The sequence below is a fragment of the Macaca mulatta genome, chromosome 1 (genome assembly GCF_049350105.2).
Source record: "Macaca mulatta isolate MMU2019108-1 chromosome 1, T2T-MMU8v2.0, whole genome shotgun sequence".
In the NCBI taxonomy this organism is placed as follows: Eukaryota; Metazoa; Chordata; class Mammalia; order Primates; family Cercopithecidae; genus Macaca; species Macaca mulatta.
This window is the reverse complement of record NC_133406.1, coordinates 62,149,981-62,352,886: the sequence shown is the minus strand read 5'-3', so window position 1 is coordinate 62,352,886 and position 202,906 is coordinate 62,149,981. Positions and strand designations below refer to the sequence as shown.

The window sequence follows — 202,906 nt, the reverse complement described above, 5'->3', positions numbered from 1 at the left end:
ATGAAATCTGTCACACCCAAAGTGAGAACAGAGAGGCCCAGATAGACAGGTGTTCCACAGCTGTTCTAGGAACTGACCCTGCTCCATCACACACACACACACATACACACACACACATGCACAGACATGCCAGTACATACACACACACATGTGTACACGCCCCCCAGACTGCAGCTCCCCTCTAGAAGAAAACCATTGTCAAGCATCACCCCGCGAGCCAGGAGCAGCCCCCGGCTCGTGCACTATCCCCCTCACCTCCCTCACTGCCCCAGCACTTAGACTCGGAGACCACAGTCACACATGACTCCGGCCAGACCCAGGGGAGCCTGCGGTTCTTGCCCTCTCATATTATTTCCTGCTCTGAGCTAAGCTCCAGTCATTCAGCCAAGCAGTGGAATAACTCCTCTTGCCAAAAAAGCTAATGCGAGGTGAAATGGTATTAATAACAGCGCAGTGTCTAGACAGGAGGTAATGGTCCTAAAATGCTCTGTACTGGTCCGCCTGCACCTTGCACAGCCTGAGAGCCATATACTAAGGACATTGGTAAACTCGAGCTCCTTCAGCACGGGTCCCCAGCATACAGGTCTAGATGAGATTTTTCCATCCGTGATGGCCCGTGAGAGCCATCCTTAGACAGTGTAGGATGATCACATGGAATGGGGAGGGGCATCGTTCTCAGAAGTTTGAAAGGAGACATTTAGAACAGTGCGTATGAGTTACAGGGAGCTCTGTTTCGACTCAAGGGAAGAAATTTTTCTAAGAGCCAAAGCTGGCTAACGATAACACAGGGTGTCTTGTGAGGTGGTGAGAGCTCTGTCGCAGTATTTATTAAAGCAGTACAGCACAGTGCTTAAGAGCTTAAGCTATAGAGTCAGATACACCTGGCTTCAATTCCTGGCTCTGTCATTTACTAATTGTGTGACTTTGAAGAAGTTACTGGAAACTCAGTTTCTTCGTTGGCACATAAGCGTAATAATACCTCCTCGGGTTTGGAGGTTTATATGAGATTAAAGCATATAAACTGGAGTGCCTCATACTAACTATTACTACAAATAAAAAGCAGAAGCTAGATGGCTACCAGTCAGGGATACCAACAAAGAGACTCCCACGGTGGTTGGGGAGGAACTAGATAATCTCTGCAATCCCGTCTGACTCAAAGGATATATACATTCATTCTTTCCTTTTTTTTCTTTTCCTCATCCAACAAATGAAACTACCCTGTGACAGAAAGTATACTAGATCCTGAATAGACAAAGGGTCAGAGACTGCCTCACTACCTCACTCATTCCTTGCCTTAAAGCCATCCCCAGGCAAGGGTGCAGTGGCTCATGCTGTAATCCCAGCACTTTGGGAGGCCAAGGCAGGTGGATCACCTGAGGTCAGGAGTTCAAGACCAGCTTGGCCAACATGGTGAAACCCTGTCTCTACTAAAAATACAAAAAAAGTAGCTGGGGCGTGGTGGTAGGTGCCTGTAATCCCAGCTACTCGGGAGGCTGAGGCAGGAGAATCACTTGAACCTGGGAGGCAGAGGTTGCAGTGAGCAGAGGTCGTGCCATTACACACCAGCCTGAGCAACAAGAGCAAAACTCCGTCTCCAAAAAAAAAAGAACCTTCCCCAGCTGATCAGAAAGTTGAGATGTTGGCATGCACACATGCACACACACACACTGCCACGCTGCCATGCCCTCATCAGCATGACAAACACTGAGCCCCGCGCAAAGCATGAATGTATCAAGACTTGACTATTCATTTCTTCCTGTAGCTGGCTCTGGATCACGTACCACTTCACAGGCTGTCTCTGGACCCTTTTGATGATGTGTCCATTGCAGCAAGGTCTATCTGCCACAGCCTGGTGTACCAGATATCTATTCCTTGGGCAGAAAAAAAAGGCAACAAAAAATGGTCTGCAGACTGGCCCCATCATTACAAAAGTGACTGGTTGGCAGAGATCATCATTCCACAGGGAGTGTATGTTTCAGAAGGACAAAGCATAACTGTTCCATGGGTGGGATCTGAAACAACCAACCTGGCCTGAAGCAGCAGGCTGGTCCCCCCACGTTATGGCACCAAGTCAGGAGCTCAGGGTTGGTTTCTGCTGTAGAATGTTGGGCATTCAACAATGGCTGTAACCAGGTTAGTCTTGGTGAGTCCATGTGGCTAAGCCTATACCAAGCCCTCCACTGAGCCATCAGGGCCACTCTGTCCATAAGCCCACTGAGCAAACCCTGGGTCACTGCAGGAAGAGACTAATCAGCATCCTCAAAGTCGACCACCTTGTCTACCTGTCTACCGTACTACCAATAGGAGGTTCATAGATGTCCATGTGAAACAAAAATATTCTCATATTCTTTGGCCATTCTGGGAGGCCCATCCACATCTCTTTTTTTCTAAACTTCCTTGTCACCAATCCTTGAATCTTACCCCTTCCACATTTTTTATCATCTGGCCAAGCCATTAGCAAAGCACGTACCTTAGTAAGAGCCTTACCTCAGGTGATCTCTCCTTCCAAGTAAAGTAGTCGACAAACAGTACTGCTCAAAGCATGGCCCACTAGAAGGATTTCTGGTCTCTACTTAGAGGCTCTTCTGAATGGAGCTAGAAGGCTAGAGCAGTTTACTTTGAGTGAGGACCAACGTATCATGAAGAGTTTTGCAAAGTAGTCGTGGGTGTTTTCCTCCTCAGTCAACTCTGTGTGCCGCCATAGGTGCAGATTGAGGGAGAGGCAGCAGAGCAGCAAAAGTAGGCATACTGGAGCTTAAGGGAGTGGCTCATCCCATTTACACCAGCCATTGGTACCTGCTTGGCCGAGTCCCACTCATATCACTCGCACTTGATTACGGAGTGTGATTGGACATGCCTGAATTCATGGCATGGTTCATCACGATCGGTAGCTTGGGTTGCATGCTCATGTGGTGTCCAATGGTCAGGGGTTTAGTTTATTAGGGTCAATAAAAAGCCTAAACTATTTATTTAAAAGAGAATAATGACCTGAGAAAGAGAGTATGTCCTTGCTGACAAAGCCTCAGGACTTCTACATGGGCAGAATAGGCAATTAAAAAAAAGAGGAAAGGAGAGAGAAGAGACAGAGAGAGAAAGAAAGAAAAAGAAAGAAAGAAAGAAAGAAAGAAAGAAAGAAAGAAAGAAAGAAAGAAAGAAAGAAAGAAAGAAAGAAAGAAGGAAGGAAGGAAGGAAGGAAGGAAGGAAAGAAAGAAGAAGAAGGAAAGAAGGAAGAAAGAAAGAAGGAAAGAAGGGAAGGGAAGGGAAAGGAAGGGAAAGGAGAAAAGAAAGGAGAAAGAAAGAAAGAAAGAATGAAAGAAAGAAAGAGAAAGAAAAGAAAAGAAAGAAAGAAAGAAAGAAAGAAAGAAAGAAAGAAAGAAAGAAAGAAAGAGGAAGGAAGGGCGAATCTGGATGATGGCTCATGCCTGTAATCCCGGCACTTTGGGAGGCCGAGGCAGGTGAATCACAAGGTCAGGAGTTCGAGACCAGCCTGGCCAATATGGTGAAACCCTGTCTCTACTAAAAATATTATAAAAAATTAGCCGGGCATGGTGGCATGCACCTGTAGTCCCAGCTACTCAGGAGGCTGAGGCAGGAGAATTGCTTGAACCCGGGAGTCAGAGGTTGCAACTGTGCCACTGCACTCCAGCCTGGGTGACAGAGCAAGACTCCGTCTCAAAAAAAAAAAAAAAAAGAAAGAAAAAGAAAAAAGAAACAAACAAAGCCTCAGGATCTCCACTGGGATTCTCCTATTGGGTTTGCCCCAGGTTCCATACAGCATCTGAAAATTGGTCTACCAAATCCAAAGAGACTGGCCTTCCACCAAAATGGAGTAAGAGAGACAGGATTTACCCTCCCACCTAAAACAACCAAAAACCGACAAAATCTATGAAACAACCATTTATAAGACACAGTGCACCAGATAATGAAAGGCAATAATCCCTGAGAGATGGGAAAGAAACAAGGTCACTCCTGTGATTGCCCCAGCTTACTGTCTTAAGGGAGTTTCCAGGCCCCCTTCCAGGTAGGCAGGAGGGGCCCAAGTGGGGCCTGATGGATTCCCTGAGTAGAGGAGACAATGCTGAGATTCTAGCTACAAGGCAGCTAGAATTCACAGGAAAGAAAACTGGAGGGAAAGCACTGCACAGTGAGAGAATGCTGGAGATCTAAAGAGACCCCCCCCCCACCTTACGTATTCAGCTGAGTACCAATCAGCACATGTAGGTCAGGAATCTATGTGAAGCTGGGGAAAGAATCATCTGGAAGGATGAAAGTTTGCCAGGTGTGGTGGCTTACACCTGTAATTCCAGCACTTTGGGAGAGCAAGGAGGGCAGATCAACTGAGGCCAGGAGTTTGAGACCAGCCTAGCCAACATGGTGAAACCCTATCTCTACTAAAATTACAAAAATAAGCTGAACTACACCTGTAGTCCCAACTACTTGGGAGGCTGAGGTAGGAGAATCACTTGAGCTCAGGAGGCAGAGGTTGCAGTGAGCCGAGATCTCACCAGTGCACTCCAGCCTAGGTGACAGAGTAAGACTCCATCTCAAAAAAAAGAAAGAAGAAAAAAAAAAAGGATGAAAGTTTAGCTGGGCACAGGGGCACATGCTTGTAGTCCTAGCCACTTGGGAGGCTGAGGTGGGAGGAGGCTGAAGCCCAGGAGGTCAAAGCTACAGTGATGATTGCACCACTGCACTCGCACCTGGGCAACAGAGCCAGACCCTGTCTCAAAAAAAAAAAAAAAAAAAAGAAGGGGAACAGTGCTCAACACTCACACAAGCTGGGAATGGCGCCTGTTCCTACAGGCCAGACTGGAAAGCCCCATGATTCATGGGGCATTAGATAAAGTACATACAAGAGTCTTGCTTCCGTAGTGGGTAATAATTAGCCCTAGACCCCGGTTTCTCAACTTTCTCAATTAATACTTAGGCTGAATAGTTCCTTATTGTATACCTATTCTAAGCATTTATGTACCTTTTAACAGAGCTCCAAAATACATGAAGCAAAAACTGATAGAACTGCAAGGAGAAATGGGCAAATCCAACTCATAATTATAGTCAGAGATTTTAATATCCTCTTTCAATAGTTGATAGAACAAGTAGTCAGAAAATTAGCAAGGATATAGAAGATTTGAACACTATCAACCAACTTACCTAATGAACATTTCAAGGACACTCCATCCAACAACAAAGGACACGTTCTTTTCAAGTCTACATGAAACTTGTATCGAGAGATCATCTTCTGGGCCATAAAATAAAACTCAATAAATTTAAAAGGATTTATGTCACACTAAATATATTCCCTGACCACAGTGGAAATAAATTAGAAATCAATAACAGAAAGGTAACTAGAAAATCCCTAAATATCTGGGAACTAAATAACAATTTCTAAGCAATCCACAGGCCAAGGATAAGGGAAATTAGGAAAAAATTTGAACTGAGTGAAAATAAAAACACAACATACCCAAATCTGTGGGATTGACCTGGGCACAGTGGCTCACACCTGTAATCCCAGCGCTTTGGGAGGCCAAGACAGGAGGATCACTTGGGGCCAGGAGTTGAAACTAGCACCTGAACAACAGAGCAAGACCCCATCTCTACAAAAAATAAAAATAAAAAACATTAGCCAGGCACTTGGCACGTACCTGTAGTCCTAGCTACTTGGGAGGCTGAGGCAGTAGGATGGCTTGAGCCAAGGAGTTGGAGGCTGCAGTGAGCCATGATTGTACCACCGCACTCCAGCCTGAGTGGTAGAGATTCGAGACCCTGTCCCTAAAAAACCAAAAACAATAACAACAGCAAAACCCTGGGATGCCACAAAAGTAGTACTCATGGAGAAATTTGTAGCATTAAACACTTGTTTTGCGAAAGAAAGTTTCAAATCAACTCTCCAGCTTCTATCACTGCCCTGCTACAATCTATTGCTACCTCTCCCACAAGATACGAGCTCTGAGAACTGTAGACCTATCTCATCCATTCTTGGTCTACAGAACCTAACACCTGGTCCACTGCAGGCCCCCAGAAACACAACTTAACTAGAATTCCACCCTCACTGGCTTCCCTGTCACAGCAGCTGGGAGAAGCCCTCTAGAGCTGGGCCTTCTACCCTATTCCATTTGGAATAAACAAAATTCTGGTCCCCAGACATGGCCCAGGGAGACCCTGAAAACTGGAGATGGGCTGATTTTTCAAGCTCAATCTGCGGGGGAAAGCAGAACCCAGCACCTTGGCCGTTGAAAACCCACTGAGTTCTTCTCACCACGGGGCTTCTGCATCTGCTGCTCTCTCTTCCCCCAGCTCTTCATGGGCCCAGCTCCTCTCATTGTCCTGGTTATAGCTTAGAATGGCCTGTCATACAGTGCACACTGACGTTCCAGCATGCCCAGGTCCATCACCTGGAGCCCTTTCCTGTGACATCGCCAGATCTTGCTTTGGATAACTCCTCCTCCCCCAGTGAATACGGTCTTGATGAAACTGTCAATCACAATTCCCTGGTCTACATCCTGCTCTTCCTTGGTCAAAGAGTGAGAGCCCTTTGTCCCTGGATTGCAAATTCTAAACAAAGTGTCACAAACCCAGAACACTGTTGGGAGATATTTGTCCCAGTGGCCACCCCCTGAAGAGACTGTCTTTGAGTCCCTGCCATAAAGATGCCCAAAATAACCCTGGTTCCTCTGTCTTCTTTTATACTTTTTCTCTTTTCTTCTTTCTTTTGATCCTGTGAACTCCCCTAATCCTTCCAGAAATTTCTTTTTGCTTAAGTTTTCCAGAACTAATTTCTATTGCTTGCAATAAAGAACTCTGATACTAGGATCCCATCCTCAGTCAACATCTGCACTTTTCAAAATCTAAACTGATTTTAAAACATGTCTTTGTTTCCTTGTGTATTATCTGTCTCTGCCACTGGAATGGAAGCGTCATGTCAGCAGGGACCTTTTCTGTCTGCTCCCTGCTGTCCCTCAGCACCTAGCCCCTGCCTGGCACATAACAGGGACTCCAACTGAAGGAAGAACCACACCCTGGTCTATATCTTACCATGAAGTCCACTTTGAACACGGGGCTGTGTGAAAGAGAGGGAAAGGAGAGGGCTTATGGGAACCAGTGAATGAGCTTCCGCCTCTCCCAGGAGAGTGAACTCTAGCTTTGGATTCCAAGCAACAGATTCCAAGACCAGAGCTCTCCTCCCCTCCCGCTTTGCTCTCTACCAATCCTTCCTAAGTCTGGAGCAGTGTCTTGTAAATCTTTAATTACAAGAAAATTGCAACCCAACCAACGAACACACGAACAGTGTTGATAAATATTTAAAGTTGCTACAGCAGCAGATCTGAAGGGATTAAGAAAAGATATATTGGAGTGACAGTTATTAAACACTAAATCCCAGTAAACGTTACCGAGCAGATAAATAATGCAGACTCCTGACAGCCGCTCTGTTGTTGACAAGACAGGAGAAACATCTGCTCAGGAACATGGTGTCGGGGGAGGCAGCGGGTCCTCACAGCCTGTGACAAGGGTTTGGGAAGAGAGAGGACAGCCATGCACTTAGCTCCCTGCCCCCTGGAGTCATGCCCTGCCTCACAGTCCCTTGGCGCCACTAGCTCCATGGAAGGGTGGCAGATAGTGTCTGGAAGGAAAGAAGAAGTCTCCAGAATGAGTACATTTGGAGGTCCCCAGTATCTGGGCTGTCACTCGTGGCTATCTGTCAGGTGGACCAGCTCTGACTCTTCCCAGGGCTCTGGAATGGGCCCATTTTGATTGCCACCAGCACATAGCCTTTTGGAAGAAAGGTAACCAGCTTTGCTTCATTCATTCCTTCACCTTCACTCCTTTAATTCTCTATTCATTTCTTGATTCACTGTTCATCTATTTCCCCCACTTATGTACTAATTGTCTCATTCTATTATTCATACATTCACTAGTGTATGCATTCTTTCATGCACTTATTCAATTACTCATGCATATGCTAATTTACTTAAAAGTTACTTACTCGGTGGTCAAATATTTATTGAGCACTTTTGATAGCTGGGGAGAAGCAAAGCAGAGAAATACCCAGGCTGTACCCTCAAGATCTGAAAGCCTAGGAGGGAGTAGGGACCAGAAAGATAAAAATATTCCAATATAGTAGGCTCTTGGCATTTGCAGATTCCATATTTGCAGTTTGACTATTCAGTAAATACCCACAAAAGTCTGTGACTGTCAAAGATCTGCACTGTTGTTGACACATAGCTTTGAATGACACATGCATCAAGGCTGGTGTGTGGAAACGAAGGTACCTGACAAGGTCTGGAGAAGTCAGGGAAGGCTTCCTGCAGGAGGAGCTGCTTGGGCACCAGCTATATGACAGGCACTTTACTGTATTAGCTCATTTCATCATCACCACACTCTCCCAGCCCATTTTAAAGATTAGAAAATTGGAGATCAGCTTGTCCAAGGCCACAAACGGCAAAATAGAATCAGAATCAGAGCCTGTGTTTTCTACTGCATTCAACTGCTTCCTGGGGGCCCAGCCATCTACCTCTCTACAATGAAGAAGAGTGGGAAAATCTCTTCTTCCCAAGGACAGAGAGAAAAGGTTATTTTGTTTATTTGCTTGAGATATAATTATAATTTATGTTCAGCAAAATGCACAGATTTTAAGTGTACCATTCAACACATTTAGACAAATGTATACACCCATGTAACCAACATCTAAATCAAGCTAGGAAATACTTACATCACCCTAGAAAATTTCCACTAGAGACCACCACTGTTTTAATTTCTATCGCCAGATTTGTGTTGCCAGTTCTTGAATTTCATACAAATGGATTTAATGTATGAATGGCTTCTTTCTCTTAACATAATAAGACAAGTAATATAGTTTGGATGTTTGTCCCCACCCAAATCTCATGATGAATTATAATCCTCAATGCTGAGATAGGGCCTGGTGGGAAGTGTTTGAGTCATGGGGGTCCTTTCATCATCCTCATGGCTTGGTGAGTTCTTGAGATAGTGAGTGAGTTATCACGAGATCTAGTCATTTAAAAGTGTGTGTAGGCCAGGTGCAGTGGCTCAGCCTGTAATCCCAGCATTTGGGGAGGCTGAGGTAGGTGAATCACTTGAGGTCAGGAGTTGGAGACCAGCCTGGCCAACATGGTGAAACCCCGTCTCTACTAAAATTACAAAAATTAGCTGGCTATGGTGGTGTGCACTTGTAATCCCAACTACTTGGTAGGCTGAGGCAGGATAATTGCTTGAACCCGGGAGGTGGAGGTTGCAGTGAGCCGAGATCATGCCACTGTACTCCAGAGCAAGACACTGTCTCAAAAAAATAAAATAAAATAAATTAATGAAATAAAAGTGTGGCACCTTCCCCGCCCTTACTTGATCCTGCTCTTGCCATGCATTGTGCCTGCTCCTCCTTTGCCTTCTGCCTTTATTGGAAGCTTTCTGAGGCCTCCCAGAAGCAGATGCTGCCATGCTTCCTGTATAGCCTGCAGAAACATGAGCCAATTAAACCTTTCTTTATAACTTACCCAGTCTCAGGCATTTCTTTATAGCAAGAATGCCCTAATACAACAAGATTTTAAAAAGAGACTTTTCAAGCTGGTCACAGTGTCTCAGGCCTATAATCCCAGCACCTTGGGAGGCCAAGGTGGGTGGATCACTTGAGGTCAGGAGTTCGAGACCAGCCTGACCAATATGGTGAAACCCCATCTCTACTAAAAATACAAAAGAAAATTATCCAGGATTGGTACTGCATGCCTGTAATCCCAGCTGCTCGGGAGGCTGAGGTGGGAGGATTGCTTGAACCCAGTAGACAAAGGTTGCGGTGAGTCGAGATTGCGCCACTGCACTCCAGCCTGGGCGACAGAGCGAGACTCTAGCTCAGAAAAAAGGGTGTGAGGGGTACTTTTCTAAGAAGTTAAGGACAATTCCTCAGAAATATCCAAAAGCAATGAACTGACCTATCGCCAAGTTCCAGTTCAGTCCTGTCCCCACTGAAGAAATGGTTAGATTGGTTGGCACTGCCAGACCACCCAAAACCCTAGTTCCTTTTGTTTGCCCCACCCCTCTAAGGGGTAGGTGTTAACCACAGAAGCTCAGGGGTCAGGCTGCCAACATTCTGGGTCCGAAGGCATCTGACCTTCCTGGAGCCTGTTCCCTTAACTCTTCTCAAGGTGCGAGCACTTGTGTATTTGTGTGTGCCAGCCATCTGCTGGCCTCCTGCAACGGGACTCAGGAACCTCACTCCAGATTCCTGGGTAAGGAAAGCTGGTTCTTATCCGAGCTCAAGATTCCTCCCCTGCATGTCTGCCTGTCCTATATTTGCCTGGCCACACCTTCCTTATAACTCCAGGAACCAGGAATCTAGACTGGTTCAGGGAGGCCTGACTTCTTCTTCAGGGTCCTGGGCCACCATCTTGGTCAAGGCTTTCTAGGAGCTTGGCAGGCTCTGAGGTGAACACCATCTTTTCTGGGGTCTTCTGGCTTCACATCAGCTTCTCTGGGAGTCAGCACCTTCTCCACGCCTCTCGTACCTTCCAAAGCCTGTGTTCTCATTCTGGAGGCCCACCAAGTCCCTGCTTCCGGCATGAACATTGCCTCTCTTCTCTTTTAAAGAGCAGGGACAACTGAGGCTGGGCGTGGTGGCATGTGCCTGTAGTCCCAGCTACCTGGGGGGCTGAGGTGGGAGGATTACTTGATACTAGGAGATGGAGGCTGCAGTGAGAACCACTGTACTCCAGCTGGGCTACAGAGTGAGACCCTGTCTCCAAAAAAAAAAAAAAAAAAAGCAGGGACAACTGAAATGCCCTGACTTGCTGAATGAACAAGCTCGGAAAACCAGCCTTGCAGCCCTGTAGATGGAGGTTATGCTCTCCAGGTGTCCCTGGGGAGGAGAAAAACATTCCCCCTAGCCCCTCAATTACATTCTCACTGTCGGAGAAAATTCCTTTTAGACATTACAATTGGATAGCAACATTTCCTGACACCCGGTGACTGGGGAAGGCTGAGGAAATGCCCCCAAAAGTCTGTAACAAGGCCCCAGATGTGGCCAGGGCCTGGATCAGATGCAGGAATGGTGGCAAGGACCTTGGGGGCCCCCGGACAATCCAGTATCTTTCTCTAAAAAGGGCTGGAACTGAGTCAGAACTGCTAGAGACAATGGACTGAAGCTTTTTAATTGGTGTCCTGCACATCTCAGTGGTAATTACCTGCAGCCCAGGCTGTCTCTACCCCAGGCAGCTCGGTACTGTGGCACCCTGTGGCATCCTTCCAACATGTCCCTTGAGAAGGACCCAGGCTGTTCATCCCCAAAAGGAAAGAGAGGCTGGGGCAGGTTACATGTCCCTGTTCCAGACTACATCAGTCAGTCAACCAACCACCATCGGGGGCCCTTCAGAGGCAAATGGCAATCTCATTCACTCTGGTCTTTAACCAACTGTATTCTCCTACCATATCCTAATCGTCTCTGTCTCTTTCTCTCTCACACTGTCATTTAGTCAACGAAGAAATACTGCATTTGAAAAGCAACCTAGTATAAAGAACATTATACTGGAGCCAGATTGTCTGGGTTTGACCCCAGCTTTTCCACTTACAAGCTGTGTGATCTCAAGCAAACTGGGCCTCAGATATCTTGTCTATAAACTGGCAATAACCAAATACTCATAGAGGTATTGAGAAGAGCAGAGGAGTGAAATATATGACCTGTTTAGAAGGGTTTCTGGCACGTGGTGAAATAGATATTTTTGCTATTAAAATAATAATTATTTCTATATGCAAAGTACAGTGCTAGATTCTGAAGATAAGACAGTGACCAATAGAGAAATCCCACCTGCTCTCATGGAACTTAACCCTTGAAGCTGCAGGGAAACTGCATCTTATGACTGTGAAACATGGAAGGAAATGGAAGTACAGTGGCTGGGGGAGATATAATCGGGGCCTGAGCTGGACTGAGACATCAGGGAAGGCTCTCCCGAGGTAGTGATACTGAGTTGAGTTTCAAAGGATGGTGGGAGTTGACTGGGGAAGAAGGGCACAGCAGGTGCAGTCTGGGGTGGGGAGGGGCCCGGCCGTCTGGAACTGAAAGGCCAATGTGAGCGGAGTCTGCAGAGATCCTCAAAGTGCAGAGCAGGGAGGGCAGGAGATGAAGCAATGCAGAGGAGTCGGGAGTTGGGAGTCAGGAGGCCGCGGCTGGTACAGTCCACATAAAAGTAGACACAAAACCAAAGGTACAATCCGTGACAGAGATGACTGATAAGATGCACTTCATTCAAATGAAAAACTGCTTTGCAAAAGACGCTGCCAAGAGAAGGAGGGGACAAGCCACAGACTAGGAGAAATATTTGCCAAAGACATATCTGATCCAAAATATATAAAGAATTCTTAAAACTCAACCATAAGAAAACAAACACCTGATTAAAAACTCAGCCGAGGCCAGGTATGGTGGCTCACCCCTGTAATCCCAGCACTTTGGGAGGCCGAGGTGGGAGGATCACCTGAAGTCAGGGGTTCAAAACCAGCCTGGCTAACATGGCGAATCCCCGTCTCTAATAAAGATACAAAAGTTGGCCAGGCATGGTGGCATGTGCCTGTAATCCCAGCTACTCGGAAGGCTGAGGCAGGAGAATCGCTTGAACCCAGGAGGCAGAGGTTGCAGTGAGCCAAGATTGCTCGACTGCACTCCAGCCTTGGTGAGAGCAAGACTCTGTCTCAAAAAAAAAAAAAAACAAAAAAACAAAAACAGAAAAAGAAAAAACTGAGCCAAACACCTTAACAGACATCTCACCAAAGAAGATGTACAAATGATAGATAAGTATAAGAAAAGATGTTCCACGTCACATGTCATTGGGGAAATGCAAATTAAAACAAAGTGATACCACTATATACATTAGAATGCCCCAAATCTGGAACACTGACAATACCAAATGCTAGTAAGGATGTGGAGCAACAGGAACTCTCATTCATTTCTGGTGGGGATGCAAAATGGTACAGCCACTTGGGAAGACAGTTTCATGGATTCTTACAAAACTAAACATACTTTCACCATATAATCTAGCAGTTGCACTCCTTGGTATTTACCCAAATGAGAGGAAAACTTATGTCCACAAAAAAACCCACACACAGATGTTTATAGCAGCTTTGTTCCTAGCTGCCAAAACTTGGAAGCAACCAAGGTGTCCTTCAGTAGGTGGAAGGATAAATAAACTGTGGTACATCCAGACAATGGAATATTATTCAGCGCTAAAAGGAAATGAGCAGCCAGGTGCTGTGGCATTCACCTGTAATCCCAGTTACTCGGTTAGTTGAGGCAGGAGGATGGCTTGAGTCCAGAAGTTCAAGACCAGCCTGGGCAACGTAGTGAGCAAGACCCTATCTTTAAAAAAAAAAAAAAAAAAAAGAGAGAGAGAGAGAGCCAATAAAAGAAATAGAAAAAAAGGAAAGAGTGGCCGGGTGCAGTGGCTCATGCCCGTAATCCCATCACTTTGGGAAGCCGAGGCGGGTGGATCATCTGAGGTCAGGAGTTCGAGACCAGCCTGGCCAACCTGGTAAAACCCAGTCTCTACTAAAAATACAAAAATTAGCTGGGCGTGTTGGCGGGCGCCTATAATCCCAGCTACTTGGGAGGCTGAGGCAGAGGTTGCAGCGAGCCGAGATCACACCGCTGCACTCCAGCCTGGGCAACAGAGCGAGACTCCGTCTCAAAAAATAATAATAAAATAAAATAAAAATAAAGAAAGACTAGTTAAACCATGAGCACAGAGAGACTGCCCAGCACACCAGGAAGAGATAGAAAAACAGCCAGTCAGGTCTCTGCAAGTGTTCCACGTATGGCCTGAATGTATAATTTGGAAAAACTGCCACCCCTAGCTCATGCATCCCAGCCACCCCCTCCACCTTCCCTCTGAACTCCCAAGTTTGCACCTTCTTACCTGTCCCCATGAAATCGCAGCCAGCCTGGGCTCCCTCTGTTGGGAAAGGAAACCTTGGTCAGAGACTCCACAGCCCACATGTTTAGGTGGGGGTGGGTTTGGCAGATTAGGAGTGGGGATGCAGAGAGGGGAGATGTTTGAGGGGGTAAGGGAAATAGGGAACCAGCTGGGAGGGAGGAGGAGGAGAAGAATAGAAAGAGAAAGAGGTAGAGGAGAGAAACGAAAGAAGAAGGGCCTGGAGGAGGGGGAAGGAAAGACAAAGGCCTGCTGGGAACCAACCCAGCAGGAATGACACCCATTTTTTTCAAATTTCTGGAAGCTAGCATTTACCCAGGTGGGAAAGGGAGCTTCTTCGCCAATATCCGAACACATGTATGAGTGTACGTTGCAGGTATGAATGTGAGGGGCAACGGGACATAGCGCTGGCTGTGGCTGTGGCTGTGGCTGTGGCTGTGGCTGCGGGTGCAGATGGAGAGGATGTGGGTGCCATACATATCCTGATAAGGAAAAGAGAAATGGGGAGAGGCCTCAAAATAAACAAACCACTCTTCGACAGCCCTAACCAATCTGTTTTGGTTTCCTGTGTCTCTTCCCTGTCCTCATCCATGTGCACGTGTGACCTTTACCTCTTTAACATACCAGAGTTGAGGGAGGCAAAGCCATGCCACATCCAGCAGAGTCCCAGACCACAGTCCGCAGATGCCTTCTGAAGTCACCTCCTCCTAGCAAACCCCTCCCCAACTAATGCGCCACACCTGCCCCACCCCTCCCCACTGCCGCCAGGCTCCGGGCTTGGTCTTGCATCTGCTTTGCATTTCCCATGAGGGCTCCACTGCCCCTCTCAGACTGTGGACACCACCCCTCCCTAGGAATGCAGTGTCTCTGCCTTTTCTGAATCAAGGCCCCCACCCCGCTTTCCTGGGCCCCAGGTGGCTGGCAGGTTTGCACAGAGCTAGCGGTTCTGAGGTGCTGGGAACGCACAGGGTCAGTGCCTCCTCGGTGCACAACATGAGTACCTTTCTATGTCATATGCAATCTTTGTGGCATAAGGTTACTGACTGTGTTGTGGGCCACCCACAAGATGTCCTCTCTCCCTAACCATTACCCTAGGGTTGAAAACATTGAACAACTACTTTAAAAAAAAAAGAGTTTTTCACTTTGAAAAATGTTCCCTGTGAGCCTGAGAGGTGAGGAGGAAGGCATTTCTTCAGCTCCTTGAAGCAGGCAGGTCCAAAACCTGTCTGCTCTGCAGAGAGCCTGGGAGAATGGGTGTTACCTGGTGTCCTGCCTTACCTGACATCACTCCAGTAGCCCCTGGGGAGCATCTGAGAGGAACCCAATCCCAGGAGCACTATCACTTGGTAGGATTACTACCATTTAATTTGCCACATTGCTTTTAAATATGCTTTTTGTGCCACCTCCTCTGGTAAATCATAAGTGTCCTAAGGGCTGGTTACGTTCTATTCATCTGTCAGTGCCTGGCACCTGGCCCAGGGCCTGCCACATTGTAATCTAAACAAGCAGAGCAGCCACTGAGTGAGCACCTACCCTGTGCCAGGCACAAGCGCTTGACAGGCATAAATGACCTATAAATAGATGTCACTATTATGCCCACTTCACAGATGCTGAGATAGAAGCCCAGAGAGGTTAATTAACATGGCCACGATCACGCAGGGAATAAAAACCCAACTCATGTTTAGGTTTCTCAGTTTCTAGGACAAACCTCCCTGAAATACTCTCAGGCAGCAGAAATCTGGAGCCAGTTCCAGGTCTGAGAGGGATGGCTCAGAAGCAGCATTGCCCCAGGCTCTGCCTCTGTTGTGCAGTAAGTGGCCCCAAGGATTTAGAATTTCCCCAGAAGTGAAATAATGATCATAAGCGTCTTTATTACAAGAAGATGTGCACTGCTTTTGCAATCTGCTTTTTTTGGTTGTTGTTGTTATTTGTTTGTTTTGAGACAGGGTCTGTCTCTGTCACCCAGCCTGGAGTGCAGTGGTGTAATCTCAGCTCACTGCAACCTCTGCCTCCTGGGTTGAAGTGATCCTCCCACTCCAGACTCCCAAGTAGCTGGGACTGCCAACATGTGCCACCATCCTTGGCTGATTTTTGTACTTTTTGTAGACACAAGGTTTTGCCATATTGCCCAGACTGGTCTCAAACTCCTGGACTCAAGTAATCCACCCACCTTGGCCTCCCAAAGTGTTGGGATTATAGGCATGAGCCACTGCACTCGGCCCACAATCTGTTTTCGAAAGCACTTTTCTATCAAATGTCTTTTTAGATGCTATGAAGAAGCCAAGGCAGGTATCATTTCATTTCTGTGAAGAAACTGAAGCTCTGAGAGAAATGACCGTCCAAGACCTCACAGAGCGGTGAGGGCAGGAATAGCGCCTGTGTGCTGGAAAGACTTTCAGAAGAAGATACTAGGCTGGGCATGAGGCTCACACCTGTAACCCCAGCACTTCGGGAGGCCAAGGCGGGTGGATCACGAGGTTAAGAAATGGAGACCATCCTGGCCAACATGGTGAAACCCCATCTCTACTAAAAATACAAAAATTAGCCAGGCGTGATGGCGCATGCCTGTAGTCCCAGCTACTAGGGAGGCTGAAGCAGGAGAATCACTTGAACCTAGGAGGCGGAGGTTTCAGTGAGCCGAGACCGTGCCACTGCACTCCAGCTTGACGACAGAGCAAGACTGTCTCAAAAAAAAAAAAAAAAAGAGAGAGAGAGAGAGAAAGAGAATGCTCTTCCTCTAATACGAGTTTGGGTAACAGTCCTGCTTTTCTGCCCATTTACCAACAGCTCAAGGTGCCCACAGGGGACAGTCTCTGTCCTCAGGGCTAGGTCTCAGGGTCATGCTGACTGCACACTGACCTGCTCCCTTCTTGAAGGCAGAGGCTGGATTTTGAGCACTCTGATTAGTGCAGGGACAGCACAGGACTCCTGTACCTCAGTGGCTGTACACTCCAAGGCCGAGTTTATGAAGGAGGACCAGCAGTCATCTATGTGCCCTGTCAAACACTGTTGCAGACTTGCAGATGCCAGTCTCTAAAGTTGACTCTCTAGGCTGGACCTGTTCAAGTAAGCTGCGTCAGCCAGTCACAGAGGAACTGGCCCCTCCACCCCCAAAAGACCCCTAAACCAAAGCCTGGGTGGCAGAGCAGTTGTCACCGTCAAGCCAAGCCTGGACGTCTAGGCTGAACTATGAAGCAGACACCATTGAGATAGACAGTCCCTGCCCTTGTAGGCAAAGTGTCCAATGTGCTGTTGTGTGGGCATCTAGGGGACTCCTGAGGGATCAGCTGCCCAGCAGCCTTTTTCTAGAAATACAGGCACATCCACATAGATACAACAAGATCTCCAGGAGCCACATGTCCCTCCTGTCCCCCGACAGCCACACTGATCGGACCGGCTGTACATAGCCCACCTAAGCTGCGCCTCTTGGAGTCCTTCCCTGAGCATTTGGAACCAAGAGACTCCAGTGTAGCCTGGCTTTTTCATACACAAGGGATATAAACTTCAGAAATGTTAGTGGTGGCCATTTTCCTCCTTGTAGTCAAGAATAGAGAGAACGCCAGTCTACAGCAAGAGAAAAGAATGAGGCAGCCCTGAAAAGAGGAGGGAGGCCCACTTGCATCCATGCCTTTGGGTTCCATGATACCCTAAGACTTTTCTCACAAAGTCCCTATTTTTGCTTACAGTTGGTTTCTGTTACTTGTAACCAATAGAGTTAATACAGTGTAACTACATCGTTCTCAAGCAGGGGTGTTCCCCAGAGGACATTTGGCGATGTCTGGATATATTTTTGGTTATCATAACTGGGGGAAATGGGGTGCTACTAACATCTAGTAGGTGGTCAGGGATGCTGCTAAACGTCCTACAACACACAGGGCAGCCCCTCACACCAGGAACCATCTAGTCCAAAATGTCAAGTTGAGGACCCCTCAATGCACCATGCTCGTCAAAGACAGAAGCGATCATCATGAAAAAATAGACTTTGTGTCTCACTTCTCCATTTGGCAAAGAGTCTTTCATTTTAAACAATATTCTGGAGGTGAGAATTCTCCTACCTTGATAGCAGGAGGATAGACAATGAGTGCAACCTCTATGAAGAGTCATTTAACAAGACATTTACCTGGGGTCTTAACATGTTCACTGTTAAATCATGTGCACAGACAATGAGTGCAACCTCTATGAAAAATCATTTAACAAGACATTTACCTGGGGTCTTAACATGTTCACTGTTAAATCAGTAATTTACTTGTAGAATTTATTCTTGGTAGTAAATCTTAATTCACAGATATACACAGAGATTTGTGCAAAAGGATGTTCAGTGCAGCTTTATTTATAATGGTGAAAAATGGAAACGACTTAAATATCAACCACTGGGTATTGGTTACATAAATTATGATACATTCATAGCACAGAATAATATATGTAGCACTTAAAATTATGTTTATGAAGATTATTTAGTAACACAGGGAAATGCTCCTTATGTTAACTGAAAAGCCAGAATATAAACCTTTTGAAATATGCATAAGCACAGAAAAAAAGGCTGCAGGGAAATATATTCAAATACTAACTGTGGCTATCTCCGGGGACTAGGATCACAGCTATTTTTTTGTTTTCCTATTTTTAAAAAATATTTTCCAATTCTTCTGCAATTAACATGTATTATAATTCGGAATTTAATACTAGAAAGGAATTATGATATCAGAATTGAGGATAGTCTAGATTATTCATTCATCAAAAATAAATATATATATTAAGAGCCTACCGTGTGCTAGACGGACATTGTGAATAGGCAGACAAGGCCCCTGCCCTCAAGGGGTTTCCAGTCCAGGAGAGGAGGCACTTCAGAGGTTCCAACTGTTTGCAAATTCACTGTTATAGAAACAATCTGAAAAGGATTTGTTATTAACACTTAAATAGCTACAATTTGTTGAGCACCTGTTATGTCAGTACTAGATGCGTTACAATTTTGATCTCATTATCTCTGCATAACACCCGGAAAAAATATGGCTAAGTCTTGGTCACATGGCTAGTGGGCAGTGGCCAGGATTCAAACCAGATCCATTTACCATCAGCACAAATTCCCTGTCTCCTCTGCTCCCTGCCTCAGTGACAGGGGTCATTTCAGGACCATGAGACATGGCACACTGGAGCCACCAAGAAAGATTTTAAAGTTGAGAGAGCCAGATAGAAAAGGGTATGCAGGCCAGGTATGGTGGCTCACAACTGTAATCCCAGCACTTTGGGAGGCCAAGGTGAGAGGATTGCCTGAGTCCAGGAGTTCGAGACCAGCCTGGGCAACATAGTGAGACCCTGTCAGCTCTACAAAAAATTTTTTAAAAAGACAAAATTAGCCAGGCATCGTGGTGCACATCTGTGGTCCCAGTTACTCTGGAGGCTGAGGTGGGTGGATGGCTTCAACCTGGGAGGTCGAGGCTTCAGCGAGCCTTGATCATGCCACTTGGGCTTCAGCCTGGGCAAGACCCTGTCTCCAAAAAAAAAAAATAGAAGAGAGAGAGAGAAAAAAGAAAGGGGCATGAATGGGAGGAATGTAGGCCACTGACCACATATCCAGCAGGAGGCCAAGGGTGAAGCTCTTTGCAGTGTTAGGGAAGGTGTTGGGGCCAGGGCTGGGGCAGAAGGGTGGAACTGTCACAGATGTACTCTGAACTGCCCATGAGACGGAAGAAAGAGAGAAAAAAGCAAAACCATTTAAGAAATGGAGATGGAAGAGAGCTTTGATGTAGATTGGAATGGCTGCAGCTGCGGCCAGAAAGGAGCACATCCTCTCCCCAGAGGTGAGTCTATTAGAGAAGGTTCCACACAGCGAGAGGGGAATGAGCTTGTGCTGCGAACCAAAGCTCAGGGGACTCCAAGAACACATGGAAATCAGGAGACCTCATGGGTTGTAGAGGGTTATTGAGATGGCCTCCTCCTAGAAGAAATCAACAGAAAGGCTCTTGCTGCTTTGCTGACCCAGAAGCCTGCCATAGGCTGGATGTGGAGGGAAAGGGAAGCCGCAGAAGTCAAACTGGAGACTTAGGAGCTTGGATCACTACATTAACTTTGCAAAGTGAATTAAGTAATGAAACTGGATGCAGATGGTGGAGCAACTGGGGTAGTTTGTGACTGGGAGGGACTGATTTCTGCACTTCCAACAGCTGGCTGAAGAGGTTAAATGCTCCACTCAAAGCCCAGGTCATTACCATGGGTGGTGACATCCTGGCTTCTTCAGTGACAGACACAGGGGATCACCGTGGAGAAACACCAGGGAAGCTGAAGCTGATTTCCACTCACGATCTGGTTGTGTGCTTTGTTTCAGACATTTTTTTTGGTTCAGAAACTCCCAAGGGAAAACACCAGGCTAGGAGTCCAGAGGCCTGAGTGTGAGTCCCGGGAATTCTGTAAGTCACAGGAGCGGACGCCTGCCACTTACCCCTGTGTCCTCCGCTGGAAAGTGAGAATGACGGTGCCACCCTCTCCTTCTCTGGCCTCCCCTGCCCGGTTTTCTCGGTGCCTCAGTTCCCTCCTCCAGACAGAGGAGGCGAGGAAAGCGTGTGCTTCGCAGGGCAGTGGTGAGGGTCCAAGGAGGCAGCGCACAGTAAACTCCCTCTGAGGAAGCCAGGCTCTCAGTCAGTGCTCGGCATCGTCGTTGCTGCTGCTGCTGCTGCTGCTGCTGTTTTTAGGTTAATTGGAGATAATTGATGTGAAAGTGTTTTGAGAAATTACACAGCACTCTATGTTCCAATAAAAGGTGTGGTTTCCATTCTTCCCTCTTCCTGTTTCATTTCTCAGAACTCCCCTCTGCACACCAGGCAGCTGCTGGCCTGAGCTATTGAATACGTCCTGTCTTCCACAGGCTCCCCTGCCTCCAGCGCCCCCATTCCCTCCCCTTCACCTGGCTGATCCCTCCTTCCTGGCACACAAAGCCCAACCGTGCTTCCTCTCCCCTGGGAGCCTCCTCTGACCCTCCAGACTGGGCTGGAGCCTCCTCCTCTGGGTTTCACCAGCACCTGTTGACCACTGGCTGCACACACTGCAAGTTTCTGTGCTTTCAGTTTTGGTTTTGTTTTGTCTTTTTCAGTCTTTTTCCTGCACTCTCCCCACCCTGACATAAGTTTCCTGGGCATAGACAGGGTGTCTAATTTGTCATTGCATGCCCAGAATCTAGCAGAGTCCAGGCATATTATTGTAAGCTCAGCAAATGTACGTGGATTTGAATGAAGGAGGAAATAAGATCATGTATATGAAGTCACCTTTTACGGTCTTAGGAAGAATCATTATTAATAGCTCACTCAACAATATTCATTGATCACCTACTAATCTTTGAAAGGCCTCTACCAGGTACCTAGGGCAACATATAATAGGGTCTCTGCTCTCAAGGACTTTTCGAGGGAATGAGGGAGAATCCCTAGAGGAATTTTACGACCTACAGATGACAATAACATAAATGTAGTAACATACATACGTGCCCTAAAAGAGGCCAGGCTGCCTGTTGCAGAAGTGCAGCCAGGCACAGCTCCCCAGGGGTGTCAGGAGGCTCCTAAAGGAGGAGCTGACTTGAGCTCTGCCTTGACCAGCCTCCCCACAACCCTGTGCCCTTCACTTCATCTCTTCCTTCAGCTTTGGGATGACTCAAGAGAGCTCGTGTCCTGCCCCCAGCTGCTCCTGAGGGGCCAGCAGCCCCCTGGGCCTCTCTGAGGCCACCATCTGGCAAACCTGGGGAGTCGTTGCTCTGAGGCCCCTGCAGGGTCACGCCTGCTACAACTCCATCTGGCCAAGTCCTCAAGGCAGCAGAGGCTGAGGGATTTGGAGTCCACCAAACCCTGGTTTGAGTCTTGGCTCTGCCACTTGCCGGTCGTGTGAAGACATATTACACTTTATCCAAGCCTCAAATTCCTTGTGTATAAAATGAGGCCAGGCCAGGTATGGTGGCTTATGCCTGTAATCCCAGCACCTTGGGAGGCTGAAGCGGGAGGATCTCTTGGGGCCCGGAGTTCAAGACCAGCCTGGGCAACATAGTAAGATACATAAAATCAAACATTTAGCCAGGTTTGGTGGCACACACCTGTGGTCCCAGCTACTTGGGAGACTGAGGTGGGAGAATTGAGGAGCCCAGGAAGTCGAGGTTGCAGTGAGCTGTAACGGTGCCACTGCATTCTCGCCTGGGTGACAAGAGTGAGATCCTGCCGCCAAAAAACAAAAACATAACATAAATAAAATGAGGACAACAATAGCCATTGGTCAGATGGTCATACTTCAATGAAACAACAGATATGAAGAACCTGGAACATTCTTTTAAAAGCCTTCAATAAACGTAAACCATTTTTCCCTCTAGGACTCATAAAGCTGCAGTGCTTTGCAGGCAGGGGTGGGTGCACTCTAGGCCTCATGGGTGTGTTAGTCAGACATCTCACAGGGCCCTGCCGCACCCTCTAGTCCGGGAACCCTCCTGGGTTCCCAGAAAAACGTGCAGGTTAGTAAAACTCAGACCTTCTAAATTTTATAGACACATTTAAGAATCTCTCTTATTGAGCAGAGTGAAGAACTAGTTTTAATTAAATTATAAATGCCTGGAAAAGAGAGAATGACCCCATTTTAGCCTCTGACCCCATGAGGCATAAGCAGACAGGTATAGTTACCCCAGATGAGGAAACCAGGCCTGGAAAAGGAAAGTGTTTGGGCCAAGGGCACACAGTGCACGAGGGGCAGAACCCAGACTAAGTTGACCCTTTCCTCTCTGCGTAGTTACCATCTAATAGGCTGGGCGTCCAGGGGGGCCCCTTCTTGCCTAGGGACCAGTCTGCCTTTATAGGATTAACAAATTAGCTACAAGATTAGAAAATACAGTTTAGGGGTCATGTCACCTCTGGCTCCAAGAGTCTGAACCTCCCCAAATTGTTCCTGGGAATAACATCACTATTGTAAAACCTAAGATGAGTGCTTGAGATATTTTGCAGACCTTGCACTCGATGGATCAGCTGACATCACCCAGACCAGTAATCCGGCTCCACCAGTTTGGCCATCCCACCCAGGATCAGAAAACAGCAAGAAAACCTCACTCCGAACCCCTGTGATTCCATCTCCAACCTGACCAGTCGGCACTCCCCACTTCCCAAGTCCCTACCCACTGAATTATCTTTAAAAACTCTGATCCCCGAATGCTCGAGTGCGTGGGGAGACTAATAATAATAATACTAGTAATAATAAAACTCCGTCTCCTGCACAGCCGGCTCTGCATGAATTACTCTTTCTCCATTGTAATTCCCCTATCTAGGCAGCAGGCAAGGTGAACCCATTGGGCGGTTACACTGTCCTTACAGTCTCTAAGGCTGCTCCTGCCCCAGAGCTCAGGGACTCCGGGGCATTCAGTGAAGGGGTGTAAGACCAAGCCAGGCCTGACATCCTGCTGACTTGCCTGTCATAGAACAAAGGTCCCAGGGTTATCTGGCCCATCCTCCTGCTTCCTGCTCTGCCCATCTCCTCCCTGCCTCCTGCTCCCAAACCAACTGTCCACCCCAGTTATCAGCACTACAGCTGACTGGAGGGGAGGGAAGGAGAAGCTGCATTGTATACATGAGCAAGTTTGTGGGCCCACAGCCTTCACCCCACCACCCTCTGCTCTGCCACTGCATCATCTCCAGTCTCTTCTCTCCTCCCTGCACCCATCGCCCAACCACGGAAGCCTAACAGATTCCAAGGGAACAGCTGGAACCTCCTTGCAGCTGGACCTTTTGCTGGTGGGAAGGGGTAAGGCATGCCCTGACCTGGGCATCTCAGGGACATGCTGCTCAGGCCTCTGCCTTCTGGGTCTCCTCTTGGTTCCATTTGTTCTGTAGCCTCTCCCTGTACAGGAGGTCAGGAGGAGCAGTCACAAGTCACCCTGCCTGATGCATTAGGACACAGAAACCCAGGAAGGTTGAATGACTCACTCAAGTTCACACACAGCAGCCCGAGGAGGAAACCACTCAGTCCAACAGGAGCTCGGCCAAGTTGCCAGCTGGCCTTGCCCTCCTCCCTGAGACGGCCAGCATCCTATATGGATTAAGGGAGAATTCAAACGTCAAAACGGGTAGAGGTGGAAGTGGGGAGTGGCAAAGGGGGAAAAAGATGAATCAAGGCACGCAATCCTACTAAAGAAAGAAGGCTTCAATGTACTCGGTGGCCCCCTGCCGGCTCCCAATGCCAGCCACAGCACCATCCTCCTACTGAATCTTTAATTAAAAGAACAGGACTAATGGGACGGTGTCAAACTACACACTTAATCTGCACCAGAGACAGCCCCTCTGGGAGCCACTGAAACAGATCAAAGCTACTTCTGTGGAGCCCTCATTCTTCAGGCAAGTTGGCAGCAGGAAAAAGATTTGGAAAAACCACCAAAAAAAATAAAAATAATAATAATAAATGAGGAAAGAGAGGAGAGTTGGGAGTAGGAGGGTGTGAGAGCACAGGCCAAGGAAGGCAGCAGGTTCCAGGCCATGCTTGGTCCCCTGGTGTCTCTCCTCACACCCAGCCCCAGTGACAACTGGCGTCCTCAACTCGGGCCATGGCGGTGAGCCCCGCCCTCTGTGTGCCTGATCCAATTGAAGGTCCTCCTGTGACTTCCCTCTGTCTCTCTTTCCAGTAACTTAGAACCCTCCCTGACTGCTTTCCTTCTTTTGGGTCTCCAAGCCTTGCAAATGCTGCTTCTTTGCCTGGAGCTTGGGTTTCTGTCACTTGCATTCAAAAGAGTCTAACATAAGAGAATTGGTCAGATAGGAGGGCAGAATGGATCGTTGTTAATTATGAGGGCTTTGGAGGCAAACTGCCCAGATTCAAATCCCTGTTCCACCCCTTGCTAGCTGTGAGATCCCAAGCAAGTCATTTAACTTCTCTGTACTTCATCTGTCAAATTCACTCATCATAGTACTTAACTCACAGTGCTGCCGTTAATTAGTTAATGTCCACACATATCTGATTAGAAGAGCACACTGTGTAACACAGCCCATTACGACTGCTCTAACTCCAGCCCGCAGGACCAGCTGGCCGGGGCCCCTTTCCACAGCAGTGGTGAGTCCAGATGGGCCCCACCTGCTGCTGCCCCATGGGTGCATCCCCTTGTGCTGTCCCCCCAAGGCCACATCTGCAAGTGGAGAGGATTTGGCCATCACTCACCGGCGGAGGGATGAGTGTGGAAGCAGGAGGGTGAAGTGGGGAAGAGGGAGTCTGCACGTGGGACACCTTCAGAAGCCCTTGTCTTCTGTGTAGTCCCCAGGGAAAGGAACGCCTGCCTGCTCTGTAGAGGGCAGGCTGAGCTCTGAGTGTGGGCTTCCTATCCTCACAACAGCTAGTTTCATCCTTCAAAGTCTGAAGCCAGATACATTCTGCCACCAGATTCATTTTTTTCTGAAGCTCCCGTTTGGTCTGTTGGAGGAATTCACGTTCCTCCGACTATCATAACTTTGCTCTATCTTTCAAGAGCTCACACCCTGGCCTTGTTTTGCAAATAGAGCATTCTTTCTCTCCTGCCTGTCCTTTACCTTACAAAAGCTTCCCTATATTGAACAAAAACATTTTCTTTCTTTTCTTTTTTTTTTTAATTGAGACAAATTCTTGCTCTGTTGCCCAGGCTGGAGTGCAGTGGCGCGATCTCGGCTCATTGCAAGCTCCACCTCCTGGGTTCACGCCATTCCCCTGCCTCAGCCTCCCGTGTAACTGGGACTACAGGTGCCCGCCACCATGCCCGGCTAATTTTTTATATTTTTAGTAGAGATGGGCTTTCACTGTGTTAGCCAGGATGGTCTCGATCTCCCTACCTTGTGATCCACCCGCCTCAGCCTCCCAAAGTGCTGGGATTACAGGCATGAGCCACCGCGCCCGGCCGAACAAAAACATTTTCAACTGCTCTGTAGTGGAAGATAGGGAGGCCAGGGTGGAGGTAAAGGGTAATTAAATAATTTCTGCTGCAGCACGAAAAACTGAACAGCATTAAGTATTATTAATATCATGTGCTCTTCCCAATGAATTAACACAGGCAATCCCTCTCTCCTGTCTGGTGTTCAGTAAATATTTGTTGAATGAATGAATGTTAACAGCTTATGATTCTGTCTTTCCTGCTCTGATAAATTATGAAGTCCATGTAGCCAAATCAGCATCAAACCCATTTTATATGCAGTCTGTGTTTTGAGCCCCAGGTCAAAGTGAATAAAATATGTGTGAAAACGAAGTGATAATGTCCATTGGAGAACATTGGCTTCTTGTATTTGTAGGGGACAGGGTCTACCTGGCTTGGTGTTGGTGACTTGAGAGTAGCCTTCCAGCTGCTTTTCTCTGGTTCCCAAGTAAACCAGGGTCAGGCTGTCCCTTCCAGGTGGAACTCTGTTGAGACCCCACAGGCAGCTCTGGTGAATAACCAGCATGTGCAAACTCATTATTCTCCAGCTGAGCCCAAAACCGTGCAGGAAGTAGGGCAATTCCTGCAGGACTGAGTCTGCCCCTGGCTGAGCCTTGCTTTGCTCATTGCAGATATTTAAGTCTCTCCGTAGTGCTGTGACTCACCTGTCTGTCCTTGGATGGAATTCCTCAGGGAAATCACCTGCAGAACCTGGTCACTATCTGTACACAAAGCACATGGAGAGATTCTAGGGACAATCATCTCTAAGTAAATTACCTAAGGGCAGAAGAGTCTGCCCGGGACCTGGGGGAGAATGGAGCAGGGACAGGAGGTAGGAATAAGTGACTCGTGCATTAATCACAAAGCAATCAGCAGATGACAAGGGGCCTTGGAACCGCTGCATCTGTCTAGCTGGATGAGGTGAAAGGAAAGGTCACTCCTGTCTGGGAACTCCCATCCATCTTCAAGACACTCACTTACCTGGCTTGCATGTGCCTGGGATTCCTGTTTTCCCTGCCCAGCAGAGACGCTGCCCTGGCCTGGTTCATTGTCCATTATCTGCCCTCTGGCCCACCCCAGTATCCACCTGGCCTGCCCCACCTGGCCCAGGCCACAGAGGAGGGCGTGGCTTTGGCTAGTTGACCTTTAGGAAGTCATTTACTGGTTGTAGCCTACCTCAGTTCCTGAGACCTGTAAACTCCTCTTTCTCTGCCCTGAATCTTCCTCAGTGATCAGGGCCCAAGCAGGAGAGCGGGCATGAACTCTCCGTGCTCTTCCACTAACTTCTTCCCTTGATCCTCCCCAGCTTCTTCCCTCTCCTGGCAACCCACCCCCTGCCCGCTGTCCCCTGGGCACAAAGGCTCCTGCTGGATGGAGCTGTCTTCTTATCTCTGCTGGCCCTCCCTGGGCTGTACCCCAGTCCTTGTATCAAAACCTGTTCCCAGGTTCAGATCAATTTCTTTCTGACATATTTTCACAAAAGTGGGTTTTGTCTCCCAGGTCATTTCAGTTTCAACTGAAGCAATGTCCTTGCCCAGGTGTAACCCTTGGCAGTGGATTTCGGCAGTGGTGATGAGTTTGGAGTAGAAAAAAAGAGTCTTGATTAGAATGGCTGCTCCATGGCTCAAATCACAGATAGAGCATGAGATTTGGATTCAGGTATTGGATTTATTTTATTTTATTTCATTATTTATTTATTTATTTACTTATTTATTTATTTATTGGGACGGAGTTTCGCGCTTTCGCCCAGACTGGAGTGAAGTGGCCCAATCTTGGCTTACCTCCACCACCCCTTCCCCTGCCCTCACCAGGTTCAAGCGATTCTCCTGCCTCAGCCTCCAGTAGCTGGGATTAGAGGCACCCCCCACCACGCCTGGCTAATTTTTGTATTTTTTTCATTGAGACGGGGTTTGGCCATGTTGGCCAGGCTGGTCTCAAACTCCTGACCTCAAGTGATCCACCCGCCTCGGCCTCCCAATGTGCTAGGATTACAGGCGTGAGCCACTGGGCCCAGCCCCTGGCATTGGATTTAAATCCTGACACAACAACTTCCTAGCTGTATAACCTTGGGTGAGTCATTTAACCTGTCCTAGTTTCTCAACAACAGGGATAAACATGCTCACCTAGCTGAGGAGAGGATTTAATAAAGTGTATATTTTTAAATCCTGGTACAAAGTTGTAACCATTCTCCTTAGCATGGTAAGGTCAGCACTTCCAACATCGGGGAAGGGGTGAAGGTCAGGGAACTGAACTGCCCTCTGCAGCTGAATAGCACCTAGGCAGGTTATTTTAAAGGCCCGTGGCCTCCAATATCTGTGGCACCTGTGTACTACACCCCTCTGGATTTCCACCATTGCAGGAATTCCTCTGGGTAAGCATTATAGTCTCCCTAGGGTCTCCTTTTGAAAGGTGAAAATTCTCATGAAAGTTACTAATGCTGCAATGTGAAAAGTGTAATTAAAAAGATTTTATTTATTTTTGTGAGAATGCAAGGTGCCCTAGAGCCCAGAAACCAGGAGAAAGCAAGGATTGTCCCAACTATGAGAGGCAAATTCAGGCCCTGAGCCAGGCACTCTCTTATCCACGATCTCATTCTACCTCACAACAACCTTCAGAGGGAGTTATTGTTAAAGAACTGTTTAAAGGTAAAATCAAGGCTCTTGTATAAATGCAACCTCTTACAAACATGAAATTCAGATTCAACTCATCGATTAGTAAGGGAACCAGTAAGATGTTACGACTGCTCAAAAAAGAATCCAAAGAGCAGATGCATACAGAAGCCATCAGGAATGCTGACATTTGCTTAATAGATACAAAACTGGTCAATATTCACAGAGCAATAATCAGTTGCATTTCCAGTTGATATAATTTGCATTTCTATGGACAAAATCATTTGCATTATTATCAGTTTCTACAATTTTCAGAGTCATAAAATAGCTCAAAGACGATGAAAGAAAGGCAGAGGTAACCCACAGGCAAACAGACAAGAAGCCCAATAACAATCTTCTCTTGCCATTTCAGAGTCTCACACAACCTTTTCTAACATTGCGACTATCCTCATTTCATCACAAAGCAGAAAGCATGGAGATAGGCACAGAAAGTAGAAATGAAAAGTGGAAAGCTAGTCCAGAGGCACCCAAGTGCCAGTCCCATCTGAGGGCTGAGGCATGTGTAACAAGAGTGTCACATGGGGGATGAAATTAGAAAAATAAGAATGAGGTCAGTTTTTCGACAAAGCTAAATGATTTCCTTCAAAAGACTGTCCATTATTGGAGATTATATTCTTCCTACATTTGTAGCATTAAAATGTCTTTTCCAGCCGGGTGTGGTGGCTCACGTCTGTAATCCCAGCACTTAGAGGGGACGAGGCAGGTGGATCACTTGAGGTCAGGAGTTCGAGACCAGCCTGGCCAACACGGCAAAACCCTGTCTCTACTAAAAATACAAAAATTACCCAGGCATGGTGACATGTGTCTATAATCCAAGCTACTTGAGAGGCTGAGGCAGAGAATCGCTTGAACCCAGGAGGCGGAGGTTGCAGTGAGCCGAGATCGCGCCACTGCACTCCAGCCTGGGGGACAGAGCAAGACACCTTCTCAAAATAAATAAATAAATAAAAGTCCTTTCCTTTTTAAAAGGATGGTGATAATATATGACAGTAGTAATAATTGTTGTTCTTTTTTAAATGTACTTGTTTGATGAAGTAAAGGCTGGCAATCCTATGTAAGCCCCCATTAAATATATACATCTATATGGTTTTTATAGTTGTATTTGGTTATTTTATTCATCTGTGATAGTCCAAAGTCTGGAAACACTCCTGCATTCACAATTCTGCAGTGTTGTATTACAGATAAGTTGGTTAAAGAACAATATCTGATAACTCCAGCACTTTGGGAGGCCAAGGTGGGTGGATCACCTGAGGTCAGGAGTTTGAGACCATCCTGGCCAACATGGCAAAACCCTGTCTCTACTAAAAACACAAAAATTAGCTGGGTGTGGTGGTGCACACCTGTAATCCCAGCTACTCGGGAGGTTGAGGCACAAGAATCACTTGAACCCGAGAGGCAGAGGTTGCAGTGAGCCGAGATCATGCCACTGCACTCCAGTCTGGACAACAAAGTGAGACTCCATCTCAAAAAAAAAAAAAAAAGAAAAGAAAAGAAAAAAGGGACAACACCTGAGCAACACTACCTGGGTCGCCTAGCCCAGCAGGGTTCTCTTTGTCTCAGCCAAACATGGGAAGCTGACTTGGTTAGGCTGGGCATCCAGACACCGAGGCCGAATAGAAAAGACATAAGAAAATTATGACTTACAGACTGACCCTGGGGATGCCAGAGGGTGGTCCAGATGGAGTGAACCCTGAAAATGACCTTCTCTGGTGCTAGCCTCCACATGCATTCTGTCTATGGTGCTGCAAGGCTTGTGCTATGGTCTGAATATTGGTGTCTCCCCAAAATTCATACGTTGAAACTTAATTCCCAAGGTGATAGTATTAAGAGGTGGGGACTCTGGGAGATGATGAAATCATGAAGGCAGAGCCCGCATGAATGGGACTAGTGCCTTTATAAAAGAGGCTGGAGGAAGGCTGTTTGCCCTTCTGCCATGTGAGGACACATAGAGAACACCACCCATAAAGAAGGGGCTCTCACCAGACACCGAATCTGCCAGCACCTTGATCTTGGACTTCTCAGCCTCTAGAATTGTGAGCAATAAACATCTTATAAAGATATTTATGAGGCCGGGTGCAGTGACTCACGCCTGTAATCCCAGCACTTTGGGAGGCCGAGGAGGGTGGATCGCCTGAGGTCAGGAGTTCAAGACCAGGCTGGCCAACCCGGTAAAACCCCATCTCTACAAAAAATACAAAAATTAGCCAGGTGTGGTGGTGTACGCCTATAATCCCAGCTACTCGAGAGGCTGAGGCAGGAGAATCACTTGAACCTAGGAGGCAGAGATTGCAGTGAGCCAAGATCATGCCATTGCCCTCTAGCCTAGGTGACATAGTGAGACTCTGTCTCAAAAAAAAAAAAAAGATGTTTATGGCCAGGCACAGTAGTTCATGCCTCTAATCCCAGCACTTTGGGAGGCCAAGGCGGGTGGATCACTTGAGGTCAGGAGTTTGAGACCAGCCTGGTCAATATGGTGAAACCCTGTCTCTACTAAAAATACAAAAATTAGCTGGGTGTGATGGTGTGCGCCTGTAATCCCAGTTACTTGGAAGGCTGAGGCACGAGAATTGCTTGAGCCCGGGAAGCGGAGGTTGCAGTGAGTGGAGATTGTGCTACTGTACTCCAGCATGGGCGACAGAGTGAAACCCTGTCACAAAAAAAAAAAAAAAAAAAGATGTTTATGAGTTATCCAATCTAAGATATTTTTTTATGGCAGTGCAAGGGGTCTAAGGCACTTGTCAGTAGGCTTTACCTACACCGTCCTCCCTGCCTATAATGAAGAAGATCCAATCCTGAAGCTCAATAAACCTGGCCTAAGCTGGCATGCCCACCAAGAAAGACAGGAACAGGGCTTGGCACCATCTCCCTTCGAAAGAGCCTGCTCCAGCACCCAGGGTGCAGGGTTGTAAGCAAAGCCAGAAATGAGAGGGATTACAGATTTCACAAGCCAATGACTAACTAGTATCTGGTGAATTGAAGCAGAGATTTCCTAGCATGTGACAATATTAACCTTTGCAGCCTGGGTTTTCAACTCGTCCACATCAGGGGTTTGGTTGGCAAAGCCCTGTCACCTCCCCCACATTTGACTATCTGCTGCTAAAAGTCAGAAATGATCGAAGGCCCTGCTTTTAAAGGCACAGTGCTGCTCCACCAGACAGCGAGAAGCCCAGGCAGGCCCCACCTGGAAAGAACAGGGAGCACACACACACTGGAGTTTGGGGTTTCATTCTAAACAAGTGGGGCATCCGTCATCACTCCAGAGGGGAAGGAGGGTTGCGTCCAGTGGAGGATCTGCGAGTACCAGCATGTTAAGCACTGCTACCCTGTATGTAGTACCTGCTTTCTGCTGGGTTAACAGGAGAGGAAACAAGCACGGGGATGATACAGTTCCTGGTGGGTTTTTAAGAAGAATGCATTTAAACTCAGAGTGTGCCTGAACAGCTGGGCTGGAAAATCGCTTGTTTAGCTCTGCAGTTTGTGTCAGGGACTCACTGGCTGAGACAGAATAAAAGCAGCTTGATTTTGTAAACTGTCAGTATTATGAACCAAGGCAAAGACCTCTAGGGAGAGGGACTCAAGAGACTTCTTTTCTCCATGCCTACACAGCAGAGGGAATGATAGGACCAAGCTCAGGAACAATTGCCTGTTAGCACTACAGGCATTGATTGGGGTCTAGGGTTTTCCTGTTCCCGTCTCTGCCTTCAAGGAATCACAGCCCCAGAATTCCAGAATCTCAGATCCAGAAGGGACCAGAGATGGCACAGAAATCCCTGCTTTAGCTCCTGTGACAGCTCCTGGCCTCTGCAGAGCCCGATGCCCCAGGGAATGCTCACTACTTCTCTGCCCAGCCTGCCCGGTGTTTGCCAGCATAGACTGGCGGTAAATCCCCTCTTGTGTGAGCTGAAACCTGTCTCTTTTTCATCAACCAGCAGAGTGGTTATGTACCACGGCACCTTAGATGAGAATGGTCCCTCAGAGATCCCATGAGTCAGACTACCCAAATTCACCCGCAAGCATTTTTCTCTGGGTCTACCTAGTGTTTTAAAACTTTTCTTTTGATCCAATATTTACAACAGAGAGATTTCCTAGAAAAATCTAGCTTTGTGGATTTTCTTGGTATATTGGAAAGGCTGGCAACAATGACTCACACTACCATCGAAAAGACCTGGCTGGAGTTGGGTGTTGGTTGTCCCCTTGTTATGGGCATGGATTTCCAGTTTACCATCATCCCCTGCACTCCCTACTGTCCCCATCCCAGCAGCTCTCCTCTGAGATCCCACTGGTCTCTATAGCTTATAAGTTTGTGAGACCAGACCTTGTTCATGCTCCAAGTTTTACCAGTGACCATGTACCAGGATCCTCCTTGGCCTATGGTTCATTCCCTTCCTTTATAACTTAACCTCTTCCCTTCCAGAGCCATGCTTACCCCAACGGATTTCCTTCCTTTGTCCTGCTCCTATTTCCATCTCGTGGCCTTTATTGATATAAAAATAACCAAACTAGCAAAGCAACTTTGTTAACTACTCCTCTGCTTGTGCCCATGCATTTAAGTCAGTAGTGCTTAGCTGGGCATGGTGGCTCACGCCTGTAATCCCAGCACTCTGGGAGGCTGAGATAGGTGGATGGCTTGAGCCCAGGAGTTCGAGACCAACCTGGGCAACATAGGGAAACCATGTCTCTACAAAAAATACAAAAATCATCTGGGCATGGTGGTGCATAGCTATCATCCCAGCTACTCGGGAGGCTGAGGTGGGAGGATTGCTTGAATCTGGGAGGTCGAGGCTGCAGTGAGCCGAGATCATGCCACTGCACTCCAGCCTGGTGACAGAGTGAGACCCTGTCTTTAAAAAAAAAAAAAATCGGTGTTGCTCAACCAGCAACAGAATAGTCTACCTTTAGGGACTTTTGGGAATTTTCTGTATTATCATAATGGCTGGGGCAATTAGTGCTTGGGGTCCAAAAATGCTAAATATCATGCTATGCTAGGAGTAGTCCCATTAAAAAGACAAACTAAAATCTTATTCCATTCAAAATGCTGCTAATCCTCATGGGAAAATACTGATTTAAATTGAATGCTAGCTAATTTTGTCCTACATCATTTTTCTGTATGCCTATGTAAAATGAGAATAACATATTTCATTCTTATACCAATTCATTTCTTTCATAGAGTTGTGAGGATTGTGTGAGATTTAAAGAATAGATACTTGACACATACTAAGGATACAATAAATGCTAGCAATGATGGCTGATTCAGAAATGGAATGGTGAGACAGGAACTGGTGTGTCTGCCCACAGACCTGAATTCTAGTTCGAGTTGGAAGAGCTACTCTGCCATTCACAAACCACATGACCCTGGTCATGTTTCTCCTCTCTGAACAATGAAGGGTTGTATTAGATTTCCGGAGTCCTGGTCATCCCCAGTATTCCATGGTTCTGTGTTCCTAATGAGACAAACAGCATACCCTTTTTTTTTTTTTTGAGGCAGGGTCTCACTCTGTCACCCAAGCTGGAGTGCAGCGCCATGATCTCAGCTCACTACAACCTCTGTCTCCTGGTTTCAAGCGATTCTCCTGCCTCAGCCTCTCGAGTAGCTGGGACTACAGGCACACACCACCACGCCTGGCTAGTTTTTTGTATTTTTAGTACAAATTCATGTTGGCCAGTCTGATCTCAAACTCCTGACCTCAGGTGATCCGTCTGCCTCAGCCTCCCAAAGTGCTGGAATTACAGGCGTGAGCCACTGCGCCTGGCCAATACCCTTTTTCTAGTCAATATTCTTGCTGGCTTTTGTTGTCTGGGTCAGCATTCCCAGGTACAATGGTGAAAGCTGACCTGAGGCTGTATTTCCTTCCCCAGCAAATTAAAGAACAAAGACAAAGAACAAACCATATGTGTATACAGGACACAGATACACATTGGTTATCATTGTGTCCCTGAAGTCTGTAATGTTTTCAGGGAGGTAGTGGTGGGTAGCCTCAACTTCTCCTAGTCTTTCCCCTTCCTTAGATGGGGAAAGAGTTTTCTTCCAGAATACAGCCTTTTGTGATGGGTACCTGTTAACCACTAGGCTCTCACCACAAAGGGATTCAGGGAAACAGTTTCTGAGGCTCTACAGAGGCTCAGAAATAGATCCCTCTCCCTACTGCCTGCTGGAAGGAAGGCTGGCACAATAGGGGTAGAAGGCAGGAGGCTGTACATCAAAGGGGGAAAAAAAAAATAGCAGTTCAGTTCATTTGAATAAACCAGGAAGAAGGGAACTGCAATAGGTTATTACTGAGAGAATAATTTGTAACTAGGTTACAGATAGTCTCAAGATAGAGACTGAATGGTAAAAATGGACAAAATACAAAATGGAAATAGAACTCTCTTGGTGGCTGATGGAGAGTTACAGCACCATTTACTCTACCCTTCTACTCCATATTTTCCTTCTGGGTGTGAGAGGTATTTTTCAAATGATTTTTCAAAACACCAGGGGTAAGAATATTTCAATAGACTTAAGGGAGTTATCCTCAAGCAGATTCAACGATGTTAAGGGCAGAGGGCCCACCCGTCTCCCTAGATTTTTATAGGTTACTGGTGCCCTCTGGTGGGGGATAAAGGTTACGTCTGTGAGGTATAGACCCGAAATTTAATTGGTCATTTGTGTTCAGACACTGCAATCTCCCAGCTCTGAGGTACCAACAAGAGGAGGCAGTACCAGGTGATAAGCACCTCACAGGTGCTTTCTCACTGGTCCATCAGACTGTTTCACAGATTAGGAAACTGAGGCTTAGAGACATGAGGTGAACTACCTAAGGTCACCCAGCGGGCAGCTAACTGGCAATCCTCATTCAGTGCCAACAATTTCAGGAATGCTGATGGTCAGTTTTTCAAACATAGACAAACTGTCATGCACACTCACACTCACACAAAAAGAAAAGACAAAGAAGAAAGTAGATGCAATTTTCTCCAAAATGTATCCCCTATGAAGGTAGCAGCTTTACCCAGTTTTGAGCATTGTACTTTGCTGGAGTTTAAGATTTCCCAGTTTAGGGCACTGGAAAGTTTGAGTCTCTTTACCTTGAATCAAAAGCATAGCTTATTTCCCACTAGTGATTCTCTTAGAGGTTAATGATGAAGGGGAACAAGCCCTAGAATGAGAGGGGGCAAAAGCTGGTTACCAGACCAAAGGTGTGAATTGGCCATATAATACTTGATATCACTTCTGTCATTGTAAAGTAAGGGTGTTCAAGAAAATGATCTTTAAGGCCATAAAATATATTTTTTGCACTCCTTGCCCTAAACTTAAAATAAGTGCTCACTCACCTCTCCCTTTTCTCCAGTCCTGCAAGGTTTTCTGTGTATGTATGTGTCAGAAATATTGGAGTATCTGCCTAAATTCTGAGTCTAGTAAAACAAACCCAAAATCCATTCTCGTGCCCATGATGCTTTCATAATCTTGCCCCTAACCATTTCCCACTGTTCCTCTTCCTCTCCCCAAACCTTTCCCCCTTAGCCTTAGACTTCAGCAGTGGTTCTCAGAATGTGGTTTCTAGGCCAGAAACATCAGCATCACCTGGGAACTTGATAGAAATGCAAATGATTGGACCTCACGCAGACCTACTCTACTAGAACCTCTGGGTGAGGCCCTACAACCTGTCAAACACCGTCAGACCTGTCAAACTGTTTGCTCAAGTTTGACAGTCACTGTTCTAGATCAGGGTTCTTAATCTAGGGTCCACAGATGGTTCTAGAAAGTCTAAATGTTTTTTGAATTTGCATGTAACATTTTGCATAAGTACATGCCCTTTTTCTGGAGACAAGTTCTCAGAGCAGTCAACTCTCGACTCCAAAAAAAGTTATGAACTACTACGCCATCATTCTGTTTCTTTTCTTTTTTTTTCTTTTTGAGACAGAGTTTTGCTCTTGTCGCCCAGGCTGGAGTGCAGTGTCTCAATTTCTGCTCACTGCAACCTCAGCCTCCTGGGTTCAAGTGATTCTCCAGTCTCAGCCTCCTGAGTGGCTAAGATTACAGATGCCCACCACCACGCCCAGCTAATTTTTGTATTTTTTGTAGAGACAGGGTTTCACCATGTTGGCCAGGCTGGTCTCAAACTTCCGACCTCAGGCAATCCGCCCACCTCCAGCCTCCCAAAGTACTGGGATTACAGGCGTGAGCCACCGCACCCGACCTATCTTTCTGTTTCATAGTTTCATAGTAAACAACTTCCTGCCTACATCTGCAAACTCTTCTTTCCTCCTCTTCTTTGCCTTAAAAGATAGCTGGCTTTCCCTCCAAAGGATCTTGGCGGTCACTTTCCCATACCTCATGTGCTTTCAGGATAGGGTATGGGGCCTCCCCAATACTGCACTCAGACCCCTATTCTTCCACACTTCCAAATCTCTGCATATATATACACACACACACACACACACACACATATATATGTGTATACATATATATATTTAGATCTATACTTCCCTTTACTCCTCCTTTACTGCTGTCATCTGCTGACCTTGCTCCCACTTTCCCTTGTTCATTACAGACTTTGCGTTCTTACCTCCGACCAGTTTCCTGGGTGATAACATCATGTGAATGACCCATCCAATACCCATCCAAGGCCTCGTGGGACCTTAACCACTTCCCATCCAAGAATTTCACCTTCACATACTCCAGCCACTCACTCTGCTAGACCCCGGGGCCTTGCCCTCATCTGGGATGCTCTACCGTATGCCAGTCAGCTTACGCCAAATTACACTGTGGTAACAAACCCCCAAATCTCAGTAGCTTGCATTAACAAAGGCTTGTTTCTCTGTCCATCGCAGCATAGGTGCAGCTATGCTCCCTGTTCTCTTCAGTCTTGGAGACAGGCCAAAGGAGCAGTCCCCATTTTGGGACACACTGGCCTCATGTGGAGGAAAAAGAGCACTGACTGACCCACACAATGGTCCCTAAGCCTCTGCTCAGAATAGCATAGCTCATTTCCACTTGCATCCCATTGGCCAGTCTGCTGCCAGTGGTGTAGGAAGTGCAATCTTTTCCAAGGCCGGGTAGAGAAAAGCTGCATGGGTTTTGATGGTAATACATCTACCACAACCTTTGAAGTCCTGTTAGATCTTTCTCCCTCTCTCTCTCTCTCTCAACATAGCGACCTGTCTTTTCAGCTCCTGGTCCTCTCCTCCTACTGTACTATTCTTCAGTTTCAATCAGCCCCCTCCTGGAAATGACAATAGATAACATTTACTGAATACTTAGTAGGTTCTACCTTGACATTTATTATCCTGTGAGTCATTGAGAGCTTCGAGAAGTTAGCCTGTCTTCACCTCATTCTGTTTTCTAGATTAGAACCATTACTTCACCTATGAGGAAAACAAGAACCAGATAGAATTGAGAGGCCAGGTCAGGGCCATAAGTGTGTGACACCAATCGGCAGGTTGTGTGACGTTTTCTCCTGTAGTACTCATTGGCCTCAGTGGTTCTCAACCAGAGGCCATTCTCCCACTAAGTGATATTTGCCAATGTCTGGGGACATTTTTTATTGTCATAATTAGGGGAGTGCTACTGGCATTTAGTGAGCAGAGACAAGGATGCTGCTAAACGTCTTACAACACACAGGACAGCCCCCATCGCATAATTCTTCAATCCAAAATGTCAACAGTCCTAAGGCTGAAAAACCCTGGTCTACAAATTGGACAGTCTCAGGCAATAGTCTTGTGGAAATTTTCCTACTCTGTTCTCTCCCCTATTCTCCAGAATACCTGTTCCGGACCTGCTCCACTCTCTTCAAACTATTACGCCAACGACCATCTCTGCTGTATGGCGGAAGGCCTGGAGGCCAGCGGAAGGTGCAGCGCCGGCGGTGCTCCGACTTAAAGGGGTAGAGCAGTCTGGCCGCGGGCGAGCGGCTCAGGGGTCCCCAATCCGAGCCCCGCGACCCAGGGGTGGCGGTGACGCCTGGAGTGAGGCAGGCGTGGCTGGGCTGGGCTCTTAAAGAGGCAGCCAGACACGACTCTCAGTGTCTACAGCCATACCACCCTAAACATGCCTGATATCGCCAGCTAAGCAGGGTCCAGCCTGGTTAGTACTTGGATGGGAGGCCGCCTGGGAATACCGGGCGCTGTAGGCTTTTTGACGCTCGCTTCCTTTTGTCGCCGCGCTTCTCAACCGCCCCCAGACTCTGCTCCCCCTCTTCCGCCCGCCTGTGTACCCAGCCATGGCCTGGGACCTCCTCGTGGGGGACTGCCGCTGTAGCACCGCCAGGCAGCAACATCCCACCTCTACCGCCTCACTGCAGCCCCACCAGGAGCCCGGCTTCAGCCAGGGTGGGGTGGACCGGGACCCGACCCTGAAAGCGCAGGCGCGGGTTCTCTGCGGTCAGCGTGTCTTCCCGCTCCCTGGATGTCCAGGCAATTCAATTCACTCATCTCTCTCTGTCCATGCTTTCAGCGACACGTTTCCTTCCTCTCCTAACTCCTAGCCTTCCTTTAATCTCAGCTCATCTCTTCCAGGAGGTTGTTCAGAAGCTCTTGGCTACATTAGGTCCCCCTTCTGTATTTCTCATAGCAGCATGTAGTCTCGCAACAAAACATTCACTATGCTAATATTTACGTGCTTAACCAGTTTCCCTAGACAGGAGAACAGGAACCATGTTCATCTTCATCACGGTATCCCCCAGTGCCTAGACAATACAAGATACATGATAAGTACTTAATATGTACAGCTCAGGTGTCTCCTGACTTCCATTTGGATGTTCTCATATGCACAAACTCAACACAACTAACTAAACTCGTCATTTTTTCCTATCTCATCACCATCATCAAAAACCTACTCTTCTACCTTTTTTTTTTTTTTTGAGATGGAGTCTTGCTCTGTCACCCAGGCTGGAGTGCAGTGGCACGATCTCGGCTCACTGCAACTTCTGCCTCCCCAAGTTCAAGCAATTCTCCTGCCTGTCTCCTGAGTAGCTGGAACTACAGGCTCACTCCACCACACCCGGCTTATTTTTGTATTTTTAGTAGAGACGGGGTTTCACCATGTTGGCCAGACTGGTCTCGAACTCCTGACCTCAGGTGATCTGCCCACCTCAGCTTCCCAAAGTGCTGGGATTATAGATGTGAGCCACCACGCCCGGCCCTATAGTCTTCATCTCAATGAATGGCACCACCATCCACCAGTTACCCAGCATCCTTGACTCCCCGCTTCCCTCAAACCACATTTATTCATCTTTTTTTCCTAAAAACACTGGTCACTTTAAACATGCATTGTTTAAAGTGCACACATTGTCATGAAGTCTGTCTCTTCTTTTACCTTGATTTCTCTCAAATCCTTGCACTTCTTTTGGGCTTTTGTCTCAAACATACTGGGTTTAACCACTGACTATCTGCAATTCTGAATTGCCTTTGACGAGCTATTTAGCATCTCTGAGCCTTAAATACTTCATGGAATAACAGATGTCAAGTCAGCACCTACTAAGTGTTCTATTATAATAATGCATCTATTACTATTCTTGCCCGGCCCACTGCCATGACTGCAGGAGTATCAATTCAGCCCAGATTGCTGTCATGGCCTCAGTGTTATCCCGGCTCTAAACAGCACTCCAGTCTACTCTCACCAGTGCTGCCAGAAGGATCTTTCAAAAATGCCGATGAGATGATGTCACTCTCCTGCTTAAGATCTTTGTAGTGCTCCACTACCTTCAGGATAACATTCAAACCTACTAGGTTGGCATATCACACTTTCATCACCTGGCCCCCTTCCCACTCCAGCCCCATCTGTCATCACTTTTTCAAGCACATTGTTTGCTCCAGGCACATCGAACACTTAAGAGTTCCCCCCAAAAGCCATTCTCTCTCCTTTAGTTCTTTCAGCTACTGCTTCCTTGGCTCATGTGGAAACCGTCTTAAGTATCTAACTCCACTGTTGGGCCATAGGCAACTTTAGAGCAGCTTCCTTCCTGTTGTATTCTCAGTATCAACCAGTCTCTGGCTCATATTAACATTTATTTGTATTTATTTATAAGTATTTATTTGTTAAAGCAAACCAAATATGGCCTGAGAACGACTCCATACTTCTACATTTGAGTCCCTGTGGATGAACTGTAACCTAGCTTAATAGGCAGATAAGACTGAAAACCTAAGAGTATGTGCCTGTAACGATAGCTGTCTTGGCCAATCCCATCAGTCATACTTCAACCACTCATACACTGCTGAGTGTTCAGACTGTGTTCAAATAAGGCAAACGCCAACCTGTAACCAATCCAGCTGTTTCTGTACCTCACTGCCTATTTCTCTGCATCACTTCCCTATTTTGTCTATAAATTTGTTCTGACCATGAGACATCCCTGGAGTCTCTCTGAATCTGCTGATTCTGGGGGCTGCCCAATTCGCGAATCATTCATTGCTCTACTAAACTCCTTTAAATTTAATTCAGCTGAAGTTTTTAACATATTGAATGAACTTAATCCTTTATTTTAAAGAGGACTAATCAAATGAATTCAGAGTTGGGGACAGACATCACAAGGTTAACCCTGTAAGCCCAAACCTGTAATGATTTGAATTTTTCCTAATAGCAATAACTCTTTTCATACCTTTATATGATGGACTTGTGTAACTCCAGCAAAAACAAACAAACAAAAAACCCCAAACCCTCAAAACAAGCACTGATGTGAAATTTACCTACTAACAATAGTTTGTGCCAGGCAAAAACAACATTTTGGGAGGCTGAGGTGGGAGGATCGCTTGAGATCAGGAGTTCTAGACGAACATGAGCAACATAGTAAGACCACACCTCCTCACACACACACACAAATATTTTAAATTAGCCAGGTGAAGTGGCATGAGCCTGTGGTCCCAACTACTCAGGAGGCTGAGGAGGACTCTTATCACTTGAGCCTAAAAGGCTGAGGCTGTGATGAGTCGATTGCATCACTGCACTCCAGCCTGGGGTACAAAGCGAGACCTTGTCTTCAAAAAAAACTGCAATACTCTGTAAGCTCAGTTACCAGTTTCCGCTTGCCTTCTTCCTCTAGTATCAAAAATACATTCAACAAAGATGATACATCTACAGCACCAGGAACTCAAGGTGAGCAGGATGGAAAACCCCAGGAAACATGTTATGCAGTTGAAATTGCATTAGAGTACCTTATAGAGGTCATGTACAAAATGTGAAAAGGCTTAAGTAGACAAAGAAACTGGCCTCATTATTGTTTCTAATGCTCCTTGTTTTCATTTTAAAAATACTGGGGGCCCGATATGGTGGCTCGCGCCTGTAAACCCAGCACTTTGGGAGGCTGAGGTGGGTGATTACTTGGGCCCAGGAGTTCGAGACCAGCCTGGGCAACATGGCAAAACCCCATCTCTTCAAACACAAAAAATCCAGCCAGACATGGTGGTGCATGCCTGTGGTCTCAGCTACTCGGGGGGCTGAGATGGCTGGATCGCTTCAGCCAGGAGATCAAGGCTGCTGTGAACCTCTCGCCACTGCACTTCAGCCTGGGTGACAAAACAAGACCCTGTCTCAAAAAAAAAGTCACCCCACCCCATCCCCAAGGCCTCCTCAGATATATATTACCTATCTCCAAAGGATATCATTTATATGGCAGCCTATGAAGAGTGCCCCAAGAACTATACAGTTCACACCAATCTGCACCAACTATATGGTAATCCAGCCCCCACCGAAGCTCAGGACAACTAGCCAGATGTTTCACTCACCTTAATGGCTTTAGCTGCAAGTGAATGACCTTTTAAAAAGCCGATGTGCTACCAGGCTTTGTAGCCCATTCACTCTTCTTTGGTATCCCTCCAAAGAACAGAACCTGAGGGTCATGGATCAGTGGCTTCAATGAAGCCCTGAAATTGATGTTTAATATTGTGCTACTTATAAGAAGAGGTTTCATGAGATTCATTAGCTTTTCAAGGAGGACTATAATCCCCAAAAGTTTAAGAACCACCAGTAGAGACCCTAGCAGATGCTAGGCATACCAACTGATCAATGCATATGATGTGACAAACCCTCAGTACCTCTCATACTAGCCACAATTTAAAACCACAAGCTCAATGTTAGAAAATACTCGATAAAATTTGATGGATTTCTTTAGGATTGGGACCCTGAAAATAAACATGGCAACTGCTCTAAAAGGTAAGTGGGGGAAAATATCCAATGCTGCTGATTTTAAGTCCATTAACTTCCCCCAAAGAAGTAACAGAAGTAATTTTCTGTTATATCTTTGGTCTATCAGACCAAAAGATAGAATAGCAATGAGATTTAACTGTATATACACAAAATTACCTATTTCACAAATAATGACAACACACAATGGCAAAAGGAAAAACATTTAATACACAAAAAAGCACAATTAAAAAGTATTAAAAGCATTACATAGTGCAAACACCAAAAAGACAGCTGTTAATTTCATGGCGCTTATAAAGAAAACTAGGCAAGAATGCAGAAAATGCCTTCCTCTTTCCTCATTTAGTGAGCTGGCCACATTCGAAAGGTTATTTTTTGTGTGTGTGTGAGAGACTGAAGTTTTATTATTACTCAATTCAGTCTCCCAAAAAGTTATTTTAAATTGCCACTTTCTTCCCACTTTATGAAACCACATTTGCTGCTCTTGATTGTGACTCTCTGATCGGAGACATTTGGAAAACTGCATGTTTTCTATATATGGGCAGTGCATTTTGTGCCACCTACTCAAGTGCACGTAGAAAGAGACATTTTGGGCCAGGCACGGTGGCTCACGCCTGTAATCTCAGTACTTTGGGAGGCCAAGACAGGCAGATCGCCTGAGGTCAGGAGTTCAAGACCAGCCTCGCCAACATGGTGAAACCCTTTCTCTACTAAATATACAAAAATTAGCCAGGTGTGATGGTGCACGCCTGTAGTCCCAGCTACTTGAGAGGCTGAGGCAGGAGAATCGCTTGAACCCAAGAGGCTTACAGTGAGCCAAGATCACGCCACTGCATTCCAGCCTGGGCAACAGACTGAGACTGTCTCAAAAAAAAAAAGAAAAGAAAAGAAAAAAGTTTTGTACATCAAGACCACAGCAAGATGGTTTTATCAGGATAGAATGTACTATCCAAATTTACAAACTTCTCTCAGAACACCTAGAGAAAGAACTCTTTTCTAGTCAAGAGCCTCATATCAAAGAAAGAATACCTAAACTAGAAGCATGGGTAAAAGGGCTTGCAGTAAGCAAACAGGCTCTGCCAGGCAGGCAATAAAGGAGAGCTTGTGCTCAGCTTCCAGAACATGAGGTATTCTGAATATATACCCAGAGCTTGGTACACCAAGAGCATAATAGTTCTTAGATCTCTTCAAGGATATTAACAGGCTTCAAAGTTGCTCTCCCATATTGAATCCCCGCAACAAACTATGAGGTAGAAGGGTAGGTACGTGTACTGCTTTTTATAGATACGAAAAACTGAGGCATATGGAGGTCAAGACTGGCACTCAATACTTACTCTACCTCCACCCCAAAAGGCACTTAATAGTGCACAGCTAGAGACTAAAGAAAGTCATATTCAGAGGTTGCTATGAGGTCTACCTTGCCAAGTGCTGAGGAAGCCAAGCATTTCATCCATCCTTTGAAATATTTCCTGTTGATTTTTAAAGGGGGAAGAAAAAACCCCAAAAGAAACACTTCGATTCTCATTGAAAAGGAAGTGAAAAAATGAGGCAAACTACAGAGAAAAAAATAATCATGTTAGAAGGAAGTCTGGCCTCAATTTCTTTGAGACAGGGTCTCTGTCACCCACCTTGGATTGCAGTGGTGCCATCTCAGCTCACTGCAACCTCCACCTCCGAGGCTCAAGCAATCCTCCCACCTCAGCTTCCTGAGTAGCTGGGACAACAAGCGTGCACCCACCATGCCCAGTTATTTTTTGTATTTTTGGTAGAAACAGGGTTTCGCCATGTTGCCCAGGCTGGTCTTGAGCTCCTGAGCTCAAGCAATCTGCCCATTTTGGCCGCCCAAGTGCTGGGATAACAGAAGTGAGCCACTGCGCCTGGCCTGACCTCAATTTCTTAGTGCTGAGACAACAGGGGAGCTAACTTCCCCATCCCCCATCACACACAAAAAGGAAGCCTCAACTACGAGTTGTCACTTTATTAGATAGTAGCTCTGCCATCACAGCTTCCCATCTACTGCCTAACTCTGCAACAGAAACATTCCCTCTTTCCCTGGGAAGAGGAATCTTATCTAAAGATACTGTAGTTACAAGGACTGATAAGGGTCTTTGGTATAAAAGCAATATCCAGAAATAAGATAACAACTTTGAACTAAGGGGATATAAATGACACAGTAAAGGTGGAAGAAAGGGTTTTTTCTAAGGGAGACCAGAGTTTTATTATTACTCAAATCAGTCTCCCAAAAAGTTATTTTAACATGCTGTTTTCTTCCCACTTTATGAAACCACATTTGCTACTCTGTTGACAGGGACTATCTGATCAGAAATATTTGTCTGTTGATATCAGTACTTGACTGTTAAAAAAAATGCCTTCAGAGAGCTGTTATAATGATAAATGTCAATTTTCTTTTTTCTTTTTTTTTGAGACTGAGTCTCGCTCTGTCGCCCAGGCAGGAGCGCAGTGGTGCGGTCTTGGCTCACTGCAAGCCAGAGATTGTGATTCAAGTGATTCTCAGATTCAAGTGATTCTCCTGTCTCAACCTCCTGAGTAGCTGGGACTACATGTACACACCACCACAACCGGCTAATTTTTGTATTTTTAGTAGAGACAGGGTTTCACCATACTGGTCAGACTGGTCTCGAACTCTTGAGCTCAGGCAATCCACCCACCTTGGCCTCCTAAAGTGCTGGGATTACAGGCATTGAGTCACCGCCCCTAACCTAATATCAATCTTCGATAAAGCATTTGCCAAATTACAGCAACTGCTCTGAAAGAAGAATTGCTCTTCTAGCATTATTTGACCCTTTTTAGGTATCCTTGACCCTCTTCACCTTAAGAAATGGAGAGTTCCGGCCAGGCGTGGTGGCTCACGCCTGTAATCCCAGCACTTTGGGAGGCTGAGGCGGGCGGATCACAAAGTCAGGAGATCAAGACCATCCTGGCTAATCCGGTGAAACCCTGTTTCCACTAAAAATACAAAACTTAGCTGGGCGTGGTGGCAGGCACCTGTAGTCCCAGCTACTAGGGAGGCTGAGGCAGGAGAATGGCATGAACCCGGGAGGCAGAGGTTGCAGTGAGCCGAGATCGCGCCACTGCGCTCCAGCCTGGGCGACAGAGAGAGACACCATCTTTAAAAAAAAAAAAAAGAAAAGAAAAGAAATGGAGAGTTCTACTAACTGTCCTGTGCTCCCAGAGGGGATTCAATGAGGATCGTAAGAAGGAAAACAACCTGTAGGGAAGCAGCATGTTGGATTTCAGATAAAATACCAAAAAATATTAGCTACCTCTTTCTGCAGACATGCCTCTTTTTCTGTAACACTTTCAGTCATTCAAAAGGCTATTGGTAGAGGTGCAGTAAATCCAAGTGTAGATTTACTGTAACAGTTTATTTAACTATGCTATATTCACCAATAACAGCATTACCAATAACAGCATTAGTGCATATCAAAAGATCTGAAATGCTAATGGGACATTTCCCACAAAAGCAAAGAAGCCCGGTGGCTCCTATAAAGGGAGAATATAGCAATGGCAAGCAAAATGAAAATTTCTGTCAACACAAAGTACTTCTCAAAGCAATCAGGAAAAACTGTTCCCAAATTAGGCCTGGGGAGCCACATCAACCACTATCTCAGACACTGATTATTTTGTTTAGCCTTAGGGGCCTCAATATTCCCCCTCATCTGTTAAACTTCAACTTGTTTACTCACAGTCTGATAAATTCCAGCCAAGTAACCTTAACATTCCCTATGGCAGTGCAAAATTCCAGACATTTGTAAACACTATACATTTCAGGTTCGGTACATGAGAGAGCTTACTGGTTCCTTTATCTTTGAAGTGCAGATTCTAAAAACATAGCTAGTTCCTAATCTATAGCCATTTTTAGCAAAGGTAGCATCAGGATCAAAACGTGCTTGCACACATGCACACTCATGAGTGGGAGAACCATCAGAACAAACTGCTCCTTAGGATGTAATTCTGAACAATTTAAGCAGATAACTGACTAAATGGAAAACAGATTCACAGTATCTAAAGCCATATATCAGAAATTCACATAATTCTGAGGGGAAAAAATTCAAATATCTCAGTAACAATTGTCTTCCTTTCAAAAGTGAGTCAAGAGGTAACATTACATAGCTTTGTATTATGGAACAGAAGAACATGCACCAATATATCAGTTACTTTTCAAGGGAGCCAACATTGCATTGAATTTACACACACAAAAAATATTACAAATGGCCGTGACCCTTAAAAATAAATTCTTACAAACCAAATAATATCACACAATGCATTACATACATCTAACTATACATAAATTATAATTAAAACACAACCGCATATTTCAAATACTTGGCAGTGACTCAATCTTGTATTACACAAATTAGTGGCAGTGCAGAGGCTGGCATGGCTCAACTTCAATCCATTGTACAAGCCTAGGATTAGAAGCCCATACTATTCCATTGGTAGACTGGCGAAATGGCATACCATATTAAAGGCCTGGTTTAAGATTTTTATAAAGTCTGATTTAAGCATTAAATAAAAAAGCATACCAATTACTGTTAAGTACACTGCAAGGAGAGTGAGTTAATATTGAGACAGAGGAACTTTTTAGCCATAATACTGAAATTCATCGTTGTTCTAATGATTTGTCATCTCTGCTCTAAACTTTTTGCCCAAGATAACAATCATAAATATTAATTTAAATGACAACTAAAACAAGAATTCTGATGGTAATGTGGTATGATTTCATTATGCATAGTCTATGGCACATTGCAGCAGAAACAATGAGCTCCAATGACACAGATCTTTCCTCACTATCAAGATTTCAACTCGAGCATGGCTTACCTATAACTAGGTGACCATATAATTTAACATCCAAATGAAGACATTTGAAAGTGAAAGGGGACAGACAGAAACAACCCAGGTGGGATGCAGAAGGGAGCAAACTGGCAGTCTCCAGAAAACCAGAGCACATGGTCCCAATAACTACAGCTAAAAGGTGAATGTCAGTATTAGGAAGTTTCCTTATAGCAGTAAACTCTGAACACTTCACATATAAACTATGCCTTGCTTTAGTTTAGTGGCAGTGAGTAAAAAAAATCTGTACCGCAGTGGCAAGGAAAAAAGAACAAAATCAAAAACAGATCACGAAAACAGTTTAAGCTGGGCACTGTGGCTCACGCCTGTAATCCCAGCACTTTGCGAGGCCAAGGTGGGTGGATGACCTGAGGTCAGGAGTTCGAGACCAGCCTGACCAACATGGTGGAACCATCTCTACTAAAAATACGAAATTAGCCAGACATGGTGGTGCACACCTGTAATCCCAGCTACTTGGGAGGCTGAGGCAGGAGAATCATCTGAAACTGGGAGGCGGAGGTTGCAGTGAGCCAAGCACTCTACTGCACTCCAGCCTGGGCGACAAGAGCAAAACTCCATCTCAAATTTAAAAAAAAAAAGAAAAGAAATAAAGTTTCCTACAAGTGAAGATGAAATTCGGCTCAAGAACATAGCTTAGGATCGCCTAAGTACTTAGTGCTAACAGAAGCAGTGAAAAACCCTGGTGAGCAAGCAGGAACAGGAGTAAAGCTGAGTAGCATAAGAGGATTCTTTCGTGGACAATGATGTGCCAAATTAAGATCAAATATCTATAAACATAAGTAAAATGCTTAATTCTTCTTAAGTTTTATTAAAAATTATAACTTGGCTGGGTGCGGTGGCTCACGCCTAAAATCCCAGCACTTCGGGAGGCCGAGGGGTGTGGGTCATGAGGTCAGGAGTTTGAGACCAGCCTGGCCAACATAGTGAAATCCCATCTCTGCTAAAAATACAAAAATTAGCTGGGCATGGTGGTATGTGCCTGTAGTCCCAGCTACTTGGGAGGCTGAGGCAGCAGAATCACTTGAACCCAGGAGGCAGAGGTTGCGGTGAGCAGAGATCGTGCCATTGCACTCTAGCCTGGGCAACAGAGTGAGACGCCGTCTCTAAAACAAACAAACAAAAACAACAACATTATGAGATTTTTTTTTTCTGAGACAGAGTTTTGCTATTGTTGCCCAGGCTGGGGTGCAATGGCGCAACCTCAGCTCACCGCAACCTCCACCTCCCAGGTTCAAGCAATTCTCCTGCCTCAGCCTCCTGAGTAGCTGGGACTACAGGCATGTGCCACCATGCCCGGCTAATTTTCTGTATTTTTAGTAGAGATGGGGTTTCTCTGTGTTGGTCAGGCTGGTCTTGAACTCCCGACCTCAGGTGATTCACCCGCCTCAGCCTCCCAAAGTGCCAGGATTACAGACATGAGCCACTATACCAGGCCCACAATTTTTTTTTTTTAAGCTCATCAGCTATTGCTAGTGTTAGTGTATTTTATGTGTGGTCCAAGACAATTCTTCTTCCAATGTGGACCAGGGAAGCCAAAAGATTGGACACTCTTGTCTAAGGCAAGAATTCCAAAAGCATGTTCTGTATAAAACTTGCATAGAGATTCCAGAAACACTTGTTCAAATGCAAATTCCTGGTCCAGATCTCAGGGATCAGTCTCGGGGGGTTTGGGCATTTTTAACAAGCAACCCTCGTGATTTTTACGATCCTTAAGTTTGACAGTTCTAGGGCCTTGGTCTCCAAAATGACACATGCATACCCTTGAGAATACACCAACATTTTCCCACGGGGTAAGGATACATGCATAACTCTATGGAAACCAACTTAAAGATGGTGCAAGCAGCTCCAGAGGCACTAAACAAAAGGATAAAAAAAAAATCTAAATGACTCCTAAGAGGCAAAGAGGGTAGGGGGCAGCAGCTCAGGACTATAATCCTAGCACTTTGAGAGGCTGAGGCAGGAGAGTTGCTTGAGGCTAGGAGTTTGGGACCAGCCTGGGCAGCATGGCAAAATGCTATCTGTACAAAAAATACAAAAATCAGCTGGGCATGGTGCCACGCACCTATAGTCCCAGCTACTTGGGAGGCTTCAGTGGGAGGACTGCTTGGATCTGGGAGGTCGAGGCTGCAGTGAACTGTGATTGTGCGAGTGCACTCCAGCCTAGGCGACAGAGCAAGATCCTGTCTAGAAAGGAAAAAAAAAAAAAAAAAAGGAACTGATCCTTCTGAAGGCTGCGCTGGAGAAGTATGTTTGTGCATTTATCTGAATGAAAACCAAGACATGTTCTGACTGAAGTTAAGTCTGATTTGGCTAATTAAACTGAGAACAGGCTTTGCCAGTTTATATGACAGGACTTTTTCTATAATCAGCTAAATCTGCCCCAGGGCTTTCATAAAAATATCTTTAAGCCAAGCATAGTGGCTTATGGCTATAAGCCCAATACTTTGGGAGGCTGAGGCAGGGGAATCACTTAAACCCAAGAGTTCGAGACCAGCCTGGGCAACATAATGAGACGCTGTCTACAAATTTTTTTATTTAACTGGGTGAGACAGTAAATGCCTGTGAGGGAAGCTGAAGCTGGAGATCACTTGAGCCCAGGAGGTGAGCCATGTTTGCACCACTGTACTCCAGCTTGGATGACAAAGTGAGACCCTGTCTCTCAAAAAAAAAAAAAAAAAAAAACCTTAAAGCACATATATAATATGCAATATGTTGGATAGTATATCCTTTGTAAGTACTTAAATTTCAAAAATTTAGATGTCGGATTAAAGTCTTGCAAAAGGGCCAGACTAGGTGGCTCATGACTATAATCTCAGCACTTTGGAAGGCTGAGGCGGAAGGATTGTTTGAGCCCAGGAGTTCGAGACCAGCCTGGGCAACACAGTGGGACTTCATCTCCACAAAAAATTAGCCAGTGTGGTTATGCTAGTCTACAGTCTCAGCTATTCAGGAGGCTGAAGTGGGAAGACCACTTATTCCCAGGAGACCAAGGCTGCAGTGAGCCATGATCATACCACTGCACTGCACTTCAGCCTGGGAGACAGAACAAGACAGACCCTGTCACCCCACACCTCCCCTATATCCTCGAAAAAAAAAGTGCAAAAAAAACCGAATCTAGGGTGAGAGCCTTGAAATAGCTGAAGGTCTGAAAAGGGGCAGAAGGGAGTATTTTGGGGTGACAGAAACATTCTATTGCTTTTTTTGGGTGGTTACTCAGATTTCTACAACTCGTTACAAGGAAACACCTTATCATGTTAATTATACCTCAACACTGTAAATGTGCATGGAAGAAATCTCTTGTTTTTCAAGAGTTTTTCTTTTGGGTTCACCTACCTATGTACCTGACTGCTGCATAAAGTAATCCACGGCACTTCATAATTTGACTAATCAGATTACTTCTGTTCTTCATTGTTAGCTCCAGTATTTTTCCTACAGCTACCTCGGATTTTGATGCCTAAGAACATTCTGACAGGTAGGAAATAAAATTAAATAAAGGACTGATTTTCAAACAATGTGTAAGTGAATTGAAGAAACGCATTTTTATGTTCTACTACCATTATGCTATAAAAACCTTAATAACCAGCTGAATCTCTTTCTTGCAAATAGGGCATGAAGCCCCAGCCTTCTTTAGTCTTCTGGCACAGTGAAAACAAGTGACAAGATGGCCCGTCCTCCCATGAATAATGTTCCCGTCTCGTGGTCTTTTCTCACATAAGCTACACGGCTTCAAGAGGTTCTGGCAATCCTCCATGTTTTCTGTATCTGTTCTCTGTTCAGAAAGGTTATCTAACTGTTCTCCCGTGCTTGAGATGGTCTCTTGGCTTTCAGAACTGTGAGCCAAATCCAAGAATTCCACCGAGTTGCAAGGATCAAAAAGTTTGGAGTTTTCTTTCTTTATATACACATCTTTAGGCCTAACGACAGGAGCCGAAATGGTTCTTCGACAATCAGGGACATCATTTCCTTCATTTTCCTTTTCAGGTATGGCAGTGATATCAGATGTGGAGAGAGAATGGGTTAACTTTGAACAATCTGAATACCAATCCTTCCTCAAGGCCCAACAACGAAAACAGTACCTCTTGCTTGGAGAGTTAAATTTCTTGCATTCAGTACACTGCCACTCGTCCTACAAAGACAAGCGAAGCCAATTAATACTCAGGGGGTTAATATGATGCTGAGAAAAAGGAAAGGAGGCCAAATTCATTCACATCCTCTCACTAAGCTATTTCACACCAGTGATCTAGCCTAGGATTTGAACAAATTCTATAGCCACATGAAGGAAAGTCTTTGGAAGTTTTACACCAATAGTGCCACAACTGCTATATTCGAGCCAAAATCTGATATAGCTATCTTTTTTTTTTTTTTTTTTTGAGACGGAGTCTTGCTCTGTCGCCCAGGCTGGAGTGCAGTGGCCGGATCTCAGCTCACTGCAAGCTCCGCCTCCTGGGTTTACGCCATTCTCCTGCCTCAGCCTCCCGAGTAGCTGGGACTACAGGCGCCCGCCACCTCGCCCGGCTAGTGTTTTTTGTATTTTTTAGTAGAGACGGGGTTTCACCGGGTTAGCCAGGATGGTCTCGATCTCCTGACCTCGTGATCCGCCCGACTCGGCCTCCCAAAGTGCTGGGATTACAGGCTTGAGCCACCGCGCCCGGCCTGATATAGCTATCTTTAAGAAAGTTAAATTATTCTGGCTTTCTACCTCATCTCAGTGAAATTTACATTGTCTGCTGTACCTTATGGGCTTCTTTGGAGTTACTTTTTTTTGCACAACTTACTCCTTTATCGGGCAAGAGGCTGAAGAACGAAGACTGTCATTGTTTTCTACACTAATAGCAAGTATTATAAAATTTGGCAAAAAAGACAGCTAAAACAGATGAGATTTGAAAACTACTAAATTTACTCATGCACTCTCATTGTACCCAGGATTATAGGTATAATTGCATGCCTAAATCATGCCCTCTGAAAAATAAATGTTCTTGTCCTTGAATGTCAAGTAATTTTTCCCTACTTTTCCATATTCAAATTAGGAGATACTAGATCTCAATCAATTTTAAATGCTTTGCTTAATTCAAAAATAGCTACAAAACAAGTAAGAATATTTAATGTAAGAACAAGTAAGAATATTTAATGTGGTTAACTGCCTGGCTTTGACAGGATCAATGATTTCACATAAGCTGAACTTGATTACTTTCAGGTCAAAGGCCAAGCACTTTAAGTCTAGAAGTCATAACTCAATTGTCCAGACTGAGAGGCCAGGGCACAACCATGTGTTAAACTGACTCCAGACGGCCTCAAAACACTCTTGCCAGTCTAAGATCTTCCAATCTCATTTAAAATGCTATACAGATAATCCAAGGAACTTCGTAAAGATTTGGAATTCGTGACTGATGGTGTGCCATAGTTTAAATTACACCACTTTTTCTTAGTAGGACATAAAATAGGGCTTATTAAATTCAATGGCATCTTTGATTTGATGAAATACAGTCCATTTGCTTAATAGGTTTTCTGTGCCCAAGTAGTCACAGAAGTCTGATTAAGATGGAAACATGGCCAGGAGTGGTGGCTCATGCCTGTAACCCCAGCACTTTGGGAGGCCAAGGCAGGCGGATCACCTGAGGTCAGAAGTTCGAGACCAGCCTGACCAACATGGAGATCCTCATCTCTACTAAAAATACAAAATTAGCCGGGCGTGGTAGCACATGCCTGTAATCTCAGCTACTCGGGAGGCTGAGGCAGGAGAATCACTTGCACCTGGAAGGCGGAGGTTGCAGTGAGCCGAGATTGTGCCATTGCACTCCAACCTTGGCAACAAGAGTGAAACTCCATCTCAAAAAAACAGATGGAAACTTTTATCTCTGTTATTTGTATTATGGTCAAGAACACTTACTGGACCAATATATTTCACTTTATTACTAAGCTACACACAGATAATGGGCAATGAACTACCATAATGGTCAACAGTGGTGTGGTGGGATTAGGGGAAGGATCAACACCAGCAACAACCTAAAAATGTTTCTCTTTTCAAGCAGTAAAATGTAAAATCCCCTTCTTACCCTTCCTCCACCAACCTTTTTCCCATAGTGTGTTACCTGTGGCAAGGCTAAAAGAAACATGGGGAAATAGCAAGAAAAAAGCAAGGTATACATTTGGGTCTAGACTTCAGTTGTCAACTAATGACAAATCCATCCCTATTAACCTAAGAGCGGAATATCAAATCTTCTTTAATAGTCCTCCATTAATACTAATCTGTGTGGAAATGAAGCTGTTTTCCATCTGCTTCTTTTTAAGAAAACAATGACAATATTATTTTTATACTCAACAAACAATTTTAGATAGCCTATGGGTCTGTCTTTGGATTGCAGAGAGGTGTTGAGTCAGGGAAAGCAGGGCAGGACTATTTTGAATAACTTTGTGTCTCCAAAGAGATTTGATGGCAGGGAGAAAGGCACACAGAGGCATTTATCTCATCCTTTTCAAGGTAGGGAGAGGTTAAGATCAAATTATCCCTTTCTCTTCTTAAGTTCTAATAAAAACCTCTTAAAAGACATAAAGAAATCATCACTACTTAGCAACTATGCAAGGGAGACAGAAATGGGGGGAAAAGCAGCACTCTTCAACACAAATGAACTGCTGGGATTACATCATCTGAAGATGGGGCTGGTGCAAAATAGCTTTAGCTAGAGATTCATACCTCAGAGGTAACTTCTACATCAGTATCATCACTTAAGGACTTAGAGTCTTCAAGGTCATCATTTTTTCCCATTTCAATCACCTGTGAAGGCAAAAATCTCATTAGTAATGTTTACTTGTTTCAGATGAAGCTAATTACCTAAAAGCAAAAAAGACAACTGCTTCAATTTAAAACTCACATTCTGCTCCTATCTCTAGCACTTAAGGAGACAGCTTAAATGCAAGACCAAACACATTATTCTGTACATCTAGTTGGCATTTCAGTAGTAGCACAAACGAGAGAAAAGCACCCAGAAGGGTTACCAAATAAATTTTGCATTCAGAAGAGAGAAGATGCCCGTATTTATGACTTTAGAGAAAATAGCTGGGCATGGTGGCTATTTTACAGCCAGGTTCCTATAATTTCAGCACTTTGGGAGGCCAAGGCAGGAGGATCTCTTGAGCCCAGGAGTTTGAAACTGGCCTAGGCAAGAAAGCAAGACCCTGTCTCTACAAAAAATTTAAAAAATTAGCCAGGTGTGGTGGTGCACACCTGTAGTCCCAGCTACTTCGGGGCTGAGACAAGAGAACTGCTTGAACCCAAGAGTTCCAGCTTGCAGTAAGCTATGATCTCACCACTGCACTCCAGCCTGGGTGACAGAGTAAGAGCTTGTCTCTAAAACAATTTAAAAATAAATAAATAAATAAATAACTTCAGAGTAGAAAAGCTCCAAATTGTTAAACATGAAAATTTTTATCCAAGCAGACAGGAAAAATGAAACAAAATATTTTAAAATTTTACTTTTCACATTCAAAAGTAAAACCAGTTATGTGATACTCTGGTGTCCTATAAAAACATGCCCATATAAACAGAAACAAACAAAAAAAGTCCATTTCAAAAGTGAGGAGTGTTCTTAATTTTAAAATTTAGAATTTAAAAATTTAAAGCCCTAGTTTTGTGGTCCAATAAAAGGAATAAAACCAATTATGAAACCATTATGAACCTCTGTACAGCAACCTTCTCAAAAATGGTCAAGTATTTTAAGTCCCATCTGTCTCTATAAAAGTTTCCCAGGCCAGGTATGGTTGCACATGCCTGTGACCCCAACTACTTGGGAGGCTGAAGTGGAAGAACCACTTGAGCTAAGAAGTTTAAGACCAGGTTGGGCAAAACAGTGAGATCCCATCTCAAAAATAAATAAAGTTTCCAAATGTCACTTTTGTCTTAATTCAAGCCACCTGCATTCCTTCTAATGCTACCCATATAACTAGTCTAAGAGAACCCAAGCACCATTTGACTACAACGAATATACTAGGGTATCCTTCAGGAACTCAAAATTCCTATGAAAATCCCTTAAATAAATAAAAAAGATGACCCAATTTAGGTTTGGTTTTCTTTGCTGTATTTATTCAATGGATGTTTACCAGCACTCTTCTACATCCTGGCCACTGGATCTCCTCCCCAATTTCTTCTGAGTCTTGAGCAAGTTGCCTATATGACTCTTCATCTGTACATGAGTACACACTATATGTATGAGTACTTCATGAGTACATACCATATGTACTCAGAGTTCAATCTCCCCTCTTTTCTACTATTTTAACTCTAAAATAGCTACAAAGAAATAATCTTATCTTTCCATTTAGGTATAAAATGGCTATGGAAGCTATCAAGATTTCCAAGAAATAAGTTTTCTCCTACAGACTGCTGTTCATTTAGAACAGAGATGTCCAATCTTTTGGCTTCCCTGGGTCGCACTGGAAGAATTGTCTTGGGTCACACATAAAATACACTAACACTAATGACAACTGATGGGCTAAAAGGAAAAAAAAAATCACAAGAAAACTCAGAATGTTTTTAAAAAGTTTATGAATTTGTGTTGATTGAAAGCTGTTCTGGGCCGCATGTGGTTCACAGGCTGTGGGTTGGACAAGCTTGATTAGCACCTTACCTTGTTAGCAAAGGGAGAAAAAAGATAGCTAGTTGCTATAAGCAGGGGAAAAAAAGAATAGCTTACTGCTTTTGACTAAGTAGGGGCTTTTAAGGCAGCCCTGGTTAACTTAACACTTAATGTGAATCTTAAAATTGCACTGAAAAATTAATTAAAGTTAAAAAGGGGGATTATGTAAGCAATCTGTTGTACAAAGAGATACAAAGAGATCTGAACAGATTATACTATGAGCACACAAACAGAATCAACATGGAATTTTTCCACAACATACCTTTTTGTCGCTTACTTTCCCTACTTCTTCACTTGTTTGTTCAGTATCACCAGCTTCAACTTTTATTCCAACACCTAACTGCTCTGATACTGACTCATTCAAAAACCACAAGTCATCTGTAGTATCTGAAACAATGGCAGTACCCACATCCTAACAGAAAAAAACAAACATGAGTTTCTGTATTCAGAGGTTTATCAGACATGTTGAAACAACACAAATGAACCCAAAACTCAATGTTGTCACACTACATCGCCAAAGAACATCTTGCCTTTATTCAGTGGACATGTATTCATTCAACACATATCTACTTGACACCTACTATGGATAAACTAATGGATGGATATAATGCCAGGCATGGACTTTCCTCTTTTAACACTCAATCAGGTATAACACCTGAGAAACAGTTCTGAAAAGTTTAAAAGGTAAGGACTTGTAGTTGCTCAAGTAAATAGAATCTGTTCCCTAAATTCCCTTCTACAGGTGACACTCTAAGAAGCTAGAAAACATTCCATTAGTTCTGAAATACTCTTTCCCTCAAAATGTCAAGGATGCTTATTAAAGAAATATGAGAAATACTGATGGTCACCCAAACCTTTTGTCCTGACACTTTCTGAACTCCATATAGAACTTTCTTTCTGCATTCATCTATGAGTATTTCATGACATGCTTTTCTACAACATTCATAAGAGACAATTTATTATTTTGCCACTGTTATATATTCATTCATTTATTAAACAAATACTCACTGAATACCTATTATGTGCCACATACTGTTCTAGGTACTAGGTAATGGAAAAAGTGGTGAACAATACAAAAGCTCTGGCCTTACACTTCAGTGGTAAACACACAACACACATATAAAATATAGCAATATTTTTACAAAGTGAGAAGTGCTATGGAGAATAAAATAGGATAAAAGAGAAGAGTGGCTAGAGAGGAGGCTATTTTAACTAGGGGATGGTTTTGCAGGGCCACCACCTATAACTACACAGCTCCAAAACAAAAAGTGAATGGAACCTACTGGAACTGTGTAACGTAATAGCCTTAGGGGCCAGGAATGACCTCTTTGAAGAAATTACATTTGAATTGAGTCCTAACTCATGAGAAGGCAAAGAAATAATATGGAGGAAGAGAGTTCCAGAAAGAGTAAAGAACAAACTTAAGGTGCCTGAGGAAGGAAGGAATTTTGGGCTACAGGGTCAGAAAGGAGCCTGGTATATCCAAAACACATGTAGTGAACAAGAAGAATGACAGGAAGTGAGGAAGGAGGGGGCTGAATCAGTTATTACTATAGTAAAACAGGCACATGCCACCACGCCTGGCTAATTTTTTATTTTTTGTAAAGATGGCATCTATGTTGCCCAGGCTGGTCTCAAACTTCTGGGCTCAAGCAATCCTCCTGTCTCGGCCTCCCAGTGTTATAGGCTGAGACTCCCAGAGATTACAGGCATGAGCCACTACGCACAGCCAAAAGCTCCATTTTGAAATTGTTCAATGTCAAATCCTCTAAGTAGAGCTGTTAGTTAAACAGGCATCTGGAAACTGAAGTTGGGCATTTAGGGAAGAGGTAAGGACTAGAGATACAGATTTGGGTATCACATGCATACAGATGGTATTTAACGCTATAGGAGTAAATAAGAATTCTTAGAGAATATAATGTGTGGTCAAGAGTAACCAAGAATGTTACCCTTTCAAAAGAAAAAAAAAAACACTCCCCTTCAAATGTGAAATTTACCTGATTTGTTTGTAAATCAGTTGAGCCATTACTTCTAGGTGTATAGTTGCTTCTCAAGTTTCCTAAAAACCACCAAGGCAGGCCAGCTACATCCCACTCCTCAAATCCAAGGTCCAGCCTAGATGTCTCATCTTGGGTTAAATTTTCAATTAAGTCTCCATCTGTAGAAGTCAAATGAAAAGGATGATAACTATGCACAATACATAATAACCAAGACTACCTTTAAAATACTTAAAACTTCTTTATCAAACAGGTAAAAAGAAATTCCTGTTCTAAGAAAGAAAGAACCAGAAATCAAGTATCTGTCTTAGTGGTAGAGCTCAAATCTTCTCCCTTGTTTAGGCTTCATTAGCAAGTAATGACACTACAAGTAGATCATCGTTTATCAAGTCTAAACTCTAAAAGCATTGTCTTCTATGAGAAGACAGGAAAAAAAAAAAGACTCTAAAAGCATCTGAACAATGACCTTGTTCTAAAAGAATTCCTAAATGGTCATTTACTGGCATTTTAAACACTCCTACCATGTATAAACTACAGAATTACTTGCTCTAGTACATAGTGCCTGATAATAGTTTGATTAATAGCAATGCAAATGATGGTAACATAGTGGTTTAACCCTTAAGATCAAAGCAAGGCAATACAAACCATAATAGGCGATCACAAGGTTGTCCAGGCCATCTCACTGATACCACATATTCTGGGTCATTTCTCAATAATTCGTATGTTTTAGTGGGTAACAACCACTATAAAATACTAAACTCTAGGTTGTCCAAACACGTACATACACCCTTGCTGGATCAATGGGCTCTTAGAGCTAAGTATCTAGACGTACCACAAATACTAAGACCCCACATTATTTCAAGTAAAAGATCTCACGTTGTACATCTGAATGACACTGAGGGCTGCTAATAACATAAGTCTGTTGTTATCACATGATATTCTTTTCTTTCCCAGACTCCAGTCTTTTGTTGTGCTCTGCTGCTCCTTTCTTACTTTCTCATTCTCTTCTACGTCTTCCCAATACATCAGGCCTGCCCAAAGCAACCATGGGCATTAATGTGTGCTGAAGTACATATGGTGAAAGAATTTCTGCAATACGTGGGTCCTTGCCAGAACATAAGGTTACCCTATTTACTTATAAATTATGTCAATATTGCTGACTAAAAGGCTTATCTGTGGCCAGGGAAACTTCAATTATGTTTCTACTTATTCATTATTGAAAATATCAGAAACCAAATTCTTGAAATGGTCCATATTAAAGTTATTCTTCCCTACTCGAGCTCTACAACTTATGAAGGAAATGAAAACAGGTCATTCTTTCCACAAATAAAAATTCTGTCCCTTCTACTGATAGGTCTTCCTGAAAAATACTATTATTTATTCTCAAATTTTCATCACAAACTACATATCCCCCCTTCAATTGGCTATTCTTATACCTGCCCTTGCCCCCAACTTTTTTTTGAGACAGGGTGCCACTTTGTTGCCCAGGCTGGAGTGCTGCGACATGATATTGATTCACTGCAACCTCCGTTCACTGCAATCTCCACCTCTTGGGCTCAAGTGATCCTTCCATCTCAGCCTCCTGAGTGGCTGGGACCACTGGTGCACACCATCGTGCCCAGCTAATTTTTCACTGGGCTAATTTTTTGTAGAGACGAGATCTCGTTATGTTACCCAAGCTGGTCTCAAACTCCTGAGCTCAAGTAATCCTCCTGCCTCGGCCTCCCAAAGTGCTGGGATTACAGGCACGAGCTACCATGCCCAGCCTTGATTTTCTAACAGTGCCCAGCCATGTTCTTATAAATCTTAAAATTGCCTTTTGAGTATAAAATAAGCAAGGATTTGCATTAAGGAATAAAATTACACATTTAATATCATATAGACTGGAATAGTTACAAAGTAGGCAGACCAAAATTCAGTTTATGCTCAAATGAAATGTAAAGAAAACAATCTAGCACGATAAACTTATTCAAATTAAATTTAAGCTTTTAAAATAACTTCAGCAGCCAAAGTTTCTCGGATATAACCAGAGGCTTAACCTGCCATTGTTCCACATGCCTAGACTAGAAGCCATCATGCCATAAAATGACTCTGGGGAATTTATGATTTTACACATCTTCGCCAAAAGAAAAACAAAAACAAAAAACTAATTTTAGAAAATGTTTGTTTGTTTTTTGAGACGAAGTCTTGCTCTTGTCCCCCAGGCTGGAGCGCAATGGTGTGATCTCAGCTCTGCAACCTCTGCCTCCCAAGTTCAAGCAATTCTCCTGCCTCAGCCTCCCAAGTAGCTGGGATTACAGGCGCCTGCCACCATGTCTGGCTAATTTTTATATTTTTAATAGAGACAGGGTTTCACCATGGTGGCCAGGCTGGTCTCGAACTCCTGCCCTCAGGTGATCTGCCCGCCTCAGCATCCCAAAGTGCTAGAATTACAGGCATGAGCCACTGCGCCCAGCCTAGAAAGTGTTTTTTAAAGTAGAATTTTGGGGAAAATATGGATTAACTCATTAGCCTGATCACAGCATATCTAATGGAATGGCAAAGATCTGGTGACCACCATCCAAGGGCAAAACAATTTTTTCTGGATTTGGAATATCTGCATATATATAATGAGATATCCTGGGGATGGCAGCTAAGTTTTCTTTTCTTTTTCTTTTCTTTTTTTTTTTTTTGTTTTGAGACAGAGTCTCGCTCTGTCGCCCAGACTGGAGTGCAGTGGCGCGATCTCAGTTCACTGCAAGCTCCGCCTCTCGAGTTCCCACCATTCTCCTGCCTCAGACTCCTGAGTAGCTGGGACTACAGGCGCCCGCCACAAAGTCCAGCTAATTTTTTGTATTTTTTTTAGTAGAGACGGGGTTTCACCATGTTAGCCAGGATGGTCTCGATCTCCTGACCTTGTGATCCACCCGCCTCAGCCTCCCAAAGTGCTGGTATTACAGGTGTGAGCCACCGCGCCCGGCCAACGGGACCCAAGTTTTCATGCACACCTTGTACACATAGCCTGAAGGTAGTTTTATATAATATTTTAAATAATTCTGTGCATGAAACAAAGTTTTCACTGCAACCTGTCACATGAGGTCAGGTGTTAAATTTTCTACTTGTCGTGTCATGTGAAAAAGTTTTCAGAGGCTGGGTGTGGTGGCTCATGCCTGTAATCCCAGCACTTTGGGAGGCCAAGGCGGGTGGATCACGAGGTCATGAGACCAACCCATCCTGGCCAACATGGTAAAACCCTGTCTCTACTAAGAACACAAAAATTAGCTGGGCATAGTGGTGCACGCATGTAATCCCAGCTACTTAGGAGGCTGAGGCAGGAGAATCACTTAAACACGGGAGGTGGAGGCTGCAGTGAACTGAGATTGCGCCACTGCATTCCAGCCTGGTGACAAGAGCAAGACTCTGTCTCACAAAAAAAAAAAAAAAAGTTTTCAGATTTTGGATGCTCATCTTATTCTAAGATCCTTTGAAAGGGTCTTGCACCATCCTAGTACTCATGGGTTGCTAAAAGAGCATTGCCATCTTTCAAACTGAGAATGCTCAACATTTCAAATTTAGAATGCTCAACTTATACCAGGCTTCTTAGATCTCATTCTTGGCTTTGTGATTAAGTATATTATGTCATCTTTGCAAACTTCAAAATGTGTAAAAGTTGGGCCAGGTGCAGTGGCTCGCGCCTTTAATCCCAGCACTTTAGGAGGCTGAGGCAGATAGATCATTTGAGGCCAGGAGTTTGAGACCAGCTTGGCCAACATCGCAAAACCCCAAAATTAGCCAGGCATGGTAGTGTGCGCCTGTAATCCCAGCACTTTGGGAGGCCGAGGCGGGCAGATCACCTGAGGTTGGGAGTTGGAGACCAGTCTGACCAACATGGGGAAACCCCGTCTCTACTAAAAATACAAAATTAGCCAGGCGTGGTGGCACACGCCTGTAATCCCAGCTACTCCAGAGGCTAAGGCAGGAGAATTCACTTGAACCTGGGGGGCGGAGGCTGCGGTGAGCTGAAATCACGCCATTGCACTCAGCCTGTGCAACAAGAGCGAGACTCCGTCTCAAAATAAATAAATAAATAAATAAATAAATAAATAAATAAATAGCTGGGAGTGGTGGCACACACTCGTAATCTCAGCTACTCAGGAGGCTGAGGCACAAGAATCACTTGAACCAGGGAGGTGGAGGTTGTAGTGAGCTGAGATGGCACTGCTGCACTCCAACCTGCACGACCCAGTGAGACTCTGACTCAAAAAAAAGTATGAAAATTAGCCTTTGCCTCAGGTAGACAAATCAAAATAAAAATTCCAACCAAATCATATACATACAAGAATACTAAGATTGAAAAGTCTAAGGCAGCTGAATTCATGTATATAGAAAATTCACCTGGTGGCAAATCAATAAATGTATGGCTATTTTCTAGTAACACGCTAGCTCATGGAAGGGTCTCGCACCATCCTAGTACTCATGGGTTGCTAAAAGAGCACTACCATCTTCAAAGCTAACAATGGTAGTAACTAGGCTGATAAAACGGTTTTCAGTAAAGGATGAGAAATGATGACATATGCCTCTCCTACTTCACATACGGAGAGATTAAAAAAAAAAAAAGGTTGGGTGAAGAGGAAGAGAACAAAAGTCCATATAGCCTTAATCCAAAACATACCTTCTCTAGAATTTCTGCATTTATGCTCTGAGGTAGGCAGTGTGGGGATATCGTCTTCTGTAGTTCTTTTCCTGGAAGTGGAACTTTCCTCTGTACTTTGCTGAAAGAAGGGAAAGGTGTCCATCAGTGCAGTAGAAATAACTGAGACCAGGGGATGTAGCAGTTCCATTCTGGCTCACCAGTTAGTGTGCAACACAATGGGTTACACACAAGAAAGAGAACTCAAGTTCACAACAGTCATCATATAAAGGCAACACCTCTCCTCAACCCACTGTGAGCAAAGCTAGAAGAATCCCAAACCTGGGGCGATAAAAAACCTCTACACAAAGGCCAAAATCTACTGTTAAAAACAGGCTATCTGTATAAAGCCTCAAGTCTACTACAAAATTAGGCATAATTCAGAAAACATATGAAACCCTCACATGTACCAAGATGACTATATAAAGTTTCCCCAGGTTTGGGGAAGCTTTAGGAAATGGCCTGACATGAACTTAACTGCAACAAGCCTATTAAAATCTAATAAAGCAATTTCCTCAAACACACACACACAGGTACACACAAACCCAAAGAAAAATGCAACTGGAAGAACTGAAGATCAGAAGTGCTACATCCCAAAGAAAGGTTCAGAGACTGGAACTCTGTTATGGGCAGAACAGAGAAGGTTCACTCTGTCCCTGGTCTGTGAACTCCCAAGAACCTTTCTTATTAAATTCTTACCACATTCAGGGAAAGGTCTTGGGAGTCCAAGATCCATAGGTACAGAGAAGGGGCCACTCTGTACAACAAAAGAAGTCACCGTGTGGTGATTTTACCTTCAGTTGGTCTTGACTTGGAATATCCATACTGTGATCCTGTGCGAGAGCGAGAGTCTGAGCAGCATCTGGATAGCAAGTAAAACAAAAGGAAAACCTTCCCTGGTAATAACCATTCTTTCCACACAAAAAGGACCTCAGCAAACAACCCGGGAGCCAGGTTTAGTCCCTAGAAATGTACTTCTCCATGTTGGCTGGAAAAAGCTCTCATTTGCAAGGGAAAAATCAAAATTGATAAAAATGACAAAGACCAAGATAGGCCATATCCAAAATATATTACCAAAATATAATTGGGAAAAAAAAAAGTGAAAAATAGCTAAAAATGTTCTTCCATATCAAGCTTTTAAATTTTTATATGAAAATTGGCTCCAAGCAGGACACAATGGAGACTATTTTTGTCATCTCTTCCTATATTACCGAATTCACCTAACTCATAAACAACAGCAAAAAAGTGTGTGGCTTTTTAAATTTAATTTTGATTTTCAAGTGTTAAGTCATACAGGGTTATGAGATCTTAAAATCTGGATTTTTCCCCGTTTGCTTCATAAAACAAAAGGATCTTCATCTAAAGCGACATTCTAAGTGTCAAGGATAATTTTATGGTTGAAATTCCCATCACCATCACGTGTATATAAATTAATTTTTTTCATCATCTTATTTTTCCCAGTTACTATAAACATTTCCTAAGAAGCAGCAGCAAATAAAGTTTTTTTCAAGGCCAATAAAAAGAAGCAAGGAAAACAACCCAGTAGAGAGAAATTCTTAGATATTACATTAATCTAAAAGAGAGATGTATTCCAAGGACTTACGAAGAAATTTTTCAAGTAGAACAAAAGACAAAAACTTGGCTACAGGAAAAGATCAAGCTGCAAACAATTTAATAATCTGGACTATTCATTATTTGAGGCTATGTAAATGAGATACACCCAAAATAAGTCTACTGTGGGTCAGGTTCACCAACCACTACCAGATTCAGAGATAAAATATGGAAAATATCATCACCATCCAATAAAGGCTTCTAGAGGAAGGATACAGATCCTACAACTTATCTGTCAATGCAGTTCTACTGAAAAAGCAAACATTTTCAAAATTCTAATTATAAAAAACATTATTTCCAGAAACATTTTTGTAGACAAATGGAGACAATGAAAAGTTTGAGAAATGGCATTTTCTGACCACAGTGATCTTCAAAGCAAAGTTCGATTAACATATAATGCAGATGGAGCAATTTTTTTGTTTGTTTGAGACCGAGTCTTGCTCTGTCACCCTGGCTGGAGAGCAGTGGCACAATCTCAGCTTACTACAATCTCCACCTCCCTGGTTCAAGCGATTCTCCTGCCTGTGCCTCCCAAGTAGCTAGGCTTATAGGTGCTCATTTTTATATTTTTAGTAGAGACAGGGTTTCACCATCTTGGCCAGGCTGGTCTCAAACTCCTGACTTTGTGATCCACCCACCTCAGCCTCCCAAAGTGCTGGGATTACAGGCGTGAGCCACCGCATGCGGCCAGGAGCAATTATTTAATAAAGCAATCCTATTACTGTCATTTATATTTATAAAGCCTTACTAAGGTTAAAACAGTTATAAGCAAAAATAAATTATCTGGGGAAACCACAATATAAAAAAGAAGTTTTAAAACCAGCCGGGTGTGGTGGCTCACACCTGTAATCCCAGAACTTTGGGAGGTCGAGGTGTGTGGATTGCTTGAGCGCAGGAGTTTGAGACCACTCTGGGTAACCCACCAGCCTGGTGAAACCTCATCTCTACTAAAATCACAAAAATTAGCCCGGCGTGGTGGTGTGCACCTGTAATCCCAGCTACTCAGGAGGCTGAGGCAGGAGAATCACTTGAACCCAGGAGGCAGAGGCTGCAGTGAGCTGAGATCACACCACTGCACTCCAGCCTGGTCCACAAAGCAAGACTCAGTCTCAAAAATTAATAAACACACACAAAGTTCATCATATTTATTTCATTTGTATACATGGGAAAATTTAGAGAAATGATTTAGAAAGAACTACCATTTCAGGCTAGGCGCAGTGGTTCACGCCTGTAATTCCAGTACTTTGGGAGGCTGAGGCTGGCGGATCACGAGGTCCAAGGTTAGGAGATCGAGACCATCCTGGCTAACACGGTGAAACCCAGTCTCTACTAAAAATACAAAAAATTAGCCAGGCCTGGTGGCGGGCGCCTGTAGTCCCAGCTACTCAGGAGGCTGAGGCAGGTGAACGGCGTGAACCTGGGAGGCAGAGGCTGCAGTGAGCCGAGATCATGCCACTGCACTCCAGCCTGGGAGACAGAGCAAGACTCCGTCTCAAAAAAAAAAAAAAGGACTACCATTTTAAACAATGTCATCTTCTTGATTAAAATGAAAAGTCTAACCCATCTGCAAAGGTATAAAATAGATTACATGAAAAGCATTTCTCTCATTTGTCCTTTCAAATAAAACACAAGCAACCGAAATCATAAAAATCAACAGAGATGGCCATCCACAAGCACCATAGCAACTGCAAGTAAGAACAGATAACCAATCAGAATTACTTGGGGCAATTTTCTGGTTTTGATCATCACACTATTATCACGTAAGATGTTACCATCTGGGGACTCTGGATAAAGGGTATAGGGAAACTCTATGCAATACTTTCGCAACTTTATTAAATCTGAAATATTTTCAAAACGATAAGTTAAAGAATAAAAATGGGCCAGGCATGGTGGCTCATGCCTGTCATCCCAACACTTTGGGAGGCCGAAGAAGGGGTATCGCTTGAGTCCTGGAGTTCAAGACCAGCCTAGGCAACAAGGGGAAAACCTGTACTTACAAAAAAATATACAAAAAAACTAGCCATGTGTGGTGGCATACTCCTGTAGTCCCAGCTACTGGGGAGGCTGAGGTGGGAGGATTGCTTGCGCCACAGAGGCACAGGCTGCAGTGAGCCGAGATCTTGCCACTGCACTCTAGTCTGAGCAACAGAGAGATCCTGTCTCAAACAAAACAAAACCAACAACAAAATATTCTTTATATGGCATGTTAAACTCTGCAGAGAAAGTACAAGAAAGGAAACGAGAGGAAAAAAGGGAGAATTATATTCAGAGAACAGATGAATCCGAAAACAAATTTTACTGAAAAAGTAGATCAGCAATTATAAAATCCTCCATGTATTTCAAACCTTTAGTGACTATCCCAGGAAAGCCATGCTATTTCACAAGTGACTGAATTTCAATAAAGCTGCCATATCATTTGCAAGATCTTCACTCTCAAATTTACAGCTATATAAAGTGGGCAAATGACTCAATGAGACTAACAGGCTTCAAAATTCAGTAACTTCAAAATCATATTTCAGTATGACAGCAACGTCTCTTTCTCTGCCTTTAAAGAATAAATCTTTATTAGGAATTGATTTAGGTCTGGGCGTGGTGGCTCATGCCTGTAATCCCACCACCTTGGGAGGCCGAAGTGGAAGAATCACTTGAGGCCAGGAGTTCAAGACCAGTCTGGGCAACATAGCAAGACCCCATTTCTACAAAAAAAAAAAAAAAAATTAGCCAGGTGCAGTGCAGTGCCATGCACCTATAGTCCTAGCTATTTGGGAGGCTGAGACAGGAAGATGACTTAAGCCCAGGAGGTAGAGGCTGCAGTGAACTATGATTGCACCACTGCATTCCAGCCTGAGCGACACAGCAAGTCTCCCTGCATTAAAAAAAAAAAAAAAAAAGATGAAAGAAAAGAAAGAAAGAAAAAGATAAAAAGGCATGGATTCTTCTCAACCTACTTATTTCAATAAACTATCAAAAGACAGTCAATCTTGGACAAGTGCAGTGGTTCACACCTATAATCCCAGGATTCTGGGAGGCCAAAGTGGGTGGATTGCTTGAGTCCAGGAGCTCGAGATCAGCCTGAGCAACACAGCAAAACCCTGTCTCTACTAAAACTACAAAAAATTAGCCAGGCGTGGTGGCACGTGCCTATAATCCCAGCTGCTCGGGAGGCTGAGGTGGGAGAACCACGTGAGCCTGAGAGGTCCAGGCTGCAGTGAGCTGAGATATTGCCACTGCACTCCAGCTTGGGCAACCAGAGACCCGTTTCAGAAGAAAAAAAGATGGTCAATCTAAAAAGATTACTAACTTGGGCTTTCTTCAAAGGGCAATGTTACCTAAAATCTAATATGAAGCTCACAAAAGGGCTTTATGTAGTAGCGGAAAGGAAAAAAGTTTCATTATTTGGAAATGGCTATAGTCTGTCCAGTTTATTTACCTATCTCTTACAGACCACCATTTTGGAGACTCCAGACTCCAGTACAGCCAGTTTCCTATACATACCTAATAGATTAAACTCTAAGAGCAGTATTTAGAAGGTCTAGAATCAAGCAAAGAGTTAGACAAATTGGCATTCAGATAAGAGATGGCTAAAGCCATTAGGTGAAAGGTTCTTGAGTGACCTGTATAACAGATGGATCAGACTGATAACACCTGAGCCCACAGATTGTTAACATGACTGACTAAAAGAGAGACAGGCAGACCTTACATGACTCTGATGTGATTAAACAGAAGTATAAAGCACCACCTATAAAGCTTTCTTGGCAAAAAATTTAAACTTGAATTTATTCAAGCATTACTAGTTTACCAAAAATAGAGGGGGGTAAAGAAACACATTAAACAAAATCACAAGGATACAATCTGCCAACTCTAGAACGTGGGAAATTCTACAGAACAAATGACCCATTTCTTCAACAAGTAAATGACATGAAAACAAAAGGAAAGTTTTATAGATTAAAGACACTTATGAGACATATCAACCAAAGGCAATGTGTGGACTTTGGATCTTAATTCAGGTAAGACAAAAATACAAGGTATTTTTGAGATAACTGGGGGAAATGATACATAAACTAGCTACGAAATAGGATTATGGAATTACATGTTAAATGTGTTTTGTGTAATAATGATATTCAATGTTTGAAAAAAAAAGTCCTTATCTGCTAGAGATTTTTAAAAGTGTGTCTAGATGAAGCAATATGACAAAATGTTAACAATACGTCTAGAAAGTGGGAATCCTTCTACTCTGATTTTTCAGTGAAAAGTTAATAACATAACATTCTGTGTGACAGGTAGTATGTATTTCTCCCAGTCATGCCAAAGATAGCATTCTATTTCCACCTTCATCTTCTTTGCTTTCCCATCATTTGCCCCCTGTATCAAAGCTGTGATACAGACTGAAGAAATATGATGTGACATACCTGTAGTAGCAGTGGCTAAAGTGACAAGATTCTTTCTTAGCATATCATAGAGAGGACTGTTAAAGAGAGAAGATAAAAAATTAACAACCCCAAATGTCACTATGAAGATATCAGTGGTTTGCTGTTAAATATTAAACGTATTTCTGATGTTATCTCTCAACTCTCTCTGTAAGGCATAGAGGCAGAATCTTTTTCCCAGAACAGTGTTTAATTATTTAAATATTAAGATGTTAATGCCCAGGCCTCCGTGTTACTCTGCCCCCATTAAAAAACTGATTAATTTACATTTTATTTCATTAGCTAACAGTAATCCAAGTGGGGAAATCTCTTTTGGAAACTATTCCTTCCTTCCAGGAGTTAAGTTTCACATTTTAATTGCAGAGTGGGGGTGGAGGGGAGTTTTTTGTTGTTGTTTTTTTTTTTGGAGATGGAGTTTTGCTCCTATTGCCCAGGCTGGAGTGCAATGGCACGATCTCGGCTCACTGCAATCTCTGCCTCCCAGATTCAAGTGATTCTCCTGCCTCAGCCTCCCTACTTGCTAGGATTACAGGAGCCCACCACCAAGCCCAGCTAATTTTTTGTATTTTTAGTAAGAGACAGGGTTTCACTATGTTGGCCAGGCTGGTCTCAAACTCCTGACCTCAGGTGATCCACCCACCTTGGCCTCCCAAAGTGCTGGAATTACAGGTGTGAGCCACCGCACCCAGCTAAGGGAAGTCTTAGTGTAAGACAGAATGAGCTCAGAAGCAACAGTCATCAAAAATACAGAGAAAGAGAGCTTCTAAATTACTAATTAGCTTTTGACTGTATAAGCTAATAACTTACACCCCATGCAGCTGGAGAAAAGTAACAGGTCAGGTTAGCCCTATTGTGATTCTGACTAGGCTCATCATCAACCCCCAACTGCCCAGCAGTTCTACATCTCTCTCATCTGCTCACTCCTCTCTCTCCAACAATTATTTCACAAAATTCTAACCTAGTAACATCAAGCTTCCTCCTACCCAGGCCTTTACACATGGTGTTCAATCAACCTCAAACTCTCTTTCAACTAATCCCCTCTGATCAACTTCCTAATTATCGTTCAGCTTTTGGCTCAAATTTCACTTGCTCAAAAGAACACTTTCTTGACCTCTAACACTCTAAATCCCACCCACTACCTGCTTCATGTATCTCTTTTCTGTAGCACTTACCATAGTGTAGGTTTACTATGAATTAGTGTGATTATTTGACTAAGATGGGCAAGAGCATCTACTGACTCACTACTCTGTATACTCCAAGAAATCAGACTGTGTGTTGCTCATTACCGTATTCTCAGTGCCTCATAGGCTACCTAACATACATAGGCCCTTATATATTTGTTGAATAAAGCAATAAATATTAATAACCCATAGAAATTAAGTGGCTAGGTAAAAGCACCCAAAAAGATACGCAAACCCTCACTCTGTTTACCTTGGGTCTTTCACGGAGAAGCTCTGACGTCCCAGAAGTTCTCCCAAAAGATCTCCACCACAATATACCATATGCTGCTCCTGCTGATCATAAAGCTGCTTCACCATTATGTACTGACCTAAATAGTGCATGACCTGCGTGGAATAAAATACCATGTTGTGATCTGTCCAGCTGCTGCCAAAAACACAAATTCATTAGAGGAGGTAAGGTAAGTTAGTTTGCTAGAGAAAGAAATAACATATTTACAAGACTGTCAATGTTTGTGTAAGGGGTCCTACAACAGGAAAGCCACTCCCAACTACTAGGTCCACCTACTCACTGTCTTTCTGACAATTAACAGACTAAGACTTTTAAGCACAGAAATGAACTGATCTGACAATGAGAAAAAACAGTGAATTTACCTAGTATCCTCTTAAAAATTTTCTCAGATGTCCGAATAAAGAAGTCTATTACTAGAAGTAATTTGCCTGGAGTATAAAAATATTTTCCCAGTCCAGGGCACATAAACAACGACTTTAGGCTTTTGATGTGTGTTCACGTAATAATTTTTTTGGCAAATGAAGCACAATGTTTAATAAGAGTCATCAGCACTGTAAGTGAACAAAACATAAAATCCAAGTGTTTATCAAATAAAAATTTAGTCAGCTGGATGAAGTGGTTCATACCTGTAATCCCAGCACTTTGGGAGGCCAAGGCGGGCAAATTGCTTGAACCCAGGAGTTTGATACCAGCCTGGGCAACATGGCAAAACAAAAAACACAAAAAACACAAAACTTAGCCAGGTGTAGTGAGGCACGCCTGTAGTCCCAGCTACTAGGAAGGCTGAGGCAGTAGGATCACTTGAACCTGGGAAGCGGAGGTTGCAGTGAGCTGAGATACCACCACTGCACTCCAGCCTGGGTGATATAGTAAGACCCTGGCTCAAAAAAAATAATTAATAAAAATCAGGAAATTCCCTTTATGAAATAGATAGAGTCAAGGTTCATAACACAAAGCTCATTGTGTAAACTCAGGCAAACTCTGCCATGCTAAATGAAGGAGATGGCATAATTCATCATAACCACTATAATGATATAAAAATCCAGACTTTACCCCTTGCCTGCGTGTGATGTTAGAATCGCCATGGCCAGCTATCTGTATGAGCAGGGCTGCCCTGGAGATGCAGGACAAGTGCCAGGAACCCCTCCGGGTAGCTACTACCCTGAACCCCTCAATAGTGGACAGCAGTATGGCAGCGTGCTACCCCCTGATGGTGGTTATGGGGGTCCTGCCCCTGGAGGGCCTTAAGGACCACCAGCTGGTAGAGGGCCCTATGCACACTTCAATCTTGGGATGTTCCCCTCTGGAACTCCAGGAGGACCATATGACGGTGCAGCTCCAGGGGCCCCTAAGGTCAGCCACCTCCAAATTCCTACAGTGCCCAGCAGCCCAGGCCTTATGGACAGGGTGGCTCCCCTCCCAATATGGATGAGGCCTACTCCTGGTTCCAGTCGATGGACTCTGATCACAGTGGCTTTATCTCCATGAAGGAGGTGAAGCAGGCTCTGATCAACTGCAACTGATCCTTGTTCAATGATGAGATCTGCCTCATGATGATAAACATGCTTGACAAGACCTAATCAGGTCACATCAATGTCTACGGCTTCTCAGCCCCATGGAAATTCATCCAGCAGTGGAAGCAGCTCTTCCAGCAGTTATGACAGGGACCACTCAGGCTTCATTAGCTACACAGAGCTGCAGCAAGCTCTGTCCCATATGTGCTACAACCTGAGCTCGCAGTTCACCCAGCTACTGGTCTCCGGCTACTGCCCACACTCTGCCAATCCTGTCAGGCAGCTTTATCGCTTCATCCAGGTGTGCACCCAGCTGCAGGTGCTGACAGAGGCCTTCCGGGAGGACACAGCTGTACGAGGCAACATTTGGCTCAGCTTCGAGGACGTTGTCACCATGACAGCTTCTCGGACGCTATGACTCAACCCATCTGTGGAGAATGGAGTACACCAGGGACCTTTCCTGGCTTCCTAGAGTGAGAGAAGTACATGGACCTCTCTCTCCTTTCCCTGTCCCTCTTAGAAGAACATCTCCCTTGCTTGATGCAACACTGTTCCAAAAGAGGATTGAGAGTCCTTTATCATAGCCACCAAAGAGTGAGGACCAGGGCTGAGGTCACACAGGTAGGGGCCTGATGGAGGAGAGGATGAAAGCTGAATGTCCTGATGGCCATGAGCAGTTGAGAGGCACAGCCTGGCACCAGGAGCAGGAGATTCTGGTCCTTGTAATGGAGTTAGTGTCCAGTCAGCTGAGCTCCACCTTGATGCCAGTGGTGAGTGTTCATCGGCCTGTTACCATTAGCACCTGTGTTCCCTCACCAGGCCATCCTGTCACATGAACCCATTTTCTCCAAAGTGGAATCTGACCAAGCATGAGAGAGATCTGCCCATGGGACCAGTGGCTTGGATTCCACCACACCCATAAATCCTTGGGTGTTAACTTCTAGCTGCCTGGGGCTGGCCCTGCTCAGACAAATCTGCTCCCTAAGCCTCTCTGGCCAGGCGGCCAGGTTGCTGCCTCCACAGCTGGGACCCCTCACTTGCCTGCCATGCTCTGCTCGGCTTCGATCTCCAGGGGACAGTGGTCACTTCTCCCTGCCAAAACTTTTTTTAATTTGCATTTTTTTCATTTTGGGCCAAAAGTTCAGTGAAATTGTAAGCTTCAATAAAAGCATAAAACTAAAAAAAAAAAAAAAATCCAGACTTTAATAAGTTTGGGGAAAAAAAGGTTTTATGTGTCAAAATTTTCAGAGATATACTCCAAAACGATAAGCTTAATTTAAAATCGTAAAAGTAATATAGGTATTCTAAAAAATCAGATATGCCTCCAGATTTGTTGCCTTGAGAAGTGTATGGTTTTGGAGTCTGGCAGTGTTGATAGGTGTGAAGGTTTTAAGTTTAAAAAAAAAAAAAAAGCTTGATAATTTTGTTTCTTCTCTTTAGGAAGGGTTAGATATCTACCCCACCAAATGAAAGCAGTTCCAATAGATTAACATCTTAATACTGAGTCTTTTCCACTTAAAGAATACAATTTGTTTTTTAAAAAACTTCAGAAGCTAAATAAGTTATCTAAACGCGTAAGTGTTTAAAATAACTCACAGTGAGGCCGGGCGCGGTGGCTCAAGCCTGTAATCCCAGCACTTTGGGAGGCCGAGGCGGGTGGATCACGAGGTCAGGAGATCGAGACCATCCTGGCTAACATGGTGAAACCCCGTCTCTACTAAAAATACAAAAAACTAGCCGGGCGTGGTGGCGGGCGCCTGTAGTCCCAGCTACTCGGAGGCTGAGGCAGGAGAATGGCGTGAACCCGGGAGGCGGAGCTTGCAGTGAGCCGAGATCGCGCCACTGCACTCCAGCCTGGGTGACACAGCGCGAGACTCCGTCTCAAAAAAAATAAATAAATAAATAACTCACAGTGCTCAGAAGAGTGTCTGACACTTTTTTTTTTTTTGAGACAGCGTTTCGCTCCTGTTGTCCACGATGGAATTGAATGGCGCAATCTCGGCACACCACAACCTCCGCCTCCCAGGTTCGAGCAATTCTCCTGCTTCAGCCTCCCGAGTAGCTGGGATTACAACCATGCCCGGCTACTTTTGTATTTTTAGTAGAGACAGGGTTTCTCCATGTTGGTCAGCTGGTCTCGAACTCCTAACCTCAGGTGATCCGCCCACCTTGGCCTTGCAAAGTGCTGGGATTACAGGTGTGAGCCACCACATCTGATACATTTATAATGAAAACGACTTCATTTAATTCCTGCCTCAAAATATAGCCTGTAAATCAGACAGTGTCTTTTTTTTTTTTTTTTTTTTTTTTTGAGACAGAGTCTCTCATTCTATCAACCAAGCTGGAGTGCATCTCATTGCAACCTTCACCTTCCGGGTTCAAGCGATCCTCCCTCCTCAGTCTCCCAAGTAGCTGCTGGGACTAAACAAGCAGACCACCAAGCCCACCCAATTTTTTTTTTTTAGAGACGGGGTTTCATCATGTTGCCCAGGCTGGTCTCAAAATCCTGGGTTCACACAATCCATCCACCTCAGCCTCCCAAAATACTGGGATTACAGGCGTAAGCCATGGTGCCAGGCCCGGTGTCTTTTTAATCTTTACTTGCTCTACATTTTAATTCTACGATCAATGAATTAATGGTTCATCTTATGTTTATCTTATAACACACTTCAAAAGAAAGGAAATATGATGTTCAACTTAACAGTCTTGGCCGGGCGCGGTGGCTCACGCCTGTAATCCCAGCACTTTGGGAGGCCGAGGCGGGCGGATCACAAGGTCAGGAGATCGAGACCACGGTGAAACCCCGTCTCTACTAAAAATACAAAAAAATTAGCCGGGCGCGGTGGCGGGCGCCTGTAGTCCCAGCTACTCAGGAGGCTGAGGCAGGAGAATGGCATAAACCCAGGAGGCGGAGCTTGCAGTGAGCCGAGATCGCGCCACTGCACTCCAGCCTGGGCGACAGAGCGAGACTCTGTCTCAAAAAAAAAAAAAAAAAAAAACAGTCTTTAAAACAGAGTAAAAGTTGCCCCTCTGATACCTCAGGAGAAGAACTTCCTTTCTTAGGCCTGATTTCAAAACTACATATTCACTGGCTGCTATTTCTCAAATGTTCTTAAAATGGAGAATCTGGCTGGGTGAGGTGGCTCATGCTTGTAATCCCAGCACTTTGGGAGGCTGAGGCGGGTAGATCACGAGGTCAGGAGATCGAGACCATCCTGGCTAACATGGTGAAACCCAGTCTCGACTAAAAATACAAAAAATTAGCCGGGCGTGGTGGCGGGCGCCTGTAATCCCAGTACTCAGGAGGCTGAGGAAGGAGAACGGCGTGAACCCAGGAGGCGGAGCTTGCAGTGAGCCGAGATCGCACCACTGCACTCCAGCCTGGGCACAGAGCGAGACTCCCATCTCAAAAAAAAAAAAAAAAAAAAAAAGATAAATTTGATGGCTTACCTCTTTAACAGTGAACATTTCACCTTGCGCACCTGCTGCATGCAAAATCTTCAAAAGTGGCAGTTTTGGTCGTACCTGATATAAACATAAAATAAATGTGCTATTTACATTTCAAGTAGGTTTCTGAAACTATGGAACAAGAGAACCTCTTTAAATAGCTCCCCCCGCTTTTGTTTTTTGAGGCAAGGTCTTGCTCTGTTGCCTTGGCTGGAGTACAGTGGTATGATCACAGGTCACTGCAGCCTCAACCTCCCAGACTCAACTGATCCTCCCACTTCAGCCTCCAGAGTAGCTGGGACTACAGGTACACGCCACCACACCCGGGTAATTTTTGTTTTTTTTGGTAGAGAGGTGGTTTCACCATGTTTCCCTGGCTGGTCTCAAACCCCTGGGCTCAAGAGACCTGCCTACCTCCGCCTCCCAAAGTGCTGGGATTATAGGCATGAGCCACCTCACCCAGCACAACCCCCACCTCCCCTACTTTTTTAAAAAAAGAGACAAGGTCTCACTCTCTTGCCCAGCCTGGGTGCAGTGGTTGTGATCATAATTCACTGCAGCTTCAAACTCCTGGGCTCAAGTGATCATCCCGTCTCAGCCTCCCAAGTAGCTAGAACTAAAGGCACACCCCACTGCACCTAGCTAATTTTTTCTTTTAGAAATGTTTTGTAGAGACACAGGTCTCATTATGTTGCCAAGGCTGGTCTCAAACACCTGGCTTCAAGTGAGCTTTCTGCCTCGACTTCTCAAAGTGCTGGGATTACAGTCATGAGACAGTTAAACTTAAAAAAAAAAAAACAAAAAACAAAAAAAACAAAACTAGGAATACCCAAAATGATTTACCTGATTGATTTGTCCAGGAGAGATCCTGCAAGCACTGTCAGATGTTGAACACTGGGCAGAGGTGGAAAATGATGTCATTTTGGCAGGGAAGAAACTGCAGTCTGTTGGTAAAACTAAATAGAAAAAAAAAAATTTATAAAATCTATTCTAATGTAGAAAATTCCCTATTTAGCATTCACACAAGGCAACCAGGAGAAATAAAAGCCACATATGACACATATAATGGAGCACCCTACACAAATGCTGTATACCCTCACTGAGGTTCTGCCTATCTTCTGACCACTTTCTAGTTCAGATTTAATTAAGAGTAAGAATTGTCCAAGCTTCTCTCAGGTAAAGCCTGAAACAGAAACAGTTACAGGCATGCTCCAACCTCCAACTGATGTTAATGAGTAAACTGTTTTATTTGAAAGTCAAATCATTTATCTCCCCAATGGTTATCAGGTAGAGCACTCTCTAGATGCAGGACTGGGGATTTACCAAGGTAAGTCACAGGTTTTAAGATTCCAACAGGACTTCTAGGAAAACCTCTACAACATGTTGGAACATGTCTTGACAAAGGATCACAGAAAACTAAGAGTCAACACTTTAAGTACCAGTTAAAACAGCTTTTAAAAGTACCAACCCCAGAAAAAAACATAGCAATTACAAACCTACAAAACAGGTTAAACCAAGATGGACATACATCATCAAAGAAAAGATGTAGCATGAACTGAAATACAGAGTAAAGTTCAATGAAAATCTTTCACCTACCTTTTATCCTTAAAAAAACAAAAGCTACAGAGAAGGAAGATAGATTTTTTATTTTATTTATTTATTTAGAGACAGAGTCTCACTGTCCCCCAGGCTGAAGCGCAATGGTGCAATCTCGGCTCACTGCAACCTCTGCTTCTTGGGTTCAAGCGATTCTCCTGCCTCAGCCTCCTGAGTAGCTGGGATTACAGGCACACGCCACCACGCCCAGCTCATTACTGTATTTTTTTTTTTTTTTGAGACGTAGTCTCGCTCTCTCAGGCTGGAAAGCAGTGGCACGATCTCCGCTCACTGCAAGCTCTGTTGCCTCCCGGGTTCACGCCGTTCTCCTGCCTCAGCCTCCTGAGAAGCGGGGACTACAGGCGCCCACCACCACGTCTGGCTAATTTTTTTGTATTTTTAGTAGAGACGGGGTTTCACCGTGTTCACCAGGATGGTCTCAATCTCCTGACCTTGTGATCTGCCCGCCTCAGCCTCCCAAAGTGCTGGGATTACAGGCGTGAGCCACCGCAACCGGCCTCATTACTGTATTTTTAGTAGAGACAGGGTTTCACCCTGTTGATCAGGCTGGTCTCGAACTCCTGACCTCGTGATCTGCCCACCTCGGCCTCCCAAAGTGCTAGGAACAGGCGTGAGCCACCATGCCCAGCCAGAAAATAGATTTCTAAATAAACTTGTTTTCCTTCATTTACACCTTTTTCTAACAAAAGGCAACAATTATTAAAATTGATGATTAACAAGCCACATCAGGGAAGGGGTAAATGGAGCCTAGAAAGACAATCAATAGGCCAGGTGCAGTGGCTCACACCTGTATTCCTAACACTTTGGGAGGCTAAGATGGGCAGATCACCTGAGGTCAGGAATTCGAGATGTAGCATATAATAAATTCCTTTTCAAAGGTTTTAGCCTGTAAATTGTTAAGTACAATGAGTTCTGAGATCCTCTCCAAAAAACCAATGTATCACTATGTTCAGCTCCCCTGTTCTTTGTTCTTCATTTAAAACTTTAAAAGTTTAACTTCCTCGTTCTCTTTGTCTCCTTGCCCCTAGTTTCAGTAAACAACCCCCTCCCAGCTTCTATCACCTGCTTCGTCCTGAGTCACTCCTGGTCACCACCCTTGACCTGAGTCATCCTGAGTCACCTGTTCTGTAATCATCCTTCCCGCCAAACTACTGACCCAGCCACTCCAGCTCGTACCCCTGCTCTCTTTAAAATAGGCCATCAGTATTAGCTTAGACTGTGCAGTCCAACCGTAGCCAACAGGGGAACGACACAGCAGTAGAGGCTACCTGTGTCAGGGATAAGAACCCCTTCCCCTCCCTTGTTCAGGTGTGCTCTCACCACTGCTTCACCCATGAGATGCACCCTTCTATAGAGGTAAAATTGCCTTGCTGAGAAAATTAAATTTATGTTTGAGTGATATTTCATTTGCAGCATCGAAAATTTATTTATAACAGAGGCCAGACTGGGCAACAGGGCGAAACCCTGTCTCTACTAAAAATACAACAACTAGTTGGGCATGGCACTTGCCTGCAATCCCAACTACTAAGGAGGCTGAGGCATGAGAATCGCTTGAACCCGCAAGGTGGAGGTTGCAGTGAGCCAAGACTGCGTCACTGCACTCCAGCCTGGGCGACAGGGCGAGACCATATCTTGGGGAAAAAAAAAAAAAATTTTTGGCCACGCCCAGCCAAAAAAAATTTTTTTAAGCCTATCAGCCAGGCACGCTGGCTCATGCCTGTAATCCCAGCACTTTGGGAGACTGAGGAAGGTGGATCACCTGAGGTCAGGAGTTCAAGACCAGCCTGGCCAACATGGAGATGTAGCCCATCTCTACTAAAGCTACAAAAATTAGCCGGGCATGGTGGCACATGCCTGTAATCCCAGCTACTTGGGAGGTTGCTGAGGCAGGATAATCGCTTGAACCTGGGAGGTGGAGGTTGCCATGAGCTGAGATCGCGCCATTGCACTTCAGCCTGGGTGACAAGAGTGAAACTCCATCTCAAAAAAAAAAAAAGGACAATCAATAAATACACTGGCTGAAGATAACAAGATCCCTCATGCTTCTGAAAAGGTTTATAGCTGTAACAAAGTATAAATTCCTCCCTCTCCCATTACCTTACTCTGCTATAAAATAAGAAGTTAAATAGGAAACAAGCACAATTTAAAATTTAGAAGTGGGCCAGGCATGGTGGCTCACACCTGTAATCCCAGCACTTTGGGATTGTACTCCCCAGCTGAGGCAGGCGGATCATGAGGTCAAGAGATCAAGACCATTCTGGCCAAAATGGTGAAACCCCGTCTCTACTAAAAATACAAAAATTAGCCAGGTGTGGTGGCACATGCTTGTAGTCCCAGCTACTCAGGAGGTTGAGACAGGAGAATCGCTTGAACTTGGGAGGCAGAGGTTGCAGTAAGCCGAGATCGCGCCACTGCACTACCAGCCTGGTGACAGAGCAAGATTCTGTCTCAAAAAAAAAAAAAAAATTTGAAAGCTGGCTTTTAATGGGTGGCTGTTGATCTCATCACCTACTTCCTCATTCATTTTTTTTGTGTGTGAGATAGGGTCTCACTGTGTCACCCAGGCAGGAATGCAGTGGCACAATCACAGCTCACTGCAGCCTTTCAACCTCCTGGGCTCAAGCAATACTCCCACTTCAGCCTCCCAAGTAGTTGGGACTACAGGTGCATGCCACCATGCCTAGCTAATTTATTTTTTGTAGAGACGGGGTCTTGCTATGTTGCCCAGGCTGGTCTCAAATTCCTGGGCTCAAGTGATCCTCCTGCTTCAGCCTCCCAAAGTGCTGTAAACCCTGGGATTCCAGGCATGGGCCACCACTCCCAGCCTGCCCTCTAGTTCTTATCCTTCTTTTTGTCTCTGCTCAAGTGACAGTCTGTCAACAAGGCATCATATGAACACCCATTTTTTAAACTACAACTCCCAACCGCTTGTATTCCCTATCTGCTTCCCTGCTTTATTTTTCCCTACCAACCTTTTTACCAACCAAAACACCATATATTTTAATTATTTATTATGTAAAACATAAACTACAAGTGAACAGAAATTTGTAACTGTTAATTCATATGTTCCCAGTGTCTAAATCTGACAACTACATACATGGTAGAGCAACATGGCAGATAAACATTAATTATAATGTGCAGATGGTTTCCAAAAATGGCTCCCAATGAACCACGTTCCCTAACTGGCCCTATGACTTAATAAACAGAATGCAGCAGGTGATAATGTGACAATTCCAGGCCTGGCAGGCTTATGGCTTTGTAATTTTGGAGGTGCTTGAAATCTGGCTACTCTACTAGAGACTACACAAAAAGGCTAAAAGGAGAGGGAGATGCAGTTGCCCAGCTGAGCCCAGACTTTTAGCCATACCTCCAAAGCACCACACATCTTCCAGCCCCAGTTGCCACCTGACTACAACAAAGCACTTACTCAACGGTCTTGAGGTGTCCTTAAAAAAAAAAAAAGAAAACACAACAAAGCACCACACACGTTCCAGCCTCAGCTGTCACCTGACTTACAGTTGCATGACAAACCACAAGACCACCAGAACTATCCAACTCAGCCCATCACCCCACTGAATGAAAAATAAATAAAATGACTGTTTCGACTCACTAAGTTTTGGGGTGGTTTATTCCACAGCATTAGATAATTGAAACAAATGGTAAAGACTCATCAAGGCTACTATGTACCAGGCACACATATAAACCCATTTAATGCCAAAATAGCCCTATTATGTAGATATTATCCTTATTTTACAGATCAGGAAAGAGAAACAGAAGTTATTTGTCCGAGATCACCCAATGAGTAAGTTGTTGGAGTCAAGATTTCAAACTCAGACAAGCACTAACATCCCCATTTAGCAGCATTTTTCCACATTAGATCTCAAGTATACAGAATTAATCATAATTCTTTTATTCAAGACATACTCTGATTATTCATCCACACATGGCCCATTTTACTTATTTTTACCTTTTTATTTTCATAATTTTTTTGAGATAGGGTATTGTTCTGTCACCCAGGCTGGAGTGCAGTGGCACAAACATAGCTCACTGCCACCTCGACCTCCTGGGCTCAAGCAATCCTCCCACCTCAGTCTCCTGATTATCTGGGACTACAGGCATGCGCCACCATACCTGGCTAATTTTTTTTTAATTTTTTTGTAGAGACAGAGTTTTGCTATATTGCCCAGGCTAGTCTCAAGTGATTCTCTCAACGAAAGTGTTGGGATTACAGGCATGAGCCACCAACCCTGGCCTGGATTATTTTGAATAACGCAATAATCATCCACAAACTACGACTCTGACGACAACCTACATTTAACCATAATATCCCCCATCCCATTTTTCTGCCTTCCTGCAATAATCATCCTGAATCCTATTGTTTTCATTTCCCTTGCTTTCCTTTTTATAAATTTTACTGCATCAAAATGGATTTCTAAAAAGTATTTTTGGAGGCCGGGCGCGGTGGCTCAAGCCTGTAATCCCAGTACTTTGGGAGGCCGAGGCGGGTGGATCACGAAGTCAGGAGATCGAGACCATCCTGGCTAACATGGTGAAACCCCGTCTCTACTAAAAATACAAAAAAAAAACTAGCCGGGCGTGGTGGCGGGCGCCTGTAGTCCCAGCTACTCGGAGGCTGAGGCAGGAGAATGGCGTAAACCCAGGAGGCGGAGCTTGCAGTGAGCCGAGATCGGGCCACTGCACTCCAGCCTAGGTGACACAGCGAGACTCCGTCTCAAAAAAAAAAAAAAAAAAAAGTATTTTTAGTTTACTCTATTTAAAAAAAAAAAAAAAAGCAGGGATGTTGTATGTAATTTGGGAAATTTTGTTCCACTAACACAGATTAATTCCTACTGTCATGTCAAAATTCATTTTTTATAGATTTTTGTTATTGTGGTAAACTACACATACTAAAATTTACCATTTTAACCTTTTTTTTTTTTTTTTTTTTTAATGATAGGGTCTCACTCTGTTACCCAGGCTCACTGTAACCTCGAACTCCTAGGCTCAACTCCTCAACTCCTGCCTCAGCCTCCCAAGTGGCTAGGACTATAGGTGGGCACCAGCTCACTTCAGTTACTTTTTTTTGTTTTGTTTTGTGTGTCTAGACAGGGTCTCACTGTATCGCTCAGGCTGCTCTCAAACTACTGGCCTCAAACAATCTCCCGCCTCGGCCTCCCAAAGCCCTGGGAATACAGGCATGAGCCACTGTACCCAAATCATTCTATCCATTTATAAGTGTTCAATTAAGTGACACTAAGTATATTCCTAATGTTGCACAACCATCACGACTACCCGTCTCCAGAACTCCCTCATATCCCAAACTGAAACTCTGTACTCATTAAATAGTTCCCCCATTAGCTCCCTCTCTAGCACCTGGTAACCACCATTCTACTTTGTCTCTATGAATTTGCCTATTCTAGGTACCTGATACAGGTAAAATTATACAATATTTGTCCTTTTTATGTCTGGCTTATTTCACTATGTTTTCAAGATTCATCCTTGTAACACATTTTCGTTCATTTTTCATTTATTTTGACTTTTGTACAATATCCTTGCATGTGATATACATTTGAGTTGTTTTTAGGCTTTTACTGTTATGAACAGTGCTACGGGCTGAATATCCCTACTGGAAATGTTTGGGACCAGAAGTGTTTCCAGTTCTGGATTTTTTCAGATTCTGAAGTATTTGCATTATACTTACTGGCTGAGTATCTCTAATCCAAAAGTCCAAAACCCAAAATCCAAAACGCTCCAATGAGCATTTCCTTTGAACATCATGTCAGAGTTCAAACGAAGTTTCAGATTTTGGAGGACTTCAGATTTTCAAATTTAGGATGCTCAGTCTTATTAACGTTCTTGTACATGGCTTAAGCAATCTTTTACTCCCTTTTGTGGTTTGAATATTCCCACTGTGGCAGTATTGAGAGGTATGGCCTGTAAGAGGTAGCTAGACTTTGGGGTTTTTAATCTGATTTGTCAATTTTTACCTTTAACTGGTAAGTTTAGTTCACTTAGTGTAACTGATATATATGGATGTTTCCATCATCTTATAATTTAACATTTTATTTTATTCTATGTTTCTTTTTGATATGTCACTACCTTTTTAAAAACCTGTATGTCTCCCTGCTAATAAGAATTGTAGACTGGGTGTGGTGACTCATGCTTGTAATTCCAGCACTTTGGGAAGCCGAGGCAGGCGGATCACTTGAGTCCAGCAGTTCAAGACCAGCCTGGACAACATGGCCAAACTTCACCTCTACAGAAAAATATAAAAATTAGCCCCGCATGGTGGAGCACACCTGTGGTCCCAGCTACTCAGGAGGCTGAGATGGGAGGATCACTTGAGCCTGGGGAGCTGAGGCCGCAGTGAGTCGTGATCACGTCACTGCACTACAGCCTAGGTGACAGACAAGACCCTGTCAAAAAAAAAAAAAAAAAAAGAAAGAAAGAAAAGGCTGGGCATGGTGGCTCATGCCTGTATTCCCAGCACTTTGGGAGGCCAAGGTGGGCGGATCACAAGGTCAGGAGTTCAAGACCAGCCTGGTCAGCATGGTGAAACCCTGTCTCTACTAAAAAAAAAAAAAAACAAAAAATTAGCTGGTCATGATGGTGTGCGCCTGTAATCCCAGCCACTTGGGAGACTGAGGCAGGAGAATTGCTTGAACCTGGAGGGTGCAGTGAGCCAAGATCACATCACTGCACACCAGCCTGGGCGACAGAGTGAGACTCCGTCTCAAAAGAAAAAAAGAATTTTAGCATAATATAATACGGACTTTAAATTCTGAGGTAGATATATTTTTTGTCCTTTTTTTTTTTCTGCCTTAGACTTTAAGACAATAAACAAGACCAAGGAATCAGATAATCTTTACTTCATATATTTATTGTAACAGTTCTCAGGTTTGAGTATCTCACTACCTCATCCAGCACTGTTTTCAATGCAGGTCTTTTGTGTACAAAGTTCCAAGACCTCATATACCTAAGAATATTTTTTATCATTCCCTCCTATTTAAATTTACGTGGTTGACTATAAAATTCTAGTTTGCCCTTTAATATTGTGAAAACACTTGTCTTCTTGCATTCAGTGATGTTATTGAAAACCCTGAAGTCAATTCAGTTTTGCTCCTTTGTATATGATCTTTTCTGAGGCCCCTACAAATTGTATTTTGCTTTGATATTCTTTTTTTTTTTTTTTTTTTTTTTTTTTGAGACGGAGTCTCGCTGTGTCTCCCAGGCTGGAGTGCAGTGGCGTGATCTCGGCTCACTGCAAGCTCCGTCTCCCGGGTTCATGCCATTCTCCCGCCTCAGCCTCCCGAGTAGCTGAGACTACAGGCGCCCGCCACCACGCCCGGCTAGTTTTTTGTATTTTTAGTAGAGATGGGGTTTCACCGTGTTAGCCAGGATAGTCTCGATCTCCTGACCTCGTGATCCACCCGCCTCGGCCTCCCAAAGTGCTGGGATTACAGGCTTGAGCCACCGCGCCCGGCCTGCTTTGATATTCTTAAATTTGACTATAATGTGTCTAAGACTGAGTTTCCTTATCTCTCATCCTTAGCACTGTAAGAGATCTTTGAATCTGAGGTATTTCATCATTTTTTTTTATTATAAAGGAGTTACTCCATTATTTCTTAAAACACTTCCTCTTTATTTTTATTTCTCAAAGACTTATATTATTCAGATGTCAGTGCCTCTATACCTACTCTTCTTATCTCTTAGTTTTTCATTTATATTTTCTCTTTCTTTGTTCTAGGAGATTTTCTCCTTCTAGAATTCTAACTCATTCCTCAGTTGTATCCATTCTGTTATTTATTCCATCTGTGATTCCATAACATTAGAGATGGAATAAATAACAGAATGGATACAGATGTTTTGAGACAGGGTCTCACTCTGTCACCCAGGTTGGACTGCAGTGCCATGATCATGGCTTACTGCAACCTCAACTTCCCCAGCTCAAGCAAGTCTCCCACTTTAGCCTCTGGACTAGCTGAGACTACGGGCAAGTACCACCTAACCCGACTAGTTTTTTTTTTTTTAATGTTCCCCAAACTGGTCTCAAATTCTGAGCTAAAGCAATCCTTCTCAGCCTCCCAAAGTGCTGGGATTACAGGCATGAGCCACCATGCCAGGCCAATGTTCTTTATTTCAACCACCATATTTTTTTCTTTTATATATATACATATATATATATATATATATATATTTTTTTTTTTTTTTTTTTTTTTGAGACGGAGTTTCGCTCGTTGCCCAGGTTGGAGTGCAATGGCGCACAATCCTGGCCCACCGCAACCTCCGCCTCTTGGGTTCAAACGATTCTCCTGCCTCAGTCTCCCGAGTAGCTGGGATTACAGGCATGTGCCATCATGCCCAGCTAACTTTATATTTTTAGTAGAGATGGGGTTTCTCTATGTTGGTCAGGCTGGTCTCGAGCTCCCGACTTCAGGCGATCCGCTCACCTTGGCCCAGCCTGCCAAAAGCATTTTAAAAAGAAAAAAAATACTATAGTGTCAGGCCCTGCTCAAATGCTTGCTACTGCTGTAAAGATAAACACGTGGTCTAGCCCCTCAGCACATTTCCAGTCTTACCTTGTACTGTTTGGTCATAGCTTGAGCCTCAGCCACACTGATCTTTTAATTTCTCAAACGGCCTTTGCACAAATTGCTCCTTCATTTGGAGCACTGAGTTCTGTACAAAACTGATTCATCTTTTTTTTTTTTTTTGAGACGGAGCCTCCCTCTGTGGCCCAGGCTGGAGCACAGTGGCGTGATCTCGGCTCACTGCAAGCTCCACCTCCCGGGTTCCCGCCATTCTCCTGCCTCAGCCTCCCAAGTATCTGGGACTACAGGCGCCCGCCACCACGCCTGGCTAATTTTTTGTATTTTTTTTAGTAGAGATGGGGTTTCACCGTGTTAGCCAGGTTGGTCTCGATCTCCTGACCTCGTGATCTGCCCGCCTCGGCCTCCCAAAGTGCTGGGATTATAGGCTTGAGCCACCACGCCTGGCCAAAACTGATTCCTCTTAAACCTTCAAGTCTCAGGTTAAATGTCACCTCTTCAACAGTCATCAAGATATTCCAGGCCGGGAGCAGTGGCTCACACCTGTAATCCCAGCACTTTAGGAGGCCAAGGCGGGCAGATTGAGGCCAAGAGTTCAAGACCACCCTGGCCAACATAGTGAAAACCCATCTCTACTGAAAATACAAAAATTAACTGGGCGTGGTGGCACACGCCTGTAATCCAGCTACTTGCGTGGCTGAGGCAGAAGAATCGCTTGAACCCAGGAGACGGAGGTTGCAGTGAGCCAAGATCATACCATTTCACTCCAGTGGCAGGGGCAGAGGATGCTAAAACCATTTGAGTGAAAAGTTGGGGTGGAAAGAAAACATGTGGAGTAGGCTGACCATTCCACCATCCCCAACCTTATCACTAAAAGAGGGTCATTCACACACCATATACTATCTGATTTTGAAGCAACAAGAAACCAGCATACCACCTATTAAGTATTCCTGACCAAAAGATAAATAATTCAAATTGAGATCTACCTACTAACTGCAAGTTACTAGGCAAAATGGAGAGCAAGCAGTTAATCAGTCAAATCCAGAATGTAGGAGTTCTACAGGACCTGGGAAGGCAGGAAAGATTAAAGTGAGGGGATTGTTACAGAACCTTAAAAAACCAACTGCGGCTGGCAGGTAGTGCCTGTAGTCCCAATTATTCCGGAAGGCTGAGGCAGGAGGATCCCTAGAGTCCAGGAGTTTCAGGCTGTAGTGTGCGATGTCCAAACCTGTGAATAGCCACTGCACTCCCGCCTGATCACACAGTGAGACTTCATCTCTTTTTTTTTTTTCAGACAGGCTCTCACGCTGTCGCCTAAGCTAAAGTGCAGTGGCTCCATCCCCGCTTGCTGCAGCTTTCACCTCCTGGGCTCAAGAGATCCTCCCACCTCAGTCTCTCGGGTAGCTGGGACTAGAAGCTCGCTCTATGACTCCCCACTGATTTTTTGATTTTTTTTTTTTGCAGAGAAGGGGCTCAGTTTGTTGCCTAGGCTGGTCTCGAACTCCTAGACTCAAGCAATCCTGCCCCCTTGGCCTCCCAAAGTGCTAGGATTAAAGGTGTGAGCCACTGGGCCTGGCCGAAATCCTATTAAAAAAAAAAAAAAAGTATGAGGAGAGACTGAATCTAAACTGAGATACAGTAATACTTAACACCAAAAGGTTCCAAGTATCTTTGACAGATACTAGTTCCACGTGCCAACACCACAGAGCATTTTTCTCCGGGTGTCGCTTTAAAACCGTGGTTTTCGGCCGAGCACGGTGGCTCCTGCCTGTAATCCCAGCACTTTCGGAGGCCGAGGTGGGCGGATCACCTGAGGTCTGGAGCCTGACCAACCTGGTGAAACCCGGTCTCTAATAAAACAGAATTAGCCGGGCGTAGTAGTGCGCGCCTGTAATCCCAGCGTCCCCGGAGGCTGAGGCAGAAGAATCACTTGAACCCGGGAGGCAGAAGTTGCAGTGAGCCAAGATCGCGCCACTGCACTCCAGCCTGGGCAAAAAGAGCTAAACTCCACTTATAAAACAAACAAACAAACAAACAAAAACTGGTTTTCAAGCTTTAAGGTATACAAAAAATCACTGGGAGGTGTGCTCATTAAAATATATTTCTCTGAGCCCCATCTCGATACTGTCTGGAGGTTTCGGTGTGGCCCCGAAACGAACATTTTCCTTTTTTTTTCCCTTTGAGACGGAGTCTCCCTCTGTAGCCCAAGGTGGAGTGCAGTGGCGCTATTTCGACTCACTGCAACCCCCGCCCACGGGTTCAAGTGATTCTCCTGCCTCAGCCTCCCGAGTAGCTGGGATTACAGGCGTGCGCTACCACACACATCTAATATTTTTGTGTTTTTAGTAGAGACGGGGTTTCACCAGGTTGGCCAGGTTGGTCTCGAACTCAAGACCTCAGGTAGATCCACCCACCTTGGCCTCCCAAAGTACTGGGTTTACAAGCGTAAGCCACCGCGCCCAGCCAAAACGAGCATTTTCAAACAAGCACTCAAGTGCCTCTAAGGTAGACTGTCCGCAGCCTTAAAAACTAACTTAAAACGCGTCGGCCGGGCGCGGTGGCTCAAGCCTGTAATCCCAGCACTTTGGGAGGCCGAGACGGGCGGATCACGAGGTCAGGAGATCAAGACCATCCTGGCTAACACGGTGAAACCCCGTCTCTACTAAAAAAATACAAAAAACTAGCCGGGCGAGGTGGCGGGCGCCTGTAGTCCCAGCTACTCGGGAGGCTGAGGCAGGAGAATGGCGTGAACCCAGGGAGGCGGAGCTTGCAGTGAGTTGAGATCCGGACACTGCACTCCAGCCTGGGTGACAGAGAGATTCCGTCTCAAAAAAAAAAAAAACTTAAAACGCGTCAATGTCATTCTTACCGCCTCCCCCTCTCCCACCTCTTTTCTCCAAATTGCCTCAATAGTCCTCAAATGTTGTGTCCACTTAAACTCAACCCAACCATGTCGACTTTAGGTTTGTCACCTGTTGGCCAAAGTTACATCACGTCACCCCATCTCCACTTTTATCTTCCGCTAGCCCTCATCCCACAACTCTTCCCCTCCCCCCAAGCCCTTCTTCCGCCTGGCGCGGCCTTCCCCACGCCGCCCGACCCACCTCTCAAGCTCCTCCCGCCCGCTACCGGCACAATTGGCAGTACGGCCGCCTGCTCCTCACTCTCCAGCTCCCGCTCCCAGCACCCCGCCGACGAAGGCCAAGAGCCACACCTTACGGCAGCTCCATGAGTCGCTCCCCCGCCGAGCCCGGGTGGGGGGAGGGGTAGCAGTCACAGATCCGAGGACCTCGGCAGCATTTTGAAATGGCGAGTAATGAAGCCGCAACTTCCGGCCTCCCGCACGGCCTCACAGGAGGGCTTCCGGTAAGGCCTCCGGAAACCATAGATGGAGCAATGGGAGGACTACAGAGCTAGAAAGGCTGATCTCACTACCATAGAGTAGATCCTAGACCGGGGAGAGAGTCGTGGGGGCCCGGAAGATTGAAAGTCGTCGGATTTCAAAAGATAATATGTGAGGGACTTGGCAGGGTCTTGTGATACTTTCAGGCGTGTATTAGGAGATCAGAAAACAGAGAAGGGGAAGAGCTAAGGTCATAATCCCAGGCTGCCTTCAGCTCTTTGGAAAAACTACGCTTCTTCTGCCATTCCCCAGTACTCACCCTTGCTCCCCAAGGGTGGCAGGGAGGGGAAATGGAGCGATGGCGCCACTAGGGTGGCCCGGAAGCTTGAAGCCGTGGCAAATAATGGAAGGCGCCGGCCGCTGTGGCTCACGCCTGTAATCCCAGCAATTTGGGAGGCCTAAGGCAGGCGGATCATCTGAGGTCAGGAGTTCGAGACCAGCCTGACCAATATGGTGAAACCCTGTCTCTACTAAAAGTACAAAACTAGTGGGGTGTGGTGGCGTATGCCTGTAATCCCAGCTACTCAGAAGGCTGAGACAGGAGTAATCGTTTGAACCTGGGAGGCGGAGGTTGCAGTGAGCCGAGATATTGCCATTCCAGCCTGGGGAACAAGAGTGAAACTCCTTCAAAAAAAAAAAAGAGAGAAAGAGAGAAAAGAAAGAGAAATAGTTGAAGGCTCAAGGGAATTTTTAACATGCATATAAACAAGGGAGGCCGGGCGCAGTGGCTCACCCCTGTAATCCCAGCACTTTGGGAGGCCGAGGCGGGCGGATCACCTGAAGTCAGCAGTTCGAGACTATCCTGCCCAACATGGCGAAACCCCCGTCTCTACTAAAAATACAGAAAGTTAGCCGGGCGTGGTGGCGGTCGCCTGTAATCCCAGCTACTTAGGAGGCTGAGGCAGGAGAATCGCTTGAACCCAGGAGGCGAAGGTTGCAGTGAGCCGAGATCGCGCCATTGCATTCTAGCCTGGGCGACAAGAATGAAACTCCATCTCAAAAAAAAAAAAAAAAAAAAAAAAAAAGAGGGAAAGGGTTGAGCATGGAAATTGGAAGCTGTCTTCAAATAACTGAATAGTATAATATTGGAAATAACGGAGCCTTATTCTCTTCTCCAAAGTGCAGAACTAAAACCAATAGAAATTACAAGGCAGTATTTTTTTTTTTTTTGAGACGGAGTCTCGCTCTGTCACCCAGGCTGGAGTGCGGTGGCTGGATCTCAGCTCACTGCAAGCTCCGCCTCCCGGGTTCACGCCATTCTCCTGCCTCAGCCTCCCGAGTAGCTGGGACTATAGGCGCCTGCCACCTCGCCCGGCTAGTTTTTTGTATTTTTTTAGTAGAGACGGGGTTTCACCGTGTTAGCCAGGATGGTCTTGATCTCCTGACCTCGTGATCCGCCCGTCTCGGCCTCCCAAAGTGCTGGGATTACAGGCGTGAGCCACCGCGCCCGGCCAACAAGGCAGTATTTTAAGCTCAGAAAATCCTCTAACATTTAGGGTCATTCTGAAATAAATGAAATTAGGTATTTGGGGGAAGTAATGTCATTTGAAGACAGCCTGCCTGAGAGGTTTGTGGAAAGTTCTTCTATATTAGGAAACATTAAAACTGGTTGTGTAACCCAAGAAAGTTCCATCTCAGTGTTCTTTGCACCTCTCTTTTAGCATTTACCACGTACTTTTTTTTTGTTTTGTTTTAGTTATTCGTGTATATACCATTCTTATCTCTCCCAATAAACGACAACAAACCGTGGCTCCCAATGCTAGATACAGACCCATGCAAAAGAACATAGGGCAATAACCTTCCTTAAATTTGTACATTCCACTTTGCTCTACTTCTAGCATAACCTCCTGCATAGCTGGGAGATCCAGAGTTCCATTAAGGAGCTGAAGAATTAACTTCTTTTTCATAGAAATCTGCAACCACCTCACTCAAAACAAAAAAGAAAAAAAAAAGGTGGGGGGTGCTTTTTTAGGTGAACCACTGTCAACTATTTCCCCTGTCCTTTTGTGCAATGAGTATTTTTTAAAACTTTCAACAGGAATTTTTTTTGTAACTTTTAAATAGCATCTGGTTAGTTTGGATCCTTTCCCAATGTCTCCTGGAGTCTTGGAATATGATCTGTTCATGCAATTCAGTTTGTGTAAGATCAACGAGTATTTGTTGAGGCCAGGCGCAGTGGCTCACACCTGTAATCCCAACCCTTTGGGAGGCCAAGGTGGGAGGATCGTTTAAGCCCAGGAGTTCAAGACCAGCCTGGGCAAGAAAGTGAGAACCCCATCTGTATAAAAAAAAAAAGTAATTAGCTGAGCATCCTACTGTGTGCCAAGCACCAATCTAGAGGATTCCAAAACAAGATCTGAAATCTGTCTAGTGGAGGAGTCCAGCTAAAAAGAATGTGATAAGTGCAATGATTGGTGAGCTGCAGTTAACCTCCCCTAGGTTAAGAGAGATGAGCCCTTTCAATTTGGGCAAAATATTGACCAACGTCTTTAATTTGTCTTCATTTAAAACCTTGAGGGCCCGGCGCAGTGGCTCATGCCTATAATCCCAGCACTTTGTGAGACCGAGGCAGGTGGATCATGTGAGGTCAGGAGTTCGAGACCAGCCTGGCCAACATGATAAAACACTGTCTCTACTAAAAATACAAAAAAGATTAGCCGAGTGCAATGGTAGGCGCTTATAATCTCAGCTACTCGGGAGGCTGAGGGAGGAGAATCGCTTGAATTGGGAGTAGGAGATTGCAGTGAGCCGAGATTGCTCCACTGCACTCTAGCCTGGATGACGGAGCCAGACTCTGTCTCAATCAATCAACAATAAAAAAAATAAAAAACCTTGATAAATATGTTGACTAGGCCATGGTGAAGAATAGAGTTTTTCCCATCATAGATAACACTGATTTGTGAGTAATTGTTCACCTTCTAATTTAAAAAAAAAAAAAAAAATTGACACAGGGTCTTACTATGTTGCCCAGTCTGGTCTTGAACTCCTGGCCTCAAGTGATCCTCCTCCGACCTTGGCCTCCCAAAGTGTTAGGATTACAGGTGTAATCTTATAATCCTACAGGTGGCACTCGCCAGCACGCCCAGTTAATTATGTGTGTGTGTGTTTTGTTTTGCTTTGTTTTGTTTTCTTGAGACGGAGTTCCCTTCTGTTGCCAGGCTAGAGTGCAATGGCACGATCTCGGCTCACTGCAATCTCTGCCTCCCGGGTTCAAGCAATTCTCCTGCCTCAGCCTCCCAAGTCGCTGGGATTACACGTGCGCCACTACACTCCAGCGTGGGTGAGAGAAGAAGACTCCATCTCAAAAAAAAAAAAAGAAAGAAAAGAAAAAAAGAAAAGAAATTGGAAATTGGCTTAAAAACTTAACTGACTCAGTGATCACCACTTCCTTCTTTAAGAACTATGCTCAAAACCGTTGATTTGATTAAAAGGACAGGAAATCTGGGTTCTAGTCTAGCTATTTTTAGAAACCAGAAAAAGTTACAGTTTTTCAGGTCTTCAGTTCCCTAATCTGTAAAATAAAATGGCTGAATTCAGCCATTTCTTATGGCCCTTCTAGTTTTTAAAAAATTAAAAGTTAGTATTATTTGTCTATAGCCTTTCTGAAAAAAAATACAATGAATGACTTTAGACATATCAAAGGGTATAAAGAATATGATCTCCCAGCTGGGCGCAGTGGTTCATGCCTTTAATCCCAGCACTTTGGGAGGTCGAGGCGGACGGATCACCTGGGGTCGGGAGTTCAAGACCAGCCTGCCCAACATGGCAAAACCCCATCTCTACTAAAAATGCAAAACAATTAGCCGGGTGTGGTGGTGCATGCCTGTAATCCCAGCTACTCAGGAGGCTGGGGCAGGAGAATCACTTGAACCCAGGAGGCAGAGGTTGCAGTGAGCCGAAATCCCGCCATTGCACTCTACCCTGGGCAACAGAGTGAGACTCCATCTCAAAAAAAAAAAAAAAAAAAAAAAGAATATGATCTCCCTTTTCCCATTCCTTTTCCTAAGAACAATACACATACAAAGAAGTTCCCTGTAGTCACCTCTATGGTATCTCCTTTCTTCATCCTCTGGGAACCACTGTCTTGAGTTTGATATTTACCCCTGCCATGCATTTCTATAGACTTTTAGAGTTTATATGTGTATATATTCCTTAAAAATGTGTTTATGCTTTTAAAATTTTTCTAAATGGCATCAAACTATATGTGGTCTACTGCAACTTATATTTTTGCTCAGCATTGTGAAGTTCAGTGCTGTTAAACCGTGTAGTTATGGTTAATTTAGTTTTGTTGGCCGGGCGCGGTGGCTCAAGCCTGTAATCCCAGCACTTTGGGAGGCCGAGACGGGCGGATCACGAGGTCAGGAGATCGAGACCATCCTGGCTAACACGGCAAAACCCCGTCTCTACTAAAAAATACAAAAAAGTAGCCGGGTGAGGTGGCGGGCGCCTGTAGTCCCAGCTACTCGGGAGGCTGAGGCAGGAGAATGGCGTAAACCTGGGAGGCGGAGCTTGCAGTGAGCTGAGATCCGGCCACTGCACCCCAGCCTGGGCGGCAGAGCAAGACTCCGTCTCAAAAAAAAAAAAAAAAAAAAAAATTTAGTTTTGTTGTTGTTGTTCGGAGATGGAGTCTTGCTTTGTCGCCCAGGCTGGAGTGCAGTGATGCGATCTTGGCTCACTGCAGTCTCCACCTCCAGGGTTCAAGCGATTCTCCCGCCTCAGCCTCCGGAGTAGATGGGATTACAGGCACGTGCCACCACGCCTGGCTAAATTTTGTATTCTTAGTAGAGACAGGGTTTCACCATGTTGGCCAGGCTGGTCTCGAACTCTTGACCTCATGATCCGCCTGCCTCGGCCTCCCAAAGTGCTGGCATGACAGGTGTGAACCACCGTACCTGGCCCTGGTTAATTCGTTTTTTTTGTTTGTTTTTTGTTTTTAAGACAGAGTTTCACTCTTGTCACCCAGGCTGGAGGGCAGTGGCACCATCTCGGCTCACTGCAACCTCTGCCTCCCAGGTTCAAGTGATTCTCCTGCCTCAGCCTTCCGTGGTAGCTGGGATTACAGGCGCCTGCCACCACGCCCAGCTAATTTTTTTTGTATTTTTAGTTGAGACGGAGTTTCACCATTTTGGCCAGGCTGGTCTTGAACCCCTGACCTCAGGTGATCCACCCACCTCGGCCTCCCAAAGTGCTGGGATTACAGGCGTGAGCCACCATGCCTGACTTCATTTTTAATGTTGTAACGTTGTTGTATAGTAATATATTGAATTGTATAAATGCATAATGAATTGTTGTATAGTATTAGTTTTCTAGAGTTGCCATAACAAAATACCACTGAATGGCTTAAACAGAAATTTATTTTCTCATAGTTCTGGAAGCTAGAAGTTGAAGATCAAGTTGTTAGCAAGTTAGGTTTCTCCTGATGCCCTCTTTCCTTGGCTTGATAAATATGTTGACTAGGCCATGGTGAAGAATAGAGTTTTTCCCAACATGGTTGACACTGATTTGTGAGTAATTGTTCATCTTCTAATAAAAAAAAAAAAAAATAGACACAGGGTCTCACTATGTTGCCCAGTCTGGTCTCGAACTCCTGGCCTTAAGTGATCCTCCCCACTTGGCCTCCCAAAGTGTTAGGATTACAGGTGTGATCTTGTAATCCTACAGGTGGCATCCACCAGCATGCCCTAAATTAGCATGCTAATTTTGTGTGTGTGGTTGTTTTGTTTTGCTTTTTTGTTTGTTTGTTTTTTGAGACGGGGTTCCGTCTGTTGCCAGACTGGAGTGCAGCCTGTCTTTTCACTGTGTCCTCGTGTGGTTGCCCATTGCCTGTATGTTGTTTGTATCCTAATCTCCTCTTCTTATGAGGACCCTAACATATTGGGCTCACCCATGTGACCTCATTTTACCTTAATCACCTCTTTAAAGGTGCTCTCTCCAAATACATTCCCATTCTGTAGTGCTGGGGGTGGTGTTCAACATGAAGTTTGAGAGGGACACATTCAGCCCATAATAGTAATGGATGCACCACAATTTTTATTCATCTCTTTTAATAAATACTTAGGCATCAGTTAATTGTTTGCCGTTACAAACAATGTTGTTATCGTTCTCGTGCTTATCTCCATGTATACTCTAGAGGAAATTATTGAGTTACAGACTATATATGTTGTCCACCCTATTAGACCATGCCAAAGTGCTCTCCAAAGTCATTGTAGAAAAATACACACTCCTAACAGATGTGTATAGGAATTACCTTGGCCGGGCGCGGTGGTTCACGACCGTAATCCCAGCACTTTGGGAGGCCAAGGTGGGCGGATCACGAGGTCAGGAGTTTGAGACCAGCTTGGCCAACATGGTGAAACCCCGTCTCTACTAAAAATACAAAAATTAGCTGGGCATGATGGGAGTGTCTGTAGTCCCAGCTACTTGGGAGGCTGAGGCAGGAGAATCACTTGAGGTCAGGAGATCGAGACCATCCTGGCTAACACGGTGAAAACCCGTCTCTACTAAAAATACAAATAATTAGCTGGGCATGGTGGTCGGTTCCTGTAGTCCCAGCTAGTTGGGAGGCTGAGGCAGGAGAATCACTTGAGGTCAGGAGATCGAGACCATCCTGGCTAACACGGTGAAAACCCGTCTCTACTAAAAATATAAATAATTAGCTGGGCATGGTGGTCGGTTCCTGTAGTCCCAGCTAGTTGGGAGGCTGAGGCAGGAGAATCACTTGAGGTCAGGAGATCGAGACCATCCTGGCTAACACGGTGAAAACCCGTCTCTACTAAAAATACAAATAATTAGCTGGGCATGGTGGTCGGTTCCTGTAGTCCCAGCTAGTTGGGAGGCTGAGGCAGGAGAATCACTTGAGGTTGCAGTGAGCCAAGATCGCACCACTGCACTCCAGCCTGGCAACAAAGTGAGATACCGTCTCAAAAAAAAAGAGAATTATCTTGATGCATATGTTTACCAGTACTTGGCATTTTCAAATTATAAAAAATAATCTGATAGATGTAAAATGGTTTCTCATAGTGGTTTGTTTTATAGGTCCATGATTATTAATAAGGTTTAGCACTTTTTCATATTTATCGACTTAAGGTTCCTTTTTTTTTTTTTTGAGACGGAGCCTGGCTCTGTCACTCAGGCTGGAGTGCAGTGGTGCGATCTCAGCTCACTGCAAACTCCGCCTCCTGGGTTCACACCATCCTCCTGCCTCAGCCTCCCGAGCAGCTGGGACCACAAGCACCCACCACGACACTGGGCTAATTTTTTGTATTTTTAGTAGAGACAGGGTTTCACCATGTTAGCCAGGATGGTCTTGATCTCCAGACCTCGTGATCTGCCCACCTCGGCCTCCCAAAAGTGCTGGGATTACAGGCGTGAGTCACTGTGCCTGGCTGACTTAAGGTTCCTATGTATGAATTGCCTAATCAGACCTTTTGCCCATTTTTCTATTGGATTGTCTTTTACTTTTTTGTTGTTTGTTTGTTTGTTTGTTTGTTTTGGAGACAGAGTCCTGTTCTGTCACCCAGGCTGGAGTGTGGAGTGCAGTGGTGCAATCTTGGCTCACTGCAACCTCTGCCTCCCAGGTTCAAGCAACTCTCCTGCCTCAGCCTCCCAACTAGCTGGGACTACAGGAACCGACCACCATGCCCAGCTAATTATTTGTATTTTTAGTAGAGACGGGTTTTCACCGTGTTAGCCAGGATGGTCTCGATCTCCTGACCTCAAGTGATCCACCCACCTCGGCCTCCCAAAGTGCTGGGATAATAGGCATGAGCTATGACGGCCGGCTTGTCTTTTACTTATTGATTTGTGGGAGTTTTCCATATAATCTGGATATTAATCCTTCCTGGTTATATGTGTTATAAATAATGACTTCACATATGTAGCTTTTCACTTTTTAAACATTGTCTTTGATTAACAATTTTTAATGAAATAAAATTTGTTAATTTTTTTTATGTTTTGTGCTTTTTAAAAATTTATTCTAGAAGAGATGCTTCCCCGTCTCTGGGTCGTAAAGATACTCTCATATATTTTCTTCTAAAAGTTCCAAAGATTTGCTTTTCTTTTTTTTTTTTTTGAGAGGGAGTCTCTTTCTGTCGCCCAGGCTGGAGTGCAGTGGTGCAATCTCAGCTCACTGCAACCACTGCCTCCTGGGTTCACACCATTCTCTTGCCTCAGCTTCCCGAGTAGCTGGGACTACAGGCGCCCCCCACCACGCCCGGCTAATTTTTTTTGTATTTTTTTAGTAGAGATGGGGTTTCACCATGTAAGCCAGGATGGTCTCGATCTCCTGACCTCATGATCTGCCTGCCTCGGCCTCCCAAAGTGCTGGAATTACAGGCGTGAGTCACCAAGCACGGCCTGCTTTTCCTTTTTTAAGGGTCCAAAGGGCCAGCTAGAAAGATTTGCTTTTCACACTTAGGCCATTAATATATTCAGAATTTATTTTTCTGCATGTTGTAACATGCAGATCCAACATACAGTGCCCTGACTGGAGCACAGTGGCTCCATCCTGGCTCACTTCAGTCTCCACCTCCTGGGCCCAAGTGATTCTTCCACCTCAGCCTCCTAAGCAGCTGGAACTATAGGCTCACGCCACCACGCCTGGCTAATTTTTAATTTTTAATTTTTATTTTTTTTTTTTGTAGAGAGGGAGTTTCACCATGTTGCCTAAGCTGATCTTGAACTCCTGGGCTCAAGCAATCCTCCCACCTCAGCCTCCCCAGTAGCAGGAATCACAGCCAGGCGCCACCACGCCCAGTTTATTGATTGATTATGTGGGGGAGGGTGGCGGCGGGAGGGGGCAGGTCTCCCTACGTTGTCTAGGCTGCTCTGGAACTCCTGGCCTCAAGCAGTCCTCCCATCTCGGCCTCCCAAAGTGCTGGAATACCATGCCCAGCCTTAAAAATCAGCTTTATACATCTTGTTCCACTTCCATCAAATATGTTAATCCTTTGTTGAAAGGTGAATGGTATCAGAGAAGGTTGAAAGAGCAGGATCCATAGGGTTTGTTCTTGTTACATCTTTGCCATTAAATCTTTATGTGCCTCCACGAATGCTTATTACATGTCAGACACTATTGCAAACAATATCTATTTACTGTATTATTTAAATCTCACAGTCTTCCTATTGTCCTGATACACAGAGAAGTAGCTTGCTCAAGGTTACACAATGGTAGTCAGGATTCAAACAGGGCACCTAACTTCAGAACCCAGGCTTTGTATAAGCATTTATCCTTTGTTTTTGTTTGTTTGTTGTCTTATCCTTTGTTTTTCAGTGCACATATATGCACCCTTTTCTTGAAAATACAAAACAAGCAAAACACTTTTTTTTTTTTTTTTTTTTGAGACGTAGTCTCGCTCTCACCCAGGCTGGAGTGCAGTGGCGCCATCTCGGCTCACTGCAAGCTCTGCCTCCTGGGTTCACGCCATTCTCCTGCCTGAGCCTCCCGAGTAGCTGGGACCACAGGCGCCCGCCACCACGCCCGGCTAATTTTTTGTATTTTTAATAGAGACGGGGGTGGGGGGGGGTCACCGTATTAGCCAGGATGGTCTCGATCTCCTGACCTCGTGATCCACCCGCCTCAGCCTCCCAAAGTGCTGGGATTACAGGCGTGAGCCACCGCGCCCGGTCACCCCTGATTATTTCTTCAGGACACATTCCTAAAAGTGGAATTGCTGGACCAGAGCAATCACCCCGAAAGAGATTAAGGATGGAATTAAGGTAAAGTAACATCAGCTAACAAAGACCTTTAGTGTCCCACTCTCAAAACTCTACCGTGGTGCCGGGCGCGGTGGCTCACGCCTGTAATCCCAGCACTTTGGGAGGCCGAGGCGGGCGGATCACAAGGTCAGGAGATCGAGACCACGGTGAAACCCCGTCTCTACTAAAAATACAAAAAATTAGCCGGGCGCGGTTGTGGGCGCCTGTAGTCCCAGCTACTCGGGAGGCTGAGGCAGGAGAATGGCGTGAACCCGGGAGGCGGAGCTTGCAGTGAGCCGAGATCGCGCCACTGCACTCCAGCCTGGGCTGGGCGACAGAGCGAGACTCCGTCTCAAAAAAAAAAAAAAAAAAAAAAAAAAAAAAAAAAAACAACTCTACCGTGGTAATTCTCAACACCAGCTCCATAGCAAAGGGCAGTGCTCAAATTACTGATGGCTACGGAAGGGAAGAACCTCCAATGCCAAGATCAAAACAATCTCTCTTCAATGCCATGCTCAGTTTTCCTGTCTCTCTAGCTTAGTAGGACTTCTGCCCCCAAGGTCGCTGCTGATGAACTTCTCCAGAGTTTGCGCCCCTTAAAATTACTTGGATGCGCCAGGCGAATCACCGGAGGTCAGGAATTCGAGACCAGATTTGCCAACACGATGAAACCCCGCCTCTACAAAAAATACAAAAATTAGCTGGGCATGGTGGCAGGCGCCCGTAATCCCAGCTACTCGGGAGGCTGAGGCAGGAGAACTGCTTGCACCCGGGAGGCGGAGGTTGCACTGAGCCGAGAGATCGTGTCATTACACGCAAGCCTGGGCGGCAAAGGGAGACTCCGTCTCAAAAAAAAAAAATAAAAAAAAACTTGGATGCTTTCAAGGGACCTACTGGATAACCTCACCATCCTTCCTTTCTCTCACTTTATACCGCATAGTGCAACCCGATAGCTTCAGAACACCATATTCATAGTCTCTTAGACAGATTCATTTTTTTCTATTGTTGGATAGGTTTTAGCACTGATGCCCATCCTATTATCAATGGTAAAATAGATCTAAGGTTATTACAGCACTTCAAAAGCGACACCTCGCCATTCTTTTAATCCTGAACGTATTTAATTACAAATCAAAAAAGCCTACCTAATCGTACTTACTAGGCGCATAAATATCTCGCAATTCTGAATTAGCTGGTGATGCTGGTGAAAGGCGCAGAATTTGGGCTTTCTGTTTTTCCTTTTACGCACGCATCACGAACTTTCTTGGCGTTAAAAGCAGCCTCACAAAATGCAGATGATGCAATCGCTCAAGGGTCCTCATTCTTATGTAAGAAATAGCAGAACAAAAAGTATGATACGGGAGCCCGGATAGCTCAGTCGGTAGAGCATCAGACTTTTAATCTGAGGGTCCAGGGTTCAAGTCCCTGTTCGGGCGTGGTGTTTTCTTTTCCTTAATGGACAAACATAAATTGTATATATTATTGGGGTACAACACCATCTTCTGAAATATGTGTATATTGTTGAATGAGTAAATCAAACTGATGAGGGTATGCATTACCTCACATATCATCTTTAGTGGTGAGAGCACAAGGTGCTTGCTTTTTAAGTTTTTTTTCTTCCTTTCTCAATTACGAGCCATCAAAAAACAAGTATTTTTCTGGGGAAGCACCGTGCCAGACCTCGATACTCGCCAAGAAATTAAACGATTTTTCAGTCATTTTTTTCCTCTCTGAAAATATGTTTATCCAGCATATTCTGAAACCGATGAAAAACGAATTGAATTCGCTTTGAAATGTAAGGATTTACAACGTCCGCATTTCGGACTTGGTGAGATGATACAAAGTAACGAAAACTACAAACGCCCGAACAGGGACTTGAACCCTGGACCCTCAGATTAAAAGTCTGATGCTCTACCGACTGAGCTATCCGGGCGCTTCGGCAGCGAGTTCTTTCTGTTTACTTCATATAGGGGGTTTTTTTTTTCTTTTAATTTGAGATGATGTCATTCTGTCACCAGGCTGGAGTGCAGTAGCGCGATGTTGGCTCACCGCAACCTCCGCCTCCCGGGTTCAAGTGATTCTCCTGCCTCAGCCTCCCGAGTAGCTGAGACTACAGGCGCGCGCGCCCACGCCCAGCTAATTTTTGTATTTTTGGAAAAGACAGAGTTTCATCATGTTGACCACGATGGTCTCGATTTCTTGACCTCGTGATCCGCCCACCTTGGCCTCCCAAAGTGCTGGGATTATAGGAGTGAGCCACTAGAATTAAAGGTGTTTTTTTGTTTTTTGTTTTAGCGAGATAAAGCAAAACATATTTTCCTATCCTTTTCTTTTTGTTCCATTCACTTAAAACATGTGTTCTTCAAGCTGTTTCATGTTTGATAAGTTACCAGTATTTACTAAACTCTCTAAAAGGAAATTAATGGTAGTAAATGACAGAAAAATGGGCAACCAAGATGAATATTCAAAATTTAGACATGGGGTTACAACCTCTCTTTCCTTCCCTCTTTCCGTCCTTCCTTTCTTTCTTCTTTTTTTTTCTTTCAATCTTTGCAGCTGTGCCAGGGAGCAACCTCTTTTTATTATACTTCTGCCTTCTATTTATCACTTCCCTGATAAGGTCTCTTAATTTTAATTATTCTACCAAACTAGATTACAGCATCTCTCCCATTAATGAAAAATACATTTCCATTCATCAGATGATGTAGTTGTTAGATGAGCATTCCTTAGCACAAAAGAAGGAAAGACACTTTTGATTCATGCACAGAGGAGCTAATACTATAAGAAAATAGACGTGATTGTGGAAAGGTCTGATTTAAGATTGTGGGAAAAGGAGTTTAGACCTTTAATTTAAATTTAGATTGAATTTTTGCCTTTCTTCCCGTTTCAGGCAAGTTGCAGTTTTCTTTTCTTTTCTTTTCTTTTTTTTTCGAGTCAGAGTCTCACTCTGTCGCCCAGGCTGGAGTGGAGTGGCAGGATCTCAGCTTATTGCAACCTCTGCCTCCCAAGTTCAAGCAGTTCTCCTGCCTCAGACTCCCGAGTAGCTGGGATTATACAGGTGCGTGCCACGACGCCCTGCTAATATTTTTGAATTTTTTTTAGTAGAGATGGGGGTTTCACCATATTGGCCAGGCTGGTCTCGAACTCCTGACCTCAGGTGATCCGCCTGCCTCTGCCTACCAAAGTGCTGGGATTACAGGTGTGAACCATCGCACCCGCCTCAAGTTGCTGTTTTCAAGACAGACTCACAAGACGAATCCTCCCAAAGCAGTGTGCACCAGTGGGAGCAACATAGAGTATTAAGAATACAAATCTCCAGATCAGCCTAGTTTCTCCTAAAATCAATTTCTTTCTTCTTTTTTTTTTCTTTGAGCCGGAGTCTCGCTCTTGTGGCCCAAGCTGGAATACAATGGCGCGACCTTGGCTCACTGCAACCTCCACTTCTTGGGTTCGAGCGATTCTCCTGCCTCAGCCTCCAGAGTAGCTGGGATTATAGGCACGAGCCACCACACCTGGCTAATTTTTTGTATTTTTAGTATAAACGGGGTTTCACCATGTTAGCCAGGCTGGTTTCGAACTCCTTACCTCAGGTGATCTTCCTGCCTTGGCCTCCCAAAGTGCTGAGATTACAGGCATGAGCCACCGCACCCAGCCACCTAAAATCAATTTCATCTACCCTGACACATGGGTTGTGGAACACAAGATTATGAAATTTCAAATACTGATAAGGGAATTTATTTTAGTTTCTGGGTACTAGTGGCTTCTGAACACAATGAACAACAAAATAGCTCAGTCTCAGTTGGAGGAATTTTTCTTTCCTACTATTGTCTGATTCTTATAGAACAAAGACCAACAAACTGTGTGATCCTGAGCAGGCCTGGGTTTCCACATTTATAAAATAAGGGAAATTGATTAGATGGCCTCTGAGATAACCTGTAAATCTAAAGTTTTACCATTCTGTTACTTTTTTCCGTTGTGAATAAGATTAGAAGGAACAGACTCAAAATGTGCCAGAATGGAGTGATTTAATTCAACAAACATTTACTGATCGTCTATTACAGGTTAGGCTCTGCGCTAGCCCTAGAGTCTGAGATGAGTAGGACATGGGTCCTGCTAACAGTCTAGGAAAGAAGACACACAAACAAACAATTTCAACATAAAGTGGAGTGGCGGCAGATGAAGATGGACAGGAAAGCAGGGTTTATAAAATGAGGGTGCCTGGGCCCTTGAGTTTTCAGCAGGGAAACTGCATGATCATAATTAAGTCTAAACAAGTAGCTGTCAGTGGTGTAATAAAGAAATTATAATGAGCAAAACACAGACATTTATTTATTTAGACATTTTTTTTCAGCACCCACTGTGTTAGATAAGGAAAAACTGCCAGCACTGTTTCTATGAATGCAATGTGGAAATAAATTATACCACTTAAATTTTAAAGGAAAGGAAATGGTGTCTATCCAGGCCTCCTTCAAAGGGCAAGAACAGATAAAGGGGTCTTCAAGTTTTTTCCTCCCCAAGGCTTTGTTACATCACATTCCCTTTCCTCCGGGATAACAAAACCTGCTGTTTTAAAATTAAATAAACTGAATGGGATTAATCAATCAAAAATTTGCTTACTGATTACCCACTGCTTCCACAGCAGTGAGCTAGGCACAGTAGGGAGGAAAACAGGAAATCTGGAAGGCATGTGGGGACCACAAGATGTGTTTAGAGAATGGGGAATAATTTAGTCTGGTTGGAGCAGAGGGAGATAGAGAGGGGTGAGGTCACATTGGAGACTACACTTCCGTTAGGCTAAGGCAAACGATTTTATCCTACAGGCAATGGCGAGCTATTGAAAGATTGGCTTGTTAACATTGCAAAGTCCATCTGAGATAGCATAAAATGAATCTGTTTGCTTCATTTATGTTGCATCAGAAACACAAGTGCCATCTTGTCCTTTAGCATAAAATCTTCCTTGAGTGCTTCTTGAAGCTTCTTTATGCAGACTGTTGAACTTCATTTTCCCACTAGAGGGCAGGCTAAACTCACAGATTCTATATATTTGGTGATTCTCCTAGTTCTTAAATTAAATTTCTCCCACTATTTTTAAAGCGTGTGCGTGTGTGTATGTGCTGAGAACACTTGAGATTACACTCTTAGCAAATTTCAAGTACACCATACATCATTAATAACTATAGTCACTGTACTGTATGTTAGATCCCCAAAATTTATTCATCTTACAACTGAAAGTTTGTGCTCTTTGATCAAGATCTATTTGTTTCCCTCACCTCCCAGCCCCTGGTAACCATTCTGCTGTTTCTATGAGTTTAACTTTTTTGGATTCCACATATAAGTGAAATAATATAGTATTTGTCTTCTGTTTCTAGCTTGTTTCACTTAGCGTAAAGTCCTCCAGATTTGTCCACGTCGTCGCAAATGGCAGGATTTCCTTATGTATCACATTTTCTTTATTTCTTCTTCTTCTTTTTTTTTTTTTTAGACGGAGTTTTCACTCTTGTTACCCAGGCTGGAATGCAGTGGCATGGTCTCACTTCACTGCAACCTCAACCTCCACCTCCTGGTTTCAAGTGATTTTCCTGCCTCATCCGTCCAAGCAGCTGGGACTGCAGGCACCTGCCACCACACCCAGCCAATTTTTGTATTTTTAATGGAGACAGGGTTTCATCATTTTGGCCAGGCTGGTCTGAACTCCTGACCTCAGGTGATCTGCTCACCTCGGCCTCCCAAAGTGCTGGGATTACAGGCATGAGCCACGGCACCCGGCCCCCATTTTCTTTATCCAGTCACCTGTTGACAGATACTTCTGCTGATTCCACATCTTGTCTATTGTGGATAATGCTGCAATGAACATGGAGGTGCAGGCCTCTCTTTAACATACTGATTTCATTTCCTTTGGATATATTCCCAGAAGTGGGATTGCTGGTTTGTACAGTAGTTCTATTTTTAATATTTTAAAGGAATCTCCATGCTGTTTTCCATATGGCTGTACCAGTTTACATTCCCACCAACAGTGTACAAGGATCCCTTTTCTCCACACCCTCGACATCACTTGTAATCTTTTGACTTTTTGAGAATAACCACACTACAGGTGTGAAGTGATATTCATTATTGAGGTTTTGACTTACACTTCCGTGATGATTAATGATGTCGAGCACCTTTTCATATACCTGTGGGTCATTTGTATGTCTTCTTTGGGAAAATGTTGATTCAGGTCCTTTGTGCATTAAAAAAAATTCTGGTTATTTGTTTTTGTTTTGTTTTGCTATTGAGTTGTATGAGTTCCTTATATATTTTGTGTATTAACCCCTGGTCAGATACACGGTTTGCAAATATTTTCTCCCATTCTGTATGTTGCCTTTTCATTTCATTGATCCCTACTATAATAATTTTTAAAGGGATGTTTTTTACCCTCCTCATCAGACTCACTGCGTTTAAAAAATGTCACCATCAATCTGATTACCCACTGCTTCCACAGCAGTGAGCTAGGCACAGAGGGGAAAGTTGTGGACCCTTCCTTCCCAGACTTCCCCAAACCAACACCAAGTCGTAGCTACCCACTCTGGGGCCCAGTCTTCTATCATCACAGTATAGCGCATAGAGTCTTTGGAGCTGAGACCATCACAAGGTACTAAGAAGATGCATAGTACAGGTTGTTTTTTTTTTTTGTTTTGAGACAGTGTTGCAATCATAGCTTACTGTGGCCTCAATCTCCTGGCTAAAGTGATTCTCTCACCTCTGCCTCCAGAGTAGCTGGGACTATAGGCGTGCACCACCATGCCTGGTGAATTCTTTTAAAAAAATGTTTTCGTAGAGATGGGGTCTTGGTATATTGCCCAGGCTACCTTTGAACTCCCTTAACTCAAGGGATCCTCCTGCCTCAGCCTCACAAAGTGTTGGAATTATAGGCATGAACCACCATGCCTGGCTGAGCCCAAGAATCTCACACCACATCAAGAGTTCATATACTGGAACAAATACTCCCTGAACAACGCAGCCCTCAAATGTCATGGATCATTGAAAAGGTATAGGAAAGAAGTAGGACTGGTTTCAAAGCCAGTAAGAGTCAAAGGATTGAAGAAGTCAATCTATCCATAAAATACTTACAGAGCACCCCAACCCCATCTCTAACATCTTCAAAGATATTTGAATATTTTTGAAGAAAGCCTACTGAAGGATTTTCAAATAAAATTGTTTTAAATACTGCCTTTCAAACTATTAGCTTGGAGTTGTATTACAGATTAGTCCTAGCCTAGAGCAGAGCTATGAGAGAATATAGCACAGATAAACAGATTCTATCATCATCTCCTTCCATTGATTTCAGCCATTTGCTCCCTGACCAGTAATCTACTTATTACCACTGAAATCTTTTTTTTTTTTTTTGAGACGAGTCTGGCTCTGTCGCCCAGGCTGGAGTGCAGTGGCCAGATCTCAGCTCACTGCAAGCTCCGCCTCCCGGGCTTACGCCATTCTCCTGCCTCAGCCTCCCGAGTAGCTGGGACTACAGGCGCCCGCCACATTGCCCGGCTAGTTTTTTGTATATATATATTTTTTAAGTAGAGACGGGGTTTCAACATGTTAGCCAGGATGGTCTCGATCTCCTGACCTCATGATCTGCCCATCTCGGCCTCCCAAAGTGCTGGGATTACAGGCTTGAGCCACCGCACCCGGCCTTTCTTTTTTTTTTTTTTAAGATAGGACCTCACTCTGTTGCCCAGGCTGGCATGCAGTTGCACCATCATGGCTCACTGCAGCCTCAACCTCCTGGACTCAGGTGATCCTCCCACCTCAGCCTCCAGGGTAGCTGGGACTAGAGGTACACACCACCATGCCCAGCTAATTTTTTGTGTTTTTTGTAGAGATGAGGTTTTGCCATATTGCCCAGGCTGGTCTCAAACCACTGAGCTCAAGCAATCCACCAGCTTAGGCCTCCCCTAGCGCCAGGATTACAGGCATGAGCCATCACACCCAGTCACCACTGAAATCTTAGACTCTCAAGCTTTTCATTTTCTGGCTCAGTCACTCTGTCTTCCCATAAACTAGATCCAGGTTTTCATCCATTCATTTATTGACCAAGAATTTATTGAGCACCAGCTTTGAATCATGCAATGAATTAGGCCTAGAAATTCAAAGGTGAAAATAATGGAGATTCCTTGTCTTTAAGGAGCTTACAGTCTGTTGTACTCCTCTTCTGTCCCCTCCACAATTCAGAAAAAAGTGGACAAGCAATTATAACACCCATGATCAGTGTAACAATCCAAGTAGCTATTGGGTATGTCTAGACACTCTTAGGAGGCACTCTAGGGAAGTTTTGCAGAGAATTTGTTGTAGGATGTATTAGTTTGTTACTGCTGCTGTAACAAATGACCACAAATTTAGTGGATTAAAGGAACATAAATTTATTATCCTACAGTTCTGTAGATCAAAAGCCCAACATGGGGTTCACTGGGCTAAAATCAAGGTATCTGAAGGGTCATGTTCCTTCCTGGAGGCTCTAGGGCAGAATCTGTTTTTGACCTTTCCAGTTTCTAGAGGCCATTCACACCCTCTGGCTCAGGACCTCCATGCTTCAACTTTCAAGCCAGCAGTGTTGCATTTTTCTGACCATTCTTGCATCATCACGTCTCTCTCTGACTTCAGCTAGGAAAGGTTCCCAGCTTTTAAGGACTGACATGATTAGATTGGGCCCACCTGGGTAATCCAGGCTAATCTTCCACTCCCAAGGGCCTTAACTTAATCACATCCATAAAATCCTTTTGCCACGTAAAATAATGCAGCCATAGGTTCCAGGGATTAGGAAGTAGACATTTCCTCCTTTGGGAGACCATTTTTCTGCCTACCATGTAGAGAGACAGCCGCATAAAGGGAAGCGGGTAGAGGTGGAGTGGAGGTAGGAGGCTCTTTCCAGGAAACCATGTGGAAGGGCCTTTAGGTGAGAATATTGTGTTTTCGGAACTGTAGGGAGTTTTGTAAGGCCCAAGTATGAAGTTTACATTGGAATGTGGGAGGCCATCCAATACATATTTATTGAATACTGTGTGGTAGGTGCAGTTTGGGAGATGCAGGGATGCACAAGACAAAGTCCTTGTTCTCTGAGGCTAGAGTGAAAAGCAAGGTCTGACTGTGAGAGAATTCAGAGTTTCCTTAGTAGATTGGACTTTAAGAGTTAGAGAAAATCATCCATTAATTCATCTGCCCAAAATTTTGTGAGCACAAGTGCCAGGCATTGTTCTAGGCTCTGAGAATACAGATGTTTAAAAACCAAAGTCAAAAAATCCCATGTCCTACATGTTAGTTGATTTTAAGCAGGAGAAGCAGATGTTTGCTTTGGAAACATCACCCTGGCTGGGTTGCTTGAGAAAAGATTGGAAGGGAAATAAGACTAGAGGTAGCCCAGTCCCTTTCCTCCCCCTTCTTAAAGATTCACAGCCTTTGCTGAGCTTCACTTCCCTTCTTGAGGACTTCGTCTTTTGTCAGGTGCCCTCTTTTCCCTTTATGCCTCCACTGTACCTATCTTGAAAACCTGGCCTCATGTTCTACACCTGGGCTTCCAAGTGCTGCAGAAGAAAATGATGAAAACATTCGGATATTTTTATTCATAGCCACAACATATTAGAGTATCCATGCCAGCTGTATCTTCAACTCTGCTGACAATTCTCTCTCTCATCTCTCTGAAACTACCACTCTCATTCCTTATTCCTTTCTTTTTTTTTTTTTTTCTTTTTTTTTTTCTTTTTTTTTTTTTTTGAGACAGAGTCTCGCTCTGTCGCCCAGGCTGGAGTGCAGTGGCCGGATCTCAGCTCACTGCAAGCTCTGCCTCCCGGGTTCATGCCATTCTCCTGCCTCAGCCTCCCGAGTAGCTGGGACTACAGGCGCCGCCCCCTCGCCCGGCTAGTTTTTTGTATTTTTTAGTAGAGACGGGGTTTCACTGTGTTAGCCAAGATGGTCTCGATCTTCTGACCTCGTGATCCGCCCGTCTCGGCCTCCCAAAGTGCTGGGATTACAGGCTTGAGCCACCGCGCCCGGCCTCCTTATTCCTTTCTATTTTAACCTTAACCACTTTTTTTTTTTGAAATGGAGTTTTACTCTTGTTGCCCAGCCTGGAGTGCAATGGCACAATCTCAGCTCACTGCAACCTCTGCCTCCCAGGTTCAAGTGATTCTCCTGCCTTAGCCTCCCGAGTAGGTGGTATTACGGGCATGCGCCACCACACCCAGCTACTTTTAGTATTTTTAGTAGAGACTGGGTTTCTCCATGTTGGTCAGGCTGGTCTGGAACTCCCAACCTTAGGTGATCCGCCCACCTTGGCCTCCCAAAGTGCTGGGATTATAGGTGTGAGCCACCGTGCCTGTCAACCTTAACCACTTTCTTTAAGCCTTTAACCTCATCTTGAGCCCCTTTCTCTCAGGAGATTGCTTAGAGACTACCAGACAGCAACCAGTCCTCTCAACATCTAGTCTCAAGTTCTAGTCTCTTTACCAGTCTACAAATGCCTCTGCTTTTGTACAGCCTTCCTCTCAAAGATATCAGAGGCAGCTCCACCTCATATGCCTGGGTCCCAAGTCCCTCCTATTCATGATCTCGCTCTCCTTGGTCTTACTCTTCAGCATATGAACACGCTTAAGCCTTTCTTATCCTAAAAAGAAAAAACAAAAATCTCCCCTTTGATCCTGCATTCCCTTGTACCCACTGCCTTATATTTCTCCTTGTCTTAAGTTGCCAAGCTTCTAGAAAAAGCATGTCTCTTTTATTCTAGATCCAGGTTCATTCATTCACTTACTGACCAAGAATTTATTGAGTACCAGCTTTGAATCAGGGAATGAATTAGGCCTAGAACCCACTGGAGGCTGGTTTAACTATGACCACTCTTACTCCATGAGCACCAGTGACTTTCTTGTCCATCCAAAGGGCATTTTCCAGCCCTACCCTCCTGGAGGTTCCTGCTGCACTTGTTATCCAGTCATTCTCTTCTGAGATTCTCCCACCTTAGTTTCTGACACTCTGTGGCCTCCAGTTTTTCTCTTACCTCTCTGATTGTTTCTTCTTTCCTCCTTATGCCCATCTGGACGACCTCGTACAGGCTTATAACTTCACTGACCACCTATAACCTACAGAATCCAAAGCTGCTATCACTTATCCACACCCCAATTTGAGTTTAGTTTCATCAGTTTGCTGTCTACTAGACATCCCCATCTAGACATTCCACAGATACCTCAAACCCAACATGTTCAAAATTAAGTGCAAGATCCCTCTGCCAACACCTGGGCCCTGTCTTACTAATTGTCACTAACTTAGGGAATGGTACCACCTGCCAACAATTTCTAAAGCTTCAAATGGGGAATAATTCCAGAGTCCTCCTCTTCCCTAATTTCCTACATTTTACATATTTATCAAATTTTATTGATTTCTCTTAATAAGTATCTCTTGTATCCGCCTGGTTTTTTCATCCCCACTGCCACAACTCTGGCACTGTTTTGAGATTCCCTGATTTCCCACCTGGAAGGTAGCCATGGTTTCTCCGTTGAGCTCCCAGGCCGCACTCCTAAGCTGTGTTATTAGGTCCTGGCAGAAAGCAAATGGCACACTGCACTTGAGGGGTAATTTCAGGAGAAGTTAAAAAATAAGGAGACAATTTTAAAAACCACAAGAAATAATGTACAATCTACTAGGGCCAGTAGCAAATCCATGTTTCCACCCCCAGGCCCGAAAAATCAAAGGAGGGGAGTGATTTCCTGAATCAAGAGAGTGGCACAGTGACTCACGCCTGTAATCCCAGCACTTTGAGAGGCTGAGGAGGGTGGATCACCAGGTCAGGAGATTGAGACCATCCTGGCTAACACAGTGAAACGCTGTCTCTACTAAAAAATAAAAAATTTAGCTGAGTGTGGTGGCATGCGCCTGTAGTCCCAGCTACTCAGGAGGCTGAGGCAGGAGAATCGCTTGAACTCAGGAGGCAGAGGTTGCAGTGAGCCACTGCACTCCAGCCTGGGTGACAGAGACTCCCTCTCAAGAAAAAAAAAAAAAAGAGAGAGGGAGGGGAGAACCACCCGTAGAAGCTGTGATCTTTGGTTGAGGGTGGCAGCCAGTGCACTGTGACCCCAAAGAGAGGAATCCTGAAGAATAAATATCCGGTTTCCCCTGACCTCCCTCCTTATTCAGTCTTCAGCCATGGCTCCCATTGGCCAACCCCGTCTAGGAAGCCAGAGGGCCAGGAAGATCTGGAGGGGCACAGGGGAGACATGCAGTGCATCCTCCAAATCCTTCTCTATAATATGCCAGGAAGTTTTTTTCTGGTCACGCTACTTGCCAGCTCTATTTGTGCATAGCAGGTTCTCTGTCACCTACAGCAGCTAAACTTTTTGGCATGCCCTGGTTTCTCTTTACTCAATTTTTTCCTTACCAAAATGCATGATAAAGCCTGTGATCTGATCATCCACTCAGCTACCCAGGCCTACTTCCTGTTAGTTCTTTCCTTCAGACTTTTCACCCCAGCAGCATAGAACGACCAGTGACCCCTGTAACACTGCGTTCTCTCAGGCTCCTGAGCTTGACCTGATGATAGACACAGAGTAAGCTGTCATAAATATTTGTATGGTGAACAAGTGGTGAATACGTGCATGGACACATTTTTTAACCCCTGTGGCTCCTGAGATCAGGAGTAGCATCATATACATTATGACATATGTGTAGACCAAGCTGCCTTCAGTTAATTATCAAGATGTTTCACCTAGATTCTCTCCTTTGATCATTACGACAGCCCTCCGTGATAGGTGAGGACGCTACTCTTGATATTCAGAGGGTGAAGTGGACTACCCAGTCACAAGCATTGGGTACAGAAGGCACTGTAGGAGCAGAAAGGGGGGTGATCCCTTTCCTCCCCATCATAAGAGTCATAGCCAACACTTCTGTAACAAAAGACAAGTTAACAAGAGAAAAGTATAACAAATTTATTTAATCATGGTTTTACTTGAGAGGCTGAGAATCAGGTGTTAATCTTCATAGTCTGTCGAGAAAGAAAGAAGAAATGAGGGCAGTGGAGGAAAACACGATTCACGTTTTTAGGAAAATATACTTTTGAGATCAGTGATCGTTGGTACTATGCAAACGAAATGCAAAGGAGGATCTGGCCAACTCATAGTTTCTTTTGGGTGGAGCCTTTAGGAAAATTCTTCCAGAGACCACTGCTGGAAGAAAGGTATTTAGAGTAGAAAATTTAAATATAACATATTGTATGAAAGGTTTTTTTTTTTCCCCCCCACTACCCTAGTTGGGTTGAAGGATCTTCTATCTTCCCTCCCCACTTAGGCTGACTGCTGTTTTCTGGATCGCAGCTCGGAAGATCCACCTGGGCGAATACAAAAACAAACGAGACTCCCCTTCCAGAAAGGGAGGAAGGAAGGAGACAGAAAGACGAATGACACTGAGCGTGTAAAGCCCGGAGACAGCCTCTCTCTACCCCCACCTAACCCTCAAGGTAGGGGATCCCCCGAACATCGCTACCGTAATTATGGTAGAAATTCCTGAAGCGGATAACTAGACCTCAGCACCGTCATTTCTAGCAGAATGATTGCGCTTTCCTCTGACCCAAAGCCAAGGTTCCAGCAGGGGAAAGTAACGACCATCCGCAAAAACCCTCACCCAAGTGGGGAGTGGAAATCCTGGCTCTTGGGTTGCAGAGCACAACTTGACGCCAGCGCGTTTCTCTTCCCCCACGCAATGGCAAATGGGGAGGGAGTCGGAGGGGAGAGGAGGAGAGGAGAGGAGAGGAGAAGAGGAGGGGGAAGGGGAGGGGAGAGGCGAAGGACGGCCGGGGTTCCAGCAGCCGCCCCGCCCTCCGGCTCGCGGCGGATTCGGCGCTGCGGCTGGAGCCGGCGGCCGGGTGGCTGCCTGTCCAGGCAGGGTCTGGCCGAGCCTCGCTTCGCCGTGCAGTGCTTCTGGTGTCCGGGAGATGGCTTCCCCTCTCTCGCCCGCTGCTCCCGCTATTGTCTCACCCGGGGTGGCCTGACTCTGCGAGCTCGCGCACGCTCTCGGTGGAGAGCACCCCTCCCCACCCCCCCAAGCTGGTCCTTGCCCTCTTTGCTACCTCTCCCTCTGCCCCTTCGAGCCTAGGGTCTGTGCGGAGCCTGGAGAGGGCAGCGGCCCGGGAGCAGGCGGCGTGCGGCCGGCCAGCTCCTCTCGCGCTGGTGCAAGAGGCGCCTGGAGCCGCAGAGCGAGCCCGTGAGGCGCGGAGCGAGCAGCCCACGTCGCCGGGCACAAGACACGTCGGGTGTTGCAGCAGAGCCAGCAGCTAGCGCAGGTAGGACACGCACCCTGCGCGTAGCATCGGCCCCGGGGTCTGCAAAGTGCCCCCAGAGTGGAGGCAGCCGAGGTCAGGGGGCTCTCCCTCCAACATGGCAACAGCGGAGGTGCAACAATGGAAGCAGCCGAGGGTTCCTGGCGGCGGGCTGAGCGGCGTACGCCGTGGGAGCCTGAGCTCCTGCCCGCCGCGCAGAGCAGGTTGCCCCTCACCCCACCCCACCCCACTCCAGCAGCTTCAGGGCCTCTGGGGCTCCAGGCACCCGCGTCCCCACCCCCTTCTAGCTAAACACACTTCCTGGCTCCCAGCTGCAGGGCGATCTGAACCAGCCAATGGCTTTGGGGTTTGTTTATTTAAGATGAGAAAAAAAGCAAAACCTGTCCTGTGATGGGGTTAGTGCCTTCTGTGGACTGGGTGAGAAGTCGGCATTTGCCTGGGGAATGTGTACATTTCTTAGCCGGGCGGAGGGTAGAATTGGATTCTCCCTTATAAGGATACTGCAGCAGAAGGAGACTGAAAGCTTGAAAGAGGGAGAGGGACCCTCAGGCCTGAGTTCGCCGGTGCTGGGAGAAGGCGCTGCTCTCCTGGCCTATACTTGTCTCTCATTTTCAGCTCCCGACAGCGGTGACTTTGATGTTGGAGGAGCAATCGCAGCAGGAAGCGCAAGCAAGGCTGCCAAGCTGGTGTGGGGTGGAGTAGGGTGGGGATCCCAGGGGCTTGGCAGGCTCCTGGGTTGTGGGAAGAGGTTACCAAATGTATGAGGTTAGTGCACACACCCTAGTTGGCTGATGTTGAAGAGGGTGTGTGTGTGTGTGTGTGTGAGAGAGAGAGATCTGCCATTGCTCTTGCTCCTTCAGGCCTGCTTTCTCTTCATCTCCACCCGCTTCTGGGGTCTTCGTAGCTTCCCTGCCCCAGTCCTTCCAATCATGCGTGGGATGGAATCGCTGTATTGTCTCTGGCAGCCCTCTTGGGCTGTTTTTTCTCAACTCTGTTGGAGAGTTTTGTACCCTGGGCTGGCTGGTCCCAGCATGGCACCAGATTCTTTAGCAGGCAGCTACCCGGGCTCCGAGAAGTGGGCCAATGCTGCCCCTCCTCCGTGCTCTAAACTACCTATTTGGGATATGGCCAGGCAGATGTAAGCAATTTGCACTAAATTCCAATCCTGAATCAGTGCTGAATGAAAACTTACTCTGTTGCTGCATTAGGCCTTGGGAAGATATTAGGAAGAGAAATGGCCCAGCGGGTGGCAACGCCGACCCCAAAATACTTCCCTCTCCCCAACTCCAGCTGCCGATCCCAGAGCAGAGAGGCAGTGAGCCTTTGGAATCCCAGCTCCTCCAGAGTCTGGCGGTCCCATCTTGAGGTTGTGTCCACAGAAAAATTAAGTCGAGGCACATTTTATACCTCTGCTTGGCAACCAGCGTCTGAAGAGATGGTGGCTCTGTGCTGGAGCCCTAGACCCGGGCTGTGGCTACCTCTCCTTTGGCCTTTGGGAGAGCCTGAGGTTTGATTTCCATGGCTTTGAGCTTCCTGCTAAGTGTGTATAGCTGAATCTGATCAATCTCTCAGGCCTGGCTGCTTGTCCATTTCCTTCTCCACTGGAAGCATGAGTGAGAAAGGGCCAAGGGGTGTGCTGGGTGAGGAAGGGTCAGTTTATCTGGGGACTTGGGCTGTTTCTGGGGGAGCTCCTTTGAACTTCCTTGGTGGTCTGGAATGCCTTTGGTCTTTGTCATGACCTAGTATGCTCTGGCAGATACTCTATACCCTCGTGGGCCTTTGGTCCTCTCTTGGTGCTGTCCCCACTCCTGTTGCCTGGTGCTTTGCATCTGTATCATGTCTGTGGTCCTTCAGCCTGGATAGCCCTGCCTGGGCCAGTGGGTAGAAAAATGAGGAGGTCTGTGTTCCTTTTAGTGGCTTGTAACTAGCCGTAAGGTTCAGGCTCCTCATGTTCTCAGGATGTGAACTTGGACATCATAATGTGAAGTAGTAGAGAAAACAGTGTCTTGGTGTGACTTTCTTTTTAGCTGTGTGAGCACAGACAATTTGTGGACCTAAGATTTAGTTTGTTTATTTGTAAAATGGAGGTGGGGGAGTAGCCTTGGCTCACAGAATTGATAATCAAATACTGCTTACCAAGAACTAAACAAAATCATGTGTGCAAAAGTACCCCGAAAACTACAGAATACTTTACAAATGATTATTCATACTGGGTTTAGCCTTCCTCGTAAGGGAGGGAGAACTGTCAGGGATGGGGATAGGGTGGGATCTGAGGGCCACATGGAGCAAGGAATGTTTTGGGACCTTTTCTTTCCTGCTCAGGAAAGAGTAATGTGACAATACCAAGGTAACTGCTATATTCCTTGGGTATTTTTCTTTAAATAGTGTTGGCAGGATGGGAACTGGGAGAGAAGGAGAGGCTGCCTCATGATATTTGTAGGAATTGAGGAGGGATAAACACCTTCCAAAGACTGGCTACTGCCTATAGACAGGAGAACGCTGAGCTGGCAAGTAATGTAATCTCTAACACTCACTGATGTCAGCCAGCTAGTACATGATAGAGGTGGAATTTGAAGCAAGCAGTCTCACTCCATACCCTGTGCTCATAGCCTCAGTGCTACTCAGAGAAATATTGGGTCTTGGGAGAACAGAAAGGAACAGTAAAATTGTGGAGTTCATTCTTTTTGTTTGTTTTTGAGACAGGGTCTCTCCCTGTTGCCTAGGCTGGAGTGCAGTGGGCTGAAATGATCCTTCAACCTCAGCTCCCACCCTGAGTAGCTGGGACTACAGGCATGCACCACTGTATGTGGCTAATTTTTAAATTTTTTTGTAGAGATGGAGTCTCAGTATGTTGCCCAGGCTGGTCTCAAAGGAACCTCCTGCCTTGGCCTCCCAAAGTATTAGGATTATAGGCATAAGCCACTGTGTCCAGCCTCAGAATTCGTTTTTTTTTTTTTTTTTTTTTTTTTAGACAGTTTCGCTCTGTCACCTAGACTGGAGTACAGTGGTGCCATCTCGGCTCACTGCAACCTCCATCTCCCAGGTTCAAGGGATTCTCATGGCTCAGCCTCCTGAGTAGCTGGGATTACAGGTGTGTGTCACCATGCCTGGCTAATTTTTTGTATTTTTAGTAGAGACAGGGTTTCACCATGTTGGCCAGGCTGGTCTCGAACTCCTGACCTCTCATGTGTTCCGCCTGCCTCAGCCTCCCAAAGGGCCGGGATTACAGGTGTGAGTTGCCATGTCCAGCCTCAGAATTCATTCTTAATGGATTCCTTGAATGCCCATGAGACGTCACCAGCCTGGGACATCTCATGGGCATGTAGGCATAATAAATTTGTCTGGGCCTCATCTGCTTTTCTATGCATTTTTATTTCTATCTCTACCTTCCAAGGAAGGAGGAGATGTGGGATAATCTGATCAAGTCATATTGCTGCCTTCGGAGCAGCACTAATAGAAGGTTTAGGGACTTGGAGGATCCTGGGGAAATTAAGGCAGATTTCTTGTTTTGGTGTTTTCATATCTGCTTTATTTTGCATCTGTTTTATAAAATGAAACTTGAGGGACTATTCTTGCTTTTTTTTTTTTTTTCCTTTTTCTGTTGAGACAGGATTTCTTTTTTTTTTTTTTGAGACGGAGTCTTGCTCTGTCGCCCAGGCTGGAGTGCAGTGGCCAGATCGCGGCTCACTGCAAGCTCTGCCTCCCGGGTTTACACCATTCTCCTGCCTCAGCCTCCCGAGTAGCTGGGACTACAGGCGCCCGCCACCTCGCCCGGCTAGTTTTTTTTGTATTTTTTTTTTTTTTAGTAGAGACGGGGTTTCACCGGGTTAGCTAGGATGGTCTTGATCTCCTGACCTCGTGATCCGCCCGTGAGACAGGATTTCTATGTTGCCTAGATTGGTCTTGAACTTCTGGTCTCAAGTGATCCTCCCACCTCAGCCTCCCAAAGTGTTGGGATTACGGGCATGAGCCACTTCTCCCAGCTTGTTCTTGCATTTTGTATGATCACATAGAGTATCAAAATTGGAAAGGACCTGGGTCATCACTTCCCTGAGAAAAAGTGACTTTCTCAAGGTCATACAGTCAGTAGCAATGCTGGAAGTGAATGCCTACCCCGCAGATCACAACATGACCCATGAAAGGACCTGTCCTGCCGCACTTTGGAGTTTCGTGCCGACCCAATTAGTGGCTTTGTTTTTGGGAAATTTACTTCCCCAAGACATTGGGACATTGGAATGGAATTCACTCACCCCAAATCATCACCCTGTTTAAGGAGACTAAAGCATCAGAAGACATTTGTGCTTTGGGGGGCAGAGACCCTCAGGGTATAGAGAAGGAAGAAGAGAGAGGTTCACTGTAGTCCCGAAGCAGAAGTAAGGCCTGTGTAACCAAAGCCCAGATAGTAATAATGATGGAGCCCTTCAACTGTTGACATCTCCCTAACAGCCCTCCTTTTCTGAAAGCAGAGCGTTTGTCCCATTCCTGACTCGCCTTGCTGTGTGTCTCCCAGAGAGTGAAAGAAATTGATGTGACTGCAAGCACCAGTAGAGTAGATTCAATTCTGACCAGGAAAAGGGAGGTGGTTTGCAAATGGGTTGTTTTGGGATCCTGGGAGAAGAACATTATAGCCAGAGATATTAGATTTTCACTCTAGACTTTAAGGAGGCAGATTTTTTAAAAATTAAAAGATAGGGGCCAGGAATAGTGGCTTATGCTGTAATCTCAGCACTTGGGAGACTGACATGGGAGAATCACTTGAGCCCGGGAGTTCGAGACCAGCCTGGGCAACATAGCGAGACCTTGTCTCTACTAAAAATAAAAATAAAAAAAATCAGGGTGTGTGGTCTCAGCTACTCAGGAGGCTGAAGTGGGAGGATCTTTTGAGCCCAGGAGTTTGAGGCTGCAGTGAGCTATAATTGCACCACTCTGATTGCATCCAGGTTTCACTCTAGCCTGGGTGACAGAGTGAGACCCTGTCTCTAAAAATAATAATAATAAAAAAAGGTTGCACAATTAATTTGAGAGGAGCCAAAGTTTGAGTCTAGGTCAGGAAACCTCTAGAACCTGCGTTCCTTCTGTGCTACACTGAAGGGGCCTGTGAGAAAAGAAAAATATTTATGAGGCTCAAGTCCTGAATGAGATGGAGCTTCCCCATGAGCCAGTAATAATACAAGTGGTTCTTAAAGTCGTTTCTGGAAGAGGATAGGATCACAAGGGTTTAAATCTATCAAATCATGTTAAAAAGGAACTCATTCATTTATTCATTAATTTGACAAACATCTTGATTGTTTACTAGTGACTTTAGGTACTTTGAAGTCATTGAGTGGGGGAAACATGGGTTGCCTTGTGAACTCATATTGTGGGGCCTTTTTGATGGTCAGACTTCTTGGAGGAAAGTGTTTGCAGAGATCTGAACAGTAAGTAGGAATTGGGGCAGGATGGGGAATGGAGTGTGGTGAACGAGGTGAACTGAAAGCAGTTTAATCTGGCCAGAGCCATTGAAGGAGTTTGCATTTTATCTTTTGGGCATTCATTCCACTGTTGTACATTGACTGTGCACTGACACTGCTGTACATGCACAGCAGTGAAGAGGACAGGGAAAACCCTTGCCTAGTGCTTGGTGTTCTGAGAAAACTTAGTTCACTCATAGTTCTTAGTTCACTAAGAGTAGTTCACTGAGAATTAAACCAAACTTTTTAATGTTACTGACAGGAATTCTATACTGATAGATAGGGAATTACTTAGAGAGATTCTCTAGTTGAACGCAAGGAAAGTTTGAGAAGGACTGTTCTGATAATCCTATAGATTATACAGGGTAGAGACAAAAGGTGGGTTGGTTAATGATTGGTTAATTGTTCATTCAACAAAAACATCTTCAGTGCCTCTGCTCATTCATTCTTACATTGATTCATTCATTCATCAAATGAAGGGCAGTGCAAGTTCAGCACATGGTTAAGAGTATGGCTGTGGAGCCAGGTTACTTGGGTTCAAAGCCTGGCTCCACCACTTACAAACTGTGTGATCTTGGAAAAGTTACTTAATTTATCTGTGCATCACTTTTTTCATATGTAAGATGGGGGAAATAATACCAGACAAAATTTGTTGTAAAATGAAATGAGTCAATTAATGAACTACTTAGAGCAGTGCCTGATGCATATAAATGGTGACTCAGCAGCTCATGGTTCTTGTAATTATTATTCCTCAAGAGCAGTTTTGTGCTAAATTCTAGGAATACAACCTTGAATTGAGTGTGGTCCCTGACCTTGAAGGAACCACATCGTACCCCTGCTCCTACCCAAAATGCAGGTAAATGGATGAGTTTCTTCATGGAATGGGGTCATCCTATAAGCTCAATATGAATCGATTGTGATAAGGTGCCCCAAGAGTTATATATATACAGTCTTAGGCAGCATTTCCTAGAGATTATAGAAACTAGAACTGTGGTGTTTATTGTTTTGGAGATCTCTAGACTCTAAGAATCTGATAAATACTATGGGGTGTCTACCTGGAAAAATACATCACAATTTTGCATTCCTCAAACAGCCTCCGAACCTCTGATCCTATGACGAGGAGCTGTTAACTCGTCTCCTCTGGGTTGGTCAGACCACACTGAGAACACAGTATTAACGGTTCTGTACTGAGCATGTACTTCGTGTAAAACATTGTGCTAAGCATCCTGGGGGAGACAAAGATAAATACGAGGTAATCCATGCGGTTTAAAGGCTTAGTGGAAAAGAATGTTTTGTACGTAATGAGGTGTTTGTAGGTACATGTTGAAATGATAAAAGTAAGAATGTTCAGCTTGAGCAATGAAACGAGATTTATCTGTACAAAAGTTGAAAAATCAGCCAGGCATGGTGGTGTGCACCTGTAGTCCTAGCTACTTCAGAGGCTGACGTGGGAGGATCACTTGACCTGGGGAGTTTGAGGTTACAGTGAGCTATGATTGAGCCACTGCACAACCAGCCCGGGCAACAGAGTGAGACCTTGTCTCTTTAAAAAACAAAGAAGGCTGGGTGCAGTGGCTCACGCCTGTACCAGCACTTTGGGAAGCTGAGAAGGGCGAATCACCTGAGGTCAGGAGTTCAAGCCCAGCCTGGCTAACATAATGAAACCGCGTCTCTACTGAAAATACAAAAATTAACGGGGCCTGGTGGCGTGTGCCTGTAACCCCAGCTACTATGGAGGCTGAGGCAGGATAATTGCTTGAATCCAGGAGGTGGAGGTTGCAGTGAGTGGAGATTGCACCACTGCACTCCAGCCTGGGTGACAGAGCGAGACTCCATCTCAAAAACAAACAAAAAACCAAACAAAAAATGAAGGATGTTACTTAAAAGATGTGTTGGTAACTGTGTTAATAAATAAATAAGAGGTAATCTTTTTCTTTTCTTTTTTGGGATGGAGTCTCCCTCAGTCATCCAGGCTGGAGTGCAATGGTGCAATCTTGGGTCACTGCAACCTCCGTCCCCCAGGATGAAGCCATTCTCCCGCCTCCACCTCCCAAGTAGCTGGGATTACAGGCACCTGCCATCATGCCTGGCTACTTTTTGTATTTTTGTAGAGACAGGGTTTCACCATGTTGGCCAGGCTATTCTTGAACTCCCTACCTCAGATGATCTATCTGCCTCAGCCTCCCAAAGTGCTGGGACTACAGGCGTGAGCCACCGCACCCAGCTGTCTTTATTCTTTTTATTTTTTTTGAGACTGAGTCTCACTCTGTCACCCAGGCTGGAGTGCAGTGGCACCATCCCAGCTCACTGCAACCTCTGCCTCCCAGGTTCAAGCGATTCCCCTACCTCAGCTTCCCGAGTAGCTGGGATTACCGGTGTGCACCACCACGCCCAGCTAACTTTGTATATTTAATAGAGACGGGATTTCACCATGTTAGCCAGGCTGATCTCGAACTCCTGACCTCTGGTGATCTGCCCACCTCGGCCTCCCAAAGTGCTGGGATTACAGGCATGAGCCACCATGCCTGGCCTTATTCTTAAGATTAGTGGGCTAATGTCTATAAAAGTGCTTTGTAACTATAAATACCTATACAAATAAAAGCTATTATTTTTATTCTAATCATTAGTAGGGATAATCCAAAGCAGAATGCACATAAATGCAGTAGAGCACATTAAAAATGATAACAATGTTGAAAAGAGCAAAGTCACTTTCATTCATGGGGGATGTGCAGGTACTGTTCTTATATTAAAGCCATCACACATCCCCCATGAATAAAAGGGTGCGGAGGCTCACGCCTGTAATCCCAGCACTTTGGGAGGCCAGGGTGGGCAGATCACTTGAGTTCGAAATCAGCCTAGGCAACATGGTGAAACCCCATCTCTACCAAAAAGACAAAAAGTTAGCCAGTTGTGGTGGCAACCACGTCTGTAGTCTCAGCTTCTCAGGAGGCTAGGATGGGAGGATCGCTTGGGCCTGGGAGGTGGAAGTTGCAGTGAGCCAAGATCCTGCCACTGCACTCCAGTCTGGGTGACAGAGCAAGACCCTGTCTCAAAAAAAAAAAAAAAAAAAAAAAAAAAGGAAAGAAGAATGACATGATCTGATCAGAGCTGCCCTGTAGGAAGATTATCCTGGCAGTGGAGGGCAGAAACTTTAGGGGGGTCAGCAAGGAAACAGACTAGTTAGTGGTCTGTCTCAATCATTCAGGTGAGAAAAAGGAATCATAATTTTTTTTAGTGCCCAATAAAATAATTTTTCAGGTAAGAGAATAATCATTGAGGTAAAAGAAAGGAATAACAAAATTTTTGGTGCCCAATATATGCTTTTTATAGGTTATTTCACTTTTTTTTTTTTTTTTTTTTTTTTTGAGACGGAGTCTCGCTCTGCCGCCCAGGCTGGAGTGCAGTGGCCGGATCTCAGCTCACTGCAAGCTCCGCCTCCCGGGTTCACGCCATTCTCCTGCCTCAGCCTCCCGAGTAGCTGGGACTATAGGCGCCCGCCACCTCGCCCGGCTAGTTTTTTGTATTTTTTAGTAGAGACGGGGTTTCACCGTGTTAGCCAGGATGGTCTCGATCTCCTGACCTTGTGATCCGCCTGTCTCGGCCTCCCAAAGTGCTGGGATTACAGGGTTGAGCCACCGCGCCCGGCTAGGTTATTTCACTTAATGAAAGTCATCAGAGGCTTGGAAAGGAATGGACCAATTTAAGAGAGATTAGATCAGGAAGGCTGGGGGATTTCCTCTCCTGAAGGATTTTAAGAGTGGGAGAGATAGTTTGGTACAATGGCTTTACCTCTGTAATTCCAGCCACTTGTGAAACTGGAGTGGGAGGATTGCTTGAGACTGGGAGGTCAAGGCTGCAGTGATCCGTGATCACACCACTTCACTCCAACCTGGATGGCAGAGTGAGACCTTGTCTCTTAAAATTAAAAAAAAAAAAAGAGACTGGTTATGGCTCAGCCTGGGAAGAGCACTTGAGAGGAAGTCTAAGGACCTGAACTCCCACTTCTGATCTCACCTCTATCACTGACGAGCTGTATGACTTCACACAATCCCCGTTGCTCATTGGTTCTCTCCTCTACCAAACCGTGGGGTGTGTTTGTTCGCTTTGCTTGTTTATTTATTTTTATGTTTATTTTTTTGAGTGGCCTGGGAGAGTGAAATGTCCTGGGATGGGGGTGTGGAGAGCATAGAGGTGTTCCAGAATAATCACCAACATCAGCTTAAACACTTAATCAAATGTGATGTGCCTGGGTTTCCACAACAGGATGGGAAAAAGACTATGAAGTTTGGGGTCACACACATTTCAGTTTAACTCTTGATTCTATCATTTACAAGTTGTGTGACCTTTGGGCCAATTATTACATCCCTTTCCTGTTTTCTACTTTCCTCTTCCATAAAAGAAGGATAATAACATCCACATTTGAGGATTGTTGTGAGGACTAAATAAGACAGTACCTGGTACAAAATACCAGAGGGGGGAAAAAAGGTATGTTTCCTTCCTTCTATTTCTGTGATGCTCATATGCAGGTAGTCTTCCCTCCTGTCTCCCCACTTCTCTGCCTCCCTTCTCTTTCCCTTTCACCAGCACAAAGTATAATTCCCTCACTCCTGTTGCGACAGTACTAGTTTCACAGACCTTGAAATGGCACCTACACGGGAAAGGTGTTTTGACACAGTTCCTGCAGATTGTTGGCACAGGATGCTTGCACAGTCACACCCTGGCCGCTCATCCAGCCGAAGCAGTCAGTGAATATCTGCTGGCAATGACTTCTGACTGTTGCTACCCTGGGAGACCCTGGGCGAGGGTCACATGGGCAAGGGGCTGGTGGAATGTGAGTGTGCTATACTGTGCCGGGTCATTCACCCTTCTGCTGAGCGTCCCCTTTGCTTAGTGTAGACTTAGGTTCTGTCTTAGGGAGATCTGTCTCCCTTGGGACCTTCCTGTGCAAACTGGGGGATAAGAGATCGGAGAAAGGCATCAGGGCATGTACAAAACAATATCAAAACTAATTGATACGATTCTTTGCTCTGTACTTCTCTGCCTCGCTAAAGTCACTTTATGTTTTCAAAATCTCCATGACCCATAACCACTCCATGCACAGAGATGCAAAAATAGTCAGTTAATGTCTAAGGCAAAAGTGTTGCTCTTGTTCCCCAGGCGACAGGGCCACCATTTTTATCAGTGTGAAACACGGAGTATTAGGGTATTAAGGAGACACTGAGAATAAAAGTAGGGAGATACTGGAAGGCTTGACCAGGGAGGGCTTCTGAAGATCTTTTTTTTTTTTTTTTTTTTTTGAGACAGGGTCTCCCTCTGTCACCCAGGCTGGAGTGCAGTGTCTCAATCATGGCTCAGTTGATCCTCCTATTTCAGCCTCCCAAGTAGCTGGGACTACTGGGACATGCCACTACACCCAGCTAATTTTTGTGTTTTTTGTAAAGGTGGAGTCTCACTGTGTTTCCCAGGCTGGCCTCAAACTTCTGGGCTCAAGCGATCATCCTGCTTCAGCCTCCCAAAATTCTGGGATTGCAGGTGTGAGCCACTGTGCCTGGCCTTTCTGAGGATCTTGAATTCGGATGGAAGCAGAAGAGAGAGAAAGCAGGAGGAAGAGAAAGGCACCCCCAATGGTTACCACCCCCATGGTAACCATGGCTTTGAGGCCCTAAGAGTTAGGTACAAATGGGAAATAGGGGATGGGGAGTCCATACCAGGCTGTATGTGCAGGTGACCAGGGCTAAGGGGAAAGTGCTGCAACATGTCTAGGGTGACCAGGCTGACATGGGCAGTCCTGCTGGGATCCCCTGTGGTCTGGCACCATCAGGACCACTGCCTTCTTCCCATTCCCCCCATCTAGGTATCCTTCCTGTGGTTTGAGGATTCTGGGACACCACAGGCTATCTTGGAGAGTATCTTGTTTCTCAGTTTTTTTTTTTTTTTTTAAGAAGGAGTGCAGTGCAGTGGCACAATTTCGGCTCACTGCAGCCTCTGCTTCCCGGGTTCAAGCAACTCTCCTGCCTCAGCCTCCCAAGTAGCTGGGGTTACAGGCACCTGCCACCACAACCAGCTAATTTTTGTATTTTTGGTGGAAATGGGGTTTCACCATGTTGCCCAGGCTGGTCTCGAACTCCTGACCTCAATCTGCCCGCCTCGGCCTCCCAAAGTGCTGGGATTACAGGCATGAGCCACCACGCCCAGCCTTCAGTTCTCTTTTAAGGCCTTGTACCCTGAGTAGGGTTTCCCCTTTGACCTGGCTAAAGTAGAATCCTTGGTCTCCCCGCTGGGTTCAGTGTCCCTGACTGACCCTGGAGCAGGATATCCTTCTGGCCTGCTACCAGGAAGAATGGAGGCTCCCAGCTTGGGAACTGCATGGCTATAGGCAGAGGACCATGGCCACCTGGATCAACCTGGGCTAAGAATAGCCAAGGCCAAGGGTTGGAGGGGTCATTGCCTTAAAGGGGCAGCATTGTGGGGACTGTACTCTAGAGGGGCAAGAGGTTCCTAGACTCAGGAGCTGAGACCAGGGGGAGGCCATGGACCCATGGGGCCAAACACTAGAGAGCACCCCGTCTTTTCATGGCTCATTCCTCCCTGGGAAAATAGAAGTCTTACCATTTCCAGGGCCTGTCGGGTTGGGCGCTCTCCTCCTCAGACTCTGCTTTTTAATGCAAATGTCCCTGGGAAGGACTAACACCTTGGCCTCTCACACCCCTGTGTAAATGAGTATCAGATGTTTAGGGGTGTTTCATTTTTCTGCTTTTCTCTGGATTGAAAGACTGGAACTGCTTGAAAGCCGGTGTCCCTTTCCTTTCCTACCCTGGTCTGTGGGGACCCCAGGGCTTCTTTACACCTTCCTGATTTAGGGAATGACCAGCCACCCTTGGGGAGCCTGCCAGCAGGCCTGGGGGCATTTGGGAGAGGGCTCTTGTGAAGCTCTTCTGCCTGGGGCTCCTTCCATGGCATTCTCTTTGCCTGGGTGCCCCCAGCCTGCTGGAATGCAGAGAAGGAAGAGCCTGCTTGGGGAAGGGCCGGAGCTGCCCCCTGGTGCTGAGAGGGCCTGTTTTCCTTTTTCTTCTGGGTTTAACCTTTTTTCTCAGACTTCTTTGCCAGTGACACTAAGAATGTGACCTCGGCGCGGTGGCTCACGCCTGTAATCCCAGCACTTTGGGAGGCCCAGGCGGGTGGATCACGAGGTCAGGAGATCGAGACCATCCAGTCTAACATGGTGAAACCCCGTGTCTACTAAAAATACAAAAAATCACGCCACTGCACTCCAGCCTGGGCGACAGAGCGAGACTCCGTCTCCAAAAAAAAGAAAAAAGAGTGTGATCTTATGGGTCTAGGCCAGCTTCCTCTCTTTTCTTCTCCTGGGAGAGCTGGTGAGGGAGTGAGTGAGCAGGAGGTTGTGTGTGGGGGGAGAGTAGGGGGTATGTATGGGGAGGGTGTGAGGGATATGGGATAAGCATGGGAGGTGTGCAGTGTGTATGTAGTGGGGAGACGTAGATATGTGTGTGGGGTGCAGGGGGAAAAGTGTGAGGAGGGGTTGGGGGTTACACACGGTTTGTGTGATCCCTATGGCTTCAGGTCCCTGAGAGTGACTGTAATCTATTAGGGATTGCCTTGATATTTGAAGAGTTAGCATTACCTGAAGATATCCTGCTTTATCATTAGACTCTGAGTCTAGCTTGCTGGTTGAGGAACACCATGATGGCACAGGGATAGTGGGCCGGGCTGTGGGCACGTGGTGAAGAGCCTTCCTATCCCAAGGGAGGAAAGAAGCGTGGCGTGGGGGCTGGTCGGCGCCTTAGCTGGTTCCCATGGATGGCTGGCTCTGCCTTTTTCTGCTTGACTTCCTTTGGCCCTCCTCAGAGCTGAGCAGGTGGCTGTCAGCTGCCGGCAGCCCCCCACCCACACAGCCTGGCCCTGCCCATTGGCTCCTGCACCCAGGCTTACAGGCAGTCACCCCCGTCCTCCCTACAGACAGCACCACCACCTGGGAGCTGCTGGCCCTGCCTCCTCTACTCTTATGTGTGTGATCCTTCTGGGTACTGGGGCTCTGGCATATCTGTGCTGAGTGTATACTTGCAGGGGAGAGCACAAGGCTGGGGCCAAGAGTGTTTCTGAGTATTCCCACCATGCTAGCCTCCCTTCATCGGGTCTACAATCTTTTCGTGACTCTGGAGCAGCTCCAGTGGGAGACACAGTACAAAGCCACTTAGCCTTAGTGGTCCTCCCTCTCATCGGGGACAGAAAGGAGGACCCTGTCATCAAGACGTGAGAGAGCATTTTGGACGTCTGAGAAAGGTGCGACCAGAAAGCACCCTAACAATTATTATAATTGAATGAATTAGAGACACTCGCTCAAAAAGAAAGTGTCAGCCCCCAGGAAGGATGTCTTCCTTCTGGAGGATGGTCTCACTGACATTATTCAGTGCCCTCTGGTCAGTCCGGTGCCTCTGCAGTTACCCCAACATACATCCTCATCCCCTTGCAGTGGGACTGGGCCCTCATTTGAAGCACGCCTCCGCACTGCCTCCTTGCTCCTTGCAGACCCAATTGGGTTAGCCCGGTCCCACCGAGCCCAGTGCAGAGGACTTGGGGAGGCAGCTCCTCTGTCATGGCCTCTCCTGTCCTCTCTCTGATGAGCCCTCCGGCAGAGCAGAGCCTTGTTGGTATGTTGTTTCCTCACTTTGGTGCCCTGGCTGGATGGGAACAGCTGGGACTTGCTCTATGGACTCTGCTGAACAGGCTGGCATCCTCCAGGGACTTTTCCCCACCCACACAGGAACGAATCCTGCAGAACTGGATTCCCAAGGGCATGAGCTAAGGAAGCTGAACTGAGGTTGGAGGTGACAGTGGTGACAATCTGGGCCTTGCAGGAGACCTCAGTTTATAGGAAGCAAATGCTGTGTTGAGGCAAAGCTGAGAAAGGTGGTAGATAGGGAAGGCCAGGCCTAAAGAGAGCTACTGTGTCTTCGTCTCCAACTCCACCCATTTTCTGTGTCCTCTTTCAGAGGAGCTTCTTTTCTACTTCGCAGCATCTACAGTATTTTCAGAGCATTTAGGGTTTCCTAGGTGTTGCTTTTTGGAAATTCTGTGGCTGTTTTTCTGATACAGGATGGGCTGCTGTGAAAGTTGTGTGTAAAGAAGTTCCCTCAGTGGTCTCCTCAGCTGGAAGCCAAGGTTGGTCAGGGGAGGTCATCCTAGGACCTTTCCTGTCCCCCTACCTTTCTCCGGAAGGCCAAGAAAGCTGGAGGAGTCCCTCATAACTACTATGCCCTTAGAGGGAACCTGGGGTGAACTGGATGGGAAGGATTGGTTCTTGGGTGAGGGAAGAGGGGAGGAGGAAGCAGGAAGTAGGAACCAGACAGAGATGTGGCTGCTCTGGCTCCTGGGATGATTCCTGGGTTAGAAATACACATACTGCCAAGGCTTTTCTTCCGTCTTTGCCAGATGTTCCATTCAGTTGATTGCCAGCTTCTGGTCCCTGGCCCTGCAATCAAAATTGCCAGCTCTAGAGGAAGGAAAGTTTTTAGAGGAGCCACAAGCTGCCTCACCTCTTCCATCCTGGTCTCTCCTCATACGCAGAGCCCATAGTCTACAGGGTATGTGGCAGGAGCTATGATCTCCAAGGATTCTATGTGTGTGCATGAGGCCAAATGGTTTCTGAGCTAGAATCGGGGTCTCTGAATTGGAGTCAGCAGTGCATGCAGACCTGATTTTATGTAGCTGTGACCCACAGGCTCCAAGCTCCTGTCCCTCTGCTTGTCTAGGACCCAGAAGGACTTTCACTAAACTCTTTTGTGCACTTTGGCTTCAAATTAATGGAGAGTCCAGGGTATGGTATGCCCAGGGAGTAGAAGGATGGAGAGTAAGTCCTGGTAGGAAATGCCAGACTGTGTGGGGCTGCTTTAGTTTAGCTATAGAGGTCACTAGAGAGGGGATGTATAAGTGGGAAGAAAACACAAACTGTTATTTTCTGTCTTCTCATATTTGAAACTAAATGAGAGGTACTCAGAGGGCACGCACTCTAGAGCAGAGAAATACCTTATTGGTGCATGTGATTCCATAATAGACCTGCCATCAAAGAAGCTTATAGAGCTGTAGACAACCTGTGGGTTTTCCATAAAGAAACAGGGATCAGATGTACATCTGTTGGAGGCTGGGAGCTGGCCTGCTTGACCTTAATACATCTCCCTGCTGGAGGAGTCGGATTCCTGGCAGAGTGTGTTGATGTTCCCTGTTAGAGCCGGGCTGTGGGAGGGGCAGGTGGAGCCAGTGGCACGTGTGTGGAGTGAGATGCAGGGCAGCGTCCCCGGCTGCAAAGCCAGTGGGATTGGGGGTATGGGTGAGTGTGGGTGCTGGAGGATGGACAGAAGTGGAGGTCCTCTCTGAAGAGAAAAACCTGGACACCAAAGGGTTTAAGTCCTTATGGCTTCTGATTCCCTGACCCTACCTGCCCTTAGGGGAGGTGCTGAGGGTCCCTTCCTGGGGAAGTCCTAGAGCTGACTCTCTTCCCTTAGTAACATCTACTGAAAATCAGGATGCCCAAGACTGGGGGCTTGAAACCCTGCATATTCTTCACCACCTTGCTTGAGAGCTTTCTATTTTCCCTGCCCACTGAAGATGGTCCAAGAAATGCAGTACCTTCTTACTTCCTGCTTTACACCCCAAGAGGGGATTGGATTCTTTATGTATGTGTCTGCCACCTTTGCTAGATTGTAAGCTCCCTGGAATTGTGCCATAGTCATCTGAATACTTCTAGTCTTTAGATATGTATGTGCCTGGTATGTAGCTGGTACTCAACACCCATTGGGATCCAATCTATGGCTCAGGGTATGGGGAAGTGATGACCCAGACCCCTCTAGATTCTCCCAGTCCCAAGCAGAACCATTCTGTTAGGGTGCCTTCCAGCAAGACAGCAGGAACCCTCACCACCCACTGGCTCCAGTGGTGGCCCCTGGGCTCCTCCCACTCTGGCACAGGGACTAAACAGAGCCAGCTCCACTGGAGGGAGTGCCCTCTCCTTTCTTTCCACCCTTTGACTCTGAACCATTGTGTCACTCTGTCCTGACCCCATTTCCTCCCTGGCCAGCCCTCAGCCATCTGTGGGCAGCTGTGAGACTGAGTTTGGTGCCTGGTGCAACTCAGACCCTGGCACCGACCTGCTTGGCCATAGGCATATCCTCTTGTTTCATCAGCTGACTGGTGCTTTTTGGGGTGCCTCTACCCAGGTCCTCTTGTCTTCCTGAGAGTTCTGAAACCCTCTTCTGTGGGGTCAAATGTGGCTGCACATTCGAATCACTTTAGGGGCTTTTGAAGCATCCAGCATCCAGGCACTCACCCTACTGAGTCAGAACCTCCAGAGGAGAGGCCGGGAATGTGTATATTTTTAAAGCTTCCCAGATGACAGACAATTGCAGTCACTCAAATGTGCAGTGTGCATTAGATGATATTATTGTTGTCAACGTTAAGTTTTGTGGGTGTGCTCATGGCATTGTGTTTACATAGGAGAATGCCCTTGCTCTCAGAGATTCAGACTGAAGTTTTTAGAGGCAAAGTGTTTCTTACACACACTTTGCAAAGGGCATCTTACTTTCAAATGGTAAAGTAGAACAAGAAAGAGAGCAAATGTGGGGAAATGTTAACAGTTATTGCAGGCAGGTGGTAAAAGAAAACTGGCTGTAACAGACCTTCTGGACGATTTCCATCTGTTTTCTAGGAGGTGGACATTAGGAGAGAACGCAGCCTGAACCACCAAGGTGTATAACTCCAGGAGGCACCATTCACATGGTTTTATTTTTTGTGGTCAGGGGTTGTCATTCACACAGAATACAATGTGTGGGGTGCCCCCTGGAGTTGTGTGACATTGTGGCACTGGCCCCAGCCATCTATCCCTGGATGGGCTGCAGAGTAGCAGAGATGCAGGCCCTGATCTACCCTTCCTCTTTCAAGGGACCGATGTGGCGATTTGTTTTTATACAGAATCCCTAGTAGCCCTTGAAGACTAAGGGAATAGAGCACTCTTTATTTTTATTTTATTTTATTTATTTTATTTGAGACAGGGTCTCTGTCACTCAGACTGGAGTGCGATGGCATGATCATGGCTCACTGTAGCCTCAAACTCCCAGGCTCAAGCAATCCATCCACTTCACCCTTCCAAGTAGCTGGGACTACAGGTGCATGCCACCGCACCCAGCTAATTTTTTCCCCCCAAAGGATGGTCTTGAACCCTGGGCTCAAGCAATCCTCCCACCTCAGCTTCCCAAAGTGTTGGGATTACAGACATGAGCCACCACGCCTGGCCCTAGAGCAATTTCTAATGTAGAACCTGACAGAGAGAGAACCGAATTGGGGAAGGGGGGAGGCAGGAAACATGAAACCCTGATTCCTAAAATACTTTCTGCGTGTCCTCTAGTCCTGGAAAATGAAATCTAGGGCTTGAATTTTTAGAGGAAGCCAGCTCGCTGTGTTTCAAGGTCGTTGGGACTGGTTGCTCCTGCCTTTCCGTCTCTGGAGTTCCCTTGTGTCTGGCTGCTGCTCTCTGAACCTTCACTTCACCTTGGGGGTGGCCCTCCTGGTCCTGTGAGGGATGCTGTTTGTCCTGTTTCCTCACTGCCACCTCTCAGCATCATAGTGAGCTGAGTGCTGAGCCTTTGGGAGGAGCATTGCCAGTGTGGCCCCGGGCGTGAGATCTGTCAGAGAGCTGGGCTTCCTTCCCTGTGTGGCTGAGACAGTCTAGTGGCGGCCTGTCCCAGAGCCAGGAGGATGGTGGTTAGAGATGGGTAGCTCGCCTTTCCTCCGTCTGAATTCCAGTCTGGGAAGAGCTTCAGGAACAGCGCCTGCTTGAATCACCCTGGGATCACCCTTTCCTTCTCTTTCCTGTAACTTTGGAGTCCTCTCAGAGATTTGACCTAAGGAACTGGTACGTTGGAATCAAGGAATCTCAGAGCTGGAAGGCCCTGTGTGTGGTTTTCTTGTCATCCTTGCACCTGTCTTACAGATGCCAATCCAACCTGGTTAGTTCCAAAACCCAGTCCTGTGTTTGAAGGATACTAAGGAGCACACCCGTTACATCCTGACCACCCATCTCCATGTCTGAAAATTCCCCACCTCCCAGAAGGTTCTGCCCTGATGTTCCAGTTCAAGCTCGGTGGAAATGATGGGAATTTGGAACTTGAGGAACATAGTAGGGGTGATAGATCCATAAGCATGTAATTTTGAACAAAATGTCTTAAGCCTGTGTTTGAAATATACATTGGTTGCTATTGGGAGCCAATAGCAACTAGCAATTTGGAACAACTTGAACCAAATCACGGAGGTATCACAGACATGGTCATGAATGGTTGGAGATGAGAGGGAGAGCAGAGCAGGAGAGAGTCTTATGAGAAACCAGAGAGCCTTTGAAGGATCTTAAGCAGGAAGCGAGGTGATGAGATTTACATTTTAGGAAGAGCCCTCAGGATGTTCTGTGAAAAAGCCTTGAAGAGGCCAAGGTTAGTAGGGGGAAGGACTATTAGGAGGCCATTGTATTAGCCCAAATGAGAGAAGATAAGGGCCTGAATTAGGGCAACCACAGTTAGGATAGAAGGAAAGATTAGCTTTGGGAAGTATTAAGGAGGAAAAGGTGGCATGCCTTGGCAATTGGAGAGAGGAGTGAAAGGAAGGGGGACTCTAGGATGACTGCAGGATTTCGGCTTCGGGGACTGGGTGGTGCCATTCACCACAATGGGGAACCAGAAGCAAGGAGCAGATTGTGGGGAGGAAAGAAGATGATAGTTGAGTTTTGGACATTTGGATTTTGAGATATGAGTGGGCATATAAACTTGAAGGAGAGATACATATTTGGATTCATTAACATGTGAGTAGTATGGATAGGAAACAAGAATAGATGAGATTGCCCGAGCAGAGGGGGTAGAGTTAACAGTAAGCTGAGAATAGAATCCTGAGCCAACACCAACATTTCAGGGGTGGACAAAGGAAGAGGAAGACAAAGAAGGAGGAGATGGAGAACAAGAAAAAAATATCTTCGTGAAAGCCAGGGGGAGGGGGTTTAAGGAAGAAGGGAATGGTTTGTAGAGCCAAATACAGCAGCAGTGTCCAGGCAGGTGGAAATGGCTACCGAACTGGGCAGCCCAGGCATTGTTGCAGGAGCAGTTTTAGTGGGATGTAGGGGGCAGACACCAGATTACAGTGAGTTAAAGAGTAAATGGGAAGGGAGAATTTGGAAATATCAGGTGCAGTCCACTCTCTGGAAGCTTGGCTGAGAACGGAAGGATGAACAGAGAGGACAAAAAAGTTAAGGGGAGCCGGGTGCAGTGGCTCACTCCTGTAATCCCAGCACTTTGGGAGGCTGAGGCAGGTGGATCACCTGAGGTTGGGAGTTCGCGACTAGCCTGACCAACATGGAGAAACCCTGTCTCTACTAAAAATACAAAATTAGCTGGACGTGGTGGCGCATGCCTGTAATCCCAGCTACTCAGGAGGCTGAGGTAGGAGAATCACTTGAACTTGAGAGGCAGAGGTTGCAGTGAGCCCAGATCATGCCGTTGTACTCCAGCCTGGGCAGCAAGAGCAAAACTCCATCTTAAAAAAAAAAAAAAAAAAGGTTAAGGGTGAGGTGTTTTAGGGTGTGGGATTTTTCCTTTCTTGTTAAGATTAGATGAGGCATGTTTATGTGCTGAAGAGAAAAACCACGTTAAGGAGAAGAGATTGAAGATACAGGAGAGGGAGGGGAAATCCATGGAGCATTATCCTAGAGATGAAATGGATGGGGCAAGAGCAGAAGAGGGTTGTGCCTCAGCAGGAGGCAGGAATCTGCTTCCCCTGGGCCAAAAGGAAGAAAGTGAAGCTGAGTGCAAGTGTGCATAAGTGAGCGTTGGAAGAGAGGCTGGAAGTTGAAAAAGATTATTTCCAATGGCCTGAATTTTCCTCCTCACAATAGTGCCTGCTAAGGCAAATCTTAATACTCTGCTTGTCCTAGCTCAGCACTGAAAATACACAATCATTCTCTGGATTAACATGCCTAAGCCCAATCCAACTTTGAGCATTTATCTGGTGTCTTCTATCTGTAAGGCACTAGGCCCTCCTTTTCCTGGGACCAGTCTCCCAGCTCCAGGCAGCTAGGTTCTGGATATCTCCATCTGCTTATGCTACTCCTTTGAATTTCAAATAGCAAGACTCCCTTATACCCACTGTGGATAAAAAGTGATCTGTAAGGAGCTGTGGAAAGGCAGAGAAATTAAGTTAACAGTGAACTGCTTTAGATACCCTGAGGCTGGGCTTGGGCTGGTCTCTCCTTGGTGAACTAATTCCTAAGTGCAATAGTTGTCAGATTCACTGAGCCAGAACCCTTCAGACCAGGGTCCTGTGCCTATACCTGACAGATGTACCAGGGTCCTGGGAGGGCACCCCAGGGAAAGGGATAACTTTGTCCTAACTTATTTTGAATCTAAGCAACTTGCCACTCAAGAATCTATCTGAGTCTTTTTCCTATTGATGTTTTCAACATTCTAATCATGAGGAGTAATTTCATGTTTGTTACCTGTTGGGTGAAGCAGTACAAGAGAATGAACATTTTTTGATAATTTTTATGGAACTGTCAACCTTTTGGCTGCTGATGCTAAGAGTCAGAAGTGAGTACTTCACACTGGTCTCCCCCAACCTAATCACAAACACACATTCATAGATTCACAGTTCTCAGGTTGGGCTACACATTAGAATCTCCTGGGGAGTTTTTTAAAAATACCATTACCCTACTGCAGATCAATTAAATCAGAATCTCTTGAGAGTGTTCAGGCTTGAGTACTTTTTTTTTTGAGACGGAGTCTCACTCTGTCACCCAAGCTGGAGTGCAGTGGCCGGATCTCAGCTCACTGCAAGCTCCACCTCCCGGGTTCACGCCATTCTCCTGCCTCAGCCTCCCGAGTAGCTGGGACTACAGGCGTCCACCACCTCGCCCGGCTAGTTTTTTGTATTTTTTTAGTAGAGATGGGGTTTCACCATGTTAGCCAGGATGGTCTCGATCTCCTGACCTTGTGATCCGCCCGTCTCGGCCTCCCAAAGTGCTGGGATTACAGGCTTGAGCCACCGCGCCCGGCCCGAGTACTTTTTTTTTCTTTTAGACAAAGTTTTGCTCTTGTTGCCCAAGCTGGAATGCAATGATGCAATCTCAGCTCACTGCAACCTCTGCCTCCTGGGTTCAAGTGATTCTCCTGCCTCAGCCTCCTGAGTAGCTGGGATTACAGATGGATGCCACCACGCCTGGCTAATTTTTTGTATTTGCATGTTAGCCAGGCTGGTCTCGAACTCCTGACCTCAGGTGATCCGTCTGCCTCAGCCTCCCAAAGTGCTGGGATTATAGGCGTGAGCCACCGCACCCGGCCGGCCTTCAGTACTTTTTAAAAGTTCCCCCAGTGTTGCTAATGTTGCAGCTGGGGTTGAGAACCACTGGGCCAGACTGACCTTGTCATTACCACCATTTGTTGAGTGCTTCTCAACTCTGTTCACATCATGGCTTCTAGAGAAAAGGATACCAGCACTGAAGTAAGTGGAAGCACTGGCCTGGAGATCCTGTGTGGCCTTCTGAGGGCTGCGGGGGGGCGGGGGGCAGGCGGGGAAATCAATATTTTGGCACACCTGTATGAGATCAGGTAGCCGGGTCTCACCTGTTGGCAAGCTTTGTTTTCTTTTATATATTGCTGTATTTGGGGAGGATCCTAGTGCAAGCTGAGTAATTACAAGGTCCGTTTAACAGGGTTCTCTTGTACTTTTCATTTATAGTTTTATTGAGGTGTAATTGACATATAATAAAATATGCATATTGAAAGTGTATAGTTTAATAAGTTTTGACATGTGAGTATACCAATGATGCCATGACCACAATCAAGATAATAAACACCTCCAAAGGTTCTCTTGTGTCCCTTTGTAATCCACCCCTTTTTCCACTCTGTCCCTCAGATACCGCTGATCTGCTGTCATTATAGATCAGTTTGCATTTTCCAGAATTTTATATAAATGGATCTTACATACTCATACTGTTTTTTCTGGCATCTTTTACTCAGCAAAGCTATTTTAAGATTATCCATGTTATTGCCTTTGTCAATAATTCATTCCTTTTTATTGCCAAGTAGTATTCAATTGTATAGACATCACATTTTAAAATATCCATTCACTGTTGATGGACATTTTGGGATATTACAAATAAAGCTGCTGTGGATATTCATGAGCAAGTCTTTGTATGGACATATGCTTTTATTTTTCTTGGATAAGTAGGAGTGATAGTTGAATCCTATGTTAGGTGTGTGTTTACCTTTTTAAGAAGCTGTCTGTTTCCCAGAGTGGTTGTACCATTTTACAGTCCCCACCAGTAGTGTGTGAAAGCTGTCCTCTTCAAATTGACTGGAGAAGGTTTGCTTCCATCTCTTCTTCTTGGGTAATAGAAGGTGCCTCTTGGCTGGGTGTGGTGGCTCACGCCTGTAATCCCAGCACTTTGGGAGGCCGAGGCGAGTGGATCACCTGAGGTCAGGAGTTCGAAACAAGCCTGGCCAACATGACAAACACCCGTCTGTACTAAAAATACAAAAATTAGCTAGACACGGTGGTGGGTGCCTGTAATCCTAGCTACTGGGGAGGCTGAGGCAGGAGAATCACTTGAACCTGGGAGGCGGAGGTTGCAGTGAGCTGAGGTCGCACCATTGCACTCCAGCCTGGGTGACAGAGTGAGACTCCGTCTCAAAAAAAAAAAAAAAAAAAAAAAAGAGATGCCTTTCTCTTTTTGGGGCACAAATGACAGAGGTTAGTATAGGGATTAGGGCGCAGAGATGAGGCATGTAGAGATGAATGGATGGGTAGTTGGATATAATAAATAGGTAAAGTTGTCTTGGTATCCCTTTTTTCCTCTGTCTTTCTATGCTTTCCATTAGTTGTACACACCAAAGAAACAGGCACTGGCCCAGATTATGTCACCTAAATTGGATTATTAGTAAATCTCTCTTTGTGACTGATTGATATTTTTACCCCTGCAGATGCCCAGACAGCATGTCACAACCCTCCAGAACTGACGTTGGCAGGAAGTAGAGACTTCTTTGTCACCTGTGTCCCCGATCCTCGCCATGTCTTCGACTCAGGGCAATGGGGAACACTGGAAGTCCCTGGAGTCGGTGGGCATCAGCCGCAAAGAGCTGGCGATGGCAGAAGCCCTGCAGATGGAGTATGATGCCCTGTCCCGGCTCCGGCATGACAAGGAGGAGAACAGAGCCAAGCAGAACGCAGACCCCTCTCTCATCAGCTGGGATGAGCCTGGGGTAGACTTCTACAGCAAGCCAGCAGGAAGGCGGACTGACCTCAAGCTGTTACGCGGTCTCTCTGGCTCTGATCCTGCCCTCAACTACAACTCACTCTCCCCACAGGAAGGGCTGCCCAACCACTCTACCTCCCAAGGGCCCCAGCCTGGCCCAGATCCCTGGCCCAAAGGCTCCCTGTCTGGAGACTACCTTTACATTTTTGATGGTTCAGATGGGGGAGTTTCTTCATCCCCGGGACCAGGGGACATAGAGGGCTCTTGCAAGAAACTATCCCCACCTCCTCTGCCTCCCCGAGCTTCTATCTGGGATACCCCTCCCCTGCCTCCCAGAAAGGGGTCCCCCTCATCCTCCAAGATCTCCCAGCCCAATGACATCAACACTTTCTCATTGGTCGAACAGTTGCCGGGCAAACTGCTAGAGCATCGGATCCTAGAAGAGGAAGAGGTGCCGGGAGGTGGGGGTCAGGGGCGCCTACTGGGGTCTGTGGACTATGATGGTATCAATGATGCAATTACTAGGCTCAACTTGAAATCGACCTATGATGCGGAGATGCTGCGGGATGCCACCAGGGGCTGGAAGGAGGGCCGAGGGCCCCTGGACTTCAGCAAAGACACCTCTGGAAAACCCGTGGCCAGGAGCAAGACTATGCCCCCTCAGGTGCCCCCCCGCACCTACGCCTCCCGCTACGGCAACCGAAAGAATACGACGCCTGGCAAGAACCGCCGGATTTCTGCAGCCCCGGTGAGCACCTTCTTGTGTTTCTTCTGCCTTCCTTTCTCCATGTCCTTCAGAAACAGGGACTAGTCTCTCTGCTGTTCTACATCCAATTCTGCCAAGTCCTTACCCCTTTAGGCCTCTCCTACCCTCTTTTTCTGCCACTGGGACCCTGGCTCTGGTAGGGGAGGTCCAAGGGAGGCTTGATTTGGGGTGGATACCAGTAGAGGGAGGGCTCCTTCTCAGGGCCAGGTTTCATGTATCTTGGCCAAAATGGTCCTTCTGGGGCAGGCATTTGGAAATCCTGGTTCCTAGCGTGTGCCTGCTTCCTGATGTAAGGACTGAATTGGGAGTTAGGGGATTCATTATTGACTGGCTGAATGGCCCTCTGGACCGGAGCAAGTTGCTTCCGCTTGCTCTGAGACCCTGCTCTGCCAAAAACGCTGCGTGGCGATGAAGATCATTCACAATAGTAACCACTTGTTTAGTGCCCACTGAATGCCAGACCCTGGTCCAGATCTCCACAACAACCCTTCCTGATAGTCCAAAGCCACACAGCAAGCAATAGCAGGGCCAGCATTCAGCCTGGCCTCTCTCATTCCTAAGCCCTCTCTCTCCTCTCCTTCTCCCTTTCTCTCTCTCTCTCCTCTCTCTCTCTGCTCTTTTCTTTATTGTGATAAAATATATATAACGTAAAATTCGCCACCGTAACCATGTGTAAGTGTGCAGTCAGTGGCACTGATGACATTCACATTGTTGTGCAACCCTTGCGTTATTCATCTCTACCCATTCTGTTCTCACAATGAAAATATTTAGAAAAAATATGCAGCATGACAAATAATTTTATTTTTATCAGTACATAGTGTAAAATAGCGAACTATCTAGGTCAAAGCCCCCAGGCAGGTACCAGGGCAGCTCTGATCTTTTTTCTGGTTTAGGGGAGCTTCAGCAGCATCTCCTGGGTGGGACCAGAAGGCCTCTTTGTGTTTCATCCTTGGTCGCTGGAAACCCTGGCTGCAAGGAGTCAAGAGACAAGTGACACCCCCATGGCTGATACCTTTTTTTTGAGATGGAGTCTCGCTCTGTCGCCCAGGCTGGAGTGCAGTGGCATGATCTCGGCTCACTGCAGTCTCCGCTTCCCGGGTTCAAAAGATTCTCCTGCCTCAGCCTCCCAAGTAGCTGGGATTACAGGCACCTGCCACCACGCCTAGCTAATTTTTGTATTTTTAGTAGAGATGGGGTTTCACCACATTGGCCAGGCTGGTGTCGAACTCCTGACCTCAGGTGATCTGTCCACTTTGGCCTCCCAAAGTGCTGGGATTACAGGTGTGAGCCAATGCCCCTGGCTGCTGATGCCTTCTGTGACAGCTTAGCATTCTGCTTCATTCCATCCCGGTTTCCTCCTTAGCCATTGTTTAAGGGGCACTGGGGTTTTCCCACCTTGTGTCTAGCCTTTGGGAACCTTCCCAACTCTGAAGAGCTACACAGTTCTTCCTTCCTCTGCTTCTGCTAAGAGAGGCCCCCAAAAGCAGAATCAGCTCCTGGGATAAGCCACATCCCATCCCTAGAGCTCAAGGATTTTTAAAGGCCTTGCTCTGAGAGGTGGGGCTGTTCCCGCTATTTATAGGGACTGGGAGATTCCTGTTCCTAGCTCTGAGTTCCTCACACCGGGCTGGGCCTGCTCACTGAGTCAGGGCACCCTGGTAGGTGGTCACCTCTGTCACTCCTTCTCTCTCCTGCCTCCCCCACTCCCTCACCCTTCCCCTTCCCCATCCCCTGCATGTCATCAGAGTTCTGAGACAGAGCTCAGCCCAGAATCTCCTTGAAGAAGCGGGCACAAAGCAAAAAGCTCTTGCCAGTTCTGAGTGGGGAAATGCGGCCTTGGTCCTCCCCGGCTCGGCTTGTTGCAGGGGCTCAGCCTGCTGGGAGGGGGGACCCCTTGGGCCCTCGGCCTATACCACCGCCCCGCTTTCGTCGGGCTTCCAGCCGGAGGGAACCTCCTTATCCCAGGCCAGCGGAGCCAGCTCTGGAAATGGCTGGCTCCGAATGCCAGCCTGATACCCCCGCTGCCAGCCTCTGCCCGGCAGACTCCCCCAGCCAGCATCGGGCGATGCCACCAGGGCCTGCCAGCCGGGCAAACGTAAGTGGCTTTTGTTTTCTTATGGTGCCAGTGAGTGGTACAGAAAGGGCATGACAGTGGCCTTCAGTGACCACTCTGTTCTCTCCCTCTCTCCCTGTCTTGCCTTCTCTTCCCTCCCCCCACTGTCTCTCTCTCTTTTTTTCTTCCTCTCTCTCTCCTTCTCTCTCTTGTGGGTTAATTGCTGACAGTGGTACTATTGTTTTGACTGGGACACAGGCACGCACTTGGCAGAGCCAGGGCCTCACATGCCAACTGTTCCCACTGCTGCCCTCCCCCCTGTGCACCCCCGCCCCCCGCCGCCCATGCACACCCAGGGGAGCAAGGCTAACAAGAGAGGGTCAACCAGAGGAAACAGTCTGGATATTCAAACGAGGAGCTCAGTTGCTGTCATCTGCCCCAAGAGGCAGGGAAGACTTGAGAGTAGCCGGTGGGTTGGATGAAAGATGTGAGGCGTTGCGATGTGCACAGGCCAGAGCTAGACTCCCCCCAGAAACAGCTGTTGGAAGCACATGCCGGCCGAATCTCCATCTGAGCTGAAGCCTCGTTCCCCGGTATGGCCTCCCAGGCTGCCCTGAGCAGACTTCTCAGGCAGAAACCCGTCATGCACCAGCTCTCCCTCCCCCTCACTTCCTTCTCCCTAGGGCTGGGCTACAGGCCTTGCTAGGGGCTTCTTGAGGAAGCCTCCTGGGTGACTAAAAGCAGCTCTGGGATGGGAGACCGTTTGGGACCTTGTCTGAGAATCCCACCACCACACACATATTTTGAGAGAGGAAGTGGGGCCAAGGCAGGATCCCTGACATTTCAGTTGTTCAGAGCCGGCTGACTCGGAAGCCAGAGGAGCCAAGCTTCTACCAGGTCCTCCCCTGCCCAGACCACTGCTTTGACGCTTTCTTCCTCAAATGGCATTTACCCAGAAGGCACATGTGTCTGAGTCATCTCCTCTATCTAAGGGTTCTGGGTCTCTCTCTGCTTTGGGTCCCTGGGACTCGTGGATATTGAGGCTTTTGACCAGGGCCAAGCTTCCCTGGGTACCATTTGGGCAGCCCACGTGCTCTAGCCTCAGTGGAGGGGCTGGGAAAAACAGCTGACTGCTCTTCTTCCCCATCACGCCTCTGGGAGAATCCCCCAGAAAGCCCTTGTTGCAGGAGCGGCCCAACAGCACTGGATTGCCTTACCGGCTGCCTCACGCTTATCAGACTGTCCCCTCCTAAAGCAGCTTTGGCCACACTCTCGTCCTTGTCACCCAGGCTTCAGTACTCAGCCAGAGCTTCACCTCCTTCTTCAACTTGGCTCCTGGTCTCCTAGGACAGCTGATACATGTATTCCCGGATGTCCCATATGTTCTTGTACCCCTTTCATTGAATGTTGAGTGACTAGAAAATCTTTTCATCTAGAGTTTGAGTTTAGGTCTGGGTGTACCTCATAGGGAGGGGACACCATGAGAGAAAAGGCACTGAGTTGTCTCCTCTTCTCTTAAAGGTGGGCTCCCGGCCCCACACCGTTGCCAATGGCCATGAGTTGTTTGAGGTCTCAGAAGAGAGAGATGAGGAGGTTGCTGCATTTTGCCACATGCTGGATATGTAAGAGCTAAAGAATGGGGCAGGGGATTTGGGAGGGCTATGGGGGATGGGGAGGAGGGCCATCCATTTCAGAACTTCCTTTAGGAGGGAAGAAGCACCATAATTAAATAAATATCAATTCATAGCTATGAAATGCTTCCTACAACAAGTATCTGCAGGGTTTTTTAAATCTTATAAGTTTCACATTTTTAACAAAATTCGTGAAACCTCCATTGACTGGTCAAAGTATCCTGATCACTCTAGGGTCTGACCCTCAGTTGCCCTTAGGAGCAAATAAATGCACCCCAGCTGGCGATAAGAGTGTTATCTGGAACTAAAAGAGAAAGGAAATGGATTCATAAAAAATTTTCCATTAAACTTAGCATGGAAAGCTTTGTCATTTTAGAACTATTTGTACTGTTCAACGGTGGGAAACATGTTGCAATTAGAAGTGTCAAGATGGGGGTTTCTCAGAGCTGCTACCCCACTGCCCCCATCCTGGCCTGCAAATTTGGAGGGCTGGGCTGAGTGGGGACAGAGGGGCTCTTGAGCCTCCGAGCACGAGGGTTCCAGCAGACCTCTTCTCGACTACTCTCTTCTAAAGGCACAGTGAGGGTACTTTTTCTTCCCGTACAGCCTTCGATCTGGCTCTGACATCCAAGACTACTCCCTCACCGGCTATGTCTGGAGTGCTGTCACCCCTAGCCCAGAGCACCTAGGGGATGAAGTCAACCTGAAGGTGACTGTGCTGTGTGACAGGCTTCAAGAGGCACTCACTTTCACCTGCAACTGTAAGTTAGTGATGGGGGAGAGGGTGTGAGCATCCCTTGAAGTGGGATGGGGATGACTGTGTTTTGGACTCCGTTCCCACCTCATCTTGTGGCCCAGATGAAGGGCAGTGAGGATGCTCCTTTGGGGGCGGGGGTGCTGGCTTTGGGCCCAGCTTTCTAGTGCAGTCACTTTCCCCAACTCTGAACTACTTGCCTGCTTTGTGTGGTTGGTGATGGTGCTGGAGAATACTTAGCTGGGAAGGGGGATCAGGGTGGGAAAACTGAGACCCATCTGCCCTGACATCCATCATCATCATTTCCCCTGCCTTACCCTTCACAGGTTCCTCCACTGTAGACTTGCTTATCTACCAGACTCTGTGCTACACCCATGATGACCTGAGGAATGTGGACGTGGGTGACTTTGTGCTAAAGCCTTGTGGGCTGGAGGAGTTCCTGCAGAAGTGAGTGAATGGGTGGGAGGTAGCCCCTGCCTTCCTGGTAATAAGACTGTGAGGGGGCTTCCTGGGATTGGTGCTGGGACCGGCCTGGCAGCTCCGCCCCAATCCCACAGTCAAGACTCCTGCTTTCTGGGCATACTCTCGGCCACGTCGCACTTTCCCCATGAGCTCTGTCTTCCAGCAGGGTTGGCTGACATCCTGAGCCAAGTCTGCTGTGGAAAGAGCTTGGAGCTGGGATTAGGCAAAGACTAGGTCATATCTGCTTGCAGATTCTGCTTATGGAGGGATGTGTGTATTTGTGGGGAGGAGTGGGCTTGGGGAGACTATATGGGTAGGGCTGTATCTCCTGCTCTATATGATGTGTGGTGTTTTTACGGCTGGGGCAAAAGGAGGACTGGGCAGAAGTGCCCTTGTGGAGCCTAGGGAAGAAATTACAATTACTGTCTCTCCCCATTCTCCTGCCAACAAGCCTTTTCCCCAGCTGGCCCGTGCAGCTAGTTATCCTCCTCCCAAAGGCATGCCTCCAGCTCCTCTCTATCCAGTGCCCTCTGTGGAAAGCAGCCTCCCTGGAAAGTCTGATGTGGACCAGCTGAGGCAACCCCCTTTCCACTACCCTGGGCTTTGGAGGGCTGCAGTGGAAGGGAGGCAGGGGCAAGGTTGCCACTTCTCAGATGGTGCACCTGTGTGACAGCAGACAGATAAGATCTGCTTTCCTCTCTCAGGCTTCAGGGCCGCTCCTCCCCCAATCTCTGTCCACTTGGAGGAAGCACGTCTTGGGAATGGAGAAAGGAGAGACCTGTGTCTCACTTCTTAGGAGTGCCGTATAAGTGCCACTGCTTGCTTTTTCTCTCTCTTACATCCAGGTCTAGATGCAAGGATGGTTGATCTATGGCTAGAGCATAAGATTTGGCAGTCAGGATGGAAGATTCATTTCTGGGCTTCTTTCTTTTTTTGAGACAGAGTCTCGCTCTGTCACCCAGGCTGGAGTGCAGTGGCGCCATGTCACTGAGCTCACTGCAGCCTCCACCTCCCAGGCTCAAGCTATTCTCATGCCTCAGCCTCCTGAGTAGCTGAGATTACAGGCATAAGTGCCACCAAGCCCGGCTAATTTTTGTATTTTTTAATAGAGATGGGGTTTCACCATGTTGACTAGTCTGGTCTCGAACTCCTGACCTCAGGTGATCTGCCTCCCTAGGCCTCCTAAAGTGCTGGGATTACAGGCATGAGCCACTGTGCCCAGCTATCTGGGCTTATTTCTTCAAATTTAGGGATATCGTGGGGTCCTTTCTGGCCTCTGCCTCCTCATCTGGAAGCTAAGGGAAAGGAAAGAGGCAGGGTTCTGTATGGTACAACTCCAGGGTACCCTTCAAATGTGCCCCAACTTTAAACTCATTCAATGTATACACTTTCCCCAGAGGAACAGGAGGGGTCCTAGACTCAGGGTGGCCTGGCAGAGAGAGTATCAGGTGGCCTGCCACTGTTAGAAGGGAACAAGGGGACATAGTGGGTAAGTTGGAGCTCCTGCTGACACCATTACACAGGTTTGAATTCTGACTTGCCACTCACTAGTTGTGAAGCTTGATGCTCAGGGCCCTCTGTAAGCTGCCGTGAGGGTGAAATGTGAGAATGACCTGTGAGCAAACAGTAAATACCATCAGGGAAGGAGCAGCCTACAGAGAGAAGTCCTAGGGCTCTGGGCTGCACAGATCCTGCCATTTCCCTTGCAGCACCCCAAATCCTGCAGCCCCTGGGTCCGGAGGTAGTGGGAGCTGTCAAGTTCTACCTCCCTACCAAGACCCAGGTGAAATACTCTTAGTGAGGTGGGACAGGGTCAGTGGTCCTCAGATCACACTCCGCATACTCTGACTTGAATGCATAGAGAGGAAGGCCTTCCACAGAGAAGATCAAGCAAGTCCCCCAGGAGACCTGTGTCCATGACTCCTGGCCCAGGAGCCCAGCTCCCACCCAACAGAAAAGCACAGTGCTGTTTCTTGGCCCAGCCCCCAGGCCCTCAGCACATGACGACTACCTGGGGTGGGGGTAGAAAGGACCCTCTGGGGGTTCCAGAAATCTGCTAGTTCCCAAGGAAGACCTCAGATTTTCTACCCTGCCTGGCAGGAGGGGCTGATACTGAGGGGGTGAGTGGGTTCAGGATGCAGGCTGCTCTCAGATAAGAACCTTGAGGCAGTCCCGTGGGAGGGTTGGGTTTCCTGCCACCTCCCCCAGCCCCACCACACTCTTCCTTCCTCCCAGGCTCTCCCACCAAGCCCAGTCCCACAGCCCAGCCTCACCATCTCCAGGTTTTGGCTGCACTTCAGTTTCAGATCTGATAAGGGCCTAGATCGGAGGCTTGGGCCTCTCAGGATGTGGAGAACCCCTCACTCAAGTCCTTGCTGGACCTAGACAACCCTGGGCCCTGCACCTCCACCAGCTTCTGCACATAACGCCCCCCTTATGCTCCTGTCCTCTCCTCTCCATTTCTGGCCTAGATTCCCAGCTCTGCTGAGGAAGGAAGTCCTTTTCCGGCTTCTGTTACCCAGCTGCTGAGGCCAGGCCCAGGCCTGCAGTGCTGGCCTGGAGGTAGTTCTTCCTCTGCCCCTCCTCCTGGGTTTCCTTACTGATGAAGGTGTGATTTGGGAGAGAGGAAGAGGTTGGATCACTGAGGGGCTCCTAGGCCTTCTCTCTGAAAGGGGGAGTCTGACACATGGGCGCTTGAGCAGGTGGGATCGGCATGCATTTGGGATTTTTCAAGAAGTCATAGAAATTTGTAAGGTTATTCACAAGCAGGCAGGGCCAACAGAGGGAAGGTAGAAAAAGAACTTGGGTGGGGACACTGATCTGGAGGCTTGGTGGGTTTTCCCCAAGTTATTTTGGCCTCAGCACCCTAGTTGGTAGCATGAGAAGAGGGGTGACTCGCTGAGCTCCCACACTGGAGCCTGAGCACCGGCAGACTCCAACGTGTCTCTTCCTGGTTGTTCCCTGTGTGGAGGCCCAGAGGACAGGGCTTCAACAACTGCTCCCTGTGATGTCCCTCTGTTTCCCCGCTCTCTCCAACAGTTCCCAGCCCTGGAGTGAACCAGTGATTACCACACGGGTCATAAATACCTAAGAGAGTCAATATTTGTACTGACCAAGGATTAAGTATATGAGGTGGCTTTTATTTAGACAGACCTCTGTTCCTTCTCCTAAGCTCCACCCCATGACATTTTCTAGGAGCCAAAGTAGGGTACAACACAGGTACTACCCCCTTACCTTAACCTTCTTTCTGTATCTCTCTCCCCAAGGCTAAGGTATGCATCTCCTTTCCCAGTGAGTCCCCAGGATGCTAATGGTCTTGTCCCTCTACCCTACCAGCAAGCATGCCTTGGGCAGTCATGAGTACATCCAATACTGCCGCAAGTTTGACATTGACATTCGGCTACAGCTGATGGAGCAGAAGGTTGTGCGCAGTGAGCTGGCTCGGACGGTTCGTGTGAGGGTGGTGGAGGGTTGCCCAGGGCTGGGGAGGTAGAATGGGAATACAATATGGAACACATCAGGTGGGAGTGGGGTAGGAGTGCTGGGCTGAGATAAGGGCACTGCGCCTCTCTAAATAAGTCACTTCTTACACAGGTGAATGATGACCAGAGCCCTTCCACCTTGAACTACCTCGTCCATCTCCAAGAGAGGCCCGTCAAGCAGACCATCAGCAGGTGAGTGTGGGCGCCATCTTGGATGTGCTCCAAACAGGAACTGTGCAGGGATCCCATCAGATGTGCCTGCTTGCCTTTCTGCCAGGGCTAACGGATTCTTGCACGTGTTGGGTTGGGGCCCACACGTCTTATCAGGGAAGATCCCAACTCTAGGCATGTTTCATCTCTTCCCTCTGCAACTTTGCCATCATTCTCTCCAGGCTAGAAGTGGCAGAATAGAAAGACTCTCCCTCCTTCAGTCTTCACAAGACATATAGAAAGAGTAGGAACTCCTTTAAATCAGAGTGCGAGCTGAGGAGAGGGAGGGAGAAAATGGGTTTCCCAGGGCACTGGGTCTTTCATGACCTCTCCTATGGTTTTTCCCTGCCCCCAACTCCCAGGCAGGCCCTGAGTCTTCTGTTCGACACTTACCACAATGAGGTGGATGCCTTCCTGCTGGCTGATGTGAGTACGAATCCAGGGGCTGGCCTGGCTGCGTGAAAGCTCCTCCTCTCCCCTTCCCCAGTCCTCCTGGGATCACCCAACACTATGAGGGATCTGGGTGGAGCCTGAAAATCTGTTGGCAGAGCACTTCTTTTTAACCCCTCGCTCATGGGCAAACTAAGACTCCTAGATGTTGGGCAACGGCAAGCGCATAGCCAGGGATTCTGCTCCTCTATAGAAGAAGCAGGTCGGAAACTGCACACTAGTCCCATTCTCTGGAGTAGGATGTCTCCAGAGCTAAGGAACCGAGAGCTGTCACCCCCCAGCTGCTGCACTTGATGTGCATTGGAGCATGCATCCTATGAGCAATGTCAGAAATCTCTGGTTTGAGAGGTTCTGTTTTGCTGTTATCACAGGTAGGAAACCATCAGGAGGTAGAAGGTTTCACATGTAGGGAGGGCCAGAGCCCTACCCGCTTGGACTCACGCAGAGTCTCAAGCCTCAAAACCATGAGAATCAACATTTGTCTTAAATGTCACAATGCCAAAGAAAATCTGACAGTGATCTTCAAAAACAATCCCTTGCTGAGTGTGATGGCTCATGCCTGTAAACGTAACCCTTTGGGAAACTGAGGTGGTAGAATTGCTTGAACCCCAAAGTTCAAGGCCAGCCTGGGCAACACAGCAAGACTCCATCTCTACAAAAAATACAAAAGTTAGCCAGGCATGGTGGCACACACCTGTAGCCCCAGCTGCTCTGGAGGCTGAGGTGGGAGGATCGCTTGAGCCCAGGAGTTTGGGGCTGTAGTGAGCTCTGATCACACCATTGCACTCCAGCCTGGGTGACAGAGTGAGACCCTATCTCAAAAAACAAAACAAAAAACCAATCCCTGTCTCAGTGATCCAGTTAATAGTCATAAACGCGTCCTTTTTGAGGGGTTCAGCATTATGTCTAGTCACTGCCAGAATCCCTTCTCTAGGAGTCTGTGCTTGAACATTTCCAGTGATGGTGGGGAAGCTCTGAACACCTGTGCTGTGCTGGTCTGGCCCTTTGCTAGTGGCTACGATGGGTAGAGAAGTGTAAGAATTGTCGTAGCCTTGGCCAGGTGCAGTGGCTCACGCCTGTAATCCCAGCACTTTGGGAGGCTGAGGTGGGCGGATCACCTGAGGTCAGGAGTTCGAGACTAGCCTAGCCAACATGGTGAAGCCCTGTCTCTACTAAAAATACAAAAATTAGCTGGGCATGATGGCAGGCGCCTATAATCCCAGCTACTTGGGAGGCTGAAGCAAGAAAATCGCTTGAACCAGGGAGGCAGAGGTTGCAGTGAGCCGAGATCGTTCCATTGCACTCTAGCCTGGGTGACAGAGCAAGACTCCGTCTCAAAAAAAAAAAAAAAATTGTCATAGCCTTTGGGGAGCTTGTGTTCTTGTTAGAAGAATTGAATAGTAACACAAAGCTATTAGTAGACAGAACAGGATGGTAATAAATTAATTAAGGGCTCCTGGAGGATGCTAGAGGAAGGGGATTGGCCAGGGAGGGCTTTATGAAGCAGGTAGAATTTTAGCTGCTCTGTGATTTAAATTTATATAGGTAATCAGAGCTGGACAGGTGAGGGAATTCCAAATGAGAAAATTCCAGAAGCTGAAGTGCAGAGGGGAGGGTATGGCTGTGGCATATCAGTAGAAGTGAGATGAGATCTGTCTGGAAATTCTACAGGTCTCTGGGAGAGACCCTGTATATATGTGTATAGTATAAGTAGACTACAGAGAGAGGCTAGAAATAGGAGGAGCTTCAAGGGGAACGGCTGAAAGAATTGGGGCATGTGGGCATGGCCCATTGAATTCAGTAGGAGAGATTATTTGCTGATGCTGAATATTTGAAAACAAAATGTATTGCACATTTACCTCTGAGGATCATGAATCTCTCTACTCTTCCCAACCCTTTCCTTTAAAGACTGGGGTGGGGGGGGTTTGGAGACCAAGAGCACAAGAGCGGAGCCTGCCAGCCTCACTGTGTCACCTCCCACAGGGGGACTTCCCACTGAAGGCTGACAGGGTGGTCCAGTCCGTCAAGGCCATCTGCAACGCCCTGGCCGCCGTGGAAACCCCTGAGATCACCAATGCTCTCAACCAGCTGCCCCCCTGCCCCTCCCGCATGCAGCCTAAAATTCAGAAGGTAAAGGGGCCCACGGTGCTAGGAGGGGGAAGGAGGAGAGGGATACTGCCAGGTAACTGAGTTGTCTGTTGCTAGGGTGTGTAGGTGTTCACTCACTAAAAAGGGGCTTCTCTCCACCTCCACCTTTTATGTTTAAGGAATTCAACCACAAGAGCTCTTCAAAAATGGATGCCAAGTGTGTCCCCTCTTCCTGAGCTTGAGGGAGAGCTACCTGGGACTGCTTGCTGAGAGCCCAGGCCAGTAAAGGCTTTATTCACAGTCACCAAGGCATTGCCTGACAGTCCGCATATCCATCAGGGCGCAAAAACAAACCAGGAGGAAAATCTCTCTAGAGCCAGGGGCTCCGGGACTCCAGCACGGGCTGTGTGCTCTGCAGACAGGGCCAGCACCACAGACGCTGTGATCTGCAGCCGAGTAGCCTGAGGGTTGGGATCTCTCAGAAGGGTGGACACGATGATTGCTATCCTCCGTCAGCTCACTCTGTCCATCACACAGATCTGGTACAAACCATTACTCTATCCTCTCTGGGGATTCTCAGCTCCTCACATTTCAGCCCATTCTGGTCCAGATGAGTGCAGCTGTGAAAAGCCCTTCTTCCAGCTGTGACGAAAAAGGCCATGGCCCTGAAGCTCCCCTCCCTCTTCTTTTTCCCCCCCACAAAACAGGATCCCAGCGTCTTGGCTGTGAGGGAAAACCGAGGTAAGGGAACTGCTCTCCATCTTCATCCAGTCGGGCTGCCGAAAACTGCAGTCTCTGCCCAGATTCCTTTTTCTGCCTGGCCCCCTTGATTTATGTGTCGGAGTTTGGCTGGTGTGTCTGTGTGTGTGTGTGTGTGTGTGTGTTCCTATATGAGGTGTGGACACAGCTGGAGAGCACATTTCTTTCCACAAAGTGTTTTCTCATTATTTTTCCTAGTCATTCCTCCTGGTGTCCCTGGGAGATGGTGATGAGGGTGTAGAAGTGTGGGAGTGGGGTGGCGGGGCAGCGCTAGCCCTGTGATCCAGATGGGAAGCCTCCTACTTTGGTAGATTGTGATTATTCTCCCATCGGCTCACACTTCCTACCTTTCCAATTTAGAATGGGCCTTGCAAGAGGATGAGAAAGAATTTTCCCTACAATTTTTCTAGGATTCCCCTGTCGTGCCCTTGAAGCTGAACTTTGCCCTAAGACCGACCTATATCCCTGGGATTCCTTTGTTTTGTTTTTGTTTTTTGTTTTGGCATCCCTGGGATTCTTATGGTGATTCCCAGTCTTTTGGATTTCATAGACCAGTAAAATGTCCCCCAAAGTATCTGGGGGACCAAGAGAGAATTGGCAGCCTTTTACTTGGCCAAACTTTTTTGACTTTTGCTTTTTTGAAGCAACTGACTATAATTATTAACATTGTTTCCTAAAAGAAAGGACATTTTAATGCTAAATAGCAATAAGTAAAAATAAGGATTATGTTTAACATTGTATAACTGTGGTTTTATGAAAAGCTCATGACATGCTTCTGCTTTTTTCTCATTTCACTGCAGATGGGTGAACTTTGTCACAGCTATTAGAGACTGACTAGCATTTGGGGACCACTTTGTCTTAGGCCATCCTATTCTAGCCAGTGCCCTGGCAATAAGGTAGGGCTTGAGGAGGCCTCATGACTTTCCTTTCTGACCCCTTCCCTTCCCAGAGAAGGTCGTGGAAGCCCTGACCGCTGCCATCTTGGACCTGGTGGAGCTGTACTGCAACACATTCAATGCAGACTTCCAGACGGCAGTGCCCGGGAGCCGCAAGCATGACCTGGTCCAGGAGGCCTGCCATTTCTCCAGGGCCCTGGCCTTCACTGTCTATGCCACCCACCGCATCCCCATCATCTGGGCTACCAGGTGAGCCCAGGGCTGAGCAGCCACTAGGGAGCAAGCTGAGTTTGACCTCCACCAGGGCTTTTTCCTATCTGCATGTAATACCACTGTCCTAAGTCTTAGGATGTGTGGCATTGTGTGACATTGTGGTGCAATGGGGCTGCAGGGGTGAGCCAAGTGTCTGAGGAAGACCTGGGCTGGGGATATCCCAGAGGAGAGAGGAGGTCCCTTAGGAGATGAAGAAGATGCTGTTATTCCCTCTTGGTGCTGGCTGCCTCTGCATCCCTGCCCCCTCCAGAGCCAGGACCAGTGGAAGGAGACGTGGCAACAGATGGCGGATTCCCAGATAGAGTGCACGCTCCCTGGCCAGTGGGAGGGGGCAGGGAGGTGGGATTGACCCTTTGTCTGGGGTTCTCTAGGCCTGCAGGGGTGGGTGGAGGAGGATGTTCTTTTGGTAAAATCCTCAGCTCCTCTGTTGGGTCCCCAGCATCCAAGGCCTGAGGGAATAGGCACTGGGCCCTACCCCGCCCCTGCTGGTCCCCTTTCCCCAACCCCCTTCCCCTTCTCTCTTTGTTCCTCACTTAATGTATTCCTCTGGGCGATTGGCAGAGAACAAAGGAGGCAGCCTGGGAAACCGGGGCCTTCTCTGACCTCTTCTGTCAGGCACCTGTCATGAGCCACAGGGACCCCCGTGTGTTGGCATTCACGTCAGCATATGTCGTCTTCCTCCCCCACCCTTCTCACTTGCGCATGCACGTGCACACACACACATGCACGCACACACAGACACTCGATGGGCTGGAGCTTTCTATAAGGAGGCTGGGTGGCCGGTTCCCATTAAAGAAAGAAAAACCACAAGGCTCAGCATGGAGCCTAAAACCGAGCAGAGGAACTCAGATTAAGTTGCTTTGGCCTGAGCACATTTCCTTACATCCAGTTTGGCTGTCCTATCCAGAAATCCCGTGTTATAGCCCTCAGAGACTGGGAATTTTACCAGGGGAAATGGATTTTGGCCTTAGAGGGATGCATAGGTTTGGGTGATTGGTTTTGGGAGCTGGGTGTCCTGACCTGCTCCCTTTCTTTTGTAGCTATGAAGATTTCTACCTCTCCTGTTCCCTCAGCCATGGCGGCAAGGAGCTGTGCAGCCCCCTGCAGACCCGAAGAGCTCACTTCTCCAAGTACCTCTTCCACCTCATCATCTGGGACCAGCAGTAAGCCCTTCCCCCAGGCTCCAGTGCCCAGGTCACTGCAGACCTACTCAGCCTCTGAAATATCCCTGGGGCCAGATAACTACTCCAGGACTAACGATAAAACCAGGCTTCCTTGTTAACCCTAATTGGACAAGTCATTCAACCTCTTGAGTCTCCACTGCCCTGACTTTTTTTTTTTTTTTTTTTTGAGATGGAGTCTTGCTCTGTCGCCCAGGCTGGACTGCAGTGGCGCGATCTCAGCTCACTGCAAGCTCTGCCTCCCAGGTTCACGCCATTCTCCTGCCTCAGCCTCCCAAGTAGCTGGGACTACAGGCGCCCGCCACCACGCCCTGCTAATTTTTTGTACTTTTAGCAGAGATGGGGTTTCACCGTGTTAGCCAGGATGGTCTCGATCTCCTGATCTTGTGATCCGCCCGCCTCAGCCTCCCAGAGTGCTGGGATTACAGGCGTGAGCCGCTGTGCCCGGCCTCCACTTCCCTGACTCTGAAATGGGGCCAAGTATAATTACCACCTCTCAAGTTGTCATGAGGATCCAATGAGAAGTATCTATAAAGGCTCTTTGTAAACCATAAAAAACTTATAAATGTTAGTTGTTAATTTTAATAATACTTCATTTTTTGATCTTGTCTCCCTTAAAGAGTTTAACTAGTTGGAGGGCTTCTCATCCTCTCCCACTTCCCTCAGTTCCTGTAGACTCTGGAGAGGAGACTGTGCTCTTCCCTTTATATAGAGAGAAGGGAGGGTTGTCTAGAGAAGGAGTATTGAGCTTGGATTCCCAGGAGTGAGCCTCTATTTCTAACTCTGTCTTGAGTACTACTTTCTATTCTTTCTGTGCCTCATTTTCTCAAACTGAGAAATGGGGACATTTGTTTCACTCAGAAGCAGTTATGGCATTGAGATGAGATAGGTGGGTTATAAATATAAATATGAAACCAAAAGCACACAGTAGTATTAATCACCACGTGTAAACAATAATTTGGTGTCGGGAAGGTAGGCGTCAGCCAAGCAAAGCAGGAAGGAAACGGAGGAGAGGGTGCCTTGCTTGAATGGGGGCACCGCAGGGGTTTTCCTGCCCTGTGCGTCGTCTGTGCTGTGCTCTACCTTCCTTCCAGTCAGTCAGAAAATCCCCTGCTTGCTGCCCCCAGCTTTGCTTCCCCACACGAGTCCTCATTTGCAGAGCAGCTCGGCAACCTAAGTATTTGGAGCACAGATTAAAGAGACTGAGGAGGGTCCTGGGGAGGCCGAGGATGTAAAATAGGTAGATGAAAAATCTGGAGATGCTGGAAGGGGTGGGTCATTTTACTGATGGACAACTGGGAAAATGGACCCTTTCTCATGCCCTTCACACTTAGGTAATTCTTAGAGCAATAAAGGTGTATATGGCTGGGCATCATGGCTCACACCTGTAGTCACTGTACTTTGAGAGGCCAAGGCAGGACGATCGCTTGAGCCCAGGAATTTGAGACCAGCCTGGGCAACACAAAGAGGCCTTATCTCTACTAAAAAATTATTTTAAAGGAGCCGAGTGTGGTGGCATGCATCTGTAGTCCTAGCTACTTAGGAGGCTGAGGTGGGAGAGTCACTTGGGCCTGGGAGGTCGAGGCCGCAGTGAGCCATGATCACACCACTGCATTCACTCTAGGCTGGGCAACAGAGTGAGACCCTATCTTTAAAAAAAAAAAAAAAAGGTGGGGGGGGCGTGCATAAAAGGTCCTTAAGCAAACAACTGCCAGGACAGGAGAAACTCCTTGCAGGCAGAGGATAGCTGCATTAACTGGCCCTTGAGTTCCACCATTCCTTTGGGATTTTTTGGTCACAATTACTGCTGCTGTCAAGAGAAGGGGTGCCAGCCTGGGCAACAAGGGAGATCCAATTTCTACAAAAAATACAAACAATTAGCCGAGTGTGGTGGCATACACCCGTGGTCCCAGCTACTTAGGAGGCTGAGGTGGGAGAATCACTTGAGCCTGGGAGGTGAAGGCTGCAGTGAGCATCCAGCCTGGGCAACAGAGCAAGACCCTGTCTCAAAAAAAAAAAAAAAAAAAAAAAGGGGGGTGCTGTAGTCTTCTGGCCCAGGAGGACTTTAAAAAATTGGCCTTAAATCCTTTTCTCATACAGTATCAGAGGTATAGAGGCAGCCTAGCCTGCGCCATGAGTTTCATTTTGTCCCCTGAGATCCCTACTTTGAATTTTAATGGGCCAGTCCCCTGCCTAGAGCCTTGTGAAGGGCATTATCTTGCACTGTCCATCCAGATGCCCTGAATGAGACTTCTTGGCCCTTCATGGTCAAGACCAAGACATTTGGGGGAGGGCGTGCCAGCGTTCAGAGGACAGGCTTTGGGCCAGTCATTCTCTCCTTCCTACTGTAGTTGCAGCCTCAGGCAGGTCTTTCAAACTAGAATGGTGGTGATAACAGGGCCTACCCTACAGGATTGTTTGAGGAGCAGTTAGGACACTGTAAATAAAGTACTTGGTACAGGCTTCTTAGCTGGGGAGCCCTCTTGGTTTTGGTTTCTCCGTTCCAGGTGACTGACAAACTGGCTGATACATGGGGATATGTGCGCATGAAAATACTCTCTGTATAACTCAGTGCCAGTGCAGTAACCACAGCGTCACATAGCAAAAAGTACACAGTGTGCACACACATCATGCAAGTGAAGCTATGTTCCCCTTCTCCCTGATGAGAAACTGAGGCACGGAGATGGGAGTTAACTTGCCCAGGATTGTGAGTGGCAGAACCAGGACTGGAGCCAACCAGCACATTCCAGGAATCCTTCCTGGAGGAGGCAGCCTGTGTGATATGATGTTGTTGAATGGGCTGCAGGAAGGAGAGGGTTTCTAAGGGAGGAAGGTAAGGGCCGCAGCCAACATAATGGTTATCCTGACCAGCCCTAGGTGAAGGTCTGTGGGAGAGGTTTTGGAATACCAGATATACCCAAGGATTGAAGGGAAAGAGGGCCTTGGCTGGCTCTGGTTTCACTCATAAAATCTTCTCACTCTCCTTTTCCTTAAGACATGAAGCTGGAAGCTTCTTCTTTAGGCAAAAAGAGAGGGCTCAGGACCAGCTCCCTCTCCCCTTTGCTATGGGGTCAGGTGATTCTCTGCCCCACTGTAGCAGTCCAGGGATCAGCTAACTCTCAAAATAGGCTCAGCAGCCGTGCTTTGTCACCTCCAGCCAAGCCCTGGCCTGGCATGTCTGCTGGCCGCTGGAGGGGCCCTAATTATAGCTGTGGGCCCCCAGGGTAGAGGCAGCTGGGATAGAGCAGGGCTCTGCCAGTCTGTGGTGGGCTGGAGGGAGTGCCTCACTTAGGTGGAGATTCCCCTGGAGGACAGCGGCGAGGCAGGCTGCTTTATCATGAAACTGCTAACCTTGGGGGTGGCTGCCCTGCCTCTGTGCCCTCTGGCGTAGAAGTTGCTGGGCCCTGGGCTGGCCAGGAGGGTGTGACAGTATGGACTTTGGCCCAGGGACAGCTTCCCGGAAAGGTAACATGGGTCCTCCCTGCTTTTCCACAGCTCCCCTCCCCTGTGTACTTCACCCCACCTAGCAGTTCCTTATCCTGAGCATAGAGGGAGCGGCTAGGTGTGGTTCAGACTGAGGACCTGGAGAGAACTTACGGGCTTGAGCAGTGGTGGGCCTATGTGTCTCAGTTCTCTTGGTCCTGCCATTGGCTTTCTCACCTGGGGGACTTGGAGAAGCCCCTCCTCTTTGTCCCTTTGGCTTTGAATCTGTTTGGGGGTGGGGGTGAGAAAAACCCATCGTGTGTCCCTGGGGCTAGGTGAAGGGGACTTGTATGAGGACAAGTGACAGGGCTGTGGGGGAGGGTGAACCGAGGGCAGAGAACATGGTGCTTCTTCTTGGTGGCTCTCAGCAGCGAGAAGTGGGGGAGGGATGGGGGCTGTCAAATGGAAAAGGAGGACAAAAGGAGTAGCTTTGTGGACCCTCTGAAGAAATTCTAAAACAAGGAAAGGAGCAAGGCTGACAACATGGGATGTGTCATCACCTGAACTCCGAGGTGGCTCTGCTAAGCAAGTTCTGTCCGGGCACCATGGGTAGCCTCAACATCAGGGGATGTTTGCCTCACTCTACTGCAAAGCTCCAAGGACACATTGTGCTTCTGGGAACATCCAGTGGGGTTTTCGCCTAGTTTGGGGCCTCTCCTGGTTCTGTAGGAGGAGGGCTTCCTCAGGGAGTGTGTCTGAACCCTGAGAGGCAGGCTGTATCCTCAGCCTCAGCCTGACTTCCTGGACCACCTGTTGCTTGAAGCCACAGGAGTGGCCCCTCCTAATTTGATTTCCTGTCCTCCATAGGATCTGCTTCCCAGTGCAGGTGAACCGGCTGCCTCGGGAGACCCTGCTGTGTGCCACTCTCTATGCTCTGCCCATCCCCCCACCGGGGAGCTCCTCAGAGGCCAACAAGCAGCGGCGGGTGCCTGAAGCCCTGGGCTGGGTCACTACCCCACTCTTCAACTTCAGGCAGTATGTGAGCCCCAGGGTACAGCTTCTTGGCCTTGGGAGGGGAGGAGGGGGACAGAGAAAGGGGCCTGGCTGCTGCACTGGCCAGTGTGCCTTGGGAGAGTTGGCCATGTGGGGCTCACTGGTGAAATCCAGAGGATCCCCAAGCACAGAACTGGTGACCAGGAGTATTGATGTAATCAAGAGCCTCTGAGTGGTTCTGGTGGCACAGGACCATGTTGAGGATACATGGAAAAGCAATGCTTGGGTAATAGATCATCTGGTCTTGTCATTGGAAGAACCTTAGAGGTCATCTAGCCCAGCCTCCCCACCTCACCAAGGCATCCCTGCCACCAAGTCATCCAGACCAGGGTGTGGTTAGCTCACAAGTCCTCTTGGAGGGCGTGAGCTTTTATAGGACTTGGGAGAAGGAGGAGGCTATGGTCTATGGGGAGACTGAGAGAGTGGAGTTGGATGGTGGCTTCAAACAGAAAAGGCAGATTTTTGGATTGGGGGAGCAGGAGAAATACTCTCTGCTTAGCCATTTTAGCAGCTCTTCCCACTCTCCTTCCTTCTTAGGGTCCTGACCTGTGGCCGGAAGCTTCTGGGTTTATGGCCAGCAACACAGGAAAATCCCAGTGCCCGTTGGAGTGCACCTAATTTCCACCAGCCAGACAGTGTCATCCTGCAGGTGAGGCTTTAGCCTTTCCCTCCCACTCACCAGCAAGACCATTCCAGTCAACTCTACATTTTTCCCCTTGAGATTTGGGCTGGGACAACAGGAGACAGTGCTAGAACTTCAAGCATGGGAGGATGATGTGACTGAAGCAACTGAGTGAATATGGTTAGATGTGGAGTGTGAGGTGAGCTCTGGGGTATCCATCTCCCATCTCCTGGAGGTTAAATTGATTTCGTGGAGCCTGAAGATGGGGTCTGAGACCCTCTGCATTCAGGGCTCAGCTTCTGAGTCCCTTGTATTGAATCCTCATACTTCTAAGTCTGATCAAACCTGACCTGTGCCCTCTTGGAGCCTGAGGGGACACCTTTCCCCCTTCCGGTGACTCAGTGCTTTGGCAGGATGGACCTATTCTCCAGGGAGAAGAGGAGGAGCTGGTCACGCCCAAGGTCTAGTTCCTAGTTCCCAGCTTCCCTTTCTTGTGGTTATGAGATACCTTGTGTGAATGTTGACATAGAATGAAAGCTCCCTGAGGCAGGTTTTTTTTTTTTTTGAGACAGGATCTCTGTCACCCAGGCTGGAATGTAAAGGCATAATCTTGGCTCACTGCAACCTCTGCCTTCCACACACAAACCATCCCCCCACCTCAGCCTCCCAAGTAGATGGGACTACAGTTGCATACCACCACGCCCAGCTAATTTTTGTCTGTCTTATTTACTACTCTATGCCCAGAGCCTAGAAAATGCCTGGCACATGTTAGGATTCAATAGATATTTGTTGAACGAGGCTGGGTGCGGTGGCTCATACCTGTAATGCCAGCACTTTGGGAGGCCGAGGCAGGGGGCTCACCTGAGGTCAGGAGTTCGAGACCAGACTGGCCAACATGGTGATACCCTGTCTCTACTAGAAATACAAAAATTAGCTGGGCGTGGTGGTGCGTGCCTGTAATGCCAGGTACTCAGGAAGCTGAGGCATGAGAATCGCTTGAACCTGGGAGGCAAAGGTTGCAGTGAGCTGAGATCACACCCCTGCACATTCCAGCCTGGGTGACAGAGCAAGACTCTGTCTCAAAAAAAAAAAAAAGATATTTGTTGAAGGAAAGAAAGTAGAGCTCTTTTGGAGACTTGGCTCACTCAGCTCTGATACTTTAGTAGGATGAACATCTGGTGGCATAGAGTAGGGACCAAGTGTCCCAGGGCCTTCTCCCAGTTGTGGTTCCGCCTCCCCTCTGGCAGCAGTGCCCTCTGGCACCCCATGGAAGGCTCCCTGGACTCAGCCTGGATGTACCCCATGGTTCAGCTGGGTGACACTTCTGTTCAGAGTTCTGGCTGGGGCTTGTCCCCACACCCCTCACCAACGTGCATCTCCACCGAACCTCTTCCTCACGTGTCCATTCTTTTTCTCTTTTTGTTTCCCTTTCATTTTTTCTGAGAGTTATAGCTGGAAAGGACTTCAGAGATCACCAAGTCTAACTGGGTTATTTTACAAAGAACCTGAGGGAAAGTGAGGGAGGGACAAGGCTGGAATGCTGGGGTGAGAGAAAGAAGCTGGGAGTCCACACGCTGCCTGTTCTCTCTCCTCACGTCCTTGATCCCATCCCCCAGATTGACTTCCCCACCTCGGCCTTTGACATCAAGTTCACCAGCCCCCCTGGAGACAAGTTCAGCCCCCGCTATGAGTTTGGCAGCCTCCGGGAAGAAGACCAGCGCAAGCTTAAAGACATCATGCAGAAGGAGTCCCTCTACTGGTGAGCCTGGGCCCCCACTGAATCTGCCATGTTTCATCTGACCTCCCAGCATTGTCTCTGTCCTGCTTTGGGAGTGGAGGTGGGAAGGGGAGGCAGCCCCCAGGCTTTTCTCCATCAGCTGACACTAGGAAAAGTAGAGAGGTCAAGGTCAGGAAATTAGATCTGAGAGTACCCAAGTCCCCACCCCAGGGACTTGGTCCATACTCAGCTACCCAGGAGGACCAGAGCTCTGCCCCACGTCCCAGATGTGCTGCCTACTACCTTCTGTCCACTGGGGCAGCTGGCCCCACCACCCTGCCCCCACCTCCTGCCCTCACCTCCTGCCCCTTCCACACCAACAGCCTTTGAATTTTTCTGGCCCTGTCACTTTCCAAAAAGGATCAGGTGTCAAGGCAAGCTGGCAGCTCTTAAGGGTAAGCGAGTCCAGGCTGATCTCATCCTTGGGGCTGCTGCTTTCACAGGATTGGAGAAGGAGGGGTGAGAACAGAACTGGAGGAGCTGGAGGGACCCGGTTCCCCTGCCTGCTCTCTGTTTACTTCTCTGGCTCCTGCACAGCCCTGTGCGTGTGTTGTGTGTGTGGGGACATGAGAGAGACGGGGCTCATCTCTGTCCCTTATGTCCACCCTGAGTAGCTGGAGTAGCTGAGTGACCGCAGACCTCCCTTCCCCCATTCTGCCCACTGCACTTCATTAGCCCCTCAGCTCCCTTCTCCCATTAGACACCTGATCTCAGGCAAGGCCCAATTAGCTGCAGGTCCTTGAAAGCCGACAGCTGGTCCCTGGAGGCCCCAGGAGGCCCCTCAGCAGCCCAGACCCTGGTGTTGGGGGACCACTGCCCTCTGGTGGTTCTACTTGAGAGTGGTACCTTCAGGGCATCCGCAGGAGGGGTAGCAGATTCGGGTGCCCTTGGCCCATGCATTCTGCCTCCAACCAAGATGTCGGTGAGTTGGGATCAAAGATAGGATTTGGGCCCTGGTTCCCGAACTTTGCTTCATATTGGAATCACCTGGTGATCTTTGGCATATACCGATGCCTGGCTTCCCCAGCCATTCGGACATAACTGGTATCAGGTGTGACCCAGGCATGGCAAGGGGGTTCACCAAGCCCCTCAAGTGGCTATCATATGCAGCAAAGCTTGGGAACCACTGAATTGCAGTGTGTGCAGCACTCCCTTGAGGGTAAGTACTGCGCCCCTTGGCTGACGCTCTTCTCTCCCACTGCCCCCTACCCTCCCACCACCTTCTCCTTTCCCCATGCCCACCAGGCTCACTGATGCTGACAAGAAGCGCCTGTGGGAGAAGCGATATTACTGCCACTCGGAGGTGAGCTCGCTCCCCCTGGTGCTCGCCAGCGCCCCCAGCTGGGAGTGGGCTTGCCTGCCTGACATCTATGCTCTCCTGAAGCAGTGGACCCACATGAACCACCAGGATGCCCTGGGGCTCCTGCATGCCACGTGAGTTGTAACATCCGCCTTTTCTGACCATGTGTCCTTGTAGAAGCCAGAGCATGGCACTGCCCATCACTGATCTGAGCCAGCCCTGGGGAAAATGGTAAAGTGGGTGTGGATATTCAGGGATTTTCCATTTCTCCTTTTTGCTTTTCCTTTCTCATCTTCCCCCCCAATGTTATATTATGGTCATTTTTCAAACATACAACAAAATTGAAAATTATACAGTGAATGCCCGTGTGCCCACCACCTAGATTCTGTCGTTAGCATTTGCTCCATGGGCTGGATTGCATACATTTCATTTATCCATCCCTGTATCCATCCATCTATCCATCTTATTTTTTATGCTTTTTTTTTTTTTTTTTTTTTTTTGAGACAGGGTCTTGCTCTGTCACCCAGGCTGGAGTGCAGTGGCATGAATATGGCTCACTGCAGCCTCGACCTCCTGGGCTCAAGCACTCCTCCTGCCTCAGCCTCCCAAGTAGCTGGAACAACAAGTGCACACCACCACACCTGACTAATTTTTTTTTTTTTTTTTTTTTTTTTTTTTTTTTTTTTTTTTTGAGACGGAGTCTCACGCTGTTGCCCAGGCTGGAGTGCAGTGGCGCGATCTCGGCTCACTGCAAGCTCCGCCTCCTGGGTTCATGCCATTCTCCTGCCTCAGCCTCCTGAGTAGCTAGGACTACAGGCGCCCGCCACCGCGCCCGGCTAATTTTTTGTATTTTTAGTAGAGACGGGGTTTCACTGTGGTCTCGATCTCCTGACCTTGTGATCCGCCCGCCTCGGCCTCCCAAAGTGCTGGGATTACAGGCGTGAGCCACCGCGCCCGGCCACTTGACTAATTTTAAAAATTTTTTTTTGTGGAGATAAAGTCTTACTATGTTGCCTGGGCTGGTTTCAAACTCTTGGGTTCAAGTAATGCTCCCTCCTTGGCCTTCCAAAATGCTGAGATTATAGGTGTGAGCTACCATGCCCAGCCTTTTTATACATTTTGAAGTAAATTACAGACACCATTAAACTCCCTGCTTTGGCATGCACATCATTACCTAGAGCTCAATGTTTGTTCTGTGTTGTTTTTCTTTTGAGGCAACATTTACACATAAGCAAATACCCAAAGTTTACCTGTACACTGGCTGAGTTTTGACAAATGCATACACCTGTGTAACTGAAATCCTTATTACTTAGTTTTATTTTAACCATCGTCTCTCCCCTCTTGCTCTTGAAGGGTTCTCTGGGGACCCAAGGCTTCCAGTCTCAGATCCGTTAGGGCTGCCTTTTCTAGGTGGTACCCAGGATTTCCTGCTTATTTCTCACCACTCTCAGTAATCAAAATGTACCTATTCACGTGACCTGCCTTAAGGAGTTTTTGAGCCAATGGTTTTGTTAATCTCTGCTAAACTAATTCTGCCAATGTTTATTGGCTTATATAAAATTCTGTGATTTTCTGTTATGTGCCTGGTACATTTTGCATTAAAGGATGTTACCAAGACAAAATAATGCTTTTACCCACATCAGGGCCCTCCAGTGGTGGGAATTTCTGACACAGTGGGAGTCAAGGGAGAACTCTTTGGGAGTAGGGTTGAGGACTTTGTTCCGTTTTCTTTAAATCATCCAAGGAGTGAGAGTGGCTACCCAATTGCTCCCCCATGGCTCAAAGTAGACTCTGACCATGAATAAGGCTCATTCCCAAGGGTCGCTATCCAGGGAAGGTGCTAAGGATTCTTCTAGTGACTTTGGCAGAACTAGGGCCATTGCATTTTCTTTCTCCACGCCTCTGAAGCCCAGGTGTGAGGGTGCTTGGCTCACAGCTGTTCCTCAACCTGCAGCTAGGTTGTCAGGGCACTGGGCTCTGTTTTGCAGCTTCCCGGACCAGGAGGTGCGTCGTATGGCCGTGCAGTGGATTGGGTCACTCTCGGATGCCGAGCTGCTGGACTACCTGCCCCAGCTGGTACAGGTGGGTGGATTGGTTCTCCCTCCAGTTTTGCCGGTCTCATCCCCAATATCCCAAGTGAGTCTGCCCCTTAGAAACCAGAGATCCCAGTGCAATGATAATAGGTGTAGGTAACAGGCAGTTTATGAAGCTTCATATTTTCTTTCTCCCTTTCTCCGAAACAGGCCCTGAAGTATGAATGCTACCTGGACAGCCCGTTGGTGCGCTTCCTTCTGAAACGAGCTGTGTCTGACTTGAGAGTGACTCACTACTTCTTCTGGTAAAACTGCATGTAGAAAAGTGGGAGGTAGACACGTGTCTTTCACATAGGAGTATTTCACTTTTAGGCACGCAAGGGCAAGGAGCTGAGTTGTCCAAGCTCCAGTATGTTGCTAACTTACCCTGTGGCCTTGGCCCAGCATCTTTTCCTCAGGGGTCTCAGCTCACCCCCATGTAACATAGTGAGGATTATGTTATCCTGTCTCTCCTCTATCCACACATGGCAGAAATAGGAAGGGGAAACAAGATGCAGAGGGGCTGTGAACTCTACTTAAAGACAGAGTGAGGGCACAGACTGGGGTATGGGCACAGGTGAACATCTCCATATAAGCTGTACATACCGAGTGTATTTTCCCTCCCAAGTTCAGGGGGGTTTTGCAGTGAGTTGGAGCTGGACTTGACTCTGTCTCCCCCTGCACCCTTGCCTTTAACCCCTGGAGTGCTCTGACTCCCGACTCCCTCTGCCTTGCAGGTTGCTGAAGGATGGCCTCAAGGACTCTCAGTTCAGCATCCGCTACCAGTATCTGCTGGCAGCCTTACTGTGCTGCTGTGGCAAGGGGCTGAGAGAGGAGTTTAACCGCCAGTGCTGGCTTGTCAATGCCCTGGCCAAACTGGCCCAGCAGGTCCGGGAGGCAGCCCCATCTGCAAGGCAGGTTAGTGGGGTGAGGCTGCCTCTACCCATTTCTCATCTAGGGCTTTGGCAGCCAGTGTCTTCTTAGGAATCCTGAACAACAAGATTCCATGTGATGATTTTTGATTTCGGAGCTGGGAGCAGAGCAGGCAGTCCACAAGCTGGATACAGCCCGTGGATGTGTTTTGTTTGTCCTGTAAAATATTGAAATTTATTTAGCTGTTTGTTTTAAAGGCTAAGCACAGTTGTGTAAGTTGTTCACTGCACAAGAGCACTCAGCCAGAAGGGGCAAGTGAGGGCTGAAATCCAGCCATATTTTGTTCACCATGCTGTGACCCATGGCTCAGGCCGGATGCCACCCAGAGAGGACACCTTTATCTGTTTGTATGAAGGCATTATAACCAGTGAGCGGTGTTCCTGGTTAATGACATTTAAAAATTGAGAGATTTTGTATCAACGTCCAGATTGTGAGCTTTTCTTGGCAAAAGCCTGAGCAGCTCTTCCCCCTTGAGAGACAGCCTGCCCTCTCTGTGCACTGTGGCCTGCTTCATGCTGTTCTGCCATCTGCTGCCCTCTAGAGCTATCTAGTGTTGCTGTTAGCGCACTGTCCCAGGCTGGGGTGTAGGGGGTCCTCCTCCTTAAGGATCTTCTGGAGGGTGTCCACACTTCTCAGGGGGCTGGTTTTCATACCAACTACTACTGACAATCCACCCCTGGGAGAGGTCTGGTTCTCAGTATGGGCCCTTCATTTCACTTCTGCTGTACTCCTCCCCTTCTTCCCAGGGAATACTCCGCACGGGCCTGGAGGAGGTGAAGCAGTTCTTTACCCTCAATGGCTCGTGCCGCCTGCCACTCAGCCCCAGTCTGCTGGTTAAGGGAATCGTGCCCAGGGTGAGTGACTGGTAGGTTTGGGGCTCTCAGAGTGGGAGGGCTCAGTGGAGGTGAGGTCCTCACTAACCAGGCACGCAAGGGCGAGGAGAGCTGAGTTGTCTCGGCTTCAGTATGTTGCTGACTTACCATGTGGTCTTGGCCCAGCACCTTTTCCTCAGGGGTCTCAGCTCACCCCCATGTAACATGGTGAGGATTATGTTATCCTGTCTCTCCTCTACCCACACATGGCAGAAATAGAAAGGAGAAACAAGATGCAGAAGGGCTGTGAACTCTGTTTAAAGACAGAGTGAGGGCACAGACTGGGGTATGGGCGCAGGTGAGCATCTCCATCTAAGCTGTAAAATAAGAGAGAGATTAGGAAGAAAGGCCTCTTTGTGCCGCTTCCCATTCCTCATGTGTATGGACTTTTAGAAGCCTGACAGCTCGCAGGGTGGAGGAATTGGGTTGGAGGCTGGGCAGCTGGGCAGGTGTCTTTCTCTGATGATGTTGGGGATGAAGTCAGGGGTAGTGGTGGTGATAGCTGTCATCTGTCATTTATTGAGCACTCTCTGTGCCCGGCCCTGTTCTGAGTGCTTAACGTTGGTTATGGCATTTCATCCTCACAACTCTTAGGACATGGGTACTATTGGGAGTCCCCTTTTACAGAGGAGTAAACTGAGGTATAGGTGGGACATGTGATTTACCAGAGGTCACACAACTAGTAAGCTGTGTGCAGAATGAACTAACAGGCTGAGAGGTCAAGTGCTGGAACTGAGGTCATAACAAACTGAATTGGGATGATGACTATAACGAGAGAAGGAAGGAAGTTGGGTTCCTGAGAAATCCGGAAGAAACAGTGAGCAGGTCTTGGGTGGACCGGCAGCAGGAGGGAGGCGGCATCTTGGTCTGAAGTGGAGAGGTCGTTATCCTTTCCTGGCACAGGCTACTCTGACCCTCGTCACTATCCTTTTCACCATGGCAGGACTGTTCCTACTTCAACTCCAATGCTGTCCCCCTCAAACTCTCCTTCCAAAATGTGGATCCCCTGGGTGAGAACATCCGTGTCATCTTCAAGGTGAGAATACTTTACTCAAGCCTGGTGGACCAGGGTGGGAGAGAGAAGGAGGCAGCCTAGAGTGGCATTAAGTAGCTCCTGGGTGGTTCTCTTCCCACCGTTCCATGCTGTCTTAATGTAGGAAAGACGATCAGGTGAAAAAGGATTTTGACGAATTCTGCATGGCCTCAGAGGGCTAAGAACAGAGTGTTAGGTATAGGGAGGCAACTCACAGCTCAATATCCCGAGTGCTTTCTAGGAGGCAGAGCTCCCTCAACAATGGGTTGGGTAAGATGGTGATCCACTTGTCCCTCGGGTATTCAGGCAGAGGCTGAATGTCACATGGCAGGGCTGCTGAAGAGGAAATTAATATATCAGGTGCAGGTCCAACTAGATGAACCCTGAGGTCCCTTCTAACTCTGATGTATCCACAATTCTGAGAAGTAAATGATAGTCTCAGAGCATATAATCTAACGGGGGAGACAAAATACATGCACGTGACTTAGTAACTTATATATTTGCTGTGTGCAAGTTCCAAATCCAAAGTGTAAACATTCAAGTTTTAAAAAAGGCCTGATGGCCTGGGCGTGGCACCTCATGCCTATAATCCCAGCACTTGGGGAGGCTGAGGCATGCAGATCACTTGAGGTGAGGAGTTTGAGACCAGCCTGGCCAAGATGGTAAGACCCCATCTCTACTACAAATACAAAACAAAATTAGCTGGGCGTGGTGGCAGGCACCTGTAATTCCAGCTACTTGGGAGGCTGAGGTGGGAGAATCACTTGAATCCGGGAGACAGAGGTTGCAGTGAGCCAAGATTGTGCCACTGCACTCCAGGCTGGGTGACAGAGTGAGACAACATTATCTCAAAAAAAAAAAAAAAAAAAGCCTGATGGTCAGAGGGGCTACATGCAGAAGTGGACCGTGAATTTAATTCAGATGGGGCCATGGGATTGAGGGACAAGCTGGAACAACACATGGGCAAACTGGGAAGGTTCCTGGGCCATCTTTGACCTGGTCTGAGCTGAGTGAGCAGGTCAGGGATATGAGGATGGGGAACTCCCTGTCACTGTTAGTTTAGGGTCAAGGTTCAGCACTTGGGAGACCTGAGAGCTGGGGAGGCAGTGGAGACGGGATCTGGTCACTTTCTCCCTCCATCCAGTGTGGGGACGACCTTCGCCAGGACATGCTGACGCTGCAGATGATTCGCATCATGAGCAAGATCTGGGTCCAGGAGGGGCTGGACATGCGCATGGTCATCTTCCGCTGCTTCTCCACTGGCCGGGGCAGAGGTCAGTTGGGAGTGGGAGTGAGGGTGGTGGACGGGACCCCTTTGCTTATTGTCCTTCCGCCCATTGCCAACACAAACTGTGTCCTCCTCCAGGAAAGTGAAAAGGGCAAGATTATTTCATGAGAAGCTGTGGGATAGCCTTAAAAGGGAGGCATGGGAGAGAGATTGTTATAAAGTGAAACAGACTTGGCGCTGTAACAGCCAAGCATGTTGTGTAGACTTTGGATCCTGATTAAAACAAACCAATTGTAAGGAAATAGTTTTTGGGGCAGGCATGGTAGCTCATGCCTGTAATCCCAGCACTTTGGGAAGCTGAGATGGGAGAATTGCTTGAGCTCAGGAATGTTTGAGACCAACCTAGACACAGAGCGAAACCTCATCTCTAATAAAAATGATAAAAAATTAGCCGGGTCCAATGGCATGTGCCTGCAGTCCCAACTCTTCGGGAGGCTGAGGCAGATGGATCGCTTGAGTCCAGGAGTTCGAAGCTGTAGTAAGCCATGATGGTGCCACTGTACTTCAGACTGGGTGACAGAGTGAGACCCTGTGTGAAAAAAAAAAATGTGGATATATATATATATATATATATATATATATATAGAGAGAGAGAGAGAGAGAGAGAGAGAGAGAGAGAGAGAGAGAGAGACAATGGGGGAAATTTGAATATAGATTGAGTTAGATTAAAGAGTGATTGTTAATTTTTTGGATGTGACAATGGCATGGTGTCTTTGTTAATTACATTTGAAATATTTATGAGTGAAATAAAGTATCTGGGATTTGCTTTAAAATACTCCAACCAAGGTGGCAGGGAGTGGAGAAATAGGGTTGTGTGATTAGCAAACAAGATTAGCAAAATGTTGACAATTTTTGAAGCTGGGTGATTGTTACATGTATTTTTAAATTCCTGTAGTAAAAGCTAAAAACAAAGGGAGCAGCAGCTATGAACTGGAGAGACCAAAAAGTCACAGTATGGAATAGGAAATGTGGGAATGACCTTCCTTTCTGTGGTTATTCTTTTCCTGTTATCATCAGACTTAGTCCAAATGCCTTACACCTTAATTTATAGAGGAGCATGAGCACCGTCCTTGTAGTCCTCTCCCTGCAGTCCCCTTCATTCTGGTCTGGAACGTGACCCCCATTTCTCCCCTCACAGGGATGGTGGAGATGATCCCTAATGCTGAGACCCTGCGTAAGATCCAGGTGGAGCATGGGGTGACCGGCTCATTCAAGGACCGGCCCCTGGCAGACTGGCTGCAGAAACATAACCCTGGGGAGGACGAGTATGAGAAGGTAGGGTTGGGGGTGGGGAGTGCATCTGGGGTGCGTGTGCCTGATGCCAGCACACAGCTCTTTAACCACAAGACCCGCACTTGCTCAGAGAAGACAGCTTAGCTTTGTTGGCAGAAGGACCTACCCTTTCTTCGTTGACTGGTGCCTCCAAATAGCTAGGGGTGACTCACTCAAATGCCTCTTGTAAGCTGGCTGAGAAAATCCCCTGATACTGGACTGAGAAACTTTCATTGAGTTCCCCTGGCAGATTAAGCCTTGGAGGAGGCGCCAGCTTTTGAGAACCTACCTGTATCCCTCCCAGTTGTGGATCTTGTTCAACTTCCCTTGTGTTCTTAGAGGGTTCAGTGGTACTTTCTAGAATAAGAGTTGGTTGGAAGAGACTTTAGAGATCCCTTTATTCCAGGCCCTTCTTTTCATAGCTGTGAATTAAGACTCACTCACTCACTCACTCCTAGTTATGGAGCTGATGTGTGGCAAGGCTGTAACTCAAAGCTAGGATTGAGGTTAGATATGAGACAGACGAGTGAAAAGAGGGCTGGCTGGTTCGTGATGAACGAAGATTAGATTAGAAGTGGAGCTTTCCTGGGTGGTAGGGCCTTGGTAGCCTGCTACGGTCCATGGGCTGTTCCCAGCCTCACAACTCTAGTCTCTCGGTTAATTAGGTTGAGGGAAGTAGGGACACTGGGAAGGAACAAATCACAATAACCAAACTCACAAGAGACTGGCTATATGCCAGAATGCTAATTCATATAATTTTAACTTCAAGGGACCCAAATACTAATTTATATTGATCAATGTACTTTATCCTGGAGGGAAAACCAGCATGGGCAGCCAAGGTATAATCAGAACATTGTTCAGTGAATGTGTAATTAGATGATCTTAAATGGCTTTCAGTGTTTGTGTTCTCCAGGGCTTAATTCCTGGTCAGCTGGGCCCTCTTCGCACTCTTCTTGTGCCAGCTCATTGTCTTATGACTTCAACTACCACCTAAATGTTGATGACCGCTGAAGCCATTCCTCTAGCCCTCTTCCCTTCCTCCAGGTGGCTCTATAGCCACCTTCTTGCTGGACTTTTCCACTTATGTTTCACCCACGTCTCAAACTCAGTGTAGGCAAAACAGCCCGCTGTCTCTCCTTTGCCTCTTGAAACCTGCTTTTTGTGTTTGCTGTTAGTCAATTGTGCGACTCTCTCTGTGCGTTTACCCAGGCAAAGCCACGGTCTTCCTGATGCTTCCCTCTATCTCATTTCTGTACCAAGCTCTGTTTATTCTTCTTCCCATCGATCTCTCAAACCTGTCCTCTTCTTTCTATTTTGTTACCATTGATTTTGTTCAGCTCTTTGCTGTCGGTCCCCTGAACCACTGGAATGCCTCTCCTCCATCTAGAGCCAGCCTCTGCTTGATTTCAGAGGTTTTTTTTTTTTTTTAAATGCAGATAAGTTCTTCAAAGCCTCCCTGTGTCCTAACAGATAAGTCCAACATCCATAGCATTGCACACAGAGCCTTTTACAATCCAGCCCTGCTGACTCCTGTAATCCCATCCACTGCAACCTACCACCTTATGCTAACCTATGCTCCAACTAGGTTACTAGCTGGATCATAGGCGAGGGTTACTACTTTCATTTCCGCAGTACTGTAGGCAATACTATTTCCTTTACCCGGAAAGTCTTCCCTCCTCATTCCTCAAAACTCTGCCGCTCTATGCTATACATTTCAAGATCCTCTACCTTTGGAGAGGAGTAATGATTTTTTTCCTTTCTGCTACCAACACCCACATATACTTACTCTTTATACTAACATGCATTTTTCAGATATTAAACACCCATATGCAGAGGCACTGTACTAGGTGCTGGAGTTATGATTACTCCCTGCCAATGTAATAGTCATATATGTGTAAATGTATGGAAATAATACTAAATAATAAATGTACAAATGTACAAAAATATAATATAAAAATAAATGCACAGAAGAATGTATGAGAATACACACACACAGAAACTAACTCTGCATGTTCATGTTTAATCTCAGTCTTTCAAAGATAGCTTCTCTGCTCTTCTAACCTTTCTGCAAGAATAATGCTGGTAGTTTCTTTCTTTTTGAGGCAGGGTCTCACTCTCTCACCCAGGCTGGAATACAGTGGCATAATCACTGCAACCTCTACCTCCTGGGTTCATGCGATCCTCCTGACTCAGCCTCCTGAGTAGCTGGGACTACAGGCGTGTGCCACCGTGCGTGGTTAATTTTTCTGTTTTTTATGGAGATGGGGTTTTGCCATGTTACCCAGGCTGGTCTTGAACCCCTCGGTTCAAGAGATTCACCCACCTCAGCCTCCCAAAGTGCTGGAATTACAGGCATGAGCCACCACCCCCAGCAATGCTGGTAGTTTCATCTGATGACTTCCAGAAGAAATAAACTAGAGGTATTTTTCTCTTGGCCACCTACTCAGCAAGAGAGTATCCCACACCCTACACATGAAACCCTTAAATGAGGAGGCAGAATGCCCCTTTATAGCGTGAGACTTCTTGCCAGTAAGCGGCTAACACCCTGCATAACTTAGGGAGGTGAAAAGAGTTTAGTCATTTACCCACAGGCACACAACTATTTTCTCAGCCAAAATAGGATTCATTTAAGGTAGAGCATCTGTGACAGGGAGAGGATTTGATAGAGATCCAGGTCAAGACTGGGAGTTATGCATTATGCTCCTTTTTAAGTGCTTTTATCCATTTTTTTTTTATTTATTTTTTTTTATTTTTTTTTTTTTTGAGACGGAGTCTCGCTCTGTCGCCCAGGCTGGAGTGCAGTGGCCGGATCTCAGCTCACTGCAAGCTCCGCCTCCCGGGTTCGGGCCATTCTCCTGTCTCAGCCTCCTGAGTAGCTGGGACTACAGGCGCCCGCCACCTCGCCCGGCTAGTTTTTTGTATTTTTTTAGTAGAGACGGGGTTTCACCGTGTTAGCCAGGATGGTCTCGAACTCCTGACGTCGTGATCCACCCGTCTCGGCCTCCCAAAGTGCTGGGATTACAGGCTTGAGCCACCGCGCCCGGCCCCATTTATTTTACTTTCTTAGAAATAGTCTTTTTCTTCCAGAAGGTGAATGCTGTGATTTCTTTACAACCTTGCCATTCTTTTTTTTTTTTTTTTTTTTTTTTGAGACGGAGTCTCGCTTTGTCACCCAGGCTGGAGTGCAGTGGCCGGATCTCAGCTCACTGCAAGCTCCGCCTCCCGGGTTCCCGCCATTATCCTGCCTCAGCCTCCCGAGTAGCTGAGACTACAGGCGCCCGCCACCTCGCCCGGCTAGCTTTTTGTATTTTTTTAGTAGAGACGGTGTTTCACCGTGTTAGCCAGGATGGTCTCGATCTCCTGACCTCGTGATCCGCCCGTCTCGGCCTCCCAAAGTGCTGGGATTACAGGCTTGAGCCACCGCGCCCAGCCAACCTTGCCATTCTTAGAAAGTTTCCAGTGGTTCCATCATCAGGTTGTAATTCGACAAGTAGCTGGGGTGGGTGCCTTCTGTGTGGAGCTAGTTTTGCAATAGGCCGTGTGAAATAGGCAAGAAGCTGTTAGGAGAACAGATCTCTAAACCCCATGGGACTGAAAGGGCCAAGTAAACACTGTACGAATGGAGGTGACAGTGCATCTGTAGGGGTTCAGAGAAGGAGGAGTCAGTGTGAGCTGGGAAGGTCTGGAAAGATATGAGACTCGAGGTCATTGAAGGATGATGGGTGGAGATTTATGGAAGGAGGCAAGGAGGGCGGGCATTCCATATCTAGTAAGCTTTCCCTCGTTCCTAATTTCACGCATTCCTACCTGGCTATGACGATCATTGCCCTCTGCTGATGTCTTTCCTGAGTTCGTAGGAATTCTACAAACCTCACGAAGAGGATTTCGAAGGCAGGAGTGGTCTGCTTCCTCATTCCATGTATTTTTTCTTCCTGGAAAGACAGATAAAGGGATGGATGTTGACCAGACAAAATAAGATGGAGTCAACCCCCCACCACTCCTCTCCTGCTTTAAATTCAGAAATATTTCTAACATATTTTACCAACTAGAGATGTCTGATTTTCAAGTGTAAAACACTCTCTAGATGTGTTAAGCTGCCTCAGCTCTTCTTTGGAGTGCAGTGTCTTTAATTAGATTAGCATTTAGCTGTTACCAAGAACTCTGGAAATGGGAATTTTATTTGGGGCAGAAAGAAGGATGATAGAATTCTGAGCAGGGTCAGGAAAAGATTCTTAAATTGGCTGCCTCAGTGGCTGTACTTAAGATCATCATGGCCAGTTGGGGAAGTTGTAAATGTCAGTCTTCCCATCTCTTAAGGTCCCCTCAGTATGGGCTGATCAAGTCGGGGTTCTTGGATCAGTCCACTGTCTTCCCAACCAATCTCCCTAGGAGAAAGAAAAGAGAAGATGGTATTCAGATGAAGTGGTGAAGACATATATATAAACCTCCATCTTCTCCATAACACATGGGAGATGTTTCTGTGTAAGTGTGTAAGTTAGTACATGATGAAGGATGAACAGACAGATGTGAGACACTGTTGGAGTTCACAAAAGAGAGAGAGGCCAGGGCTGGTTGAGTTCTGTCTGGCTGTGGCCCCTGGAGTCCTTCCAAGCCAGCTTTATGTGCTCTCCTCCCATCTGCCTTGACCCCTCCCAGGCTGTGGAGAACTTTATCTACTCCTGCGCTGGCTGCTGCGTGGCCACATACGTCTTGGGCATCTGTGACCGACATAACGACAACATCATGCTGAAGACCACTGGTCACATGTTCCACATTGATTTTGGCCGCTTCCTGGGCCATGCCCAGATGTTTGGCAACATCAAGCGGTAAGTGATCTCCTGAAGCCAGGGTGTGAGTGGAGGGCAAGGAGGTAAGCAACAGTGGTTCAGAGCTGGGACACAAGCCCATGACGGAAGCAGCTGGGCCTCAGTTCATGGTCCCAGGGCTGAGCAGCATTGGAGGAGAGAAGACTGATAAAGAGGTCAAGTCCTTGCAGGGCCTTGCAGAAGAATGTGGGGACCAGCTGTTCTTCCCTACCAAGGACTGAACAAAGGGAAATGAACCCAAACTGTAGCAAAAAGGAACGCAATCAGATCTCCAGAAAAAAACATTGCCAGCTCACAGATAAGGAACCAATGAAGGATATAGAGATCTTTTAAGATTAAGGTAGGAAAGGAACAAAGAAAAAGTTAGAGCCCCATCTATCCAGTGTGTCCATGTGATCAGGGATGAGGGAAACTGACCCCTGATGCAGCCCATATGGTGGGCTTCCTCCTCCATGTTGACCTTCTACCTGTATGTTCCCCTTGGCTCAGGGACCGTGCCCCCTTTGTCTTCACCTCGGACATGGCGTATGTCATCAACGGGGGTGACAAGCCTTCCAGCCGCTTCCATGATTTTGTTGACCTTTGCTGCCAAGCCTACAACCTCATTCGCAAGCACACCCACCTCTTCCTCAACCTTCTGGGCCTGGTGAGGAGCTCCATCCCTTTCCGAACACCTTCTTATTACCTGGCACCATCTTTCAGACTTCCCTGTCTTGCTGCAGAGGATTTCTAGAGATTTACCTCTCTGAGCCCCAACTGAATACCTGCCTGCTCTAGATAAAGGCAGGGACCCAGACTACCTGAGGACAATGATGTCTGTGTAGGTGTCTGACTCCCTGCTCCAGCCCCTCAGTTCCTGTGGCCCTCCAGCCACTGCCCACAGCATCTGTCTACCACCCTCTAGAAGGGTTAGGGAGCCTAGCTGTAGAAAACCTTGCCTAAGGGTGGTGAAGCAGCAAGAACTCTCTGTTGTTACAGGCACCCTCTCTTCTTCTTTCTGCTCCTTCTAGATGTTGTCCTGTGGGATCCCTGAGCTCTCAGACCTGGAGGACCTCAAGTATGTGTACGATGCCCTGAGGCCTCAGGACACAGAGGCCAATGCCACTACCTACTTCACTAGGTAACATGATTCCCTAAGCGAATCAGCCCACCCTGAGTAATTCCCAGCCCACTGGATTGGCAGGAGGAGGACTGGGGAAAGGTAAAAGGCTTAGCTCAGATGCTAGAGCCTAGAATTGACCACGTGGATATATTGTCCCAACTTTGCCCGTGATTTAGGTAAATCATTTTGCTTCTCTCAGCCTTGGTTTCCCATCTGTGTTTTGATGCTACCCTTTGCACACAAGAGTATTTGCCATCACTCTTATCTACATTCTCACCAGGTCCCAGTCAAATATTTTGTCTGTGGGGCAATGTATAATGTGGCTTTTGTAATAATTTTTAACTTTCTGGGTCAGACCCTTCCCCCTTGCCAAAATGTAGAGTTCCATGATTCAGTTTCCTTATATTTGACAATGTTTTTAGGCACGCTGTGTGTGAAAGCAAGGATGCGTTTATCTATGAATGCCTACAAAATGTTGTCCACGCAGATAATGTTCTCCACTCTTTTTGGAACTCAGAGAATTAAACTTTCTCTGTTAGGTCTCCTAACACAGGACCTCTCCCTCTGAATTGAAATCTCTAGATTCAACAGTGCTTGGTGAGGTTCTATTGTACTGAACCTTGAAATTTTTTGACCATGATATTTAGACATTTACACAGGGTTCCTAGTTCCTTTCTACCTTGGTTTGATGGTCTTTGGCTCAGGTGGGCAGCCAGGGGAGGAGATAAGACCCTAGGGTTCACATGAGCAAATTGCATGAGATAATTGTGTGCCAATCATTTGCTTTATGGGGATATGACACAGAAAAATGGTTTGTCTGAGCTGAGCTGATTGTTAGTCTCAGTAGTCAGGAATATTCCTTGGAACACCCCTGTCAAGGCAGCAGGAATTTGGGTTCATAGTTATATCCTCTTTTCTCATCCTCCTGCCAGGTTGATTGAGTCCAGCCTGGGCAGTGTAGCCACAAAGCTCAATTTTTTCATCCATAATCTGGCTCAGATGAAGTTCACGGGCTCAGATGACCGGCTGACCCTCTCCTTTGCCTCCCGAACACACACTCTCAAGAGCTCTGGCCGAATCAGTGATGTTTTCCTCTGCCGCCATGAGAAAATCTTCCACCCCAACAAAGGCTATGTAAGTGTTTTCTCCAATCTGACCCCCTTTCTTGCTCTCTGCTGACCCTAGTTTATTGGGGTCCTGACTTTTTTCACATTTGCACAGTGGGCACAGGAGTTGACCAAGAGTCCTGTGCTGGGAGCAGTCCTGGACCACTTCCCTCTCCTTTGCTCACGTGACCTGCCTAGAATTGGGGAACTGAATTGAATGGTTATTCCCTCTGAGTCAAGGATCCTGGCGACATATGTGGGAAGTCTGCTTTTAGATTCCTGTGTATGTGCTATCATCTGTCTCCACTGGAGAGACTCTTGCCCTCTTCCTTCTGGAACGTGCCCCTCCCCTCAGCACATACATACACTTCCAGACCTTTCCTACCCCCTTCACTGGGTGCAGAGTGCTCGGCAGGTACACCCTAAGATCTGGACCTTTGCAGATATATGTGGTAAAGGTGATGCGAGAGAACACTCACGAGGCCACCTATATCCAGCGGACCTTTGAGGAGTTCCAGGAATTACACAATAAGCTGCGGCTGCTCTTCCCTTCTTCCCACTTGCCCAGGTAGCTGCCCCCTTTACCATCTGCACAGAGGGATGCGGGGGAGGGGGAAAGGATACGGGATGGGAGTTGGGCAGGACTGCAGGGGCAGAAAATACCCTTTTGGACTAAAGATCTGCCTGCTTTGCTTGGCCTGGTATGGAGTTTGATGACAAGTGCTCCCCCTGCTGGCCAAGCTCTCCTTGCACGCAAGAGCTCTCACTCCGGGCCCCCTGACCAGAAGGGAAGGCATGGTGAATTTGATGTTTCAAAATTTCTAATTTTTTAAAGAGTTACACCATTTTTCAAATGGATAAGCAAAATGTCATATGTACATACAGTGGGATATTATTCAGCATTTAAAATGGAGGGAAATTTCGACATGGGTAACAACGTGGATGGACCTTGAGGACATTCTGCTAAGTGAAATAAGCCAGTCACAAAAAGACGAAAACGGCGTGATTCCACTTATCGGAGTTACCTGGAGTAGTCAGATTCCTAGAGACAGAAAGTAGAAAGCTAGTTGCCCAGGTCTGAGGGGAGGGAGGTGTGGTTGTTTAATGGATACAGAGCTTCAGTTTTGCAAGATGAAAAGAGCTATGAAATTGGATAGTGGCGATGGTTGCACAACAATGTGAATATGGTTAATTCCACAGAACTGTACACTTAAAAATGGTTAAGATGGCAAATTTTATGTTATATGTATTTTACTGCAATTTTTTAAAAAACTACTTTTCAGGCTGGGTGCAGTGGCTCATGCCTGGCTCATGCCAGCACTTTGGGAGGCCGAGGTGGGCAGATTGCCTGAGGTCAGGAGTTCGAAAGCAGCCTGGCCAACATGGTGAAACCCCATCTCTACTAAAAATAAAAAAATTAGCGTGGTGGCATGCTTTTATAATCCCAGCTACTCAGGAGGCTGAGGCAGGAGAATTGCTTGAACCCAGGAGGCACAGGTTGCAGTGAGCTGAGATTACGTGACTGCACTCCAGCCTGGGCGACAAAGCGAGACTCAGTCTCAAGACATACATACAACTTTTTAAATGAATTTTTTGGCTGGGTGCGGTGGCTCACACCCATAATCCCAGCACTTTGGCAGGCAGAGGCGGGCAGATCATGAGCTAAGGAGTTTGAGACCAGCCTGGCCAACATGGTGAAACCCCCCTCTACTAAAAATACAAAAATTAGCTGGGCGCAATCGTGCGTGCCTGTAATCCCAGCTACTGGGGAGGCTGAGGCAGGAGAATCGCTTGAACCCGGGTGGTGGAGGTTGCAGTCAGCCAAGATTGCACCACTGTACTCCAGCCTGGGCAACAGAGCAAGACTCCATCTCAAAAAAAAAAAAAAAAAAAAAAAGGATTTTTACTTTGATGGGAGAAACTGAGGGCTCCCAAGGCATTTCTGGGGAGCCACAGGACTCTGGCCAGCTGCTTGGTTTTCTTGTCTGGGGCCCTTGGAAATGTAGGTATAAGATGCTGAGCAGGTGTCAGACCTGGGCACAGATGTGCAGCACAGGAGGAATTGTGAGGGTCCCTAGAAATGAAGGCTGCTGGGAAATGGGTGCCAGGGGACTGGAAATGCAAATGAAATGTGTGAAAAAAGCCCATTGTGTCCATTTTCTTTCCTCATCTTCACCTCCTGCATCCCTGCTGCCTACGCTGCCACACCAGCTTCCCTAGTCGCTTCGTGATCGGCCGCTCCCGGGGAGAGGCGGTGGCCGAGCGGCGGAGGGAGGAGCTAAACGGTTACATCTGGCACTTGATCCACGCAGCCCCTGAGGTGGCCGAGGTGGGTGGGCTTGCCTCTCCTCCTGGCTGTCCAGGCTGGTGGGGGTGGTTGGGGAGGCAGGGGTGGAAGCATCCAGAGCCACTAGGAGTCAGGAACAGGACTCGGGACTTTGGGGTCTGTGGGCTGAATGACCAGTGCTCTAGTCTGCAGAAGACAGGAGGCGGGTGGGTCCAGCCTCACAGGGTTATGCACAGAAATGCAATTAAACAGAAATGTGAATGCATCCAGGCACATGGTCTGAAAGTGATGAGAATGAGCAGAGCCTCAGAAAGGAAGGCTCCTCCTTGAGGAAAAAATTTTTTGAGCAGGTTGAGTATGTATTATCAATCTAGATTTTGTTTTAAAATAAGTAGTATTATAATGGCCCTAACAAAGTCATGAGGAATCCTATTATTAAATACTTTAACAAATCATCTGACCCTATTGTCCATGTTTCCTTCCTATTTGTCCATATGCAAGCATGATATTTACAGTTTTATAGTGGTCATAGCTTAAGTATAACTCTAGATTCTGAGCTTTTTTTTCCTTAGCGTTTATAGTATGCATATGCTATAACTTTCAATATCTGCTCCCCCAAACACCAACTTGCAGTACCATATTCTTAACCATTTTATTTTTGGAAGATATTTAGAGTATGTCTTTTTTTCCCCCCAGTATTAATGTTCAAGTGAGTATTTTCACACAGTTTGTTTGTTTGTTTTTTGAGACAGGATCTTGCCCTGTCATTCAGTCTGGAGTGCGGTGGCACAATCACAGCTCACTGCAGCCTTGACCTCCCAGGCTCAAGTGATCCTCCCACCTTAGCCTCCTGAGTAGCTGGGACTATAGGCATGGGCCACCACACCCCGCTAGTTTTTGTATTTTTTTGTAAAGATAGGGTTTCACTGTGTTACCAGGCTGGTTGCAGACTCTGAGCTCAAGCAATCTTCTGGCCTCAGCCTCCCAAAATGCTGGAATTACAGGCATGAACCACTGCACTCAGCCTGTTTTTTCTTTTTAAACTTTTTAGTATTAAAACTTTAAAACATGCAGAAAAGTAGAGAAACAATATAATTAGCACCTCTATATCTATCACCTAAACAGTTAACATTTTGCTATATTTGCTTCATCTATTTTTTAGGAAATATTTTAAAATAAATTACAGGCTGGGTGCAGTGGCTCATGCCTGTAATCTTAGCACTTTGGGAGGCTGAGGCAGGTGGATCACCTGCGGTTAGGAATTTGAGACCAGCCGACCTGTCTCTACTAAAAATACAAACATTAGCTGGGCGTGGTGGCGCACGCCTGTAATCTCATCTACTTAGGAGGCTGAGGTTGCAGTGAGCTAAGATTGCGCCACTGCACTGCAGCCTGGGCGTCAGAGCAAGACTCCATCTCAAACAAACAAACAAACAAAAAAGTAAATTACAGATATCGTAATACTGTACCCCCGAAATAGTATGCATCTCTAAACAATAAAGCCTCATTTTTAACATAACTACAGTATTATTATATTATCCAGTACATAGTCCATATTCAGAATTTCCCTATCATCCCCCAAATTCCTTTTACTGTTGGCTTGTTAGAGCTATAATCCACATAAGAACTGCATGTTGTTGGTTGTTATATTTCCTAAGTCTTTTTACATCTGGAACAGTCCCCTTCCTTTTTGTATTGGGCCATTGTCTTATTGAAGAATGGCCCTGTTTCTGATTCTGTTCCAGTGTGATTTGGTGTACACCTTCTTCCACCCACTGCCTCGGGATGAGAAGGCTATGGGCACCAGCTCAGCTCCTAAGTCCTCAGGTACAGTATCTTCTCTGAGACCTTCCTGCCAACTCCTCTGAACTACCCCAAGGGTAACTGTTTCTGCCCCAACCTCTTCTCAGTTCCCTCTCCTTGACTTGCCTCCTGTTCCTTTTCTTACTCTCCAGGGAATCCAGTTTCCCACTCAGGCTGGGGGATCCATAGCTCCTTACCTGGGTTCCCCACAGGGTGGATATTCAGTTGATTGTATCCTCAGACCCATCCCAACCCAGTTAATTCTAATCACATTCAGACTACACTTATGTAGATGCCTCATGAGTATCAGGAACCTGACGTGGAGAGGCTGGGGCAAGGGGGCTCAGAAAGAAAACAGAAACCCCTGCCTGGCCTCTTGACCCTTCTTGGTTTCGTTTGTCCCTACAGATGGCACGTGGGCCCGGCCCGTCGGAAAGGTGGGAGGGGAGGTGAAGCTGTCCATCTCCTACAAAAACAATAAACTCTTCATTATGGTGATGCATATTCGGGGCTTGGTAAGTGCCTGCACAGCCCTGATTTTTTTTTTTTTTCTTTTTTAATCTTTCTTGAGCTACTTTTTTGTCTGGGCAGACCTTCTCTGCCCCATGTCATACGGGTAACCACCACAGTCTATTGAGCATCCACCATGGACCTATAACCATAGCAAGCCTATGGTTTGACCAGGCAATACATGATACAGCTTTTTGTAGCTGTGGTCTTTGACAAGTAACCTAATCATTCTGAGCCTCATTAGAATGAGGAAAATGTTAGCACCTACTTCATAGAGTCATTATGGGGATTAAATGAGATAATGCTTGTGGAATACTTAACACCATGCCTGGTTTTATTAGAATAATGATTATTATCGTAATTATCATAAGGGAGAGGCCCAAGGGGCTCACTACCTGGCTATAATGATTCAGCAGCCACGTGACATCCTTTGAACATGATCAAGGCAGTATATAATGACTAAATTTTTGGTATGAGTTCTAAGAACATTGTGACTAGAAGAGGAAGGGAACTTTTTTTTTTTTTTTTTGAGATGGAGTTTTGCTCTGTCACCCAGGCTGGAGTGCAGTGGCGCGATCTTGGCTTACTGCAACCTCCTGGGTTTGAGCGATTTTCCTGCCTCAGCCTGAGTAACTGGGACTACAGGGACATGCCACTACACCTGGCTAATTTTTGTATTTTTTTAAATTAGAGATCGGGTTTCATCATGTTAGCTAGACTGGTCTCAAATGCCTGACTTCAGGTGATCCACCCACCTCAGCTTCCCAAAGTGCAGGGATTACAGGTGTGAGCCACCATACCCAGCCAGGAAGGGAACTTGAATACTTGCATTGTGCTGTATCCTATGTTAGGCATTTTGTGTAGGTTGGGGCAGTGGGATATGGCAGGAGGAGCATGAAAATTCATCCATGTATTCTTCATTCATTCAATAAATGTTTGAGTGCCTGCTGTATACTGATACATTAGCTCTGGGTGTGGGGAAAAACAAAACAAAATCCTTGCCCTCAGGGGGCTTCCATTCTAGTTGGAAAGGGCAGACAGGCAGATAAGTAAAATATATGGCATAGAAAATGGTAGTAAGAGCTATGGCAAGAAATAAAGCAGAGAAGGAATGCTAGGATGGAATGAAGGGAGTGGAATTTGCAGTGGTCAGGGAAGGCCTCATTGCTGAGGAGGTGTCTTAGCAAGCTGGAGAAGGTGAGGGAGGGAGCCATGTTTATGCATCTGAGGGCAGACTGTCCCAGGCAAAGGGAGCAGTTAGATCCAACAGCCCAAAGCTGGGAGCCTGCCAGGGGTGCGTCAGAAACAGCAAGGGGCCCGTCAGAAACAGCAAGGGGCCAGTGGCTGAAGCTGATGGAGCAAAGTCGAGAGGAGTGGATGATGAGGTTGGAGAGGGTATGATGGACCAGCACCTTACCCCGATAGTAAGAACCCTGGCCTTTTCCCTGAATGAGATGGGTTTTGAGCAGAGGCGTGATATGATCTGACTTAGGTTTTAAAAGGATCAGGCTGGGTGTATCACTAGTTGGCTGCCCTTGAGCAAGCAACTCAATCTCTCTGACTCATATCTCTACCTCTTAGGGGTTAAGTGGACCAAATGACAAAATAGACAAGGATAGTAGATATGGCAGGAAGATACCTGGGAACATGATGTTTCACTCAAAACAGAGCACATTATGGGATGTCCCGAGGATTTGGATAAAAAGTATAGACTTGATATCATAGACAAATCAATTGATGTTTTAATAGGACACAATGTTATCATGGTAGATATTTTTATCAGAATGGAGTGAGCTTGAAAGCAGACAAATAAACTAGTTGTGCATTGCAAGACGCCAGATGGCAGATGAGAGTCTGGATCAGAGTGTGATCACAGGAATGGTGATGAAGAGACAGATGATAAAAATCTTAACATTTTTTGGTTCTCATTCTGTTGTAGCAACTGCTCCAGGATGGAAATGACCCTGACCCCTATGTGAAAATTTACCTCCTTCCTGACCCTCAGAAAACCACTAAGAGGAAAACCAAAGTGGCCCGGAAAACCTGCAATCCTACCTACAATGAGATGGTGGGTGGGGAAAATGGTGGGGTAGGGCAGGGGTTGGCAACCTGCGCCTCTTCTCCTAGCTAAAGTCATATTGAAGACCGTATTAAGACGTCGTATGAAGGACACAGCTGTACTTTCTGATTTAGGTTTTGCCTGTGGCTGCTTTCATGTTGCAATGGCAGGATTGAGTAGTTGTAACATAGACCATGTGGCTTATCAAGCCTAAAAATATTTACTGTCTGTCCCCTTACATAAAAAGTTTGCCAGCCCTTTTGGGCTGGGATTTCATGGCTGGGGTCTGGCCCTATCCTGTGGGAAGGAGAAGCCTGCTGGTCCTGTGCTGAAAATGAGCAGTGGCCCCAATACAAAGCCCTCACCGGCTTGAACTCTGAGCAAAGAACAGAGTTCATTAATGCTTCCCTTGGAGTCTGTGTACCTTGTGTACCTTCTGTATGACCTGGGAGTCTGCAGGGTCAGTGCTAGCCTCAGCTGGATCAACCCCCAACAGACTTTACCATCTCTCTCTCTCAGGTTCCCTCTGGATTCTTCTTGTTCCTTCTCTCACCACTTCCCTCCCCCATCTCTGTTTGCAGTTGGTATATGATGGGATCCCCAAGGGAGACCTGCAGCAGCGGGAGCTCCAGCTGAGTGTGCTGAGTGAGCAGGGATTCTGGGAGAACGTCCTCCTCGGTGAGGTGAACATCCGCCTGCGAGAGCTGGACCTGGCTCAGGAGAAGACCGGCTGGTTTGCATTGGGATCTCGAAGCCATGGCACCTTGTGAGCCCAGCAGAGCCAGTACCCAGGATCCCAGGCTGGTGGTGGGAGCTGGAGGAGAGGACTCTCCCCTGCGAGACTCTTCCTTGTGAAGGGCCAGGGCCCTGGGCGGGCCCCCTGCTCGGTCCAGGTGATTCTGGCCTCTGTAGTAGGAGGCAGGGAGAGTAAGACATGCTCTGCTGTCTCTTCCTCTGGAGACTGAACTGGGTTGGTTGTGATGAGCAGCCCTTTGGAGGCTGTGAGGTTGCAGCAAAGTTTTAAGTTTACCTTGTGTCAAGGGAGCAATGCTTGGTTTGGGGAGTGTATGGGGTGGGCTGTATGAAGTAGCATTTTGGGGGTGGGTGGGCAGATATCTTTATTTTTATTTTTAAAAAATGAAATAGTGATGTTGTCCTAACTGGGACAGGAAGCCTTGCGAGAAGGGACATACCTATGCCCCAGAAGGCAAGAGAGGAAGACTATTTGGACTTTTTGTATGATTAAGGTTCTTATTGGACTTTCCCCTAGGTTTTTTTTTTTTTGTTGTTGTTGTTTTGTTTTCTAGCTATAGGAACTATTAGGGGAGGGGCCCAGTGGGTCCTCGGCCAGAGCCCTCTCTAAGGACAGGTTGGGGCAGGCTGGGGAGGGCTGCCTGTGCTGGACTGAGGCTTGCGCCACTGGGCCTTTCTGATTTTGCCTCCAAAGGAGAGCGCTGTGATACCTACATGTGTAAGGAAGGGCCTTCCGTATTGGGGTTCTGCCAAGGACCCGTATTCAGGGACCCATGCTCTTTTTGGGGGACTTTTCCTTTTGTCTTCCCTACTTTATTAGGACTTGCCCTGAATACCATTTTCTACTCCTTGCCCCTTCATTCTCCCGGCCCTTCTGGGGGTCAGCTGGTCTCTATGAATAGGCTGGGGGTGCTTCCCCATAGGTCTCTCCCTTCATTTCTCTCTGGTGGGACAAAATGCTGACTTAGTCCTTAGATGTAGTTTCACCCAAGAGCATCTTGGCCCTAGGAAGAGGTCCCTGGGCTGCAGATGCCACTGTGACTGCTTGCTAGGTAGCCTCTGGAAAGCATTCACCATCCATCACTCCCCACTTCTTTCTGCTGTGCTGCTTCCTTCCCAAACTCCATTTCTGTCACCCTTTTTATGAGACTTTTCCTCATTCTGTGGGGCCATAAACCTATTTAGTCTGGAGCCAAAGGGATGCCCTATCTGAAGGAAAGGGGCATGGGGTGGGGGATTCCATCAAAACTGTTATTTTTTGCCCCATGATTTTTCTTTGGTCAGTAGGAGGCTGGATTGGAGTGGTGATTATTCCCCTGGAGCTAAGCTCAGGAGCCCAAAGGGAGAGACTGAGACTGAGTCTCTTATCTCTTCATAGTCTTTATTCCCTACCAGATGGTGTTTTTTTTTTTTTTAATTTTTTTTGGAGACAGAGTCTCGCTCTGTCACCAGGCTGGAGTGCAGTGGCATGATCTCGGCTCACTGCAACCTCTGCCTCCCAGGTTCAAGCGATTCTCCTACCCCAGCCTCCTAAGTACCTTGGAATACAGGCATGCACCACCACGCCCAGCTAATTTTTTGTATTTTTAGTAGAGATGGGGTTTCACCATGTTGGCCAGGCTGGTCTCGATCTCTTGACCTCGTGATCTGCCTGCCTCGGCCTCCCAAAGTGCTGGGATTACAGGTGTGAGCCACCACGCCTGGCCCCAGATGGATTTTACATTTGCTCTTTTGTGTTTCACTTCAAAGGGTTGTCTTCCTTGCCAAAAAGAGGGAGGGACTTGGAATTTGATATTAACTTTTAAAACCAGAAGTGGCTGGATATTTCCCATGATTGGGAAAAGAGTGAAATGAGGACATTCTGTAAACTGTCCCTCCCTAATTCCAAGGATCAGAAACTCCCCGTTTTGCTGACTCATTCCATAACTGGAGAAAGAAGCTCCATTGACCGAAGCCACAGGGCAGCACGGAAGTTTAAATTTTCTCTAAAATTAAAATGTCAAGGATAAAGCTGGCTGCTTCCGGTGGGGGGAAGGGGAGTGGGGAGTGGGTGGTGAAACTTTTCCAGATGAACGGACCATAAATGTGTTACTGGCTCTGTGCCTGTAGCTCATTTTATTATGACCCTGTATGCTCCTGATTTAAAGAGATCTGTGTACTGTTTACTTCCCACTTCCCAGAGTCCCTTGTATCTCCTTTCTTGGGAATTGTATTTTCTAATAAATGACATTTGAGAAAAAAATGAAATGATAATTTTATTTATTTTTTTGACACAGGGTCTCTCTCAGTCGCCCAGGCTTGGAGTGCAGTGGTGAGATCTAGGCTCACTGCAACCTCCACCTCCTGGACTCCATCCATCCTCCCACCTCAGCCTTCCCAGTAGCTGGGACCACAGGTGCACATCACCATGCCTGGCTAATTTTTTTTATTCTTTGTAGAGACAGGGTTTTGCCATGTTTCCCAGGCTGGTCTTGAACTCCTGGGCTCAAGTGATCCACTTGCCTCAGCCTCCCATAATTTTTTTTTTTTTTTTTTTTTTGAGACTGAATCTTGCTCTGTCGCCCAGGCCGGAGTGCAGTGGTGCAATCTTGGCTCACTGCAAGCTCCGCCTCCCGAGTTCAAGTGATTCTCCTGCCTCAGCCTCCCGAGTAGCTGGGACTACAGGCGCCCACCACCACACCCGGCTAATTTTTTGTATTTTTAGTAGAGACGGGGTTTCACCCTGTTAGCCAGGATGGTCTCAATCTCCTGACCTCGTGATCCGCCCGTCTTGGCCTCCCAAAGTGCTGGGATTACAGGCGTGAGCCACTGCACCCAGCCAGCCTCCCATAATTTTTAAAAGTAATTTTTAGAAGAGACAAGGTTTTGCTACGTTGTGCAGGCTGGTCTTGAACTCCTGAGTCCAAGCAATCCTCTCACCTTGTCCTCCCAAAGTGTTGGGATTACAGGTGTGAGCCACTGCACCCAGCTGAAACTATCATTTTAAAGACTGGTTGATGTTTGGCCGGGCACAGTGGCTCATGCCTGTAATCCCAACACTTTGGGAGGCCGAGGTGGGTGGATCACCTGAGGTCAGGAGTTCAAGACCAGCTTGACCAACATAGTGAAACCCTGTCTCTACTAAAAATACAAAAATTAGCCAGGCATGGTGGCACATGCCTGTAATCTCAGCTACTCAGGAGGCTGAGGCAGGAGAATCACTTGAACCTGGGAGCTGGAGGTTGCAGTGAGCTGAGATTGTGCCATTGCACTCCAGCCTGGGCAGCAAGAGTGAAACTCCACCTCAAAAAAAAAAAATTGGTTGATGTTCAGATGTTTACATTGAAACATCTGCTGGATGAGATGAAAATAATAGTAGTGGTTTTTTATACCACCAAATGGTAACTTTTATATGTACCAGTGCACTGCACTGACCATTTTCACATGTCAGCTAAATCTATCCTCACAACAACTTGATCAGGTGCGTACCATTACCCATTTTACAGATGAAGAAACTGAAGCTCAGAGGGATGAAGTAACTTGCCTGAGGGCACACAGCCAGTAAGTCATGGAGTTTGAACCCAGGTTTGTTGCACTCCAAACCTTGTGCAACACCTCCTAGGCAGTGTTTAATACAATCCCTTAAATAGGTCTAATTGATATTTCAGGTGCTTTTTATACATGATATCATTTTCCATTACGACTGCCCTGGACAGTAAGTATGGCTCATTCATGAATTCTGTCAACAAACATTCACAGTTCTTACCAGTGCTACCTAGTGGCATGCCTCCATTCATAAAATACATTTGTGTTGAATGCATCCTGGCCCTGTACTAGGTACCAGACTAGGGCTTACCAAGGTAAATTAAGACAGTTCTCTGCATTTAAGAGGTTTCCTACCAGGGCTGGATGCGGTAGCTCATGCCTGTAATCCCAGCACTTTGGGAGGCCGAGGTGGGCAGATCACGAGGTCAGGAGATTGAGACCGTCCTGGCTAACACAGTGAAACCCCATCTCTACTAAAAATACAAAAAATTAGCCGGGTGTGGTGGCAGGCGCCTATAATCCCAGCTACTTGGAAGGCTGAGGCAGGAGAATCGCTTGAACCCAGGAGGCAGAGGTTGCAGTGAGCCGAGATCGCGCCATTGCACTCCAGCCTGGGCAAAAAGAGTGAAACTCTGTCTGAAAAAAAAAGAAGTTTACTATCTAGTAATATTTAACCAACTCCATTTTATAGGAGAAAAAACTGAAACTTGAGATGCCTCGCAACTATCAAGCCACTACAGCATAACCATAGCCCAGAAGTGAACCCCCCAAGTGCAGGATGGAAGTGAAGTGACCCTTGTTCAAGCATTGTACCCAGAAGTCTCCAAAACTCTCCAGTGGGGGGTCATGTTTCATACTGGGGAATTGTGTGGGGGCTTCCAGGGGATTTTCCAGTAGTAAACAGTAGGAAGTGTTACCTGCTTTATTTCTAAATGATCTTGAGGTATCACTGCAGTTCTGGGCAAGTCCCTTTGGACTTTTTAAAGGTTAGTACTTGAGTCTGCCAAGAGTCTTAGTGAAGGAAATTTCTTGGCCAAATGGGGTAGAAATCTGAACCCTCCTGAGGGAGTGGGAATGAGAGAGGTGGGGAATGAGAGAGAGGGGTTGCCCAAGGAGAAAAGAAACAAAAGCAGTCCAGGGGGCCCAGATTTCTGAGTTCAAAGAGAGGTGGCAAAAATGAAGCAGCCCAGCTTGCTGAGATTTGAGGAGCAAAGATTAGACTGGATTTGAAAGGTGAAAAAATGAGGCAGCATTTTAAATTGGGAGAGAATTTTCTGGTGGCTGGGACTTGTCTAAAGTGTCTGATCAATTCAACTAACAACACTAATGGCTTACACTGGGTAAGGCAGGGTGTCAGGTACTGTGGCTACTCAGACAACAAAGGTGTGGATCCTGTCTTCAAGGAACTCAGTCTTTCAAGGGAAGCATGCATGGAAATAAATACAGTGCAGTGTGATATGGATAAGGTGGTATGCGAAGGGGCGGGGCGGGCAGAGTGGGCTTCAGAGAAGATATCTGCGTGTTAAAATCAATCAGAGCCTCAGGCTTTATTCTTAGGGTGATGGGGTTTTGAGAAAGGGAACTGCAGGGGCCAGGCACGGTGGCTCATGGCTATAATCACAGCACTTTGGGAGGCCAAGGCAGGCGGATCATCTGAGGTCAGGAGTTCGAGACCAGCCTGGCCAACCTGGTGAAACCCCATCTCTACTAAAAATACAAAAATTAGCCAGGTGTGGTGGTGAACGCCTGTAATCCCAGCTACTCAGGAAGCTGAGGCAGGCGAATCGCTTGAACCCAGGAAGTGGAGGTTGCAGTAAGCTGAGATAGCACCACTGCATTCTAGCCTGGGCAACAGAGAGAGACTCCATCTCAAAAAACAAACAAAAAAAACGGTAATGTCTAATTTATGTTAAGAGATCATTCTTCTGGCTGCTGTTTGAAGCAAAAATAGAAGCAGAAGAGGAGGCTATTGTAGTCCAGGAGGGAAATGATGGTAGCTTGGGGATGATGGAAAGTGGTCAAATTCTGGATATATTTTGAAGGTAGAGCTGACAGGACTTGCTGATGGACTGCGTATAGAATTGAGGGAAAGCGGAGTTGAGGATGATTCCTCAGTGTGGAACCTCAGAATGTAGGCAGAGTCCTCTGGAGGAATTACTGGGAGTGGGGAGGTAGGTTCAGTAGAGCTGAATCAAGACTTCTGATTGTGTTAAGTTTGAGATATGTGATAGAAATCTAAGTGGAGAAGTAACAGAATGGAATCTGAAGCCCAAGGGAAGTCAGTCTGGAAGTTTAGATATGGAAGTCATCAGCACTGAGGTGGTGTTTAATTCCATGGAATGAGATGAGATCACCCAGGTTAGAGAGGCATTTGGGTGGATTGAGGCCAACATTCAGAGGAGGAGGAGCAGGTCATGGTGTCCTGGCAACCTAAAGAAGTATGATCAGTTTCCTGGGGCTCCGGTAACAAAGTATCACAAACTGAGAGGCTTAAACAGCAATGTATTTCTGGAGGTTGGAAGTCCAAAATCAAGGTGTCAGCAAGGTTGATTCCTTGTGAGGGCTGTGAGAGAGTCTGTTCCATGTTTCTCTCCTGGCTTTTGGAGGTTTGCTGGCAATCTGGAATTCCTTGGCTTATATATGCATCAACCCAATGTCTGCCTTCATATTGCTGTGGCATTCTCTCCGTGTGCATGCACGTGTCTGTGTCCAAATCTCCTCTTTTTATAAGGACGCTGTCATCTTGGATTAGAGCCCACCATAATGACCTCATCTTAACTTGATCATCTGCAAAGAACCTATTTCCAAATAAGATCACATTCACAGGTACTAAGGGGGTTAGGATTTTATCATTTGGGGGACACACTTCAACCCCTAACAGTCAAGAGGAGTGAATATAGCAAAATGTTCTTAGTGACGTTGATAAGAGCTGCCTGAATGAGTGGTGGGGGTGAAAGTCACATTGGTGTAGGCTGGGGAGAGTATAGGTGAAGAGAAAGTGGAGACCATAAGCACCAACAACTCTCGAGAGGTTTCACTCTGGTGGTGCAGAAGCTTGGAGGGGTGTATATCTAGGGAAGGGTTTTTAAATTTTATTTATTATTATTTTTTTATTTACTTTTTTTGAGACAGAGTCTCGCTTTGTCACCCAGGCTGCAGGGTGGTGGTGAGCAGTCCTCCCGCCTCAACCTCCCGAGTAGCTGGGACTACAGGCATGAGCCACCAAGCCCAGTGAATTTTTTAAATTGTAGAGACAAGGTCTTGCTATGTTGTCCAGTCTGGTCTTGAACTCTTTGGCTCAAGCCCCCCGCCTTGGCCCCGCAAAGTGTAGGGATTACAGGCATAAGCCACCATGCTGGGTGGTCTTTTTATTTTTAATATAGGTGATATTAAGTTATGTTAATGTGAATGATCTAGTAGTGAGAGAAACATGTATGTTACTAGGGAGAAGTGATAAGAGAGGTCAGAATTATTCCTTGAGTAAAAATGGAGGGATGCATCCAGGAGGCTTCTTGGATTGTAGAGGGATTGAAGGCAGATTATGTGGGTCCAAATGCCAGTGGATTTGGTCAGGGAAAGATGAGGTGATTTATGTCCAGTTGTATCTGTTTTTTTCTTGAAGTATGAGTGTGATCATAAACTGAGAATGTGTGTTTATGGCAAATGCTGGAAATTTGAAGAAAGAAGTATTGTGAGACAGTCTCAGAGTGTAGGAGAAGCAAAGCTTCTAGGGAACTGTGGTGGGAGTGTCTGGCGTCGAGGAGATTTGTGATCACAAGTATGAAGTGAGTCACTCAGCATGCCTGAGCGATCTTCTTAAGCAATGATTAGCTGCAAGGGTGCAGGTGGAGAATGAGTGAGTAGTTGGATTTAACTAGGCTTGGACTTTTGCCAGGGAGTAGAAGGACAAGGGGGTAGTTTTAATACTGGATCATGGAAATTCACGCTGAGTAAAGAGGGAAATGAAGAGTGTGATGGATCACAAAAAGTGGTAAGAGCAATGGTTTGTGGTCTCTGAGGGGTTGACTGGCAGCTGAATAGGGATATCAGGGCAGTGTGGATTGGTAGGAGGCGGCAGCCAGAGTGGGAGATACTGGGATATCAGATTTTGGAGCTGGTGGTGACTCTGAAAAAATCAAGAGCCATATACCCTTTACCTCAGCCTGGCAAAGTCTTTTAAAATAAACAATTAACTGAGGTTTTAATTTTTTCCGGCCAAAGTGCCAGTCAGCTTGCCAACAGAAGGACTTTTTGTCTTCACCAGCCTGCACACGGCCTTGGCAACATGTTATCTCTGTGTACAGATCTGGCCTCCCTCTGCCCTCTCGCAGGCTTGGGAAGGCTGAGTCACACTTTTCCAGCTGAGACGAACAAGGCAAAGTCACATATTCTCAGAGGCAGCTCTCAAATATTTTAATTTTTTAAACTTTTTTTCCATAAACTTGTAGGCTGTTGCTCAGGTTCCTTCCTTTCCCTCCCTTCTTGCCTTCTCCCCTCCCCCGTGCACTCTCTTCCCCCTCCCTTCCCCTCCCCTCCCCTCCTCTCCTCCCTCCTCCCTTCCCTCCCCTCCTCTCCCCCTCCCTTCCCTCCTTCCCTCCCCTCCTATAGTTCTTCCTTTCCTTTCTTTCTTCCCTTCCTTCCTTCTCCCTCCCTCCCTTCCTTTCTCTTTCCTTCCTCCTTCCTTCCTTTTTCCTTTCCTTCTTCCCCTTCCCTCCCTTCCTTCCTTCCCTTCCTTCCCTTCCTTTTCTTTCTTTCTTCCTTTCTCTCTCTCTCTTTCTCTCTTTCTTTCCCTCCATCCCTCCTCCCTCCTTCCCTTCCTTCCTTCCCCTCCCTCCCTTCCTTCCATTCTTCCTTTCCTTTCCTTTCCTTTTTTCTCTTTCTTTCTCTTTCTCTTTCTTTCCTTCCTTCCCTCCCTCCCTCCCTCTTTCTTCTTTTCTTTCTTCCATCGCTTTTTCTTTCAAGACAGGGTCTCTGTCACCCAGACTGGAGTGTGGTGGCATGTTCTCAGCTCATGCAGCCTCAACCTCCTGGGCTCAAGTGATCCTCCCACCTCAACCTCCCGAGTGGCTGGGAACACAGGTGCACAACACCACACCTGGCGAATTTTTTGTAGAGACAGGGTTTTGCCATATGTTGCTCAGGCTGGTCTTGAACTCTTGGGCTCAAGCAGTTGGCCCACCTCCCAAGTGCTAGGATTACAGGTGTGAGCCACCATGTCTAGCCCAAATACTTTATGATTGCATTTTCCCTCTCTAGATCAACTTCTAACATAAGAAGAATAAAAATTATATATCCAATGACTACATGGGGAAGGGGAGTTCCATTCAAGAAAGTTTTAAGAAATTGTTTTCAGGGGTATGTGATGTCAGTTGGTGACAAAGTTGACAGTGGAATGCAAGAGGTTTGGTCTTAAGGAAGATTACATTATTTTAAAGTATTATTACTCTTCCGTTCATTCAACAAACATTTATTGGGTGCCTATTATGTACCAGTCAACATACTACCTCAGTGGTTCTTAAACTTTTTGGTCTAAGAAAAAAGTTTATACTCTTAAAAATTATTGAGGGTCCCAGCCAGGTGTGCTGGCTCATGCCTGTAATCCCTGCACTTTGGGAGGCCAAGGCAGGCAAATTGCTTGAGCTCAGGAGTTTGAGACCAGCCTGGGCAACATAGCGAAACCTCATCTCTACTAAAAAGAAAAGAAATCCTAACTTGGCCAACCTGGTGAAACCATCTCTACTAAAAAATATAAAAATTAGCCAGGCGTGGTGGTGGGTGCCTGTAATCCCAGCTACTTGGGAGGCTGAGGCAGGAGAATTGCTTGAACCTAGGAGGTGGAGTTTGCAGTGAGCTGAGATTGCACCACTGCACTCCAGCATGGGCAACAGAGTAAGACTCCATCTCAAAAATATAATAATAAAATAAAATGAAAAAAAAAAAAAAAACAGAAGTGGTGGTACACACCTGCCATGCCAACAACTTGGGAGGCTGAGGTGGGAGGACTGCTTGAGCCTGGGAGATCAAGGGTGCAGTGAGCCGTGATGGCACCACACTCCAGCCTGGGCAATACAGCAAGATCCTGTCTCAAAAAAAAACCTACTAAGGACCCCAAATAACTTTATGCCTTTATGTGGTTTATATCTATCAATATTTCCTATTTATGAATTCAAAACTGAGGAACTGAAAAATGCTCATTTAGGCTGGGTATGGTGGTGTGCACCTGTAGTTCCAGCTACTTGGGAGGCTGAAGCAGGAGAACTGCTTGACCCCAGGAGTTCAAGGCCATAGCGTGCTGTGATTGCCCCTGTGAATACCCATTGCACTCCAGTCTGGGCAACATATGAAACCCTGTCTTTAACAAAAAATACAATAAAATTTTAAAATTCATTTAAAAATAATAAACCAATTACATGTTTTTTTTTTTTGTTGTTGTTTTTTGAGGCAGGATCTCACTCTGTTGCCCAGGCTGCAGTGCAGTGGTACAATCTTGGCTCACTGCAACCTCTGCCTCCCAGACTCGAGCGATCCTCCCACCTCAGCCTCCTGAGTAGCTGGGACCATAGGTGTGCACCATCATGCCTGGCTAATTTTTATATGTTTTGTAGAGACAGGGTTTCGCCATGTTGTCCAGGCTGGTAATGTTCAATTGTTTTTCAAAACATAAAAAGCTTAGCAAGAAAAGTGGCATTGTCTTACATTTCTTCCAAATGTCTTTAGTATCTGGCTTAATATAAAATGGCTAGAATCTCATATCTATCTGTTTTTGCATTCATTCTGTTGCCAGATCACACACCATGTATCTTCTAGAAAACTTCACTGTACATGCATGAGAAAATGAGAGTTAAAAAAGCTTAGAATTATTATGAAAATATTTTTGGCCTTAAGGACTCTCTGAAAGGGTTTCAAAGCAGGATCCCCAGGGGTGCCCACACCATACTTTGGGAACCACTTTGCTAGATAGTTGGATACAGCCCTCAAGGAGTTCAGGGACCAGCAAGAGAGAACATTTATAGGTATATGTAACGCAATGTGTTAAGTGCTCTAATAGAGCAGAATAATATAAATGCTGTGAGGGATCCATTAATTCTGGCTGGAAAGGTCAACGAAGGCTTCAAGGAGAAGCTGACATTTGAATTGGATCTTGAAGGATGAGTAGGTATATAACAGGAAAGGTGAAGCTTTTCTTGGCTGAGAAACAGCATGAGTAAAGGCCAGAAACAAGGAGTATAGGTAAGTCCAGTGTTCCTAGAATATAACATGCATGAAGACAAGTGACTAGAGGAGGCTGGAAGAGTACAGTGGGAGGACAGGCTGAATAGAGCCTTTATTCTGCAGGCAATGAGGAAACAACTGAAGACTGTGAAGCAGAACCATACAAGAATATTAGCTAATCTTTGTGCTCCTACTCTGTCTAGGCTAGGCATTGAGGAAACCTAGTTTTCTTACCAACGCATTGAAAGAGGAATTACTAGCCTCACTTTACAAGAAACAGGCTTCCGGTAACAAATTTACCTACTTGGATCTCTATTATGAAACTGACCTCTATTATTAATACATTTTCTGAAGTTCTTAGGATTGAGATTTTCCAGAGGTATGGATAATAATACAGGGTAAACAACAGAAACTGAGGTCCTCTTGGCTTCCTAGAAAGAAGTGGTTGTGACGGGCATGGTGGCTCACACCTGTAATCCTAGCACTTTGGGAGGCTGAGGCAGGCGGATCACGAGGTCAGGAGATCCAGACCATTCTGGCTAACACGGTGAAACCCCGTCTCTACTGAAAATATAAAAGTTAGCCAGGCGTGGTGGCAGGCGCCTATAGTCCTAGCTACTAGGGAGGCCGAGACAGGAGAATAGTTTGATCCCAGGAAGGCAGAGATTGCAGTGAGCGGAGATCACACCACTGCACTATAGCCTGGGCAACAGAGCGAGACTTGGTCTCAAACAAACCGAAATAAAAAAAAAAAAAAAAAGAAAGAAAAAGAAGTGATTGTTCTTGAACAGGCCCAGTAAGGCAGGAAGAGCTGCTGGTCTCCTTCTGGCTCCTTAAAGATTTTTCTGCTGTCTCTAGTGCTCATAACTGTCACCCTCCCTCTGTAATTGATACCTGACTTCAGGAGTATCTATTACAAAGTTTTGGCAGAAATAAAGAAATGAACTAAGACCAAACTCACAAGAGAGAATCAAATACAGCAATTAAAATTACCAGACAATTTTTTTTTTTTCAAAGGATAGTGGTCCATGTTTCCTTTTTGGGTGTTGTATTCGGTGGTTCTGGTTGCTAAGGAAGTATTCATAAATATGATTTGAGTATGTTGCCTGCTTGGAAGCATAAAAGAGAGTAAATAGTTCTGGGAACTGAGCTGCTTCTCTGTGAGTTTAGTTTGCCCCATACCAGACATGTATTTACGCAGCACTGCCCACCTTTTACATAAGATCTCAGGTTGATGGTCTACATAGTACTCAACAATACGAGAACCCTGAAATACCTGTCAGGCTGGGCGCGGTGGCTCACGCCTGTAACCCCAGCATTTTAGGAGGCCCAGGCGGACAGATAACTTGAGCCGAGTTTGAAACCAACGTGGGCAACACAACGAAACCCTGTCTCCACAAAAATATGCAAACATTGGCTGAGCGCAGTGGCTCACGCCTGTAATCTCAGCACTTTGGGGGGCTGAGGTGGGCAGATCATAAGGTCAGGAGATCGAGACCATCCTAGCCAACATCGTGAAACCCTGTCTCTGCCAAAAATACAAAAAAATTACTGGGCGTGGTGGCACGCACCTGTAGTACAAGCTACTCGGGAGGCTGAGGCAGAATTGCTTGAACCCGGGGAGATAGCGCCACTGCACTCCAGCCTGGCGACAGAGTGGGACTCCGTCTCAAAAAAAAAAAAAAAAAAAAAAAAAAAAAAAAAAAATTGGGCGTGGTGGTGCGAGCTTGTAATCCCAGCTCCTCAGGAGGCTGAGGTGGGAGGCTCACTGGAGCACAGGAGGTTGAGGCTGCAGTGAGCCGAGATCGCACCACTGCATTCCAGCCTGGGCGACACAGCCAGACCCTGTCTCAAACAAACAAACAATACAAATTTAAGACTACGATAACCCTATAATTGGCCCACGGGGCATTCAACTTTCCATGGATTGAAAATATTCGGGAAAAATAAAGACAATAAAACATAATACAAATAAATACAACATAACAACTAGTTCCATAGCACTTTCATTGTATTAGGTAATTTACTTAATCTAGGGGATGATTTAAAGTATCTGGGAAGGTGTACGTAGGTTATATGCAAACACTACACCATTTTACATAAGGGACTTGACCAGAATCTGCGGATTCTGGTGTCTACGGCGTCCTGGAACTAATCCCCATTTAATACGAGGCGATGACTGTACACACGTTAGTGTGTATTAGGCCATCAAAACGCCTCCGGGAAATTCTCGGGTTATCTTGAAAACCCCTTTCCTACCCAAGCCCTTTAGCCTAGAGGGCTGTTGGGGCGGTCGCCTAAGAGACCACACAGAAACAACTGCGCATGCGTGCATCCCGCCGGCTGATGCAACCTCCCGCTACCGTGCGGCTCTACCTCGAGTAAGGAAGCCGACAGGGAAACCAGGCGCGACCAATCGGCGGCCACACGGAAGTGGGCGGAAAGCCCCACCCCCCCAGGGCTTTGCGAGAGACGTTGGGCGGCGCGGCGCTAGTGGCGTAGACGCCCAGCAGTCCTGCGTCTCTTCCGGCGGCTGGGGGGTGTCCTGCCGGCGCGCGGGCCCTGCGGCCATTTTGGGCTTCGCTTCCACCGCACCAGTCAACCTACCTAGTCCTTCCGGTGTCGCGTTGCTCAGGGGTTCTTCAACCTTCTGTCACTCAGAAAACCACCGCCGAGGCCGTGGGCAGGCTCCTATCGATGGTATTGAAGCGTCGAGCCGACTAGGGAACGTCCTTTCCCTCCAGGATGGAAGTCGCATCAGCTGCCGCGTATTGCGCGGGGTGTTTCTCCCTGTGTTCTGCCGCCCGCTGCCGCATCCGCTGCCCTCTGTGGCTTTTCTGCTGGCTCGGAGATCGGCCTGGAGCACCGACGCCACCGCTGGGCAAGGCCGAGACTCTGTAGGTTTCCTCCGAATCCCGTCCGACCTCCAGCCGCTGAGCGCCGCGGCCCTACCCGAGAAACTGCCAAGGAAAAGGAGATGGAGCCTGAGACAGGCGGATCGCGGAAACGGCCTGGCCCTCGGGCGGGCTTCCGGTTCTGGCCACCCTTTTTCCCTCGGCGATCGCAAGCAGGCTCTTCTAAGTTCCCGACGCCTCTTGCGCCGGAAAACTTCGGGGACCCCACACTGCTTTCCTCCGCCCAGCCCGAGACTCGGGTCAGCTACTGGACGAAGCTGCTCTCCCAGCTCCTTGCGCCGCTCCCCGGATTGCTTCAGAAGGTGCTAATTTGGAGCCAACTTTTCGGTGGAATGTTTCCGACCAGATGGCTAAATTTTGCTGGAGTCTACAGATCCCTGAAGAGACGGGAGAAACCAGCCGCCTCCACAGCGCAGAAATCTTTGAGTTCGCTGAAGCTCGACTCCTCAGACTCCTCGGCCACCAGTCCCCTTAATTGGCTAGAGGAGGGGATCCACTGGCAGTGTTCGCCCCCAGACTTAGAATTGGAGCTTAAGGCCAAGGGAAGTGCTTTGGACCCTGCAGCACACGCTTTTCTCTTAGAGCAGCAGCTAGGGGGAGTGGAGCTGTTGCCCTGTAGCCTTCAATCCCGTCTGTACTCTGACCGGGAACTTGGCTCTTCGCTCTCTGGGCCTCTAAACATTCAACGCATAGACACTTTTAATGTGGTATCCTATTTGCTGAGCCCCTCCTACCTGGACTGCTTTCCTAGGCTAGAAGTCAGCTATCAGAACAGTGATGGAAATGGCGAGCTAGTCGGCTTGCAGACACTAACCGCAGAGAGCAGCTGCCTGAGAGAGGACCCTTGTCATCCCCAGCCGCTGAGTGCAGAACTCACCCCGGCCTCGTGGCAGGGATGTCCACCTCTTTCTACAGAAGGCCTACCAGAAATTCACCATCTTCGCATGAAACGACTGGAATTCCTTCAGCAGGCTAGCAAGGGGCAAGAGTTACCCACCCCTGACCAGGATAATGGCTACCACAGCCTGGAGGAGGAACACAACCTTCTCCGGATGGATCCGAAACACTGCAGAGATAACCCAACACAGTTTGTTCCTGCTGCTGAAGACATTCCTGGAACCACCCAGGAATCCACTGAAGAAAAAATAGAATTATTAACTGCAGAAGTTCCACTTGCTTTGGAAGAACAGAGCCCTTCTGAGAGCTGTCCATCTTGTGAGATACCTATGGAAAAGGAGCCTGGAGAGGGCCGAATAAGTGTAGTAGATTACTCATACCTAAAAGATGACCTTCCCATTTCTGCCAGACCAGCTTGTAGTAACAAACTGATAGATTATATTTTGGGAGGTGCATCCAGTGACCTGGAAACAAGTTCTGATCCAGAAGGTGAGGATTGGGATGAGGAAGCTGAGGATGATGGTTTTGATAGTGATAGCTCACTGTCAGACTCAGACCTTGAGCAAGACCCTGAAGGGCTTCACCTTTGGAACTCTTTCTACAGTGTAGATCCTTATAATCCCCAGAACTTTACAGCCACAATTCAGACTGCTGCCAGAATTGTTCCTGAAGAGCCTTCTGATTCAGAGAAGGATTTGTCTGGCGAGTCTGATCTAGAGAATTCCTCCCAGTCTGGAAGCCTTCCTGAGACCCCTGAGCATAGTTCTGGGGAGGAAGATGACTGGGAATCTAGTGCAGATGAAGCAGAGAGTCTCAAACTGTGGAACTCTTTCTGTAATTCTGATGACCCTTACAACCCTTTAAATTTTAAGGCTCCTTTTCAAACATCAGGGGAAAATGGGAAAGGCTGTCGTGACTCAAAGACCCCATCAGAGTCCATTGTGGCCATTTCTGAGTGTCACACCTTACTTTCTTGTAAGGTGCAGCTGTTGGGGAGCCAAGAAAGTGAATGTCCAGACTCGGTACTGCGTGACGTTCTATCTGGAGGAAGACAGACACATGTCAAAAGAAGAAAGGTTTGTTTCTTATCTTTTAACATGCCTGATATGTTCTGACTGTTTTGATATGGTTAAATATAGCAGCATGACTTTGGAGGCTTAGGAGTGCATGTGTTTTTGAGGAAGACCTCTAAATTCGTATACTTGCATTGAGAAATATGTAAATGACCCTTCTCCTCTCCCTGACTCCCCACCCCCATGCACATTTTTGCTGTCCACAACGAACATACCAGCGTGTAGATGTTAGCAGGAAAGTGCCATTTTTCTTTGGGTTGGTAGTTCTGGACTGTTTCTTTACAAGCTTCAACTTTTCACACTTTTTAACGGACTATTAAACTTTGTGTATACACGATTTAATTTTTCTAGAGATTGAAAAGGTCCTGTTACAGCCATAGAGTTTTAAACTGATTTTAAATGTATGTTGTTTGCAAATACTTAATATTTTGTTTGCACATAACAAGAGTGTCTTCATTCCTGTCCATTACAACCCAAAGGGATGATGATATCAAGTAGTAAGTAAGATTTATTTGGTCCAATTTGCCATGAAAGAAAATAGTAATTTCAGTGGTTTTGACGTTACATGATATTAATTGAAAGTCAAAGCCAATACAGGAAATGGTATTGCCTTTTCTTAGGAATGCAGTGCTAGTTATCAGTGGTCAGCTACAGTTAATATTAATAAAAACAGTGATGGCCACTTACTTGGTTTATCTTGACTAGTTGCTTCCTATTCCCAGGCTAATTTCAGGTTAACCTTATTTTGGGAGTGTTTTGAGTTGGTTTGTTTTTCTTTATAGTTGCTTTAACTAAAGTTATTAATTGAACTCTCCGCAAACCGAAAGGTGTCTATTGTAGAGGGAAAGTTTTTTTAGTTTTCTATGCCGTTACTTGGAAAGAGAAGATATTGGGTGAGTTATTACTGACCTCAGCTTCCGCCGCACTGGGGAGTTTCAGATGGACAGTGCCATAATCTCTTGGCTCCAAATGGCCAGCTTAATACTTTGAAATTATTCCTGGGTAGAAAGTATCTCCAAATGGTGATAATCTTACGTCTTACCTTTAGGGCAGAATAAGTCATGTTAAAAATTAAATTTTAGTTCACACTGTGTAAATGCCATCTCTCTGTCCTTTTAAGGGGCCCCTGACAAAATGACCTATTTAGAATGAATAGGTAAGAAACAAAGTGGGGCAATGGAATGAGCACTTGGCAGCTGGAGCCCCGTGTTCTCTACTCCTCAGTGGTTAAGGCGGAGAGATTTGGAAGGCAGCCAGACCTGGCAAGTTACTTGACTCTCATGGCCTCAATTCACTCTTACTTGATGGGAAAAATAATAATATCTATTGTACAAGTTATTGCAAGATTTAAATGAGACAAGTAAATAAAATTCAGAATTTATTGCCTTGCCTTTAAATGCTAGCTCTTATTGAGAGACCTCAGGCCAGTCTCATGTCTAATTTTAGCTTGCTCATTGAGTAAAATGAAATGAGTGGAGTAGATGATACTGTGAACTAGAAGCAGAATTTGTAAGTGATTATGTCTGAATATGATAGAATTATTTGACAGCCTTTGACTATCTGTCGTTGGTATATATGGAGTATGATGTATGGAATATATGGAGTATATAAGATGATGGGTGGTGAGGCTAAAAAACCCTTCTACCTCTGTTTTCTTATCTGTATAATGATCCGTACCTCATAGGGTTAATGTGAGGATTAAATGAGATAAAAATGTGAAGCTCTTTGAAAAGAGCTGGTATATGATAAACACTGTATGTTTTTATCATTTATCTTAATGACACAATGAATGAGTAGTATTCAAGACTGGAATGCAATAACTGGTAAGGTGTTACATACCTGCTAATTGTCCTCAGGGGCATCCCTTGGCCTGATGTAAAGGGAACGAAAGTAGTAGGCCACAGTAGGGTTAGCTGATGTAACTATTAAACATACTTTAAAGCGAGTATTTGCTTTTGGAGTTTGATAGCTTAGAAAGAAGCTTCATAGAAATTAAGTAGTGATTAAGTAGTAATGAGTAGGGATTGTCACTCATTACATGTCATTATGTATATTAGAATCACAATTTCATATATAGGATAGCATATTGAATACAAAGGTTTTTGAAATCTTAACTACAAAGTTTCTTAGAGTAACACAGCGTTAAAAATACTAATTTTGCTGTACTTTGTTTACTAAGTAACTTTTTCTCTTCTGTATTGTTATTGCCAAAGTAATGATACAAAAATAGTACTACATGTTGATTTAAAAGTTGGAAAGTGAAAACATTTTCTAAAAGGAAAAAGAATAGAAGTAAGCAAAAATATTGTTAAAGCCTTTATGCAATGATAAAAACAGTGACTTCCGGGGATATGGCGGTTATTTTCAGAAATATTTTGCTTATCATTTTGAGGGAAGAATATCACAGAACTGTATTTCCCTAAGGATTAAAAAATAGCAGGGGTTAATAACAGCATGAAAAATTCAATTCCTCATCTGGATTCATTTTATTAACACCAAAAGCCAAGGGCTGGTGGGGGATGCGTGGGGGCAGACGACTGTATGTGTGTATTATGCAGATATAGATAAATGAAGGATATATATATATAAATGAAAGATATATGTCTCTACATGAAATATTTAGGTGACATTTGTTCACTATTTTATCCAAATGCCATCTAATCAGACCTTTTTTTTTTGAGACAGAGTTTCACTCTTGTTGCCCAGGCTGAAGTACAGTGGTGCGATCTCGGCTCACTGCAACCTCCACTTCCCAGGTTCAAGCTGTTCTCCTGCCTCAGCCTCCTGAGTAACTGGGATTACAGGCGTGCGCCACCACGCCTGGCTAATTTTTTTGTATTTTTAGTAGAGACAGGGTTTCGCCATGTTGGCCAGGCTGGTCTTGAACTCCTGACCTCAGGTAATCTGCCTGCCTCCGCCTCCCAAAGTGCTGGGATTACAGGCGTGACAGAACTTTTTTTTTTTCTTTAACTTCAGATATAGCTGGAACCAAATATTCCTAAGAACAAGATGTTATTTTTAGTTGGGAATAGTAAGATATTCTATATTCTGAAAAAATTGGTAGCATAAAGGGTTATTGACCTCAACGCTAATTGTAAGATCCTAGAGAGTTATTAAAATTAGTCTTTGTTTTTGTAGGTAACCTTCCTTGAAGAAGTTACTGAGTATTATATAAGTGGTGATGAGGATCGCAAAGGACCATGGGAAGAATTTGCAAGGGATGGATGCAGGTTCCAGAAACGAATTCAAGAAACAGAAGATGCTATTGGATATTGCTTGACATTTGAGCACAGAGAAAGAATGTTTAATAGACTCCAGGGAACATGCTTCAAAGGACTTAATGTTTTCAAGCAATGTTAAGATGAGTTGGCAGCCTGTAGTCATAGCATACACTACCTCTTACCTGAGAGGTGTCTTTTAAAAACAAATCTTGGCAGCTGTCCTTTGACTTTTTTTTTTTTTTTAAGAGGAAATGTAACTTGGATCTAGTTTAATTTTTTTTTTTTTTCCCAACATATCCCACTCAGAAACATTCAGGTTTGAAGCCAGCCCTGATGATGAAGGATGAACTAGTGTAATTTCGAATCTTCCCTTTTTTGATTTAGTTGGATGTGCTTTTAAATGACCTTTGCATGCATGAGGTGAAAAGGGGACCTTTTTGAGTTGTCATTTTGCACTTTCAAAACTTACTTTCTTGGAAAACAATATTTATAGGGCTTAAAGCCCATTTTCATTTCTAATCTAAATTATGTGTGCCTATCTGAAAACTTTGGACTCTTGTTTCTTTCCCAAAATTCAGAAGTTAATGGGCTTTTATGTTTTTCTATGTTTTTTTATTTCAATGATTTGGCCTATCTACCTTAGGCTGAAAAATAACCTTGTGTATGCTACCGACTTAAAGTACATTATTTTGTGTCACTTTTTTTTTCTTGTAAAAATGACTTGGGTTGAAAATGTGTGTTAACCTTTTGTTTCTACATTGTTATACCTAGGATATTTCCAAGGATTGCCACAAAATCCACATGTGCAGTACTTTACTACTTTGGGAAAGCTGCATCTTTCTACCAAATTTTAATGTCTAATGTATTTAATTTCTTTGGAAACTGTTGTTTGGAGAGGGTTCTGTATATGTTATTGTAGTTCCCAGTTTAATATAGTTCTTTGTATCTCTTTAACAGGTTGAAGTTGTTGCAGAACACTCTGGAAAGTAATAATTACATCATAATCATTTATTTTTTAAACTTAAAAGCCTAGCAATTTCCTAGAAAGAAAATGGGAGACATCTCAGAGCAATTTGGTTTTGGTGTATATGTTCTCAATAGAAAGCCAGTGTTAACGAATATCATGCCTCAGCACTGTCACTTTTAAAACCTGTCAGGATCCCACTGTAAAATTGCAAATGGGCAGTTCTGAATTTTCACGTTTGAAATGTAAAATATAAACTTCAGTCAGTATCCAGGTTTATTGTGTCCTACTGTTTAATAAGGAGAGAAGTAATGGCAAGGCCTTTACTTTCAGGAAAGGATAGAGGTATAGATTAATGACTACAAAGTCTTAATATCTTTAGCCCAAAGCTTGCTTTGAATTAAGTCTTCGCATTGACTGCTTGTGTTTGGTTTATTTGTTTAGCTTTACAAGGTACACATAAGTTAGGCTGAGGGGTAGTTAACTCTTCAGTGGTCTGCTTTCATTCCGTGTGCTTCCTGTCACAGGTAATGGAAGACATAAGTAGAATAGGTGACCTCTTAGTTTTGAACTTATTTAAGTGTGGGGATGAATTTTTCATCAGAAGTGCTTATAGGGTTACTACCTCAGTTTACAATCTACCTGGTCATTATTTTATTTCTGTCTGGTTCTGCGAACTGCCTCCACTGTTTATATATTCATAATTAAACACATTGAGAATGCAACACTATAAAAACTGGTCAAGTTTTTGCAGAGCCCTTATTCTGTGTGTTTTGTGCATCTCCACTTTAGGTAATCATAGGGAGCACATTTACAGGATGGTCTAATAACATGAAAACGGTAGTTTCAAGCAATAGCGATGTCGGTTGGAAAGCAGGCATCATTTGCCTTGAAAAAAGCCTTTTGACAACATAATAGGCATTCTTTTAAAACCAGGCTAAAACATTTTATTTCCGAGACTTAACGGTGTGTTTTCTGTTTCTGAAACCTAGCAGCTCTGTGTATTTGAAAATAATGAGACATCTTTCATTGGATTTTGGAAAATTGTTCCCCATGGGATTCTAACCTCACTACCAAATACGTGAAAGCTTGATTAAGAGTTCTTCCATATACTAACCTCCTTGGAAGAAGTGATCAGAAGTTGATAAGAAGGACAGAAAGGACTATTTTAAAGTTGGACTGAAGGAGAAAAAAGCAAAATTCTTGTTTCATCCCAATTCTAGTTAGAACAAAGTTAAACCCCCATAATCTTTTTTTTTTTTTTTCTTTTTTCTTTTTTTTTTTGAGATGGAGTCTTGCTCTGTCGCCCAGGCTGGAGTGCAGTGGCCGGATCTCAGCTCACACTGCAAGCTCCGCCTCCCGGGTTCACGCCATTCTCCTGCCTCAGCCTCCCGAGTAGCTGGGACTACAGGCGCCCGCCGCCTCGCCCGGCTATATTTTTGTATCTTTTTTAGTAGAGATGGGGTTTCACCGTGTTAGCCAGGATGGTCTTGATCTCCTGA

At 46.3% G+C, this 202,906-nt stretch overlaps 3 protein-coding genes, 6 long non-coding RNA genes, 2 other non-coding genes and 1 pseudogene across 38 annotated transcripts; 5 read left to right on the top strand and 7 right to left on the bottom strand.

Moving 5' to 3' along the window:
• Window positions 1-42,751: 42,751 nt before the first annotated feature.
• MDM4 (MDM4 regulator of p53) lies at window positions 42,752-88,685 on the bottom strand. Of its 19 annotated transcripts, none has more exons than XR_013418114.1 (13): window positions 88,582-88,685; window positions 76,045-76,157; window positions 75,205-75,279; window positions 70,202-70,335; window positions 68,753-68,808; window positions 63,527-63,594; window positions 62,715-62,814; window positions 58,064-58,224; window positions 56,329-56,478; window positions 54,131-54,211; window positions 51,151-51,565; window positions 47,877-48,542; window positions 42,752-43,313 (listed from the first exon to the last, which is right to left on the bottom strand). XR_013418114.1 is itself a non-coding variant. In XM_078004337.1 (13 exons), exons 2-12 carry the CDS (start codon window positions 76,120-76,122, stop codon window positions 47,915-47,917), a joined length of 1,401 nt encoding a protein of 466 aa, XP_077860463.1. In that variant the 5' UTR covers window positions 76,123-76,157; window positions 88,582-88,685; the 3' UTR covers window positions 42,752-43,313; window positions 47,877-47,914. The 19 variants fall into 19 exon arrangements, 11 of the variants coding, with proteins under 11 accessions (XP_077860463.1, XP_077860465.1, XP_077860459.1 ...); XR_013418111.1 differs by having other exon boundaries at window positions 42,752-43,337; window positions 47,893-48,542; XR_013418116.1 differs by having other exon boundaries at window positions 42,752-43,328; window positions 47,893-48,542.
• On the top strand, window positions 71,315-72,172 carry LOC100430862 (peflin pseudogene; annotated as a pseudogene).
• Window positions 88,501-104,708, top strand: LOC144341265 (uncharacterized). The gene is made up of 2 exons (XR_013418141.1): window positions 88,501-88,733; window positions 103,946-104,708. It is a non-coding gene; the product is annotated as an uncharacterized LOC144341265 (long non-coding RNA).
• TRNAK-UUU (transfer RNA lysine (anticodon UUU)) lies at window positions 99,827-99,899 on the top strand. Its single transcript has one exon. It is a non-coding gene; the product is annotated as a tRNA-Lys (tRNA).
• On the bottom strand, window positions 100,324-100,396 carry TRNAK-UUU (transfer RNA lysine (anticodon UUU)). The gene has a single exon. It is a non-coding gene; the product is annotated as a tRNA-Lys (tRNA).
• A 7,596-nt stretch (window positions 104,709-112,304) lies between the features above and the next one.
• On the top strand, window positions 112,305-183,839 carry PIK3C2B (phosphatidylinositol-4-phosphate 3-kinase catalytic subunit type 2 beta). 8 transcript variants are annotated; one of them, XM_078003875.1, is made up of 34 exons: window positions 112,305-112,759; window positions 136,230-137,249; window positions 140,842-140,942; window positions 141,558-141,712; window positions 142,032-142,152; window positions 145,504-145,615; window positions 145,762-145,841; window positions 146,222-146,285; window positions 148,293-148,439; window positions 149,105-149,138; window positions 150,106-150,301; window positions 151,366-151,488; window positions 155,797-155,964; window positions 156,520-156,631; window positions 158,221-158,363; window positions 159,627-159,684; window positions 159,769-159,815; window positions 161,670-161,763; window positions 161,925-162,019; window positions 162,491-162,671; window positions 163,433-163,540; window positions 164,502-164,594; window positions 165,736-165,865; window positions 167,018-167,154; window positions 171,808-171,977; window positions 172,467-172,623; window positions 172,988-173,097; window positions 174,012-174,213; window positions 174,629-174,753; window positions 176,397-176,514; window positions 178,218-178,299; window positions 178,684-178,790; window positions 180,725-180,853; window positions 181,426-183,839. In XM_078003875.1, exons 2-34 carry the CDS (start codon window positions 136,317-136,319, stop codon window positions 181,612-181,614), a joined length of 4,821 nt encoding a protein of 1,606 aa, XP_077860001.1. In that variant the 5' UTR covers window positions 112,305-112,759; window positions 136,230-136,316; the 3' UTR covers window positions 181,615-183,839. The 8 variants fall into 8 exon arrangements, 6 of the variants coding, with proteins under 6 accessions (XP_077860001.1, XP_077859998.1, XP_014975002.1 ...); XM_078003872.1 differs by having other exon boundaries at window positions 159,766-159,815; XR_013418051.1 differs by having other exon boundaries at window positions 159,627-159,815; window positions 174,079-174,213.
• On the bottom strand, window positions 113,144-121,287 carry LOC144341277 (uncharacterized). Its single transcript, XR_013418147.1, has 3 exons — window positions 121,038-121,287; window positions 120,422-120,649; window positions 113,144-115,556 (listed from the first exon to the last, which is right to left on the bottom strand). It is a non-coding gene; the product is annotated as an uncharacterized LOC144341277 (long non-coding RNA).
• LOC144341270 (uncharacterized) lies at window positions 134,305-164,476 on the bottom strand. Of its 2 annotated transcripts, XR_013418144.1 has the most exons (3): window positions 160,644-164,474; window positions 160,158-160,322; window positions 134,305-134,320 (listed from the first exon to the last, which is right to left on the bottom strand). It is a non-coding gene; the product is annotated as an uncharacterized LOC144341270 (long non-coding RNA). The 2 variants fall into 2 exon arrangements; XR_013418143.1 differs by lacking the exon at window positions 134,305-134,320 and having other exon boundaries at window positions 160,145-160,322; window positions 160,644-164,476.
• LOC144341267 (uncharacterized) lies at window positions 164,589-165,850 on the bottom strand. The gene is made up of 2 exons (XR_013418142.1): window positions 165,680-165,850; window positions 164,589-164,927 (listed from the first exon to the last, which is right to left on the bottom strand). It is a non-coding gene; the product is annotated as an uncharacterized LOC144341267 (long non-coding RNA).
• LOC106994037 (uncharacterized) lies at window positions 166,145-195,883 on the bottom strand. Its single transcript, XR_003732170.2, has 3 exons — window positions 194,942-195,883; window positions 170,959-171,083; window positions 166,145-166,408 (listed from the first exon to the last, which is right to left on the bottom strand). It is a non-coding gene; the product is annotated as an uncharacterized LOC106994037 (long non-coding RNA).
• On the bottom strand, window positions 190,072-194,655 carry LOC144341262 (uncharacterized). The gene is made up of 2 exons (XR_013418140.1): window positions 194,149-194,655; window positions 190,072-191,662 (listed from the first exon to the last, which is right to left on the bottom strand). It is a non-coding gene; the product is annotated as an uncharacterized LOC144341262 (long non-coding RNA).
• On the top strand, window positions 194,905-202,140 carry PPP1R15B (protein phosphatase 1 regulatory subunit 15B). Of its 2 annotated transcripts, XR_003732169.2 has the most exons (3): window positions 194,905-196,635; window positions 197,127-197,222; window positions 200,358-202,140. XR_003732169.2 is itself a non-coding variant. In XM_001097695.5 (2 exons), exons 1-2 carry the CDS (start codon window positions 195,312-195,314, stop codon window positions 200,577-200,579), a joined length of 2,133 nt encoding a protein of 710 aa, XP_001097695.3. In that variant the 5' UTR covers window positions 194,905-195,311; the 3' UTR covers window positions 200,580-202,140. The 2 variants fall into 2 exon arrangements, 1 of the variants encoding a protein (XP_001097695.3); XM_001097695.5 differs by having other exon boundaries at window positions 194,905-197,222.
• Window positions 202,141-202,906: the final 766 nt, after the last annotated feature.

Coding starts and splice junctions, on each gene's coding strand:
- MDM4 (XM_078004330.1), bottom strand. CDS start 76,122: ATGACATCATTTTCCACCTCTGCCCAGTGTTCAACATCTGACAGTGCT. Junction 75,280..76,044: donor CTCCTGGACAAATCAATCAG/GTAAATCATTTT, acceptor TGTTTATATCAG/GTACGACCAAAACTGCCACT. Junction 51,566..54,130: donor ATGTAGAAGTTACCTCTGAG/GTATGAATCTCT, acceptor TTGTCTTTGTAG/GACGAGTGGCAGTGTACTGA.
- PPP1R15B (XM_001097695.5), top strand. CDS start 195,312: ATGGAGCCTGAGACAGGCGGATCGCGGAAACGGCCTGGCCCTCGGGCG. Junction 197,223..200,357: donor CACATGTCAAAAGAAGAAAG/GTTTGTTTCTTA, acceptor TTGTTTTTGTAG/GTAACCTTCCTTGAAGAAGT.
- PIK3C2B (XM_015119516.3), top strand. CDS start 136,317: ATGTCTTCGACTCAGGGCAATGGGGAACACTGGAAGTCCCTGGAGTCG. Junction 141,713..142,031: donor ACTCACTTTCACCTGCAACT/GTAAGTTAGTGA, acceptor TACCCTTCACAG/GTTCCTCCACTGTAGACTTG. Junction 180,854..181,425: donor ATCCTACCTACAATGAGATG/GTGGGTGGGGAA, acceptor CTCTGTTTGCAG/TTGGTATATGATGGGATCCC.